Source organism: Corylus avellana, chromosome 4, assembly GCF_965113065.1.
Source record: "Corylus avellana chromosome 4, dhCorAvel1.hap1.2, whole genome shotgun sequence".
NCBI lineage: Eukaryota > Viridiplantae > Streptophyta > Magnoliopsida > Fagales > Betulaceae > Corylus > Corylus avellana.
Window position 1 is genome coordinate 8,080,204 of NC_142493.1, and position 288,358 is coordinate 8,368,561.

At 36.6% G+C, this 288,358-nt stretch overlaps 5 protein-coding genes, 1 long non-coding RNA gene and 3 pseudogenes across 18 annotated transcripts; all 9 read right to left on the minus strand.

Annotated features, from left to right (window-relative positions):
- Positions 1-4,511: 4,511 nt before the first annotated feature.
- LOC132177027 (MADS-box protein SVP-like) lies at positions 4,512-49,827 on the minus strand. 3 transcript variants are annotated; one of them, XM_059589228.2, is made up of 9 exons: positions 49,524-49,827; positions 48,949-49,157; positions 22,349-22,427; positions 9,111-9,172; positions 8,921-9,020; positions 8,804-8,845; positions 6,303-6,341; positions 6,090-6,183; positions 4,512-4,785 (listed from the first exon to the last, which is right to left on the minus strand). In XM_059589228.2, exons 2-9 carry the CDS (start codon positions 49,128-49,130, stop codon positions 4,754-4,756), a joined length of 630 nt encoding a protein of 209 aa, XP_059445211.2. In that variant the 5' UTR covers positions 49,131-49,157; positions 49,524-49,827; the 3' UTR covers positions 4,512-4,753. The 3 variants fall into 3 exon arrangements, with proteins under 3 accessions (XP_059445211.2, XP_088371468.1, XP_059445210.2); XM_088515342.1 differs by having other exon boundaries at positions 6,090-6,226; XM_059589227.2 differs by having other exon boundaries at positions 6,090-6,229.
- Positions 49,828-63,754: 13,927 nt separating this feature from the next.
- LOC132177994 (MADS-box protein SVP-like) lies at positions 63,755-74,903 on the minus strand (annotated as a pseudogene).
- A 39,578-nt stretch (positions 74,904-114,481) lies between these two features.
- LOC132177006 (uncharacterized) lies at positions 114,482-121,882 on the minus strand. The gene is made up of 5 exons (XM_088515749.1): positions 121,798-121,882; positions 121,678-121,719; positions 118,136-118,174; positions 117,947-118,006; positions 114,482-114,964 (listed from the first exon to the last, which is right to left on the minus strand). Exons 3-5 carry the CDS (start codon positions 118,160-118,162, stop codon positions 114,536-114,538), a joined length of 516 nt encoding a protein of 171 aa, XP_088371875.1. The 5' UTR covers positions 118,163-118,174; positions 121,678-121,719; positions 121,798-121,882; the 3' UTR covers positions 114,482-114,535.
- Positions 121,883-142,483: 20,601 nt separating this feature from the next.
- LOC148586238 (MADS-box protein JOINTLESS-like) lies at positions 142,484-179,880 on the minus strand. Of its 5 annotated transcripts, XM_088515754.1 has the most exons (10): positions 179,715-179,880; positions 179,507-179,568; positions 178,952-179,160; positions 152,778-152,856; positions 147,464-147,525; positions 147,274-147,373; positions 147,157-147,198; positions 144,325-144,363; positions 144,112-144,251; positions 142,484-142,782 (listed from the first exon to the last, which is right to left on the minus strand). In XM_088515754.1, exons 3-10 carry the CDS (start codon positions 179,131-179,133, stop codon positions 142,764-142,766), a joined length of 663 nt encoding a protein of 220 aa, XP_088371880.1. In that variant the 5' UTR covers positions 179,134-179,160; positions 179,507-179,568; positions 179,715-179,880; the 3' UTR covers positions 142,484-142,763. The 5 variants fall into 5 exon arrangements, with proteins under 5 accessions (XP_088371880.1, XP_088371883.1, XP_088371882.1 ...); XM_088515757.1 differs by having other exon boundaries at positions 144,112-144,171; positions 179,507-179,880; XM_088515756.1 differs by having other exon boundaries at positions 144,112-144,205; positions 179,507-179,880.
- A 5,227-nt stretch (positions 179,881-185,107) lies between these two features.
- LOC148586239 (MADS-box protein JOINTLESS-like) lies at positions 185,108-199,137 on the minus strand. Of its 3 annotated transcripts, none has more exons than XM_088515751.1 (8): positions 199,097-199,137; positions 198,517-198,712; positions 191,925-192,003; positions 190,784-190,845; positions 190,590-190,689; positions 185,768-185,806; positions 185,551-185,682; positions 185,108-185,287 (listed from the first exon to the last, which is right to left on the minus strand). In XM_088515751.1, exons 2-8 carry the CDS (start codon positions 198,696-198,698, stop codon positions 185,219-185,221), a joined length of 663 nt encoding a protein of 220 aa, XP_088371877.1. In that variant the 5' UTR covers positions 198,699-198,712; positions 199,097-199,137; the 3' UTR covers positions 185,108-185,218. The 3 variants fall into 3 exon arrangements, with proteins under 3 accessions (XP_088371877.1, XP_088371876.1, XP_088371878.1); XM_088515750.1 differs by having other exon boundaries at positions 185,551-185,685; XM_088515752.1 differs by lacking the exon at positions 185,108-185,287 and having other exon boundaries at positions 185,549-185,602.
- A 7,761-nt stretch (positions 199,138-206,898) lies between these two features.
- LOC148586240 (F-box protein AUF1-like) lies at positions 206,899-211,169 on the minus strand (annotated as a pseudogene).
- A 4,761-nt stretch (positions 211,170-215,930) lies between these two features.
- LOC132179373 (MADS-box protein SVP) lies at positions 215,931-234,855 on the minus strand. Of its 4 annotated transcripts, none has more exons than XM_059592091.2 (10): positions 234,494-234,855; positions 234,290-234,319; positions 233,936-234,147; positions 220,853-220,922; positions 218,284-218,345; positions 218,098-218,197; positions 217,960-218,001; positions 216,928-216,966; positions 216,719-216,849; positions 215,931-216,415 (listed from the first exon to the last, which is right to left on the minus strand). In XM_059592091.2, the coding sequence occupies exons 3-10, from the start codon at positions 234,115-234,117 to the stop codon at positions 216,385-216,387; spliced, it is 657 nt and encodes a 218-aa protein (XP_059448074.2). In that variant the 5' UTR covers positions 234,118-234,147; positions 234,290-234,319; positions 234,494-234,855; the 3' UTR covers positions 215,931-216,384. The 4 variants fall into 4 exon arrangements, with proteins under 4 accessions (XP_059448074.2, XP_059448072.2, XP_059448073.2 ...); XM_059592089.2 differs by having other exon boundaries at positions 216,719-216,852; XM_059592090.2 differs by lacking the exon at positions 234,290-234,319 and having other exon boundaries at positions 216,719-216,852.
- A 16,298-nt stretch (positions 234,856-251,153) lies between these two features.
- LOC132177406 (beta carbonic anhydrase 5, chloroplastic-like) lies at positions 251,154-282,850 on the minus strand (annotated as a pseudogene). The gene is made up of 12 exons (XR_015911894.1): positions 282,762-282,850; positions 255,598-255,659; positions 255,418-255,514; positions 255,276-255,317; positions 254,369-254,407; positions 254,160-254,293; positions 253,013-253,174; positions 252,883-252,930; positions 252,598-252,711; positions 252,414-252,490; positions 252,042-252,147; positions 251,154-251,569 (listed from the first exon to the last, which is right to left on the minus strand). The product of XR_015911894.1 is annotated as a beta carbonic anhydrase 5, chloroplastic-like (transcript).
- A 91-nt stretch (positions 282,851-282,941) lies between these two features.
- Positions 282,942-283,776, minus strand: LOC132179374 (uncharacterized). Its single transcript, XR_009439916.2, has 4 exons — positions 283,423-283,776; positions 283,227-283,250; positions 283,114-283,143; positions 282,942-282,973 (listed from the first exon to the last, which is right to left on the minus strand). It is a non-coding gene; the product is annotated as an uncharacterized LOC132179374 (long non-coding RNA).
- Between the last annotated feature and the right edge of the window lie 4,582 nt (positions 283,777-288,358).

Here is a 288,358-nt window from a genome sequence, read left to right on the forward strand (position 1 = left end):
GAAACGAAAGTTATATACATTAAAGTGAGATTTTGAAGAATAGAGGGGTGTCTGCAAAAGACGCGTAAGTTTATGTTTTTTTTATTTTTTTTATTTTTTATTTTTAATAATAAATATTTATTTTTTAATAAAAAATAGGATCTTTTAGGGATTTCACACCCCCTCCGTTAGGATTTCTTGTGAAATCCTAACGGAGAGAGGTAACTGAAATGAAACGAAAGTTTAATACATCAAAGTGAGAGATTTTAAACATTGGAGGAGTGTTTGCAAAATGCGCAACACCCCTCCAATTTTTTTTAATATTTTATTTTCTCATAATTACCATGGTTTGGCCATTTCCTAATATGTTAAATATTTAATTTAAATAGAGGGTGAATTGACGGAAGTCAAAACATGTAGAATATTTACTTTAAATGAGAGGTGAATAATGGAGATAGAGTTTGAACTCAAGACCTCTACTTTTATACGATGTTAAATCACCACTTGTCCTAAAAACTTAAGCTTATAGAAAGAAAAAAAATTTAATCATTTAATTAATACTTTAATAACTCATTTTCATATTTTCTTTTCTAGTCACAAACCAAACATTAATGAAAAAAAAAAAAAAAGCTATTTGAACTATTACTTCTCTGTATTTCCATTTATTTTAAAGCTCCTTAATATAAAACATCGCTACAATATGTCCATTTCTCATTTCCTTTTCTTTAATTTGTGTTTGTCATCAAAAGAAAAACTACAAGCATTCATAAGTTCTTTCTTTATACCATTAATTCGTGTCGGAAACATTATACATATAGAGTAAATTATTTGGTACCTCTAATGCACGGAATACAAAATCTAATGTAGTCGTTCCACGTGCCTTTGCTCTTGAGTGTTCAACATCCTGTTCCCGGTGATGGAGTAAGCTACTAGAGCAGTACTTACTATACCCGCAATCCAAGTGGCTCACCGCTCAGGAAAACGAGAGAGAGAGAGAGAGAGAGCTTGTATGGATGGGAGAGGCTTACATGCGGTAGATCTACCGCTGGGATTTAACTTTTAAGGGTTTTTTTTTTTAAAAAAAAAACACCGTCAACTCCCGTTAATTCCATTTTGTTTTTTTCTACCCAAAGCCCAAGCCGTCTTCTCTCTTTTCTCACCATACCCAAAACCGACACCCACGAGAGTCGAGAGTCATGGATTCTCTCCTGCAAGCCTTTCAACATCAACCTTCGCATATGGTGGCCTTTTGCATCATCCCCTTCTTGTTCCTATTGGGCATCGTTTTTCGTATTCGCTGGAGGTTGCCTTATCCACCGGGGCCCAGAGGGTTACAAACAAGTGCGAGGCCGCAGTTATCCTCTGCATTGGTTGAAATCAGGAGGTGGTTGTAGGTTGGATGATGTAAGAAGAAAGGGGTGAATGAAGATGAAATTCAAGATCTATTTTCCAGCAAAATTTCTTTGAACTTTTTTGCCTCATTTCCATTCTTCCACTGTCTCATTCCCCTTATTCTTTGTGCAAAAAATCCCTTTCAGATCTTGGTTTAATCTTTTTGTTTTGCTTGTGGCTCTGGAGGTGTTGTAGGTGAGCTTCTCTAGGGTGGAAATTGGTGCTGCAGTGGAGGGTTTTAATCCAGTAGATGTCATGATTTTCGGATTCAACTCTTCTAGAATGAGCTTGTGAGGCTTTGTTGCAGAAGAGAATTGGGGATTTTACTCCCCCGAGGAAGAAAACTTGCATTGTAAATGATGTTTCATCCTCAAGGAGCTTCAAAACACTCTCATAATCTTCTTACTGGAGATAAACTTCAGAAGAATGCTGTAGAGGATAAGCAGTGCAATATTTGATTTTGGGTATGGTGAGAAAAGAGAGAAGACGGCTTGGGGTTTTGGTAGAAAAAAACAAAAGAAATTGACAGGAGTTAAACGTGAGATTTGACGGTGTTTTTTTCTTTTTACTTACGTTATTAGAAAAGAAATCTCAGCGGTGTGGTAGTTTGCTCTACCGCAGGTAAGCGAAGTCCACACGATCTCACAGACATTCTGTATCAAGAATGATTTCCCACTCCATAGAAAAATCTTGTTCTTTTCTTATTACACTCCATATGCATATTCCATACATTTATAACCAAGCCATCACCATATAGAGTAATGCCAAGTATTATTATGTGGAGTAGTGCAAAGTATTACTCTTAGGCATTACAACACGCTTGTGCATATGGTGGGCGGAACTAAAATATTGAGTTTGGGAGTAAAATCTTTTTTTAAAAATTTATAAGGTCAAAAGCTAATTATTTTTAAAAGTATTTTTAATTTTTTAATTTTTTTTGGACCATCCATTAGCTTGGTGGGTGGCGACTCCCAAGGCTAGGGATGGTTCCACTCCTACTATTGTGGGCACCAACATTTACTACATTCAAAAAATTAAAATATTAAATAGATCGAGGGCGCCCACAAATTAGGGCTGAAAAGGAAAGCGGACGGGTGGTTACTAACTACTCGCTAACTACACTAACTGCTAATCGCTTTTGAAGGCAGTTAGAAAAACTGCAAACCGTAACCACCTAGGCGGTTAGCATATTTGTTTTGGTTTTTTCTTTTAATTTTTAATTTTTAATTTTTTACTTTTAAAAAGCAATTAGCGGTTATTAGGGTTATTAACTACTAACTACTGGTTAACCGCCTACCACTTAGGCGGTTAGCCGAGGCGATTATTGAATTTGTTAACCACATTTTCACTCTTGGGCCACAATGGTCACGCCTAGATTCTTAAACAAACTCCCCAACCTAGAAAGTGAATGATAGGCAAATTGTACGTAATGTATGAAAACATGAACAATGCAACCATACATGCACATGAATTGCAAAGCACTGAACCATGGTTTTATGCAATTTTTAAAGATATGATCCAAATTCAAGTAATCATCCTTATCAAGGCACACATATGATTGAGCATGATAAGATCCAATACATGTGAGCCAAACAAAAATTAGGACAGAACTCACATGTCAAACCTTTAGAGTTCACAATACAAAGAGCATATGTTCATGTTATTAAGAAACTCTAGCAAAAACACACAATCATGTCTTATCCATGACCATAACCTTAAAAACATTTGAACAATCATCTTCTCTCAATTAAACATCCAAATTAAACAAAATATTTTAAAAATCATCCATCAAACAATGTAATGAATTTCATCAATGCACACACAAGGTTTATGCTATCTCGAGAAACATCTCAAAGACAGGCAGTCAAGCATTAGTGAACTCACTTAATTGGTCCCCAGTGCATAATGAAGTACACAATCTCATGAGTTTCAAAATGATCAAAACAAGGTTTTAGAGAATTTCAAAATCATACACCAAATCAATTTTTCTATACAGTCCACAATGATCACAAAAACAATGAATCAAAGTAGAAGTTTAAAGAAAATCAATTTGGCACCAAATCCTCACAAAAATCTCATTGTGGCATTTTATCACGCACGTGGTGTGCATTAAAAAAAAAATTGAAATTCAAGTAAAATCAAGCAAAATCTTGCAAAGTTTCCTCAATACATGCTCAAACATGGCAAACAACCATTCCCAAATCATTAAACCAATGAGAGATGCATGTATCACGAAATGCCAACAAATCTGAACCCAGGGTTATAAACTCGAGAACAAAAAAAAAACTCAAACCAAGGAATGAGTGAAAATCACTAACCAAATACGGATTGAATGGAGGAATGAGCTTTTATGAAGAACACCAATGCCTTACACCACATATGTATGGGTGATAGAGACAATAACAACCCAAATCCCAAAATGAGAAAATAAGAGTGATTTTCGGGTTTTTGAAACTCAAATCATTTCATATCCCGCTAACCTTATCTAGACAGAAAGAGGACATGTTCGGACACAACTTCGAGTTGTGCGGTCACCAGTGCCCAAAGAATAATTTACACTCAAAATCTCACCAAAAAAATTCTCCCCACTGATTACAATGCCCTCGACATAATGCACAGATGAGTTGTCACGTACATCAACACATGAATGGTCAAATATGAATGCTATCACACAACAATTTCATACATGCATGTGTAAACAATGATATGATACTTTCAATTCCTCTGATGGACAAAATTTATACACACAGTGCAATCAAGATATGATCAAATGAATCATGAATTAAGTGCATTAGTTAATTTATTCCAAATCATGAGTCATAAGACACATCAATCAAGCAACATATATATGCACATACATTAATATTCCATCAACATCATTTATTTCTCATGTCAAAATAATGATTTATAACTTCGTGTAAGTGTTCAGAACATTCACTCACTCACTAAAACCTTCCTTTCCATTTTCCTGTTTTTCCTTTTTTCCCTTTTTTTTAGTACCTTTTATTTTTTCCTCTAAAACAGAAAACAATGGCAAAAAGGAAATATGCAAGACTTGCTTAGCTTCTAATCACCCATTACCAGACGTGATTGTGAGGATCATATCAAGACTTGCTTAGGTTCTAACTCTGCAATTCCAATATATGTTCCCAAAAATAAGTAGAGACATAATAGCTCATTGTCTGCATTCTCCCGAAATCAGTCTCAATGGTACATTTATTAAGCATCTATTTGATCACCATATTCATATGCGGTACTTTCTTTGATCACCTTGCGGAAATAAATTGGGCTTACAAGAATTTTTCTACAACAGTGAGCTTGGTTTTATTTGGACAAATGCTTGTTTTGCAGTTGACAAAATGCGTATCCATCTACTCTTCTTTTATCTTTCAACGTCAGTTAGGGAAAGGTAACCTGCAAGACATAGAAATATATAAACGTAAATAGTGTCTCTCCCATAGCAGCATGGTATGTCTTGGCATCTTGTCACCAACCAAAGCTATTGATGAGTTGAAACCAATATCACTGAAACCATTAATTTCATATATATTATTCTTATATTCCTAGAAAATAAAAGCCTGAATGTTAAAAGAATATATCGTTATAACACTAAATAGTTAAACGCAAGGACAAATATCTATATCCATCTGTTTAGTCAAGTTGTTGTATCGAAAGTAAAACTATATGCTAGTTAATATCGAAAGTATCCCTGGATAGGCTGGATTGAATTCTTAATACAGTAAGTACATATTATAACCAGAAAACCAGACAAACAAAATTAGTGTTGTAATTGTTAGTTTTTAAGTTCGGTAATTTGAAGTCCAAAAAGTGTAATTTCTTCTCGGTTGAAGCTTCGTTTGCAAGAGCATTCACTGGCTTCTGAACTGTAGCATTTCATAGTAAAACCCGAGAACTCCGTTTGCTAGACCATTCGAATGGATGACGTGCATAGTGAAACCCGAGAGCTTCGTTTGGTGCATGTTCGCAAGTCCATCTGAACGGGTGAAGCTGCGTCCGAACAAAATTCAATTATATCCGAACAAAAGTATGTTGTTGCCGCATTAGGGTTTTCTAATTTTAGTGTGGATTTCTATAAAACCCTAGTAATGTTTGAACGTCACCGTTAACCGTTCGAACGCAGTTGCGGATTTTCCATAATAACGTTTTCTATTTTAGAAAGGAAACCTAATTCTCAATTGCCTATATATAGGGTTCTACAAAGCACGATTTTTCCAAGCAATTAAGGGGAAAAATTCTATACTGTGCTAAGAGGGAATTATCTGTATTCAAAGCTTCAGAACTATTTTCTCTTAAAGTGTTGCTGTGTTTGAGAAGCTATTTTGTTCATCAACGATAAGAAGTCCATTGGAGGATCCGATAAAGGAGAATCATTTCAAGAAGATTGTTGAGCTAGGAGACAAGCGGGAAGTTTGTTGATCTTACAGAGCCTAGGATTTGAAAAGGGTTGTAAGTGTCCTTATGTCTGTAATCTGAATTTTCTTATAGTGATTTTCTGGGTTTTGCTGTCTTAGAGAAGTTTTACTTTTAAAGAGTTTTCTAAAGTATCTGTGTGATTGATTCACTGCTTTCTATTATATTTGGTAAATGTTTGCATGATTCATATTTTTAATTCCACATATTTTGTGATAAACACCTATTTACCCCGTCTAGGTGTATTTGGAGTTTGTTTTATATTTTCAGTAATGTTGCAAACTTACCCCAACTTGAGAGAAGTGCCATCGATGTGTTGGTCTTGGGGATCCGGAGGATCTGCTGAACTGCAAATATTGGTGGTCGACTCAGATGAGTGACCTTGGTCAATTACATTTGTTATAATGTTAAACTGATTCTCCATCTGCTGAAAAGAGACATTTTCAACTGTTGAGAAAGTAGGGAAACAACGAAAAAGAAAGAAATTCCTGACCTAATACCTGTTTTAGTCTCTGGTTATCCTCCATCAGTTGGCCACCCTGCATTTAAAGGGACAGCAACAAACACAACTTACAACCTCAGGCACCTACAACACATCACAAGAGAACAAAACCAACAACATAGAAACCAGCCCAAAGAGTAAAACATTTTTTAGAAATACCCCAGAACATAAAAATGTTTCTGTTAGTGAGTGAAGGGAAAAAGCCATATAGGGAACACACTGAGTATAACTTGCAAAGCAATATCTTGGAAAAGCTCGAAATATTTCTACTTCTTTTAGAAAATAACCACAAATTCCTCTTTTCCCCAAATCAGATAAATGTTAGCTTTGTGACAGTCCTTTCCCAAACCTTGAGCAAGCCACTACACATACAAAGACCTTGGCAAAAAGAAGACAAATGACTTTTTTTTTTTTTTTCTTTAAATTCTTGGATGAAAAAGCGTTAGTTTACTAACCAAACAATAAGTCTACAACACACACTCCAGACTTAACTGGAACTCGGCTGTATAATTGTTAAGTGTGGGGCAATTTGTAGAAGAAGGTTATTTTCTTGTGTTTGAAGATTTATCATGTTATCTGTATACAAAACCAAGCAGCATAAACTAGAGCCCCAAAAGCTAATTTACACAAGATTACCCTTAAGCTTTTGCCTTTGAGAGCGGTAACTCCCCACTTCATCATCTTGCCGGAGGCCAAAACCATTCTCTACCTACCTTTTAAAACACTTTCCAGGATGAATCCACTCCTCTACCCTTTTGAGACCCAAATCTCCCTCCTTATTAGCTACTTTAGCTCTGGCATTCTTACTCTCATTTACCGACCATAGAAAACAATTGAATTTCTATTCAAAAATTTAAGTAACTTTCTTTGTCTGGATGAATGTGCTCAACCAAAGGACAAAAGAATGGAGTTGTAGTCTCCCTGAAAACGCCAACTTTTTTGATAACCAAGAGTTGGTTCATTCTGTCACCTTTTCTATTAATAAAGAGAATTAGAGACTGTTAGCTTCATTGAAATCAAAGGTACCCCCACGTATCATACTGGAAGAACTCCTCCAACCAACAAAATCATTTAGCACAGACTATATAGATTCTGCAGTCTTCAAATTTGCAGCTGAGAATATAATTAAGGAGATCATCAGCGAAGCAAAGATGTGTCAGTTGCAATTTCACACATCTAGGATGAAAAGTAAACATTTTCTTAACCAAGCAGCCTCTTCCAATAATCCTGTCAATACTTCCATGGCTAAAACTAGGAGGGTAAAAGCGGGTGGTTATTAATTGCAATTAACCGCTATCCACATATGTGATTGCGGTTAATAACCACATCCGCACGCCTTAATATATATATATATGAACAAATACACCAAAACAATGCCATTTTGTTGTTTATCCGCTATATGCCATAATTTTAGCTCCAGAACTGCATCCCCCTTTTTTTCTATTAGAAAAACTCCATTTTCCATCGAAAACAGGTCCACTTTGCCATATTCACTTCAGACGCTATCAATAACCATTTTCACCAAGTGAAAAGGCAATGCCCTCCTCCACAGCATTTTCAGGTGGCTAAACAACAATTTTTTTGTTCAACTTCAATAGCTCAAAGAATGCAGAATTCTCAGCTGTCAAATAATAAACTTAATTTTAATAACATTTATTTGAGTATTTTTCAAGAAACAAACATTCGACGATGCCTAAAAATTGTTAATTACGGTTTTAAAGACATATTAGGGTTTTGACCGCATGATTAGGGTTTTACGTGCAAAGATTATGACTTTTAGTGTCTTTGTGTCTATATTAGAGTGTAATTTGCAGTGACGGTATGCAGCAATATACAGGGCATCATGGTCTGTGTATTAATTCAGTGTTTCTCTTCCCTTTTTGTGTTCTCTCTTAGTGTGCGTAGTTTTCAATTTTCAACACCAACTTAGTAGCCATCGACTTCTGATTCGTAAACTACCCTCTCCAATCTTATAGATTTCCCACAATGCTCCTTTGTATTCCATCTCCTTTATCACCTGCATCCTCCGTTTCCAGTTCTACATTCACCCTGGCCTCTCCATTCTCCAGTCAAATCCCCCGCTTCACCTTACTATTATAAGGACCCTCATCATCCCCCTTCATATTACCACACTCCCCACCTCGATCAATACCCCATTTTCCTAGTCCATTCTTCCCAAATTTACCTCATCGCTAACCAAGGATAGATGATGAATTGTTAAAAGATATTTAGTGTTAAATTAAATCATTTTTATTTCATTTTCCACTATATGATATGCTCTAATAAGTTAGTGTTAAGGGTAATAACACCCTCTAATTACCAATTAATTGGAGTTGAGGCATTGTCAGTAACACTCTAACTCTCTAAGTTAATTAAATAAATTGATTAATTTTGGGAGCTTTAGGTAAGTGAGCATGAAGGTGTTTTACATTCTATATTTTTTCAAAATTATAATAATTGCATGAAATGTTGTAAAAATTTTGCAGTTTGAAACATGACCTTCCGCTCAAAGGCACTGATCTCTTCTCGAAATCTTTCATCCTGAAAAATGTAAAAGCTTCTCATGTTAACAGAAATTTCAGTTCTCCATTATAATGCTATCAAACAGAGACAAACCTTTTCATTTGAAACGTGGCTCAAGCCTACTTGGAGAAGTTGCTCTAGTTTCTGTAGTTCTTCTATATTCAATAGTTGGAGCTCGTCTCCCTTCATCTTCCTGTAAGGTGTAATCATTTTAACATTAATTTAATGAGTAATTTGCATGTCATTATAGTAACAACTTGATAAAGCTATGTCGTTAAAATACCTCAGTTCATGAGTCTTCTCCACGATTTCATTGCTCAACAAGATGGAGCTACGGTTGTCAAGCTAAAAGGGGACAAAGAGTTGCCATTCATGAAGATTTTTAGTATATGGTCTGTATGCAAGCAATAGTTGCTAAATTATCTAGGCATTTCTTAGCTTTCATTAGAAAGATTTTTAGTAGTTTGTTCTCAGGGTTGTTCCAGAAAATGCATCTAGCTTTCATATTATGGTACCACTTTCTTTTATATGCAAGTTTCAAAATTTTCATGAAAATTTCAGATAACAGTCTAATAACAATCTTGAATCATGATTCCTTATGACAATGATACAGCTACCTGCAATAACATTTTTGTACCAATTAAGGAAATAAGACTAAAAAACTATGTAAATAATGTAAACCCATAAGTTTAGAGGTATAAATAAACAATTTGAAGAAACTTGTGAGGTTTCTATTGTTAGTCATAATATAAAATCACAAAAGGGCCAACAGCCTATGCTATGGAAGGGATTGTAAGGAAATGAAGGGAGGCCAGTTTTTTGGAAGTATCAAGTGCATATTTGTTATGCAGATGGCCTAATTATCTCCTTGATGCTTAAGAATTGAGACTATAAAGGCTTTTGTGGAAAAGATAGTAGATGGGGCTATGATGCAGTGTGACTTAGTGGGCTGCAGCGAATAACAACAGTAATGAACGGATAGGTACTTCTAGATCTTGAGACTATCAAGAGATGTTAGAAATCTTCTTCATAAAAGCTAGATACTCTCTAGGTTTTGAAGGAAACAAAGAAGAAACTCAACTCTGAGTAATTCTTAATAAACAAACTCAATAATAATCCAAATCTGCTTTTCTGGAGGGTATAAGCATGTATTTATAGCTTCAAGATTCCTAAACCTAATAAAACTATGAATTAGAATTGGAATTGTAATCCTACGATGCCCGTCCGGACAGAACAAGCCTTCCTTCCGATGGTCCTACTTAAATCCAACTACGTAACGGAAAAGGAAAACTAAACTAAGTAAAAGACTAACAAAGAAACATAAACCTAGTAAAAGACTAAAATGTAAAATAGGTGTCCAGACTGCTATCGAACGGCCAGCAAACGGACGCCTTGGGTTTTTGTATGGAGAGTCCTCTGGATGCAGGCCGTTCAGATGGCTTCCTACCCATCCGGACGGTGGTCCCTAAGGTTGTATCAACAACATTCCGATCTACACTACATCAGGCTAGGACCTGGGTTGCAGAGTTTCGTCCTCTGCGATCATATTAGAATTCTTAAATTCTATTTTTGTATTCTATTTAAACATGTTGGTTCTCTTTATTCATGGTCGGGTCATATGTGACACTTCTCATTCTGGATCAGTAGTGGACTAACATGAGCATGAATTTTGTGTTGGGATTACTAAGGATACAAGGAGATAATGATTCCATTTTAGTTGTGGTTGATTAGTTTTCGTAGATGACTCACTATAATTATTCATACTAGAAAACTTATGATGTGGTGAATGTCGCTCAATTGTATTTTCGGAATGTGTGCCAACTTTATGAATTCCATTGTTCATTGTTTCTGATCGGGAGACACTGGGTTTCTTAGCCATTTTTGGAGATGTTTGTGGAGATTGTCCATCACAAAGCTCGATTTTGGTAGTGCCTATCATCTTCAAACCAATTAGCAAACGAAGGGTGTTAACCGTTTGTTGGGAGATTTGCTTAGGTGCTTGGTTGGTGAAGATATCAAGTCATTGGATCAATAATTGTTTCAAGTTGAGTTCATTAACAATCAGTCCACAAAAAGGAACATCAGTTTTTGTCCTTTCTATATTGTCAATGGAATTAACCCTTATGGACTATTAGATTTAGCACCTATTCTTGATTTGAAGCAGGTGAATGCTAAAGTCTCTTATTACTTAGATTCAGGAAGTTCACAAGGTTGTGGCTAAGTACAAAGTAATTTCTGAACAGAAGAGATGTGCTATAGAATTTGAGGAAGGTAATTTTGTTTGGGTTGTCTTGACCCAAAACTCAGAAGATTGGAACGCTGGAGATTATTGAGAAGATCAACTCAAATGCGTACTGGTTGAAACTTCCACGCCATATCAAGACGTTCGACGTGTTCAATGTCAAAAATATTGACCCATACATAGGAGACTCATGTAATAAGCGTTCAAATTCAAGGGAAAATTCTCTCCGACTGAGAGAGGATTATGTAGATTAGATTGGATTGAATTCATGAGGAAAATAGGAGAAAATGTGCATGTTCGAACTGCTAGATGATTTTAGGACAAACTTCCAAGGAGTCTTGCTTGATGGCCACTCGCTGTCAATCCAAAAAGGTTATTCATGTGCTAGTCTTAAATAGTAGCATCCACATAATACTATTACAATCTACCTAGCCAATGTCAGGCTTACTTTTTAGGACGTCACAATTTCCTCCGCTCAAATCCTTAACGTCCTTTTCAAGGCTGAACGTCATGTTGCAATGACTTAACACCACATGGTATTACTAATTGGCTCTGATTCTATTTGTCGGGATGTATGGAAAGCACTAGCTATATTTTGCTATTACTACAAAAAAACTAGTCAAAATTAGAATTCGAACTCCTTGAAATCACTTATAATTCATAGTCACACCTATTAAAGAACTAATGCAGCCTGGCTTGGTGGGTTGTAGCGAAGAACAACAATAAAGCAACGGATTGGTAATTCTAAATCTTGGGTCTATCAATGATCTGAGAATTCTTCTTGAAAAGTTAGACACTCTATAGATTTTTAAGAAAAAAGAGGAATAAACTCAATTATGAGTAATTCTCATTAATAAAAATCAATAATCAACATAAACTCCCTTTTCTCTGGAGGCTATAAGCATATATTTATAGCCCAAAACCTAATAAAATATGACATCAATATCCCCAAAACCCTAAACCTAATGAAATAATGAAATAAAAACTTCCAAAACTCTAACCCTAATAAAATAACAACATAAAGTCGGCTAGAAAATAAAACAAATTGACGGCACCCGTCCAGACGGGACATATGGCCATCTGGACCGCCACGACACTTGAATGACAAAAACATGAAATAATATATGGGATTGGAATACACTCTGATCTACATTAAGAACCAATTTGGAATTTAGCATCTATGTAAAACCTTTACAATCGACACATCCAATGTGGGATTAACTTTTTTAAGTGTCACAATGGTTAAATTATAGAAACTTAGGATTTTTCGTGGTAAATCCATCAACGTTATTGTTAGAAGAGTTATTAGGGTTTGTAACAGTCATTAATAGGGTTTGAGCGATGTTTTGGCCATTGTGATATTTCCCTACATCCACATAATAAGATGTGTGGTAGGCTACGTAACAAGTTGAATAGCCTCCGTCTTTTGTGCCTGAACCGTTCATGCAAACTAAAAAATGGTATCAAAGCCTTTGGGTTTAGATCCTTTTTTCTAATTGTTTCTTTTGTAGTTTTTTGTTTTCTTCGCTTGGTTAAACTTTTAGTACTTGGTGTTAGTGACTGACCCTCTGGTGGCAATGCTGCCCATGTGGGCTTCGTTTCCATAGGGGCAGTGCCCTAATAGAGCTTTAAAAGAGCTATTGGTTGTGAGTAAAAAACAAAGGGGAAACTACCTTTTGCCCCTACGAACTATAGTGCCTTGGCATTTTCTCCACATGAACTGTACTACTTTGCCCCCATGAACTACTATTTTGTGCCCAAAACCCCATTCCATCAGTCAAAGCTCTTAACTCAGACAATCAACCCGTCACTTTACCCTCATGAACTACATTGCATTGTCACTTTGACCATTTGAGTTAACGGCTTTGACTGAAGGAAGGGGGTTTTGGACACAAAATGGTAGTTCATGGGAGCTAAGTAATACAGTTGGTAGTTCATGGGGGGAAAGTGCCAAGGCATTGTAGTTTATGGGGGAAAAAGGTAGTTTCCCCTATAAAAAAAAAAAAAAAAAAAAAAAAAAAAAAAAAAAAAGAATCTATGGATGAGTTTGAAAAGAAAAAAAGTTTGCCATGTGTTTTCATAGTGGTTCTCGTGGTTGTCTATCGTGTGGTGGTTGTCGACGATGTTTGTTGCTTTGTTGGTTAACGGCTGTTGTAGTCTTTGTTGGTGAATTTTTGAGTTTTCGACAGCCTTTTGGGGTATTTTCCGGCTCTACGTGATCGTCTTCAGTGAGTTTCTGGCCATTTTGTAATACTTGATGATAATTTTAAATTTTTTTCGGCAAGATTTGGTTAGTTCTAGTTCCTTGGCTATTCCCTATCTTGGATAAGGATAGCTGGAGTTGTGTTTGGATCTTCTCATTCCAGGGAAAGGATAGATGGGTTTGCTGGTATTTTGATCGGTTTAGGAGGTTCGCATTGTCTCTCATTCTGTTCAGGCCGACTTTCCTTGGTTTTTGTCCCGTCCATTATCTTTCACATTCGGTTCAAGTGGTTCTTTACTATTCATTGTGTTTCTCATCCAGTTTAGTGCATTTTAGGTTCGGTTCAATTGTTTTTCGACAGGTTCAGTGCCTTCCAAGTCAGTTCAATGCCTTACAGGTCCAGTTCAATATGGTTTCAGATCGGTTTGTTAGTTTTTTGTCCAGTTCAGTTTGATTTATAATTGGTTTAGTAGTTTTCTTCCCGTTTCGGAGGGTTTGGAGACCATTTCAGTATCTTTTACATTTGGTTTAGTCATTTTCTTTCTGATTTAGCATTGTTTAAAGCCAGTTAAGTATGTTTTTGTCTGGTTTAGTGCTGTTCTTGACCGGTTCAGTGGTGTTTTGTCCAATTTCATGCATTTAATTGCCGGTCTAGTCTTGTTTTAGCCCGGTTTGTGTTGGTTTGGGCAAGCTTCCATGGATTTTGTTGCTCGGGGGATTAGTTCCCATTGAAGTTGTCGTCATTGTTGGTTGATCACAAGAAACGTGATCGTTGTTGCTTGTCGAGATTCGACCAGTCTAGGTGTTTTATGGTAAGATTCGATAGACCTTGGTGTTTTGCGATGGTTTCCGACCAGTTCTTGGTGTTTTTTGGCCAGATTTTACTAGCCTTGGTGTTTTACGATGAGATCCGACTAGCCTTGGTGTTGTTGCAGTGAGATCCAAGCAACTTTTTGTGCTTTGCGGCAAGATTCGACCGACCTTGGTGTTTTTGTAGTGACATCCAATTGACTCTTGGTGTTTTGCAATGAGATTCGACCAATCATAATGTTTTGTGGTGGGTTTCGACTGGTTCTTGGTGTTTTCTAGTGAGATTCTACCAGCCTTTGTATTTTGCTGTTTGTTCCGACCCCCCGTTGTAGATTTCTGACATTTTTCTTTTGGCGTTGAAGCTTTTAGCGAATTTTCTTATTATTATTATTTTTTATCTATCTTTGTATTATGTGCTCCAAGTTGTTCCAACTTGAGGGGAATGTTAGAAGAGTTATTAGGATTTGTAAGAGTCATTAGGGTTTGAAGGATATTTTGCTCATTGTGATATTTCCCTACATCTATATAATAAGATGTGTAGTAGGCTACATAACAAGTTGAATATCCTCCACCTTTTGTGTCTAAAACGCTCTTGCAAACAATAACAGTTATAAAAAAGTTTTCTAATTTTCATTTTTGGGTTAGAATTATGATGAATTCATCATCTAAGTCACAATCTTCTCCTATCAATAAATAACATAATGGATCTTCGGGTTTCTTTGAGGATGTGATTAGGGGTAGGCAATTTTCATGTTGTCGTTCTGGTCGTTTGTATTGTTTAGGAGGCTGCTAGCATCTTCAAACTATTTATTAATTTATATTAATAAACATAATAAAATGGTGTTGAATAATAAACTTAATTTTAACATCTAGTTGAGTCTTTTCATTTCATATTCTCATATGTTACTAAGTGAGTTGAAGAGGTTGTGTCTTTTAGTTTTTCAAGAGTTATTTTACATAGGAGTTACATGGGAGTTATATGAGATGTAAATGAATGAAGTTAGAAGGGTCATTTGTATCCTATAAATACCCATGTAAGCAAGTTATTTTATTAAGTTGAATAAAGTTGAATATTCCTCGTCCTATTTTGTGTTATCTCTTAATGAGTGTTATTTCCAATTTTCAACAAATGGCCATTCCAACCGACGGTTTCTAGATCCTAGAGAAATGGCCACTTCAACCTTCCCATTTCAATTTCCTCACCTTTCCCAAGGCAATTTTGATAATTAGTGCATTCGCATGAAGGCATTGCTTGGATCGCAAGGTGCTTGGAAAATTGTAGAAAAAGGCTATGATGAGCCTAGTTATGAAGCTTGTCTGAGTCCTAATCAAAGAGAGTCTTTTCAAAGACTTCAAAAGAATGATCAATAAACTCTCACTCTTATTCATCAATGTTTAGATGAGGCTATGTTCGAGAAGGTGGCGAATGCAACCACCTCCAAGCAAGCATGGGAGATTCTTCTAAACTCCTATCAAGTATGTTGGGTTATGTTTTGGCTCATTCGGTTTGCATGTAAAGTTGGTGAAAATGAAGCATCTCAAAGTGTTCAGAAACAGACTCTAGAAGGCCATGTCCGGACCACCAGAAGTCAGGTCCGGACCCAGTTTCAAGAGAATTCCTATTGAAGGACCTGTCCGGACCGCCAGAAGAAGGGTCCGGACACAGAAACCAGCAAGGCTATTCTAAAGGGCAGGTCCGGACCGCCAGAAGCAGGGTCCGGACCTGATTTCCAGGAACTTTTATTTGATGGGGAGGTCCGGACCACCAAAAGCTGGGTCCGGACCCCATTTCCAGAAAGCCTCGATCTTTATGAGATGTCCGGACACAAGTGTTGGAGGTCCGGACATCGCTAGGTTACGCATATGTAACCCTAGCCATGTCCAGACCCCAGATTAGCCTTGTCCGGACATGGCTGCTTTATTTTGTTTTATTCTCTATTTAAACACGATTTTTCTACATTTATATGGACGTATTTTGGAGAGCAAAATCAGAGAGCTTAGAGAGAGATATTGTTCTAGCTTATTTGAGAAGGGATTAAATACGTGAAGCCAATCGGAGTTCCGGTGAAAGGAAATCTTATAGAAAAATTGTGCCAGATGTTCTGGAAAGGGCTACTGCGGTAGAAGTCAAGTGGGTCGCTTGTCGTGTACAAGGAAGAGTAAATTGCAAAGGTTTTGTAATTCTTCTTGTATTCCTTATTCTGCTTATAGTAGATTGATTTCCTGGGTTTGGCTGCCCCAGAGAGGTTTTACATTTAGAGAGTTCTCTAAATGGTTTCCTCTTCGTAACCAAATATCTGTGTTCTTGATTTTCATTACATATCTGTATTTGGTTGATTATTTACTGTTAGGTTAGATCTTATTCTGCATAAAATTTGTGAATCACCTAGACGTTTGAATAGGTGTCATTTGGAGTCGTTTTAGAATTTTCAATTGGTATCAGAGCGGGTTCACTCTGTCAAAGGATTAAATTCCTGAGTGTGATCCTATATACTTTCTAGATGTCCCAAACTCTTGATTGTTTTGAAACTATTATGTCTTCTGATAAACAGTATTATTCTAATTATAATTCTGATAATGAAATTGATCTTCAGGAGACTTTTAATTTGTTGTTTGTGAAATTCTCTGAGCTACAAGTTATTAATTCCAAGAATCTAAAAAAACTCAGAGAGGCTAAACATGATAAAGATGAGCTAATTGGTGAATTGAATGATTCTCTTGATTTGTGTAAAACATTGAAATCTGAAAATCATGATCTTGCTAATAAAGTTGAGTCATTAGAGAATGAATTAAATGAGTCCAAAACTCTATTGGAAAAATTCTCTAATGATAATTTTGACAAAATTTTACATACCCAAAAATCTACTTGTGATAAACCTGTGATTGATTTTGACAAGATTATTGCTCATTCCTCTAACCTTGCTTCTTCTTCCAAGAAAGTTTTTGTTGAAACAGAAAACTTGGAAGAGCCATTGGATAAAGATAAGCTAATTGCTGTTCACTCCTCAAGAAGAAGAGGAAAAGAAGTCTTAAAGAAAAAGAAGAAAACAGCTATTGCGACCTCAAGAGGTAAGAAGGGTAAGAAAGGTAAGTACTCTCGTGTTGAGCACTTTTTACCTAGAGGCAACTCCAACTTTGTTTACCTTGCAAGGAACCAACCTTCTCAAAGGTTCATTCCTACATGCCACCATTGTGGGATTATTAGTCATATTAGACCAAATTGTTCTAAGTTGAAATTCCAAAGACCTTGGAATAAAAAGGCTGCTCCTAAGAAAGAAAAAGGTGGTGTAGAGTCATGTTTGTCTAGATCTAAGTATATGTATATCCCTCCTTATATGAGACAAGCTTCTCCGAAATTTGTCCATACCTGTCATCATTGTGGCAAAGTTGGTCATGTTCGACCTAACTATTTTAAGTTGAGACCTCGTGAGCATAAGAGTGAGAATTCATATTCTAGGAAAGGTTTTGAGGGGCTATGCATAATGATGAAAGGAGTGTTATCTAGGTTAGATGAGTTTGACAAGAGTCACAAATCTGTACCTAGGGTTAAGAAGGTTTGGGTTAGGAAGGTCGATACCATTCACCCATTGAGGGGGAGTGGTAGTGATCTCACCTAAATTTAGGTGAGTAAATAACATGTCTAGGAATTGTTGTTTTGCTTATTTTTGAAAATCCTAGAACATGTTTTTCTTTGCTTTGCATTTTTTTTTTCTTTCGCTTTCTAGTTTATGCATTGCAATTTTTTTGTTACACTTTTTGTGTGAAGAGTGTATACATGTTTGTTTGGAGATTCTTGTTATGAGGCATATTCATAAAGGACTTTTCAAGAAATTCATATGTTATGATCTTTGAAAGGCTTATAGATGAGATGTTGTATGTGGACCACCAAGATTTTTGTCTACTTGCTAATCAAGTGTTCATGAATGTGTTATGTCTTGTGAAGACCTAGAAGTAGTTATTAAACCAAATCATTATTTGTAATAGGACCTATAAGATGTGATGAAAGTTTAATGCTAAAGGACATTCATGTATTGCCTGTTGTAATCTCAACTCATGCATGTTGTTTTTTCTTTATGCATTTGTTTTCATTCATGTGCATTTTTTTTGTGAAAAATTTCAGAAAGACAAAAATATGTTACTTTGACTGTTTTCTTTTCTTTCTTTTGTCTTATGCACCTAGATAGTCCATTAATTTCTTATGTTGCTTTTTATGGATTTAATTCCTTGCGTCTTGGAATGTTCTTAATATGCATGAGATGAAAATTTGTGTCAATGGACTTGTGTTTGTGGTTACCTAAAGCCTAAGCTTATGTGGTACATTTTGCCTATGCTTTATCTCTTGTGCACATTTAAGCTTAAATTGAGGTTCTGTTTCACTTTATTTGTGAGGTCTGTTAGGTAACCATATGAGGTTTTTGACTAGTCATATTTTTCAAATTGACCATATGCTAGTTGAACCTAGGGCTTAAAAATTCCTGCTTTCTCTTTTGTGATAAGCACCAAAAGTTTAAGAACACTTTCTCAAAGGGAAAAATAAACAAGATAGTGAAACAAATAAAATCAAAAGATCATATTCCAGAAGGAATTTATTTCACTGTGTCAAACTTGTGCAAAATGTATTACAAAGAGAAATGTATAGGATGAGAGTGGCTAGGCCCTAGTATGATAAGGTTTGACTTTTGATTTGATATACTTGTCAAAACCTCATGGTGGTGAAACTTTCTCCTCATTTTGTAAGTTGAAATTTTTTCTCTTTGGATGGCTTGCCCACACACCACACAAGCATGGGTTGAATGGAACATTTTCTTGGCTTGGGTTAATCAATATAAGTTTCTAGCCATTTCTAGTCTCATGTATGTTTTGCATATTTGGAGCATGTTTGAGATATTCATTGTGTAATACATGAGTCATTGATGTGTTATCATTTGTGTTCATTTGACTTTTGAGGGGGAGAAACATGTTTTGCATTTTTTAGCTTCTTGTTGATTATTGAGTCATATGTTGAGGGGGGGGGGGGGGGGTTTTGGTGATGTGTGTTCATGATCTTGCATTCTATATCATTTTTTTATCATGAGTTTTATTTCTGTATTTCTGTTCCACATATGCCTTGATGTATTTTGTGAAGTGTTTCAGGAAATATGAAAACCTTTTGTCATTCTGTGACAAAAAGGGGGAGTAAATATGGGGAGATGATGAGATTGGCTCGGCATTTTGGTTTTGTCACTGAATTGCCAAAGGGGGAGTTTGTTAGTTCTTGTATTGGCTTAATTCAGTTTCAAAATGCAGAAGCTACTGTTCATAGGCTCAAACACTGATATAAAATACTCATAATCCAATTTCCACCGTTCATAATGTAGATTCATGTGTCATGAACGTTCCTGCAAAATTTTAGCTCAATCGGACCACAAACGCACATCGATCGGAGCTGTTGATCAAGACTGGACAACATTTCCAGAATGTCTATCCGGACCGCCAGAAGCTGGGTCCGGACCCGATTTCCAGCAAGCCATTTTATATGGCCTGTCCGGACACAAGACTTGGATGTTCGGACATCACTAGGTTATGCATATGTAACCCTAGCCATGTCCGGACCCCAGATTAGCCCTATCCGGACATGGCTGCCGATTTGTTAGTTTATTTTCTATTTAAACAATCTGTTTTGCCTATTATACGTACGTATTTTGAGAGCAAAAACAGAGAGCTTAGAGAGAGATATTGTTCTAGTTTATGTGAGTAAAGATTAAATACGTGAAGCCAATCGGAGTTCCGGTGAAAGGAAATCTTATAGAAGAATTGTGCCAGATGTTCTGGAAAGGGCTACTGCGGTAGAAGTCAAGTGGGTCGCTTGTCGTGTACAAGGAAGAGTAGATTGCAAAGGTTTTGTAATTCTTCTTGTATTCCTTATTCTTCTTATAGTGGATTGATTTCCTGGGTTTGGCTGCCCCGGAGAGGTTTTACATTTAGAGAGTTCTCTAAATGGTTTTCTCTTCGTAACCAAATATCTGTGTTCTTGTTTTTCATTACATATCTGAATTTGGTTGATTATTAATTGTTAGGTTAGATCTTATTCCGCTTAATATTTGTGAATCACCTAGACATTTGAATAGGTGTCGTTTGGAGTCGTTTTAGAATTTTCAAAGTAGTTGATAAAGTGAAGAAAGTTTGCCTTCAAACATTAAGAGGCGAATTTGAAGTTTTGGGAATGAAAGAATCTGAGTCAATTACGGATTATTTTTCAAGGGTGTTGGCCATAGTAAATCAAATGAAGAGATATGGAGAAAAATTGAAAGATGTTCGAGTCATTGAGAAAATCCTCCATTCCTTGCAACAAAAATTTGACTATACCGTTGTAGCTATTGAAGAGTCAAAAGATTTAGAAACCATGAGTATTGATCAACTTATGGGATCTCTTCAAGCCAATGAAGAAAGGCTCAACAAGAAGAAGAAATAGCCATTGGATCAAGTTCTAGCTACAAAACTCTTTTTCAAAGAGAAGGAAAAAGAGCAAGAAAGGATGTCTTCTATTAATCAACCAGATAACTTTGCGAAGGATGTCTTGTCGCCAAACAATTTCGGAAAAGCTTTCCAAAAGAATCTACTACAAGAGCAAATGAGCCGCTTTAACTTGTTCATGCGGATGTTTGTGGTCCAATTAAGCCATCTTCATTTGGTAAAAATCGTTACTTCCTTCTTTTCATTGATGATTTTAGTCGAAAGACTTGGGTCTATTTTTTAAAGGAAAAATCTCAAGTGTTTAAAGTTTTCGAAAAATTCAAAGCCTTTGTGGAAAGACAAAGTGGCTATTGTATTAAATCTTTGAGATCCGATAGAGGAGGCGAATTCACATCTAATGAATTTAAAGAATTTTGTGAAGAAAATGGAATTCATCGCCCTTTAACGGTTCTAAGATCGCCACAACAAAATGGTGTTGTTGAAAGAAAGAATAGGGCAATTCTCAATATGGCTCGAAGCATGTTGAAGACAAAAAGAATGCCTAAAGAGTTTTGGGCGGAAGCTGTTAATTGTGTCGTATATCTATCAAATCGTTGTCCTACAAGAAGCCTATGGAACAAAACACCACAAGAAGCATGGAGCGGAAAAAAGCCAAGTGTTTCTCATTTGCGAGTTTTTGGAAGCATTGGCTAGACACACGTACCGGATCAAAAGAGGTCCAAGTTCGATGATAAAAGCAAAAGATAAATCTTCATTGGCTATGACTCAAGTTCTAAAGGCTACAAGCTTTACAATCCAAATTCCGGCAAAGTTGAAATTAGTAGAGATGTAGAGTTTGATGAAAAAGGATTTTGGGATTGGAGCAGTCAAGAGGAAGAAAAATATGAATTCTTCCCATTTCTTGAAGAAGAAGAGTCAAGAAACGAAGAGCCCACTACACCTTCTCCATCTCCAACAAATTCTAGTACACCGTTGTCATCATCTTCAAGAGGGAGTTCAAGTGAAATGCCACCACATATGAGAAGTCTTCAAGAACTCTACGAGGTAGCCGAGAATTTAAATGATGATCTAACTCTCTTTTGTCATTTTGCGGATTGTGAGCCAATGGGTTTTGAAGAAGCGGTAAAAGATGAAAAATTGAGAAATGTCATGGTTGAGGAAATCAAAGTAATTGAAAAGATCAACACATGGGAGTTGGCGACTATTCCAAAAGAACAAAAACCCATTGGACAGAAATGGGTGGTCAAGGCAAAGAAGAATGAAGAAGAAGAAAGAGTGGATCCAACATTCTTCAAGAGTTTAGTTGGAAGTTTGAGATATTTGACATGCACAAGACCGGATATTCTCTATGGAGTTGGGCTTATTAGTCACTATATGGAGTCACCTACCTCATTTCAAGGTGAGGGGCGTGTTGAATAATAAACTTAATTTTAACATTGAGTTGAGTCATTTCATTTCATATTCTCATATGTTATTAAGTGTCTTTTCATTTCATATTCTCATATGTTACTAAGTGAATTAAAGAGGTTGTGTCTTTTAGTCTTTCAAGAATTATTTTACATAGGAGTTAAATGAGAGTTATATGAGATGTTAATGAATTAAGTTATTGTGAAAAGGTTAGAAGGGTCATTTGTATCCTATAAAAACCCATGTAAGTAAGTTATTTTATTAAGTTGAATAAAGTTGAATATTCCTCTTCCTATTTTGTGTTATCTCTTAGTGAGTGCTATTTCCAATTTTCAACAAATGGCCATTCCATCCTAGCTATAACATCAAACGCTACATTATTCACCTGCTAAAAAGTATATCTAACCTGCAGCTCCAAAGATGGTTCATCCAATTTGTTGAGTTTATTTGATTCCAGATTTTGTCTTTCAATTACCTGCGGCACACTTCAAACAACAATCGAATAGTGATTCAGTTCCTTCTTCCTTTGTTTTCCTTAAAAGAGGATATATTGTTCTAGGTGGAAAGATGCCAAAAGAAGACATCAATCTTGCCAAGAATAAAATGAAAGTATAGAAGTAGTTCTAAAATATACTACACTTTCTTAATTTTTTTAGATACTTAATGTTTTTCACATGAGAGATATTTATCTTCTACATTTTTAGAAAGATTAAAGAGAAGAAACTTCGGGCTGGTGACTGAAGATGTATATCTTATATTGACATATTTGCTGTTGTCTCCTAGCCAACTATGTATTCAACTAAAATGTGAAGTTATACCGATTGATACAGAAGATACATTGACTTCTAACTTGATTATTTCATAAACTTACAATTAGTAAACATCACATGACTTTGACTTTAGAGTTGGTGCTAATTACTGAAAAATGTTAATTAAAAGCTACAAAGCAACGTGGTACAATAGTTTTCCATGATAGTTCATGAAACCCTTCAAATTTATCAATATCGACATCCCCACTTATCTGCTTCTTGATCTATGATTAATGTTGCTAAATTGATAGTATACCTTTGAAAAGCTTAAAATCATGCTTAACAAATACAATCAAAGATAAGTTTATAGAAGTTCCATTAACACAATTAGAATAAAAAACATGCACGGACAAGACACTTGCAAGTATGTGGCATTGACAGCAAAAAGTCACAATAAAGTATTAATTTGTATATTCCTAAACATTAGCAAGGCTACAACAAACTTTTCTTTTTTCTATTCCTCAATGTACGTGTGACCATTTGAGCAGAGAAGAAGAAACTTAAAGGGAAAATAAAAGTAGATCCAATGGGCTATAACACTTGTCATCTCATGACTTGTTCTAGGTTACCATTAATAACAATTTATTCTACTAAAAAATTTTAATTGCACTATAATATTCATTTTGGTAAATCAAAGCTCCTGCATTTGACCCGTTCGTGAAATATCTATAGTGAAATTAAAGTCATCTAAAATTTAGTCACTTAATTTCACGATTTCTTAATCCTCTCGATTTAATCTTTTGACTATTCTTGTATTCTTGAAATCATATTTCAATGAGTACATTTTATTTTAGTAATTGCTTACTAAAATACTCAAGCTTGAGATTTAAAATAATGGGGAAAATCCACATACTCCCTTCAACTTATTACCCAATTGACAATTTCCTCCCTCAAACTTTTAATTCTAACATTGTCTCCCCAAACTACAAAAAATTGCCAATATCCCCCCTAATGACAAAAATACTATTAATATATATATATATATATATTTTTTTTTTTAAAAAAAGAAATCTCAAACTACAAATTAAAAAAAAAATGAAAACAAGAGAGTGGAATTAAAAAGAAAAAAAAAAAGCATTTTTGTAAAAGAAAATAAATTTTTCTTCCTTCTTTTTGTTTTGTTTTTTTTCCTCCAATTTATAAGGTGTTTTTTTTTGTCTTATTCACGAAAATTTATGGTCATTTTTGTCTTTTTACTATCCTTGTAAGGGACATTGTCAATTTTTTGGTAGTTTGGGGGGGGGGGGGGGGGGGTGACTATGTTAGGAAATTAATCCTACCCAAGATCCGTGAGATGCGAAAAATAAGAAGTACGCAGAATAATAAAGATAAGGCAATCAAATCACACATGACACCAAGATTTAAGTCATTCGGCTTAACAAGCCTACATCTATTGGCGGAGACAACCCGGAGAAAATTCAGTATCAAAAGATGAGTACAAGAGAATAACAGGGCGAGAAAATCACTCAAACCCAAAGCCTCAAATACACCACATTCTCACTTTGCTCAAAGGAGAATAATAAAAAAAGGGAAAAACTCTCTCTTTGATGCTCTCACTTTTTCTCTCTATTGTTGCCACACCAAAACACAAAGCAAATATTACGTTTTCTCTATGAACAAACCCTTTTATAGGACATAAAAGTCTGCTAAATCAAGGCTCCAACTCCAATTCGTAGAAGGACTTCAAGTCCAATTCATGCTATGAAAGGAAAACTAATTCAAAGAGCAATTGGGAATAAAAAACATGAGCCAAAAGAATCCTCCTTTAATGATGTGGATCCCACTCCAAGACTTGTAAAATCAAGCCACACGTTAACAATCACCCACTTGACTTGAATCCACCAAGTGGTAAAGTAGTGAATCTCCTTTGGATGTCTCCTCCACCTGTCCTCAAGCTTGAAAACCAGCTTCAGTTTCTCAATAGCGACTCCTTTTGTCAACATGTCTGCCAGAGTCTCAGTTCCACGAATCTTCTCAAGTAACAATTATCCACTTGCAAAAAGAGATCGAATGAAGTGATACCTTAAATGTATATGCTTTGTTCTTGAATGATACGCCGGGCTCTTTGCAAGAGAAATGGCACTTTGACTATCATTGTGTAGAACGCCGTTCTCATTCTTCTTTCCCAACTCATCCAAAAAACACTATAGCCAAACCATCTCATTTCCAGCTTTTGTCACGGCCACATACTCTGCCTCTATAGTGGAAAAGGCTACAATTTTCTGAAACCTTGAGGTCCAACACAATCTCAGTATCTCCAAGAGTATATACAAACCCAGTAGTACTTTTCCTGCTATCAGCATCACCCGCTAGATCAGCATCCACGTAGCCCTGCAGCTTCAAAGCTACACCTATGAAGCAAAGGGACATATATGAAGTTCCTCTCAGATATCGCAAAATCCACTTGACTCTCCTAATGCTGCTTCCCTAGATTACTCATGTACCTACTCACAACTCCCGCTGCATGTGCAATATCCAGTCTAGTACAGATCATTGCATACATCAAACTTCCGATAGCTAAGTCGTAAGGCACCTTGCTCATGTATGCTTTCTCTTGATCCGTCTTTGATGATTGATCCTTGGTCAATCTAAAGTGACTCCCTAAGGGTGTACTCACTGACTTAGCTCCATCCATACTAAATCTGCTAAGAATCTTCTTCACATACTCTATCTGTGAAATCTTCAGTGAACTATTGGCCATGTCCCTTGATTCTCATCCCAAGGATTTGTTTAGTAGCACCAGAATCCTTCATTGCAAACTGCTTTGATAGCTGGTTCTTCAACTTGTTGATGTCTTCCATACTAGCCCCTGCAATGAGCATAACATCTACGTATAAGAGTAGAATAATGTAAAAGGACTAATTGATGCTCCCAATTAGGAGAATTGGAAGCATCAATTAGTCTCTCTTTGATGCTCCCCAAAGGACTCTCTTACACTGTAAGGGAAAAACTCTCTCTTTGATGCTCCCAATTAAAAACTCTCTCTGATGCTCCCAATTCTCACGGGTTTTGGGTAATAGGATTAATTTCCTAATAACTGGTATCAGAGCCAAGTTTAGTTTCCTGGGATGGGTGTCTAGAACACATATGGTTTGGAGTTGTGCCATCTCCCGGAACTTTTGTACGTGTGATGCTTTTGGAAATGTGTTGTTACCATGCACAACAATGATGAATAATATGGAATCGAAATGAGAGAGATCAAGAAAGTGTCAAGACACAGATTTATGTGGTTCGGCAATATGCCTACGTCCACAGGAGAGAGTGTGGCTATATTTTACTATTCAATGATTTAGTGTTACAACATAACATATTTATAGGAAAACCCTAATTATAAGTGTTTTGGAAAACTCCAAAATACCCTCAATAACTTATTTGTCCACAGGCCCACATAAACTAATTACACCAAATAGGCCAGTAGTATAATATGAGCCACTTGTTCCAACAATCTCCACATTGGCGAGTATTCACCTCTTTGAAGATAATCAAGTATTGGGCCTCCACCTAGAACTAATAGGTTTGGGGATGCCGCCTTCTCTCCTCTCCTTTCTAGCACCTAGAGACATTTGTCAAGTCCAAGTAATGCTTGAACTTGTCTGCGGTAAAAGGCTTCGTCAACATGTCTGCTGCATTCTCAGAAGTGTGAATCTTTTCAAGTAACAATTCACCTGTAGCAACCAATTCTCTAATCTTGTGAAACCTCACATCAATGTGCTTGGTTCTTGCATGATACACCTGGTTCTTTGCCAAGTAAATGGCACTCTGACTGTCACAATACAACAGATTTCCACCTTGTTGAATACCTAGCTCCCTGACCAACCCTATAAGCCACAAAGCTTCCTTTGCAGCGTCAGCTGTTGCCATGTACTCTGCCTCAGTCATGGATATCGCAACCGTGGACTGGATCATAGACCTCCAACATATGGGTCCTCCTACAAGAGTGAACACATAACCTGTCATCGACCTCTTGTCATCCAAATCTCCTGCATAATATGCATCTACATATCCGACGACTGACAAATCACTTTTCCGTCTGACAAAAGTGATGCCATACTCTGTAGTACCTTTCAAGTATCTAAAAATCCATTTGACTACATTCCAGTGCTGTCTCCCTAGATTCGCCATGTACTTGCTCACCATACTGACTGCATTGGCCAAATCTGGCCTAGTACATACCATAGCATACATCAGACACCCCACTGCACTAGCATTTGGGACCTTAGACATGTCTTCAGTTTCTTCAACTGTCTTTGGACACTGTGAGGTAGACAAACGGAAATGATTCACCAAATGTGTACTCACCGGTTTCGTATTCTCCATGCTAAACCTCTCCAACATCACCATCACATAGCCGGCCTGAATAGCCACAATCTCTTGGCATCCCTGTCCCTGCAAATCTCCATTCCAAGAATCTTCTTGGCTGCACCCAAATCCTTTATCTAAAATTCTCTACTCAACAAAACTTTCAATTTGTTGACCTCCACGATACTCTTAGTTGCATTAAGCATATCATCCACGTACAGTAACAGAAAAATAAATGAGTCATCATCAAGGCTGCCACATACACACAACAGTCATACTCATATCTTCTGTAGCCAATTCTAATCATTTAGGAGTCAAACCGCTTATACCACCGGCTTAGAGACTGCTTCAGCCCATAAAGTGACTTCTTCAATTTACAGACTAAGTGCTCCTGTCCAGGTTGACTGAACCCTTCTGGCTGCTCCACGTAAATTTGCTCCTCCAACTCACCATGGTGAAAAGTTGTCTTCACATCCATTTGCTCAAATGTCATGTCATAATGAGCTACCAACGCCAATACCGCTCTGATGGAAGTATGTCTGACCAATGGGAAAAATATTTTCTCATAATCAACCCCTTTCTACTGTGAATAACCCTTTGCTACTATGCAAAGCTTGTACTTTTCCCCCATTTTTCTTGAACACCTATTTACACCTTATCGCCCTCTTCCTCTCTAGAAGCTCCACCAAATCCCACGTCTGGTTTTTATACAGAGATTCCATCTCTTCTGCCATAGCATCCACCCATCTACTCTTCTCTTGGCTATTGACATCCTCTTGAAAAGTAGTAGGATCCCCGCTTCTGATCACAAGAGTATAAGAAACCATGTCTTCAAAACTGTACCTGGTTGGTGGCCTGATAGTGTGTCTAGGCCTATCTGTGGCTATAGTATGATGCTCCTTAACTCCTGAAGTAGAAGCCTCTGTACCCTGAGAAGTGTTCTCCTGCACATGAGTCTCTAACTCCACCTGCACCACCTGCTTATCACCGCTACTGCTTTTTGGCACCTGCTGCTTTTTACCCTGAGTACTCTTCAACATGGAATTTTCATCAAATACCACGTCTCTACTAGTCACCACCTTGTTTGCCTTCAGAACCCAAAACTTGTAACCCTTAACCCCTTTCCTATATGCAAGAAAGATACACTGTCTAGACTTTGGATTAAGCTTCGATCATTCTTCGCTAGGTATGTGCACATAGGCTGGACAACCAAATACTCTCAAGCCAGAGTAATTTACCTCATTACCTGTCCACACCTCCTCTGCAACCTTCCCATCTAGTGCTACCCTCGGTGACCTATTGATCAAGTAGCATGTCATACTCACTGCATCTGTCCAGAAAATCTTTACAAGTTCAGCATTCAACCTGAGACATCGTGCTCTCTCTGCAATAGACTTGTTACTCCTTTCCGCCACACCATTTTGTTGTGGTGTCTCATGTACTGTAAAATGTCTCTTTACACCATGTTGCTCACAAAAATCTCTGGACTTGTCTTTTGTGTACTCAGTTCCATTATCTATCCTAAGGCATTTAACCTTCTTCCCAATCTGGTTCTCCACTTCAGCTTTCCACAAATTGAACTTGGCAAACGTCTTTTATTTGTGCTGCATGAAGTACACCCAAACCTTTCTAGAAAAATCATCAATAAAGATCACGAAATACATATGTTCGCCCCGTGATGCTGTCCTCAGTGGTCCCCAAACATTAAAATGAACAAAATCCAGAATACCCTGTCTTGTGTGTGGTTGTCTTGAATTGCACCCTATTTTACTTTTTCAGAACACAGAACTTACAGAAATCAAGCTTGCATGTTTTAACACCCTTCAACAAATTTCTCTTATGAAGCTCCAACATGCCCCGCTCACTCATATGGCCCAATCACATATGCCATAAAACAGTACAATTAGAATCAGACTTCACAGAGGCGACTCCACCTACAACTGTACTTCCCAACGGTCTATAGATATTCTTTATACTTTTATGCCCCTTCATCACTACCATTGCACCCTTAGTCACCTTCATTACTCCACCTTTAGTCTTATAACCATAATCATTTGAATCTAAGGTGCCTAATGAAATCAGATTCTTTTCCACATTTGGTACATGTCTAACATCACATAATGTTCTAACCGCACCATCAAACATTTTAATTCTAATATTGCCAATGTCAGTAATTTTGCAATGCGCACCATTACCCATAGTAACTATACCAGAATTAACTAACCTGTAGTTGTCAAACCAATCTCTGTTGGATGTCACATGAAACGAACATGCTGAGTCCAAAATCCAAGAATCCACAAGATGCTCTAAATTTGATGCAATATAAAGCATATCACCATCAGCATCATTTGAATTTTCCTCGACTACATTCGCAAACCATGAGAAACCTTCGTTCTCATCATCCTTATTCTTCTTCCAGTCTAGACAATCCCTCTTTATATGCCCTTTCCTCCCATACTTATAGCAATTGACTTTGACAGAGAATTATTGCCATTCGAACCACCCTTATTACTATTTCTTCCACGTTCTTAGTTACCCTTTACCACTAGCCCTTCTCCTTGAGAACTTTCATCATTGATTTTTCTCCTCTGTTGAAAAGCCAACAGGGCTCCTGTAATGTCTTCTAACTCCAAGGTCTCTTTCCCTCATGTCAGAGTTGTAAACAAATTCTCATACTTAAGAGAAGTTGGGAGTGAATTCAATAGCATCAACATTTTGTCTTCGTCTTCGAACTTCACATCTACCCTCTTCAAATCGCCGATTACCTGATTGAGCACGTAGATGTGTTGGCTCAGATCCGAGCCCTCCGCCATCTTCAAGCTGTAAAACCGCTGCTTTAGATAGAGTTTGTTCATCAACGACTTTGACTTATACCGAATTTTTCAGTTTCAACCAAACTGCCACCGGAGATTTTTCGTCCATGACATGATACATCACGTCATTTTCTAAACAAAGCCAAATAGTAGCCACCGTCTTAGCCTCAAGTTCCTTCCAATCTATGTCCGCCATCCCTTCTGGTTATTTCCCATATAACGCCTTCACCATCCTTTGTTGCACCAACAAATCCTTAACACATTTATACCATAACCCGAAATTACTAGTTTCATCAAACTTCATCACGTCGAATTTCATAGAAGATGTGCCAATCCCAGCCATTGTAGAATTAGGCTTTCATACCAATTGTTGTTACTGTGCACAACAATGATGAATAATATGGAATCGAAAGGAGAGAGATCAAGAGAGAGTCGAGACACAGATTTATGTGGATCGGGAATGTGCCTACGTCCACAAGAGAGAGTGCGGCTATATTTTACTATTCAATGATTTAGGGTAACAACATAACATATTTATAGGAAAACCATAATTATAAGTGTTTTGGAAAACTTCAAAATACCCCCCACAACTTATTTGTCCCCAGACCCACATAAACTAATTACACCCAATGGGTCAGTAGTAGAATATGAGCCACTTGTTCAAAGAAAATGTAAAAAGGCTCATAAACGAGGGAGAGTTGACCCAATGTGTTGATGGACTCACACATAAAGGGGAGATTGTTGAGTATATGTGTGAGTGAAAAATTAATAGAACCCCACATTGGAAATATGTATGAAGTGTGAGTGGTTAATATAGCATTTTTGGGCCCGAACCCATGAGCTTAAGCTTTTGGGTTGTGTGATGTCTCAACATGCTATATTATGGGCTTACAAAAGGAGTCTCCAAAGGTATTAATCTCCCAACACATTGTTGTGTATTATTATTTTGTTGCGTGTTTGTGGTCTAAATTGTGGTTTGTAAAACCCTTAAGGACAAGTTGAATAATGCTTTTGTATTTGACTTGCAAGATTTTTCTCGATTGTTTGAGTTATATTATAATGCACCCAAGATTGGAATTGGGGTTGTTTTAAGTGAAGGTGGCACACCGATGGCTTATTTAAGTAATAGTTAAGATGAACTCCCATCTCGACATGCACTTTGGGCAACATAAATTCATTAGTTTTCCTTTGTTATCTAGCACAATTCTAGTGCCTTGAACAAAGTGGTGGATGTGCTCAGCAGAAAGACATCTTTATTGGTTACTATGTGAACCAAGGTACTGGGGTTTGATTTCTTCAGAGATTATTTATATATTGACCCATATTTTGGTCTTATTGTGAGTGACTAGGCAACAAAAACAATAAGACAATTATTTCATGCATGATGATTTTATGTTCAAGAGAAATCAATCGTGTGTTCCAAAGGGTAGTCTTTGCCTGAAGATTACTCATAGCTACACAATGAAGGCAATGTGGAATATGACAAGAATCTAAAACTTATGTTGGATTAGTATTGTTGGCTTAGAATGAGGAAGGAGGTTGCCATATTTCGCAAGCGGCGTTGGATTTGTCTAGTGTTTAAAGGTACTGCCACTAATGAGGAATTGTACATTCCGCTTAATATTCCTGGTTAGCCTTTAACTAATGTGAGCATGAAATTTGTTTTGGGGTTGCCGAGAACACAAAAGGGTAATGATTCTATCTTTGTTGTGGTGGATCACTTCTAGAAGATGGCTCATTTCATAGCTTGCAAGAAGACCTTTGATGTAGTTAATGTTACTTAGTTGGACTTTCGAGAAGCCTACCATCTTCATGGCTTGCCATTGTCCATCATTACTAACTGAGATACTAGCTTTCTCAACCATTTATGGAGGTGTTTATTGTGTTTGTCTAATACCAAGCTTGATCTTAATAGTACTTTTTATCCACAAACTAACGGCCATACAGAGGTTGTTAATTTTTCTTTGAGGGATTTATTTCGTAGCTTGGTGGTAATCATCTCAAGTCTTAGCATCAACAGTCATTTTAGGTAGTTGACTTTGATATCCTCAAAGAAGAAGGTAGTTGAGTTCTCCAATGAGGATTCATCTTATAAAGAGTCCGCAACTTTGTTGGCCAAGAAATTCAAGAGGTTTCTAAAAATTCAACAAGGGTTCCAAGAACCTTCAATCGAATGATACCAAGGGTGATTTCCTATGAGCGACCTAAGGTAAGAGAGAAGTGTAGGAAGGACATGAGCGTTCAATGCTTCGAATGCTCGAGCTTCGGGCATGTTAGGACCGCTAATCCTAATTTCTTGAATGCAAAGGGTAAAGCCCTTAATCCATCAATGAACGTGAGCTATATGAATTTCATCAATTTGGTGAATGATCTAAGTGGTCCTAGTGAGGCTGAGCCTCCCATTCTTTATGAGACTTTGTGATGGTGAATCACAAGCTGATTCTGATTAGTAGATTGATCTATAAAAGGCTTATAACCAAGTGTTTAAAGAATTTGCTAAACTTAAAAAGATAAACAAATCTTTGCTTAAACAATTGGCTGATTTGAATCTTGAAAGGAAATCTTTGGTTGAATAGTTGCATGTATTAAATTCTGCTTATGATTCCTTGAATATTGACAACTTTGACTTAGTGGATCAAATTGATTAATTAGTTGCTTCTTAGTATGATGTGCAACATGAGTTTTGTGTTAAACTAGATAACTTATTGAGTTTTCAAAAACCATATGGAGATACACATGGCCTTGGTTTTGACAGTGACGCCTTATATTCTCAAGACACACTAGGTACTCAAGGGAAGATTTTGTTTGTGCTCGATATTGTTGTTGAGGATCCTAGTTCTAGAAATTTGGATAAGGGGGAATGGTGTTTTATAGTCTGAAGGACTTAAGAGTGTAGGCCAAGGGAAGAGAGATAGAATTCCCTTGAAGTTCAAGGTTGAGGGTGTTAACCTTCCTAGGAGACAACTTCCACAAAGCTCTATCCCTAAGTGTTATCACTATGGTAAAATGGGTCACATTTGACCTCATTGTTACCAACTTAGGTCTAGCCAACCTAAGAGAGAAAGTCCCCCACCTAAGACTGACCTAGTTGAGCTTGTCTTGATGATTTAGGATGTTGTGTTTAGGTTAGACAAGCTTGAGCTTTCACAAGGTGTTCCCAGTGAAAATCGGAACATACTTAGGAGGGGTTGCTACTCACCCTATAAAGGGGAGAGGCAAGAGACCAACCTAGTGTAGGTGTCGCTTATTATATTAGGATTGTGGTTTCATGCATTCTCATCTGGATCCTAGATCATGCATTTTTATTTGCTTTTGTGCATTTTATTTGTTTTTGGATGTTTTGCATGAATCTTTCCTTATTTGTGTGCTTGCATCATGTTGCATGTTTCTCTTTTTGCTTTGTGTGTATATATATATATATTGAAAGGAATAGAAAGAAAAGAAGGATTTTTTTTTTTTTGGTGCTACTTGTCACTAGCACAAGAGATTGATTCATCAAAAGATCAATTTTCTTTTATGAGTGGTGATCACACATTTTTGGTTGTGTACTTTTAACATGAGAATTCGATGATCCTGATGGATTGTGTGCATTCTTATTGTATGATTGATATGTCATATCAATCATGGATTTTCTTTTGCACACTTTGGATTCCATTTTCTTACGTTTGACAACATCGGTATGCATTTGGTAAGAAACCATGTAAGGGAGGTTGACTAGCTTATCAGTCAAATTGACCCACTAGCTAGTTGAACCTATAACCTAAAAACCTCTACATCCTATGCACCCCAGCCTTTAGACTTATGCATCTTTGTTTAAGAGACATTTCCAAAATGGAAAAAACAATGAATGAATATGTGTAATGTTCTTTGGTTGTCCTTATAGAAACAGTTAGTGACCAATTCATTGCAAAAGCATACGGTCACTAACAGACATGATTTAGCTAATTCTGAGTTTTAGAGGGAGTGTTTGGATGAGGGTGTCTAGGCCATAGTATGATAAGTTTTGACATTTTATTTGATTTGCATGTCAACTTACTCATAAGGTGTTTGTTGATATAGCCTACCTCCACATCAAGTTATGGTCTCACACTTGTTTTTGGGATTTTGCGCACACACACACAATTCATGAACCAATTGATCATATCATGAAATTTTGTGTCATTTGTTTTGTGTCCATCAAGTGTGTGAAATGTCAAGTCAATTTTACATGTGTTGAAAATTCTGTATGCTTAACATTCATTAATCGCAATTGTTTTTATGATGTGACATATTATTGTGCTGTTTGATGGAGTATTGCACTCATGAAGAGTGAATTTCTTGTTTTGGTAATTTGAGGGAGAATTTGTTCTCTTGACATTTATGCCCGAACAACTTATTGCTATGTCTAAACCTGGCTACATGATAAGAACCACGCTTCTTTGACCATGTCCAGACACGTTGATATCATGTTCGGACTTGCCCTGCGGGAGATTTAGACTTGAGTTTTAAAACCCGAAAATCATTCATTTTCCCTCATTTCTAGTTTTTGAACTCTCATTCTCTCTTGCACTCGGTGTTATGTGGGAGATTTGGGAGTATTTGTAGCATCAATTCATCAATCAAATCTCCAATCCGAATTGTTGTAAGTTTTCATAGCTCAAACATGTTTTTGCTTTTGTTGCTTTTTATCTACAGTTCAAAACCTAGGTTTCAGACTGGGTTGCAATTGTTTATTATTCATGCATCTTTCCTGATTTGTGAGTGATAATTGGTTGACTAATATCTAAAGAATGTATATTGAGGATAATTTTCTTGTTATAACATGCTTTTCCTTGATTGCATTGTGTAAATGTATGAATTTGCATAGGTTTTCAAAATAGCATTAAATTTATTGTTTTTGATTGTTTTGAAATCCTTGTGATTGTATGCATTAAGATGGCATGAACGTTTGATTTTGATTTTCAAAATACCCTAAAACGATGGTTTTGGTAGTTTTGAAATATTTGTGATTGTGTGCTTACATATTAATTTGATCATGCATTAAACATCATACTCATTGATTCTTTTAGGTTTAGGGAGTTTGAGTGATTGTGAGGAGTGTCTCACTTAGGGTGAGTTGGTAGATGGTCACACACAAGCATGAGTTTTGGTTGTGCATCATCTTTGTTTTGGTGATTGATATTTATGCTAGGTGTCTTTTGATTGTTTGCCTTTTTGTTGCATGATATGTCGAATACCAAGAAAAGAACTCGAGAGGAGATGAAAGCCATGAGTCAGAAGATTTGTAAACCCTCACTTGTGGTTGAGTGTGAAGTCAAGCTTGACGATTTTGAAGGGCCTCAATTTGCTTTTAGGGAAAATTACAGTTTACCTCCTTAAAGTTGACAACATTTTTCAATTCGAACACCAAAGTTTCAATTTTTGCAATCCACCCCCCACAAAGTTTCAATTTTTTTCAATTCGAACAATATTATTCCAAAATTCCCATATTGCCCCTAATTTTTATTTTTTTTTTTATTTTTTTATGAAAAAAAATGGGGGTGAAAAATGGCCAGATGGCCAAAGGGATGGCTACGGCCACCTTGAATATTTTTTTTAATATTTTTTTTATAAAAAATAAAAAAATAAAAATTAGGGGCAATATGGGAAATTTTGGATACAATTGGTCAAATTGCAAAAAATTGGAACTTTGGGGGGGTGGATTGCAAAAATTGAAACTTTGGTGTTCGAATTGAAAAACGCTGTCAACTTTGGGGGGTAAACTGTTATGACCATCTTTCAAGAATGTCAGTGACCAAGTCTCTATGAGCCTAACTTAGTGATGAATGTGACTTAGTGGGCTACAGAGTATAATAGCAATAAAGAATGGATAGGTATTTCTAGATCTTGATACTGTCAAAGGATCTAAGAAATCTTCTCTAAAACGCTAGATACTCTCTAGGTTTTGAAGGAAAAATAGAAGAATGCTCAACTCTGAGGCTTCTTATTGAACAAAACTCTATCATAAACAACAACTGCATTCTAGGGTCTGTAAAGTATGTATTTATAGGTCTCAAAACCCTAAACTTAGTAAAAGTATGAAACTAACTTGATTTAAAACTCTATGGCGCCTGTCTGGACAGAACTTAAGCCCATCCAGATGGCTGTAGATATAAATGTAAAAAACACGAAAAATAACATAGGTGTCCGGATGGTCCCCGAACGAGGACTTTAGATGAGGCTCTCGGGTTCAAGCTCGTCCGGACCTGCTGCAGACAAGGTTGCAGACAAGGCTTACCGATCTACATCACTTAGCCTACATCATGCTTGTTCACGACTTCTATGCGAACATCAGTTCAATGAGTTTCAATTATCCTACCTTATTTAAGGCCACGTTATAGGCAGCACTCTTTAGGTCAACCCCAATCTAATTAGCCAAAACCATGTGTTTCCATATCCAACCACTTCTCAGCATCCTACCAAGGTCGAGATGATGCTAGTTTTAACCCTAGCACAGGTTTACAGTGGTATGAGTCTAAAAAGCAGCTGCCTATTTTTAATTTGAGAACTCCTGAGCATTTTTTAGCCAAGATTGTGTTGCAAAACATTTGGCTCATCAATAGGAATAATGAAATGGGTTTTGATAGGGGAAACTAGTCTATGCATTTGGGCGGGGGTTTCTTTTTGCTTTTGTACCCATGTCATCAAGAAAATGCTATTTCCCTACCATTTGGAGGTCTTATCTCAAAGATCCTCAAAGCACGTCTACAGAACATCCTAGCTAGTGAGAATATGAATGTTCCTCTTGGAAGGTTTGGGAAGGCCATGGCAATAGTCCAAAAGTCAGATGCTCATCAACATTGATTGCCAACTACAGTTGTGCCTACTCTAGAAGTTGCTTGAGAACATGGTGCTTCTTCCTCGTCATTAGATATCTCCTTCCAGACATTATGAAGTCGTTCACTACAATAGCTCAACATCAAACAAAGATGTCCAAAGTTGTTGTTAATCATGGGAATGTGCTAGAAAATATGAAGAAATTGGACCATTTGCAGACTATTGTTGATCATATCAAGTCAGGTGTAAAGACCATTCGCAATGTGTTGGATCAAGACACACACACACACGAGTGTGTGCACGCGCACACACACAATTTACGAGTGTTGTTTTTTATACATTTTGAGATGTTATCTTAAATGATACATTTGATGATTTTGACATCACTTGATCATTTTGGTTTGCAGAGGCTTTTGTCTTTGTGATTTGGTGACAAAAAGGGGAGAATTTTGGGGGATCAATTATTGTAGAATTTAATGTTAGGATATTTTATCATGTATAATGTATCTATCATGATTAAATGTTTTATTATTATGTTATGTCATTCAATTTGGTGTATCTATTTTGGATGATGGGATGGATTTATATGTTTCATGTTTTGGTATAACTATACATATCGAATCTTAATGATCTACCTTGATCAAGAGAAGCTAGAGGCTTCAGGTTAATGTGTAGGTTTTATGCACCGACAGACACAGAAGTTGTCTTTTCACAAAATGCTATCAATACGTAAGACAATAACTCCTAAAGGCTACTTATAATGTTGATTCCAAATCCTTAAAGAATTGTGTACTCATATGTGAAATGGAGGTTACTTAGGTACATCTATGGATAAGACCTTTACTAGAGTCAATATTCCCGTTGTGTTGGGTAAGAAAGATTTTTTCAAGAAGAAATCAATGTCATTTTCTTTGAAATGATAATAAATTTACCATTGAGATAAATTTTATGGATTGAATTATTCCAAGTGCCTTGCCAGGGTATTTTGGTTGGGCAAGCCAAAATAATGTACATGTGATAAGGCTTTCACAAGTATGGGAATAATAATAAAATTAGTGACTCAAGGATAAAGAGGTAGAGAATTAAGTGGCAGTATCTTTGTCCTTAATTCTGCTACATAAGATTTCATGGAGGAATCAAAAGTCAATATTAAATAATCTAAGGGATTAATTGTTTTAATCAAATATATAAACTAAAGTGCAATTAAATTTTTTTCTAGATTCAATTGTAATTAATAGTGACTTAGGTAAGTCGAGACTATCAAAAGCTAGTTTTATTCTTCTATTTAGGTCTCTCACCAAGCTAATGTAATTTAACCAATATACCGTTCTTATTTCGGCTGCTTGTTTTACTTTATTATAACATGGGCTAGAGAGAAATAGTGTAGAAGAATTCATAAGAGGGAAATTTGGCTAGTAATAAAATCCAAGCCCAAGGGACATGCAGTGGACGCATGGGCCAGTGAACTAATTGCTAGCCCTATGCCTCAACTACTAAGGACGTGGAAGCTAGGGTTTTACATGCCCTAGGCATCCAACCCTAGAAGTCCTTCTTTTATATATATGTCTGATGTATATCTGTTAAATATATATGTTTGATGTATGCTCAAATTTAAAAAACTTTCAGAACAAGAATGTCTTCGTTTAGCCCTTTCTCAACTAATTTAAATCAAAATAAGATGACAGGTCCTAATTACGTGGATTGAAAATGTAATTTGGACATTGTGCTCACAACTAAGGGGCACAAATATGTGCTGACCAAGGCTTTTCCAAATGACGCAGCAGCTAATGCATCTGAGGATCAGAAAGCATGACATGATCGTTGGGAGAAATCCAATGAGATGGAAAGTGATAGTTTTGGCCTCTATATCAAATGTGATCCAACATCGACTTCAAAATGTGGATCACGCTTCTAACATGATGGCCATCTTGAAAGAAATGTTTGTAGAGCAAAATCTTGAAGCAAAAGAAGAAACAATGAGATCTTTGTTAAATATAAAGATGGCTGAAGGAATTCTAATAAGAAAACATTGTCTGGCCTTGATAGTCATGCTTAATACACTGGAGGTTCTGGGTGCTGAGACTGATAGAGAATCTCAAGTAGACATTGCTCTACAGTCTCTCCCTAATTCATTCAATTAGTTCAGGTTGAATGTGTCAATGAGTAAAATTGATTACACATTGGTTGAACTAATGAATGAGTTTATCGTAGCGAAAAAATCCTCAAGACCAAGGCTCCACTTAACATTGCTTGGGCTTCTACTTCTAAGCTGAAAGGTTTTAAGACGAAGCCGATTAAACAAGTGGGCAAAGTTCTTGCCAAAAGGTTTAAGAAAGCCGAGAAATGAACAGAAAGCAAACATATTGGAAAATGTTACCACGGTGATAAGCCAAGGCATTGGAAGAAAGATTGAACCAAGTGTTTTGCTTCTACAAGTCAAGGTAATGAATCTTCTTTCTTGGTTGAAACAAGTTTAGTTGTGAATCCAACAAATTCCCGGTGAGTGACTTCAGGATCAACTAATCATGTCTGCAATTCATTGCTGGGGTTACAGCTAACCGGGCAACTGAATGAAGGAGAGATGTGCTTGACACTTGGAGATAGGACAAGGGTTCCGGTCTACTCCATTGGAATTGCTAAAATTTATTTCAATTCAAGAGTTTTAATATTATTAATTTGTCTCTATGTACCCAATATACGCAGAAATTTAATTTTTGTGATTTTTTGGGGTAAATGCGGTTATACCTCTATTTTGAGTGAAACCGCAATAATACAAAAGGATAATTTATTTATTTGTTCTAGTATAATGATGGTTTGTATATTATTCCTCCTAATTTATATTCTATTAACAATTTTGTTCTAGTACTAACGATACTTTACCATTAAAAAAGAAAGTTCATTCAACTAATGAAGCATATCTTTATCTTTAGCACTTACATCTTGGTCACATTAACTCAAAGAAGATTCAAAGACGGATTAATGACGAGCTTCTGGGCCAGTTGAACTTCGAGGATTACCCAGCCTGTGAATCATGTATTGAAGGTAAAACTACGAAAGGTCATTCTCTGCAGAAGGGCATAGAGCCAAGGATTTGTTAGAATTAGTACACACTGATGTATGTGGTCCCATAAGTGTCCAAGCACGAGGATGTTATCAGTAGTTCATCATGTTGACTAATGATTACTCAAGGTATGGTTATGTTTACCTAATGCATCAGAAATCTAAAACCTTTGAAAGATTCAAAGAGTTTGGGGTTGAAGCCGAAAAACAATTAGATAAACATATTAAAGCCATTCGATCTGATAGAGGTGAAGAATACTTCCTCTAGGACTTCAAAGACCATTTATGAAAAGTTAGGATTATATCACAGTTGACTGCACTTTGTACTCCTCAACTAAATGGTACAATAGAAAGAAGGAACAAAACACTCTTAGAAATTGTAAGAGCTATGATGCATATTGTTACTCTACATGTTTCTTTTTGGGGATATGCTTTAAAAACAGTAGCATACTTGCTGAATATGGTTCCATCTAAGTCTGTTTCCAAGATACCTACAGAATTGTGGTTGGGACACAAGCTTAGCTTGAGTCACATCCATATATGGGGTTGCCCAGCACATGAGGAGCTCCCAACAACTAAATGTTCCCTAAGCTATCCGGACATACCTGCAGACATGACCAGGTTAGTCAGCATCACTAGCAATCATGTTCAGACATGGAGGACACATGTTCAGACATAAGGAAAACCTGAGACAGCGTGTTCCCTAGCATGTGGACTACTCTCCGGACATGATTTTTACATGGCCAGATGCCACAACGCAAAACACGATTTTGTTCTTTAAAACACCAGTTTTACTCAATCTTTCTATATCTCTGACAGCACAATTTTTTAGAGAACCTAAACGTAGCGAAGAGACAGTTTTTGGCTTACCAAGTATCTTGATGTGTTGATACACAAGATAACTTGAGGTGTGTGCCATGAAGCCGTGTTCATATGTTAATGGCTCTTGGAGTTTGAATTAAACCATAGTGCTACTGCAAGCTTATTCATTAACGAAGTCTATTGGTGGGTCGATAAAGATTCTATGATAAGTTTGACTAGTGAGGATCTAGAGCCTAGTGAGAACCCAAGGAGGTGAGTGAGGAGCTCATCTGCGCTAGGAGCCTTACCGTTACAAAGGATTGTAAGTATCCATGTCCTTGTATTATTCTTCATAGTAGAATCCCAGGTTTGACTGCCACAAAAAGGTTTTTTCTTAAGTCGTTAAGGTTTTTCTCTTCGTCAACAAAAATCATGTTGTTGATAATTGTTGTTGTAAGTTCTTGTTGGCTTAATTCGGTAAGCAAAATGGTGACCAAAAGTGCCAAGATTCATCATCCATTCAATAACAGTTCGGACGAGAAGAAGTGCCGTTCGGATGCTCGAAGAATTCTATTTTCCTCGAGAGCCTCGTCTGCAATCTCGTTTGCAATCCCGTCCGGACGAGCTCAATAAATAGGAATTCCCGAGAGCCTTGTCTGCAGTCTCGTCTGAACCCCGTCCGGACGAGTTCGATAAACAAGAATTCCCGAGAGCCTCGTCTGCAGTCTCGTCTGAATCCTGTCCGGACGACTTTTACTAAAAAGGTCATATCTTGAGTTTCAAGCCTCTGATTGGAGCAATCTTTGCGGCGTTGGAAAGCTAACTCAAGGATATACAAAGTCATATTTCACAAGGTTTAGCTAATTCCAATGTTTACTAGGCCAAAATGGGCGATAAAGAGAAGACTACGAAGCTGGGCGGAATGGCTCGTGTGCAATCTCGTCCGGACGAGATTGCAGACGGCCATGTGTTAAAAACACTTTCTGGCTGTGTTTTGTTGTCCCGTCCGGACGGCACATGTTCTCGTCCGGACGCCGCGTACCTGTAACAGTTTTAAATGAATATAAACTCTTTCCTAGGTCTAGGGATGATGGGGCTATTATAAATACACCTCTATAGAAAGAGAGAGGCACGAATTTCTGCATCTAGAATTCGCTTTTGTGTGCTAAGAGGGTAGAGTCTGTTCTCTCTCTTAGAGTGATCGTTTGTGTTTACTTGTTGATTGTTGAAGCGAAGTCAATCGGAGTTCCGGTGAAGGGAGATCACGTAGAAGGATTGTGCCAGCTGTCTCTGGAAAGGGCTACTGCGGTAGAAGGCAAGTGGGTCGCTTGTCTTATACAAGATCGTGTCAATTGCAAAGGTTTTGTAAGTGTGAACGTCTTGTAATCATTTATTCTTTTACTGAGTTAGTTGATTTCCTGGGTTTGGCTGCCCCGGAGAGGTTTTACAATTAGAGAGTTCTCTAATTGGTTTCCTCTTCGTAACCAAAATATCTGTGTTGTTTATTGTTTATTGTTTATTGTTACATATATTTTTGGCTGTTTATTAATTGTTAGGTCAGATCTATTTCCGCATAAATTGTGTGAAACACCTATACATTCAAAATAGGTGTCATTTGGTGTCGTATTAGGTTTTTTCAATTGGTATCAGAGCGGGTTCACTCTGTTTGGATTAATTTCCTGAGTGTGATCCTAGACTCCTCATAATATGTCTCACACAGTTGCACCTAACTCACTTCCCGTCTTTGACGGATCCAATTATACGTTTTGGAAAATTCGTATGAAAGCATATCTCAAATCTGTTGATGTTTGGCATATTGTTGAATCTGGATGGACTAATCCTGATAAGGCAATTGCCGAATTTTCAAAGGATGAAAAGAGTGCTTCGTCTGCGAATGAAAAAGCGTTAAATGCCATCTTCACATCTATCTCCATCGAAGAATTCTCAAGAATTTTTCGATCTGTAATAGCTAAAGAAGCATGGGAAACATTGGAAATTACTCATGAAGGAACTAAAATTGTGAGAGCTTCAAAAATTCAGATGTTAGTTTCTCAATTTGAAGAGATTAGGATGGAAGAGGAAGAGACATTTGATGATTTTTATTCTAAGCTTAGCACTATTAGAAATTCTACTATTAATCTTGGAAAGAAAATGAGTGATGCTAAGATAATAAAGAAAATCTTAAGATCTCTACCTGCGAGGTTTATACCTCAGATTACTGCTATACAACAGAGCAAAGATCTAGAGTCAATGAGAGTAGAGGAACTTGTTGGTTCTCTTCAGACATTTGAACTCATGTTACCTAAGCCCAAAAGCTCAAAAAATCTTGCTCTTAAGATCAAGGCTACTAAAGGTAAATCTGTAGTTCATTCTGATGAGGATTCTGGAGACGATGAAGAAATAGCAATTATTGCTAGGAAGTTAAGAAAATTTTTCAAAAATAATGGAAATTTTAGAAGTAGGGAATGAAAAAATTTTGTGAATCCTAGTAATGAGATTAGAGAAAATTATGAAGGCAAAAATGATGAAAATCATAAAGATAAATTATCTTGTGGTCGTAAGTGTCATGAATGTGGTGGTATTGGTCATATTCGTGCTAATTGTGGAAATTTGATAAATTCAAAAGGCAAGGCCTTTAATGTGACTCAAAGTGATGAGTCAGACAATGAGGAAAAAGCTGAAAATTGTGCTAATTATGTAACCTTTGGGATTTCTTATGATAGTGAACATGAGGCTAGTGAGTCTAACTCTCTAGATAGTGAACATGGCATATGTGATAATGAATCAGAAGAGGAGGGTGATCTGCAAAATGCTTATAATGATCTGTATATGGAATGCATTAAATTGAAGAAGTTAAATAAGCAACACTTGCAGAAACTCAAAGATGTTAATCTTGAAAATGATTGACTTTCTGTTGCTTTAACTGATTTACATGCTATTCATAATACTTTGATGTCTGAAAATCACATGTTAATTGCCAAAGTGAAATCCTTAGAGAACGAGCTTAATGAATCAAGAAATCATCTGAAAACATTCTCTAGTGAAAAGCTAAATCACATGTTGCATAATCAGAAACATTCATTTGATAGAACTGGATTGGGCTTTGATAAATCTGTTGTTTCTTCTACTAATGTTTCTTCTCCTTCAAAGTTAATTTTTGTGAAACCAGTTTGTAAAGAAGAAACCTTGACTAAGAAGAAGGAAATGTATCCTCCAGTTTCAAGAGGTGAGAAAGGTAAGGGAATTCTAACTGATTCCTATGTGTCTCGTTCTACACCGAGACGTGCTCATATGCCAAGGAACCAACCTTCTCAAAGGTTCATTCCTACATGTCATCACTGTGGTAAGATTGGGCATATTCGCCCTAATTGTTTTCAGTTGAATAATCATGAGTCAAAAAGAGACTATTTGCATTCTAGGGATAGTCATGAGGAATTATTCAACATGCTAAGGGGTGTTATCGCCCAGTTAAATGACTTGGACAAGAGTCGCACTTCTGTTCCCAAAATGAAGAAAGTTTGGGTTAAGAAAGTTGATACCGTTCACCCGTTAAGGGGGAATGGTATTGGACTCACCTAATTTAGGTGGGCACATTGCATGCCTAGGACAGACTTTGCTTATATATATATATATATATATTTGTGTCCTAGTGTCATAGTTTGTTGGGTGTTTGTTTTGTTTTGTTTAAATTTTTGTTGTTGTTTGTTTTTGTTGTTTGTGTTTTGATTCTTTTAACATGTTCTGTTTTGAGTTCATTTAAAAAAAAAAAAAAAATCAAAAAGACAAAAATATTTTAATTTGGTTGTTTTTTCTTTTCTCTTTTTTGTCTTATGTACCCAGATAGTCCATGAATTTCTCATGTTGCTTTCATGGATTTAATTCCTTGCATCTTGGAATATTCTAAATATGCATGAGATAAACAATTGTTTCAATGGACTTGTTTTTGTGGTTACCTAAAGCTTGAGCGTATGTGGTACATTTTACCTATGCTTAATTCTTACACACACTTAAGCTTAATTTGAGGAAATTTTTAAAAAGTGAGGTATGATAGGTAACTACATGAGGTGTTTTTGACTAGTCATATTTTTTTTTCAAATTGACCATATGCTAGTTGAACCTAGGGCTTAAAAATTCCTGCATTCTTTCTTTTGTATAAAGCACCAATTATTTAAAGATACTCTCTCAAAGAGAAAAAGAATCAAAATAGTGAAAAAAAAAAATGCTCCTTATGGAATTTAATTTCACTGTGTCAAACTTGTGCTATTTTTTCAAAAGAGGATTGTATTGGATGAGAGTGGCTAGGCCCTAGTATGATAAGGTTTGACTTTTGATTGAATTTACTTGTCAAAACTTCGTGTTGGTGAAACTTTCTCCTCTTTTGTAAACTGGTATTTTTTCTCTCATTAAATGGCTTACACACACAACACACAAGCATGGGTTGAATGGATCATTTTTTCTTGGCTTAGGTTAAACAAAATAAGTTTCTTGCCATTTCTAGTCTCATGTATATTTTGCATATTTGGAGTATGTTTGGGATATTCATTGCTAAAATACATGAGTTGTTGATGTGTGTATCATGTGTGTTCATTTGACTTTTGAGGGGGAGAAATTTTTTTTAAGTTTCTTGTTGATTATTAAGTCTTATATTGAGGGGAGTTTCTGTTATTCATGATCTTGTTGTCTTCTTCATGCGTTTTCCTATATGTGATCATGAGTGTTTGATTATTGTTTTTCCTGTTCCACATATGCCTTGATGTTTTTGTGTTGAGTGTTTCAGGAAACATGATACCTTTTGTCAATTTGTGACAAAAAGGGGGAGTATAAAAATTGGGGAGATGATGGTGACTCGTCCGATTGATTTTGTCACCGAATTGCCAAAGGGGGAGTTTGTAAGTTCTTGTTGGCTTAATTCGGTAAGCAAAATGGTGACCAAAAGTGCCAAGATTCATCATCCATTCAATTACCGTTCGGACGAGAAGAAGTGCCGTTCGGATGCTCGAAGAATTCTATTTTCCTCGAGAGCCTCGTCTGCAATCTCGTTTGCAATCCCGTCCGGACGAGCTCGATAAATAGGAATTCCCGAGAGCCTCGTCTGCAGTCTCGTCTGAACCCCGTCCAGATGAGTTCGATAAACAAGAATTCCCGAGAGCCTCGTCTGCAGTCTCGTCTGAATCCTGTCCGGACGACTTTTACTAAAAAGGTCATATCTTGAGTTTCAAGCCTCTGATTCGAGCAATCTTTGGGGCGTTGGAAAGCTAACTCAAGGATCTACAAAGTCATGTTTCACAAGGTTTAGCTAATTCCAATGTTTATTGGGTCAAAACGGGCGATAAAGAAAAGACTACGAAGCTGGGCAGAATGGCTCGTGTGCAATCTCGTCCGGACGAGATTGCAGACGGCCATGTGTTAAAAACACTTTCTGGCTGTGTTTTGTTGTCCCGTCCGGACAGCACATGTTCCCGTCCGGACGCCGCGTACCTGTAACAGTTTTAAATGAATATAAACTCTTTCCTAGGTCTAGGGATGATGGGGCTATTATAAATACACCTCTATAGAAAGAGAGAGGCACGAATTTCTGCATCTAGAATTCGCTTTTGTGTGCTAAGAGGGTAGAGTCTGTTCTCTCTCTTAGAGTGATCGTTTGTGTTTACTTGTTGATTGTTGAAGCGAAGTCAATCGGAGTTCCGGTGAAGGGAGATCACGTAGAAGGATTGTGCCAGCTGTCTCTGGAAAGGGCTACTGCGGTAGAAGGCAAGTGGGTCGCTTGTCTTATACAAGATCGTGTCAATTGCAAAGGTTTTGTAAGTGTGAACGTCTTGTAATCCTTTATTCTTTTACTGAGTTAGTTGATTTCCTAGGTTTGGCTGCCCCGGAGAGGTTTTACAATTAGAGAGTTCTCTAATTGGTTTCCTCTTCGTAACCAAAATATCTGTGTTGTTTATTGTTGATTGTTACATATATTTTTGGTTGTTTATTAATTGTTAGGTCAGATCTATTTCAGCATAAATTGTGTGAAACACCTATACATTCAAAATAGGTGTCGTTTGGTGTCGTATTAGGTTTTTTCAGTTGTAATTGTGGTTTGATATTAATGTTTGTTTAATTGAAATTGATATTATAAACTGCATTAAATTGTTATCCACATTGTTAGGGGTCTAAATTTGGGTTTTAGGTTCTAATTGCACTAACTCTCCTACTGATCATCGATATTTTAAATGCCAAGGATTTGGTCAGACCACTTCGGATTGTTGTAAGCATATAATTATTTCTCTTGTGGAGGAAATTGTAGATGAAGAGAATCACATAGGTGAGCCAATATTTGATGAGTAGGTAGGAAAGAAGAAGTCATACGCCAAGGAGAATCTCTAATGGTTTGTAGGAGCTCGAGAGCAGGCCATTTACATGATCTCATGGCAAAGTATGTGATGTTATCGTTAATAGAGAAAGTTGTACGTTGTGACAAAGATAGTGAAAAAATTGAATGAGGTACAAGTACTTAAGCAATGCTTGGTTCGGCTGAAGTGTTATATTCCTATGAACACATGGAATTTGTTACTTGGTCAACCCCAACAATATGATAGAAAGGTTATTCATGATGTGTTTAAAAATACATATTCTTTTATGAAAGATAGAGTGAAGGTGGGTTTAGGGCCTAATACAAAGGAGAGTTGTCCCAAGCCACCTAAAGGGAGAGGGAAAAAATTTGTTGTAAAAAGCCGAAGTTGAAAAGGCCTTGGTGGAGTCTACTTATCCTATGCCTTTATTTCTCTACAGGGAAATGAGCACAAAAGTGAGTTGCCTCTTACCATGGATACGATACATTATGCCATGAATTTAAAGATGCTCTACACGTGAAATAACATAGCATTGATTTCATACTTGGTGCTAGTCCTCTTAACAAGGCACCTCATACAATGAATCCTTAGGAGCAAAAAGAGTTTCAAAGGCAAGTAGATGAGTTTATTGCTAAGGGGTTATTGTTCCAACCCTTGTAATGAAAAGGGATGGTTCTTGGCATATATGTGTTGATATTAGAGCAATGAACACCCCAGTGGAAGCCGCTGTGGATAGAAAAAGCGGCGGGAGGAGGGCGTTAGTCAATCAATGAGCAAGTATGATTTGCCCGAATGCAATGCGGAGGTGGGCTCGAAAGCAGCCCCTGGAGAGACTCTTTTGAATGTCTCCATTGAGTGACAGATCTTTTTATTGAATATGATAGATGAATTAATGTGAACCAACTAGTAATTGAGAGAGAGCCGTGATCTCTAATGGTTATTTCGAGAGAGCCTTAACCTCTAAAAACACATTAAACGGTGTTCTAAAATGATAATCAACTCATATATTTCTTATTGATAGTTTCCCTTTAAATAAAAAACAATAGACTATTGATTGCATAAGAGACTAGTTAGGTCTTGATCACATCTAAGACTAGGTGGACTCTAGTAAGGAAAGATTCTGAATTAGAGATCTATGATCCTATATTAGCCTAAAAATAAATGCAGACAATAAATAGAGATTTACTTTTTATTATTCTCTAACTTAACCCTCAAGGAAAGATTACATAATGAACCGGTCGACTGGTCATATAGGATAGATCAACACTTGCTGCATTTTCAGCAAATCATTTAGAAGCTTCGAGAGAACAAAATGGAGCCTATATATGTTAACAACTTGAACCGTTTAGCACAACTAGTCTGGTGTTTTTGGGTTTTGTGATCTCTAGTGAGGGAATTAAGATGGATTCAAGAAAGGTGGCAACAATCACAAGTTAATTTTTTTTTTTTTTTTTTTTTTTTTATCGTTGTTTTATCAGAATTTTCAACACTATTATTGCACCTATAACTAATTGCTAGAAAGGAAGAGTTTTCAAGTGAATCGAAGAATGTAATTACAATGTAGGACGACATGTGTAAACTGAGGAGATGAACACGACAACACAATTATAAGTTTGTGGCCTCATGGTAAGAATTTGTCTTCTGAAGTATGCGCCTAAATTAGTGCTATATTTTATGAAGACGTCCTTTTATAAATGCTGACAACTTCTCTTTGATTGGAGTGATCGAAAAGGCAAATAGGTAGCAGCGACACATTAAACCCTTCATGGTAAGATTAACTTCTCTTCTTCTAAAAGTTGAAAACTGTGGTTTGCAGAAAGCAGAAGACTCGGCAGTACTTAAGTTTCTTTATTTGATGTATCCTAGTACATTTTTTCAGTCACTCCCTCTTTAGGTTTGCTCAGTCTTGTTGTTTGACTCGGATCTTCATTCTCTCTCCCTCCCTCTCAAGAAATGATAGGACTCCACGATATCAAGAAATGATAAAACTATTGGACAGTGCATGAATAAAACGATCAAAATGTATACATACATACATACATACACTATAAGTAGAAAAACTAAATGTTTCTCAAAGTAGAAAGAGAGAGAAACCTTGAGCTGGCGTAGTCAAAGAGCTTTCCAGTAGAAGAGAAGACAATGAGAGCAATTTCAGCATCACAGAGAGTTGAGAGCTCCAGAGCCTTCTTAAACAGCCCCCTCCTCCTCTTAGAGAAAGTCACCTGCCTTGTCGTTGTGTTGTCAATCTTTTCTATCTGGATTTTCCTCCTCGTCATTTTTTAGAGAAGAAAAATGATCCGACCCTTTACATGAAACCAATCAAAATTATCAGTCCCAACTTAGTAATTTCTAGGAAGAGTAAATCGCTTTACAAACTATGCTTGTAGAAAAGAGAAACAATTATCTTCAACAAAAGTTTCAACCCAAGTATCTCAGAGAGAGCAAATTTAAACTCTTATGCATGAAAAATACAGAAAGGGAGAAGCTAATTTAATGTTAATCATGTAGGAAATCAGAAAGAATAATTAAAGTGAGAGAGTAAACCAGAAAGAGAGAGGATAATAGAACGAAGAAAGTTCTTTTAAAAAATGAAAAATCAAACTGCACTTGCTCTCTCCCCCCCAAAAAAATATGGAAAAATATGAAACATAAGCTGAAATTGAACCTACCCTTCAGACAACAATCGATTAATTTAGCAGATCTTCCTCCAGTCTTCTACTGATTACGCATTGTATAAATGGAAAATATGGAGAGAGAGAGAGAGAGAGACAGGAATATTGTAGAGTAAGAACAAAGGAAAAAAGAAAGATGGGTGTTGCATAAAACAGAAAAAGAGCAGCAATTTTCCAAATTAGGCCAACAATCTCTAACCAACCCTAGTTTGAAGAAGCACTGTGGTGAAGAGGAAGAATAATTGATGAACCCTACTTTTCTAGCTTCATTGTCACTTTTTGTAGGCCTGCTGACATCTTTTACACAACCAGACACAAGGCTGGCATTAATGGCTTTCTGCCACGAAAAGTTTTTTGAAGATAGGGAGAGAGAAAGAGAATGAATGAGATGGACAGAATAAAACCTTTTTTTTCTCCTTTATTTATTTAAAAATTTTGGTTCCATTTTGGGTGAAGCCAGGTGATAAATTGGGAACGGAACTTGAGGTTTTCCTGGTTATTTTATATGGTCAGGTTCGCTTTCCGTACAAATTGACACACTTCATCACTGGACAGAAATTTTGACATGTAATGTACCCACAACCGTCACTATATATATATATATATACATTTTCCTTCCTTGAGTTAATCTTAACTTATATATTTTAAGAAAGCAATTAAATTGTGATATTGGTTAAGACTTAAGACTATTTCATTAATATTGTGTGATAGTTAGAAGATAAAAATATAATATATAATATTTGTTTTTTTGAAGAAAAAAAAAAGCATTAATATAGTATTTTTTAATATATATTATATATATATTATAATATATACTATAAAAATATAATACAATATATAGTATTAACATAGATAAAAACATAATATATAGTATTTTTTTTTTGAAAAAAAAAATATATAATATATACTATAAAAATATAATATATAGTATTCATTAATATAAGTATTTTTTTTTTTTTTAACGTGGAGGGATGGCAAATAATTGGAAAAATATCTAATTATTGGTTGGACTTTGATGGTTCACCGGTTTGGGTACGAAGGAATAAATGCGCTATTTTTTTTTTTTTTTTTTTTTTTTTTTTTTTTTGTAACAGCCTAAATGTTCTTTTAAATCTAAGTGTCAAGGAAGCGGGAAGGCTAGCTAGATGGCTATGCGCGAGGATGATAGGAAATGTGGCTTTTTTTTTTTAATTTCTTTTTTTTTTTTTTCAAATAAGAGAAAATTATTATAGTGGATGATTATTGCCGCTCTTAATCCAAAAAAGAAAGAAAGCGGGGGATCCTATGAAAATAAAAAGGGGTAGGCAACCCAAACAACAGCCCCGAACCAACCAAAAAAAGGCACCACCATAAGAGAACTAAAAAACTGTCAAGAATTGATCAAATGAATAATCCGGCCCATCAAGAATGAAAATTCTAAAACGACTCCAAACGACACTTATTCAAATGTCTAGGTGATTCACAAATATTATGCAGAATAAGATCTAACCTAACAGTAAATAATCAACCAAATACAGATATGTAATGAAAATCAAGAACACAGATATTTGGTTATGAAGAGGAAACCATTTAGAGAACTCTCTAAATGTAAAACCTCTCCGGGGCAGCTAAACCCAGGAAATCAATCCACTATAAGAAGAATAAAGAATACAAGAAGAATTACAAAACCTTTGCAATTTACTCTTCCTTGTACACAACAAGTGACCTACTTGACTTCTACCGCAGTAGTCCTTTCCAGAACATCTGGCACAATTCTTCTATAAGATTTCCTTTCACCGGAACTCCGATTGACTTCACGTATTTAATCCCTTCTCAAATAAGCTAGAACAATATCTCTCTCTAAGCTCTCTGATTTTGCTCTCCAAAATACATCCATATAAATGTAGCAAAATCGTGTTTAAATAGAGAATAAAACAAAATAAAGCAGCCATGTCCGGACAAGGCTAATCTGGGGTCCGGACATGGCTAGGGTTACATATGCGTAACCTAGCGATGTCCGGACCTCCAACACTTGTGTCCGGACATCTCATAAAGATCGAGGCTTTCTGGAAATGGGGTCCGGACCCAGCTTTTGGTGGTCCGGACCTCCCCACCAAATAATAGTTTCTGGAAATCAGGTTCGGACCCTACTTCTGGCGGTCCGGACCTGCTCTTTAGAATAGCCTTGCGGGTTTCTGTGTCCGGACCCTTCTTCTGGCGGTCCGGACAAGTCCTTCAATAGGAATTCTCTTGAAACTGGGTCCGGACCTGACTTCTGGTGGTCCGGACATGGCCTTCTAGAGTCTGTTTCTGAACACTTTGAGATGCTTCATTTTCACCAACTTTACATGCAAACTGAATGAGCCAAAACATAACCCAACAAACTCCCCCTTTTGGCCATTCGGGGACAAAAACAATTTTTACATGAAAATGACACATCAAATCAACTCCCCCTTTTTGTCTCAGAAGGACAAAAGGAAACAAACAAACTAACAACCCAAGAAATCTGAAAAAAATAGCCACAAGGAAATAAGATAGATTATTCTTGCCAAAGACTATCCTTGATATACTTCACATCTTTCTCCAAAGTCGTATGGATTATGCTACACTTCTGTGAGAGAAGAAAAATTATCAAGCAATCAAGCAATTTGGAATGACACTTTGAAACCCAAACGTTCACATCCTAGAATTGGATTCGAAACCAAAACTGAAACGAAGAAGGGAAGAAAACATACCTTGGGTGAGTGAGTCTTGATCCTTTAAGTTGAAAAGATGGAATCACAAAGAAAGAAAAAGAAAAAAAATAACACACAAAAAAAAATTGATCCTCCCCCTTAATACAAAAACAAAATAAACAATAAACCTTTTTTTTTTTTTTTAAGGAAATACAACTTGTATAGATATCCAATAAATCATGCATGCCCTTATGAATATCTTAACAATCCAGAATGATCAACAAACCACACTTACACCTTAAATGTACCATATGCATGACACAACCTTGTTCTGTGAATGCAGTCAAGTAGGCAATAATCAGAAATCTCATGTGAATGTGTAGTGTGTGAAAACTCCCATTAAATAAGATTGCATCAGTGGAAAGGAAATCTAGGCAGACATTTTGTAAATGAAAGACAAACAGTCTGATTCAAGCCACAGCAAAACCTTATAATGTTAGGACCTAGATTCCCTCATCCGATACACTCCCCCTGAGACTAATCATTCGCTTTTACCATGTCCTTTAGTAATCATCTATTTCCGCAATGATTTGATCACTGATTCTTTCTTTAGGGACAGACAGAAGCAAAACTAAGTCATTTGAGCTTATTTTATGCCTCTTTTTGTTTTTTTTTTTGTTTTTTGGAAAATGTTGGAATTTTTAGGAGCTAGGTTCAACTAACGAGTTGGTCAAGTGGATAAAACTGACACTACCTATCTTCCAAGCAAAATGTTTGCTCCAAATTCCCAAACACATAACAATAATCTAAACCTAATGGGGGCAAAAAGTGCACAATTTCGAACATGAGAAAAACTGACTCTTACTCTTTTAACAGTCTTCAGAAAAACAAGGTATATCAGAAACATATGGAACAATAGATGTAAATTGCAGAAATATTGAGCCCACTCATATGTAAAATATTCATTTGAGCACAAGACATGAGAAACTGAGTATCCAACAATTAAAACAATCTAAAAAAATAAAAAAATATTCAAAGAAAATAAAAACAAAGCAAACAAAAATTCAAAAAGAAACAAAAATGCCCTAGAACGGCTATAGACAAATATCAATATGCTCAATTTCTAGGCATGGTCTATGTGCCCACCTAATCTAGGTGAGTCCATTACCACTCCCCCTCAATGGGTGAATGGTATTAATCTTCTTGACCCAAACTTTCTTCACATCAGGGACAACTGTGTGACTCTTATCCAAGACATCTAACCGTGTTACTACGTCTCTCATCATGTTGAATAATTTCTCATAACTATTTCTAGAATGGAAATATTCTCTTTTAGGCCCATGACTGTTAAGCTAAAAACACTTAGGACGAATATGTCCAAACTTACCATAGTTATGACACGTAGGAATAAACCTTTGAGAAGGTTGGTTCCTTAACATGTGCATACTTCTCGACTTAGAACTAGACATATAAGAATCAGTTAGAGTTTTCTTACCTTTTCTACCTTTGGAAATTTGAGGAGAAATTACCTTCTTTTCAGCCAAGCTATCTTCTTTGTTCACTGGTTTCACAAAAATCATCTTTGAAGAAGAAGCAACATTAGTAGATAAAATAGCAGATTTATCAAAACCCAATCCAGTTCTATCAAACGAATGTTTCTGATTATGTAGCATTTGATTTAGCTTTTCACTAGAGAATTTTGTTAAATGATTCTTTGATTCATTCAGTTCATTCTCTAAGGATTTCACTTTGGCAATTAGCATTTGATTTTCAGACATCAAAGTATTATGAGTAGCAAGAGAATCAGTTAAGGTGACAGAAAGTTGATCATTTTCAAGATTAACCTCATTGAGTTTCTTCAATTGCTGCTTATTCAGCCTTTTCAGTTTAGTGTATTCCACAAAGAGATTATTATAAGCATTTTGCAAATCATCTTCTTCTTCCGAATCATTATCGGACACACCTTGTTTGTCTTGAGAATTACACTCACTATTCTCATACTCACTCTCATAACTAACTCCAAATGCTAAGTAATTAACTCCTTGTTCAGCATCGTCCTTGTCTGACTCATCACTTTGAGTCACATTAAATGCCTTGCCATTTGACTTTCTCAAGTTAGCACAGTCAACACGAATGTGCCCATGTCCACCACATTCGTGACACTTGATACCTCTAGGTGACTTTCCTTTCTCAACATTCTCATTTCTAGATTTCTCAGAAAATTGTGAATTGCTATTTCTAAAATTCCCTTTCTTGGCTCTAAAGAATTTCCTAAACTTCTTAGCAAACATAGCAATTTCTTCCTCATTTCCAGAATCCTCATCAGATGAACCACAAGAGTCAACCTTAACATTTTTTTCCTTAAGAGCAATATTTTTGGTGTTCTTGTGTTTAGGAAGAATTAGCTCAAAGGTCTGAAGAGAACCTACAAGTTCTTCTACTCTCATAGTATCTAAGTCCTTGCTCTGTTGTATAGCAACAATTTGGGGAATAAACCTCTCAGGCAAAGATCTTAAGATTTTTTTCACCACTTTAGCATCATCCATTTTCTTTCCCAAATTAATGGTAGAGTTTCTAATGGCACTAAGCTTTGAATAAAATTCATCAAAAGTTTCATCTTCCTGCATTCTAATCTCCTCAAACTGAGAAACCAACATTTGAATTTTTGAAGTTCTAATAACCTTAGTCCCTTCATGTGTGATTTCTAAAGTTTCCCAAGCTTCCTTAGCTATTTCACATCTAGAAATTCTAGAAAATTCCTCATTTGAAACAGAGATGTAAATAGCATTTATAGCTTTGTCATTCGCAGTAGCATTATTCTTTTCCTCTGTTGTCCATTCAGCTATTGCTTTTTCTGGACGTGTCCATCCAGATTCGACAATATGCCAAACATTAATGGATTTAAAATATGCTCTCATACGAATTTTTCAAAGCGTATAATTTGTTCCGTCAAAGACGGGAAGAGAATTAGGAGCAACAGTATGAGACATTTGATATGGAGTCTCGGATCACACTCAGGAAATAAATCGTTCACAGAGTAAACCCGCTCTGATACCAATTGAAAATTCTAAAACGACTCCAAACGACACCTATTCAAATGTCTAGGTGATTCACAAATATTAAGCGGAATAAGATTTGACCTAACAATTAATAATCAACCAAATTCAGATATGTAATGAAAAACAAGAACACAGATATTTGGTTACGAAGAGGAAACCATTTAGAGAACTCTCTAAATGTAAAACCTCTCCGAGGCAGCCAAACCCAGGAAATCAATCCACTATAAGAAGAATAAGGAATACAAGAAGAATTACAAAACCTTTGCAATCTACTCTTCCTTGTACACGACAAGCGACCCACTTGACTTCTACCGCAGTAGCCCTTTCCAGAACATCTGGCACAATTCTTCTAAAAGATTTCCTTTCACCGGAACTCTGATTGGCTTCACGTATTTAATCTTTACTCACATAAACTAGAACAATATCTCTCTCTAAGCTCTCTGTTTTTGCTCTCAAAATACGTATGTATAATAGGCAAAACAGATTGTTTAAATAGAAAATAAACTAACAAATCGGCAGCCATGTCCGGACAGGGCTAATCTAGGGTCCGGACATGGCTAGGATTACATATGCGTAACCTAGTGATGTCCGAACATCCAAGTCTTGTGTCCGGACAGGCCATATAAAATGGCTTGCTGGAAATCGGGTCCGGACCCAACTTCTGGCGGTTCGGACCTCCCCCTCAAAATGTAGTTTCTGGAATTCAGGTCCGGACCCAGCTTCTGGCGGTCCGGATAGACATTCTGGAAATGTTGTCCAGTCTTGATCAACAGCTCCGATCAATGTGCGTTTGTGGTCCGATTGAGCTAAAATTTTGCAGGAATGTTCATGACACATGAATCTACATTATGAACGGTGGAGATTGGATTATGAGTATTTTATATCAGTGTTTGAGCCTATGAACAGTAGCTTCTGCATTTTGAAACTGAATTAAGCCAATATAAGAACTAACAAAGAAAACAAGGGTGGCCACAAAGGACTACTAACGAAGGCAATACAAGAATAACCGAAAGAAAACCTTCCAGTACTCTTGTAGAGAGAACCAACATTGAACCGGCATCGAGAAAGGTTGAGTCAATCGCGCTGATAAGCACCCAAACTCCAACAAACAAACACCGAAAGGCAAAAATACAACCAGAAAATAAAACAACAAATAGAAATACAACAAGAACGGAAAAAACGCAGAAACACCTCTACAACAACTAAACCAACAGATGGGGCGACAAGACATGGGTGTGCAACCCATGCGCCGGCGTCTTCATCGGCCCCCCACATGCCGGTGAGTGGGGGACCGATTAAGACGTGGAGCCTGGAGGAGAGGAGTGGAGTAGCTTGTGGAGATCTTGGCGATGCACGATGAAGGGACACAACGGAAAAACAATAGATAATTAAGCAGAAAAAGTTTTTCAAACCCATAAATCAGCAGCTACAGGAGTGGGGGTGCGTTAGGCGGCGACAAGGTGAGGGGAGGTCAGAGAATACGGTTGAACGGCACCATGGAGGGTGGATCTGCCAAGGTAAGATAGATTGAGCTTCAAATAAGCCAAATCTAAGACCCAAATCAAATCCAACCGGAGGAGACAGTGCGGAAACATAAAAGAAGTGGTAAGGTGGCCAAGGGGAGGCTGAGGCGGCGATTTATGGAAGAGAAAGTATAAATCACACAAAGCGATGGATAAGGCCTCAAATGAGGCAGAAGGAGCTAGAAGAAAATCTAGCTGGTAGGAACCTGAAGGTATAGTCATAAGAGAAGGAAGAAGAGAAGAAGGAAAAGGTTTAGCGAGGGGGAGGAGGGAAGAAATGAGTTCTTCCCGCCTCCTTAAGAGAGTTCTCTGGTTTGTCTCTTTACGGCTAGAGAGAAAAGAGATGAAACCTTAGAGATCATTTTTGTCAAAAATGTGCTTAAATGCAAGGTTTACTAATACAAAATCCATCAACTCTATGTAAAATACTCATTTGGAAGAGGGTTTCCAAATACATTGTAAGCTAAACCCGTGCTGACGAATAACCAACCCGCAATGAAGAGGGACGGTATAGTAATGCTAATATCAGCAAAAGAACATTCTCCCGTGCTTCTAGACATGCTGAGCTCCACATCTTTTGGGATTGGCTTGTTTTGGGTTTGGTGCATTTCATGTAACGGGTTTGTATGGTCTTGAATTATGGTTTTTTGATCCTTCTAGACTAACAGGAAGTGGGTACATACAATTTGTAAATCTCACATGGGGTGTGGAAAGTTTTGATCATTTTGTTAATTCGGGAAGAATAGCCTCTCATCATATTGCAGTAGAGACATTCGGCATATTAGTGGGTCTTGTTACAAACCTTGGGTAGAACTCATCCTTAAAAACCAGCTTGTAAGGGAAGAATGCCCAAGACCTTATATATACATGACTAAGATTAGACTTAACCAATGTGGGACACTAGGATCATAACATACCATCATGCTTCTGTAGCCGACGTCCACGGCGTCCCACTCTATCGACACTGACCCGATGGCAGCCTTTTTTCTTTTAGCGGCTCCACTCACCTATCAGTATTTTAATCTAACCCATGGGTCACCCACTCTGTGACTCGAACCCCTCGACATGGTGGCTAGCTCTGATACCAAATGTTACAAACCTTGGGTAGAACTCACCCTTGAAAACCGACTTGCAAGGGAAGGGTGCCTAATAGCTTATATACAAATGGTCAAGATTAGACTTAACCAATGTGGGATACTAAGATCGTAACAGGTCTATTCTATCGTAGTGTTGGTCTGCCCCACACTTCCCAAGCAGAGTGAAGAGTTATGCATAAGATGATTTTGAAATTTGAACCAATGACAAGCTTGTGGGAACGAGTTAGAGGAATATCTTGTGTTGGCCAACAATTAGAAATTTTTTTTTAAAAAATGAAACCATTCATTTTTCTTAAAAGTAATGCTACAAACTATATTTTTATTTTACAATTATCCTACAATACGAATGTGGTAGTCGTAATCAACCTTTTGATCCGTCATTGTAAAAAGAGAAAAATTTACAACTGTTAGTTGGGACTGCACATTTACATTGTAGAATAAAGTTGTGATATATAGTGTTTCTCCTTAAGAAAGAGTAATGCTAGCAATTATACTTTTATCCAACAATTATCTTAATTCTCACGTGGTAGTCCCAATCAAACCTTGGGCCAGTCTTTTTTTTTTAAAAAAAAAAAAAATTCCGAAACATTGTGGGATAAAAATGTGGTACACAATGTCTCTCCTTAAGGAAAAGGTAACGATGAAAATTATATTTTTATCCTACAATTATCCCAATTTAATACTAACATAGCAATTTCAATAAACCCTTAGATGAGTCATCGTGTAATTAACTCTGATCCTATGCAGTGAGATTGTTAGCCGCCATGTTTTAGGCCTTCTTATGGCCTATAATCTTCACTCCTTTCCTTATTTGCTTTTATTTTTCAAGTCCCACGAAAGGAGAAATTAGAAAACAAAGCTTTTAGATCTTTAGCCTCTCTTTATTTTTCATTTCTATCAAACCAGGTTGAATGAAAATATTTAACATTCTTGTTAGTTTAGGTTTTGGCACATTCGCTTTGCATGTAAATTGTTGAAAATGAACACCTTAGCATGTCTAGAAAGCAGGATTCTAGAAAGCCCTATCCGGATCGCCAGAAGCCAGGTCCGGACCCAATTTCCAGACAATTCATTTTGAAGGACCTATCCGGACCGTCAGAAGTTGGGTCCGGACACAATATCCAGCAAGTTAAATGTAAAGGGCCTGTCCAGACCGTCAGAAGCTGGGTCCGAACATTACATCCAACAAGCTGTCTTTGAAGGGGAGGTCCGGATCGTTAGAAGCTGGGTCCGGACCCAATTTTCAGCAAGCCTATTTTTCATGGCATGTCCGGACACATGACTTGGGTGTCCCGACACCACGGGGTTACGCATATGTAACCTTAGCCATGTCCGGACACCCACTTATCCCTGTCCGGACATGGTTGCTGAATTTTTATTTTATTCTCTATTTAAACAAACTATTTTGCTTATGATATGTACGTATTTTGGAGAGCAAAATTAGAGAGCTTAGAGAGAGAGATATTGTTTTAGTTTATTTGAGAAAAGATTAAATATGTGAAGCCAATCAGAGTTCCGGTGAAAGGAAATCTTTTAGAAGAATTGTGCCAGATGTTCTGGAAAGGGCTACTGAGGTAGAAGTTAAGTAGGTCGCTTGTCTTGTGCAAGGAAGAGTCAAAGGTTTTGTAATTCTTCTTGTCTTCCTTATTCTTCTTATAGTGGATTGATTTCATGGGCTTAGCTGCCCCGAAGAGGTGTCAATGGAGTCGTTTTAAGGTTTTTCCATTCTCATATTTGTTTTTGAGATTATATATTGTCGAGGAACTAATTGCTCATATTAGAACACCAATGGTTGACCAAGTAGAAGGAGCAGAGTGAATGGAGCGAAGCAACGTTAATGGAGCGGGAGTTTTGGGGATTTCCAAAATACGTCCGTACAATTATGATTTTCTTATATATATGTTATGTTGTAACCCTAAATAATTAATAGCAAAATACAGTCGCACTCTTTGTGAATGTATGCATATTGCCAATCCACGTTAAATCTATGTATCGAATCTCTCTTAATCTCTCTCTTTTAGATTACATATTGTTAAGTACTAAAATATTCATATTTTCAGCCCTTAACTTGCATGTTTTAATCATTTGGTTTTAGTTAATTAGGTCATTTTAATTCTTTTTTGTGTTCTCCAATCTTTTGTAGGCTTTTGGAAGAAAATGAAGTAAATCTGGAAGATTTTGGCTTAAAGTGAGAAGAAGGGAAAAATTGAAGCCCTTGACACTGCGATCGATCACAGGGTACCTGCGATCGAGCGCAGTACCAGAGAAGACACAGCATGAAGCAGGCCAGGAGCGATCGAGCGCATAACAAAAGAGGATTGATCGCAGACCTGCGATCGAGCACACACGAGTTATGATCGATCGCACCCGTGCACAGGAGACAGCTCAAAGCCGCGGCCATGATGCTAATATTTTCATATTAGGGTTTTTCAACTCCCAATTATAATAGGTTTTGAAACCCTACGAAATTCCTAGGTTTATGAGTTTGTCAAGGACTTTTAAAGCCTATAAATAGATCCTTAAGCTTTTAGAATAAGGATGCTTGGTAAGGAGGAGAATAGAAGTTCAAGTCTCGGGTTTATTCTTTTCCTTTCTGTTCTTTTATTTTATGAAGATGTTTAACATCAACTTTATGTGTAGCTAATTTATTTAGTAGGACTAGATTGAAGCCCTAGTTATATTTAGTTAATATTTCAATATTATTGCATTTGTAATGATCTTGTTGTGCTATTTAAATTGATTAACACTTGCTTGCATGAATTTCTCATATGTGTGTGCCTGATCAACATATGCATGTGGTATGGACTAGTTAGTTAAATCAATTTGGATGGCTGAGTCTTAGGTTTAATAAAAGTAACAAAAGAATCCACACCGCGGTTCTTGGGTTAATCAACATGGGGAACTGGGAGTATACGCTCATGCCCTAGGCCTCATATGTTTGTCGATTTCCATAGAGTATATGCTTTTCTAAGGAACAACTTAGTATACACCATGCTAAATTCCTTAGAAAAGAAAAGAGTTAGAGTATATGCCATGCCTAACTCGTTGTTTAGGCAGATTTATAGCTTAAGGAATATATGACATGCCCTTAGGTTAACAAACATTAGATATGCATAGCATGATTAAAGCATTGGCATATTGTTATATTAGCTGAATATAATTAGTGATGGATATCAAAGCCCTACCTTTTATTATCATCACTTAAAAAATCAATCTTTGTTTTACTTAAGGAATTTATTTTTAAGCAAAATTCAGCAATTCTCGTGGGAAGATCCTTTACTTGCTCTATGTACTACTATGTTGACCTTGTGCACTTGCAGGTAAAACGTACCATTATTTACCTACTAATTTAGGTAGATATTTGGAACAACACATATTATTCATCATTGTTGTGCACGGTCACAACACTATATATAAACATCAATTAGTTCTTATTTTACATCATTAACTCCAAAAAATAAAAGAACCTACCATTCATTAGGTTTAGTTACACGCGTAAGATTCTGTAGAGACTCAGATTCTGTAGAGACTCATATTCCTCGTAAAGGCCATCTATTAGAAGAACTAATAACACATATTTTATCTTTTATTTAGGCTTTATTTGGATTTGCGATTTTAAAAAGTGCGATTTTAAAAACGTAATTTAGCATTTAAAATTATGCATTTTAAAAAACACATCCTTACGTACGATTTGAAAACACATATTTTCTATGTTTTCGAATTACAATTTTTTAAAAACGCAATCTGGCCCAAACTATCTATTTTCTGTTGTTTGGTTTAAAATTGCACTTTTTACGTATGAAATCGAAATGTCAAACATATCTTTTTTTTTTCTTCTCGGATTTGTGACTCCCTTAATATGGAAAAATTAGAATACTATATATAGTTTTTTATTTCCTAATATATACGTAGTTCACTAACTAGATGGGGGCACTTGCTTGTGAGAGCTCCGTTATACAATAAATGGTCATCATTCAAGCTTGGTGAAAACACATTGAATCTCTTCCGGCCTGCAAGAGGGGAATTTAAGAATTTGGTTGTGTTACCCACCTAATTATCAACAAGGGAGAGCAACGTCCCCAAAATGTAGCTCAATTGGCTGGGACCACACTTAATGAAGTGGAGGTCACTAGTTCGAATCCTCTTTCCTCTCTTGTGCGGACATGTCAAAAAAAAAAAAAAAAAAAAACAAGAGAGAGCAACAAAAAGTAAAAGTAAACTCAACGGTCCATGATTTGCTTCTCTTACTGTTTTATGCGGCCAATTTGAAAAGAGCGACACATTTTGTTGTCAAATTTTCTACTCATCATTTGTTTGTGTTGAGTCTGTTAATAGAGAATCCACCTCTTTATTCGGTTTTTGTTTATTTTTTCCCGTCCTCTTTTCCTTTAGAATTAAGAATAGTGACGGTCTTCATTTCTATTTTCCAATCAATTAAAATAATAATAATAATAATAAAAATAATAAAAATAGCTAACTAACAAAAAAAAAAAAAAAGCACCTTTTAGCCGACAATGTTGGAGAGAGTAAATTTGTCTGAAAATGACAATAATGGACAGGATTCGGTTCCCACTAAGTGAATATTTTTTTCTCATTGGTGTAAAAGCATTAAATGCAATCCTATACTTTACTTTGGTTTGGTCGAGAAGAGCAAAACATGCTGTACAATGATATTTATTTTTCTTCACTTAGTAAGAAAATTAAGCTCTTACAACAACCCATCGTACTGGAGAAAATTGGAGGAAGGACCACAATGCATGAAATTAATCTCATTATGGTTAGGCTCAGTACAGTAGGTATAAAATCTCATTCATTATGGTTAGGCTTAGTACATTAGGTATTCTTTGTTTGGATATGGACTAGGTCCAAGTCCTATTTTTTTTTTTTTTTTTTATAAAAAAAATACAAAAAATGCACCCACTTGAAAAAAAAAAAAAATGTTGGAACTAGTGGCTTGGTTGGCTAAGTAGACGTGAGTGGAGTGAACAGAGCGAAGCGACGTTAATGGAGTGGGAGTCCATTAGCCCATGTGCGAAATTAAGTTTGCAGGGGGAACGACTAGGTTGTGGTGTTACGATACAGGGTATTTTGGAGATTTCCAAAATATATATATATAACCCTGAATCATTAATTGTAAAATACAGTCGTACTCTCTGTGGAGATAGACACATTAACGAACCACATTAAATCTATGTATCAACTCTCTTTTCAATTCTATATTGTTCATCATTATTGTGCACGATAACAACAATAAAAATAGGTATATCTTGTATTGCCCGAGGAAACATTTTCCTTCTAAGCCCATGTGATTTTATTTGGGTTGAACTTTGCTAAAGATAGTTCAAAAATGGAACAGTACCCATGTTACATGTAAAAAAAATAGAGGGAACACAACATAGTTTGTTGGGCGGTCATGGGCCTCTCTCAACCCCAAAAGCCAGCTTAAAAGATGAGGCTTTTCATCACTTATAAATTGACCATCAGCCTCTTCCACAACTAATGTGGGATAACCCCAACAATCTCTCCCTCACATATCGAGCCCTGTGTTAGAGTAGAAACCATGTTTCTCCCATGGATCGTTGGGCCAACCTAGACTCTGATACCAATGTTAGGTGATCTTGGGTCTCTCTTAACGTCAAAACTAGCTCAAGAGATAAAGATTTTCCTCACACTTATAAATTGACCACCTACTCCTTTTACAACTGATGTGAGATAACCCTAACATAGTTTGTCAAATTTGATCCATATAGGTGGAGTTTTTACGATTACAAAGCTGTAGATTTAATAATTCTGCAGCTCTTCATTGGTTAAGTACTATGTCTTGCAAGTTTCCCAGATAAAAGTCAGGCACATGACAGCTTCATCCTGCTCATTTTATGCATATATATCCTCAAACAAGCAACTTTTTGTTTTCCAGTCTTCTTTATAGCCCATTGAAGCAAGTTGGCCCTTGATTATTCATGCATAGCATAAATCAAGCATCCATGGCTGATCACCATATACATATGTGGGACTTTATTTTGATCAACTTGCGGAAACTAAAATTTATTTTGATCAAGAGTTAGCTGGGTTTTACTTAGACGTGCTTGTTTTTCAATAGAGAAAATTAAGCGTCTCCATGTACTCTTGACTTTCTTTATCTTTCAAAATCAATTCGGGAAAGGTAACCTGCAAGATATACCAAGGTAATCAAATAGTGTCTCTCCAGTAGCAGCATGTACAATATGTCTTTGGCATTTGGTCACCACTCAGCCAGTGCAACCACTAATTAATTTCATATTATCCTTATATTTCTAGATAATATATGCCTAAATTTAAGAAGATTATATATAAATTTGAACTTAAGATATCCCTGGATTGAACTCTGAATTTAACTACATATTATAAGCAGAAAACCAGAGAAAGAAATTTAGTGTTGCAATGTTGCAAACTTACCCCCCAACTTGAGAGAATTGTCGATGTCTTGGTGTTGAGGAGGATCAGCTGACCTGCAAGTATTATTGGTCATTGACTAAGATGATTGGCCTTGTTCAATTACATGCACTACAAAAAAATAGGTGTATTAGTGACGTGTATACTATTCATTAATATCCGCCACGTCACCATTTAGTGACGTGACAGTTAATGACACGTTACTAAAATATTTAGTAACGTGTAAGACTCCACACGTCACCATTTGGTGACGTGTCATAATGGCACGTTACCAATTGGTAACATGTCATAATGGCACGTTACCAAAATGGTAACGTCTCAATGAGACACATTACCAATTTGATAACATGTCTCATTGGTAACGCGTCATAATGGCACGTTACCAAATTGGTAACGTGTCCAAATTAACCACAGGTTACAATAAGGCATTGGGAACCTGCGACCAGCTGGTTTCCAATTTTTTTTTCCCCTTTTTCTTTCTTTCTTCCCTCCTATTTTTGTTCTACCTCCCCCGCACAGGCCTTCTTCTCTTTTTCTCTCTATCTTTTCCTTTCTCTTCTTCGAAGAAGAGGGAATTTCCTCTTCTTCCATCTCCTCAAGGAAATTTCTCTCTCTCTCCGGCAACTCCTTCCGGCAGGTCCGGCCTCTCTTCGTCCATCTCCTTAGGTATATATATTCCTCATTATATATATCTTGTGTTTTGCATTAATATATTGGGGTTTAATATATATAGCTTGTCTTTCTATTGTTAGAAAAAATGGCTAGGTTGAAACAAGCCAAAGAAGAGGCTGAAAAGGAGATAGCTGAATATCGGGCCTAAATGGAGCTCGAGTTCCAGAGGAAAGTTGCAGATGTTTGTATATGTTGTTGAAACTGATTCAAGGCATTCTGAGTTCTATGATATTATTTGATGGTTTATTAAATCTGATTCCATCATATTATTTGAAAAAAAAAAATCAGATTCCATGATATCAACTGTGCTGGGTTCGGATTTTTGAAAATCAGATTCCATAATATTATTAAAAAAAATTCCGAAAAAAAAATTCGAAAAATTCGAAAAAAAATTCAAATTTTTGTCCAGAATTTTTTTTTTAATAATTTTTTAGACTTTAGTAACGTGTCAGAAACTAACACATTACCATTTAGTAACGTGTCAGAAATTGACACGTTACTAAATTCCTAGTAGTTACGACCAATTTGGAAACGCTCCAAACACGTTACCAATGACACGTTCCTAACCTTTAGTAACGTGTCAACAGCCTTGACACGTCACTAATGGTCCGTTGCCAAAAAATTGAATTTTCGTAGTGATATGTTATAATGTTAAGTTGATTCTCCATCTGCTAAAAGAGACATTGTCCACCAAATGATCAGAAGCAGGGAAACAAAGAAAAAAAGGAAATTCAATTAGACATGATACCAGTGTTGGTCGCTGATTATCCTCCATCAGTTGGGCTCCCTGCATTTAAAGAATAAGATCAACAGAGAAAGATAAGTAAGACATGTTTGCCCTTAGCCACTAAGGTAATTAGGCATATAGGGAACACACTCTGAGTCTAACTTCGAAAAAAAATGTCTTGTGTTAGGTTTTTAATGTTGGAATATTCATTGTCAAAACTTGTTGGGGTATAAGTTGGTCTTAATATATGGTCTCAGACTTAGATGAAAGTTGAAGATCAAAAGTTGTTGATTACAAGATCTGTCAAAAGTCATTCGAACAAGAACATGGAAGCACTTCAAGATAAGGTTCTAGTAAGCCTTGATCACATCCATGATTGAAAGGTTTTTTGATTGGGTGCTCAAGACTTTAAAATTCAAGCTCTAGAAAAGCTCAATTACAAGGGTGATTGCATCTAGTTCAAATGAGGGTGAATTTGAAGACTTACAGACAGTCCCAATAGCAATGGTGAACGCAGCCCGTTCAATGAGTGCGGAACAATGGTATTTCACAAAATGCCTTGATCAAAACCTCGATTGCACAATATTCAAGTACAAGAAAATGAAAAATTGTGAAACCCTAACTCACGTTCATACAAGAACTTATCCTGTTCAAATGAGACTACAATAGACTAATTTAAACCTTAGTTTGCGTAACCATAGTAGTACTTACTCATTGGGAGCTGCACATGAGGAGTGTAGACGATAAAAATTCCAGACACTTCCTCTAGTCTGATTAAGTCATAACCTAATCCAACTCCACCAGAACATTAAGGAGAACCAAGGATTACACTAATCGAAGATTCTCATTGTGGGATTCGAACCCAACATATTCATTTATCAAGTACTTTGTGTTAGTTTATTTGGCTTATTTGGTGATATGTTTGTAATCAGTTTAAAATGAGGTTTAGCATGAAGAATTGAAGATATCGGGATTTTCAATCTAGAGTGTTCGAACACCCAGAGGACAGGTCCAGACAGCAATTCTAGAGACATCAACAAAGACTGACTTGTCCGGACAAGGTGTGAACACGTCCGGACACTGTTTCTCGAGACTTCATTTGAGAAGACATGTCCAAATAGCCAAAAGACGTGTCTGAACATGATTTCCAGAGAGATCAAATTGCAAGACATGGCCGGATAGCCAAAAGACGTGTCCGGGCATGATTTCCAGAGACTCCTATTTACAAGACATGTCCCGACAACCAGAAGCCATGTCCGGACATGATTTCCAGAGAGATCAAATTTCAAGACAGAAAATAATTGAGCTTTGATACCAATTGATGAAGCTTAACTTGGTAGGTTGCAACGAAGAACAAAAATAAAACAGCGAAGAAGTAATTATAGATCTTGAGTCTATCAATGATCTGAGAATTCTTCTTGAAATGCTAGATACTCTCTAGGTTTTGAAGGAAAAAGAAGAATAAATTCAATTATGAGTAATTCTCATTAGTAAAAATCAATAATCAACATAAACTCCCATTTCTCTGGAGGTTATAAGAATATATTTATAGCCCAACACTTTAAACCTAATAAAATATGACATAAATACCCCCAAAACCTTAAACTTAATAAAATAATGAAATAAAAACTCCCCAAACCCTAACCCTGATAAAATAACAACATAAAGTCGGCTAGAAAATAAAACAAACTAACGGTGCTCGTCTGGACGGGACATGTGGCCGTCCGGACGGCCATGACAAAAAAACATAAAGAAACATAGGCCATTCAGACGAGACTCTGAACGGGGTCTTCTGCCAGCCTTCCAGAACTGCACATTCAGACAGCCGTCTGAACACCCCTGCAAACGGATGTTTTTGTCCGAATTCTTGAATGACCCGATTTACATCATCCTCCCTTGGTTGGACAGAATTCGACCTCGAATTCAGCCAGTTCTTTCCATGGTCCTTCTGATGCCATATCAACTTGTTCCACTCGCCCTTCCTTAAGATCAAAACAAGACAACACCCCACAATAAGCGTGGTGTTCTTCATCATTGAAATACTTTTAGGGTTGTCGTGAAGGCCCCACACACCACTTGACAATTCTTTGGATTTGTCGTACTCCTCTCATCTCTTCTCCCTTCCACGTTCCATGAAAATACTCAAGAATGAGTCAGTCATTGTTTCTCCTTTGAAGTCAAGAATCTCTTCAACAGCCAACAACCAATCTAGAAATTCTTTGGGTTGTAGATCCCCGTAGAATTATGAAATATTGAGTTCGAACCAATTCACCCACCTATTGGCATGAGCTTGCGCATGGTGCTGACGTCCGTGCGTTCTGCGCTTCGCAAAAGGGTTTCTGGATCAATTCCCATGTTGACCACACCAGTCGGATACTTGGGTAGTGAGGTCTTTAATTTGATCGCTCATAGCCCTGAGTCGATCCTCCATGTGTTGCCAACGTTCAGTGATAGATTTGCCTTCGCCTCCGTGAATTGCTGTCTTGGTTGGCGATGACAACCGTTCGGCCCACCATTCATGTGCCGCAAGCAAATTGCCAGTTGCTCCTTACTGGCTGTCTTTGTGCGCACTTGCACCTTGTTCATGTCTGTACAACAATCACTCCTCCCCATTTATGGAAAGTAACTGAGCTCTGATACCAACTGATGCAGCTTGACTTGGTAGGTTACAGCGAAGAACAAGAATAAAACAGCGAATAGGTAATTCTAGATCTTGAGTCTATCAATAATCTGAGAATTCTTCTTGAAATGCTAGATACTCTCTAGGTTTTGAATGAAAAAGAAGAATAAACTTAACTATGAGTAATTCTCATTAATAAAAATCAATAATCAACATAAACTCCCATTTCTCTGGAGGTTATAAGCATATATTTATAGCTCAAAATCCTAAACCTAATAAAATATGACATAAATACCCCCAAAACTCAAAACCTAATAAAATAACGAAATAAAGACCCCCATAACCCTAACCCTAATAAAATAACAACATAAAGTAGGCTAAAAAATAAAACAAACTGACGGTGCCCAACCAGACGGGAGATATAGCCGTCCGGATGGCCACGACAAAAAAACTTAAAGAAACATAGGCCATTTGGACGGGACTCCGAACGGGGTCTTCTGCTAGCCTTCCAGAACTGCACGTTCGGATGGCCGTCTGAACGCCCCTGCGAACGGACGCTTCTGTCCAAATTCTTGAGCAACCTGAACTGCATCATATTTTCTATGTATAGCATCTATGATGCGAATACTGTGAGCTAAGAGATTGATTGAGATCTAGAATGTGAGTGACTTGTCTCTCTTAGAGTGTAGGTTGTGCCTTTCATCCACAGATCAATGAGCAACACATGAAGCTAATTGGAGTTCTGGTGAAGGAAATCATATAGAATAAACGGTTCAGAAGTTCTGTAAGAACTACTGCAGTCGCAAACAAGTGGATCATTTGTCTAGTACATTGGATTGTCAAGTACAAAGATTTTGTATGTTTTGACATTGTGTAAATTCTTGTCTTTCTATAGTGAAGTGATTTTCTGGATTTGGCTGCTCTGAAGAGGTTTTACATTTTGAGAGTTCTCTAAATGGTTTTCATTTTGCAACCAAATATCTATGTTCTTTATGATTCATTACATGTCTGAATATTTGGTTGATGATATTGTGTTAAGCCAGATCTAATTCCGCATATTGTTTGTTAAACACCTATTCAACCTCCTATAGGTGTAGATTGGAGTCAAGTAGTTTTTTCACTTTGCTCTAAAATTAGTAAATGTGTACAACTATGTATTCACGGCTATCATCACCTAAGAAAGCCTAAAGATATTTTACATTATATTTTTTCGGAATTATAGTAATTGCTTGAATCTCTTATAAATATCTCTCATTTAGAAACATGTAAAGGCTTCATTGCTCCATTATAATGCCAACAAACAGAGACAACAAAGAGAGACACACCTTTGGTATTTGAAACGCGGCTCAAGCCTACTTTGAGAAGTTGCTCTAGTTTCTGTAGTTCCTCTATATTCAATCCTTGGAGCTCTTCTCCCTTCATCTGCCTATAATTAGGTGCAATCATTTTTGACATTAATTTTGTGAGGAATGTGCATGCCATTGCTATAACAACTTGATATATGAATGTTGTCACAATACCTTAGTTCATGAGCCTTCCCCACGATTTCATCGCTCAACAAAGTGTTGGTACTATTGGCACGCTAAAAGGACACAAAGAGTTTCCATTCATGAAGATTTTCAATACATGTTCTGTTTACAAGCACTTTCGTAACATACATATATTTTTTTTTTGTAATAAACTGATTAACATTGAAGCAAAAGAAAGTTACAGGACAAACAAAAGAAAGTTACAGGTGAAGATGGAAATCACCTGCGAATGCAGTCCGAGAAAACCCTTGCCGCGGCGCAATCTAATGGACATAATCATCAGGAGTATGAAAACTCCAATGAAGCATCTAAACAGACTTTCAAAAAAGCCATGGAGAGTTTAAAATCTAACTGGATCGGGTTTAACATACAGCAACACAAACAAGTTACAAAAAAACAACACAACAAGCTAAAAAGCAGAGTAAAATGTCTAAAAAACAGCAACGACGGAGTAGTCGGAGTGGTGGCACAGGGCCACGAGCCGGTGAGGGAACCAGAAGACCAGCGTAGGAGGTGGATGGAGGTGGAGCTGCAAGAAAAGGGCCTCATGCGTCGGCGCTTGGAGGACACGCGCCAGCGAGTAAGATCTACTTGCAGGCACATGTTGAACATGCATCGGCGCGTTGTGGACGGATGGGAGAGTTGCTGGTGGCAGAGGCTGACGGAGACGGCTAGGAACCCAAAGGAGTGGCTCGTGAGCATCCGAGACTTCCTGAAAACAAGATAGCAGATTTTGAAAAAAACATACCCAAAGATTTCAAGAAAAGAGCGATACCCAAACTTGGAGCAGCTGAGGATGGCGGTGGTCAAAGGTCTTGCAAAGGGGGATGGGTCGTTGCAATTTTTGGACAGAGATAAGGCCTCTGAGGAGGCAATAGCATCTCTAAAGAGACAGTTTTGGCCTCTGATGAGGCAAGAAGGGGAGGGGGAGTAAGGAAAATGGAAAAAGAGAGAAAAATGGGGGAGGATCCTCCATGGCTGCCGAACGTGGGTTTGGGAGATTCTAGAGGAGAGAGAAGAGAGCGTTTGGCTCTCTAGGTGCTTGTACGAATTTTCAAACCCCATATTCCCACTTTTGTAATATTTAAGGATGTTGTAAATGGTACAAGTAGTTGGTTCTTAGAGTTGTTCCAGAAATGCATCTAGCTTTTCATTTTATGGTACAAGGTTCATAACAAGTATTTATAGCGAGTAATCCTGTACATACTCCTACTTTTCTATACCCATTTCTTCACATCCGTAGGTAGATTTTAAAACCATCATTGAATTAAAATTCAATAAAGATCCATCTTATATCCAATTGTTGTTTTAAAAGCTACCTATGGTGTGAAAAAATAGATGTGGAGAAGTGGGAGTAAGAGCATGTTTAATATTGTATTTGAGAAATAGAGCTTTTAAGTCAAAAAAATATTTTTTTGGCAAAAGCTTCATTTTAAACTTTTGCCAAAAATGTGTTTTGGCATTTTTTTCGCATTTTGGACCCTTAAAAACGATTTCAATTTTGGAAAAATTACACTTTAGCCTCCCAAAGTTTGGGGCGATTTTCAATTCGACCACCAATGTTTCAATTTTTGCAATGCACCACCCCAAACTTGCAATTTTTTTTTCAATTCGACTAATGTCATCCCAAAATTCCCATATTGCCCCAAATTTTTATTTATTTTTATTTTATTTTTTTATCAAAAAAAAAAATAAAAATTGGTGGGGTGCAAAAATGGCCAGATGGCCAAAGGGGTGGCTACGGACACCCCAAATATATATATATATATATTGTTTATAAAAAATAAAAAAATAAATTAGTGGCAATATGGGAATTTTGGGATGACATTGGTCGAATTGAAAAAAAATTGCAACTTTGGAAGGGTGCATTACAAAAATTGAAACATTGGAGGTCGAATTGAAAATCACCCCAAACTTTGGGGGATAAAGTGTACTTTTCCCTTCAATTTTTTTTACCAAATGAAAACTTTTCTCTTCAAACAGATTTTTTTCAGTGTTAAATGCACTTTTAGACCCCTTAAACATACATTCAACACAGGCTCTAAGTGTAGAATTACTCATTTATAGCAGACAAACTCCTAAAAAACTGAAATAAGTCGGTTTAACAAAAACTTAAGTAGCTCATTCATACGAGATCACTTGTTCGAATGAGACTGCAATAAACTCCAAAAAAAAAAAAAAAAAAATCATCCCTCATTCATATGAGACATCGAACGAGATAGCAAACAAGCAATTCTGAACTCCACTGGATCATGCAAGATGGTTGTTAATAATTCTAAACATCATGTAGGTAAAGGTTGGGTGGGGCTGCCTTGAGTTTTCCCCCTTGCCTTTTATTCTTTTAACTTCTTTCCTTCTTCTTTTTCTTATTAATTCAATCTTTACTCATCCGAAAAAAGAAACATGCAGAGTTTCAAATCTTTGCGTCTTAAAAATATTTGTTCGTTTATCTTGAGAGACATGATGAAATGCTAACATCAAAAGGGACATATATCCACCCGCATATATATATATATATATATAACCTGCAGCTCCATAGATGGTTTGTCCATTTTGCTGAGATTCTTTGAATGCAAATTATGTCTTTCAATCACCTGCTGCATACTTCAAACAACAAACGAATAGCTATTCAGTTCCTTCCTCCTCTGTTTTCCTTAGCATAAAATGAAAGTGGAGATGAAAATTACCAACTTCTAAAATAGACTTTGACAGTAGATTTGGTGCTAATGAAATGAAATGTATCTTACAAGCTATAGAACATACAGCCTTGACACTTTACTAACGTGTCAAGCCTTGACACGTTACTAACGGTCCGTTACAAATAAATAAAATTCTTGTAGTGCCACTATACTACATGCATGGTTCAATATGATAATAAGCATGATTTAAGGACCCTCATCTTTTTATATTCGTTATTACCCATCACTTCATTAATCTGAGATGATCACTCATAATAGTCTTAAGGGCAACCATAAGGACAATAAAAGTAAAGAGCGTCACTCCTAATGAGGACAATAAAAGCAAAGATAATCACTCATAATAGTGAGGACAATAAAAATAAATACAATCACTTATGAAAGTCATATATAAGATCAATCCTAAGTATAATAAAAGTAAAAGTAATTTATATCACGTTTTACTTATTTTTATCTCATAAGCATGCATATTGGGCCTTTAACGACATAATTTGAAAAAACAGACCCATACAGAATTAAATAGCACAATGAGAAAAACTCATTGAGCTAATTTGTAAAAATTGCATTCCCGGGGCTCTAAACACTATTCACACTACTACCCTTTTTCTCTCTCTCATTAGCTCAGCTCCTTTCTCTCAGACTGAAGGGGGTGGGGTGGTTTTTATAGGCAATTAGTAATTAAACTTAACCAATAAGTGGTAAGATGATGACTCATGAAGGTGACTCACTCAAATTTACGCGTATCCATTTTAACCTACGTACGTAAGTCACTTAATTTTGTCTTGTAGCTAAAATATCTTCCATATTTAAAGCTTCTTGACTTGACTTGGCCAAAAGCTATTCATGGAGTGATTATCCCATTCAATCAATCGATCGAGTAGGATTTTCCTAGATAAATGTGGTAGAAAGAACTCATTTGTCGTACATTGTACTTATGTTATTGGTGTTCTATCTTTTGAATCAACATTATTATGTCCATGCATTGAAAAAAATTATTCCCGTGTTAGTTACTACATATCAACGACCACTAATTTTTAATTTTTTGTTTGTATGAAATTAGTGACGACAAGAAATTATAATCATTGATAAGTAAACAATAACGACGATGTTTGAATCGTTGCTAAAAATATAGTTGTTAAAAACCAATTTTCTTGTAGTAAACCTAACCCGATTAGTAGGATATGAACAAGACAATACAATTTGTCTTCTAAAGCATAATAATCCCGAAGTATGTTTCTAAATTAGTTCATCATATATATCATTCATGTGCTTTAATTGCACTTCTATATCAACTGTTTTAATCCCAAAATATGTTCCATTTTCACAGTTACTTGTACACGTCAATCCAAACAAGTGGCAATTATTCCAACCATTATTTTACGAGTGATTACAATGAAATATATATACTGGAATATGCCTAGTTGATTCTTTAATTAACTATATAAACAAATAATTAGTGAGCGGTGTAGATGTTCAACAAGAAAAAGAACATTTCTATATAGAAATGTTCTTTTTCTTTTTTCCCCCTCCAAGGATAGATGTAGATCCATTTTTCTCATAACTAATAAATACGTTTTATTTCAAATTGGGTTGGTTTTTCAATTTAATAAGTTAAATTATCACATCTTTAATTAGAAGATGTGATTTTCATATACATTTTTAATTTTTACATAAATTTTTAATAGGGCGCGTGTGTGTGAACTAATTGCATCTCTAACATGCAACTTGTGTAAAAGTCACAATTCTCTTAAATTTAGCTAATTAATATGGGCCAAAAAATCTCTCCTTTCCATCATTCAAATCCAACATCTAGTTCATCCGTACGTACGTATGCTATATTTTATGAAGTGCAGAAACACAAATATCTAATTCAGAGGAGTGAATAAGAAAGTAGCTAGGTAGAAATATCACAAGACACTGCAAGTGGTGGCTTATATATATATATATATATATAGCAAGGTGATATTAACATCTCAGGGGTGAAAGTAGATAATTGTGGTTTGCAGAAAACATAAGAGTTGGTAGTAGTTTTTTTCAGTGATCAGTCTTGTTGTTTAATTTGGATCTTTTATTTTGAGCAGTTGGCTCTCACATATTCTCTCTCTTTCTCTCAAGAATGCATGAATAAAACGATCAAAATGTATACAATAAGTAGAAAGATGTTTGAGAGAGAGAGAGAGAGAAACCTTGAGCTGGCGTAGTCAAAGAGCTTTCCAGTAGAAGAGAAGACAATGAGAGCAATTTCAGCATCGCAGAGAGTTGAGAGCTCCATAGCCTTCTTAAACAGTCCCCCCCTCCTCTTACAGAAAGTCACCTGTCTTGCAGCCCTGTTGTCGATCTTTTTCATCTCGATTCTCCTCCTCTTCATTTTTGCAAAAATCTCTTTACAAAATGATATGGAGAAAGAAATAAGAGATATATAGATGTTATCCTCGTACAAAAGCTAGAGGAATAATAACCCTTCACAAAAGAGGAATCTCAGAGAGAGCAAATCAAACTCCTACACTACACATGAAAAGTATATAAAGGGAGAAGCTTTATTAAGGGTGAGTCATATAGAAAATCAAAACATTAACAAAAATAAAAATAAAAAAGAACAAGAAAACCAGTCCTTTTCACAAAGAGAAAGAGTATATAAAACTTATAGAGAGGATAATAGAAAGCTAGAAGAAAGATCTTTTAAAAAAATAAAGAATCAAAACTGCACTTGCTCTCTCCAAAAAAAGAAAATGAGGAAAAATATGAAAACTAAGCTAAAATTTAACCTACCCTTCAGAACAATTACTGAATTTAGCAGATCTCCCACCCGTCTTCAAGCATTCTACAAATAGAAAAGTTGGAGAGAGAGAGAGAGAGAGAGAGAGAGAGTGGAATGTAGAGTTAGAATATTAAAGGAAAAAAGAAAGATGGGTTTTGCATAAACCAGGATAAACAGCTCCACCTTGACAAATTTAGCTTAGAATCTCAAACGAAACCCTAGCTTTAAGAAGCACTGTGGGAGTGAAGAAGAAGAAGAATGAACCCTACCAATCCAAGCCTACTATTGAGTTCGTAGAGGTGTTGACGTCTCACACAGAACCAAAAGTTTTAAGATGGGGGGAGAGAGAGAGAGACTGAATGAGATATAGACAGAATGAAGCATTTTTTTTCTTTTTCTTTTTTCCTGTTTTAAGGAAACAAAGAAAAGTTCCGTTTTTGGTCAAGCAAGAACTCATGGTGAGTTTTGCTTTTGTACAGATTGCCACGCTGCAGAATAACACGTTTGTACCCTCGTATCCGTCATGCCTGAGGAGTGTTTTTTGTTCTTTTTTTTTTTTTTTTTTTCCCTCCATTCCGGAGCTACTATTATATATATATGAAAGTCATATATAAATACTTTTTGAAGGTGACTCCGATCCTGAGAAGTGAGACTCTTAAGCCAACATGTTCAGCGCCTTCTCAGAGCACTCCTTGCAGCCTCACCAAAATTATTTTTTGATTATTTTGGTGAAACAATTTAATAAAAATAGCTTAAATCTCCACTTTTCAGACTCATTACGTTAACAAAAAAAAAAAATTGTGAAGTAAATAGTACTCACCAAATATAAAAAGTGATGTTTACTCATCTACTGATTAAACAACTCATTTCTCTCTCTTCTTTTTTGCTTTTAGTTTCTCTCTCTCTCTTTTCTAAGAATTAACAAATCTTTGAAAAATTATATTTAAATGAAATAATATTGGATTATTAAAATAGTGAGGCTGCTGTGAATGCTCTAAAACTGTGAGTTATTAAAATAATCAAAAGTGCACTTTTGGTTATTTTGATGAGTAAAATTTGGTGAGGCTGGTAGGAATGCTCTTATGGACTATAATAGTCACTCTTTTTCTTTTTTGAGTTTCACGAGAGGAGAAATTAAGTTGCACAAAAAATCATAACTATGGTAAATAAGATGAAGGTAATTTCTTAAGGTAGGTTAATAAAAGAAAGAGTAATATTATGTCACTTTTGTGTTTCTCTTGTGTCACTCCAAGAATGATATGACTTCTAAAATTATCATTGGCCATGTAATTGATTTTTATTGAATTTTAATCAAGTTGTGATTTTAAAAGCCACCACATTATTAGAATAACAGATGAGGCAAACAATAGTAACTTCTAAAATTACTCTAAATGAGGCGATAACAAAAAAATTCACCGTCAAAGATGGAATACAAAGGAGAGAAAACTATTAAAAACCAAAGCTTCAATACACTCAAATCTCACTATAATACAATAAAAATTATTCTCTAAATGAGAAAACAAAAGAAAATATAAGAATATAAACTTCCCATTTGCAAGGAAAAGCATTTGTTGCTCTCTTTTTTGCTTCGCGGTCGCATCGACATATTCCTTAATTTTCTCTCTTATTTGAATCCCTTCAAAAACAAGAAAAAAACTTGGGATCTTCTATTCTTTCACATGTTGAAGATCCATCGTGAGGGGCAAACAATTAAAAGGAAATCCCGCCCAAGGTAACAAATCACCATGTTATTGACGCACACCCCTAAAGGGAGGAAAGACTACCTTCTAAGTAGGGGTGAAAATCCGGTTGCGATTAGTGGTTATTGGCTAAAACCACTAACCACAACCGGGGTAGCTGGTTGGTCAAATTAAAAAATCAGAACCGGTTAATCGGTTATGTAATAACCGCCCGGTCATCGGTTGGTAGCCAGTTATCCACATTGGTGACCATGTCGATCTTTAAAAAATTGGACATTTTTTTGCCTATTTTGAGAATAGAGCCTATTTTTTGGGCTTAATTTAGAAGTTTTTTGCCCTTTTTAGAAAAACAATTAGGGCCTTTTTGGCCCTTTTTCAAATTCTAAATATATCCTCACTATAAGTGACTCATTCTTTTAGAAAAAATCATTCTTAAAGAATAAGGTGCAAATATAAAGAATACTTGGAATTAGAGGTGGATCTAGGTATTAGGAGGGGCGGGAGAAGGAGGAGTAGAGGATAGGGTCAAGAAAACTAAAAAAATAACCTTAGAAAAAAAAAATTCAAAATTTTTTGAAAGGACGGGCACCCCTGCCCGCCCCTTTTGTATTTGCCACTGCTTGGAATAAGGAACAAGATTTTATAGCTTCTCCAATTGTATCTTGGAACATCATGGCTTGAGTTGATGGTTTTCCTAAGTAATCTATCAAGCATTGGATTACAAATCTTTGTTTTCTGCATGGTCATAAAAGAATGAAAAAAGTATTGTATTGCAAGCAAAGCTATGGTAAAACTTAAAAGACTAAAAGTGTGAACCCTAGAGTAAATTTACTAACAAAAATAAATACATAAACCCTAGAGTAAAATGACGTCATTTACATTTTTAAAAAATAAATATTATATATATATGCCTGTTGTGCAAATTTATTTAACTCGCAAGTGCACGAATCAATTGTAGTTTAATGGATTGCAAGTGCGAGGTCGATCCCACAGAGAATTGTATTTTTGAAAGAGCAATTTATATCTAAACTAATTAAATCCTAATCTAGTTCCAAAAGGGTTTTTGATTTTTGAGTTTTGAAAATTAAAGGATAAACATAAACTAAATAAAATAAGTAAATCTAAGGATAAAGGTACTAAGGTTTGGGAATTCACACTCACCAAATCATAACAACATACTCTATGTTCATCAATATTAATCCGAAGTTCTCACAAATTAAATCACAGATATGTTTTACTATGCTTCAAAGAATTAATCAAAACCATCCCATGTATCCATTCATTGACCAAATCACAAAAGGAATCCAAATTCAATTGAAACGCCAGATGTATCCATAGAACAAATCACAAGGGATATCCAATTTTTATGAGTTAAAAGCCAAGCAATCAATCATATGAAATTATCTCAAATCATCACATGTATCCTTGAATCACAAAAGATATCAAAGAATCACTCCATACAATTGATTAGAAGTAAAACAATTGAAATATAAAATCCCATAAAATCAGAATAATAAAAACTTACATAAAAGTGATGTTGTTCTTCATCGGTGAGGTTTCATCCCCAACTAAGGTTGGGAATTTAGTTCCACATAAAAATAAAACCTAAACTAAAGAAAACCTAAACTAAAAAGAGAAAAACTGTAGAATTTTGCTCTCTAAGATTGTGTCCTTTTCTTGAATGCAAAGAAGTCTATTTATAGGCTTAGGGAAGTCCTAGAAGCCCAAGTAAACCTAGATAATTCGGAGGTCTATCTCCCAGTTAAAATAGAAGTCTGAAATCGGAATAGGATTCGTCTAGATTTGTGTCCTTTAATTTCGGGGCGATTTTGGCATAGAAACTGTCAGAATTACGAAAATCCTATTTCACAATAAATTGTAGTATTTTAAGCAAGCTTTCCAATACCGTTTGAATCACTTCAATCTGATATTTGAGCGGAGAGTTATGGTCAAAATACTAAGACATGTGCAGAATCTGAATTTGAATCCGATCCGAAATCTCATCCAATCTGATCTTTAATCCGATTTAACCTTTTCCTTGGATTTGATTGAACTTAACCACATCACCTAGGTCTTCTCAAAATATGCTTTCTTCCAAACTTTTCATTTTTTCCTTTAAAGCTGTAGTTTTTCTTCAACAACCTACAAAATACTAAAAATACAAAACTAACACAAAATATTAAATAATGACACAACTAAAGGATTAACTAATGTAAATAGAGGGGTCGAAATATGCAATATTTGGCACTTATCAAACACCCCCAAACTTACATTTTGCTAATCCTTTAGCAAAACAAAACGAAAAATAAAATGAAAGCAAGAAACATAAATCCTCTTTCGTGAGAGAGACGATTGCATTTAGCATATGCAACAAGCCTTTTAAGCCCCTAGGCATCCCTAGTGGACGAGTGAAGTCTCATGAGGGCTTAACAGGAATGATACCCACAAACATTGTGCACTATGTTGTTAACAAGAAAGAAGTTTCACATAAACCATGGTTCTTATTCATGAGCAAACTTAAAAAGACAAACATCATCATAACAGTCAAAAGGAAATCCAAAATCAAATTACTCATAAATGGACAATTGAGACCTCATATGTTCTGAAATGTGTAAAGTGTAATTAGCATATAATCATGAAGCTTTCAGTTTAAACTCAAGATAAGTTCCATAAAATTTGTAAAAATCTCTATCAAATGATACAACCAAGGCAAGATATAAATTTTTTTTTTTTTTTTTTTTATAGGCTCTGTAATGTCTAACTCCCTTAAGCTTTCTAATTGACTCATGTAACAAGTGTTAGGCCAATGACTCCCAAGCCAGGTGACTTTAGGGCACTAGATGTAGAACATCCCTAAGGGCTTATTAACTTAAGTCAAAAAGGCTACGAAGTCAGATTAGCCATATCATAAATCAACACTGAACTTCACACCTTTTGACGCGAACACTCAATGCTTAACGAGGCAAGAGGTCTGGTTACTCAGTGAAAAACTCAACATGATCTTTATTTTCTTTTTCCTTCTCTTTTTTATTTATTTATTTATTTATTTTTATATCTTGCAAGCCAATGGTTATTCATCAATAGGTCATCCAACAAATTTCAAAGAGAACAAGCTTAAGCTCAAACATCATACCTCACAGAAAACATGCTAATGTGCTCATAAAAATTTATTTCAAAACAAGTGAAATTTCTTTTACCCAAAAATAAGTCAAAGGACTCAGACTTCTAATGACATAATGATGATGTTCAACCCTTTAAGCAAGCTAATGAAATGCAAATCACAGTTATAGTTTAACTCAAACTTGACAACAACATAGCATAATTTTTATTTTTTTTCAATTTTTTTTTACACAAAATGATAAATAAAAATAAACAAATAAGAACAAAAATAAACAGACTAAGTGTTTTTCCATACCCCCAAACTTGAATTACACATTGCCCTCAATGTGTAGTATAGAAATACATTACCGGAAGTAAGGAAATCGGAGTGTGAACAAGGCTAGGGGGTCCCCCAAACTTAAACACCAAAACACCTATGAACAAAAACTAACAGCAATATTTTTTTTTTCACAGAAACAAAACATCAAAAGATTAATTGTTGTTAGAAACAAAAACAAATAAAAAGAAATGCAATATAATGAAAAAGGAAAGAAATAATTTGTGGAGTGAAGTGCAGAAAATAAACTGGAGGAGAAACTTTACAGCGCTTCCCCTATCATGCGGATGTCCAACCAATCCTTTCCACCCTTTCTTCTTCAAAACTTCATAGCCCTCTGGAAGGATGTTTCACCATATTATGTAGACTTGCTTGCTTCGACAGATCTTCTTAGGAAAGTGGTTCCTAAATTTGTGTGCTTGTGTGCACAAGTCCTTGAATATCTTGACATAAGATGGCTCTTGATGTGCCTCAAGAGGGACAGTGATGTAGGCGGTAGCTTCAGTACTCACTTCCATGTCACTGGGTAGGTCAGGATTTGTTGGTGGCTCACTGTTCTCATAGTGCTCAACTTGCTCAGGGTGCTCAACTTGCTCCTCTTTCTCTTCCTCCTCTTTGTTATCCACAATTTCCTCACTCTCAAGTGTGATGGTGACTTGGGCATGGTCATGATAAGAATTTTTGGAATCATCCTCATCAATCATGTAGTGCCTTTCAGCCATCAGCTGACTTTGAAGCTCTTCTTCCTCTATTCTGTTGAAGTCAACAACTAAATGACTGATCTGTCCTTCTATCTTGGTCATGGCCTGCTTAAGTTCTTGTATGTCTCTGTTGTTAGCCATGTTGGAATTCCTCATCTCCTGTACGGCTTGATTGGTGAAACTTTTTAGCTCTTGTATATCTTGGGAATTGCTCAGGGTAGTATTCTTCATATCTTGCTTTATCTCTTGTATGTTCTTATCCATTGATTGCATGAATGCTTTCATCATGTCTTCCAGTGATGACTGTGGTGCAGGCACTTGAGTGGTAGACTGATAAACAGGAGGTTGAGCTTGATGATCGAATTGTGGATATTCTGAATGGTGCAATTCATCAAATTGGTGAGCATAATTTCCTGTAGCCTGAGCTGATCCTGAGAAATCATATTAGTTGCTCCAGTTCGGGTTATAACAATTGAAATTTGAATCAAACCCCGGGCTAGAGAAACTAGTGTTCATTTGTTCATATGAAAAGTTAGATCTAGCTGCTCTGATTTGATCTAATTTGTCCCATAAGTCGTTGAGCTCAGTTCGCAGATCTGGACAATTGTTCTCCTCATGATAAGGATTGAAACAAAATGAACATGGTTTATTTGGGTAAAAATTTTGAGGGTAGTTGGTAGGAGCTGGTGTCCTACAACTAGGAGATGCATTAAAATCATTAAAATGAAAATTCATGCTTCCCCTCACTTTTTAGCATGCAGATATCCCACATAAAACATTAACCAATATATATATATATATAATTTTAATTTTTTTTTTTTTAAATAAAATAAACTACAAGAACAACTAACACAAAAAAAAAAAAATGAAAACTAAAATTTAAAAACTCACAAAAAGGACCAAAAATAAATTTTTGGCAAAGATCTATGGAACTGCTACTTTTGCTATGAGTGCGCTTGATCGCGCTGATATGTGGAAGGTGCTGCGGCAGAACTGTAAAACAAGCCAAACAAAACAAAAAACAACAAGAACAATCTTTTTTTTTTTTTTTATTAGTAACACGAATAAAACAAAACAAATTGCAGAAAAATAAAATCCTAATTATAACTAGTAGAAGAATAAAACTAATTTAGAAATAAATTGGTTTCAAAAATTGAACAATTCCTCGGCAACGGCGCCAAAAACTTGTTGTGCAAATTTATTTAACTCGCAAGTGCACGAATCAATTGTAGTTTAATGGATTGCAAGTGCGAGGTCGATCCCACAGAGAATTGTATTTTTGAAAGAGCAATTTATATCTAAACTAATTAAATCCTAATCTAGTTCCAAAAGAGTTTTTGATTTTTGAGTTTTGAAAATTAAAGGATAAACATAAACTAAATAAAATAAGTAAATCTAAGGATAAAGGTACTAAGGTTTGGGAATTTACACTCACCAAATCATAACAACATACTTTATGTTCATCAATATTAATCTGAAGTTCTCACAAATTAAATCACATATATGTTTTACTATGCTTCAAAGAATTAATCAAAACCATCCCATGTATTCATTCATTGACCAAATCACAAAAGGAATCCAAATTCAATTGAAACACCAGATGTATCCGTAGAACAAATCACAAGGGATATCCAATTTTTATGAGTTAAAAGCCAAGCAATCAATCATATGAAATTATCTCAAATCATCACATGTATCCTTGAATCACAAAAGATACCCAAGAATCACTCCATACAATTGATTAGAAGTAAAACAATTGAAATATAAAATCACATAAAATCAGAATAATAAAAACTTACATAAAAGTGATGTTGTTCTTCATCGGTGAGGCTTCATCCCCAACCTTAGTTGGGAATTTAGTTCCACATAAAAATAAAACCTAAACTAAAGAAAACCTAAACTAAAAAGAGAAAAACTGTAGAATTTTGCTCTCTAGGATTATGTCCTTTTTTTGAATGCAAAGAAGTCTATTTATAGGCTTAGGAAAGTCCTAGAAGCCCAAGTAAACCTAGATAATTCGGAGGTCTGTCTCCCAGTTAAAATAGAAGTCTGAAATCGGAATAGGATTCGTCTAGATTTGTGTCCTTTAATTTCGGGGCGATTTTGGCATAGAAACTGTCAGAATTACGAAAATCCAATTTCACAATAAATTGTAGTATTTTGAGCAAGCTTTCCAATGCCGTTTGAATCACTTCAATCAGATATTCGAGCGGAGAGTTATGGTCAAAATACTAAGACATGTGCAGAATCTGAATTTGAATCCGATCTGAAATCTCATCCAATCTGATCTTTAATCCGATTTAACCTTTTCCTTGGATTTGATTAAACTTAACCACATCACCTAGGTCTTCTCAAAATATGCTTTCTTCCAAACTTTTCATTTTTTCCTTTAAAGCTGTAGTTTTTCTTCAACGACCTACAAAATACTAAAAACACAAAACTAACACAAAATATTAAATAACGACACAACTAAAGGATTAACTAATGTAAATAAAGGGGTCGAAATATGCAATATTTGGCACTTATCAATGCCCGGTTACCGGTTATAACCGGGTGTTCGAAAATGCAAAAACTGGTAACCACCCCGGGGTAGCTAGTTATTGGTTATTTCCAACCGTTTTTAAAAGCGGTTGACTAGTTATTGGTTACCAGTTGGTAGCTGGTTACCAATTAGTAGTTGGTTATCGGTTGGTGACCGGTTATAACCAGTCGACTTGACACCCCTACTTCAAAGGCAATCACCTAAGGAAACGTGCTCCACCAAATTTCATTGAGCCCTAAGAGGAAGATGAATACCAAAGGAAACCCTCCACGTGATCAAAGGCCCAATCAGCCACTAAGCCTTACCCATGCACTTATCCAATAAAGTCCATGTGTGTGTGTATATATATATATATAAGGTTAGTATGAAGAAAAGCACAAGTATGCTCTAATCTCTCTCCCTCTCTCTCTCTCTCTCTCTCTTATGTTCTCTTGAGTCAACATATGTCTATCATTTCTTTAACTTAAATATCAGAGGTGGTGCCGCAGCCCCGTGTCACTTCCTCCGTCAGTGTTCTTTGCTGGGCTTTTGTTTTCTATTTTTTGTTTTGTTTTGTTTTGTTTTGTTTTTTGGGCATCTGTCTCCTTGTTATTGTTTCCTAGTGGGGGTTTGGAAAGTGTTGAGGGATGTCTCGAGGTTCGTGCCCCATTCTATGCTTCCTGGTTATAGCATCTCTGGTATATATGTTTCTCTTCAACAATGTAACGACGCACTTTTATATCAAATACCCAAGTTGTTGTTGGGTATTGTGCCCCTAATCCCAATAATTTTATATCCATGTTGACATTCAAATGTTTATAATGAATATATTTTTTATTTACTAATTAAATGATTTGAGCATATGGAGTATAAAATGCATTTTACATGCTTATTACCATAATTTATCATATTTATTACGAATATGAAATGTCCTAAGATAACATTGAATTTGACTATGTGTGTGAATAACGTGGTTATCACACAAGGTCTTTGTCCATAATCCTTGTAATCCTTAAACTTATAAAGGTCGATCGGTAAATGGAACTTAAGCATTCCATTTTAAGAAAGACCGTTACATATCGAATCTTGAGTATGTATCTTGATCAAGTGAAGCTGTGACTTTATATTGATGTGTAGGTGTTGAGACCCTAAGGCACCGAACGGACCAATGTGTTGTTTTTTCACAAAGATATTGTTTATAATGAAAGACAATAACTCCTTAAGGACTACTTAAGACTTTGATTCTAAATCTGAAGGGAATTATAGCTTGGATGTTGCATGTAGGTTACTTTGATATATCAAAGAGTGAGACCTATCATTAGTCGAAATAATCTTGATACGTTGGGTAATCATGTGTAGTATTGTGGGAAAGCATTTTCAATAGGAAATCAAAATCCTTTGTCAGAGAACAAAGAGAGAAGAAATTGCCCCTTGAGATAGATTTTATGAATATTATTCTCAAAGTTTTCAGCCGAAACATTTTGGTTGGTATACCAAAATATATACATGTGTTTTCACAAGTATGAGAATAATATAAAATCAGTGACTCAAGGATAACGAAGTAGAGAATTAAGTTGCAATATCCTTAGCCTTAATTCTGCTACAAAATATTTCATTGCAAGATCACTTAGCCTTAATTCTGCTACAAAATATTTCATTGCAAGATCATAAGTCAACGTTAAGTAAGTCAAATAGAGTAATTGTTTAATCAAAAATATTTATAGGAGTGCAGTCATAATTATTTAGCGAAATTGATTGTGATTAAAATATTTTTATATAACTAATGTCAGTAAGACATTATTATGGACATATTTAAGCCAATAGTATTTTTTCTCTTTAGGTCCCTCACCAAGCTCATATAATTTAACAATAATAAAGGTTTTCTTATTTATTTGACTATTTGTTTTATTTATTTAAAACATTAGCTAGAGAGATACAATGTAGAGATGCATGTATGGAGAATTTGGGTTAGAGATAAACCTAGAAGCTCAGTGGATAAGTAGTGGGAACACATAAGGCCAGGAAAAATTTCATGGCCCTATGCATTGGTCTCCAAGAGGATTGGGTTAGGATAAAACCCAAAGCCCAACTCTTAAGGGAGACGCATGAGGCTATGAAAAAATTCCTTGGCCCCATGTGTCACTTGTAGAAGTAGTGGAGGCTAGGGTTTTTTTAACCCTAGCCATCCACCCTATCCTAGAGGAACTATGATTAGTTCCTTCAAATCGTATGTGGATTATAACTTTTGCTTGTACCACATTGCTTATTTTTCAAACTCTGCTAGCATGCCGAACCTAAAAATAGAGAAGAGCCTAAACTTTCAAACCACTCATCAAGTTCACTTGATAATTAATTTTCAAAAACACTCTGAGAATTAATAGTTCTTATGTTAACTCACGAAGAACAAAAGTTTAAGATCTGAAAAATCAAGTAAAAGCCCACACTCTCTTGGTTATTTTCAGTTTTTAGTGAGAAGATCTAGAGGTCTCGTGATCCATAAGATCCGTTGTATACCTGGAGAATGAAGAAATGTATTATTGGAGAAAGAATAAGCAAACAGATTTTGCCCAAAGCCAGGTGTAGCCGTTGATATCCAAATAAGTGTTTTTCATTCTTGCAGTTTAATTTTAAATAGCAATTGTTATTCACATGTTCTTCATAAAAATGTTGTTGGGCATGAAAATTTATATTCACCGTTGCACAAATATCTTATTTGCAATCCTATTGCCCCAACAGACACCACAATAACCTACATATTCTCAAAAACATCTCATAATATGAACTTATCACATCAGAGATCATCGCAATGCAGTGGAAACAATTAAAACAATAATATTACGTAACACACAAAGTTGACATTGTATCTTTATGTTTTTAAAATGTTTACATTGTATCATTGCATAACTAAAACCAATGGCTATACAAAAGTATCGCATACAACACATCACCATATACTAGGGGTGTACATGCGGATGGATATTAACCGCGTGCATCCGCTATCCACACGTGTGGATGCAGATACAATTAACAAAGAGATATGCTATAGTGCAATAAAAATACCATTTTTTGCCCATAAAAGTTTTCGGTGGCAAGAGGCTATAGGTCCATCAGTGGGTAGAGCCATAGCAACTACGGATGAGGCCTATGACCTCTTGCCACCGAAGACTTTTATGCGTTAAAAATGGTCTTTTTGTTGCACTATATCATTTCTCATTAACAAAAGGCACTATCCACATATGCGGATGCGGATAGTGATTTTAGGATATGCGGATGTGGTTATTTTATATATAAAAAATATATATTTTATATATAAAAAATATATATAACAAAAGCCATATATATCCACATACCTTTTACATAAAATATATTTCATATATTACATTTAATAAATTCACCAAAACAAAGTCATTTTGCATTAGGTATATGCTATGTTTATAATGTTTTAGGTTTTTTTTTCTTGGCAATTCACTCATTTGCTTCGGCAAAAAGGCAAAATTAATGTGAGATCAATATATTTTTAAAACACTAGGGCTTAAAAAATAAAACAAGTCCAAAACACTAAAAATGGGCCTAAATTATTTTCAAAATCGTTTAAAATATGACGTAATAGAGACTCAAAGAAGGCCCAAGCAACTAAAATAGCTCAATTACCTAAAATGCGGATAGCTGATGATAATGACATTCAATAACAACGTGGATGCAGATAGTAAAAACATGATGCTGATGTGGATGTGGATATCTAAAAGTGATATCCAAATTTTACGGATGTGGTTGTAGATATTACAAACAATTGCATCCGCATGTACACCCCTACCATATGCATCATAAATGTTTATAAACAGCATCTGGCATCCGCCATATACAAAAAACAAAAATGATGTACAAACTCAAAAGACGGACTAACTCATAGTTCGACCCAAAATGCATCCGGCATCATGAGGCCTCAGTCATAGTAGCTCAAGTATGCGGCTACCGGATCCTCATCAACACTCTCGTCACCTACAACCACAACATCATCTATGTGATTGTTGGGTTGCCACCTTCGCAGATGCAGATATAAGAATGCATGTTTCTCAATAAGTATAGAAATCACTAACTTTTTACAATGAGCCAACTTCCATTTTCTACCATGAGTTTACAATAACAACTACTATTGGTTTAAACATACATTTAAGAAGCATTTCGTGGCTGATGAAGTAAACACTATACATAAGAACATTTTTATAACATACTATTTCGACTGTGTGTATGTGCACATTCCAAACTCTCGTTCGAAAACATACACATACATACTCATCTAATTCATAATATATTTAGCTATACACATTTACATGCATTCAACAACTTCGGGTGAAAAACAAGCATATAAGCATATCTAAGCAGTAAATCAATCAAGCCTCATATGCATTCAGTCGTAGCTGATGTGGTATTTTTGTGACCAAAAATATCAATTATAAAAATAACCACTCGCAATAGGACGAATCTTTGTAGGATACGGCTATAAAGAGGGTGTCGAACCTCAAAGACTGCAGGGGTTTTATTATTAAAATTCGAAAGATTAAAATTAACTTAATTAAAAAGAGAATTGATTTGATTTTCTTTAAAAGTAAAGTGCATGAAAATAAAAGAGATTTAAAATAAGAGAGAGTGTAGGGTATTGACTTCACCTCTATCCACACAACAATGGCTAATCATAATTAATCCCATAAATTCATTATATGCATGTTATAAATAAACAAGAAACTACCTTATTAAAGAATAAGCATAATCTATCTTCAGTTGGCACGGATCGTCCACCTAACCACTAAGATGCGGTACGACCCGTCTTCCCTAGGAATAAATTATCAGATTCTTTAACAGGATACATACAATCAATGAATAACTGTAACTCATCTTAGGTTGGCACAAACTGTCTACCTAAATCACACTAAACTAGGGTGTAGTACAATCCGTCTTCCCTAGGTATGGCCTATCAAATCCTATTAATTATATGTCAGTTAAACCCATTGTATAACCATCATTCTCATAATGACAGAAAACAAGAATGATTTGAGATCAACAAAAGTAAAATACTTTCTAAGACAAAACAAGAATCTCATAAATATTGAATTTAGAATTTAAGAACAATTGCATTTAATATGAAGAACATAATCAAAAGGTAGCAATTCTCATAGTTATACAATCAACATGCATAAATTAAAAATCTAGAAATTAAATATAATCAAGCCATTGTACTTGGATAGGGTTACATCAACACCCCACGAAGGGGTTTAGCCGCTTATGATCTTCTAACCTCCAAAGACAAATTTCTAATTTCTAGGAAGCGGTCTGTCTTTTTTTCTCAATGCTTAGAGGCCTATTTATAGGGCTTAGGAGAGTCCTAGAATCCCTAGTAATCCTAGAAATTTCGGAGATTTAAGTCCAAGTCTAATTAGGATAAAGAAAACCTAAGTCCAAATCGGAATAGGATTCACCCAAAATTGCATTCCTATCTTGCGGGGAGATTTTGGCATTGCGACGCTCCGAATTAGGAAAATGGTATTTCACAATGATTTGTAGTAATTTGAGTTATCTTTCCAATGCCACTTGAATTACCTCAATCTAATATTTGAGCTGAAAGTTATGGCCAGAATACCGAGATACATGCAAAATCCAAATTTGAATCCAATCAGATTTTGACTCAAATTTGAGAAATTCCGAATTAATCCCTTCCTTTATTTGATTAAACTTAACCACAACATTCCTCTGTTATGATTGGCTAAGCTTAATCATCTCAAAGTGTGCTTTTAAGCCCAAAATCAATGGAATTAATTGCATCTTTATTTATAACCTGAAAACACAAAAACAAAACAAAATCAAACAAATAACAATGCTAAGGAATTAACGTATGCAAATTAAGGGGCTTGAATGTGCAACATTCGGCTCTTATCACACCCCCAAACTTACATATTGTTAATCCCTTAGCAATACAAAACAGAAAATAAACTGAAAAACAAAAAGATAAGTCCATCTTTCGTGAGAAGTACGATTGCATTTAGCGTATGCAACAAGCCTTTTAAACCCCTAGGCATTCCCTAGAGGATGAGTGAAGTCTCGTGAGGGTTTTCCAGAAATGATACCCACAAACATTGTCATCATTATGTCATTCAAAAGGATAAAGCATCACAAAAATAATGGTTCTCATTCATTAGCAAGCTTAAAATTATAAACTCCATCTTCAAAATTCCAAAGAATTTACAAATCAAATCACTTACAAATGACAGATTGAGATACACAAATTTCAATTAGTGCAAAGTGAACTAACACATAGTCATGAGGCTTCAAAATAATTCCAATATGAATGAATCACCATCTCAGAATTCGTTAGACTTCATATCAAATGAAACAACCAAGGCATACATTTTTTTTTTTTTTTTTTTTTTTTTTTTGTTGTAGGCTTTGCAATGCTTAGCTCCCTTAAGCTTTCTAGTTTACCCATGTATCAAGTGTTAGGTCAATGTCTCCAAAACCAAATGGCTTTAGGGCATTAGGTGTAAAGACACCCCTAAGGACTTTCTAACTCGAGTCAAAAAGGCTACGAAGCTAAGCTAGCCATTTTATTAATCAACCCAAAAATTTCACTTTTTGACGCGAACACTCACTGCTTAATGAGGCAAGAGGTCCGGTTACTCAGTGAAAAATTCAAACTTCATTGATTTTTTTTTTTTTTTTATATACATATATAGCATGCCAAAGTTATTCATCCAATATGTCACCCAACATAATTCAAGACATTGAAAACAAACATAATTGGTCTCAAAATTCATACCTCACAGACATGTGTTAGTGTGCTTAAGATAGATTTAAATTGAAACAAGAAGCATCTCATGTTGCCAAAAGTAAGTAGTAAGACTCAAAATCCCTAAGTCATATGATCATGTGTTCACAATTTTAAGCCTACCAATGAATTTCAAACCAAAATCAAAGCTCAACCATATGCTTAAGAATGACGTAACAATAATAATGGACTGTGTTTTGTTTTTCCATACCCCCCAACTTGAATCATACATTGTCCCCAATGCATGTATAGAACTAAAGAATAAGATCAAGTGTATAGGAATACATGAATGAGCAGATGGGGGCAAATTATACCCCCAAACTTGAATGCAAAAACACGTCCTAAAAAAATGTGATACTCCAACCAAATACCAATCAAGTGCATACATTGTTGTAAAAATATAATCAAATAATGAAGCAACAATGAATAAAATAAACCTGGATGGAGATCATGTACCCTGGTGGACTGAGGAGTCAAGCGCACAGGGCCTGCGCTTGATCCTATGAGGTAATTCTCAATGTAAGTCCGAGTCCCGAAGGATCTTACCTCGATCCTTCAGAAGTCCAAGCAAGCTCTTCCATCCCTTCTTCTTTATGATCATGTAGCACTCCACAAGGAAGAGAATTCCTCTTAAGATCCCGAAACTGCTTCTCTCAGCTAATAGGTCTTGATGCTCACCATGGCGATGTTCAGGGTGTTTGATGCTCACCATGGCGATGTCCTGAACTGGTTTCATGATCAACGTCTTGTCTCTATGGGAGTTCTCAAAAACTAGGGTAGCCAGCGAATTTGCCAAAAAAATTTTCACCCCAATGAAATTCACTTCAACAACCTCTGAATGAACTATGTCCCCCGTGGGGTTGTCATCAATTGGTGGAGTACTTGAAGTGAGAGGCATAGGCTCCGGTGGGTTGCTCCATTATGGAACTTCAAAGAGAGGATCAGGAGGTGGGTCTTCAACAGTTTCTCCAATGTCATCCAAGAAGAAACATGCATTTTGATCGGGCGCCTTCTGGAAGGCATGAAAGATGTTCAATCTGATCTTCATATTCCCAAAAAAGATCTTCATTACTCCGGTCCAGCAATTGATGCATGCATTGGCTGTGGGAAGGAAAGGATGCCTAAGGATGACTGGAATCTGCTTCTCTGGATTTAAGACCGGTTCTGTGTCCAGAACTATAAAGTCAACTAGATAGTAGAACTTGTCCACCTTGATAATGACATCTTCCACAATCCCACGGGGTTTGTTGATCGAGTGGTCGGCCAATTGCAAGACAGTATTTGTCGGTTTCAATTCCCCTAAGCCTAGTTTTTGATATACCGAGTATGGAAGCAGATTAACACTAGCTCCTAAGTCGAGGAGAGCTCTCTCAATCTCAGTGTTTCCGATGACGCACGAAATTGTAGGCACTCCAGGGTCTTTGAACTTTGGAGGAGTGTTATGTTGAATCAGAGAGCTTACTTGCTCGGTGGGAATGACCTTCTTAGGAATGTGCTTCTGATTCTTCCTCTTTTGAGTGCACAAGTCCTTGAGAAATTTTGCATAGGCTGGAATTTGCTTGATGGCATCAAGGAGTGGGATGTTGATTTGAACCTGCTTGAAGGTTTCCATCATATCTTATACCTTCTCTCCTTGTTTCCCGAAGTGGGAGGGTGCCTTAAGCCGCTCTGGGAATGGGACCTTAGGCTCATATGGTACCTCAAAAGTGGGGGCAGATGATGAAGATGAGTCGATGCTTACTTGTTTGCCCTTGTCCTGATGCAGATTCTGTGGGGCCTCAATTTGCTCATCCTTCTTTTCTTCCACATGATTGTCAACCAGTCTGCCGCTTCGCAATGTGGTGACGGCTTGAACTTGCTCCAGATGAGGAGTGCTTTCTTCTACCATGTATAGTCCCCTAGGGTTGGTCACTGGCTGACTTGGAAGCTTTCCTTCATGCCTCCTGTTGAGGGCATTGTCAAGTTGTCCTACTTGAACTTCTAGCTTGGCAATGGATTGGGAATGTGAGTTTACTATTTCCTCTTGAGATTTGACCATCTGCTTTATCTCGCCCGCCAGCTCACTCATCATTTTTAGCATCTGATCCTCAAAATTAGAATCTGAGGGAGGTGGTGCGGCCTGGTATTGCTGCTGTGGATGGTGGTAAGTGGAATGAGGTTGGTAAGGCTGCCTGTTGGATTGCGCTTGATTGTGTGGCCTTGTGGCAAGGTTGCCTACATTTGAGTTCTTCCATGAGAAATTTAGATGATTTCTCCACCCGAGGTTGTAAGTATTGGAATATGGATCATTACCCAGTCTGGAGAAAGCTACATTAACCTGCTCATTACCAACATCAGTAAAATTTCCAGCAAGATGGCAGTTATTTACATGATGCATAGGACTTGAACAAAATGAGCAAGATTCATGTGGTGCGTGCATGTGGGCAGTATTAGGAGCACAACCAGCAATCATCCATTGGTCTAGCTTCTTGGTGATAGCCTCAACTACTTGGTTGGCCATGTTTGGGGAATGGCCTGCTTCATACAAACTCTCTGTCTTGAGTACTTTAGGTGCTGGTGCCCTTCGTCTGGTGGAAACCTGTTGAAGAGAATTGTTACTCAAATTTTCAAACATAGCCCATGCTTCATCTTCACTTTTTAACATGAAAGTTCCCCTACATGATGCATCCACCATTTTTCTATTGGACTCGGTTAGGTCATTATAAAAACACTGCACTAGCTACTAGTTCGGGGACAGCATGGTGTGGACATGATCTAAGCAAGCTCTGTAGCCTATCCCAAGTCTCATGGAAATCTTCTCCCTCATATTGGGAGAAGGTAGTGATAGCTCTCCTATTGTCATTGGTCATTCCTATGGGGTAATACTTCTTAAGAAATTCTTGTTGCAATTGAGCCCAAGAAGTGATAGAGTTGGGTGTTAAGGACTGGAACCAATGTTTGGCTTTTTCCTTGAGGGAGAAAGGAAAAAGACGCATCCTTAGGGCATCCTCAGTGAATCCGTTCATTTTAGTGGTATCACAAATTGCTTCGAAATCACGAAGGAAGTCATAAGGATTTTCAGTGCTAAGTCCTAGGAATGAAGGTAAACTTCGTATAGTGCTGGACTTAATTTCATATTGGGTTGCCGTAATTTCCGGCAACTGGAGACATGTGGGAGTAGTGTAAGTGGTAGGAAGATAATGAGCTTGCAAAGCTACATGGCTACCGTCTCCCATGGTCTCAGTGGAACGCTCTTCTAGCAAATTAGGGATCCTTTGGGATCTAATTTGTCTAAGAGTGTGTTCAATTTCAAGGTCGCAATGAATTAATGGAAAAGATAGAGAACGGCGACCAAGCATAAACAAAACAGAAAATAAAGAAAAACTAGGCTAAAACATAAAAGTAAAGCTCCCAAATGGCCCTTAGGTGCACTGGGATTTTGGATGCAGGTTGCCGCAAGTGCGCTCGATCGCATGGCAGAGTGCGCTCGAGCGTACAGCCGCAGATAGGTGCAGGCGCAGGACGGGAAGGCTTGAGCGCTGCTGGCTTGATGCCTCCTGGAATGCATCCGTGCGCTCGATCGCACGTGACCTGCGCTCGATCGCAGTCACAGAGAAGGCAGCTACGGACCTGTTTGCAAATTCTAAAATAAAATAAAAACAAAACACCAAACAGAATTAAAGTTGGCAACTTAAAGCAGAAAAATAAAAATTATTAAGCTAAAATTGATCCTTAAATTTAGATAATGAAACCGTTAAGCAGTCCTCGGCAACGGCGCCAAAAATTGATGTGGTATTTTTGTGACAAAAAATATCAATTATAAAAATAACCACTTGCAATAGGACAAATCTTTGTAAGATACGACTATAGAGAGGGTGTCGAACCTTAAGGACTGCAAGGGTTTTATTATCAAAATTCAAAATATTAAAATTAACTTAATTAAAAAGAGAATTGATTTGATTTTCTTTAAAAGTAAAGTGCATGAAAATAACAGAGATTTAAAATAAGAGAGTGTGTAGGGTATTGACTTCACCTCTATCCACAATGGCTAATCATAATTAATCCCATAAATTTATTCTATGCATGTTATAAATAAACAAGAAACTACATTATTAAAGAATAAGCATAATTTATCTTCGGTTGACACAGATCGTCCACCTAACCACCAAGATGCGATACGACCCGTCTTCCCTAAGTATAAATTATCAGATTCTTTAACAGGATACATACAATCAATGAATAAGTGTAACCCATCTTAGGTTGGCACAGACTGTCTACCTAAATTACACTAAACTAGGGTGTAGTACAATCTGTCTTCCCTAGGCATGTCCTATCAAATCCTATTGATCATATGTCAGTTAAACCCATTGTATAATCATCATCCTCATAATCACAAAAAACAAGAATGATTTGAGATCAATAAAAGTAAAATACTTTCTAAGACAAGAAAAGAATTTCACAAATATTGAATTTCCAATTTAAGAACAATTGAATTTAATATGAAGAACATAATCAAAAGGTAGCAATTCTCATAGTTATACAATCAACATGTATAAATTGAAAATCTAGAAATTAAATACAATCACACCATTGTGCTTGGATAGGGTTACATCAACACCCTACAAAGGGGTTTAGCCGCTCATGATCTTCTAAGCTCCAAAGACAAATTTCTGATTTCTAGCTCTAGGAAGTGGTCTGTCTTTTTTTCTCAATGCTTAGAGGCCTATTTATAGGGCTTAGGAGAGTCCTAGAAACCCTAGTAATCCTAGAAATTTCGGAGATTTAAGTCCAAGTCCAATTAGGATAAAGAAAACCTAAGTCCAAATTAGAATAGATTTGCCCAGAATTGCGTTCCTATCTTGCGGGGCGATTTTGGCATTGCGGCGCTCCGAATTAGGAAAATGCTATTTCACTATGGTTTATAGCAATTTGAGTTAGCTTTCCAATGCCGCTTTAATTACCCCAATAAAATATTTGAGCTGAAAGTTATGGCCAAAATACCGAGACATATGCAGAATCCAAATTTGAATCCAATCCGATTTTGACTCAAATTTGAGAAATTCCGAATTAATCCCTTCCTTTATTTGATTAAACTTAACCACAACATATACGTCCTCTGTTATGATTGGCTAAGTTTAATCATCTCAAAGTGTGCTTTTAAGCCCAAAATCAATGGAATTAATTGCATCTTTATTTTTAACTTGAAAACACAAAAACAAAACAAAATCAAACAAATAACAACGCTAAGGAATTAACATATGCAAATTAAGGGGCTTGAATGTGCAACATTCGGCGCTTATCAGTAGCTATATCCATATGTTGAATATCCTATCCAAAAATACTACTATAAGAATTACCTATACCGACACTTATTTTCTAGCACTTATATATAAAATACCGAAAAAACGATGCTCTAAGATAGGTCATTTTTTTAGTAGTGATACTAATCATATGTCTAACATGATATTCCTCATAAAACTTGTATCATCTATGCTTTCATTCATTTTATTGTTTCTATTTCCTTTATTAACTATTACGGTTTTGACCCCCGCACATTTGGGTATTACATTCACACCCTGTAATTCTAGGTATTACGGCTATAACCCCCATAATTCTCAGTGTTATGGTTCTTTGCCCTCTTAACTCTAAATCCAGTCATCATTCACATCATAGCATTTCATATCATCACTTGCCAACCAGATTTGAAATTTAATTTGCTCTCTTTGAAAAATAACAACATAAATAGATAGTGTTGTTGATTAATGGGATATGAAAGATGAAAATCACTTAAGACCACAAGGACAAAGTCCAATTAAAAGGGGGATGAATATTAGGGAATGGCATGGACATGAGCTAAGGCATGTTGCATAAAGGATAAAAACGAGACACATGTTGGCGACTACACTGCTAGACTTATCTCACTCAAAGAAGTAGCATTGAAGTGGGCTATTTGAATAAAGTTGGCAACATGATGTAGACCAGAGTGCATTGAAGTTTGTGAGGAAGATTGGAGAAGATACAAGTGTTGAGGTGCTAGGGAACAGTGACAGCCAAGGGCTTCCGAATGAGATCACAAGCTCATGCGGCCGAGTTGTTAAAGAAAGGGTCACAGAAGCCCTAATTCGCTAGTTTGTTCGAATGAGCTAGCAAACGAGGTATTCCAATGGAGTCACATAAGCCCTCATCACTAGCCTGTCCGAATGAGCTTGCAAACAAAGGATTCCAGGGGAGTCACAGTAGCACTTGTTCGCTAGCCTGTCTGAACGTGCTTGAAAACGAGACATTTCAAAGAAAGTCATTCGCTATGTCGTCCGAACGAGCCTACAAATGAGGAATAAGAGTTATGTTTTCTTTAGCTTTGTCCTACGCCTGTCCGAAATAGCTACGCCGTTTTGTTAAACCGACTTATTTACTATTACTACTAGGGTTAGGAGTTTGAAACCTATAAATAAAAGTTTTGTAGACCCAATAACGTAGCTTGCGATAATTATTCAGTTTTCCAATAAAAAAGCTCAGAGTTTGAGTTTATTTTATTTTTTGTTCTCAATTCCTTCATAGACTCTTGTGTTTTACTTCTTGAATCCTTGATAGACTTAATATTTTTAAGAATATTTGTTACCTGTTTATTGTTTTTCTTTGTAAACCACGACGTCGCGATGCATCGCAACATCATGCGTCCGTTTGACAAACCCTTTTCCTTTTTCTTTTCTTTTTTTTTTTTTCATACATTTCACGCCACTTTTTTCCAAAAAAAAATCAACATCAAAACATTCTCATTTTTTTTTTTTTTTTATATCACACAATTCACTTTTTATTACTATTCAATTTTTTTTTTTTTTAAAAAAAAAAATCATTATAAAACAAAACTTTTTCACTTTTCAATACAAAAAATTTAAAACTTTATACCACATTAATCCACGTCAGCTATATTATTTAAGGCAAAAAAAAAAAAAATTTACCAAATGGACCTATATTATTTTTGTAACACAAAATAAGTGAAGAAATTCATAATGAAATAATAAATTGCGGAATAATAAAATAAGACAAAAGATTTTTACGTGGTTCGGTCTATGACCTACATCCACAAATAAAGCCCTAAGAGCTACATTATGCTTTTATTCTATGAATAATTTTACAATACAAATGGTCTCTACTTATAGGGATGAGAGATAATACAAAATGGTATGATTGAAAAAATCAAATCAGGTATATTTAATTCTGATTGGATTTTATCAATTACAATCAATACTAATATATTTTCATAATATCACAATATATACTAACACTCCCTATCAAACTCAAGGTGGAAGGTTCTGGAACCTTGAGTTTGATTTTTTTTTTTTTTTTTTTTGTTGGCAGATGGCAGCACTTGATGGTGTTGACTGGAGGCTGTTGTCAACGATGATCTGAGATGCACCTTCAATAACAATAGACCAACTATAGGCCAAAATGAAAAGCCAACTATGGGCTGAAATTAGCCTAGGTTTTAAACAATACCACAAAGGCCGAAAAGAAATGGGCCAATTATGGGCCAAATATGATAGCCAACAATTGGCTGAAGAGGCCTAGGTTTTGAACAATACCACAAAAGCTAAAGATATTGTGCCAACAAAGGGCCAAAAAATAAGTGAATGTTGTGCTCAATACTCCCTAAATTAATAGATACTATTTAGTACGGTTTACTCACAAGTGCATAAGATCAAACGATAGTATAGTGCAATAAGTATAAGATCAATCCCACGACGATTGTTGATTTTGTTTTAGAATTGATAAAAATATTAATTTGTCACTAAATTAATATTGTGAAAAAGAAATAAACAGATATAAAGATAAATGAAAAAGCTAAAGGTAGGGCTTTGATATCCACCACTAATCATACTTAGATAATATAACAATATGCCAATGATCCAATCATATTGTGAATACTTAACATTTGCTAACCTAAGGGTATGGGTGTCTACTCTTTAAGCTATTGATTTTTTTAAGCAACGAATTAGGCATGGGTATCTACTGTAATTCTTTTCTTTCTTAAAGGATTTAGCATGGGTATATATTAAGTTGTTCTTTAAGAAAGCATAAATCTATGAAAATCGACAAACACATGAGGCGTAGGGCATGGGTATCTACTCCCGATTCCCCATGTTGATTAACCCAAAAATCCGGTGTGGATTTCTTCTGTTACTTTTATTAAACCCAGGACTCGGTCATCCAAATTGATTTAATTAACTAATCCATACCACATGCATATAATGGTCAATCACATACATATGAGGAATTCAAGAAAACATGAATTAATCAAGTTAAGCAACACAATATGATTATCATAAAGGCGCCAATATTGAAATATTAAATAAACATAATTAGGGCTTCAATCTAGCCCTCCTTAAGAGTTAGTTACACATAATTAAAATAAAACTAAAAAGAAAAGATAAAGAAAGAACCAAAAAGTAGCCTCCAATTCCTTTCCACAAAGTTGTGTCTTTTTCAAGATGATTATTCTCAAGGTTTAGAGGTCTATTTATAGGGCTTGAGAAGTCATTGTTACACTAGTAAACTTAAAAAATTCGTAAGGTTTTAATCCTATTACAAGTGGGACTTGGAAAACCCTAATATGGAAGGAAAGGGAGTCTGGCCGCAGCTTTTAGAATTCTCCGGCACATGGGTGCGCTCAATTGCAGCCCGTGTGCAATCGATCGCAGGACTGCGATCAATCCTGTTGTGCTGGGAGCTCGATCGGATGTGCCTTGCGCTCGTGGTCTTCGCCTGTAGTGCGTTCGATTGCAGCTCCTCTGCAATCACACTACTAGAGCCTCCAAAATTCCGAAAATAGCTCTTTTATGCTCAAGACTTCCAAAATTGCTTGCTTTTCTTCCAAGGACCTACAAATACAAAGAAAACACATAAAAGAACTAAAAAGACATAAATTAACCAAAACTAAAGGATTAACACATATAAGTTAAGGGCAAAAAATTTGAATATTTTAGCACTTAACATACCCTCAAACTTACATATTGCTACTCCCTTAGCAAAACAAAACTAAAAACTAAATGGAAAACTAAAAACAAAAAGATAAATCCATCTTTCGTGGGATGTACGATTGCATTTAGCGTATGCAACAAGCCTTTTAAACCCCTAGGAATTTCCTAAAGAACGAGTGGAGTCTCGTGAGGGTTTTCTAGGAATGTTACCCACAAACATCATGCACAGTTTATGTTATTCCAAAAATTAAAGTATCACTTCAAGATCATGATTTTCATTCATTAGTAAGCTTAAAAAGATGAACTTCATCTTCACAATGAATTGGAATCTCAAAGTTCAATTACTTACAAAGGACATGCTAAAACATCACAAGTTTGAAAATAGTGTAAAGTGAACTAGCACAAAATTATGAGGCTTCCAATTATTTCCAATGTGCAATGTATTCATATCTCAAAGTTCACTGAAATCTCTATTAGAATGAACAACAATGGCATTTTTTTTTTTTTTTTTTTTTGGTCAGGTTGTGCAATACTTGGTTCCCTTAAGCTTTTTAATTGACCCATGTAATGAGTGTTAAGTCAATGACTCCCAAACCAGATGGTTTTAGGACATTAGGTGTAAAACCTAAGGACCTACTAACTCGAGTCAAAAAGGCTACGAAGCCAAACTAACTATGACATCAATCAAATCCGAATTTTTCACTTTTTTATGTGAACATTCAATGCTTTGAGACAAGAGGTTTAGTTACTCAGTGAAAAGATTATCAATGATCATATATTATTATTATTATTATTTTTTTTTTTTTGACATACATATATGCCAAAATATCCATCTAATAATTCATCAAGTTTCACCCAAGACTTAGAAACACACACATCAGACTTCATATCATACCTCACAAATTATGTGCCAATGTGCTTGTGTAAGATCAGATCAAACATATGAATTCTCAACTGTCCTAAGCAAGTAATCAAACTGAAAAACTCAATTATCAGATCATGTGTTCAAAATTTTAAGCCCACCAATGAAATCAAATCACAATTTTGAAGATCAGCCAAAATTTTAAGACAAACATGATTATATATATATATATATATATTTCACAAACAACAAAAATAAACATAAAATAAACTGGGATAATTTTTTTTTTTTCTTTTCAGAAACAGTAAAAATAAAATAAACTTGGATAAAGTGTGTGTAAAGTGTCTCCCATACCCTCAAACTTAAATTACACATTGTCCCTAACGTGTTTATAATATGGAAAGAATTTACCTGGGAGATGGACAAACTGTTTGGAATAGTATGGCTCATAGCACACCCCTAAACTTGAATTGAAGCACACTTGTCCCTGCAAAACACTAAAGTAACAAAGGAAAACAAAAGCAAAATAAAAATAAAGCAAACAAACGAACAAAATAAAAAGGATATGCTGTGGGGTGCCTCCCGTGAGTGCTAAGTTTAACGTCTTCAGTCAGACTGTGGCACTTTAAACTTGAAGCCCCAACCTTTTTTTCTCTTGCACCAAAGGGAATGAATCTTTTCTGTTGCAAGATGCTTACGAGTGTTTATAGATCGGGGAGGACCACTTTGAGTTTTCTCCAACAGTTTCTCATCCGGGAGGGAATCATGAACTAGATAATACTCAGGGAATTCATCTATCTTGATGTCCTCAATTTGCTCATCACTTAGCCCCAACAGACTTCTCTCTTCGATTCTTAATAATTCGGGAATAAGAGCTGATGTTGAAGAAGTCTCAGTGCACTCTTCCTTTCCCCGATGTAGCTCTTCTAGAACCTTAGTTTGCTCATCTTCTTCTTCCACCTTGTTGTTCTTAGGAGTGGAATCCAATAAGGCATCAGCTTGCTCATGTATCGTCAAGGTCCAGATCAAATTCATATTGAGCAAAGTGCTCTTCCAATTGATCCTCTAGACTTGGCTCACTAAACATCTCAGCTTGCTTGAGGAACTTATTAAGATCCAAGTCAAACTCAAATTGATCAAAACGCTCATTTAATGGTCCTCGAGACTTGGCTCATTAGAAGTTTTAGCATGCACAAGTAGCTTGTATAGGTCTAGGTCACCTCCAATTTGATCAAAACGCTCTCCCATCGGATCCTCAAGACTTGGCTCACAAAAACTCTCCTCAATAGTTTCTTCATTCCCAGGTGTGGTGGTTGTTTGCTCATGATAGTAAGTGCACTCATCCTCCATGTAGTGCTCATTAAGATTGGCCACAAACTGACTTTAACACTCTTCTTCTTCTTTTTTAAGTATATCTGATATTTGTTTGAAGTGATCCTCTGTCTTGGCCATGGTGGGTTGCAACCGTTGAATATAGGCCTTGCTGTGGCTAAGAAAAGCTGACAATGTTTCTTCTAAACTAGCATGTACTTTTTCTAACGCAGAATTCTTCGGAGGAGGCGTCTCTTCTTGGTATTGTTGAGGTGGAGAGGATTATGAATAGTCATATATGGGAGATGGTTCCTCTTCATGACCTAAATACTACCTAAATTAATAGATAATATCTAGTACATTTTACTCGCAAGTGCACAAGATCAAACAATAGTATAGTGCAATAAGTACGAGATCGAACCCACGAGGATTGTTGATTTTGTTTTAGAATTGATAAAAATATTAATTTGTCACTAAATTAATATTGTGAAAAATAAATAAAAAGATATAAAAATAAATGAAAAAAGCTAAAGGTAGGGCTTTGATATCCGCCACTAATCATACTTAGATAATATAACAATATAACAATGATCCAATCATATTGTGAATACTTAATGTTTGCCAACCTAAGGGTACGGGTGTCTACTCTTTAAGCTATTGATTTCCCTAAGCAACGAATTAGGCATGGGTGTCTACTCTAATTCTTTTTTTTCTTACAGGATTTAGCATGGATATCTACTAAGTTGTTCTTTAAGAAAGCATAAATATATGGAAATCGACAAACACATGAGGCCTAAGGCATGGGTGTCTATTCCCGGTTTTCCATGTTGATTAACACAAGAATCCGGTGTTGATCGCTGCCCTTGTGCGATCGATCGCAGGACTGCGATCAATCCTATTGTGTTGGGCGCTCGATCGCATATACCTTGCGCTCGTGGTCTTCGCCTGTAGTGCGCTCGATCGCAGCTCCCCTGCGATTGATCGCACTACCAGAGCCTCTAAAATTCCCAAAAGGGCTATTTTATGATCACGACTTCCGAAATTGCTTCATTTTCTTCCAAGGACCTACAAAACAAGGAAAACACATTAAAAAAAAAAAAAAAAAAAAAAAAAAAAAAAAAAAAAACTAAAAATTCATAAATTAACCAAAACTAAAGGATTAATACATGTAAGTTAAGGGCTAAAAATATGAATATTTTAGCACTTAACAGTGAAGGTTAACAAAAGACCAAATGTTTGGACCAACAAAGGGCCAAGTCGACCACATCACGCGCGCCATGCGCCGGTTAGGTTCGGTGCGCGATCTGATAATGGCCCAAGTGGGCTAATTTTCTTTTTATTTTTGGCCCAAGTCGGCCCTTTTTATGTTTTGGCCCTAGCCAACCCTAGCCCATTGTCGACCCTTTTGAAGTTTGGCTCATTATCAACCCTGGCCCGTCATCGGCCCCTTTTGGATTTTGGCCTGTCGTCAATATCTTTTGAAGTTTGGCACATTGTTGACCCCTTTTTAGAGCTTGGCCCATTGTCGACCCTTTTGAATTTGCATTCACCAGCCACCTATCGCCGTCACTAACAGCTCGCCAACCTCTATCTCCTCCGGTAGTCGTCACCATCTACGGCCCGTTCCTCACCTCCGCCACCGCCGTCATCATTGTTTATGATTTCAAACTCAAGGTTGCAGAATATTCCACCTTGAGTTTGAGGAGAATGTTAGAATATATGAAAAATATAATATATTTTTCATATATTCAATAATTAGGTTGATATTGAAATATTCTTTATTTATGGGTTTATTATAATCAAATATTGAGATTGTAATCAGATTAGGGAGATTTGATTACTATACTTGTATGTAGACACTACCCTATAAATAGAGACCTTTATATTGTAGACAAATTAAGTTAATGAGCACAATGTAGTTCTGAGTGGTGGAAGTAGGTGTCTAACACCGAACCTGTAACGACCCAGGGAAAAGCACTAGCTACATTTGAACTATTACCCCTAGCACCTATGACTATCTTTATAAACTACTCACTCTATGTGGGCTTCTTCTCATCGTCCCTATAGATAACTAGGCTGTTACAAACTCCACCTCTTAAATTCCTGACGTCCTCGTCAGGGCCACATCATATAGTGTTCCAGTACCACATGACTTGGCGTTACTAGGTGGCTTTGATACTACTTGTAACGACCTAGGGAAAAGCGCTAGCTACATCTACGCTATTACCCCAACAGGACTAATCAACTTGAAACTTCCTTAGAATTCATTATAAAGCCCAGTTTCACCTAGTAACTATGCAATGTGAGACTTAGCACCCATAACTATCTTTATAAACTACTTACTTTATGTGGACTTCTTCTCATGTTCCTAATATGGGACCGGGGTGTTACACAACCACCCGTAATTCTGTGTTCCTTTTTCTATATTGCTTCCGCCATATTTCCGTATCATCATTATTTTAACATTACATATTAAAAATTTAATATGACATATTATTACCGTGAATAAAGTATATTTTTATCAAATTTTTATACATTGTACTAAAAATGTTTATAGTAAAAAACTGTTAAGGATCTCTTCAAAAGTAAAAAATAAAAAATAAAAAATAAAAAAATAATAAAAATTTAAAGGATTTTTTGTTTTCGCTGTCGTGGTAAGATGTCATATTTTTAATATGTAACATTTTTCAAGGGACAAAAATTTTCTCCAAATTAGTTTGAAGGAAATTTCTTTCAACCTACTCTAATAAGTGTCAAGTGTTACATCTCATTTTTTTTAATATTTTAATAATCATTTATTGTCATTTTACTAATCTATGAACCCAAACATTAGTTTTTTAGAAACCCAAAAAGTTGAATGGCACTTGTTACTTATTAGAGTAGGTTCAAGGAAATTTTTTTCAAACTAATTTGGAAGAAGTTTGTGTCCTTTTTGAAGTAAATTTGATGCAAGAAATGGATTTCACATAAATTAATAATAGACCCCACAAATCTAATAATTAATTTATTTATATATATATATATATATATATATATATATATATATGAAGAACCAGTCATATCTTTTATTTATATGATTTCGATTTATTTGAGTGCAAATAGCCACCGCATTCCTCAAGAGAAATTACGACGTATTTGTATTTTTTGGACGAATAAAATTATGATCTCTTTGTACCCTCGTACATACCAGTCAAATCATCCCAAAACCCATCCGCCTGGAGAGTGACGTGTGGTAAAAGCGTACACAGACAAGGATTTAGGAGTAAATTTACTTTATAGGTAAACAATTATTTTATAAATAAAAAGTGCGAATTATGATTAATGAAAAACATAACTAAATAAGTGGATAGCCTCTGGTTAGGGAAAAAACAAAACAACACTTCTATTTTATAATATTTTATCTTTTCCTTATTTTTTTTGAATATTTTATTTTCTAATAATTACAATGGTTTGGCCTTTTCAGCAAGTTTTGGGCTGAATGAGTTCTCTTTTAAGAGAAAATCTTTTATCAGGACCATTCTAATAACACCCCATTTATAGCCCTCAATCAATAACCGACACATAAGCAAAAAAATAAAAAGTGCACAAAAATAAGCTGAACCAAAATACACTAAATTTTTTGGTGTTAAAATCCTTAAAGGATTAACTTTCTTGTAACGACCCCGATGGACAAGTCAATTAACTAGTAATTGATCACACGGTTCGTCTCCCAACCCTATCCCTAATAAGACAATACTCAGGGATTTTAACCTCATAGACGAGACACCTTAACGGAAGACTTTCTAAACTATATGAATAAAGAGCATTATATACACAACCACACATTCATACACTAGAGTAAACAAAATATCTCATAATATAAAGATAACCATCAATGTACCGGTCATCAAATCATCATCAAATAAGGTTACAATCTATAATATGATTGTCTTAACAAAAGATCAACAGATCAAATCCTAAGTTTAACCAAAGCTAAGAAAATAACAATCTCGATCATATTTGCTTTAGTGGTTCCTCCATTAGTCCACATAGAGTGTAACCAAACTGGATCCTCAAAGATTACTCGAATTAGGTCCTACGCAATCACCCACGTCTACTCCGAAGGCATCTTTCTTTAAGATAGCTAAACCGCCCAAGTATTCGTAATGGAGAGGGGAAAAACACAAAATAAAGGGGTAAGTCTAAAGACTTAGTAAATGTTAACGCATATAATGCTCATGCTAGTTTTTGTAATAAACTTTGATTTTTGTAAAGTACGCAATAGTTCCATCATGACAATTTATCATAAGTGTGATATAGATATAAAGTAACAGTCATAGTTCAACAGTATAGTCAACCCGAGATATTACTCATTCTCATGTATAGTAAGCTCATGACCATTATATTGCACGTACTGGTGTACCATATCATACGATGCAACTTATCTTGTCTGTATTTTACATGCATGCTTTTACAAGTCTCACTTTGTTAACATATTTAGCACAAAGTTTTTCTCAAAAATGCTAGTGTTCATGTGCAACAAGTATAAATTGTGAGAGTTGCAAATATGCATATTTTGGTACACAAAATAGACGTGCAGTCATGAAAAATAACAGCGAGCATTATGTGAGTTAAAACTCACCTGGGTCGATTAAATCCTCCGAGTATTCCTTTCACAAGTTTGGGTCCTCTAAATCTATGGAAAACCTTTTATTAGTCCTAGGTCTAACTAAAAAAACCTTAGAGCATGAAAATAGGAGCTATCGGACGGCCGACCAAAATAGCGTTCCCTGTAACGCTTCTGACTGTACGTTTGGGCTCGATGCCGTATGTCAGCCTAAAACGTTTAAGGTAGAACCTTATTTTGTCCATTTTTTTTCCTATCCTCCCAAATCAATTTCTAAGGCTAGCAAAAGCTTTTTAAGACTACCTATCTCAAAACAATGCTTCAATGCAATAGAAAACATAATGGATCGCTAAACCCAACTCTAAACAACATCAAAGATATAATATGTCTAAATCTCAAACCAACGTCTAAGCTACTCTAGAAAGCATTAAAAGAGTATAACGACTTAGAAAGAAAAGGTTAGGTGTAGAGGGTTACCTTCAAGAAAACATCTTTCCTTCTCTACAAAACACATAATCTCACAAGAACATTCTCACAAAAGGGAATCTAGGAGCTTGGGGCGAGTTTGAATGAGAAAAGGGCGAAGGTAGATTTAGTATTTATAGAGGGGAAAAGCTGGAGATGCTCACCAACTCTTCTAAAAAGTAGCGGACGTCCGGTACTATTAGGGCATATATTCGATACTGTTTACACAGCGGTCCAAAGGTTGTATCGTACGTCCAGGTATTAACCAAAGGTTTTCCAAAAAGTAGTATACGTCCGGTGGTCCCATATCGTACGTCCTTGTATTATTGACAGAGTACGACATACTATTAACAGCGTACGTACGGTGATCCCTATGCATACATCCTCTACTAAAAACAGGAGCATACGTTCGCCAACCTTAGCGTACATCCAATTCGAAAGTCCAAATTCTCAAAATGCCCCTCTAGTGATCCTTAGTGACCCGAAACCAAAATTAACCATCTAACTAAGCGATCTGAGCGTAGTTAATTATTTGGGTTACTACACTTCTACTTCTAGATTTTAGTTTTGAATCCAAAAATGAGTTTTGAGACATTAGAAACGGGTTTTGGGGCATTAGAAATGAGTTTTGGGGCATTAGAACGGGTTTTGAGGTATTAAAAACAAGTTTTGGAGCATTATAAACTGGTTTTGAGGCATTAGAAACGGGTTTTGAAGCGAATCACGGCCAACGGGGTTTGAGGTGTTCACGGCCGGCCAGACCCGTGGGTCTAAGGGGCTAGCTAGACCCACGTGTGGGTCTCGCCAAACCCACGACATGCGTCGAGCCAGACCCACACTATGGGTTTGGCCTAGATCTTGCTAACTACAGATTTTTTTTTTTTCTCTGATTTGATGTGATTGTCCTTACTTTTATTTTTCGCATTTTTCTTAAATTTATGATGTGTCACATAGTAACTGAAGACTGTAAAATGGGTGTTATCAGGATGGACCTGATAGTAGGGGCTCTCTTTCTTTAAACTATTTTATATGCTCATTATTTTAAATTATAACTTATCCTAAAAATTTTAATTTATAAAAAAAAAAAAAAAAAAAAATGTAATCATTTCATTAATACTTTAAGACTCACCTTCACGTGTGAGCTCAAATTTAAAAAAATTTAATCATTTAATTAATACTTTAACACTCACCTTCACGTGTGAATTTAGGGCTGTTAAGTGAGCGAAGCGTCTCGCGAGCAAGCTCGGGCTCGGCTCGCATAAGCTCGGCTCGTGCTCGACTCGAATATTAAATGAAGCACTTCATGAACATAAATCCTGGCTCGAATATTAAACGAAGCAAGCTCGGCTCGACTCGGCTAAGCTCGTGAACAGCTCGTATAAGCTCGAGTGTGTGTGTGTGTATATATATAAACTAAGTAATAGATAATTAACTATAAATCTCATAATTATTAAAACCTTAAAATTGCATTTATATTTAAGCGTTAGAGAATGAAAAATTCTAAACCCTTCGTGATGAAAGAGAGAAAGAGCAATCATTAAAAAGATTTTGATTCAATTAGAGCAGATCCAAATGAAAGGATGAAGAATCAAGCAGAAACTATTGAGGGAGATTGCGAAAGGCATAAACTATTGATGAATCAAACAGACCCAAACACTATCACTACATGTCTGGTGAATGAGAGTGAGAGAGTGGGAAATGAGAGTTCAGGTGCAAGATCCGTTGTGACTGGTGAGGGGGATTGAGAGAGAGACGTTAAAAAAATATTTTTTTGTAGGGGGCATTGTCCCAATGCAGTCTGAATGCAACCTGTTAACTTGTCCCACATTGTTAAGAAAACATCAATCTCTAAGTTTGCTTATCTATAAAATGATGCATATCCTCTCTCTTTGAAACTAAATGCCTTGCTATATTGACTCAGGCTCCATACTCGACTAGCTAGGCTAAGCAAATACTCATATGCAAACTAGCTTCTTAAGTCGTTTAAGAGTACTTGAAGTTAAAAAAAAAAATTAAAACAAAAATATTAAATATAAGAGCCAGCTCGCGAGCTGGCTCGGCTCGACTTATTATTAGCTCGAGCTCGATTTTTTTGGCTCGCCCTTGAGCTCGACTCGAGCTCGAGCTCGAGTAAAATTTAAACGAGCCAAGCTTGAACAAGGGAAGCTCGCCTAAGCTCGGCTCGTTTACACCCCTACGTGTGATGCAGCGTGACTTGGTGCACTACAGAGAAGAACATCAATAAAGAACGGGATAAATAATTATAGATCTTGAGTCTATCAATAATTTGAGAATTCTTCTCAAAATATAGAGTCTATCTATGATTTCAAGAAAAAAGATGAAGAAAACTCACCTATGAGTAATTCTTATTGAACAAAATTCAATAAAGAACATAAACTGATAAACTAGAGGCTATAAACATGCATTTATAGCCCCAAGACTCCTAAACCTAATAAAATATGACATAAATACCCCCAAAACCCTAAACCTAATAAAATAATGAAATAAAGACTACCAAAACCCTAATCCTATTAAAACAATGAAATAAAGTCGGTTTAACCTAATCAAAACGCGGAAACATAGCACAAGGCCCCGTGTGCAATCGATTGCAAGGACAAGGGCGATCGATCGCACAACCAGAGGCCTAGTGTGCATAAGTGTTCCCGCATGCGCTCGATCACACTTCCAGGGGCTCAACGATCTGCATCATTCTCCCCTTGTTGGAGAGAATTCCCCTCAAATTCGGCCAATTCTTTTCACGGCCCTTTGGATGTCTAGTCAGCTCATTCCATTCTCCTCTTCTCAAAATCACAACAATGCCACATCCCATAAAAAACATGATGGTTCTAATCATTAGCAGACTGCGACGATGATGTTGAAGGCCCCGCACCTCACCTTTCCGTATAGACTTGCCATGCTTTTCTCATGCCCTATCTTTCCCATATGCCATGAAAAATCTTCAAATAACTAGCAACAACCCCGTCAATTTTTGATAGAACATTCCCCTCGGCTATATAGATCTCATCATAAATTTGGTTAGAAGGATTTGACAAAATAGCATCCACCCGATGAAATCAACATAATCGATTGGTGTAACACTCAAATCAAAGGCTTTATCCTTGGGGCTCTTATCAAGCACATGATGTGTAGAATTGTTATATAAAATTGTAAAACTATCCGAAAGCTTTACCTCTTCCAAGGGTTCATCTTCTTCTTGAAAAATTGCAATACTCTCTGAAAGGTTACCTCTTTCACTTGTTCCCCCAATTCTTCAAGATCTTTAGGGCTCTTGATGTGGAGTGGATGATTAGGAAGTTTAGACCCCGGCACCAACTCAAGGTGAGGTTGAATATCTCGCAATGGTGGCACCTCTTTCGGTAATTCTGCTCGTAACACGTCGACAGATCTCCCCAACAGCTTCGTTATAAGTCCCGATACCACTTCCTTAATGCCCTTTCCTTTTCCGTCAACTCCTGCTTCGCTACAAAGGATTGACCATCCCCTTGTGAAGGCTTCGCCCCTTGGCTAGGTAGCAATGTCAATCTAATTTTACCAAACATAAAGCTGTAAGTGTTCTTTGTTTCATCATTGATAGCAGCTTTATCATATTTCCATGGCTTTCCCAACAATACCAGGCGCTCAATCGCACTTCCAAGAGCTCTGCGATCTGCATCATCACGTGAGCTCAAACTTTCTTTTAATATATGAAGCCCAACATGTGAAATATTTAATTTAAATTGAAGATGAATTGACGTGAGTTAAAGTTCCAACTCATGACTTCTAGTTCGAATACCATGTTAAATTATCACTTGTCCCAAAATCATAAACTGATAGGAATAGATGAATTTAATTACTTAATTAAATTACAATATTTTCCTTCACATATGGTCTCAAACTCCTTTTTAAGAGATGCGGTCCAACACGTATTTAATTTTTTTTATTTTTTATTTTTGAAGTAGAATATTTAATTTAAATGAGAAGTGAATAATGGAGACATAGTTTGAACTCAAGACCTCTGCACTTATACGATATTAAATCACCACTTGTCTTAAAAGCTTATGCTTATAGAAATAATATAATTTAATCATTGAAGTAATACTTTAACAACTCATTTTCATATTTCCCTTGGTCGTCACAAACCAAACATTAATAAAAAGAAGAAGAAAAAAAGCTAGTTGAACTATTACTTCTCTGTACTTTCCATTTCTCATTTCCTTTCTTTACTTTGAGTTTGTCATCAAAAGAAAAACTACAAGCATTCATAAGTTCTTGCTTTATACCATTAATTCATGTCAGAAATATTGTACACATAGAATAAATTATTTGGTACCTCTGATGCACCAAATACAGAATTTAATGTAGTCGTTCCACGTGTCTTTGCCTTGAGTCTTCAACATTCTTTTCCGGCCGGGTGATAGAGTAAGCTACTAGAGTAGTACTTACTATACCCGCAATCTAAGTGGCTCATCACTCAGGAAAACCAGAGAAAAAGCTTGTATATACAATACAAAGAGCATATGTTCATGGTATTTAGAAACTCAGCAAAAACACACAATCGTGTCTTATCCATGACCATAACCTTAAAAACATTTGACAATCATGTTCACTCAATGCATCAAACCTTAAGGATTTAAAAAACATTCAAAACAAAATATTTTAAAAATCATACATCAAATCATGTAATGAATTTCATCAATGAACACGCAAGGTTTATGCTATCTTGAGAAACATATCTCAAAGACATGCAGTCAAGCAATGTTAGTGAACTCACCTGGCCCACAATGCATAATGAAGTACACAATCCCATGAGTTTCAAAATTATCAAAACAAGGTTTTAGAGAATTTCAAAATCATACACCAAATCAATGTTTCTATAAAGTCCACATGAATGATCACAAAAGCAATGAATCAAAGGAGAAGTTTATTGAAAATCAATTGGGCACCAAAACCTCACAGAAATCTCATTGTGGCATTTTATCACACGTGGCATGCATTAAAAAAAGCATGTTAAGTAAAATCCAGTGAAATCTTGCAAAATTTCCTCAATACATGCTCAAAACATGGCAAACCACCAGTCCCAAATCATTAAACCAATGAGAGATGCATGTATCATGAAATACCAATAAATCTGAAACCCAGGATTATGAACTCGAGAGGAAATAAAAAACTCAAACCATGGAATGAGTGAAAATCATGGGGGAATGAGCATTGATGAACACCAATGTCTATGGATGACTATTCGGACACAAGTACGACTTGTCAGGTCACTGGTGCCCAAAGAACCTAATAAACAGCTCAATTTCTCACCAAAAAATTTATCTTTCCTCATTACAATGCCCTCAACATCATGCTAAGATGAGTGTCACGTACATCAACACATCAATGGTCAAATATGAAAGAAAGCTATTACACAACAATTCTATACATGTGTAAATAATGAGATGACACTTTCAAGTCCTTTGGCAAACACAGGCACACGGTCCATGCGCCGCCCTAAACAAACAGATGTGAAAATTCTAAACCGACTCCAATTATCACCAACTCAAACGTCTATGAGTTTTACAGAAAATAACCAGAAAGCAGATCTAACTTAGCAGTAAACAGATAAATATCAAAACAAACATTCACCAAAATATGAACAATCACACACAAAGATTTTGGTTACGAAGAGGAAACCTTTTAGAGAACTCTCTAAATGTAAAACCTCTCCGGGGCAGCCAAACCCAGGAAATCAATTCACTATATAAAAGAATAAGGAATACAAGAAGAATAACAAAACCTTTGACTCTCCCTTGTACACGACAAGTGACCCACTTGACTTCTACCTCAGTAGCCCTTTCCAGAACATCTGACACGATTCTTCTAAAAGATTTCCTTTCACCGGAACTCCGATTGGCTTCACGTATTTTCTCTTCAACAATAATCTAGAACAAATTCTCTCTCTCAAAGCACTCTAATTTTTCTAAATAAAATACGTAAGTTACAATGGCAAACTCCCGTAGCTTAAATAGAAAAATACACAACATAAGACTGCCGTGTCCGGACAAGGTAGATCTGAGGTCCGGACATGGCTAGGATTACTTATTCGTAACCTAGTGATGTCCGGACCTCCAATTCGTGTGTCCGGACATCTCAACAAAAACGTGTTCTCTGGAACTGATGTCCGGACCCAACTTCTGGAGGTCCGGACATCTCCTTCAAGCATCACTTTCTGGAACTGGGGTCCGGACCCAGGGAATTGAGGTCCGGACCCTGCTTGAAAAATCAAGTTTCTGGAAATGGGGTCCGGACCCGGCTTCTGGAGGTCCGGACCCGGACTGTCCAGTCTTCATCAACAACTCCGATCGATGGGCGTTTGTGGTCCGATTGAGCTGAAATTTTGCAGGGACATTCATAACACATGAATCTACATTATGAACGGTGGAGATTGGATTCTGAGCATTCTATATCAGTGTTTGAGCCGTGAACAGTAGCATCTGCATTTTGGAACTGAATTAAGCCAACACAAGAACTAACAAACTCCCCCTTTGGCAATTCAGTGACAAAACCAAAATGTCGAGCCAATCCCATCATCTCCCCATATTTACTCCCCCTTTTTGTCACAGAATGACAAAAGGTCTTCATGTTTCCTGAAACACTTCACAAAATACATCAAGGCATATGTGGAACAAGAAGACATAAATAAAACTCATGAAAAAAATGATGCGTGATTATAAAGAAACATCAACAAAACTCCCCCTCAATGTATGACTCAATTAACAACAGGAAACTGGAAAGGCAAAGCATGTTTCTCCCCCTTTAAAAGTTAAATGAACACACATGATAACACATCAATGACTCATGTATTGCACAATGAATATCCAAAAGCTTTCCTTTTTTTCTTTTTTCTTTTTTTTTTTGAAAAAAAAAAAAAAAAAAAAAAAAAAAAACACCAAAGAAAACTTGTATAGATAAGCAATAGATCATGCATGCTCGTATGAATATCTGAACAATTCGGAGTGATCAACAAGCTACACTTACACCGTAAATGTACCATATGCATGACACAACCTTGGTCTGTGAATGCAGTCAAGTAGGCAATAATCAGAAATCTCATGTGATGGTGTAGTGTGTGAGTACTCCCATTAACTAAGATTTCATCAATGAAAGGTAAATCTAGGCAGACATTTTGTAAAGGAAGACCAGCAGTCTGATTCAAACCACAGTAAAACCTTATAATGTTAGGACCTAGATTCCCTCATCCGATACACTTCCCCTGAGACTGATCATTTTCGTTTACCATGTCCTTTAGTAATCATCTATTTCCGCAATGATTTGATCACTGATTCTTTCTTTAGGGACAGACAGAAGCAAAATGAAATCATCCGAGCTTATTTTATGCCCTTTTTTTTTTTTTTTTTTTGGAAAATGGTGGAATTTTTTGGAGCTAGGTTCAACTAACGAGTTGGTCAAGTGGCAAGATTCTACACTGCCTATCTTCCAAACAAAATGTTTTCTCCAAATTTCCAAACATATAACAAAAATCTAAACCTAATGGGGGCAAAAAGTGCACAATTTCGAACATAAGAAAAACTGACTCTTACTCCTTTAACAGTCTTCAGAAAAACAAGGTATATCAGAAACATATGGAGCAATAGATGTAAATTGCAGAAATATTGACCCCACTCATATGTAAAATATTCATTTGAGCACAAAACATGAGAAACTGAGTATCTAACAATTAAAACAATCTAAAAGAATAAAAAATAATCAAAGAAAATAAAAACAAAGAAAACAAAAATTAAGAAAAAAAAAAATGCCCTAGAACAGCTATAGACAAATATCAATATGCTCAATTTCTAGGCATGGTCTATGTGCCCACCTAATCTAGGTGAGTCCATTACCACTCCCCCTCAATGGGTGAATGGTATTAATCTTCTTGACCCAAACTTTCTTCACATCAGGGACAACTGTGTGACTCTTATCCAAGACATCTAACCGTGTTACTACGTCTCTCATCATGTTGAATAATTTCTCATAACTATTTCTAGAATGGAAATATTCTCTTTTAGGCTCATGACTGTTAAGCTGAAAACACTTAGGACGAATATGTCCAATCTTACCACAGTTATGACACGTAGGAATAAACCTTTGAAAAGGTTGGTTCCTTAACATGTGCATACTTCTCGACTTAGAACTAGACATATAGGAATCAGTTAGAGTTCCCTTACCTTTTCCATCTTTGGAAATTTGAGGAGAAATTACCTTCTTTTCAGCCAAGCTATCTTCTTTGTTCACTGGTTTCACAAAAATCATCTTTGAAGAAGAAGCAACATTAGTAGATAAAATAGCAGATTTATCAAAACCCAATCCAGTTCTATCAAACGAATGTTTCTGATTATGTAGCATTTGATTTAGCTTTTCACTAGAGAATTTTGTTAAATGATTCTTTGATTCATTCAGTTCATTCTCTAAGGATTTCACTTTGGCAATTAGCATTTGATTTTCAGACATCAAAGTATTATGAGTAGCAAGAGAATCAGTTAAGGTGACAGAAAGTTGATCATTTTCAAGATTAACCTCATTGAGTTTCTTCAATTGCTGCTTATTCAGCTTTTTCAGTTTAGTGTATTCCACAAAGAGATTATTATAAGCATTTTGCAAATCATCTTCTTCTTCCGAATCATTATCGGACACACCTTGTTTGTCTTGAGAATTACACTCACTATTCTCATGCTCACTCTCATAACTAACTCCAAATGCTAAGTAATTAACTCCTTGTTCAGCATCGTCCTTGTCTGACTCATCACTTTGAGTCACATTAAATGCCTTGCCATTTGACTTTCTCAAGTTAGCACAGTCAACACGAATGTGTCCATGTCCTCCACATTCGTGACACTTGATACCTTTAGGTGACTTTCCTTTCTCAACATTCTCATTTCTAGATTTTTCAGAAAATTGTGAATTGCTATTTCTAAGATTTCCTTTCTTGGCTCTAAAGAATTTCCTAAACTTCTTAGCAAACATAGCAATTTCTTCCTCATTTCCAGAATCCTCATCAGATGAACCACAAGAGTCAACCTTAACATTTTTTGCCTTAAGAGCAATATTTTTGGTGTTCTTGTGTTTAGGAAGAATTAGCTCAAAGGTCTGAAGGGAACCTACAAGTTCTTCTACTCTCATAGTATCTAAGTCCTTGCTCTGTTGTATAGCAGCAATTTGGGGAATAAACCTCTCAGGCAAAGATCTTAAGATTTTTTTCACCACTTTAGCATCATCCATTTTCTTTCCCAAATTAATGGTAGAATTTCTAATGACACTAAGCTTTGAATAGAATTCATCAAAAGTTTCATCTTCCTGCATTCTAATCTCCTCAAACTGAGAAACCAACATTTGAATTTTTGAAGTTCTAACAACCTTAGTTCCTTCATGTGTGATTTCTAAAGTTTCCCAGGCTTCCTTAGCTATTTCACATCTAGAAATTCTAGAAAATTCCTCATTTGAAACAGAGATGTAAATAGCATTTATAGCTTTGTCATTCGCAGTAGCATTATTCTTTTCCTCTGTTGTCCATTCAGCTATTGCTTTTTCTGGACGTGTCCATCCAGATTCGACAATATGCCAAACATTAATGGATTTAAAATATGCTCTCATACGAATTTTCCAAAGCGTATAATTTGTTCCGTCAAAGACGGGAAGAGAATTAGGAGCAACAGTATGAGACATTTGATATGGAGTCTCGGATCACACTCAGGAAATAAATCCTTCACAGAGTGAACCCGCTTTGATACCAATTGAAAATTCTAAACCGACTCCAATTATCACCAACTCAAACGTCTATGAGTTTTACAGAAAATAACCAGAAAGCAGATCTAACTTAGCAGTAAACAGATAAATATCAAAACAAACATTCACCAAAATATGAACAATCACACACAAAGATTTTGGTTACGAAGAGGAAACCTTTTAGAGAACTCTCTAAATGTAAAACCTCTCCGGGGCAGCCAAACCCAGGAAATCAATTCACTATATAAAAGAATAAGGAATACAAGAAGAATAACAAAACCTTTGACTCTCCCTTGTACACGACAAGTGACCCACTTGACTTCTACCTCAGTAGCCCTTTCCAGAACATCTGGCACGATTCTTCTAAAAGATTTCCTTTCACCGGAACTCCGATTGGCTTCACGTATTTTCTCTTCAACAATAATCTAGAACAAATTCTCTCTCTCAAAGCACTCTAATTTTTCTAAATAAAATACGTAAGTTACAATGGCAAACTCCCGTAGCTTAAATAGAAAAATACACAACATAAGACTGCCGTGTCCGGACATGGTAGATCTGAGGTCCGGACATGGCTAGGATTACTTATTCGTAACCTAGTGATGTCCGGACCTCCAATTCGTGTGTCCAGACATCTCAACAAAAACGTGTTCTCTGGAACTGATGTCCGGACCCAACTTCTGGAGGTCCGGACATCTCCTTCAAGCATCACTTTCTGGAACTGGGGTCCGGACCCGGGGAATTGAGGTCCGGACCCTGCTTGAAAAATCAAGTTTCTGGAAATGGGGTCCGGACCCGGCTTCTGGAGGTCCGGACCCGGACTGTCCAGTCTTCATCAACAACTCCGATCGATGGGCGTTTGTGGTCCGATTGAGCTGAAATTTTGCAGGGACGTTCATAACACATGAATCTACATTATGAACGGTGGAGATTGGATTCTGAGCATTCTATATCAGTGTTTGAGCCGTGAACAGTAGCATCTGCATTTTGGAACTGAATTAAGCCAACACAAGAACTAACAAGATGGAATCTCAACCAAATTATGAGTCATAAGACACATCAATCAATCAACAGATATATGCACATACAATCCATCAACATCATTTATTTCCCATGACAAAATCATGCACACATGTAGTCAAGGCACCATTCATACAAGACAATTGAGAAAATAATGATTTACAACACTCACTCACTAAAACCTTCCTTTTCATTTTCCCGTTTTCTCCCCCTTTTTTTTTTTTCCTTTTTTTTAATGCTTCTTCTTTCTTCCTCTAAACCAGAAAACAATTGCAAAAAGGAAACATGCAAGACTTGCTTAGCTTCTAATCACCCATTTAGTTAAATGCAAGGACAGATATCCATATATTTGGTCAAGTTGTTGCATCGAAAGTAAAACTATATGCTTAGTAATATTAAAATTTATAATTAGGGTTGAATGATTAATACACTAACTACATATTATAACCAGAATACCAGACAAAAAAAATTAGGGTTTGAATGTTGCAAACTTACCCCAACTTGAGAGACGTGCTGTCGATGTGTTGGTCTTGGGGATCCGGGGGAACAGCTGAGCTGCAAATATTGGTTATATTACCTTTGTTATAATGTTAAAACAAATTCTGCATCTGCTGAAAAGAGACATTTTCAACAGTTGAGAAAGTAGGGAAACAAAGAAAAAGAAAGAAATTCATGACCTGATACCTGTTTTAGTCTCTGGTTATCCTCCATCAGTTGGACTCCCTGCATTTAAAGGGACAGCAACAAACACAACTTACAACCCAGCAACAACCTCATAAAAACAAAAGGTAGGGCCAACCTCAGGCACCTACAACACATCACAAGAGAACAAAACCAACAACATAGAAACCCAAAGAGTAAAACATTTTCTAGAAATACCCCATAACATGAAATTGTTTCTATTAGTGAGTGATCAAGGGCGAAAGCCATATAGGGAATGGGCGAGAGCCATATAGGGAACACACTGAGTATAACTTGCAAGCTCGAAATATTTCGGCTTCTTTTAGAAAATAACCTCAAATTCCTCTTTTTCCAAAATCAGATAAACGTTAGCTTTGTGACAGTCCTTTCCCAGAGCTTGAGCAAGCCACTGCGCATACAAAGACCTTGGCAAAAGGAAGAAAAATTTCTTTGTATCCCAGAATTGTCTTCATGATTTGATTTGATTTTATAAAATTAAAAAAAAAAAAAAAAAAAAATTGTATGAATGAGCATTATTTTACTAATCAAACAATCAGTCTACAACACACACTCCAGACTTAACTGGAACTTGGCTGCGTAATTGTTAAGTGTGGAGCAATTTGTAGAAGAAGGTTATTTTCTTGTGTTTGAAGATTTATCATGTTATCTGTATAAAAACAAAACCAAGCAGGAATTGTTATTTTCTTCTGCATTATTTCTAACAATAATAACCAGCAGCTCAACCAAACTCTACACCTCTACCAAACAAATTCGGAAATTCCTACTTACAATAACCAACTGCTTGACATCACAGCAGCTCAGACACCTACCAACTACCATTTACTCAAACGATTTCCTACACTCTGAAACCACCTCCTACAGCAAACTACATAGACATTTACAGACTTCCTCAAACAATCTGATAAACAGCTTTAGTTACAAAGGATTCAATCTTGAAACCCCCCATCTACAACACAGATGCTTATTTATTGTTAATTTCTTGAATTTCCCAGCACCCATTACTCGAGTCCTGATTTCCCAATAAATTCAATTGAGAATCCGCTTCTCTAGTTTCACCACATTACCATGCCTTATTTCATTAATTTGCGCAAATGTGATCAACTACAGCCCCAAAAGTTAATTTACACAAGATTACTCTTAAGCTTTTGCCTTTGAGAGATTATCTATCACACATCTTCTTAATACCTATTCCAGATTCTCTTATCGAAACTACTCTAAAAAAAGAGATGATCCATTCCTTCTATACACCCTCTGCAGAAAGAGCATAACGTGTCTCTTCAATGACCCCAGCCAATTTTGCAATCTCTCCCAAGTAGTCAAGCTGTTTTTGATTGCAAGCCACAAGAATGTCTTAGAATAGTTAGAGAAAACCATACCAATTTTCACCATTTAACTTCAACATGCTTCGTTCTAAGAACATCCCATGTTTCAATACTCAAATAAATTCCTTAGAAATTACTCATATATATAGGTTTCTCAATTTCAGTTCTTTCTACCAAATCCAGCTTGCTTTGTATTCTAACCAGCTCTTCCAATCTTGCCGGAGGCCAAAACCATTATCTACCGACCTTTTTGTTGAAATATATATAAAATACTAAAATATGAAAGAAAAATAAAATAGAGCGGAAGCAGAGAGAGATGTATGGGCTACATCTGTATATTCAATGTATCAAACAATATTACATAACTCTCTATTTATAGAGAGACAATGAGTAGTGACCAAGAAACTCTAAAGTAGACCTAAATTAATTAAGGAAGAGAATAAACCTTACAAGGAAATATAATTACAAAGAATAAAAATATTATAATATAAAGAGAAATAACTTATTAAGGAAAATATTAATAAACCTAATTTAGAAAATATAAAATATTCCAACACTTTTGAAACACTTTCCAGCAGGTTAGCATTAACTGAATTTCCTACATCATACACTGCTCTGAAGCCACCAATATTCCATCCCCTACACCGAAGATGTATACTAAAGTGACTTGAAGAAGTTGTGTATTTTGGTTTTTCAAGAGTTATTTTACATACGGTAATCTGACCTCTTGATTTTCATACATGTTTTACTATTTAAATCTTCCTTAAGGATGCTTAGTTGTTTATTTATAAAAAAACATGATTTGTTAAATTGTTCTTTATATAAATGAATCTTACCTGAGAGCATGAGGATTAAAATGATAACTTTATATTCCAGAATGAAAAATAGTTAAATGACTATAATATAGTGTTTTTAACCACTCATTCCATGATTTTTTAACAATGGGTTAGGTGTAATAAATAAAAGTTACCACCTTTGAATGTTTTAAACGATATATGAGGATGGATTCGGTTAATATGTGAATTAATGGTGTCTGTGTTCTAGAACTTCTGTAATTAGGTAAAAGCTAAGTGGTTGCATGAAACTGGGGATTTAGGTTCCTAGGTTTATAGTTGCTGTCCTAGGAGAACGGGCATTCGACCCTCTAGAAAAGAACGTTCGACCATGCCTAAAAATGCTTAATTACGGTTGTAGTGACATATTAGGGTTTCAACCGCATGATTAAAATTTTATGTGCAAAGATTATGACTTTTAGTGTCTTTGTGTCTATATTATAGTGTAATTTGCAATGATGGTATACAGCAATATACAGAGCATCAGTATTGTGCTACATGTCCCTTAAAATAGCGTTAACCCTATTGAAAATGGGTTAAGGGCTCGAATAGGCCATACAGAGGAAAGCTGTGATCAATACTATAATCTATTTATTATGCATGTTTCTCCTTGCATGTATAAGAAATTAGTTACCGAAATTATACCTATTTAACAACTTTAATAGATACAACACAAGCCATTTCTAAAACCCATGACATGATTGATGAAAATTAGAAATTGCTACTTAAGGCTGATTACATAGCTAACTCCGTGATAATTTACTTACTAAGTGTGGACTTACACAGTTACTTTTCACTGTGAACCACGTCGGTGTTTTGCATATTAATAGGTTTACCAGATTTTAGAATGGAGTATTTTGCTAGGCTGGAGATGCTAAGTGAATGACTCATTAGGTTAGTGGATTTTACTAACCACTTAAGCGGTTACAGTTAGCATTTTTAGCCAATAACCACTAACTGTACCTACCTTTTCACCCCTAGTTGGAGATGCTAAGTAAAGGACTTATTAGGTTACATTTTCTTAGTATAGTTAGAAGTTATTAATTGTTCATAGTTACATTTTAATTGTAAGCTATGTGTTTATATTCAAGGATAGATGATGAATTGTCAAAAGATATTTAGTGTTAAATTAGATCATTTTTATTTCGTTTTCCGCTATATGATATACTCTAATAAGTTAGTGTTTAAGGTAATAACATCCGCTAATTACCAATTAATTTGAATTGAGCCATTGCCCTAAGTTAATTAAATAAATTGATTAACTTTGGGGTGTTGAGCATGAAGGTGTTTTACATTAATATTCTATATTTTTTCAAAATTATAATAATTGCACGAAATGTTGTAAAAGATTTGCAGTTTGAAACATGACCTTCAGCTCAATGGCACTGATCTTTTCTCGAAAGCTTTCATCCTGAAACATGTAAAAGCTTCTCATGTCAACAGAAATTTCAGTTCTCCATTATAATGCTAGCAAACAGAAACAACAAACCTTTTCATTTGAAACGCGGATCACGCCTACTTGGAGAAGTTGCTCTAATTTATGTAGTTCTTCTATATTCAATAGTTGGAGCTCGTCTCCCTACATCTTTCTGTAAGGCATGTAATCATTTTAACGTTAATTTAATGTGTAATTAAGGTGCATGTCGTCATTACAGTAACAACTTGATAAATCAATGTCGTTACAATACCTCAGTTCGTGAGTATTCTCCACAATTTCATTGCTCAACAAGATGGAGGTACTGTACGTTGTCAAGCTAAAAGGGGACAAAGAGTTGCAATTCACGAAGATTTTTAGTATATGGTCTGTATGCAAGTACTTTTATCATAGAAATAGTTGCTAAATTATCTAGGCATTTCTTACCTTTCATTAGTAAGATTTTTAGTAGTTTGTTCTCAGGGTTGTTCCAGAAAATGCATCTAGCTTTCATAGTATGGTACCACTTTCTTTTATACGTAAGTTTCAAAGATTTTCATTAAAATTTCAGATAACAGTTTAATAACAATCTTGAATCATGTTTCCTTATGACAATGATACAGCTATACCTGCATTAACATTTATGTATAAATTAAGGAAATAAGACTGCAAAATAATGTAAATAATGTAAACCCATAAGTTTAGAGGTATAAATCAACTATTCGAAGAAACTTTTCAGGTTTTTATTGTTAATTAATCGTAATTCCAAATGGAGTTGCATGTCTTCTCTCTCATCTCTCTCATCAACCTCCGCCTAAGTGTAGGCGCGTGGGTACAGTTTGGTGTTAGTCTTGATTGGTTAGTAGGTTAGGGAAGTATGGGAAGAAGTTGGTCAGTAGAGGCGAGAGAGTTTGAAATGGTGGTGAGGGCAGGGGCTTATGGGGTGAGGCTTTTTGAGAGGAGCAAAGGGAAACAAAGATCCATTTTCTTTCAGAAGGATGAGTTAGAGTGGCTAGCTCGTATGGTGGAGGAACTAGTGACAGTGAAAACCTCAGAGGTCTTTTGGGATCAATCCAGAGCGGGTTATCCAAGGATTATTGTGCAGCGGCATTCCAATAGACACGGGTGTTTCCTGACGATTGAGGAATTTGATGGGAGACGGAGGAGTGGCTCGGTCCTTATTCCAGAAGGGCGCTATGGGTAAGGATGGAATCGCTTCATCTCGGAAGTACGCCTTTCCAGCTCGTCCCTCCAAAGTTCCCAAGAAGAAAAGAAGTTTCAGGAGAGAAAGGTCAAGAGGAGCTATGCTTGGCATAGTTTGTAAACCCGGTGGAGGAGTTATTTGGAAATTTCACTAAGCCCGTGGCACGAGTATCCAGTTGGCTAAAGGAATCCTCTACAGGCTCAGAGCAGAATATACTAGCCACAGCGACACAAGGCTTGATGCCAAGGTTACAGTTCTAGAATCCTGCGAAGTCTTCTTGTGGTCAGGATGGCGATGGGTACCGTCGGCCGGAGGGGAAGAAAATTATGGAGGAAAAAGCACTAGAGGCAAGGGCTCCAGCAAGTGATTTTCAAACGCTGGTGAGGACACCCACAAGGAGTAGCAGTTCGGTACAAGCGCTGACGGGACGTGAGGAGTGTCAGGCACAGAACCTCTCCGGTGCAATTCTCAAGCTCCACAACTGCAAAGAGACGTTAAGGTGGCTGAAAAAAGGAATAGATGTGGGTTTGCAGAGATTGAATTTGGCAATTAAGAGGGTGGAGATATTTGGGCGTCAACAGGTAGAGAGGGGCTCGGATCCCAATTCTGTTAGGCATGGGTCGAAAGATAAGGGGGGGACGTGGGTCCTCAGAGAGTGGACGTGGAAATTAAAAGGGTGGAGAAGAATGGGCTTCAGAAGATGGAGGGTGGTTCTGGTCTTGTTAAGGAAAGAAGCTATCAAAAACAGACCAGGTCGTAGGGAAAGGCCCACTAGCCGCGAAAGGCTTTAAGGCTAAAAAGAAGTTGGTCTATAAGCTAAAATCTTCTGTGGGCTTGGGCCTGGGCCAGGAATGTAGAAGACAGACTGGACCAATTGGGAGGAGTAGTCTAAAATACTCAAACCTGCCGTGGGAAAGGATAGAGAGTTGGACCAGAGACCCAGGAGCGTCATCTTCGGCAGTTGTTCCACGCTCAAGGAGGCGGTCGTCGGTAGTCAAGGATGTCCTCGCCGCCACTTCAGAAAATACTGTGAACTTACCTTGTGGTCAGATCGGCGGTAAGGCTTCATTAGGTGTGGCCGAAGATCCCCTGAGTTCATCGGCGAACAAGATGTTGGACAGGGGAAAGGAAGGTACGACCCAGATTCTGTCGGAGAAGCCATCGCTGGTTTAGCCCACAGCCAATCAAGAGTTGTTCGTGTTTGGGAAGGTCTCTAGTGGTGTTGGTGCGTAAATATTGGACGGTGATCCCCTGACCTCGCCAACGTGCGTGTCTCTGGTCAATGGGGAGGCAGGGTTGCAGCTGTCAATGGTGGAGAGGTCAAATCCAGTGGAAGAGGATAGATTTTTAGAGACCGGGTTTCATGGCGTTGAGATACAGAAGGACGTGCAGGTTAGTAAGGGGCGGGTTTCTTCTCGGGACGTAGGGTTCTGGGTTGGTTGTCCACTCGGGAGTGCAGAAGTGGTTGAGCCCTGTGATGAGGGCCAGCTTGCTGGAGAGGACGGCAGGGTGGTTGAGCTAGGAGTTGAAGTTCAGACACTTGGGGATGAGGACAGAGGTTGTTTGGGTAGGGAGGAAGAAGGGGTTGGGGGTTGTGATGTCGATGTGTCTTCTCCTTGGAACACACATGCTCATGTTGCAGGGGTGTTTCGGGTTATTCAGATTGGGTGATCCAATGCGCCAATGAGATCTATCCGATTGTGGGGATTTCTTATACGGGCCACAAGCTGCAGCTGTTAGCTCTTTTGACCTTCTTAGAAGAGGAACGAAGGAATAATGCGATGGCTACTACAAGCAGCGGAACGAAGGGCAAGAGGGAGGTTAGGAACCTGGAATGCTCGGTGAATTATGATGCTAGAAGTATGGGTTCAAGCTGTGGCAGCAGGAAGGGGAGGGGGCAGGTAGCAACACTATGAAGTTAAACATTTTATCTTGGAATGTGAAAGGGTTGAACAAGAGGGACAAGCGTTTGAGGGTGTGTAATATGCTTAGAGACTGGAAGGTAGACATTGTTTGTCTTCAAGAAACCAAGCTTAGAGGTATGTCTCGCAAAATTGTCCATAGCCTATGGGGGCGGAGTCATGTGGATTGGTGCTGCCTGGATTCTAGTGGGGCATCGGGTGGTATTCTAATTATGTGGGACAATAAGGTGGTGGAGAAGGTCAATGTTTGTGTGGGGGCTCACACCTTGGCGGTGTCTTTCAGGAATATGGAGGATCTTTTTGTTTGGGCTTTTGCTGGGGTGTATGGCTCGAATTTATATAGGGATAGAAGACTCCTTTGGGAAGAGTTGGCTGGTATTATGAGTTGGTGGGACGTGCCGTGGTGTATTGGGGGTGATTTTAATGTCACTCATTTCCCTACCGAAAGATCAGGGGGAGCTCACCTAGATGCAACTATGATGGAGTTTTCTGATTTTATCCTTGAACAAGGGCTGATGGATCTTCCCCTGGTTGGGGGCTCGTCTACTTGGTTGTTATCTAACGATCCCCCGGTGTGGTCAAGGATTGATCGGTTTCTTGTATCCCCAGCTTGGGAGGCTTGTTTTCCAAGGGTTAGGCAGAAGGGGCTTACTCGCCTTTGTTCCGATCATTTCCCAATCATCCTTGAGATAGGGGAAGTGCCTAAGTGGAAAAGGCTGTTTAGATTCGAAAATATGTGGCTGAAAGCGGAAGAGTTTGTGGCCCAAGTGAAACAATGGTGGGACTCATATGTGTTCCACGGTAAGGCCGAGTCTTGTTCTCGCCTGTAAGCTTAAGGCCCTGAAGATGAATTTGAAGACTTGGAACGAGGAGGTGTTTGGCAACATTGAGAGGAATAAGAGGTTGCTTCTTGAGGAGCTCTAGGTGCTAGATGCGAATAAAGAAAATAGTGCCCTGGTAAAGGAGGAGGTAAGGAGGAAGGTGGAGGTGGTTCGTGAGTTAGAGAATTGTTTGCTTATGGAGGAGGTGAGTTGGAGGCAGAAATCCAGGGTGATGTGGTTGAAGGAAGGTGATAAGTGTACTAAATTCTTTCACTCCATAGCCAACTCCAATAGAAGACACAACGCTATTGATACTCTTATGATTGGTGATAATCCCTCTTCAAACCCGACCGAGATTAATGAGCACATAGTCGAGTTCTATAAAAAACTCTCTACGGAGCAATGCCGTTGGAGGCCTCTGGTTGATGGTATTTCTTTTGACTCCATTTCGGAGGAGGAGGCTAGTTGGTTGGAAAGAGACTTTGAAGAGGAAGAGGTTAGGAAGGTAGTATTCAAGATGAGTGGCTTTAAGGAGCCGGGCCCTAACGGGCTCTCTATGGCTTTTTTCCAAAATTGTTGGGAGGTTGTGAAGGGGGATATTATGAAGGTGTTTAGAGACTTTCATGCAAGAGGTCTGTTTGAAAAGAGCCTCAATGCGTCTTTTATTTCTCTTATTCCGAAGGTTCCCGATGCTATCAATCTTAAAGACTTCCAGCCGATTAGTCTTGTGGAAGGTATCTATAAAATCATAGCCAAGGTATTAGCAAATAGATAGAAGGTTGTTTTGGATAAGATTATTTCTCAGTCGCAAAGTGCTTTTATTAAGGGTAGGCAAATTCTAGATCCTATTTTGATTTCCAATGAATGCCTCGATAATCGGTTGAGATCGGGAGAGCCAGGGGTTATTTGCAAAATGGATTTAGAAAAAGCTTATGACCATGTGAATTGGGATTTCTTGTTGTATATGTTGGGGAGATGTGGTTTTGGGGGGATTTGGTGCTCTTGGATTAAACATTGCATTTCTTCGGTGCGATTCTCAATCCTAGTCAATGGATCTCCTAATGGTTTTTTTAGCAGTTCTAGGGGTTTGAGACAAGGGGACCCCCTGTCTCCTCTGTTATTTGTTTTTGTGATGGAAGCCTTGAGCAGGATGATTTCGGCGGCAGTTAATGGGAGGTTGCTAGATGGTTTCAAGGTTGGTAACACTGTGGTTTCTCACCTTCTGTTTGCTGATGATACCTTACTTTTTTGCAACGCTATGCCCTCCCAAGTCTGTTATTTGCTAAGTCTATTTCTATTATTTGAAGCTGCTTTCGATCTTAAGATCAACTTGGCTAAGTCGGTGTTAATTCTAGTGGGGAATGAGGAGCAAGTGGGCATGTTAGCAGGCATTCTAGGGTGAAGGGTTGCATCTCTGCCTGTCAAATACCTTGATATGCCGTTGGGGGCTCCTTATAAGGCTAAGCATATTTGGGATGAAGTGATCAAAAAGATAGAACGTCAGTTGGCCAGTTGGAAAAGGTTGTACTTGTCGAAGGGTGACAGGGTCACGCTTATCAAGAGTACTCTTGATAGCTTGCCTACTTATTATCTGTCTCTCTTCCCTATTCCGGTTAGCGTTGCCAAGCGCATAGAGAAGCTATAGAGTAATTTCTTATGGGGTGGGCTAGGCGAAGAGTTCAAATACCATCTGGTGAAGTGGTCAAAGGTGTGCACTCCAATTAAGGAAAGTGGGTTGGGGATTAGAAACCTAGTGGTCTTCAATCGCTCACTGCTAGGAAAATGGTTGTGGCATTACGGTTCGGAAAGAGATGCTTGGTGGAGGGTTGTGGTGGATGCAAAGTTTGGAAGCTTATGGGGAGGGGGGTGCTCTTTGGAGTGTGGAGGTACTTTTGGGGTAGGGTTATGGAAGAATATTAGGAAGGAATGGGATACTTTCCAAGGCTTCATGCGTTTTGAGGTGGGGGAAGGGACTAGAGTTCGATTCTGGCATGATGTGTGGTGTGGAGATACAACTCTTAAGATAGCTTTCCCTGGTCTTTTCAGTATTGCATGTGCGAAGGATGCTTCAGTTGCAGCTCTTTTGGAGGTGAGGGGTGGCTATATGATGTAGGACGATATTTACCTTTATTTTCGGTAAAAACGAAAATAAAGAAAATATCAAAAATAATATTGGAGCAGCGCCGCTTGATCAGAATTTTAGCTATTCTCAAACAATGGAAGTACAAAAGGAAAGATTGCCACGATTCCCGCTGATTGTTAATTTTATATTAGGATTTTATTTTTTTTTATTAGGACTTTATTTCCTTTCCTTATTAGGATTAAGTTTACTATTACTATAGGATTATGTTTACTTTTCTACTGGATTAGATTTACTTTCTCTACTAGAAGTAGGTTTACTTTCTCTACAAGTATTTTTCTTCTATAAATAGGCTTGCCTATTATGTAAAACTCAATCAATGGAATTATTATAAAATCAGAGAATTCTCTCTCAAATACTCTGCGGAGTTTTATCCTTCTTTTAGCCTGCGGGCTTGTTTTTATCTTTTTGGGTAGAAGACGAAGACGCTTCTCTTTGCAGAATCAAAGACGCTGCTCTTTGATTAGTTACCTTAGTCTTCTGCTACGTCAGTTGGTATCAGAGTAGGCTTTATCCTGATCATGGCCAATCAGCGCAACGGTGACAAACTTCTCCAACAACGCCGCTTGTAGGGGAGAGACTCTTTCAAGAGCCAAATTCATGGGGTATCCGAGCCGGCATTATCCGGATTCGATGGCCAACTTATACTACAACAACAACTTCTATAACGACGCCGTTCGTGAGAGGGATGTTGTTTCGAGATCCGACTACCAGCGATACATTAAGCGATCAGAGGCTCCATGGAGAACCGAATTCCAAGAGCTCAGGCAGACAGTGCAGATGATGCAACAGGAGGTGCACCAATTGTGGGAGTCGTTTGAACTCAGGCAGATGCGTGCCCATTGGAATCACAGAGACACTTGGGAGTACCGGATGAATAACGATCTCCCTTCATTCAGTGGTTATCTTCACATTGAAGATTACCTTGACTGGATAATGGAGGTAGAAAGATTATTTGAGTACAAGTGTATTCCGGAAGAAAAGAAGGTGAAGTTGTTGGCTTATAAGCTCAAAGGTGGAGCATCCGCTTGGTGGGAATGGTTGAAGCTCTCTCGATCCAGGTAAGGAAAAAGACCCGTGACATCTTGGCCCAAGATGAAGCGGTTACTCAATGCCCGGTTCCTACCACCAGATGACTATGGGATCCGAAGGGAACCCGTTTGGTATCCGTATGTTGACCGATTCCGTGAGGATGACGTAAGCCACTTTCGTCATGCCCGTAATCATCTTCATAACTCTCCAAATAGGCCCTTCGCCTATGAAGAAAATTTTAATTATGGTGAAGAAGTTGTGGAAGATGTTAAGTTAGTTGAAGAAGTGGAGTTGCCATCAGATAAAACATATATGCAGCCATCATCATTGATTCCAACGACTACGTCAATGGAGGAACAGCTACCGCCTCCTCCACCACAAGTGCGACTTCCTCCACCACAGTTGCAATCTCCTCCACCACAAGTGCAACCTCCTCCACCACAGATGCAACCTCCTCCACCACAAGTGCAACCTCCACCACAGATGCAACCTCTTCCACCACAAGTGCAACCTCCTCCATCACAGATGCAACCTCCACCACAGGTGCAACTCATCACGATCATCACAAAAATTGAAGATTCTTTTAAAGAAAACGATGAAGTTGAAGATGATGCCCATGAAGAAATCGTTGGAGGAATTTTTGTGGAAGTAGACGAAAAGGAAAAATCGTGTCTTGATTCTATCTATGTAGATTTCTCCAAGTACTTTTCTTCAGAGGAGCCACATGTGCCATGTCCCAAAGAAAACTCGAGGACGAGTTTTTTTCAAGGGGGGTGTCTGATGTAGGACGATATTTACCTTTATTTTCGGTAAAAACGAAAATAAAGAAAATATCAAAAATAATATTGGAGCAGCGCCGCTTGATCAGAATTTTAGCTATTCTCAAACAATGGAAGTACAAAAGGAAAGATTGCCACGATTCCCGCTGATTATCAATTTTATATTAGGATTTTATTTTATTTTATTAGGACTTTATTTCCTTTCCTTATTAGGATTAGGTTTACTATTACTATAGGATTATGTTTACTTTCCAACTATGATTAGATTTACTTTCTCTACTAGGATTAGATTTACTTTCTCTACTCGAAGTAGGTTTACTTTCTCTACAAGTATTTCTCTTCTATAAATAGGCTTGCCTATTATGTAAAACTCAATCAATGGAATTATTATAAAATCAGAGAATTCTCTCTCAAATACTCTGCGGAATTTTATCCTTCTTTTAGCCTGTGGGCTTGTTTTTATCTTTTTGGGTAGAAGACGAAGACGCTTCTCCTTGCAGAATCAAAGACGCTGCTCTTTGATTAGTTACCTTAGTCTTCTGCTACGTCACTATAACCAGTGGAATGTTAGTTTTTCTAGAGGGGCTCATGATTGGGAGGTGGATGTATTTGCCTCTTTTTTCCAGTTGCTGCATTTTGCTCGAGTGGGACGAGGGTGTGAAGATAGGTTGTGATGGATCTCCTCCAAAATAGGCCAGTTCAAGGTCAAACTCCTTTATGCTTCCTTGGCTAGTTCTGAAAGGAGACATTTCCCTTGGAAGAGTGTGTGGCGTACACATGCTCCGCCGATGGCAAGTTTCTTTGTGTGGTCGGTAGCTTTGGGCAAAATTCTGATCCTAGACAACCTAAGGAAGCTGCATGCGATTGTGACGAACAGGTGTTGGATGTGCAAGAGGGATGAGGAGACGGTGGACCACCTTCTTCTTCATTGCGAGGTAGCCTATGCTTTGTGGTGCGCTTTTTTTGGGCGGTTTGGGTTGTCTTGGGTGATGCCGAGACGGGCTTCTGATTTGCTCGCCTGTTGGTGGTCTTCGGGAAGGAGGGGGAGTGCTGCGGTTTGGAAAATGGTGCCTACTTGTTTCTTTTTGTGCCTTTGGAGAGAGAGAAATAATAGGTGTTTTGAGGATTTGGAAGGTTCTTTGGAAGACTTTCTTTTTTTTTGATAAGTAATGATGTTATAAAAAGCGCAAAGGGGCGCAACCAATATACACGGGAAGTATACACAGAGAGCGCCTAAGAGGGAGAGAAATGAAAAAGAAAATCCGAAAAACTAATCACTAAATGAGCTAGCCAAGCGGCCGTCCAAGAGTAAAGAGTAAAGAAGAAAAAATGAGTCAATTCCTCTATGGTCCTAGTGGAATTATCAAAACATCTAGCATTTCTTTCATTCCAAATACACCACATAAGACACAGAGGGATCATCTTCCACACAACCGCACTTCGAGAACGCCCTCCCGACCACCAACTATCAAACAAGGCCCTCACGCTACAAGGCATGACCCAATGCAACTCAAACCGCTTGAAAATCATGTGCCAAAGAGCTCTTGCGAGCTCACAGTGGAGAAGAAGATGATCGACTGACTCTCCAGTCTTCTTGCACATACAACACCACTCCACTACCACTATGTTCCTCTTGCGTAGCGTATCATGAGTCAGAATCTTGCCTAGGGCCGCAGTCCACCCAAAAAAAACCACTCGCTGCGGTGCCTTAGTTCGCCAGATGCTCTTCCAAGGGAACTCCTCTTGATTAGATATGGTCAAGGCCTTGTAGAACGATTTTACCTCAAACTTGCCCTTCTTAGACGAGGACTAGCAAATACGGTCAACACTGCCTAGGGAAACCTTGCAAGAATACAACCGATCAAAGAAAGGAAAAACCAAATCCAACTCCCAATCTTGAACCGATCAAACAAAAATGACATCCCACTCAACAACCCCGTTCCTCCCGATAAAATTCTCCTTCACCTAAGCTTCTTTGTGTCTGGCGATACTAAATAAGGACGGGAAGGCTTGCTTCAAAGAATTGTCCCCACACCAAATATCATGCCAGAATCGAACTTTTGAGCCCTCCCCCACCTCAAACCGAATACCTTTGGCAAAAAAATTCCACCCTTTACGAATATGCTTCCATAGACCCACACCATGAGAACCCGAAACCTCCTTCGTGCACCACCCACCTTCTTGGTCTTCATACTTAGCTTTGATCAACTTGCACCAAAGAGCCCCGTTCTCATTTGCATATCTCCAAAGCCATTTCCCCAAAAGAGCTTGATTAAACTGGTGCAACTTCCGAATGCCAAGACCTCCGTAGCGTAGAGGGCGGCAGACTTGATCCCAACTCACAAGATGCAACTTGGGCTCATCTCCCATTCCACCCCACAAGAAATCTCTTTGGAAGACTTATTTTCTTATTGTTTCCACACTTTGTATCTTTAGACTGTAGCGTATGTCTTCCCGGTGTCAATTAGCTACGATGATTTCCTTGTTCACTTTTCTCTCTCTAGTTAGGTGATCCTATTGTACACTCCCGGTGTACTTTGGGGTGCCTTTACGCTTTCAATAAAACTGGTTATTACTTATAAAAAATAATAATAATAATCGTAATATAAAATCACAAAAGGGGAGGGTATTATGTTGTGGATAATGTGTGGCGTCCCACGTCGCCTCGGTATGGAGATGTAGATGAACTTATGTATATACTTGCACCTTGTATGACAACAACGCGTTTTAAAGTCGTAATGGTCATGATCTCATCAAACTCCGCAGTTAAGCGAGCTTATGCAAGAATAGGATCAGGATGGGTGACCTCTTGGAAAGTCTAATTCGGGGGAGTCAAAAGCAGACAATATTGTGTCATTGGGAGTGGGCTGTTACATAATGTGTTTGAATTATGAAAGGGATTGTAAGGAAATGAAGGGAAGCCACTTTTTTGGAAGTATCAAGTGCATATTTGTTACGCGGATGACCTAATTATCTTATATAAGGGGAATGTTCCCTGATAAAGGAGTGCCTAATTATCTAGTATGATTGATACTGTTAAGGATTAATTACTGGATATTTTGGGCTACAATGTACATTCATTCCCTATTAGGTAGCTTGGCTCACGTTTATCTCCTCGACGCTTAAGAAGTGTGACTATAAAGACTATTGTGGAAAAGATAGTAGATGGGGCTAGGAGCTGGGTTGGAGAGTTTCGTCCTTAGTGATCATATTACAATTCTTGAATTCTATTTTTGTATTCTATTCAAACCTTTTGGTTCTCTTTATTCATGCTCGGGTCGTAAGTGCCACTTCCCATTCCGGATCAGCAATGGACCAACGTGAGCATGAATTTTGTGTCGGGATTACTAAGGATATAACGAGATAATGATTCCACTTTTGTTGTGGTTGACCGGTTTTCTTAGATGACTCACAATATTGCATGCAAGAAAACTTCCGATGTGGTGAATGTAGCTGAATTATATTTTTAGGAGGTGTATTGATTTCATGGATTGCCATTGTTCATTGTTTCTAATTGGGAGACGTGGGGTTTCTTAGCCATTTTTGGAGATGTTTGTGGAAATTGACCAACAAAAAGCTTGACTTTGGTAGTGCCTATCATCTTCAAACCGATCGGCAAACGGAGGGTGTTAACTGTTCGTTGGGGGACTTGCTTAGGTGCTTAGTTGGTGAAGATATCAAGTCATGGGATCAATAATTATTTCACCTTGAGTTCATTAACATTTAGTCTACAAATAGGAGCATCGGTTTTTATCCTTTCTATATTGTCTATGGGACAAACCCTCGTGGACTGTTAAATTTAGCACCTATTCCTAATTTGAAGCAAGTGAATGCTAAAGCGGAAGATTTCTTTTTACTCGGGTTTAGGAAGTTCACAAGGTTGTGGCTAAGCACAAAGCCATTGCTGAACATAAGAGATGTGCTATAGAATTTGAGGAAGGTGATTTTGTCTGGGTTGCCTTGACCAAAGACTTAGAAGATTGGAACGTTAGATATTATTGAGAAGATCAACTAAAATGCGTACCGGTTGAAAGTTCTAGGCCATACCAAGATGTCCGACGAGTTCAATGTCAAAAATGTTGACCTGTACACGGGAGACTCATCCTATAAGCGTTCAAATTTGAGGGCAAATTCTCTCTAACTCAAAGAGGATTATGTGGATTAGACTAGCTTGAATTCATGAAGAAAACAGGAGAAGACGTGCATGTTTGAATGAGCCCACTGGATGGTTTTAGGACAAACTTCCAAGGAGTATTGGTCAATCTAGTCAGTATCAATTGATGGATGGTCTAGCTTGTTCGACCAAGTGCTACAAGTTACATCAATGCAAGATGTTCGGTTGATACCTTGTCAAAGTTCGTTAAACTCCGAACTTTCATCACAAGGTTCCGTTCGAAGGGGACTATTGTTTTTTCATATGCGAGTTGGTAGTTTCGTTTTATGTTTCCTTCCTAGTTGGGTTTGGACTTGTCTTTTTATATAAGTTGGCTAGTTGGCTTAGATGGCTTAGATCACAACTTATGGTCGGGTTTGGTTTCTTCTACCGACCACTAATGGTTGTGTCGGTAACCCTTTCAAGTTTCGTTCCGTTTATGGAACGTTGCCATATTTAACTACCTCCATTGGCTGTATCAGTTCGTTTGATGGGTCGGGGCATTTATTTGACCAATTTCCGACCGTTTTTAGGATGACTTTGTTGCCTTTGTTTTTTATTTTCTTGTAATTCTCCTTTCCCTCCCCCCACATTGAATAGAAAAAAAAGCATATATATACTCTCTATTAATTTATGAAGATATCCTTATAGAAATGCTGTCAACAGAGGGAAAATGCAAAAAATACAGAGATCGCTAGGCATTAGAGCAAGAATTGAAACACCTAATTGAAGTTTTACAATAAATATATGCAAGTTTATAATATGGGGAAAAGAAAATAAAAATAATAAGCAACGAAAATTTTTCGATTTAATGTGTCATAGTACAGAGATATTTATTTAAGGTGTCATAGTACAAAGATATTTATTTGATGTGTCATAGACTCATAGTGCATTTATTTCAATCCGTCTGGTTTGTTCAGCAGCGGGCTCTCACAGAAAAATGGTGAATCCATATGCATGAATAAAACAATCTAAAGGCATACGCAATAACATATTTATCTATAAGTAGAAAAAGGTATTTCTATAAGTGGAAATATGCGTGAGACAGAGAGAGAGAGAAACCCTAGAGAGAGAGACAGAGAGGAGCTTTCCAGAAGCAGAAACGACAGAGCGTCTAAGAAAGTCACTTGCCTTGCCATCGTCTCGTATCAGATCAAACCAGTAACTTGGATTCAGCAGATCTTCTGCAAGTGTTCTACTCATCATCATCCTAAACCATTTCTGTAAATGAAAAAAGGAAAAAGAAACATGAGTTTTGCTTAGAAAAATACAAATATCCGTTTTTGTTTTTTTTTTTTTTGCCAAATTTAGCCAAACCCTGGCCTACCATCTTGCAACTTGCTTTCATTGTCTGGTTTTGTTTCTTTTTTTCACTCACTGTATGTTTGACAAGGCCACCAATGGTTTTCTCCTAAAGAGAAAGAAAGAGAATGTACGGGAAAACTAGCTTCGCCTAGACAATAAATTTTTATGGATAAGGATCCCTTGCCATTGGATAGAATTTCTATTTTTTAAAATTATGTGAATTTATACTTTTATTTATATAAAAAAATTTAAAAAAAAAAGGTTATTTATGAAAAAGATGATATATTATTGATGTAAATTAAGTATATTTTTATTAAGGACATAAATTTTCTCCAAACCACTTTGAAACAAATAAATATTCATTAACCCATTTAAAATAATGTCAAGTGTCTATAAATATTTAAAAGGCACATTAAATTTAGTATAAGTTAGTAAACTGTTATTAATGAGGTTAAGAATTTAATGTAACTTTTAAATGTTTACAAACACTTGCCACTATTTTAAATGAGTTAAAAGATATTTCCTTAGATGGTTTGAAGAAAATTTCTGTCATTTTATTTGATTCTTATATTTTAAGGATAAATGTAAAATCGGTATTCGTGATTGGCGTAAATTATAAATAATTCCATGCTGTATTAAAAATAATTTATAAGTCTTCAAAGTTGGACAAAGTAACAGTTTACTTCTTAAAATCAATTTTCGTCGTTACTTAGTAAATTAACTTAATCTCTTCTAATTTTAAAAAATAATATATTATTGGTGTAAATCAAGTATATTTATGTTGTAAAAAAGTTTAAAGTAAAAAACTATTACGGGCCTCTTCAAAAGTGAAAAATAAAATAAAAAAGTTTTAAATTTTTTTTTTCTATAAAATGTCATATTTTTAACAGTTAACATTTTTTCAAACCGTTTACTTAAAAAAAAAAAAAAAAAAAAAAAAAAAAAGGTTTATTTATTTGGTTTTGTTTGATTTTGGTGCAAATAGCCACCGCATTCCTCAAGAGAAATTAAGATGTCTTTGTTTTTTTTTTTTGGACGAACAAAATTATGATGTCTTCGTACGTACGTAGCAGTCAAATCTTCCCGAAACCCTCCGTTTGGGAGAGTGATGTGTGGTAATTAAGCGTATACAGACTACAGATAAGAGTAAATTTACTTTATGGGTAAACAATTATTATTTTTACTTACAAACAAAAAAAATATATATTATTTTTTATAAATAAAAAATGCGAATTATGTTTAATGAACGTAGCTAAATAGCCTTTGGTTAGGAAAAAAAAAAAGAAAACAAGTACACTTCTATTTCATTATATAATTTTATCTTTAGGGTAACTTCACTTAACTCCCTTAAAATATCTCGTCTTTTGCAAATATCTTTTTAATGTTTAAAGTCTTTTACTTTAGTGTATTGAACTTTTGATTTTTTCCAATTATCCCATTTCGTTAGAGATTAGGGTTAAATCAGATGGTAGAAAGAGTAAAAAAACCTTTATACCCCATAAATTTTTAAAAATTTCAAATTTACCCTTATTTAGAAATAAAATAATTATATTATTATAATTATATTAAAAAAAAACAAAAAAAAAAAAAACAAAGTAACCATTGTTGACCCCCGGCAAGTCACTTTGTGACCCGCCATGGGTCTTTGGGACCCAACGGAGGGTCTATGACCCACGATGGGTCACAAGTGACCCTCCGGGAGGGTCACAATGTCACCCACTCTGGGTCATTTGTGACCCATGGTGGGTCACAAAGACCCATGGTGGGTCACCAAGGTGGCCTGTTGGTGGGTTTTTTTTTTTTTTTTTTAACTTTATTTACCCCTATAAACTTACGTGCCGTTTACATACACTTTCTATTGTTCAAAATCTCTGGTATATTTAATTTTTATTTCCTTTCACTTTCCCCCTTTCGTTAAGATTTTCTTTAAAATCCTAACGGAAAATTGTGAAATTCCTAAAATACCCTCAATTTTTATTAAAAAATAAATTTTTATTAAAAAAAAAAATGAAAAGAAAAGACCCAAGTGACCCACTTTGGGTCTGGGTCACTTTTGTGACCCATTTCGAGGGTCACCTAGAGGGTCACAAGATTGACTATCAGCACAGACCCTTCATTGGGTCGTGACCCATTGGGGGTCACCTTATTATTATTATTATTATTTTAATATAATCATTATAATAATAATTTTTTATTTGTAAATAAGAATAAATTTTAAATTTTTACAAATTGTAGGGGTATAAAGGTATTTTAATCATTCTACTGTTTGATTTTACTCCAATATCGAACGGTAGGAGGTATTTGGAACGAAACGAAAGTTAGATACACCAAAGTGAGATTTTAAACAATAGAGGGGTGTCTGCAAAAGACGCGTAAGTTTGTGGGGGTAAGTAAAGTTTTCTCCATTTTTTTTAATAATAAATATTTATTTTTTAATAAAAAATATGGTATTTTAGGAATTTCACACCCCTCCGTTATAATTTCCTGTGAAATCCTAACAGAAGGGGGTAACTAGAACGAAACGAAAGTTCAATACACTAAAGTGTGAGATTTTAAGCAAAGGAGAGGTGTTTGCAAAATGCGCGACACCCCTCAATTTTTTTTTTTTTTGAATATTTTATTTTCTCATAATTACCATGGTTTGGCAATTTCCCAATATATTAAATATTTAACTTAAATAGAAGGTGAATCGTGAATTGACAGGAGTCAAAACACGTAGAATATTTACTTTAAATTAGAGGTGTGCAATGGAGACAGAGTTTGAACTCAAGACCTCTACTTTTATACGATGTTAAATCACCACTTATTCCAAAAGCTTAAGCTTATAGAAAGAGAAAAATTTAATCATTTAATTAATACTTTAATAACTCATTTTCATATTTCCCTTTCTGGTCACAAACCAAACATTAATAAAAAATAAAATAAAAGCTATTTGAACTATTACTTAATTTACTTCTATGTATTTTCTATTTATTTTAAAGCTCCTTAATATAAAACATAGCTACAATATGTCCATTTCTCATTTCCTTTTCGTTAATTTGCGTTTGTCATCAAAAGAAAAACTACAAGCATTCATAAGTTCTTGCTTTATACCATTAATTGATGTCAGAAACATTATACACAGAATAAATTATTTGGTATCTCTAATGCACTGAATACAAAATCTAATGTACTCGTTCCACGTACGTGCCTTTGCTCTTTCAGTGTTCAACATTCTGTTCCAGGTGATGGAGTAAGCTACTAGAGTGGTACTTACTATACCCGCAATCCAAGTGCCTCACCGCTCAAGAAAACGAGAGAGAGAGAGCTTGTATGGATATACACGCGACATTTTGTATATGTTTAATGAACGTAACTAAATAGCTTTTGGTTAGGAAAAAGAGAAAACAAGTAACACTTCTATTTCATTATATAATTTTATCTTTGGGTAACTTCACTTAACTCCTTTAAAATGTCGCGCCTTTTGTAAACACTCTTTCAATATTTAAAGTCTTTTACTTTGGTGTATTGAACTTTTAATTTTTTTCAATTACCCCTTTCCGTTAGAAATTGGGGTTAAATCAGACGGTAAAAAGGGTAAAAGAACCTTTATACCCCTGAAATTTTTTAAAATTTCAAATTTACCCTTATTTACAAATAAAATAATAATATTATTATAATTATATTAAAATAATAATAATTATTTACCCTTGAAAAAAGGAAAATGCTTGGTGTTCTTCTAGTGTTCTCCTGATATTCTTCCAACTGTGATGTAGCTTTTAAAATCATCAATAGATTAAAAGTTAATAATGATAATTTCAAATTCAACCGTAATTTTAAAAGTCACATCACAGTTAGGAGGACACTAAGAGAACACTAGAAGAACACCTACATTTTCCTAAAAAAAATAATTATATTAAAAAATAATAATAATATCAAATTTACCCTTATTAACAAATAATAATATTATCATATTATTATAATTATATTAATTATAATAATTTTTTATTTATAAATAAGGGTAAATTTGAAATTTTCAAAAATTGTACGGGTATAAAGGTATTTTAATCATTCTACCATTTGATTTAACTTCAATATCTAACAGTATGAGGTATTTTGAATGAAACGAAAGTTATATACACTAAAGTGAGATTTTGAAGAATGGAGGGGTGTCTACAAAAGACACGTAAGTTTATGGGGGTAAGTGAAGTTTCCTTTTTTTTTTTTTTTTAATAATAAATATTTATTTTTTAATAAAAAATAGGATATTTTAGGGATTTCACACTCCTTCCATTAGAATTTCCTATGAAATCTTAACGGAGGGAAGTAACTGAAATGAAACAAAAGTTTAATACACAAAAGTGAGAGATTTTAAACATTGGAGGGGTGTTTGCAAAATGCGCAACACCCCCTCCAATTTCTTTTAATATTTTATTTTCTCATAATTACCATGGTTTGGCCATTTCCTAATATATTAAATATTTAATTTAAATAGAGGGTAAATTGACGAGAGTCAAAACACGTAGGATATTTACTTTAAATGAGAGGTGATAGGATTTGAACTCAAGACCTCTACTTTTACACGATGTTAAATCACCATTTGTCCCAAAAACTTAAGTTTATAGGAAGAAAAAAAATTTAATCATTTAATCAATACTTTAATAACTCATTTTCGTATTTTCCTTTCAACTCACAAACCAAACATTAATGAAAAAAAAAAATGAAAAAAAAAGCTATTTGAACTATTACTTCTCTGTATTTTCCATTTATTTTAAAGCTCCTTAATATAAAACGTCGCTACAATATGTCCATTTCTCATTTCCTTTTCTTTAATTTGTGTTTGTCATTAAAAGAAAAACTACAAGCATTCATAAGTTCTTGCTTTATACCATTAATTCATGTCAGAAACATTATACACATAAAGTAAATTATTTGGTACCTCTAATTCACGGAATACAAAATCTAATGTAGTCGTTCCACATGCCTTCGCTCTTGAGTGTTCAACATCCTGTTCCCAGTGATGGAGTAAGCTACTAGAGCAGTACTTAATATACCCGCAATCCAAGTGCCTCACCGCTCAAGAAAACGAGAGAACGAGAGAGAGAGAGAGCTTGTATGGATATACACACGACATTCTGTATCAAGAATGATTTCACACTCCATAGAAAAATCTTGTTCTTTTCTTATTACACACCATATGCATATTCCATACATTTATAACCAAGCCATCACTATATAGAGTAATGCCAAGTATTATTATGTGGAGTAGTGCAAAGTATTACCCTTGGGCATTACAACAAGCCTGTACATATGGTGGGTAGGTAAACGACTACGGGCGGAACTAGAATATTGAGTTTGGGGATATTGGGGGGTCAAAAGCTAATTTTTAAGAGTATTTTTAAAATTCGTTTTTTTTTTTTGGGGGGACCACCCCTTGGCTTGGAGGGCTGGGGACACCCCCAAGGCCTGAGGTGGTTCCGCCTCTCCTACTATGGGCACCAACATTTCCTACATTCAAAAATTTCAAATATTAAATAGAGGGGCGCCCACAAATTAGGGCTGAAAAGGCGAACGGACGGGCAGTTATTAACCACCCAACTTTACTAACCGCTAATCGCTTTTGAAGGCGGTTAGAAAAACCTTTAACTGTAACCACCTAGGCGGTTAACAGTTTTCATTAGCTTATATATATATATATTACCATAGAAATAACGTTTTGATTTTTTCTTTTAATTTTTAATTTTTAACTTTTAAAAAGCAGTTAGCGATTATTAAGATTATTAACTGTTAACTGTCAATTAACCACCTTAACGGTTTAGGCGGTTGGCGAATTTTAATAACCACATTTTCACTCCTGGGCCACAATGGTCATGCCCATCGATTCCTAAACAAACTCCCAAACCTAGAAAGTGAATGATATGCAAATTGTACGTAATGTATGAAAACATGAACAATGCAACCATACGTGCACAATGCAACCATACGTTCACAATACAAAGAGCATATGTTCATGTTATTTAGAAACTCTAGCAAAAACACACAATCATGTCTTATCCATGACCATAACCTTAAAAACATTTGAACAATCATGTTCTCTCAATTAAACATCCAAATTAAACAGAATATTTTAAAAATCATCCATCAAATAATGTAATGAATTTCATCAATGCACACACAAGGTTTATGCTATCTCGAGAAACATCTCAAAGACACGCAGTCAAGCAATGTTAGTGAACTCACTTAATTGGTCCCCAATGCATAATGAAGTACACAATCCCATGAGTTTCAAAATGATCAAAACAAGGTTTTAGAGAATTTCAAAATCATACACCAAATCAATTTTTCTATAAAGTCCACAATGATCACAAAAACAATGAAACAAAGTAGAAGTTAAAAGAAAATCAGTTTGGCACCAAATCCTCACAAAAATCTCATTGTGGCATTTTATCACGCAAGTGGTGTGCATTAAAAAAAAAAAATTGAAATTCAAGTAAAATCAAGCAAAATCTTGCAAAGTTTCCTCAATACAGTCTCAAACATGGCAAACAACCATTCCCAAATCATTAAACCAATGAGAGATGCATGTATCACGAAATGCCAACAAATCTGAAACCCAGGATTATAAACTCCGAGAAGAAATAAAAAACTCAAACCAAGGAATGAGTGAAAATCACTAACCAAATACGGATTGAATGGAGGAATGAGCTTTTATGAAGAACACCGATGCCATATACCACATATCTACGGGTGATAGACACAATAACAACCCAAATCCCAAAATGAGAAAATAAGAGTGATTTTCGGGTTTTTGAAACTCAAATCATTTCAGATCCCGCTACCCTTATCTAGACGGCAAGAGGACATGTTCGGACACAGCTTCGAGTTGTGCGGTCACCAGTGCCCAAAGAATACTTTACACTCAAAATCTCACCAAAAAAATTCCCTCCCCTGATTACAATGCCCTGGACATAATGCACAGATGAATTACATCAACACATGAATGGTCAAATATGAATGCTATTACACAACAATTTCATATATACATTTGTAAACAATGATATGACACTTTCAATTCCTCCGATGGACAAAATTTATACACACAGTACAATCAAGATATGATCAAATGAATCATGAATTAAGTGCATTAGTTAATTTATTCCAAATCATGAGTCATAAGACACATCAATCAAGCAACATATATATGCACATACATTAATATTCCATCAACATCATTTATTTCTCATGTCAAAATAATGATTTATAACTTCGTGTAAGTGTTCAGAACATTCACTCACTCACCATTCACTCACGCACTAAAACTTTTCCTTTCCATTTTCCTGTTTTTCCCTTTTTCCTTTTTTTTAGTACCTTTATTTTTTCCTCTAACACATAAAACAATTGCAAAAAGGAAACATGCAAAACTTGCTTAGGTTCTAACTCTGCAATTCCAATATATGTTCCCAAAAATAAGTCGAGACATAATAGCTCATTGTATGCATTCTCCTGAAATCAGTCTCAATGGTACATTTATTAAGCATCTATTTGATCACCATATTCATATGCGGTACTTTCTTTGATCACCTTGCGGAAATAAATTGGGCTTACAAGAATTTTTCTACAACAGTGAGCTTGGTTTTATTTGGACAAATGATTGTTTTGCAGTTGACAAAATGCGTATCCATCTACTCTTCTTTTATTTTTCAACGTCAGTTACGGAAAGGTAACCTGCAAGACATAGAAATATATAAACGTAAATAGTATCTCTCCCATAGCAGCATGGTATGTCTTGGCATCTTGTCACCAACCAAAGCTATTGAATATAAGAATATATATTATTCTTATATTCCTAGAAAATAAAAGCCTAAATGTTAAAAGAATATATCGTTATAACACTAAATAGTTAAACGCAAGGACAAATATCGATATCCATCTGTTTGGTCAAGTTGTTGTATCGAAAATAAAACTATATGCTAGGTAATATCGAAAGTATCCCTGGATAGGCTGGATTGAATTCTTAATACAGTAAGTACATATTATAACCAGAAAACCAGACAAACAAAATTAGTGTTGTAATTGTTAGTTTTTATGTTCGGTAATTCAGAGTCCAAAAAGTGTAATTTCTTCTCGGTTGAAGCTACGTTTGCAAGAGCATTCGTTGGCTTCCGAACGGTAGCATTTCATAGTAAAACCTGAGAACTCCGTTCACTAGACCGTTCGAATGGATGACGTACATAGTGAAACCCGAGAACTCCATTCGCTGGACCGTTCGAACGGATGAAGTACGTAGTGAAACCCGAGAGCTTCGTTTGCTGCATGTTCGCAAGTCCGTCCGAAAGGGTGAAGCCGCGTCTGAACGAAAGTCAATTCTATCCGAACAGAAATATGTTGTTGTCGCATTAGGGTTTTCTAATTTTAGTGTGGATTTCTATAAATCCCTAGTTATGTTCGAGCATCACCGTTAACCGTTCGAACGCAGTCGCAAATTTTCCATAATAAGGTTTTCTATTTTACAAAAGAAACCTAATTCTCAATTGCCTATATAAAGGGTTCTACAAAGCACGAGTTTTCCAAGCAATTAAGGGGGCAAATTCTATACTATGCTAAGAAGGAATTATTAGTATTCAGAGCTTCAGAACTATTTTCTTTTAGAGTGTTGCTGTGTTTGAGAAGCCGTTTTGTTCATCAAAGATAAGAAGTCCATTGGAGGATTCGATAAAGGAGAATCACTTCAAGAAGATTGTCGAGCTATGAGACAAGCGGGAAGCTTGTTGATCTTACAGAGCCTAGGATTTGGAAAGGGTTGTAAGTGTCCTTATGTCTGTAATCTGGATTTTCTTATAGTGATTTCCTGGGCTTTGCTGTCACGGAGAAGTTTTACTTTTAAAGAGTTTTCTAAAATATCTGTGTGTAATTGATTTACCGTTTTCTATTTTATTTGCTAAATGTTTGCATGATTCATATTTTTAATTCCACATATTTTGGGATAAACACCTATTCACCCATCTAGGTGTATTTGGAGTCTGTTTTATATTTTCAGTAATGTTGCAAACTTACCCCAACTTGAGAGAAGTGCCATCGATGTGTTGGTCTTGGGGATCCGGAGGATCTGCTGAACTGCAAATATTGGTGGTCGACTCAGATGAGTGACCTTGTTCAATTACATTTGTTATAATGTTAAACTGATTTTCCATCTGCTGAAAAGAGACATTTTCAACTGTTGAGAAAGTAGGGAAACAACGAAAAAGAAAGAAATTCATGACCTAATACCTGTTTTAGTCTCTGGTTATCCTCCATCAGTTGGCCACCCTGCATTTAAAGGGACAGCAACAAACACAACTTACAACCCAGAAACAACCTCAAAAAAACATAGGTAGGGCCAACCTCAGGCACCTACAACACATCACAAGAGAACAAAACCAACAACATAGAAACCGGCCCAAAGAGTAAAACATTTTTTAGAAATACCCCAGAACATAAAAATGTTTCTGTTAGTGAGTGAAGGGAAAAAGCCATATAGGGAACACACTGAGTATAACTTGCAAAGCAATGTCTTGGAACAAGCTCGAAATATTTCTGCTTCTTTTAGAAAATAACCACAAATTCCTCTTTTTCCCAAATCAGATAAACGTTAGCTTTGTGACAGTCCTTTCCCAAACCTTGAGCAAGCCACTACACATACAAAGACCTTGGCAAAAAGAAGACAAATGACTTTTTTTTTTTTTTTTTTTAATTCTTGGATGAAAAAGCGTTAGTTTACTAACCACACAATCAGTCTACAACACACACTCCAGACTTAACTGGAACTCGGCTGTATAATTGTTAAGTGTGGGGCAATTTGTAGAAGAAGGTTATTTTCTTGTGTTTGAAGATTTATCGTGTTATCTGTATACAAAACCAAGCAGCAAATGTGATAAACTACAGCCCCAAAAGCTAATTTACACAAGATTACTCTTAAGCTTTTACCTTTGTGAGCGGTAACTCCCCACTTCATCATCTTGCCGGAGGCCAAAACCATTCTCTACCTACCTTTTAAAACACTTACCAGGTTAGCATTAATGCTCTGAAGCCATATTTATCATAGAGAACTCCATCATGAAGCCACCAATCCATCCCCAACACTAGTGAACTTTATAAATTCCTTGGATGTTTCTCTAAGCTTTAGCATCTTCCTCCAACTCTAAGTACAATTTTGGGGAACTTAATCTGCCAAAAACTCTTTCCTTTTAACAGGTTATCTCTAACCCGAGCAAGCCAAAAAGAACCAGCCTTAGTGAATAAATTCCAAATATGTCTCATTAATATAGCTGATTTATTCCACTCCTCTACCCTTTTGAGACCCAAATCTCCTCCTTATTAGGTACACACACTGAATCCCAAGCTACTTTAGCTCTGGCATTCTTACTCTCATTTACCGACCATAGAAAACAATTGAATTTCTATTCAAAAATTTAAATAACTTTCTTTGCCAGGATGAATATGCTCAACCAAAGGACAAAAGAATGGAGTAGTAGTCTCCCGGCCTGAAAACGCCAACTTTTTTGATAACCAAGAGTTGGTTCATTCTGTCACCTTCTCTATTAATAAAGAGCATTCAAAGACTGTTAGCTTCCTTGAAATCAAAGGTACCCCCAACCAACAAAATCATTTAGCACACACTATATGGATTCTGCAGTCTTCAAATTTGCAGCTGAGAATATAATTAAGGAGATCATCAGCAAAGCAAAGTTGTGTCAGTTGCAATTTCACACATCTAGGATGAAAAGTAAACATTTTCTTAACCAAAGCAGCCTCTTCCAATAATCCTGTCAATACTTCCATGGCTAAAACTAGGATGGTAAAAGCGGGAGGTTATTAATTGCAATTAACCACTATCCACATATGCGATTGCGGTTAATAACCACATCCGCACGCCCTAATATATATATATATATATAAACAAATACACCAAAACAACGCCATTTTGTTGTTTATCTACTATATGCCATAATTTTAGCTCCAGAACTGCATCCCTTTTTTTTTTTTTTTTTTTTTTTTTTTTTTTTTAATTTTATTAGAAAAACTCCATTTTCCATCGAAAACAGCTCCACTTTGCCATATTGACTTCAGACGCGATCAATAACCTTGTTCACCAAGTGAAAAGGCAATGCCCTCCTCCACTGCATTTTCAGGTGGCTAAACAACAATTTTTTTGTTCAAATTCAATGGTTCAAAGAATGCAGACTTCTCAGCTGTCGAATAATAAACTTAATTTTAATAACATTTATTTGAGTATTTTTCAAGAAACAAACATTCGACAATGCCGAAAAATTGTTAATTACGGTTTGAATGACATATTAGGGTTTTGACCGCATGATTAGGGTTTTACGTGCAAAGATTATGACTTTTAGTGTCTTTGTGTCTATATTAGAGCGTAATTTGCAGTGACGGTATGCAGCAATATACAGGGCATCATGGTTTGTGTATTAATTCAGTGTTAATTCTCTTCCTTTTTTGTGTTCTCTCTTAGTGTGTAGTTTCCAATTTTCAACACCAACTTAGTAGCCATCGACTTCTCAGTCGCAAACTACCCTCTCCAATATTATAGATTTCCCACAATGCTCCGTTGTATTCCATCTCCTTTATCACCTGCATCCTCCGTTTCCAGTTCTACATTCACCCTGGCCTCTCCATTCTCCAGTCAAATCGTCCCCTTCACCTTACTATTATAAGGACCCTCATCCTCCCCCTTCATATTACCACACTCCCCACCACGATCAATACCCCATTTTCCTAGTCCATTCTTCCCAAATTTACCTCATCGCTAACCAAGGATAGATGATGAATTGTTAAAAGATATTTAGTGTTAAATTAAATCATTTTTACTTCGTTTTCCACTATATGATATACTCTAATAAGTTAGCGTTGAGGGTAATAACACCCTCTAATTACCAATTAATTGCAATTGAAGCATTGCCAGTAACACTCCAAGTTAATTAAATAAATTGACTAATTTTGGGAGCGTTACATAAGAGAGCATGAAGGTGTGTTACATTCTATATTTTTTCAAAATTATAATAATTGCATGAAATGTTGTAAAAAATATGCAGTTTGAAACATGACCTTCCGCTCAAAGGCACTAATCTCTTCTCGAAATCTTTCATCCTGAAAAATGTAAAAGCTTCTCATGTTAACAGAAATTTCAGTGCTCCATTATAATGCTAGCAAACAGAGACAAACCTTTTCATTTGAAACACGGCTCAAGCCTACTTGGAGAAGTTGCTCTAGTTTCTGTAGTTCTTCTATATTTAATAGTTGGAGGTCGTCTCCCTTCATCTTCCTGTAAGGTGTAATCATTTTAACATTAATTTAATGTGTAATTTGCATGTCATTATAGTAATAACTTGATAAAGCTATGTCGTTAAAATACCTCAGTTCATGAGTCTTCTCCACGATTTCATTGCTCAACAAGATGGAGCTACGGTTGTCAAGCTAAAAGAGGACAAAGAGTTGCCATTCATGAAGATTTTTAGTATATGGTCTGTATGCAAGCAATAGTTGCTAAATTATCTAGGCATTTCTTACCTTTCATTAGAAAGATTTTTAGTAGTTTGTTCTCAAAGTTGTCCCAGAAAATGCATCTAGCTTTCATATTATGGTACCACTTTCTTTTATATGCAAGTTTCAAAGATTTTCATTAAAATTTCAGATAACAGTCTAATAACAATCTTGAATCATGATTCCTTACAACAATGATACAGCTACCTGCATTAACATTTTTGTACCAGTTAAGGAAATAAGACTAAAAAACTATGTAAATAATGTAAACCCATAAGTTTAGAGCTATAAATCAACTATTTGAAGAAACTTGTGAGGTTTCTATTGTTAATCATAATATAAAATCCCAAAAGGGCCAACAGCCTATGTTATGGAAGGGATTGTAAGGAAATGAAGGGAGGCTAGTTTTTTGGAAGTATCAAGTGCATATTTGTTATGCGGATGGCCTAATTATCTCCTTGATGCTTAAGAATTGAGACTATAAAGGCTTTTGTGGAAAAGATAGTAGATAGGGCTATGATGCAGCGTGACTTGGTGGGCGGCAGCGAATAATAACAGTAATGAACGGATAGGTACTTCTAGATCTTGAGACTATCAAGAGATCTAAGAAATCTTCTTCATAAAAGCTAGATACTCTCTAGGTTTTTGAAGGAAACAAAGAAGAAACTCAACTCCGAGTAATTCTTATTAAACAAAATCAATAATAATCCAAATATGCTATTTAGGAGGCTATAAGTGTTGTGCAAATGCAAATTCCAAGATCACCAAAGAAATAGAAAAGTACAGAATAGAAAAATAACACAACCACACAAGACACCAAGATTTAAGTGGTTCGGCTTAACAAGCCTACTTCTACTGGTGGAGACGATCTAGGAGAAATTCACTAACAAAAGAGTGGAGTACAAAGAGTAGTACAAATAAAACCACTCAAACCCAAAAGCCCCAATACACCCCAATCTCACTCAAAAGAGAATTAAATACAAAAGAGAAAATATTTTCTAAAATTCTCTAAGCTTTTCAGCATTCCAAATGTGAGATCAAACTGAAGAAAAATGGTGTTTCTTCTTTTCTCTGCAGCACAAGCCTCTCTCTCTCTCTCTCTCTCTCTCGGCAACTTCAATTTTTTCTTCTTTCTCTCTTTTTGACCAAATGGCTTCAATAATAAAACAACAAAGCCTTTTCACAAAGCTTCTAGAAGAAGCTCAATAAATGGAGAGACAAAATGGACGTGTATGAGAGAAACACAAGTCAAAAAGTATGGGATGCCTTAATGGTTTGGCGCCCACGGTAAGGTTGAATAAGAAATGCAAGTCACCTCTTCTAACAAATCTCTACTTTGACTTGAATTTCATCAAGTCTTCAACACAAATCTCCTCAAGACGTCTCCTCCAACACCCCTAAGGGTAATTACAAACGACAAGCACCAATCAAGCCCAAGCAATGCTTGAACTTGAGGAACAGAAGTGGCTTAGTCAACATGTCTGCTGGATTTTCCGTCGTAGCAATTTTCTTTACTATGATATCACCTTGTGTCACGACCTCCCGAAGAAAATGATATCTGACATCAATGTGTTTGGTCCTCTCATGATACATTTGATTTTTGGTCAAATGTATTGCGCTTTGGCTATCACAAAATACAGCAGTCTCATGTTGCTGCAAACCTAGATCACCAACCAAACCTCTAAGCCAAATTGCTTCTTTCATTGCCTCTGCTGCTGCCATATACTCTGCCTCTGTAGTGGACAAAGCAACTGTCGACTGTAAAGTCGCTTTCCAACTAATGGCACACCCCGAGAGAGTGAAAACAAAACTTGTCAGAGATCTTATTTTATCCAAATCACCAGCATAATTTGAATCAACATAACTAGTTACATTCGAACTGATACTACTGCCTTTATCATAGACTAAACCAACATCTGCAGTGCCCCGTAAATAACGGAGTATCCATTTCACTGCCTGCCAGTGAACCTTGCCCGGATTCGCCATGTAGCGACTAACAACACTGACTGCCTGTGAAATATCTGGACGAGTGCACACCATAGCATACTTGATGTTCCCAACTGCACTGGAGTAAGGAACACATGACATGAACTGCTCCTCCTCCTCACTCTGGGGCACTAACGCTGCTGAAAGTCTAAAATGAGCTGCAAGTGGAGTACTCACTAGTTTAGAATTATGCATATCAAAGAATTCAAGTACTTTCTCAAATGTACTTTTTCTGTGACAAGTACAACTTTCCCGCTTTTCTATCCCTATGAATCTCCATACCAAGGATTTTCTTCGTAGCACCCAAATCCTTCATTTCAAACTCATCACTCAACATAGATTTCAATCTCTTAATCTCCAACATGCTTTTAGCAGCAATAACTAATAAGCATGTCATCCACATAGAGTAACAAATAAACAAAAGAACCATAAGAGAATTGCTTGTAATGCACACAGCTGTCACAGCTACTTCTTGTGTAACTATGTCTGATCATAAAGCTGTCAAAGCGCTTGTACCACTGTCTTGGAGATTGTTTTAAACCATACAACGACCTCCTCAACTGACAAACATGATCTTCTTTACCTTCAGCAATGAACCCTTATGGCTAATGCATGTAAATGGTTTTCTCAAGGTCACCATACAGAAATGCAGTTTTCACATCAAGTTGCTCAAGTTCCAAATCATTTAGAGCAACCGTGGCAAGCAAAACGCGAATAGAACTATGTCTCACAACAGGAGAGAAAACTTCATTGAAGTCCATACCTTCTCTTTGACTATAGCCCTTTGCTACCAAACGTGCCTTGAACCTTGCATCTTCAACACCTAGGATTCCTTCCTTTTTCTTGAAGGTCCATTTGCAACCAACAGTTTTAGCGCCTTTAGGCAATTTCACCAATTCTCATGTTTGGTTCTTATGAAGAGACTCAATCTCCTCATTCATGGCAACAGCCCATTGAGTAGACTCACTACTTGTGACAGCTTTGTCCTCTGCCACAGTAAGTGCATATGCTACCAAATCTGCATAGCCATATCTCTGAGGTGGCCTAATCTGCCTCCTCTGTCTACAAGCAGCAATACTGGTCTCTTGCTCTTCTTGTGGATCATCATCATCAGAACTGGAATCATGAACATTTGTAACAGGCTGATCTTGAGTGTTATCTCGCACACCTTGTGAAGCCTCCACCTCCTTGCTAGAACCCTGCTCCTTTCCTACAGAAACAATAGACTCCTTTCTCGGGTAAAGCATGACAGAGTCATCAAATACAACATCTCTACTGACTATAAACATAGGTGATTTAGGATCAGAACACCACAATCTATATCCCTTCACCCCATCCACATAGCCTAGAAATATACATTTCTTTGACCTAGGCTCAAGCTTACCATCATTCACATGACAATAAGCAGGACATTCAAAAGTTTTTAAAAATGAATAATTAGCAGGAATACCAGACCATACCTCATAAGGAGTTTTACAATCAATGGCTGTTGATGGAGACCGGTTGACCAAATAGCAAGCAGTATTGACCGCCTCAGTCCAAAAATCTCTAGACAACCTGGCATTTGAAAGTAAGCAATGCGCTCTCTCCAAAATAGTCTTGTTCATCCGCTCAGTAACCCCATTTTGCTATGGAGTATGACTAACTGTGCGATGTCTAGCGATGCCTTCATCCTTTCAGAATTTATTAAATTCACCACGACAAAATTCCATGCCGTAGTCACCTACCTCATTTCAAGGTGGCTAAAAGAATTCTTCGTTATTTCTAGGAGGCTAAAAGAAATTAAGTTTAAAAGGGGGTGTTGAATAATAAACTTAATTTTAACATTTAGTTGAGTCTTTTCATTTCATATTCTCTTATGTTATTAAGTGTCTTTTCATTTCATATTCTCATATGTTACTAAGTGAGTTAAAGAAGTTGTGTCCTTTCATTTTTCAAGAGTTATTCTACATATATGTATGAGATATCTATCAACTCGTTGTCCTACAAGAAGCCTATGGAACAAAACACCACAAGAAGCATGGAGCAGAAGAAATCCAAGTGTTTCTCATTTGTGAGTTTTTGGAAGCATAGGCTAGACACACGTACTGGATCAAGAGAGGTCCAAGCTTGATGATAAAAGCAAAAGGTACATCTTCATTGGTTATGACTCAAGTTCTAAAGGCTAAAAGCTTTACAATCCAAATTCCAACAAAGTTGTAATTAGTAGAGATGTAGAGTTTGATGAAGAAGGCTTTTGGGATTGGAGTATTCAAGAGGAAGAAAAATATGAATTCTTCCCTTTTCTTGAAGAAAAATAAGAGTCAAGAAACGAAGAGCCCACTACACCTTCTCCATCTCCAACAAATTCTAGTACACCGTCGTCATCATCTTCTAGAGGGAGTTCAAGTGAAATGTCACCACATATGAGAAGTCTTCAAGAACTCTATGAGGTAACCGAGAATTTAAATGATGATCTAACTCTCTTTTGTCATTTTGCGGATTGTGAGCCAATAGGTTTTGAAGAAGCGGTAAAAGATGAAAAATTGAGAAATGTCATGGATGAGAAAATCAAAGCAATTGAAAAGATCAACATATGGGAGTTGGCGACTATTCCAAAAGAACAAAACCCATTGGACAAAAATGGGTGGTCAAGGCTAAGAAGAATAAAGAAGGAGAAAGAGTGGATCCAACAATCTTCAAGAGTTTAGTTGGAAGTTTGAGATACTTGACATGCACAAGACCGGATATTCTCTATGGAGTTGGGCTTATTAGTCGCTATATGTAGTCACCTACCTCATTTCAAGGTGGCTAAAAGAATTCTTCGTTATTTCTAGGAGGCTAAAAGAAATTAAGTTTAAAAGGGAGTGTTGAATAATAAACTTAATTTTAACATTTAGTTGAATCTTTTCATTTCATATTCTCATATGTTACTAAGTGAGTTGAAGATGTTGTGTTTTAGTTTTTCAAGAGTTATTTTACATATATGTATGAGATGTAAACGAATGAAGTTATTGTAAATAAATTAGAAGGGTCATTTGTATCCTATAAATACCCATGTAAGCAAGTTATTTTATTAAGTTGAATAAAGTTGAATATTCCTCTTCCTATTTTGTGTTATCTTTTAATGAGTGTTGTTTCCAATTTTCAACAAATGGCCATTCCATCCTAGCTATAACATCAAACGCTACATTATTCACCTGCTAAAAAGTATATCTAACCTGCAGCTCCAAAGATGGTTCATCCAATTTGTTGAGTTTATTTGATTCCAGATTTTGTCTTTCAATTACCTGCGGCACACTTCAAACAACAATCGAATAGTGATTCAGTTCCTTCTTCCTTTGTTTTCCTTAAAAGAGGATATATTGTTCTAGGTGCAAAGATGCCAAAAGAAGACATGAATAAAATGAAAGTATAGAAGAAGTTCTAAAATATACTACATTTTCTTAATTTTTTTAGATACTTAATGTTTTTCACATGTGAGATCTTTATCTTCTACTTTTTTTTAAAGAGAAGAAACTTCGGGCTGGTGAATGAAGATGTATATCTTATATTGACATATTTGCTGTTGTCTATTAGCCAACTATGTATTCAATTAAAATGTGAAGTTATACCGATTGATACAGAAGATACATTGACTTCTAACTTGGTTATTTCATAAACTTACAATTTGTAAACATTACATGACTTTGACTTTAGATTTGGTGCTAATTACTGAAAAATGTTAATTAAAAGCTACAAAGCAACGTGGTACAATAGTTTTCCATGATAGTTCATTAATGTTGCCAAATTGATAGTATACCTTTGAAAAGGCTAAAATCATGCTTAACAAATACAATCAAAGATAAGTTCATAGAAGTTCCATTAACACAACTAGAATAAAAAACATGCACGGACAAGACACTTGCAAGTATGTGGCATTGACAGCCAAAAGTCACAATAAAGTATTAATTTGTATATTCCTAAACATAAGAAACTTTACCATCTTAGCAAGGCTAAAACAAACTTTTCTTTTTTTCTATTCCTCAATGTACGTGTGACCATTTGAGCAGAGAAGAAGAAACTTGAAGGGAAAATAAAAGTAGATCCAATGGGCTATAACACTTGTCATCTCATGACTTGTTCTAGGTTACCATTAATAACAATTTATTCTACTAAAAAAATTTAATTGCACTATAAGATTCATTTTGGTAAATCAAAGCTCCTACATTTGACCGGTTCGTGAAATATCTATAGTGAAATTAAAGTCATCTAAAATTTAGTCACTTAATTTCACGATTTCTTAATCCTCTCAATTCAATCTTTTGACTATTCTTGTATTCTTGAAATCATATTTCATTGAGTACATTTCATTTTAGTAATTGCTTACTAAGATACTCAAGCTTGAGATTTAAAATAATGGGGAAAATCCACATACTCCCTTCAACTTATCACCCAATTGACAATTTCCTCCCTCAAACTTTCAATTCCAACATTGTCTCCCCAAACTACAAAAAATTGCCAATATCCCCCATAATGACGAAAATACCATTAATAAAAAAAAAAAAAAAAAAAAAATCTCAAACTAAAAATTAAAAAAAAATGAAAAAAAAAAATCATTTTTGTAAAAGAAAATAAAATTTTCTTCCTTCTTTTTGTTTTGTTTTTTTTCCTCAAATTTATAAGGGTTTTTTTTTTTTTTTTTTTTTTTTTTTTTTGTCTTATTAACGAAAATTTATGGTCATTTTTGTCGTTTTACTAGCCTTTTGGGGACATTGTCAATTTTTTGATAGTTTTTTTTTTTTTTTTAGTGGGGGGGGGGGGCACTGTGTTAGGAAATTAATCCTACCCAGGACCTGTGAGATGCGAAAAATAAGAAGTACGCGGAATAATAAAGATAAGGCAATCAAATCATACACGACACTAAGATTTAAGTCGTTCGGCTTAACAAGCCTACATTCACTGGTGGATACGATCCGGAGAAAATCCACTATAAAAAGATGAGTACAAGAGAATAACAGGGCAAGAAAACCACTCAAACCCAAAGTCCCAAATACACCCAATTCTCACTTTGCCCAAAGGAGAATAATAAAAAAAAAGGAAAAACTCTCTCTTTGATGCTCTCACTTTTTCTCTCTATTGTTGCCACACCAAAACACAAAGCAAATATTACCTTTTCTCTTTGTGGACAACCCCTTTTATAGGATATAAAAGTCGGCTAAATCAAGGCTCCAACTCCAATTCGTAGAAGGACTTCAAGTCCAATTCATACTATGAAAGGAAAACTAATTCCAAGAGCAATTGGGAATAAAAAACGTGAGCCAAAAGAATCCTCCTTTAATGATGCTGGATCCTACTCCAAGACTTGTAAAATCAAGTCACACGTTAACAATCTCCCACTTGACTTGAATCCACCAAGTCGTAACACAGTGAATCTCCTCTAGATGTCTCCTCCACCTGTCCTCAAGCTCAAAGACCAGCTTTAGTTTCTCAATAGTCACTCATTTTGTTAGCATGTCTGCCAGAGTCACAGTTCCGCAAATCTTCTCAAGTAACAATTGTCCACTTTCAAAAAGAGATCGAATGAAGTGATACCTCAAATGTATATGCTTTGTTCTTGAATGATAAGCCGGGCTCTTTGCAAGAAAAATGGTACTCTGACGATCGCTATGTAGAACGAACTTCTCATTCTTCTTTCCCAACTCATTCAAAAAACATTGTAGCCAAACCATCTCATTTCTAGCTTCTGTCACGGGCACATACTCCGCCTCTGTAGTGGAAAGGGCTACAATTTTCTGTAACCTTGAGGTCCAACACACAGCAGTACTTCCTAGAGTATATACAAACCCAGTAGTACTTTTCCTACTATCAGCATCACCCGCTAGATCAGCATCCACGTAGCCGTGCAGCTTCAAAGCTGCACCTGTAAAGCAAAGGGACATATCTGAAGTTCCTCTCAGATATCGCAAAATCAACTTGACTGCCTCCTAATGCTGCTTCCCTAGATTACTCATGTACAACTCCCACTGCATGTGCAATATCCGGTCTAGTACAGACCATTGCATACATCAGACTTCTGATAGCTGAGGCATAAGGCACCTTTCTCATGTATGCTTTCTCTTGATCCATCTTTGGTGATTGATCCCTGGTCAGTCTAAAGTGACTCCTTAAGGGTGTGCTTACTAACTTAGCTCCATCCATGCTAAATCTACTGAGAATCTTCTTCACATACTCTGTTTGTGAAATCTTCAGTGTACTATTGGCCATGTTCCTTGATTCTCATCCCAAGGATTTGTTTAGTAGCACCAAAATCCTTCATTGCAAATTGCTTTGACAGCTGGTTCTTCAACTTGTTGATGTCTTCCATACTAGCCCCTGCAATGAGCATGGCATCTACGTACAAGAGTAGAATAATGTAAAATGACTAATTGATGCTTCCAATTCTCCTAATTGGGAGCATCAATTAGTCTCTCTTTGATGCTCCCCAAATGACTCTCTTACACTGTAAGGGAAAAACTCTCTCTTTGATGCTCCCAATTCTCACGGGTCTTGGGTAATAGGATTAATTTCCTAACAACTGGTATAAGAGCCAAGTTTAGTTTCCTGGGATGGGTGTCTAGAACACGTATGGTTTGGAGTTGTGCCGGTTCCCGCAACTCTTGTATGTGTGATGCTCTTAGAAATGTGTTGTTACCGTGCACAACAATGATGAATAATATGGAATCGAAATGAGAGAGATCAAAAGGGTGTCGAGACACAGATTTACGTGGTTCGGCAATGTGCCTACGTCCACGGGAGAGAGTGCGGCTATATTTTACTATTCAATAATTTAGGGTTACAATATAGCATATTTATAGGAAAACCCTAATTACAAGTGTTTTGGAAAACCCAAAATACCCCCAATAACTTATTTGTCCCCAGGCCCACATAAACTAATTACACTCAATGAGCCAGTGGTATAATATGAGCTACTTGTTCCAACAATCTCCACCTTAGTGAGTATTCACCTCTTTGAAGGTAATCAAGTATTGGGCCTCCACCTAGAATTAATAGGTTTGGGGATGCGGCCTTCTCTTCTCTCCTTTCTAGCACCTAGAGACATTTGTCAAGTCCAAGTAATGCTTGAACTTGTCTGCGGTAACAGGCATCGTCAACATGTCCGCTGCATTCTCAAAAGTGTGAATCTTTTCAAGTAACAATTCACTTGTAACAATCAATTCTCTGATCTTGTGAAGCTTCACATCAATGTGCTTGGTTCTCGCAAGATACACCTGGTTCTTTGCCAAGTAAATGGCACTCTAACTGTCACAATATAACAGAACTCTACCTTGGTGAATACCCAGCTCCCTGACTAACCCTGTAAGCCACAAAGCTTCCTTTGCAGCCTCAGCTGTCGCCATATACTCCGCCTTAGTCGTGGACATCACAACCGCGGACTGGATCATAGACGTCCAACATATGGGTCCTCCTGCAAGAGTGAACACATAACCTATAGTCGACCTCCTATCATCCAAATCCCCTGCATAATCCGCATCTACATATCTGACGACTGACAAATCACTTTTCTGTCTAAAAAAAGTGATGCCATACTCTGTAGTACCTTTCAAGTATCTGAAAATCCATTTGACTACATCCCAATGTTGTCTCCCCAGATTCGCCATGTACTTGCTCACCACACTGACTATATGAGCCAAATCTGGCCTAGTACATACCATAGCATACATCAGACACCCCACTGCACTGGCATATGGGACCTTAGACATGTTTTCAGTTTCTTCAACTATCTTTGGACACTGTGACGTAGACAAACGGAAATGATTCTCCAAAGGTGTACTCACCGGTTTCGCATTCTCCAGGCTAAACCTCTCCAACACCACCTTCACATAGCCGGCCTGAATAGTCATAATGTCTTGGCATCCCTGTCCCTGAGAATCTCCATCTCAAGAATCTTCTTGGCTCCGCCCAAATCCTTTATGTCAAATTCTCTACTCAACAAAACTTTCAGTTTGTTGACCTCCACGATACTCTTAGCTGCATTAAGCATATCATCCACATACGGTAACAGAAAAATAAATAAGTCATCATCAAGGCTCTTCACATACACACAACAGTCATACTCACATCTCCTGTAGCCAATTCTAATCATGTAGGAGTCAAACCGCTTATACCACTGTCTTGGAAACTGCTTCAGCCCATAAAGTGACTTCTTCAATTTATAGACCAAGTGCTCCTGTCCAAGTTGACTGAACCCTTCTGGCTGCTCCATATAAATCTACTCCTCCAAATCGCCATGGAGAAAAGTTGTCTTCACATCCATTTGCTCCAATGCCATGTCATAATGAGCTACCAACGTCAATACCTCTCTGATGGAAGTATGTCTGACTACTAGGGAAAATATTTTCTCATAATCAACCCCTTTCTGCTATGAATAACCCTTTGCTACTAGGCGAGCCTTGAACTTTTTCCCCCATTTTTTTGATACTCCTTCCTTTTTCTTGAACACCCATTTACACCCTATCGCCCTCTTCCTCTCTGGAAGCTCCACCAAATCCCACGCCTAGTTTTTATGCAGAGATTCCATCTCTTCCGCCAGAGCACCCACCCATCTGCTCTTCTCTTGGCTATTGACAGCCACTTGAAAAGTAGTAGGATCCCCGATGCTGATGACAAGAGCATAAGAAATCATATCTTTAAAACCATACCTGGATGGTGGCCTGATAGTGCGTCTAGGCCTGTCTATGGCTATAGTGTGATGCTCCATAACTCTTGAAGTAGAGGCCTCTATACCCTGAGAAGTGTTCTCCTACACATGAGTCTCTAACTCCACCTGCACCACCTGCTTATCACCATTACTGCTTTCTGACACCTGCTGCTCTTTACCCTGAGTACTCTTCAACATTGAATTTTCATCAAATACCACGTTTCTACTGATCACCACCTTGTTTGCCTTTGGATCCCAAAACTTGTAACCTTTAACCCCTTTCCCATATCCAAGAAAGACATACTGTCTAGACTTTGGAACAAGCTTCAATCGTTCTTCACTAGGTATGTGCACATAAACTGGACAACCAAATACTCTCAAACCAGAGTAATTTACCTCATTACCTATCCACACCTCCTCTGCAACTTTCCCATCTAGTACTACCCTCGGTGACCTGTTGATCAAGTAGCATGCCATTCTCACTGCATCTGCCCAAAAAATCTTTGCAAGTCTAGGATTCGACCTGAGACATCGTGCTCTCTCTGCAATAGACCTGTTCATCCTTTCTGCTACACCATTTTGTTATGGTGTCTTGCGTACTGTGAAATGTCTCTTTATACCATGCTGCTCACAGAAATCTCTGAACTTATCCTTTGTGTACTCAGTTACATTATCTGTCCTGAGGCACTTCACCTTCTTCCCAGTCTGGTTCTCCACTTCAGCTTTGTGACATTCCACATCACCTGGGTATGGGGATGGGGATGTGCTTAAATGTATACTACATCCTTAATGACAACAACGTGTTTTAAAGCCGTGATAGTTATGATCCCATCAGAACTCCGCAGTTAAGCGTGCTTCTGCTGGAGTAGTATCAGGATGAGTGACCTCCTGGGAAGTCTGGTTTGAGGGGAGCCAAAAGCGGACAATATTGTGTGTCATTGGGGTGGGATGTTACAAATGGTATCAAAGCCATAGCCCAGCTTGAGATGGGGGGAGTGTGCACAAGCCCATGAAGGTCGCTAGCAGGTACTCGCTGGGACGAATGCCAAGAATGGGCTAATCCCATAAGGGTCGCCAGCAGGGACATTGGGTCCTAAGAGGAGGTGATTGTGACGTCCCACATCGCCTGGATATGGAGATAGGGATGTAATTAAATGTATACTACACCCTTAATGACAACAATGCATTTTTAAGCCGTGATGGTCATGATCTCATCAGAACTCCGCAGTTAAGTGTGCTTCTGCTGGAGTAGTAACAGGATGGGTGACCTCCTGGGAAGTCTAGTTCGAGGGGAGCCAAAAGCGGACAGTATTGTGTGTCATTGGGGTGGAATGTTACAAGCTTTCCACAAATTGAACTTGGTAAACGTCTTTTATTTGTGCCACATGAAGTACACCCAAACCTTTCTGAAAAAATCATCAATAAAGATCACGAAATACATATGTCCACCCTGTGACGCTGTCCTGAGTGGTCCCCAGACATCAGAATGAACAAAATCCAAAATACCCTTTGTCTTGTGTGTGGCTGTTTTGAATTGTACCCTATTTTGCTTTCCCATAGCACAGAACTTACAGAAATCAAGCTCGCATGTTTTAACACTCTTCAACAGATTTCTCTTATGAAGCTCCAACATGCCCCGCTCACTCATATGACCCAACCGCATATGCCATAAAACAGTACAATCAGAATCAGACTCCACAGAAGTGACTCCACCTACAACTGTACTTCCCAACAGTTTATAGATATTCTTTATACCTTTATGCCCATTCATCACTACCATCGTACCCTTAGTCACCTTCATTACTCCACCTTCAATTATAACCATAACCGTTTGAGTCTAAGGTGCCTAATAAAATCACATTCTTTTCCACATCTGGTCCATGTCTAACATCACATAACGATCTAACCACACCATCAAACATTTTAATTCTAATATTACCTATTCCAGTAATTTTACAATGTGCACCATTACCCATAGTAACTATACCAGAATTAACTGACTTGTAGGTGTCAAATCAATCTCTATTGGACGTCAAATGAAAATAACATGCTGAGTCTAGAATCCAATAATACACAGGATGCTCTAAATTTGATGCAACATAAAGCATATCACCATCAGCATTGTCTAAATTTTCCTCCACTACATTCACAAACCATGAGGAACCTTCGTTCTCGTCGTCCTTATTCTTCATCCTATCTGGACAATCCCGCCTTATGTGCCATTTCTTCCCATACTTATAGCAATTGACTTTGACAGAGAATTCTTGCCATTCGAACCACTCTTGTTACTACTTCCACGCTATTGGTTACCCCTTACAACTAGCCCTTCTCCTTGAAAACTTTCATCATTGATTTTCTTCCTCTGATGAAAAGCCAACAGGGTTCCTCTAACGTCTTCTAACTCCAAGGTCTCTTTCCCCCATGTCATAGTTGTAACCAAATTCTCATACGTAAGAGAAGTTGCGAGTGAATTCAATAGCATTAACGCTTTGTCTTCGTCTCAGAACTTCACATCAACCCTCTTCAAATCGCCGACTACCTGATTGAACACGTAAGTGTGTTGGCTCAGATCTGAGCCCTCCGCCATCTTCAAGCCGTAAAACCGCTACTTTAGATAGAGCTTGTTCGTCAATGACTTTGACTTATACCGACTTTTTAGTTTCAACGAAACTGCCACCGGAGATTTTTCATCTGTAACATGATACATGAGCGTTCAATGCTTCGAATACGACTCTCTCTAGAATATGACTCTCTCTCTAGAATGTCTCTCTCTCTCTCTCTAGACTCGGATGAATTTCAAAATTTGAATTTTTTAAAGTTGAATTTCTGCGAGCAGTGGCGCGGCTGGTGCTGCGCGTTAGGTTTCGGCGTACTAGTTATGGAACGCAGCTTCTCTTTTGAAGCTAAAACCTTCTGCCTCTCGGCAAAGGTTGGGTGTCCTAACCTTCGTCTGGAGGAAAGGAGAAAAGGATTCGTGGGGTATATTTTCGCAAGCATTCGGTGTTCGTCGTGGTTGGTGGAAACGGTGGAGGCGGCGATTCAGGTTCAGGTGAAGGAAGAAATTGCCAAATCTTACCGTGAGGGTGATAAGGCCACGATGGTCCACGGGGGAGGTAATAAGGCCGGTAGGTTCTTGGAGGTATCGGTGTTGGCTGAGGGTGGTCGTAAGGGAGTCATTTGGCTTCCGGAGGGACGCTTTGGGAGGGGCTTACGGCGTTTTGCGGGAGAGCTTCGGCAACTGTTGGCGGCCCAGATCAAGTTGGATGGTACGGCGGAGTTTGGGGTTCCATCTTCGGCGGGGTTTCTCATGGATGTTCTTTCTTTGGGGGTCGACTCCGGGAGGTCTTTCGTGGATGTCCTTCGATCTTCTCCGAGCGTCGAGGCGAGAGCAGTTGAGTACCCGAGGTCTCTCGATTTGCTTCCGGGGTCGTTTTGCTGGGATTCAGAGTATGACGGTATGGGGTTGCTATGTGAACCAAGGTACTAGGGTTTGATTTCTTCAGAGATTATTTATATATTGACCCATATTTTGGTCTTATTGTGAGTGACTAGGCGACAAAAACAATAAGACACTTATTTCATGCATGATGATTTTATGTTCAAGAGAAATCAATTGTGTGTTCCAAAGGGTAGTCTTTGCGTGAGGATTACTCATAGCCACATAATGAAGGCATGTGGGATATGACAAGAATCTAAAACTTATGTTGGATTAGTATTGTTGGATTAGAATGAGGAAGGAGGTTGCCATATTTCGCAAGGGGCGTTGGATTTGTCTAGTGTCTAAAGGTACTGCTACTAATGAGGGATTGTACAATGCTTCGAATGCTCGAGCTTCGGACATGTTAGGACTGCTAATCCTAATTTCTTGAATGCAAAGGGTAAAGCCCTTAATCCATCAATGAACATGAGCTATATGAATTTCATCAATTTGGTGAATGATCTAAGTCGTCCTAGTGAGGTTGAGCCTCCATGCTTTTATGAGACTTTGTGATGGAGAATCACAAGCTGATTCTGATTAGTAGATTGATCTACAAAAGGCTTATAACCAAGTGTTTAAATAATGTGCTAAACATAAAAAGATAAACAAATCTTTGCTTAAACAATTGGCTGATTTGAATCTTGAAAGGAAATCTTTGGTTGAACAGTTGCATGTATTAAATTTTGCTTATGATTCCTTGAATATTGAAAACTCTAACTTAGTGGATCAAATTGATTAATTAGTTGCTTCGTAGTATGATGTGCAACATGAGTTTTGTGTTTAACTAGATAACTTATTGAGTTTTTAAAACCATATGGAGATACACATGGCCTTGGTTTTGACAGTGATGCCTTATATTCTAAAGACACACCTGGTACTCAAGGGAAGATTTTGTTTGTGCTCGCTATTGTTGTTGAGGATATTAGTTCAAGAAATTTGGATAAGAGGGAATGGTGTTTTACAATCTGAAGGACTTAAGAGTGTAGGCCAAGGGAAGAGAGATAGAATTCCCTTGAAGTCCAAGGTTGAAGGTGTTAACCTTCCTAGGAGACAACTTCAACAAAGCTCTATCCCTAAGTGTATCACTATGGTAAAATGGGTCACATTTGACCTCATTGTTACCAACTTAGGTCTAGCCAACCTAAGAGAGAAAGTCCCCCACCTAAGATTGACCTAGGTGAGCTTGTCTTGATGATTTAGGATGTTATGTTTAGGCTAGACAAGCTTAAGGTTTCACAAGGTGTTCCCAGCAAAAATCGGAACATACTTAGGAGGGATTGCTATTCACCCTATAAAGGGGAGACGCAAGAGACCAACCTAGTGTAGGTGTCCTTTATTATATTAGGATTGTGGTTTCATGCATTCTCATCTGCATCCTAGATCATGCATTTTTATTTGCTTTTGTGCATTTTATTTGTTTTTGAATGTTTTGCATCCATGACATTTAGTGTTTCTTTCTCTCATTCTAATCTTTCCTTATTTATGTGCTTGCATCATGTTGCATGTTTCTTTTTTTGTTTTGTTTTGTATATATATATATATAAGGAAAAGAAAAAGGAATAGAAAGAAAAGAAGGATATATTTCTTTTGGGTTCTACGTGTCACTAGCACAAGAGATTGATTCATCAAAAGATCAATTTCTTTTATGAGTGGTGATCACACATTTTTGGTTATGTACTTTTAACATGAGAATTTCATGATTCTGATGGATTGTGTGCATTCTTATTGTATGATTGATATGTCATATCAATCATGGATTTTCTTTTGCACACTTTGGATTCCATTTTCTTACGTTTGACCACATCGGTATGCATTTGGTAAGAAACCATGTAAGAGAGGTTGACTAGCTTATCGGTCAAATTGACCCACTAGCTAGTTGAACCTATAACCTAAAAACCTCTACATTCTTGCACCCCAGCCTTTAGACTTATGCATCTTTGTTTAAGAGACATTTCCAAAATGGAAAAACAATGAAGGAATATGTGAAATGTTCTTTGGTTGTCCTTATAGAAACAGTTAGTGACCAATTCATTGCAAAAGCATACGGCCACTAACGGACATGATTTAGCTCATTCTGAGTTTTAGAGGGAATGTTTGGATGAGGGTGTCTAGGCCCTAGTATGATAATTTTTTACTTTTTTTTTTGATTTGCATGTCAACCTTACTCATAAGGTGTTTGTTGATATAGCTTACCTCCCACATCAAGTTATGGTCTCACACTTGTTTTTGGGATTTTGAGCACACACACACAATTCTTGAACCAATTGATCATATCATGAAATTTTGTGTGATTTGTTTTGTGTCCATCAAGTGTGTGAAATCTCAAGTCAATTTTTCATGTGTTGAAAATTGTGCATGCTTAACATTCATTAATCGCAATTGTTTTTATGATGTGACATATTATTGTGCTGTTTGATGGAGTATTGCACTCATGAAGAGTGAATTTCTTGTTTTGGTAATTTGAGGGAAACTTTGTTCTCTAGACATTTATGCCCGGACAGCTTATTGCTATGTCTAAACCTGGCTACATGATAGGAACCAAGCTTCTTTGACCATGTCAAGACAAGTTGATATCATGTTCGGACTTGCCCTGCGGGAGATTTAGACTTGAGTTTTAAAACCTGAAAATCGTTCATTTTCCCTCATTTCTAGTTTTCGAACTCTCATTCTCTCTTGCACTCGATGTTATGTGGGCGATTTGGGAGTATTTGTAGCATCAATTCATCAATCAAATCTCCAATCCGAATTGTTGCAAGTTTTCATAGCTCGAACATGTTTTTGCTTTTGTTGATTTTTATCTATAGTTCAAAACCTAGGTTTCAGACTGGGTTGGAATTGTTTAGTATTCATGCATCTTTGCTGATTTGTGAGTGATAATTGGTTGACTAATATCTAAAGAATGTATATTGAGGATAATTTTCTTGTTATAACATGTTTACTTGATTGCATTGTGTGAATGTATGAAATTGCATAGGTATTCAAAATAACATTAAATTTTTATTGTTTTTGATTGCTTTGAAATCCTTGTGATTGTATGCATTAAGATGGATGAACGTTTGATTTTTGAATTTCAAAATACCCTAAAACGATGGTTTTGGTAGTTTTGAAATATTTGTGATTGTGTGCTTACATATTAATTTGATCATGCATTAAACATCATACTCATTGATTCTTTTAGGTTTAGGGAGTTTGAGTGATTGTGAGGAGTGTCTCACTTAGGTAGAGTTGGTAGATGGTCACACACAAGCATGAGTTTTGGTTGTGCATCACCTTTGTTTTGGTGATTGATGTTTATGCTGGTTGTCTTTTGATTGTTTGCCTTTTTTGTTGCATGATATGTCGAATACCAAGAAAAGAACTCGAGAGGAGATGAAAGCCATGACTCAAAAGATTCGGAAACGCTCACTTGTGGTTGAGCGTGAAGTCAAGCTTGACGATTTTGAAGGGCCTCAATTTGCTTTTATTATGACCATCTTTCAAGAATGTCAGTGACCAAGTCTCTTTGAGCCTACCTTAGTGATGCAGCTTGACTTAGTGGGCTACAGCGAATAATAGCAATAAAGAACGGATAGGTATTTGTAGATCTTGATACTATCAAAGGATCTAAGAAATCTTCTCTAAAACGCTAGATACTCTCTAAGTTTTGAAGAAAAAACAGAAGAATACTCAACTCTGAGGCTTCTTATTGAACAAAACTCAATCATAAACAACAACTGCATTCTAGGGTCTATAAAGTATGTATTTATAGGTCTCCAAACCCAAAACTTAGTAAAAGTATGAAACTAAATTGAATTAAAACTCTATGGCGCTCGTCCGGACGAAACTTAAGCCCATCCGGATGGCCACAGATATAAAATATAAAAAACACGATAAATAACATAGGCGTCCGGATGGTCCCCGGACGAGGACTTCAGATGAGGCTCTCGGGTTCAGGCCCATCCGGACGGGCTGTAGACAAGCTTGCAGACGAGGCTTGCCGATCTACATCACTTAGCCTACATCATGCTTGTTCACGACTTCTATGCGAACATCAGTTCAATGAGTTTCAATTATCCTCCCTTATTTAAGGCCAAGTTATAGGCAGCACTCTTTAGGTCAACCCTAATCTAATTAGCCAAAACCATGTGTTTCCATATCTAGTCACTTCTCAGCATCCTACCAAGGTTGAGATGATGCTAGTTTTAACCCTAGCATAGGTTTACAGTGGTATGAGTCTAAAAAGCAGCTGCCTATTGTTAATTTGAGGACTCTTGAGCATTTTTTAGCCAAGATTGTGTTGCAAAACATTTGGCTCATCAATAGGAATAATGAAATGGGTTTTGGTAGGGGAAACTAGTCTATGCATTTGGGCATGGGTTTCTTTTTGCTTTTGTACCCATGTCATCATGAAAATGCTATTTCCCTACCATTTGGAGGTCTTATCTCAAAGATCCTCAAAGCACATCTACAGAACATCCTAGCTAGTGAGAATATGAATGTTCCTTTTGGAAGGTTTGGGAAGGCCATGGGAACAGTCCAAAAGTTAGATGCTCATCTGCATTGATTGCCAACTACAATTGTGCCTACTCTAGAAGTTGCTTGAGATCATGGTGCTTCTTCATCGTCATCAGATATCTCCTTCCAGACATTATGAAGTCGTTCACTACAATAGCTCAACGTCAAACTAGGATGTCCAAAGTTGTTGTTAATCATGGGAATGTGCTAGAAAATATGAAGAAATTGGACCATTTGTAGACTATTGCTGATCATATCAAGTCAGGTGTGAAGACCATTTGCACTGTGTTGGATCAAGACACACACACACACACACATGAGTTCATGCACGCGCACACACACAATTTACGGGTGTTGTTTTTTATACATTTTGAGATGTTATCTTAAATGATACATGTGATGATTTTGACACCACTTGATCGTTTTGTTTTGCAGAGGTTTTTGTCCCTTTGTGATTTGGTGACAAAAAGGGGAGACTTTTGGTGGATCAATTATTGTAAAACTTAATGTTAGGATATTTTATCATGTATAATGTATCTATCATGATTAAATGTTTTACTGTTATGTTATGTCATTCAATTTGGTGTATCTATTTTGGATGATGGGATGGATTATGTTTTGGTATATCGAATCTTAATGATCTACCTTGATCAAGAGAAGCTGGAGGCTTCGGGTTAATGTGTAGGTTTTATGCACTAACGGACATAGAAGTTGTCTTTTCACAAAATACTATCAATAGGTAAGACAATAACTCCTAAAGGCTACTTATAATATTGATTCCAAATCCTTAAAGGATTGTGTACTCATATGTGAAATGGAGGTTACTTAGGTACATCTATGTATAAGACCTTTACTAGAGTCCACATTCCCGTTGTGTTGGGTAATCACATGTAGCATTGGGAGAGATATTTTTTCAAGAAGAAATCAATGTCATTTTCTTTGAAAGGATAATAAATTTCTCATTTAAGTGCCGGCGAGTGGGTGGCGCGTGAGTCCTGATCTAGTGTCTAGTATTTATATAGTTTTGTTCATGGCTGGTCTGAGGAGGTGGTTCGTGGAGTCCAAAGTGTTTGAGGTGTTGATTAAGAGAGGAGCATCAGGGGTGAGGATCTTGGAAAAAAGCAAAAGGAGGCATAAGTCCATTTTCCTGTAGAAGGACGAACTGCTGTGGTTGGTGCGGATAGTGGAGGACGTAGTGGTAGTGAAAACCTCTGAGGTCTTTTGAGATTAATCCAGAGCAGGGTATCCACGGATTATTGCACAAATATGTTCCAACAGACATGGGCGTTTCCTGACAATAGAAGAATTCGATGGTAGGCATAGGTGTGGTTCAATCATAATTCCAGAAGGAAGATATGGTCAAGGCTGGGAATGATTCATCAGGGAGGTGTGTTTCGCAAAATCATCTCTTTGTGTGGGAAGGGAGGACAGGGAGGGGAAGAAAGAGAAGGAGGGGGTGGGAAGAAGGAGCTTCACGGAGGTGTGGAGGCAGTCGACGCAATCGGCAGAGGAGTGTTTTAACTCATTTCATGAACCAATTGCTAGGGTGCCTAGTTGGTTGAAAGAGGTTTCTGCCGAGAGGGACAAGCAAGAACGTGCTTCTGTCAACCAGGGGCCGGGTTTGCTTCAGGTCAATGCCCCCGGTGAAGGTTGTCGGTGGCGGAGGGGAGGGCCCTAAGAGGACCTTTTCTGCTGTTGTGGCAGGAACGATCAACCCAAAGGAAGGGGAGATGTCGGGGAAGATCAATAGGGCTCCGGCAAGTTGCCTACCATCTCCGGTGAGCGTTTGGTGTCCCTGGGAGGAGAAGATAGCTTCGAAATTTGGAGCAGATCACGTGAAGGGAGGGGAGAGGGATGGCTGTCACGATGCACAGTCCCTCTTTCGTGTAAAGATGGAACTAATAAATGTGAAGGAGTCGTTGAACAGGCTACAAGGGGAGGTAGAGTTGGGTTTGGAAAAGCTAGATATTGTTTTTAAATATCTAGAAAGTCAGAACACTTTACCCAAGGCGGGAGGTGTTGGTGAAGGTGGACAGGTATTAGGGGTCATACACACCCTAGGCACGACCCAACACAAGTCTAAGGAGTGGCCCAATTCGAATCAAGGAGAGCCCAAGCAAGAGTTCCAGACCTACTATAGGAGGAAGAAGTCTCGGCCCAAACTGGGCTCCAGTCTCCATAAGGGCCCGGTTATCTTGGCCCGGCCGTTGCAAGCCAGTGTGGACAAGGAGGCGAGGACTTTGGAGAGAGGGGAGGGGTCACAAGCAGGAAAGGAATCGGTGAGTACGCCGGACAATGCGCAGGACTCCTCGGCAGCCGGTCCCAGATCTCTGGCGAGCATCACCGGCACTGCTGAAATGCTCGTTTTCAGGCTGCTTCACTCTATGAAGGAGAGTCATGTTGCTTCACGCATGTCGATCGTCCCTGCGGCCACGACAGAGGTGCCGATGAGAAAGGACTCACCTGAAAAGGAGCTGGCAAGGATGAATCAGGAGAGGGGGGGAGGTTGGGGTGATGGTACGATGGTGGGTACCCCTGCTCAGGCTAAGTCGACGATGGGTTCCGCCTTGGGCCCTCGGGGTAAATCGCAGATGGAGTTACTTTCTGACGACTCTCCTTCTCCAATTCTCGGACACGATGATCAAGGTGTTTCAAAGGGTGGGTCGAGTGGCTCTGGTCGGGGGATTTTGGGGGAGAAGGCTGTAAGGTGGAAGCCGTCGGAGCTCTCTAGGGGTGTTGCTGGAACAGCCTCAGGTGTGGAACTATCGGGGTACAGCTTGGTGGAACAACTTTCGGGTGGTTCTGTGATGGGTATTCTGGGCACGGCGCCAGGGGTAAATTTGGGCAGAGATTCCCCTGCAGTAGTGGTATCCTTGACCCAGGTGTCCTGTGTTCCAAATTCATTGAATGAGGATTTGATGGAGGGTCAGGAGAAGGTTTTCACTATCCAGGTTTGTAAAGAGGTTGGTTTATCGTGTGATGGAGATGAAAGGAAGCTTGAAGCCACCATTGGGATGCGTATGGCTGACCAAAAGGACAATGAAATGGAAGGGGAGGAGGCTACATCTGCAGTCAAAAAAGGTGAGAGAGAGCTAACAAATTTGCAGTCTTCAGTTAATTTTTTGGATTATGCTGGGAAGGAGAGGAATAAGGGGAGGGTCAATCGAGTTAACTCATGAAGCTGAAGATTATTTCATGGAATGTGAGAGGCCTGAATGAGATGGTGAAGAGGTTGAGGGTTAGAAATCTGCTTAGAAGCTGGAAGGCAGATTTAATTTGTTTTCAAGAGACCAAATTGGATTGTATTTCAATCAGCTTAGTGAGGAGTGTTTGGGGCTGCCCGTATGTGGAGTGGTGCTATGTTCCTTCTCGAGGGGCGTCGGGTGGCATTTTGCTAATGTGGGATAAGAGGGTAGTAGAGAAGATTGATGCTGTTTTGGGCAGTTATGTGGCGACTTGTTCTTTCGAAAATGTGGCGGATGGTCTTGTTTGGGCGTTCGCGGGGGTGTATGGGCCTAATAGAGTCAATTCCAGACGTCTTCTTTGGGAGGAGCTGGCAGGGGTTATGAGCTGTTGGGATATGCCATGGTGTATTGGTGGTGACTTCAATGTTACTCTTTATCCAAGCGAAAGATCGAGGGGAGTTTATTCTCGGGCTGCCATGAGGGATTTTGGTGAATTCATTTCGGAGCAGGGCCTCATGGACCTTCCCTTAGTTGGGGGGATCTCCACTTGGTCCAATAGTCGCTCTTGGTCTAGGCTTGACCGGTTTCTAGTTTCTACGGATTGGGAGGTTGTTCATCCGATTTGCGGCAAAAAAGGATGCTTCGGGTTTGCTCCGACCATGCTCCTATTATGCTAGAGTGCAATCCATTTTCGGGAGGTAAAAGACCCTTCAAATTTGAGAATATGTGGCTAAAAGCGGAGGGTTTTGTGGATAAAGTCCGTAGTTGGTGGGCCTCGTATGATTTTCATGGCACCCCGAGTTACATCCTTTCTAAGAAGCTGCAAGCTCTCAAATAGGACATTAAGAGATGGAATGACCAAGATTTTGGCAATGTGGGGGTGACTATTAAGGCCCACATGGATGATCTTAAAGCTCTTGATAGGGCGGAAGAAGAGAGGGGCTTATCTATCGAGGAGATCGAGAGGAAAAGGGCGCTTGCCAGAGAGCTAGAATCCTCCCTCCTTCAAGAAAAAATTAGTTGGAGGCAAAAATCTAGGATCCGTTGGTTGAAAGAGGGGGACAAGTGCACGAGATTCTTCCATCGGATTGCTAATGCCAATCGCAGGCAGAATTACATTGAGTCATTGAATATCAATGGCTCTACGGATCAAGAGGCTATTAGTAATCATATCACCCACTTTTATGAGTCGCTTTTCACGGAGTCTCTCAGTTGGAGACTGAGGTTGGATAACCTTCACTTCGACAGATTGGATGTTGATGAGTCCTCTAGTTTGGAAGTTCCTTTTGAGGAAAGGGAGGTGTGGAAGGTGGTTAAAAAAATGGATAGGGACAAGGCGCCAGGCTCGGATGGTTTTTCTATGGCTTTCTTCCAGGATTGTTGGGATGTGATCAAAAGGGACATTATGGCTGTTTTTGCGGAGTTCCATGGTAGAGGTAAATTTGAAAAAAGCCTTAATGCTACTTTTTTGGCTCTTATTCCGAAGGCTTAGGGGGCTTCCGATCTGAAGAATTTCCGTCCAATTAGCCTTGTGGGGGGATCTACAAGATTATAGCTAAGGTGTTAGCCAATAGAATGAGGAGAGTTATGGATAGGGTCATATCCAATTCTTAGAATGCTTTCGTCAAGGGCAGACATATTTTGGATTCAGTTCTTATAGCCAATGAATGTCTTGATAGCCGTATCAGAGAAGGGGATCCCGGCTTCTTGTGCAAGTTGGATATGGAAAAGGCTTATGACCATATGAACTGGAAGTGTTTACTCTATATGTTAAGGAGGTGCGGCTTTGGCGAGAAATGGTGCTTATGGATTGAACATTGTATATCGTCTTTGCGGTTTTCAGTTTTGATCAATGGCTCTCCTTCCGGCTTCTTTCAGTTTTGATCAAGGTGATCCCCTCTCACCTTTTTTGTTCATCTTGGTTATGGAGGCGTTCAGCAGGATGATTAATGTTTCCATCAGCAGGGGTTTCATCAATGGTTTTTATGTGGGTGCCGGAGAGTCGGAACGGGTTGTTGTTTCTCACCTTCTTTTTGCAGATGATACATTGGTTTTTTGTGGGGCTACTCCTGACCAAATCAGATTCATTAAAGCCCTTCTTATTGGCTTTGAGGCGGTGTCTGGGCTAAAAGTAAATCGAGCCAAATCGGGTGAGGCGGGTGAGTTGGCTGGCATTCTGGGTTGTGGCACCGGCTCTTTGCCTTTGAAGTATCTGGGTCTTCCTCTTGGGGCTTCTTTCAAGCTTTTGGATATTTGGGAAGACATGATTGAGAAGATTGCTAGAAGGTTGCCCCCTGGAAACGCTCGTATTTGTCCAAGGGAGCTAGGCTCACTCTCATCAAGAGCACTTTACCCAACCTTCCCACTTACTTTTTGTCTCTCTTTCCTATCCCTATCTCTGTGGCGAATCGCATTAAGAAGATTCAACGGGATTTTCTTTGGGGGGGGGGCTCAACGATGAGCCTAAGATCTACTTGGTCAGCTGGCACGAGGTGTGTAGCCCGATTTCGGAAGGTGGTTTAGGGATCCGGAGTCTATGGTTTTTTAATCAAGCTCTTTTGGAGAAATGGTTGTGGAGATTTGCCAATGAGGAAGAGGCTTGGTAGAGAAGGATTTTAGTAGCAAAGTATGGGGTGACCCGGGGAGGTTGGCGCTCTAAAGTTCCTCGTGGTTCGCATGGGGTGAGGTTACTGAAACACATTTGCAAGGGTTGGAGTTCGTTTCAACGTCATTTTAGATTGTGGATCCTGGCTTGGGGCTGAAAGTCAATTTTTGGTAGGATATTTGGTGCGGCGATTTGTCCCTCAAGGAAGCTTTTCCCAGCCTTTTCAAGATAGCAAGCAACAAGGCTGCCTCCATTGCTGACATCAGGGAGAGTATAAATGGTATGGTTAATTGGAATGTTACCTTTATTCGAAGAATTCATGATTGGGAGGAGGCGGCTTTAGCCTCTCTTCTCTCGCTCTTGTATTCGCTCTCGTTGCGGGGGGAAGGGGAAGATCGTATGTGGTGGATTCCTTCTAGAAAAGGGAAGTTTGAGGTTCGCTCCTTTTACAGGAAGATCGTTCTTAAAGAGCCCATCCATTTCCCTTGGAAAAGTATTTGGCGCACTAAGGTTCCTTCGAGAGTGGCTTTTTTTGCTTGGTCAGTCGCCCTTGGGAAATCCCTTACTTTGGACAATGTTAGGAAGAGGGGCATTGTGGTAATTAATCGTTGTTGCATGTGTGAATCGGAAGGGGAGTCTGTGGATCATATCTTTCTTCACTGTGTGGTTGCGCGCTTTTTGTGGGATGTTGTCTTCTCTCGGTTCAACATGTGTTGGGTTATGCCTAGAAGCGTCAAGGAGATGTTAGCTAGTTGGTGGTCGGGTGGTAAATCCTGAAGCGCGGTGGTGTGGAAGATGGTTCCCCTGTGTCTCATGTGGTGTTTATGGAAGGAAATGAATGCTAGATGCTTTGAGAATTTGTAGAGAAACCTTGAGGACATTGTACATTTCTTTTTGTATACGCTATATATGTGGACTGCAGGATGGCTTGCTCCCATAGAGATCAATTTCCCTGATTTTCTTTTTATGTTCTCTTCTTCTTTCTCTTCTACTTAGTCGCTCTCTTATATACTTCTTGTGTACTTGGGTTGCGCCCTTCTGCGCTCTTTAATGCATCATTACTTATATAAAAAAAATATATATATTTCTCATTGAGATAGATTTTATGGATTGAATTGTTTCGAGTGCCTCACCAAGGTATTTTGGTTGGGCAAGCCAAAATAATGTACATGTGATAAGGCTTTCACAAGTATGGGAATAATAATAATAAAATCAGTGACTCAAGGATAAAGAGGTAGAGGATTAAGTGGCAGTATCTTTGTCCTTAATTCTGCTACATAAGATTTCATTGAGGAATCAAAAGTCAATATTAAATAAATCTAAGGGATTAATTGTTTTAATCAAAAATATAAACTAGAGTGCAATTAAATTCTTTTCTAGATTCAATTGTAATTAAATAGTGACTTAGGTAAGTCGGGACTATCAGAAGCTAGTTTTATTCTTCTCTTTAGGTCTCTCACCAAGCTAATGTAATTTTTTTTGATAAGTAAAGATATATAGATCAAAAGCGCAGAGGGGTGCAACCCTAGTACACGGGAAGTATACAAGAGAGCGACTAAGAAGAAGAAAAAAAAGAAGAGAACGTAAAAAGAAAATCATGGAAGCTGATCACTAGGGGCGGTAGCCAACCAGCAATCCAAGTGAAAAGGGTGTACAAGAAAAAATGAATAAGGTCCTCGATATTCCTAGTCGAGTCCTCGAAACATCTAGCATTTCTCTTGTTCCAAATGCACCACTTGAGGCAAAGAGGAGTCATCTTCTACACAACGGCGCTACGAGTTTTGCACCAAGCTAATGTAATTTAACCAATATAGCTTTCTTATTTCGGCTGCTTGTTTTACTTTATTAAAACATGGGCTAGAGAGAAATAGTGCAGAAGAATGCATAAGAGGGAAATTTGGCTAGTATTAAAATCCAAGCCCAAGGGACATGCAGTGGATGCATGAGCTAGTGAGCTAATCCCTAGCCCTATGCGTCAACTACTAAGGAGGTGGAAGCTATGGTTTTACATGCCCTAGGCATCCAACCCTAGAAGTCCTTCTTTTATATATATGTCTGATGAATAGATGTTAAATATATATGTCTGATGTATGCTCAAATTTAAAAAACTTTCAGAACAAGAATGTCTTCGTTTAGCCCTTTCTCAACTAATTTGAATCAAAATAAGATGACAGGTCCTAATTACGTGGATTGAAAGTGTGATTTGGACATTGTGCTCACAGCTAAGGGGCACAAATATGTGCTGACCGAGGCTTTTCCAAATGATGCAGCAGCAAATGCATCTGAGGATGAGAAAGCACGACATGATCGCTGGGAGAAATCCAATGAAATGGAAAGTGATATGTTTTGGCCTCTCTATCAAACGTGATCCAACATCAACTTCAAAATTCTGATCATGCTTCTAACATGATGGCCATCTTGAAAGAAATGTTTGTAGAGCAAAATCTTGAAGCGAAAGAAGAAACAATGAGATCTTTGTTAAATATAAAGATGGCTGAAGGTACTCTAATAAGAAAACATTGTCTAGCCTTGATCGTCATGCTCAATACACTGGAGGTTCTGGGTGCTAAGATTGATAGAGAATCTCAAGTAGACATTGCTCTACAGTCTCTCCCTTATTCATTCAATTAGTTCAGGTTGAATGTGTCAATGAGTAAAAATGATTGCACATTGGTTGAACTAATGAATGAGTTTATCGTAGCGAAAAAATCCTCAAGACCAAGGCTTCACTTAACATTGCTCGGCCCTCTACTTCTAAGCCAAAAGGTTTTAAGAAGAAGCCGATTAAACAAGTGGGCAAAGTTCTTGCCAACAGGTTTAAGAAAGCCGAGAAATGAACAAAAGGCAAACATATTGGAAAATGTTACCACGGTGATAAGCCAAGGCATTGGAAGAAAGATTGAACCAAGTGTCTTGCTTCTAGAAGTCAAGGTAAAGAATCTTCCTTCTTGGTTGAAACATGTTTAGTTGTGAATCCAACAAATTCCTAGTGAGTGACTTCAGGATCAACTAATCATGTCTGCAATTCATTGCTGGGGTTACAGCTATCCAGACAACTGAATGGAAAGATGTGCTTGACACTTGGAGATAGGACAAGGGTTCCGATCGACTCCATTGGAATTTCTAAAATTTATTTCAATTCAAGAGTTTTAATATTATTAATTCGTCTCTATGTACCCAATATACACAGGAATTTAATTTTTGTGATTTTTTAGGGTAAATGCGGTTATGCCTCTATTTTGAGTGAAACCGCGATAATACAAAAGGATAATTTATTTATTTGTTCTAGTATAATGATGGTTTGTATATTATTCCTCCTACTTTATATTCTATTAACAATTCTGTTTTAGTACTCATGATACTTTACCACTAAAAAAGAAAGTTCATTCAACTAATGAAGCATATCTTTGTCACATCTTTAGCACTTACATCTTGGTCACATTAACTCAAAGAAGATTCAAAGACGGATTAATGACGAGCTTCTGGGCCCATTGAACTTTGGGAATTACCCAGCCTGTGAATCATGTATTGAAGGTAAAATGACAAAAAGGTCATTCTCTGCAGAAGGGTATGGAGCCAAAGATTCGTTAGAATTAGTGCATACTGATGTATGTGGTCCCATAAGTAGTTCAAGTTAGAATTAGTGCATACTGTGAATCACCTTATAAGTAGTTCATCATGTTCACTAATGATTACTCAAGGTATGGTTATGCTTACCTAATGCATAAGAAATCTGAAGCCTTTGAAAGATTCAAAGAGTTTCGGGTTGAAGCCGAAAAACAATTAGATAAACATATTAAAGCCATTCGATCTGATCGAGGTCATGAATACTTCCTCGAGGACTTCAAAGACCATTTATGAAAAGTTAGGATTATATCACAGTTGACTGCACTGGGTACTCCTCAACTAAATGGTACAGCAGAAAGAAGACACAAAACACTCTTAGAAATTGTAAGAGCTATGATGCGTATTGTTACTCTACATGTTTCTTTTTGGTGATATGCATTAAAAACAGTAGCATACTTGCTGAATATGGTTCCATCTAAGTCTGTTTCCAAGATACCTACAGAATTGTGGTTGGGACACAAGCTTAGCTTGAGTCACATCCACATATGGGGCTGCCGAGCACATGAGGAGCTCCCAACAACTAAATCTTCCCTAAGCTATCCGGACATACCTGCAGACATGACCAGGTCAGTCAGCATCACTAGTAATCATGTTCAGACATGGAGGACACATGTTCAGACATAAGGAAAACCGGAGACAGCGTGTTCCCTAGCATGTGGGCTACTCTCCGGACATGAAGGGTGGTTTGGGAATGTAACCCTAATCATGTCCGGACATGACTTTTACATGTCCGGATTCCACAACTTAAAACACGATTTTGTTCTTTAAAATACCAGTTTTGCTCAATCTTTCTATATCTCTAACAGCACAATTTTTTAGAGAACCTAAACGTAGCAAAGAGACAGTTTTTGGCGTACCAAGTATCTTGATGTGTTGATACACAAGATAACTTGAGGTGTGTGCCATGAAGCCGTGTTCATATGTTAAAGGCTCTTGGAGTTTGAATTAAACCATAGTGCTACTGCGCGCTTATTCATTAACGAAGTCTATTGGTGAGTCGATAAAGATTCTATGATAAGTTTGACTAGTGAGGATCTAGAGCCTAGTGAGAACCCAAGGAGGTGAGTGAGGAGCTCATCTGCGCTAGGAGCCTTACCGTTACAAAGGATTGTAAGTATCTATGTCCTTGTATTATTCTTCATAGTGGAATCCTAGGTTTGACTGCCTCAAAAAGGTTTTTTCTTAAGTCGTCAAGGTTTTCCTCTTCGTCAACAAAAATTATGTTGTTGATAATTGTTGTAATTGTGGTTTAATATTAATGTTTGTTTAATTGAAATTGATATTATAAACTGCATTAAATTGTTATCCACATTGTTAGGGGTCTAAATTTGGATTTTTAGGTTCTAATTGCCCTAACTCTCCTACTGATCATCGATATTTTAAATGCCAAGGATTTGGTCAGACCACTTCAGATTGTTGTAAGCATATAATTATTTCTCTTGTGGAGGAAATTGTAGATGAAGAGAATCACATAGGTGAGCCAATATTTGATGAGTAGGTAGGAAAGAAGAAGAAGTCATACGCCAATCAAGGAGAATCTCTAATGGTTTGTAGGAGCTCGGGAGCAGGCCATTTACATGATCTCATGGCAAAGTATGTGATGTTATCATTAATAGAGAAAGTTGTTGTGACAAAGATAGTGAAAACATTGAATGAGGTACAAGTATTTAAGCAATGCTTGGTTCGGCTGAAGTGTTACATTCCTATGAACACATGGAATTTGTTACTTGGTCAACCCCAACAATATGATAAAAAGGTTATTCATGATGTGTTTAAAAATATTTATTCTTTTATGAAAGATAGAGTGAAGGTGGGTTTAGGCCAAATAAAATGGAGAGTTGTCCCAAGCCACCTAAAGGGAGAGGGAAAAATTTTGTTGTCAAAAGCCGAAGTTGACAAGGCCTTAGTGGAGTCTACTTATCCAATGCCTTTATTTCTCTAGAGGAAAATGAGCACAAAAATGAGTTGCCTCTTATCATGGATACGATACATTATGCCATGAATTTAAAGATGCCCTACACGTGAAATAACATAGCATTGATTTCATACTTGGTGCTAGTCCTCTTAACAAGGCACCTCATACAATGAATCCTTAGGAGCAAAAAGAGTTGCAAAGGCAAGTAGATGAGTTTATTGCTAAGGGGTTATTGTTCCAACCCTTGTAATGAAAAGGGATGGTTCTTAGCATATATGTGTTGATATTAGAGCAATGAACACCCACGTGGAAGCCACTGTGGATAGAAAAAGCGGCGGGAGGAGGGCGTTAGTCAATCAATGAGCAAGTATGATTTGCCCGAATGCAATGCGGAGGTGGGCTCCAAAGCAGCCCCTGGAGAGACTCTTTTGAACATCTCTATTGAGTGACAGAGCTCTTTTTATTGAATATGAAAGATGAATTGATGTGAACCAACTAGTAATCGAGAGAGCCGTGATCTTTAATGGCTATTTCGAGAGAGCCTTAACCTCTAAAAACACATTAAACCATATTCTAAAATGATTTAATGATCATATAGGATAGATCAACACTTGCTGCATTTTTAGCAAATCATTTAGAAGGAGAGAACAAAATGGAGCCTATATATGTTAACAACTTGAACCGTTTAGCACAACTAGTCTGGTGTTTTTGGGTTTTGTGATCTCTAGCGAGGGAATTAAGATGGATTCAAGAAAGGTGGCAGCAATCACAAGTTAATTTTTTTTCTTTTTATCGTTGTTTTATCAGAATTTTCAACTCTATTATTGCACCTATAACTAATTGCTAGAAAGGAAGAGTTTTCAAGTGAATCGAAGAATGTAATTACAATGTAGGACGACATGTGTAAACTGAGGAGATGAACAAGACAACACAATTATAAGTTTGTGGCTTCATGGTAAGAATTTGTCTTCTGAAGTATGCTCCTAAATTAGTGCTATATTTTATGAAGACGTCCTTTTATAAATGCTGTCAACTTCTCTTTGATTGGAGTGATCGAAAAGGCAAATAGGTAGCAGCGACACATTAAACCCTTCATGGTAAGATTAACTTCTCTTCTTCTAAAAGTTGAAAACTGTGGTTTGCAGAAAGCAGAAGACTCGGCAGTACTTAAGTTTTCTTTATTTGATGTATCCTAGTATATTTTTCAGTCACTCGCTCTTTAGGTTTGCTCAGTCTTGTTGTTTGACTCGGATCTTTATTCTCTCTCCCTCCCTCTCAAGAAATGATAGGACACCACGATATCAAGAAATGATAAAAGTATTGGACAATGCATGAATAAAACGATCAAAATGTATACATACACTATAAGTAGAAAAACTAAATGTTTCTCAAAGTAGAAAGAGAGAGAAACCTTGAGCTGGCGTAGTCAAAGAGCTTTCCAGTAGAAGAGAAGACGATGAGAGCAATTTCAGCATCGCAGAGAATTGAGAGCTCCAGAGCCTTCTTAAACAGCCCCCTCCTCCTCTTAGAGAAAGTCACCTGCCTTGTCGTTGTGTTGTCAATCTTTTTTATCTGGATTTTCCTCCTCGTCATTTTTGGGAGAAGAAAAATGATACGACCCTTCACATAAAACCAATCAAAATTATCAGTCCCAACTTAGTAATTTCTAGGAAGAGTAAATCGCTTTAGAAACAATTATCTTTAACAAAAGTTTCAACCCAAGTATCTCAGAGAGAGCAAATTCAAACTCCTATGCATGAAAAATACAGAAAGGGAGAAGCTAATTTAATGTTAATCATGTAGAAAATCAAAAAGAACAATTAAAGTGTGAGAGTAAACCAGAAAGAGAGAGAATAATAGAACGAAGAAAGTTCTTTTAAAAAATGAAGAATCAAACTGCACTTGGTCTCTCCCCCCCAAAAAAAACGATGGAAAAATATGAAACATATGCTGAAATTTCACCTACCCTTCAGACAACAATCGGTTAATTTAGCAGATCTTCCTCCAGTCTTCTACTGATTACGCATTCTATAAATGGAAAATATGGAGAGAGAGAGAGAGAGAGAGACTGGAATATAGTAGAGTAAGAACAAAGGAAAAAAGAAAGATGGGTGTTGCATAAAACAGAATAAGAGCAGCAATTTTCCAAATTAGGCCAACAATCTCTAACCAACCCTAGTTTGAAGAAGCACTGTGGTGAAGAGGAAGAATAATTGATGAACCCTACTTTTCTAGCTTCATTGTCACTTTTTGTAGGCCTGCTGACATCTCATACACAACCAGACACAAGCCTGGCATTAATGGCTTTCTGCCACCAAAAGTTTTTTGAAGATAGGGAGAGAGAAAGAGAATGAATGAGATGGACAGAATAAAACTTTTTTTTTTCTCCTTTATTTATTTAAAAATTCTGGTTCCATTTTGGGTGAAGCCAGGTGATAAATTGGGAACGGAACTTGAGGTTTTCCTGGTTATTTTATATGGTCAGGTTCGCTTCCCGTACAAATTGACACGCTTCATCACTGGACAGAAATTTTGACATGTTTGTATCCCGTTATGTACCCACAACCGTCATTATATATATATATATATATACATTTTCCTTCGTTGAGTAAATCTTAACTTATATATTTTAAGAAAGCAACTAAATTATGATATTGGTTAAGCTACTTAAGACTATTTCATTAATATTGTAAAATATAATATATATAATATTTGTTTTTTTGAAAGAAAAAAAAAAGCATTAATATAGTATTTCATTAATATAGTATTTTTTTAATATTTAGTATAATATATATATATACTATATATATTATAATATATACTATAAAAATATAATTCAATATATAGTATTAAGATAGATAAAAACATAATATATAGTTTTTTTTTTTGAAAAAATATATATAATATATACTATAAAAATATAATATATAGTATTCATTAATATAGTATTTTTTTATTTTTTTTTTTTAACATGGAGGGATGGCAAATAATTGGAAAAATATCTAATTATTGGTTGGACTTTGACACTCGTTTATAAAAAGGGGTAGGCAACCCAAATAACAGCCTCGAACCAACCAGAAAAAGGCGCCACCATAAGAGAATCAGGAAACCGTCGAGAATTGATTAAATGAATAATCCGGCCCATCAAGAAAACAAGGGTGGCCACAAAGGGCTACTAACAAAGGCAATACAAGAATAACCGAAAGAAAACCTTCTAGTACTCTTACAGAGAGAACCAACATAGAATCGGCATCGAGAAAGGTTGAGTCAACCACGCTGATAAGCACCCAAACCCCAACAAACAAAATTGGTGAACAAACACCAAGAGGCAAAAATACAACCAGAAAATAAAACAACAAATAGTAATACAACAAGAACGGAAAAAATGCAGAAACACCTCTACAACAACTAAACCAGCAGATGAGGCAACAAGGCATGGGTGTGCAACCCACGCGCCAGCATCTTCATCGGCCCCCCACACGCCGGCTAGTGGGGGACCGATTAAGACGTGGAGCCTAAAGGCAAGGAGTGGACTAGATTGTGGAGATCTTGGCGATGCACGACGAAGGGACACAACAAAAAAACATTAGTTAATTAAGTAGAAAAAGTTCTCCAAACCCATAAATCAGTAGCTGCAGGACTGGGGCCGCGTTAGGTGGCGACAAGGTGAGGGGAGGCCGGAGAATACGGTTGAACGGCACCATGGAGGGTGGATCTGCCAAGGTAAGATAGATTGAGCTTCAAAAAAGCCAAATCTAAGACCCAAAGCAGATCCAACCGGAGGAGACAGCGCGGCAACATAGAAGAAGCGGTAAGGTGGCCAAGGGGAGGCTAAGGTGGCGATTTATGGAAGAGAAAGTATAAATCATACAAAGCAATGGATAAGGCCTCAAACGAGGCAAAAGGAGCTAGAAGAAAATCTAGCTGGTAGGAACCTGAAGATATAGTCATAAGAGAAGAAGGAAAAGGTTTAGCAGGGGGGAGGAGGGAAGAAATGAGTTCTTCCCGCCTCCTGAAGAGAGTTCTTTGGTTTTGTCTCTTTACGGCTAGAGAGAAAAGAGACGAAACCCTAGAGATCATTTTTGTCGAAAATGTGCTTAAATGCAAGGTTTACTAATATGAAATCCATCAACTCTATGTAAAATACTCATTTGGAAGAGGGCTTCCAAATACATTGTAAGCTAAACCCGTGCTGACGAATAACTAACCTGCAATGAAGAGGGACGGTATAGTAATGCTAATATCAACAAAAGAACATTCTCACGTGCTTCTAGACATGATGAGCTCCACATCTTTCGGGATTGGCTTGTTTTGAGTTTGGTGCATTTCATGTAACGGGTTTGTATGGTCTTGAAATATGGTTTTTGATAAGTGCCAAATATTACATATTTGGACCCCTTTATTTTCATTAGTCAATCCTTTAGCTGTGTTGCTATTTAATATTTTGTATTAGTTTTGTATTTTTAGTATTTTGTAGGTCATTGAAGAAAAACTACAGCTTTAAAGGGAAAAATGAAAAGTTTGGAAGAAAGAATACTTTGAGAAGACCTAGATTGTGTGGTTAAGTCTAACCAAATCCAAGAAAAGGTTAAATCAGATTAAAGTTCAGATTGGATAAGATTTCGGATCGGATTCAAATTCAGATTCTGCACACGTCGTAGTATTTTGACCATAACTCTCCGCTCAAATATCAGATTGAAGTGATTCAAACGGAATTCGAAAGCTAGCTCAAAATGCTACAATTTGTTGTGAAATAAGATTTTCGTAATTCGGACGGTTTCTATGCCAAAATCGCCCCGTAATTAAAGGACACAAATCTGGACGAATCCTATTCCGATTTCAGACTTCTATTTTGACTGGGAGACAGACCTCCGAATTATTTAGGTTTAATAGGGCTTCTAGGACTTTTCTAAGCTTATAAATAGACTTCTTTGCATTCAAGAAAAGACACACAATACCAGAGAGCAAAATTCTTTTGTTTAGTTTTTCTTTAGGTTTAGATTTTATTTTTATGTGGAGCTAAATTCCCAACTAAGGTTGGGGATGAAGCCTTACCGATGAAGAGTATCAATACTTTTATGTAAGTTTTTATTATTCTGATTTTATTGGGTTTTATATTTCAATTGTTTTACTTCTAATCAATTGTATGGAGTGATTCTTGGATATCTCTTGTAATTCAAGCATACATGTGATGTTTTGAGATAATTTCATATGATTGATTTCTTGGCTTTTAACTCATAAAAATTGGATATCCCTTGTGATTTGTTCTACGGATACATCTGGTGTTTCAATTGAATTTGGATTCCTTTTGTGATTTGGTCAATGAATGGATACATGAGATAGTTTTGATTAATTCTTTGAAGCATAGTAAAACATATCTATGATTTAATTTGTGAAAACTTCGGATTAATATTGATGAACATAAAGTATGTTGTTATGATTTGGTGAGTGTGAATTCCCAAACCTTAGTACCTTTATCCTTAGATTTACTTATTTTATTTAGTTTATATTTATCCTTTAATTTTCAAAACTCAAAAATCAAAACCCTTTTGAAACTAGATTAGGATTTAATTAGTTTAGATATAAATTGCTATTTCAAAAATACAATTCTCTGTGGGATCGACCTCGCACTTGCAATCCATTAAACTACAATTGATTCGTGCACTTGCAAGTTAAATAAATTTGCACAACAGTTTTCTAATCCTTCTAGACTAAGAGGAAGGGGGTACATACAATTTGTAAATCTAGCATGGGGTGTGCAAAGTTTTAATCATTTTGTTAATTCGGGAAGAATAGCCTCTCATCATATTGCAGTAGAGACATTCGGCATATTAGTGGGTCTTGTTACAAACCTTGGGTAGAACTCATCTTTAAAAACCGGCTTGCAAGGAAAGAGTGCCCAAGAGCTTATATATACATGGCCAAGATTAAACTTAATCAATGTGGAACACTAGGATCGTAACATACCATCATGCTTCTGTGACCGACGTCCATGGCGTCCCACTCTATAGATGGAGGCACTTGCTTGTGAGAGCTCCGTTATACAATAAATGGTCATCATTCAAGCTTGTTGAAAACACATTGAATCTCTTTCGGCTTGCAAGAGGTGAATTTAAGAATTTGGTTGTGTTACCCACCTAATTATCAATAAGGGAAAGCAACAAAGAGTAAAAGTAAACTCAACGGTACATGATTTGCTTCTCTTACCGTTTTATGCGGCCAATTTGAGAAAAGCGAGACATTTGTTTGTCAAATTTCTTACTCACCATTTGTTCGTATCGAGTCTGTTATTGAAGAATACACTTCTTTATTTGGTTTTGGTTTATTTTTTCTTAGGATCTCCCGTTATCTTTTCCTTTAGAATTAAGAATAGTAAGGGGTCCTCATTTCTATTTTCCAATCAATTAAAAAAAAAAAAAAAAAAAAGTAGCTAACTAACACAAAAATTTATTAAAAAAAAAAAAAAAAAGGCCCAATAATGGAGAGGATTCGGTTCCCACTAAGTGAAGGTTTTTTTCTCATTGGTGTAAAAGCATTAAATGCAATCCTACTTTACTTTGGTTTTGTCAAGAAGAGTAAAACATGCTGTACAATGATATTTATTTTTCTTCACTGGGTAAAATTAATCTCTTACAACAACCCTACGTACTGGAGAAAATTAGAGGAAGGACCACAATGCAAGAAATTGATCTCATTATGGTTAGGCTCAGTACAGTAGGTATGAAACCTCACTCATTATGGTTAGGCTTAGTGCAGTAGGTATTCTTTGTTTGGATATGGACTTGGTCCAAGTCCTATTTTTGTACAAAAAAAAATTAAAAAATGCACCCACTTGAAAAAAAAAAAAAATGTTGAAACTAGTGGCGTGGTTGGCTAAGTAGACATGAGCGGAGTGAACGGAGCGAAGCGACATTAACGGAGTGGGAGTCCATTGGCCCATGTGTGTAATTAAGTTTGTGGGGGAAACGACTAGGTTGTGGTGGTACGGTATAGGGTATTTTGGAGATTTTCAAAATACATCCGTACAATTAAGGTTTAGGATTTCCTATATATATATATATATATAATGTAACCCTGAATCATTAATAGCAAAATACAGTCGCACTCTCTGTGGAGGTAGGCACATTGGTTGATCTTGGGCCAAGACTTGTTTGTTGAACCTAGACTCTGATACCAATGTTGGGTGATCTTAAGCCTCTCTCAACCCCAAAAATTAGCTCAAGAGATAAAGCTTTTCCTCACACTTATAAATTGTCCACCTACTCCTTTCACAACCGATATGAAATAACCCCAACATAGTTTGTCAAATTCGATCCATATAGGTGGTGTTTCTACAATTACAATGTTGTAGATATAATAATTCTAAAGCTCTTCATAGGTTAAGTACGATGTCTTGCAAGTTTCCCAAATAAAAGTCAGGCAAATGACAGCTTCATCCTGCTCATTTTATGCATATATATCCTCAAACAAGCAAATTTTTGTTTTCCAGTTTACTTTATATATAGCCCATTGAAACAAGTTGGCCTTGATATATTATTCATGCATAACATAAATCAAGCATCCAAGGCTGATCACCATATATATATACATATGTGGGACTTTATTTTGATCAACTTGCGGAAACTAAAATTTGTTTTGATCAACAGTTAGCTGGGTTTTACTTAGACATGCTTGTTTTTCAATAGAGAAAATTAAGCGTCTCCATGTACTCTTGACTTTCTTTATCTTTCAAAATCAGTTCGGTAACCTGCAAGATATACCAAGGTAATTAAATAGTGTCTCTCCAGCAGCAGCACATTATGTCTTTGGCATTTGGTCACCACTCAGCCAGTGCAACCACTAATTAATTTCATATTATCCTTATATTTCTAGATAATATATGCCTAAATGTAAGAAGATTATATATAAATTTGAACTTAAGATATCCCTGGATTGAACTCTTAATTTAACTACATATTATATGCAGAAAACCAGAGAAAGAAATTTAGTGTTGCAATGTTGCAAACTTACCCCCAACTTGAGAGAATTGTCGATGTCTTGGTGTTGAGGAGGATCAGCTGACCTGCAATTATTATTTGTCATTGACTCAGATGACTGGCCTTTTTCAATTACATGTGTTATAATGTTAAGTTGATTCTCCATCTGCTGAAAGAGACATTGTTCACCAATTGATCAGTAGAAGGGAAACAAAGAAAAAAAAAAAAGGAAATTCAATTAGACATGATACCTGTGTTGGTTGCTGATTATCCTCCATCAGTTGGGCTCCCTGCATTTAAAGAATAAGATGAACAGAGAAAGATAAGTAAGACATGTTAGCCCTTAGCCACTAAGGTAATTTAGCCATATAGGGAACACACTCTGAGTCTAACTTCCAAAAAAATGTCTTGTGTTAGGTTTTTAATGTTGGAATATTCATTGTCAAAACTTCTTGGGGTATAAGTTGGTCTTAATATATGGCCTCAGACTTGGAGGAAAGTTGAAGATCAAAAGTTGTTGATTACAAGCTCGGTCAAAAGTCATTCGAACAAGAACATGGAGGCACTTCAAGATAAGGTTCTAGTATGCCTTGATCACAGCCATGATTGAAAGGTTTTTCGATTGGGTGCTCAAGACTTTAAAATTCAAGCTCTAGAAAAGCTCAATTATAAGCATGATTGCATCTAGTTCAAATGAGGGTGAATTTGAAGACTTACAGACAGTCCCAATAGCAATGGTGAACGCAGCCCATTCAATGAGTGCGGAACAATGGTATTTCGCAAAATGCCTTGATCAAAACCTCGATTGCACAACGTTCAAATACAACAAAACGAAAAATTGTGAAACCCTAACTCACGTTCATACAAGAACTTATCTTGTTCAAATGAGACTACAACAGACTATTTTAAACCTTAATTTGCATAACTATAGTAGCACTTACTCATCGGGAGCTGTACATGAGGGCTGTAGACGATAAAAATTGCAGACACTTCCTCAAGTATGACTAAGTCATAGCCTAATCTAGCTCTACCAGAACATTAAGGAGAACCAAGGTTTACACTAATCGGAGATTCTCATTGTGGGATTCGAACCCAACATATTCATTTATCAAGTACTTTGTGTAAGTTTATTTTGGCTAATTCGGTGATATGTTTGTAATCAGTTTAAAATGAGGTTTAGCATAAAGAATTGAAGATATCGGGATTTTCAATCTAGAGTGTTCGGACACCCAGAGGACAGGTCCGGACAGCAATTCCAGAGACATCAACAAAGACTGACTTGTCCGGATATTGTTTCTCGAGTCTTCATTTGAGAAGACATGTCCGAACAGCCAAAAGACGTGTTTGGACATGATTTCCAGAGAGATCAAATTGCAACACATGTCTGGACAGCCAAAAGACGTGTCCGGACATGATTTCCAAAGACTCCAATTTACAAGACATGTCCCGACAGCTAGAAGCCGTGTCCGGACATGATTTCTAGAGAGATCAAATTTCAAGACATGTCTGGACAGCTAGAAGTCGTGTCCGGACATCATTTCCAAAGAAACCTATTTATAAGACCTATCCGGACATATTGGGAACATGTCCGGACTTGAATTCCAAAGAGTTCATTTTATTCTGAATGTCCAGACATTATGATGTCATCTCTGGACATGGAGGGACGTAACCCTAGCCGAGACCGGACATGTACTTAACCTTGTCCGGACACAGTTGATTTTTTAATTGCTGTGCTATTTTGATGCAGCTTGACTTGAGAGGTTGCAGCAAAGAACAACAATAAAGCAACGGATAGGTAATTCTAGATATTAAGTCTATCAATGATCTGAGAATTCTTCTTGAAAAACTAGATACTCTCTAGGTTTTGAAGGAAAAAGAGGAATAAACTCAACTATGAGTAATTTTTATTAATAAAAATCAATAATAAACGTAAATTTCTCTTTTACTAGAGGTTATAAGCATATATTTATAGCCCAAAACCCTAAACTTAATAAAATAATGAAATAAAGACTCCTAAAACCCTAATCCTAATAAAATAACAACATAAAGTCGGCTAGAAAATAAAACAAACTGACGGCGCTCGTCCGGACAGGACATATGGCTGTCCGGACGGCCACGACAAAAAAACATAAAGAAACATAGGCCGTTCGGACGGGACACCTAATGGGGTCTTCTGCTAGCCTTCCAGAACTGCACGTTCGGATGGTCGTTCGAATGCCCCTGCGAACAGACATTTCTGTCCGAATTCTTGAGCGACCCGATCTGCATCATCCTCCCCTGGTTGGAGAGAATTCGACCTCGAATTCAGTCGGTTCTTTCCACGGTCCTTTCGATGCCCTATCAACTCGTTCCACTCACCCTTCCTCAAGATCAAAACAAGACAACACCCCACAATAAGCGTGGTGTTCTTCATCATTGAAATACTTTTAGGGTTGTCGTGAAGGCCCCACACACCACTTGACAATTCTTTGGATTTGCCGTACTCCTCTCGTCTCTTCTCCTTTCCACGTGCTGTGAAAGTACTCAAGAATGAGTCAGCCGTTGTTTTCCTTGTGAATATATAATTTTCTTCATCCGCATAAAACTCATCATAATCATTGTTAGGAGAGTTTAAAATACCTTCAACACCAAGGAAATCAACATAATCAACCTCTTCACCATTAAAAGTAGTATATTCACCTGGAAGGTCTTCATCAACCTCTTCATAATCGGCGATGTCATCCGTGGGCTCTTCCTTTTCCAATGGGTCATCTTCTTCAGGGTAGATGCTGTCAAACATAGGAGAAGACCCTTCTTCTTCGTACTCTTCCTCTACGTCGGATGGCAAAGGTCTTTTAATGGGATCTTCCGCACTAACATCGTCATCATAGGTTGGTAGGGAATCTCAATCCACGAACCCTTGTGAAGGATCTTCAATGTCTTCATACTTGAACTCTTCATTAAGGATTTCAGATTCTAGGAACTCCTCATCAACGGACTCACCTTTCCCCTCCATATATAGATTGGATAGATGGATTTGAGGTTGGCGAGTAAAGGTCAAATTGGCCTGTCATGGACTCTCCGCCTCATCCCATGTTTCCCTAAACACCTTTTTTTTTGTAGGAATTTTCTATTTTTCTTGTCATAGCCATAGACCCTTGTCTCCAATTCTGTGATTTTTGGCCCATGGTATACTTATGGGGCAAGAAGGCGACTTGCATGTATTTCAATAGTTTCTCCCAACTATTGATCTTCAATTTGCCTTGCCGCACCTTATTTTGTTTCAGTTGTTGCCACCACATAGCAATTCTTCCCCGGAATGTGCATACAACCAAAGCGACTCATCATTCATCGGGCACCCCTTTGAAGTCAAGAACCTCTTCAACAGCCAACAACCAATCCAGAAATTCTTCGGGTTGTAGATCCCCGTAAAATTCTGGAATATTGAGTTCGAACCCGTTCCCCCACCTATTGGCATGAGCTTGCACATGGTGCTGACGTCCGTGCATTCCGCGCTCTGCAAAAGGGTTTCCAAATCCATTCCCATGTTGACCACACCAGTCGGATACTTGGGTAGTGAGATCTTCAATTTGATCCCTCATAGCCCTGAGTTGATCCTCCGTGTGTTGCCAACGTTCAGCGATAGATTTGCCTTCCCCTTCCGCGAATCGCTGTCTTGGTTGGCGACGACAACCGTTCGATCCACCACTCATGTGCCACAAGCGAATTGCCGGTTACTTCTTACGGGTTATTTCCGTGCGCACATGCACCTTGATCATGTCTACACAAAAGTCACTCCTCCCTATTCATGGCAAGTAATTGAGCTCTGATACCAACTGATGCAGCCTAACTTGCTAGGTTGCAGCGAAGAACAACAATAAAGCAGCGGATAGATAATTCTAGATCTTGAGTCTATCAATGATCTGAGAATTCTTATTGAAAAGCTAACTACTCTCTAAGTTTTGAAGGAAAAAGAAGAATAAACTCAACTATGAGTAATTCTCATTAATAAAATCAATAATCAACATAAACTCGCCTTTCTCTGGAGGTTATAAGCATATATTTATAGTCCAAAACCCAAAACCTAATAAAATAACGAAATAAAGACTTCCAAAACCCTAACCCTAATAAAATAATAACATAAAGTCGGCTAAAAAATAAAACAAACTGACGGCGCCCATCTAGACGGGACGTATGGCGGTCCAGACGGCCACGACAAAAAAAAACATAAAGAAACATAGGCCATTCGGATGGGACTTCGAACGAGGTCTTCTGCTAGCCTTCCAAAACTACACGTTCGGACAGCTGTCCGAACGCCCCTTCGAACGGATGCTTCTGTCCGAATTTTTGAGCAACCCGATCAGCATCATATTTTCTATGTATAGCATCTATGATGCGAATACTATGAGCTACGAGATTGATTAAGATCTAGAACGTGAGTGACTTGTCTCTCTTAGAGTGTAGGTTGTGCCTTTCATCCACAGATCAATGAGCAACACATGAAGCCAATTGGAGCTTCGGTGAAGGAAATCATATAGAATAAACGGTTCAGAGGTTTTGTAAGAATTACTGTAGTCGCGGACAAGTGGGTCATTTGTCTAGTACATTGGATTGTCAAGTACAAAGATTTTGTATGTTTTGACATTGTGTAAATTCTTGTCTTTCTATAGTGAAGTGATTTCTTGTATTTGGCTGCTCCAAAGAGATTTTACATTTAGAGAGTTCTCTAAATGGTTTTCTCACCAAATATCTATGTTCTTTATGATTCATTGCATGTCTGAATATTTGGTTGATGATATTGTGTTAGGTCAGATCTAATTCCGCATATTGTTTGTTAAACACCTATTCAACCCCCCATAAGTGTAGATTGGAGTCAAGTAGTTTTTTCACTTTGCTCTAAAATTAAGTAAATGTGTACAACTATGTATTCATGACTATCATCACCTAAGAAAGCTCAAAGATATTTTACATTATATTTTTTGGAATTATAGTAATTGCATGAATCTCTTCTAAATATCTCTCATTTAGAAACATGTAAAAGCTTCATTGTTCCTTTATAATGCCAACAAACAAAGACAACAAAGAGAGTTGCACCTTTGCATTTGAAATGCGGCTCAAGCCTACTTTGAGAAGTTGCTCTAGTTTCTGTAGTTCCTCTATATTCAATCCTTGGAGCTCTTCTCCCTTCATCTGCCTGTAATTAGGTGCAATCATTTTTTACATTAATTTTGTGAGGAATGTGCATGCCATTGCTATAACAACTTGATATATGAATGTTGTCACAATACCTCAGTTCATGAGCCTTCCCCACGATTTCATTGCTCAACAAGGTGTTGGTACTGTTGGCACGCTAAAAGGACACAAAGAGTTTCCATTCATGAAGATTTTCAGTACTTGTTCTATTTACAAGCACTTTTGTAATATTTAAGGATGTTGTAAATGGTACAAGTAGTTGGTTCTTAGAGTTGTTCCAGAAAATGCATCTAGCTTTTCATTTTATGGTACAAGGTTCATAACAAGTATTTATAGCGAGTAATGCTGCACATACTCCTACTTTTCTATACCCATTTCTTCACATCCATAGGTAGATTTTAAAACCATCATTGAATTAAAATTCAATAAAGATCCATCTTATATCTAATTGTGGTTTTAAAAGCCACCTATGAGTATGGAAAAATAGATGTGGAGAAGTGGGAGTAAAAGCATGTTTGAGATTGTATTTGAGAAATAGAGCTTTTAAGTCAAAAAGTGTTTTTTGACAAAAGCTTCATTTTTAAGCTTTTGCTAAAAATGTGTTTTGGCATATTTTTTTTTGGCCTTTTGGACCCTTAAAAACGATTTCAATTATTTTTTACCAAACGGATACTTTTTTTTTTTTTCAAACGGACTTTTTCAATGTTAAACTCACTTTTAGACCCCTCAAGCGCACACCCAAACAGGCTTTAAGTGTAGCATTACTCATTTATAGCAGACAAACTCCTAAAAAACTAACATAAGTCGGTTTAACAAAAACTGAAGTAGCACACTCGTACGAGATCACTTGTTTGAATGAGTCTGCAATAAACTCCAAAAAAAAAAAATCATCCCTCATTCATATGAGACATCGAACGAGATAGCAAACAAGCAATTTTGAAACTCCACTGGATCATGCAAGATGGTTGTTAATAATTCTAAACATCCTGTAGGTAGAGGTTGGGTGCGGCTGCCTTGAGTTTTCCCCCTTGCCTTTTATTCTTTTAACTTCTTTCCTTCTTCTTTTTCTTATTAATTCAATCTTTACTCATCCGAGAAAAGAAACATGCAGAGTTTGAAATCTCTGCGCCTTAAAAATATTTGTTCATTTATCTTGAGAAACATGATGAAATGCTAACATCGAAAGGGACATATATCCACCCGCAAAAAATATATATATATATATATATATCTAACCTGCAGCTCCACAGATGGTTTGTCCATTTTGCTGAGATTCTTTGAATGCAAATTATGTCTTTCAATCACCTGCTGCATACTTCAAACAACAAACGAATAGCTATTCAGTTCCTTCCTCCTCTGTTTTCCTTAGCATAAAATGAAAGTGGAGATGAAAATTACCAACTTCTAAAGTAGACTTTGACAGTAGATTTGGTGCTAATGAAAGAAATGTATCTTACAAGTTATAGAACATACAGCTTTGACACGTTACTAACTGTCCGTTACAAATGAATAAAATTCTTGTAGTGCCACTATACTACATGCATGGTTTAAGGACCCTCATCTTTTTATATTCGTTATTACCCATCATTTCATTAATCTAGATGATCACTGTTAAGTGCCAAAATATTCATATTTTTAACCCTTAACTTACATGTATTAATCTTTTAGTTTGGTTAATTTATGTCATTTTACTTCCTTTTTGTATTTTCTTTATTTTATAGGTTTTTGGAAGAAAAGAAAGCGTTTCTGGAAAAATTTCAAGCTTAAAGGGCAAATTGGAAAGACCTAGAAGATATGGTTAAGCTCAACCAATCATGGTTAAGTTTAATCCAATAAAGAAAATGAGTAAATCGGAATTTCTCAAATAATAGTCAAAATCGGATTGGAGGCAAAATTGGATTCTGCATACCTCTCGATATTTTGACCATAACTTTCAGCTCAAATATCCGATTAAAGTGATTCAAGTGACATTGGAAATCTAACTCAAAATTATACAAATCATTGTGAAATAGAATTTTCCCAATTCGGAGCGCCGTAAGGCCAAAATCGCCCCACAATACAGGACCACAATTCTGTGCGAATCCTATTCCAATTTGGACTTAGGTTTTCTTTATTCTAATTGGACTTGGACTTAAATCTCCGAAATTCCTAGGATTACTAGGGCTTCTAGGACTCTCCCAAGCCCTATAAATAGACCTCTAAGCCTCACAATTAAAAACATCCTTGGAAGAGGCACAACTTTGGGGAGAGGAATTGGAGGCTACCTTTCGGTTCTTTCTTTACCTTTCTTTTTTCTTTTATTTTTAATTATGTGTAACTAACTCTTAAGGAGGGCTAGATTGAAGCCATAATTATGTTTATTTAATATTTCAATATTGTCGCCTTTGTAATGATCTTGTTGTGCTATTTAACTTGATTAATACCTACTTGCATGAATTCCTCATATGTGTGTGCCTGATCAACATATGCATGTGGTATGGACAAGTTAGTTAAATCAATTTGGATGGTCGAGTCCTGGATTTAATAAAAGTAACAAAAAAATTTACACCGCGGTTCTTAGGTTAATCAACATGGGGAACCGGGAGTATACGCCCATGCCCTAGGCCTCATGTGTCTGTCGATTTCCATAGAGTATATGTTTTCTTAAGGAACAACTTAGTATACACCATGCTAAATCCCTTAGAAAAGAAAAGAGTTAGAGTATACGTCATGCCTAACTCGTTGCTTAGGAAAATCTATAGCTTAAGGAGTATACGCCATGTCCTTAGGTTGACAAACATTAGATATGCATAACATGATCAAAGCATTGACATATTGTTATATTATCTAAGTATGATTAGTGGTGGATATCAAAACCCTGCTTTTACCTTCACTTATCTTTATATCTTTTTATTTCTTTTTCACAATATTAATTCAGTGACAAGTTGATATTTTTAATTAATTCTAAACAAAATTACAATCCTCGTGGGATCGATTTCATATTTGCTGCACTATACTATTGTTTTAATCTTATGCACTTGCGAGTTAAAACGTACTAAATATTATCTATTAATTTAGGTAGTATTTAGCACAACAATCACTCCTAATAGTCTTAAGAGCAATCATAAGGACGATAAAAGTAAAGACTGTCACTCTTAATGAAGACAATAAAAGTAAAGATAATCACTCATAATAGTGAGGACAATAAAAATAAATACGATCACTTAGGAAAGTCATATATAAGATCAATCCTAAGTATAATAAAAGTAACAGTAATTTATATCACATTTTACTTATTTTTATCTCATAAGCATGCATATTGGGCCCTTTAACGACATAATTTGAAAAAACAGACCCATACAGAATTAAATAGGACAATGAGAAAAACTCATTGAGCTAATTTGTAAAAATTGCATTCCCGGGTGATGCATATATAGTTTACAACGGCTTATCTCATCTTATCCTATTTTACATTTCAGTCTTTTGTTTAAACTAGGTTTCTTTGTTAGTTTGTTATTCTATCTTATCTTTCAGTCTTTCATTTTGAATTAGGTTCTTTGTTAGTCTTCTATTTGGTTTAGTCTTCTTTCATAGACTTTTAAACCAACTTTATTTCATTGTTATTTTAAGGCTAGGAGTCTTGGGCTATAAATATATACTTATAGCCTTTAACAATTCAGTTTATAATTATTATTGTGTTTTGTTTAATAAGAATTACTCAGAGTTGAGTTTCTTCTTTGTGTTCCTTCAAAACCTAGAGAGTATCTAGCTTTTGTCAAGAAGATTTCTTAGATCATTGATAAAATCAAGATCTATAAGTATTTATCCGCTGCTTAATGTTGTTATTTGTTGCAACTCACTAAGTCACGCTGTATCAGTTGGTATCAGAGCTCCAGTTTTCTTTCCATGAATGGGTAGGAGCGATCGTTTGGCAGACATGAACAAGGTTCACGTGCGCACGGAGGCAGCACGTAAGAAGCAACCGGCGATTCGTTTGCAGCACATGGAGGAGAGGTTTGGTGGTCTAACCATGCGGAATGAGGGGCGTGCGCGCACCCAACACAGGGTCCCTACCGATTACTTGGCCGACATGGATGGTCCAAGCATTTGTCGTCGTCAATCAAAACCGAGATACGAGGGGGAGGAAGACAAATTTATCGTCGAGGATGAACCTGTCAATCCTTATGCGGGGCGCGGAATGCGGATGGAATTTCCAATGATACAAGCCCATGCTATATCACGAGACACAGGCGTCAAGCTCGACACCAAAAAAGAAAAAATAGAAAATTCCTACAAAAAAAAGGTGTCTTGGGAGATGGCGGAGGTCAAGCATCAATCGGTGTCCCGATACATTGGAGGTATCTACCGGCAATTTCATACTACATGCACCATGGGAGGCAAGGTGGTCAAGCTTGTCATCGATCCAAGGAGTGGTATGAATGTAGTCTCGGAGGAAGTAGTTCGGAAGCTAGTGCTTGAGACCAAAAGACATCCTACTCCCTATCGGTTGGAATGGCTCACGAAAGGAAACGAGGTAACGGTTTCTAGACGTTGTCTAGTGTCTTTTTCTATTGGAACTAACTATGTGGATCATGTATGGTGTGATGTGGTCGACATGGATACGTGTTACCTATTGTTGGGAAAGCCATGGAAATATGATAGAGCTGCTATCCATGATGAAACACAGAACACGTACAACTTCATGTTTGGTAAAACCAAATTGAAGTTGCTACATAGCCCATGGGCGGAGCCAAAACCTTCACAAGGGAATGATCAATCCTTTGTAGCCAAGCAGGAGTTGACAGACAAGGAAAGCGGCATCATGGGAGAGGTGCCGGGGCCGATAAAGGAGTTGTTGGGGAGATGTATCGACATAGTCCGAGCAGAGTTACCGAAAGTAATGCCATCATTGCGAGACATTCAACCTCAACTTGATTTGGTATCGGGAACTAATGTTACTAATCATCCGCACGACATCAAGAGTCCTAAAAAGCTTGAAGAATTAGAGAAACAAGTGGAAGAGGTAAACCTTTCAGAGAGTATCGCAATTTTTCATGAAGAAGAACCCTTGGAAGAGGTAAGTCTTTTGGAGAGTTTTGCAATTTTTCATAAAGAAGAGGAACCCTTAGAAGAGGTAAATCTTTCAGATAATTTTGCACTTTTTGACGATAATTCTACATATCATGTGCCTGATAAGAGCTCCGAAGATAAAGTCTTCGATTTTAGTGTTGAGCCAATTGACTATGTTTATTTCATTGGGATAGATGCTATTTTATCAAATTATTCTAACTAAAATTGTGATGAGATCTATATGGTGGAGAAGACTTTTCTATTAAAGATTGAAAGGGTCTTTATAAGTTCTTTGGGGATTCTCATAGCTTGTGGGAAGAGAAAAGCACGAGAGAAGCATGACAAGTCTACACAGCAGAGGCGTGTGTGGGGATTTCACGACAAACATCAAGGTACTTCGATGATAAGAAGCGTCATGCTTATTGTGGAATGTTACTTCGTCTTGATCTTGAGGAACGGCGAGTGGAATGAGTTGATTGGGCATCCGAAGGACCGTGGAAAGAACCGGCCGAATTCGAGGACGAATTCTCTCCAACGTGGGGAGAATGATGCAGTTATAGTTTACAATGGCTTATCTTATCTTATCCTATTTTATATTTCAGTCTTTTGTTTAAACTAGGTTTCTTTGTTAGTTTGTTATTCTATCTTATCTTTCAGTCTTTCATTTTGAATTAGGTTATTTGTTAGTCTTCTATTTGGTTTAGTCTTCTTTCATAAACTTCTAAACCAACTTTATTTCATTGTTATTTTAACGCTAGGAATCTTGGGCTATAAATATATACTTATAGCCTTTAACAATTCAGTTTAGATTATTATTGAATTTTATTTAATAAGAATTACTCAGAGTTGAGTTTCTTCTTTGTGTTCCTTTAAAACCTAGAGAGTAACTAGCTTTTGTCAAGAATATTTCTTAGATCATTGATGGAATCAAGATCTAGAAGTATTTATCTACTGCTTAATGTTGTTATTCGCTGCAGCCCACTAAATCACGCTGCATCACCGGGCCTCAGAACACTATTCACACTACTACCCTTTTTCTCTCTCTCTCTCTCTAGCTCAGCTCTTTTCTCTCAGACTCTCTTTCGTTCTCGTGATATCTCTCCCTCTCGCAAGTCTCGGATAGGAAAAGAAAGAAACAAGAAGAAGAAAAAGAAAAAGAAGAGAAACGAAAAGAAGAGAAGGAAGTGGCCAGGGCGTGCGTTAAACTGAAGGGGGTGGGGTGGTTTTTATAGGCAATTAATAATTAAACTTAACCAATAAGTGGTAAGATGATGACTCATGAAGGTCACTCACTCAAATTTACACTTTTTACCATTTTAACCTACGTACGTAAGTCACTTAATTTTGTCTTGTAGCTAAAATATCTTCCATATTTAAAGCTTCTTGACTTGACTTGGCCAAAAGTTATTCATGGAGTGATTATCCCATTCAATCAATCGATCGGGTAGGATTTTCCTAGATAAATGTGGTAGAAAGAACTCATTTGTCGTACAGTACTGTACTTATGTTATTGGTGGTTCTATCTTTTGACTCAACAGTATGTCCATGCATTTAAAAAAATTATTCCCGTGTTAGTGATTACATATCTACGACGACTCATTTTTAATTTATTATTTTTTTTTATGAATTAGTGACGACAAAAAATTATAGTTATTGATAAGTAAGCAATAACGACAATGTTTAAATCGTTGCTAAAAATATAGTCGCTAAAAACCGATTTTCTTGTAGTAAACCTAACCAATTAGTAGGATATGAACAAGACAATACAATTTGTCTTCTACAGCATAATAATCCCGAAGTATGTTTCTAAATTAGTTCATAATATATATCATTCATGTGCTTTAATTGCACTTCTATATCAACTGTTTTAATCCCAAAATATGTTCCATTTTCACAGTTACGTGTACACGTCAATCAAAACAAGCTAGTGGCAATTATTCCAACCAATATTTTACGAGTGATTACAATGAAATATATATACTAGAATATGCCTAGTTGATTCTTTAATTAACTATATAAACAAATAATTAGTGAGTGGTGTAGATGTTCAACAAGAAAAAGAACATTTCTATATAGAAATGTTCTTTTTCTTTTTTTCCCCTCCAAGGATAGATGTAGATCCATTTTTCTCATAACAAATAAATACGTTTTCTTTCAAAAATGGGTTGGTTTTTTAATCTAATAAGTAAAACTATCACATCTTTAATTAGAACACGTGATTTTCATATACATTTTTAACATTTACGTAAACTTTTAATAGGGCGTGTGTGTGACTAATTGCATCTCTAACAACTTGCGTAAAAGTCACAATTCTCTTAAATTTAGCTAATTAATATGAGCCAAAAATCTCTCCTTTCCATCCTTCAAATCCAACTTCTAGTTCATCCGTACGTACGCTATATTTTATGAAGCGCAGAAACATAAACATCTAATTCAGAGGAGTGAATAGGAAAGTAGCTAGGTAGAAATATCACAAGACACTGCAGGTGGTGGCTTATATATATATCTAGCAAGGTGATATTAACATCTCAGGGGTGAAAGTAGAAAATTGTGCCTTGCAGAAGCCATAGGAGTCGGTAGTACTTTTCTTCAGTGATCAGTCTTGTTGTTTAATTTGGATCTTTTATTTTGAGCAGTTGGCTCTCACATATTCTCTCTCTTTCTCTCAAGAATGCATGAATAAAACGATCAAAATGTATACAATAAGTAGAAAGATGTTTGTGAGAGAGAGAGAGAGAGAGAGAGAGAGAGAGAGAGAAAGAGAGAGAGAGAGAGAAACCTTGAGCTGGCGTAGTCAAAGAGCTTTCCAGTAGAAGAGAAGACAATGAGAGCAATTTCAGCATCGCAGAGAGTTGAGAGCTCCATAGCCTTCTTAAACAGCCCCCTCCTCCTCTTACTGAAAGTCACCTGCCTTGCAGCCCTGTTGTCGATCTTTTTCATCTCGATTCTCTTCCTCTTCATTTTTGCAAAAATCTCTTTACAAAATGATATGGAGAAAGAAATAAGAGATATATAGATGTTATCCTTGTACAAAAGCTAGAGGAATAATAACCCTTCACAAAAGAGGAATCTCAGAGAGAGCAAATCAAACTCCTACACTACACATGAAAAGTATAGAAAGGGAGAAGCTTTATTAAGGGTGAGTCATATAGAAAATCAAAACATTAACAAAAATAAAAAGAAAAAAGAAAAAGAAAACCAGTCCTTTTCACAAAGAGAAAGAGTATATAAAACTAATAGAGAGTATAATAGAAAGCTAGAAGAAAGATCTTTCAAAAAAATAAAGAATCAAAACTGCACTTGCTCTCTCCCAAAAAGAAGAGGAAAAATATGAAAAATAAGCTAAAATTAAACCTAACCTTCAGAACAATAACTAAATTTAGCAGATCTCCCACCAGTCTTCAAGCATTCTACAAATGGAAAAGGTGGAGAGAGAGAGAGAGAGAGAGAGAGAGAGAGAGTGGAATGTAGAGTTAGAATATTAAATGCAAAAAAGAAAGATGGGTTTTGCATAAACCAGGATAAACAGCTGCACCTTTAGAAATTTAGCTTAGAATCTCAAACGAAACCCTAGCTTTAAGAAGCACTGTGGGAGTGAAGAAGAAGAAGAATGAACCCTACCAATCCAAGCCTACTATTGAGTTCGTAGAGGTGTTGACGTCTCGCACAGAACCAAAAGTTTTAAGATGGGGAGAGAGAGAGAGAGAGAGAATGAATGAGATATACACAGAATGAAGCATCTTTTTTCTTTTTTTTTTCCTGTTTTAAGGAAAAAAAGAAAAGTTCCGTTTTTGGTCAAGCAAGAACTCATGGTGAGTTTTGCTTTTGTACAGATTGCCACGCTGCATAATAACACGTTTGTACCCTCGTACCGGTCATGCCTGAGGAGTGTTTTCTGTTTTTTTTTTTTTTTTTTTTTTCCTCCATTCCGGAGCTACTATTACGTGTATATATATATATATATATATATATATATGAAAATCATATATAAATACTTTTTGAAGGTGACTCTGATCCTAAGAAGGGACACTGTTAGCCGACATGTTTTGCGCCTTCTTAGAGCACTCCTTGCAGCCTCATTAAAATTATTTTTTGATTATTTTAGTGAGACAATTTAATAAAAATAGCTTAAATCTCCATTTTTCAAACTCACTACTTTAACAAAAAAAATAAAATAAAATAGTGAAGGGAGCAGTACTCACCAAATATAAAAAGTGATGTCACTCACCTATTGATTAAACAACTTATTTCTCTCTCTTTTGTTTTGCTTTTAGTTTCTCTCTCTTTTTTCTAAGAATAAACAAATCTTTGAAAAATGATATTTAAATGGAATAGAAGTAGATTATTAAAATAGTGAGGCTATTGTGGATGCTCTAAAAATGTGAGTTGTTAAAATAATCAAAAATGCACTTTTGATTATTTTGATGAGTAAAATTTGGTGAGCCCGGTCGAAATACTCTTGTGGACTATAATGGTCACTATTTTTCTTTTTTGTGTTTCACGAGAGGAGAAATTAAGTTGCACAAAAGATCATAATTATGGTAAATAAGATGAAGGTAATCTCTTAAGGTACATTAATAAAAGAAAGAGTAATATTATAAGTCACTTTTGTGTTTCTCTTATGTCACTCCAAGAATGATATGACTTCTAAAATCATTATTGGCCTTGTAATTGATTTTTATTGAATTTTGATCAAGTTGTGATTTTAAAAGCTACCTCATTATTAGAGTGACAGATGAGGCAAACAATAATATGTAACTTCTAAAATTACTCTTAATGAGGCAATTACAAAAAAATTTACCGTCAAAGATGGAATACAAAGGAGAGAAAACTATTAAAAACTAAAGCTTCAATACACTCAAATCTCACTATAATACAATATAAATTATTCTCCAAATGAGAAAACAAAAGAAAATACAAGAATATAAACTTCTCATTTGCAAGGAAAAGCATTTGTTGCTCTCTTTTTTGCTTCGCAGTCGCATCAACATATTCCTTAATTTTCTCTCTTATTTGAATCCCTTCAAAACTAAGAAGAAAACTTGGGATCTTCTATTCTTTCACGTGTTGAAGATCCATTGTGAGGGGCGAACAATTTAAAGGAAATCCTACACAAGGTCACAAATCACCATGTTATTGACGCACACCCCTAAGGGAGGAAAGACTACCTTCTAAGTAGGGGTGAAAACCCGGTTGCGATTAGTGGTTATTGGCTAAAACCACTAACCGCAACCAGGGTAGCCGGTTGGTCAAATTAAAAAATCAAAACCGGTTAATCGGTTATGTAATAACCACCCGGTCACCGGTTGGTAGCCAGTTATCCACATCGGTAACCATGTCGATCTTTAAAAAAATCGAACATTTTTTTGCCTATTTTGAGAATTGAGCGTATTTTTTAGGCTTAATTTATAAGTTTTTTGCTCTTTTTAAAAAACTATTAGGGCCTTTTTGGCCCTTTTTCAAATTCTAAAGATATCCTCACTATAAGTAACTCATTCTTTTAGAAAAATCATTCTTAAAGAATAAGGTGCAAATATAAAGAATACTTGGAATCATAGGTGGATCTAGGAATTTGTATTAGGAGAGGCGGGAGAATGAGGAGAAGAAGATAGGGTAAAGAAAACTAAAAAAATACCCTTAGAAAAAAAAAAATCAAAAATTTTTGGAAGGGCAGGCGCCCCTGCCCGCCCCTTTTGTATCTGCCACTGCTTGGAATAAGGAACAAGATTTTATAGCTTCTCCAATTGTATCTTGGAACATCATGGCTTGAGTTGACGGTTTTCCTAAGTAATCTGTCAAGCATTGGATTACAAATCTTTGTTTTCTGCATAGTCAAAAAAGAAGGAAAAAAGTATTGCATTGCAAGCAAAGCTATGGTAAAACTTAAAAGACTAAAAGTGTAAACCCTAGAGTAAAATTACTAACAAAAATAAATAAATAAACCCTAGAGTAAAACGACATCATTTTACGTTTTTAAAAAATAAATATTATATACATATACCCGGTTACCAGTTATAACCGGGTGTTCAAAAATGTAAAAATTGGTAACTGCCCCAGGGTAGTTAGTTATTTGTTATTTTCAACCGCTTTTAAAAGCAGTTGACTAGTTACTGGTTACCAGTTGGTAGCTGGTTACCAATTAGTAGCTGGTTATTGGTTGGTGACCGGTTATAACCAGTCGACTTGACACCCCTACTTCAAAGGCAATCACCTAAGGAAAGGTACTCCACCAAATTTCATTGAGCCCTAAGAGGAAGATGAACACTAAAGGAAACCCTCCACGTTATCAAAGGCCCAATAAGCCACTAAGCCTTACCCATGCACTTATCCAATAATGGCCAAGTGTATATATATATATATAGATAAGGTTAGTATGACGAAAAGCACAAGTATGCTCTAATCTCTCTCTCTCTTCTGTTCTCTTGAGTCAGCATATGTTTATCATTTCTTTAACTTAAATATCAGAGGTGGTGTTGCAGCCCCACGTCACTTCCTCCGTCAGTGTTATTTGTTGGGCTTTTGTTTTCTATTTTTTTGTTTTGGGTTAACTCACGAAGAACAAAAGTTTAAGATTTGAAAAGTCAAGTAAAGGCCCACACTCTCTTGGTTATTTTCAGTCTTTGGTGAGAAGATCTAGAAGTTTCATAATCCATAAGATCTGTTGTATTTTTGGAGAATGAAGAATGTATTATTGGAGAAAGAATAAGCAAAAAGATTTTGCCAAAAGTCAGGTGTAGTAGTTGATATCCAAATAAGTGTTTTTCATTCTTGTAGTTTAATTTTAAATAGCAATTGTTATTCACATGTTCTTCATAAAAATGTTGTTGTGAAAATTTATATTTACCGTTGCACATATATCTTATTTGCAATCCTATTGTCAACAGTCACCACAATAACCTATATATTCTCAAAAACATCTCATAATATGAACTTATCACATTAGAGATCATCACAATGCAGTGGAAACAATTAAAACAATAATATTACGTAACACATAGAGCTGACATTATATCTCTATGTTTTTAAAATGTTTACATTGTATCATTACATAACAAAAACCAATGGCTATACAAAAGTGTCGCATATGACACATCACCATATACTAGGGGTGTACATGCGGACGGATATTAACCGCATGCATCCGCTATCCACATCTATCTGCTATCCGTTATCCGCACATGTGGATTAGATACAATTAAGAAAGATATATGCTATAGTGCAATAAAAAAACCATTTTTTACCCATAAAAGTCTTAGGTGGCAAGAGGCTACTGGTCTATCCGTGGATAGGGCTACACCAACTATGGATAAAGCCTATGGCCTCTTACCACCGAAGACTTTTATGGGCCAAAAACGGTTTTTTTATTGCACTATATCATTTCTCGTTAACAAAAGCCACTATCCACATATGCGGATGCGGATAATGGCTTTAGGATATGCGGATATGGTTATTTTATATATAAAAAATATATTTTTTTTTTATATTTTTTTATATATAAAATATATATAACAAAAGCCATATCCGCATACCTTTTACATAAAATATATTTCATATATTACATTTAATAAATTCACTAAAACAAAGTTGTTTTGAATTAGGTATATGCTATGTTTGTAATGTTTTAGGTTTTTTTTCTTGGCAATTCACTCATTTACTTAGGCAAAAAGGCAAAAGTAATGTGAGATCAATATATTTTTAAAACACTAGGGCTTAAAAAAATAAAACAAGTCCAAAACACTAAAAATGGGCCTAAATTATTTTCAAAATCGTTTAAAATATGACGTAATAAAGACCCAAAGAAGGCCCAAGCAACTAAAATAACCCCATTACCTAAAATGCGGATAGCTGATAATAACGGCATTCAATAACTGCGTGGATGCGGATGGTAAAAATATGATGCTGATGTGGATGCGGATATCTAAAAGTGATATCCAAATTTTACGGATGCGGTTGTAGATATTACAAATAACCGCATCCGTATGTACACCCCTACCATATGCATCATAAATGTTTATAAACAGCATTTGGCATCCGCCATATACATAAAACAAAAATGATGTACAAACTCAAAAGATGGACTAACTCATAGTTCGACCCAAAATGCATCTGGCATCATGTGGCCTCAGTCATAGTAGCTCAAGTATGCGGCTACCTGATCCTCATCAACACTCTCGTCACCTACAACCACAACATCATCTATGTGATTGTTGGGTTGCCACCTTCGCACATGCAGATATAAGAATGCATGTTTCTCCATAAATATAGAAATCACTAACTTTTTACAATGAGCCAACTTCCATTTTCTACCATGAGTTTACAATAACAACTACTATTGGTTTAACCTTACATTTAGAAACCATTTCGTAGCTGATGAAGTAAACACTATACATAAGAACATTTTTATAACATACTATTTCAGCCGTGTGTGTATGTACACATTCCAAACTCTTGTTCGAAAACATACACATACATATTCATCTAATTTATAATATATTTATATCATTTAGCTATACACATATACATGCATTCAACAACTTCAGGCGAAAAACAAGCATATAAGCAGATCTAAGCAATAAATCAATCAAGCCTCATATGCATTTAGTTGTAGCTATATCCATATGTTTCATATCCTATCCAAAAATACTACTGTAAGAATTACCTATACCAACACTTATTTTTTGGCGCTTATATATAAAATCTCGAAAATATGATGAGCTGAGATAGGTCATTTTTTTAGTAGTGATACTAATCATATGTCTAACATGATATTCCTCATAAAAACTTGTATCATCTATGCTTTCATTCATTTTATTGTTTCTGTTTCCTTTATTAATTATTACGGTTTTGACCCCCACACATTTGGGTATTACATTCACACCCTGTAATTCTAGGTATTACATCTATAACTCCCATAATTCTCAGTTTTATGGTTCTTTCCCCTATTAACTCTAAATCCAGTCATCATTCACATCATAGCATTTCATATCATCACTTGCCAACTAGACTTGAAATTTAATTTGCTCTCTTTGAAAAATAAAAACATAAATCGATAGTGTTGTTGATTTATGGGATATGAAAGATGAAAATCACTTAAGACCTCGAGGACAAAGTCCAATTAAAATGGGGATGAATATTAGGGGAATGGCATGGGCATGAGCTGAGGCATGTTGCATAAAGGATAAAAACGAGACACATGTTGGTGACTACACTGCTAGACTTATCTCACACACAGAAGTAGCATTGAAGTGGGCTATTTGAATAAAGTCAGCAACATGATGTAGACCAGAGTGCATGGAAGTTTGTGAGGAAGATTGGAGCAGATACAAGTGTTGAGTTGCTAGGGAACAGTGCCAGCCAAGGGCTTCCAAACGAGATCACAAGCTCATGCGGACGAGTTGTTAAAGAAAGGGTAACAGAAGCCCTAATTCGCTAGTTCGTTCGAATGAGCTAGCAAACGAGGTATTCCAAGGGAGTCACATAAGCCCTCATTGCTAGCCCGTCCGAATGAGCTTGTAAACAAAGGATTCCAGGGGAGTCACAATAGCACTCATTCGCTAGCCCGTCTGAACGTGCTTGAAAATGAGACATTCCAGAGAAAGTCATTCGCTAGGTCGTCCGAAAGAGCCTACAAATGAGGAATAAGAGTTATGTTTTCTTTAGTTTTGTCCTACGCCCGTCCGAACGAGCTACGCCATTTTGTTGAACCAACTTATTTACTATTACTACTAGGGTTAGGAGTTTGAAACCTATAAATACAAGTTTTATAGAGCGAATAACGTAGCTTGTGATAATTATTCAGTTTTTCAATAAAAAAGCTCAGAGTTTGAGTTTATTTTATTTTTTATTCTCAATTCCTTCAAAGACTTTTGTGTTTTACTCCTTGAATCCTTGATAGACTTAATATTTTTAAGAAGAATTGTTACTTGTTCATTGTTTTTCTTTGTAACCCACGAGACGTCGCCATTCATCACAACAGTATGTGTCCGTTTGACAAACCCTTTCCCCCTTTTTTTTATATATATATATACTTTTCATGCCACTTTTTTTCAAAAAAAAAAATCAACATCAAAACATTCGCATTTTTTTTCATTTTTTAGATCACATCATTTACTTTTTATTACTATTCAATTTTTTTTAAAAAAAAATTACAAAACAAAAAATTTAAAACTTTATACCACATCAATCCACGTCAGCTATATTATTTAAGGCAAAAAAAAAAAAAAAAACCAAATGGACCTATATTATTTTTGTAACACAAAATAAGTGAAGAAATTCATAATGAAATAATAAATTGCGGAATAATAAAATAAGACACAAGATTTTTACGTGGTTCAGTGTATGACCTACATTCACAAATAAAGCCCTAAAGGTTACATTATGCTTTTATTTAATGAATAATTTTACAATACAAATGGTCTATACTTATAAGGATGAGAGATAATACAAAATGGTATGAGTGAAAAAATCAAATCAGGTATATTTAATTCTGATTTAATTTTATCAATTACAATCAATGCTAATATATTCTCATAATATCACAATATATTCTAACATTCCCTCTCAAACTCAAGGTGGAAAGTTCCGGAACCTTGAGTTTGATTTTTTTTTTTTTTTTGGCAGATGGCAGCACTTGATGGCAGCACTTGATGGTGTTTACTGGAGGCTATTGTCAACGATGATCTGAGATTCGCCTTCAATAACAATAGACCAACTATGGGCCAAAATGAAAAGTTAGGCTGAAATTGGCCTAGGTTTTAAACAATACCACAAAGGCCAAAGAGAAATAGGCCAACTATGGGCCAAATATGATAGCCAACAATGGATTGAAAGAGGCCTGAGTTTTAAACAATACCACAAAAGTCGAAAATATTTGGCCAATGGCCAAAAAATAAGTGAAGGTCAATAAAAGACCAAATGTTTGGACCAACAAATGACCAAAATATGGGTAACTTGACCTCTTTTGATTTTTTTTTTTTTTTTTTTTTTTCGATTTTCTTTCTCTCTCTTTTCAACCTTTTTTTTTTGGTTCTTCTTTTCCTCTATCATTTTTTTTTTTTAAAATATATAAATAACATAAAATCAAAATGCAACACAAAAATGGCTAACATGAAATCGACTAGTACTGCGCGCAACAGCAAAACCATCATCGTTCATGGCTGATCTAGGATTGAGATCCAAATCCATGACAACAATCGCCGGAGAGTTGGAGGACGCCCGAGGCAACGGCTGTGGAGAGCCCACGATGGTCAGAGAAGGATGAAAACATGTGGATTTGCCGGAAAAGACGCCGTTTAATACCGGAGGCTAAAGGAGACGACTCAAACGAGACCGGTGGAGAAGTCTCCGGCGAAGAGGATTCCAGAGAAGATTGTGCAGATCTTGGCAAATTCAAAGAAGCCCTGTCTTCTAGACAATGCACAAAACTCAAATCTATAACAAACCCAAAAGAAAATAATACAAATGACACACGTGTGGGTCTGCTTTCCACGTGGGGTAGCAAAGGAGAATGTCAAAGGAAAATCTAGTATTTTTTTTGGCTTCATCGAAAAAGACACAAGAGTCATGATAAAAGAAACTAGAATTAAAAAGGAAAATATAAACACTCATAGAACGATTTGCTCTTTGATATATTATTATATTTGAGGAACAGACACAACAACTATGAGAAGAGAGAGAGAGACAAAAAAACATCAAATCAAATCATATCGAAAGACACAAAACGATGAGAAGAGAAAAAGAAAGAAAATAAAGTAAAATTGAAATTCCACAATATCAGTCTAACTCTCTAATACCACGAAAAAATTTATAATAAAATAATAAATTGTAGAATAATAAAATAAGATACAAAAATTTTAAGTATCTCGATTTGTCATCTACATCCACAAATAAAGCCTTAAGAGTTACATTATGCTTCTATTCAAAGAATAATTTTACAATACAAATGATCTATACTTAGAGCATTCCCAATGAATGAGCCTTATTTTTATGTAAAATAGCTTCTAAAAATTCATTTTTATCTAGTTTAGCTAAGCCATTTTTAAATGTCTCAAATCCGATTAACTATATTTCTATCTATTCTATTAAAATATTATTAAAAGTAAGAAAAATTTTGGGAAAAAGAAAACATGTCAGAGGAAAAATGGGAAAATTTTTGGGAAAAAGAGAACATGAGAGAAAAAGTAGGAAAATATTTGAGAAAAAAAGAAAGCATGTGAGGAAAAATAAAATAGCTCCCTTAAAAAGTGCTACTACATTTAGCTTTTTTTTTAGCTCTTCTAATCATATATCTATTTTATATTTTCTTTTGGCTAATCCAATGTAGAGGGTTTTTTAAACATTTGAAGAGCTATTTTAGATAAAAGTAGCATTTGGTTCTTCCATTAGGAATGCTCTTATAGAGATGAGAGATAATACAAAATGGTGTGATTGATAAAATAAAATCAGGCATATTTAATTATGATTTGATTTTATTCATTACAATTAATGGTAATATATTCTCATAATATCATAATATATTCTAACAATAAGTACCACATCAATCCAAGTCATCAAGGTGATATTAACGGATCAGGATCCCCTGGAATTCCAGGGGAATTCCAGATTCTAGAATTTGAAGATTAAAGGTCCAAAATATGCCACGTGGCTAAAACCACTTTCCTCCCAAATCCACTGTTTTTAGATACCAAAAACTTTCCCTCCCAAAACTTACTTCTCCATCACGTCTGAAAAAAAAAAAAAAAAAATCTCAGCTTTACCCTTCTTCCTCTTCTTCAAGCTGCTGCCTCTGCATCTAAGGCTTATTCTTCCTCACATCTATAATGCACAGATCAGGATCCCCTGGAATTCCAGACCACCTCAAATTTTTTTTTAGCCTAGACGCAGCGGCGAATGCATTTTTTCTTTGGGTTTTTTGAAGAAGAGGAAGAAGAGGCAAAGGAAGAAGAAGGGTAAAGCTGCAATTTTCTTTCAGACGTGAAGAAGAAGTGGGTTTTGGGAGGGACGTCTAGATGTGAGGAAGAAGAAAGCAGAGGAAGAAGAGGCAGGGGAAGAAGAAGGGTAAAGCTGGGATTTTCTTTTTTCAGACGTGATGAAGAAGTGGGTTTTGGTGTTTTGGGAGGAAAGTGGTTTAGCCACGTGGCACATTTTGGACCTTTAATCTTCAAATTCTAGAATCTGGAATTCCCCTGAAATTCCAGGGGATCCTGATCCGATATTAACATCTCTCTTTCTCTCATCCATGAGAATAGTTTGTTTTTTGCAGAAGCCATAAGATTCTGTAGTACTTTTTTTTTTTTTTATGTGATATATATATAATAGTACATTTTTTTAGTCCTTTCGTCTAGTTTGTTCAGTCATGGTGCTCAATCGAGCAGCTGGCTATCTCTCTCTAGCTCTTGCCAGAAATGATACCCATTGGAGAATGAACTAATGAAAACGATTTGAATGTATAAGTTGAAGAATGCATGAGAGAGAAACCTTGAGGTGGCGCACTCAAAGAGCAGTAAAGACTGTCGGCAGAGGTGAGAGCCCCAAAGCCTTCTCAAACAGCCATCCTCCTCAACTCACAGAAACTTGCCATCGTCTTGTCCATCTTCTTTATCTGAATTTTCCCGGTGGAATGGTCCAACCGGTACCCTTTACATCAAACCAACCAAAAATTATGATCAGCGCCAAGTAGTTTTCTAGAATTAGAAAGTATCTTTACTTAAGAAAATTTAAAGAGAGAGAGAGAGAGAATGTAGAGTACTAAGAATAAAAGACAATAACAAAGATGGGTTTCGCAGAGTAAAAAAAAAAAAAATGATATCTATTGATTTGCAGAATTTCCTAGGTAGTTTCATTTTTTCTAATATGTATTCTATCTTTCTAGCTAGGTTGGTGCTCGTCTTTTGTAGGGCTGAAACTTCACACAGAGCAGAGGGGCTATCTGAAATTTGGAGCTTTGTCACATGAGAGTTTGGGGATAAAAAGAATAATAAGGAATAATTAAAGAGAGATAATCGGTATTAATAATTTGTTTATATTTTTTTATAAATTTAATAAATTAATAATTAAATTTGCAATTGCTTATTTAGGGTTTATATAAATTTACAAAATTAATAATTAATTTGTAAAATGAGATAAAAATAAAATTAAAAATGAGTTATTAAAGGGTTGGCTTCCGTACATATAGCCACCACGGATTACTGGACGGAAATTATGACATGTTCCGTACATATAGCCACCACGGATGAATTGCTTTACACTCATGCATGTTCCCCGGAACTCTAGGACATTGTGGGAAGGGTCTAGAGAGGATTTACAATTAGGAATTAATTATAGCAAAACAAAAAAAAAAACATTTAAGAAAAGGGTTAAATACCTTTTTATATCTTCGTAGTTTAATAATTTTATTTTTTACCTTTTAAGGTTTAATTCTTATCAGAAAGTAGTTTAAATAAAAACAAAAATAGTAATTCGGTCTAAATTTAATTTAAAATTTGATGATAAGTCATGTCTATACCATTAAAAAATGACATATGTATTATTTTTTTATTTATAAAAGTCCTAAATAACAAGAAGTTATTGGCTTATTAGTAAATGAAATCACAATAACTACCGGTAAGGCCTATAGTCTTTTGTCATCATTAGAAATTTTTATAGGCTAAAATTTTTTTTTTATTATACTGTAGCATTTAATAAAAACAAAGAGTAAGGTGCTGAAGCTTAATTATCGTCCACACCACCCTCAGCTTCAGCCCTTCTGCGAAACCCACCTCGCCGAAGTCCGCCGGAATATGCAACGGCGGCAAGCTTCGTAATTCGCGGAACCCGAAGATCACGCATCTCCTCAGGGTTTTCCCGAACTCCGCTCTCCACTTGACTGCGGCGTTTTTCTCCAGCTTCAGGTCGCCGGAGGGCAGCTCGATCTCCAGGTCTCTGATCTCCTGGAACCCGCGCAGAATTTGGGCGGGCGAGGTCAGGGGGGAGCGGTGGTTCGGGTCGGGTCGGGCTTGTGCGACACGAGCTTGTGCAAGTTCTTGATCAGGATCATCGAGCGGATGAAGGTGGGGGGGAACGACAACGAGTCAGAAGTCGCTGGACTCGGGCGGAATGACACAGTCGACTTTGAGGAGGAGCGACTCAGCTTGAGAGACGAGCGAGTTGAATCGCTTGGAGACGACCCGGCAGCGAATCAGGGTCTTCACATCGGAGACGAAGTTGAAGATGAGGAGGACCAGCGAGTCCGGGATTGGATCGAAGCCGTCCATTTCTTGTTTAGAGAGTCAGCAACCGATGGTTGGAGCCACCCCTTTCCCCTCCTTTATTTTTTTTATTTTTTATTTTTAATTAATATACGGACACACATCTCGATTTTTTAATGCTGCTGATGTGATTTTTTTTCAAATTTTGAAAGGAATTTAAATGGAGATATCTTCCATTGTAAATAAATTCGAAGTACTTCTTATGATAAAAAGGGGAATGAAAAATAAAATTGTTAAATCATAGATCCTTAAGAAAAATCACAATTTTTTTTTTCTTTTTTTTCTTTTGTAAAGTTCACGTACACTCTCTCAAACTAATACTCAATTGATAATATCTTCTTAAATTTTCCATTAAGACATTCTCTCCCCAAATTACCAATAAGTTTTCAATGTTCCTCCAATGATAAAAGTATCCTTAGTAAAATAAAAAATATTAAATAAAAATAAATTAAAAAATAAAATAAAAAAGAGAAAAGCCTGACTGTTTGTATGAACATACAATGACGGAAAGAGAAGACGGTGTACCTAAAAAGCTTCGCAGTTTTGCAATGGCCTCCTCGTATCGTATGACTCCATAGCTAGCCATGTCTTCAGTCTTCCCTCTGCTAATTCCAAGAATTAACATACGAAAATAATAAGTTGTAATTAATCATTTAGATCGCCGAAAGAAATATTGAACAAGGAAGTATTCTTTAAACAACACTAGATTTTTCAAAAACAATGCTGAGAGAGAATCAGAAAAGATCCAAAAAAACCAAAGCAAGCCTTATGACTCCGCTCAAATTCGGAAAGAAGGAACAAGAACCGATCCATTGTTTCTAATTTTATTTTTTAATTTTTTGTTTTTTTTGTTTTTTCAAATTAATATGGATACTTTTGTCTTATTGAAATTTTTTTAGGGTTATTTTCGTCTTTTTCTTTTGATCATTTGGGTGGTAATTTGATGGAGTATGTGATTTTTTTTTTTTTTGTTGCTTTTCATCTATTTATTTATAGTATTATTCTCTAAATTTAATTTTCATTTTGTTGCACAAAAGATTAATGAAAAACTAAACGGAAAACAATTTTGATTTATGAGCATCAAAATATTTAAGGCATCAAAATATATCTACACATATAGGTGTGTAAAAGGTTATGTTTAATTCTAGGGTTAAATGCTCATTATTCTATGTGGTTTATCGATTTTTTTTTTCATCAATGCGTCAATTTGTATTGTAGATGGTACCTCACTTATGACTAAAAACAAAAATGGTACGTTCGTCCATAAAATTTATGAAAGTCTATGTTAACCCAATAAAAAACTAACATATAGTGATATGCAATATTAAAAATTTAAAAACTCATTACAAATTAAGAAGTATAAAAAATAAAAAAAAAACTAATCGCTAAACAACTAAAAATATTAAAATAATTAAAAAACTTCAAAAAAAAATTAAAAATTAAAAAGAGGGTGGCCGAGCCACCAATTTAAGCCACCTCATTTTGGCCAAGGGAATTGCTAGAGGCATCCCCCATAGCCAACTAGGGGGTGGCTGATTGTTGGACCACCCAAAAAAAAAAACATAGGGATGGCCAAAACTATCTTTATAGGTTTTAGGGAGGCACCCCCAATAGCCAACTAAGGGGTGGCTGATTGTTCTGCCACCCAAAAAAAAATTAGCGATGGCCAAAACTATCTTTATAAGTTTTAGGGGTAGCTGGTAGTTCGACTACAACAAAAAAATTTAAAAAAAAATGGGGTGGCCAAAACCACATTCATATGCCTTAGAGATGGTTGAAACCATCCTTATAGACCTTGAAGGTGATCCGACCACTACTAGAAGGCCAAAAATAAAACAATAAGGTTAGCCCCTAAACATGCCAAAAGGGGGTAGCCAAAAACTACTCCATGGCATAAAGAGAGTGGCCGAACTACTCTCTAGGCCTATGGAGGTGATTGGGTGGTTTTGGCCATCCCTATTCTGCTTTCTGGGTGGTCGAACTACCTCTAAAGCTTTTAGTGATGGTTCAGCCACCCCTTAAGTACTAGACATGGAGGGTGGTTTGAGCCACCCCTTTCTTTTCTAAAAATAAAAAATAAATAAATTTTTAATATTTTTAGTTTTTTAGTTATTAGTTTATTTTATATATATTTTTGTTTTTTGATGAGTTTTTTAATTTTTAATATTACACATCGCCATATGTCAATCTGTTATTGGGTTAACGTAGACTTCCGTCAATTTTATGGATGAAAGTACCATTTTTGCTTTTAGCCAAAAGTACGTAACCCTTCATTATAAGATTTTTTTTAAGGGGTAAATGCAATATTAGTCATTATGGTTGGCCTAAATTACAAATCACTCCCCATAGTATAAAAAATAATTTATAAGTCCTATAGTTGACCTAAATTATAAACCATTCCATGTAGTATAAAAATAATTTATAGGTCATCAGGGTAGGCTAAAATAACAGTTTACTCCCTAAAATCAATTTTCATGCTCTAAAGACAAATGTCAGTTTAATAAAAAGAGTAACCCAATTTTCTTCAACTTAATTTGAATTTTTTCATAATTTATTAACTTGAATATTGTTTTTATTTATTTTTCAATGGTTAGAAGATGAAACTATCAAATTCTGGTAAAATGCTTTCAAATCGTTGCGAGAAATGTGAAAATGGGAGAGGGTTATGCAAAAGGTAAAATTTTTGTATAGAAAAAAAGATCCACTTCACAAACAAAGAATTTGAAGCCCAACCCGATCGAGTTAAATACTAAGCAACAAAGCAAAAAAAAAAAAGGGTTAAATACCAAATACCTCCCTGGGGTTTGGTAACTTTATTTTTACCCCCTGGGGTTTCATTTTTATCACAGGACCCTCATGGGGTTTTAATAAATGACCAAGTTAGTCCATCCGTTAGTTGACCGTTAGAACTTACACGTGGACCAATCAGATGTTGACACGTGGCACATATTTAATTTTTTTTAAAATTTTTTTAAATTAAAAAAAAAAAGAAAAGGAAAAAAATAGGGGGTGGCTCGGCCACCCCCATCCAGCCAGATGGGGGTGGCCTGGCCACCCCCAAATGGCCGAGCCACCCCCTATTTTTTTCCTATTTTTTTTTTTTGAAAAAAAAATACATTTTTTTTATTTAAAAAAAAATTAAAAAATTAAATAGGTGCCACGTGTCAACATCTGATTAGTCCACGTGTCAGTTCTAACGGTTAGGATGGACTAACTTTGTCTTTTATTAAAACCCCAGGAGGTCCTGTGATAAAAATGAAACCTCAGGAGGATAAAAATAAAGTTACTAAACCCAACGGGATATTTGATATTTAACCCTATTACAAAAAACTAAACAAAATAACAAGAAAAAAAACTAAAACGCAGCAACTGCAAGCCTGCAACGAAGTAAGGCTTCGGCTCGTCAATAATCTAACGTTGTAGAGCTTCAGCAATTCTTTAGATCATGCATCACGTATGTTGCACGCGTGTGAGACGAGAGTAGAGAACGCTACATCCTTTCCTTTTGCTCGACGCACCTCTTGTGAGCTCATGAATGACGTGTGTGCATGAGGTATGTGCTACGTGTCTATGTGAGCGCATGCAGTCATGGAGGGGGCCCCCAATTCCTTAGACTAAAAAAATTAATTAAGAGCCTATAAAAGTGAAAAATAATATATTCTTTTGCTCCCAAATGAATCACCATCGTCATTTGCTCTCCCAAATTTTTCTCCTCGTTTTTTTTTTTTTTTTTAAAAAGTCAACATTATTTATTCACATTAACAAATAACGTTGTTTTACTTTTGTCTTACAAAAAAAAAAAAATTAATTATTATTATTATTATTATTATTTTAACCTTTTATCACGTAAATTAGCTCCTTTTCTCAAAATGTCAACCTCATTTGATATTTCTAATATAGGAATTTTTTATTTTTTAAAGACTCCCTGCAGACTACTAGTACAGAGCTTTCATTTCCATTTTAACAAATTAGCCCTTGATTTACCCACTACACTTTTGGTTTATAGGGATATTAAAAGATATAGTTACAGAATATATCTAACAAAATAAATAAACAATTCAATATAATCAGTTTTTTTTTTTTTTTTTTTAATTTATAAATATCTGCTCGTTATAATTTCTCTTACTATATTATCATATTTTATGTTCTTTGTCATTTATTTTTTAAACATTGAACAATGTATGACCAATTTAATTTGATTGCTTATTTAAAATACATTTTCAGTCATCCTAAAACATTAATGAGTGTATGGAAATTCTCTTGAACATTTTTTCTATTCTCAAAAAAATTTTGGAAAGTAAAATATATATATATATATATATATATATATATATATATATATAACTTTACTTAATCCCCATAAACTTTTATCACATTTGTAATTACCCATTCACGTTTAAAAACTCTTAATTTAGCGTATAAAACTTCCAATTTTTTGGAATGTCATCTATCCGTTAAATTTTTTTGTTAAATCTTGTCAAAATTCTCAAAATACTAATTTACTTAATTATAAAAAATTGCAAAGATTCAAAACGTTGATCAGGATTTAACAAAATTTACAAAAATACATGCACATGCCAGAACCTTTGAAATTTTTTTTCTATATATATATATAAAAAAAAAAGAGTACTTTAAGAATTTTAACAACATTTAACGTAAAATCCTAATGGAGAAGGACATTGCAAAAATTGAAAGTTTAATACTCTAAATTAAGAGCTTTTAAACTTTAGAGAGATAACTTCAAAACGTGTGAAAGTTTAAAAAGGTTGGAAAGGAAACCAAACATAACCTTAATCATATATAAAATTTAATATTCTTAAAGGGATATTGAGCGTTTCCTGAAGAATGGGAAGGTTTATATTTTAAGATATCAAAAGATATAGAAGTGGAAAGACTACCCTTGTTTGCTTTACAATAGCATATAATCTATGAATAAACTATAATCAACTTGGTAAAACATTTTTATGATTGACATTAACTAATCGATACAATTTATCAATAGGAAAATGAATATAACATGTGATCTTTTCCTTAATGGGCCATTTGGGAACAAACCTTTCAGCCCATTTATTGTCATTCTGCATTATGTCTGGAATCCATATCCTTTCCTTTCCTTTGTAGAATCCCATTTATTTTTCCAATGCTTTTGATAGTTGATTGTTAAATTGAGAAAGAGTAATTCTATTTAGTAGATTCTTGTATAATTACTATACACTTGGATCACGTGCAATCAAAATCAGCCATTTGATTATCACTCGATTTATTTATTTATTTTCACAAGTGCCGATTCATTGGCTGATTTTTTGTCACGTCATCTAACTATATGGCAGTTATACAAGACCGAATCTACTAAATAGTATTACCCATAAAGAAAATGTGTCCCATGTACTCTTTACCTTCTTTTATCTTTCAAAATCAGTAGGGAAAGGTAACCTGCAAGACACAAAAAAATATACCAAGATAATTATAGTTTCTCTTCGATATCAACATGCTACATATGTCTTAGCATTTTGTCTCCAACCAAAGCTTTTAGAATATATTAACTAAATAGTTAAACCCTAGGACAGATCCATCTGTTTGGTCAAGTCGTTGAATCGAAACTTAAACTATATGCTCTAACTACTAAAATTTAAATTAAGGTATCCCTGGATTGAAATCTTAATACTCTTAACTACATATTATAACCAGAAAACCAGAAAAACAAAGTTAATTAGTGTTGTAATGTTGCAAACTTACCCCAACTTGAGAGAAGTGTTGTTGTTGTCTTGGTCTTGAGGGGGATCAGCTGAGCTGCAAATATTGGTGATTGACTCAGATGACTGACCTTGTTCAATTGCATGTGTTTTAATGTTAAACTGTTTCTCCATCTGCTGAAACAGGCATTTTCCATCAATTGAGAAAGTAGGGAAACAAAGAAAAAAAATAGAAAAATTCAAGCCTGATACCTGTTTTAGTTGCTGGTTATCCTGCATCAGTTGGGATACCTGCATATTAAAAAATGAGAGAGAGAGAAAGAGGGAGATATTAAAGAATAAGAAGAAATACAAATAGACAGTTGCTCCTCACAAGAGAACAAAACCAACAACATAGAAATCCAAAGAGCAAAATATTTTTGGAAATACCCAGGACATAAAAATGCTTATGTTAATTAGTGAGTCTAGGTGCCTTGAAACATTTATGGTTCTTCTAGAAAATAACCTCAAATTCCTCTTGTTTTCCAAATGATCAGATTAACGCTAACAACCAATGTACGACTAATTGTAAGTGTTAGGAAGATTGATATCTTGAGGAGTCTTTTTGTGAGCCCATGATATAGCATGTTGAGACACCACACAACTCAAAAGTTTAAGCCTATGAGTTTAGGCCCAACAATGCTATATTAACCACTCACACTTCTTACATATATCTTTCCAATGTGAGACTTTATCCTTTTTTATACTTACACGTTATACTCAACAGTAAGACCCCTAAGTGATTTGAAAATGGGTTTAAAATGGCATATGGTGCTGGATTTATGGCTAAAATGATTTCACTAAAGGTTCTATGGTGGTTGTTAGCTTTGTGAGAGTCCATTCCCAATGCTTGAGCAAGCCACTGCACATACAAAGACCTTGGGAAAAGGAAGGCAAATTTCTTTGATTTTAATTTATAAACTTGCATCAACCTATTCATTTCTAGTTATCAAATACTTTGCTCTAAAATTAAGTAATTGTGTGCAACTACTAGTTAGAATATAAATTAAATGATTAAATTCATCTTTTCCTATCAAGTTTAAGTTTTGGGATAGTTAGTAATTTAAAATGGAATTATAGTAGAGGTCCTGAACTCGAATCCTGTCTTTTTCATTTACCTCGCATTTCAATTAAATATTTTACGTATTCGCAAATATTAGTATGAAAATGCTTTCCATTAAGTATCTTCCTAAATTATATATAATAATTGCATGAAATGCATGTCTTATGAAATTAGCACATGACCTTCCGCTCAAGGGCACTCATCTCTTCTCGAAATCTTTCATCCTGAAACACGTAAAAGCTTCTCATGTTAAGATACAGTACAAAAATCTCATCCCTTCATTATAATGCCAGCAAAGAGAGACAACAAAGAGAGACAACCTTTGCTTTTAAAACGCGACTCAAGCCTTCCTCGAGAAGTTCCTCTAGTTTCTTTAGTTCTTCCATATTCAATCCTTGGAGCTCTTCTCCCTTCAACTGCCTGTAATTAGTTGTAATCATTTTGTACATTAATTAATTTTGAGTATAACAACTTGATATAGAAATGTCGTTATAAGTACATAATACCTCAGTTCACGAGTCTTCTGCATGATTTCATTGCTCAACGAGGTGCAGGCACTGTTCTCAAGCTGAAAAGGGCACAAAGAGGTTCCATTAATGAAGATTTTCAGTATTATATTATATAACAATGGATTTTGTGCCTTTCCTTGGAAATATTTAAGGATGTTGTAACTTTTACGGTTATCATTCTGGGATTGCTACAAGTAGTTTGTTGTCAGACTTATTCCAGAAAATGCATCTAGCTTTTCATATTATGGTATAATTTTCTTTTATATGTAAGTTTCAAAAAATTACATGAAAATTTCAGATTACGGTTTAGTAAATACTTCTGAATCATGTTTCCTTATGATGACACTACTTAGGTACCTGCATTTACATTTACATAGAAATTAAGGAAATAAGAATGAAAAACATTGGAAATAAGGTAAACCCATAAGTTTAGCGGTATAAATGAATTTGTGTTGTGGATAATGTGTTTGTAGTTACATTTAGAGTAACCAGATAGAGAAGGTGTGGGATTTTGTTTTTGTTTTTGTTTTGGATAAATAAGAATTTATTGAAAAGAGAGCCCAATAACAATTTAATATGTCAACTAAAAATGCAATATGGAATAGAGATGAAAACAGCATATCTTTCAACCAAGCCAACCCCCATCAATCACTTTCCCATTGTGAAACTATGGCCTGAGCTCACCAGCCAATGGAGGAATTTTGATTTCGGGTCATACATAAGAACTTGGTGTTTTTAGCTCACAAGTTGATTCTCTATTGGAGGCTGTAAAGGAGGGGTTTTACACCATATCTGGATTGAAGATTGACAAGTAACCCCTAAAAAATAAGATGGCCTAAAGGATAAAAGTCAGAGAGTGCCTATACAAGCGAACGCCTACAACCGCAAACATGTGCAAACAAAACTAAAATATTACATCAGAAAACTCCAAGACCCAACTAGAAAGCTATTAACGGGAAAATCTCAGACACCCTTAAAGGAATTAATGGTGGATCTAACTAAAACATAATCTCCAAGACAATGCACCTAGACTCCCTATTTCTCCTCTGAAACGATACTCTTGCATTTCTCTCACGCCAAATAGCATACATTGTAGCAACCATCATTATTGTCAGGTTTTTGAAATTGGCTTCGTTCAGAGTACGCAATCTTACATGTTATTTATTTCATCACCTATAGTTTCGGTTTGAAAATGTCATGTGTTGGAGTAGGACCTACCTCATCAGATATAAGACCTTTGGAGAGATGAGGTGCCCTCGAGACTATTGTTCCTGTGCTTAGGTCAAGTTTTTGAAGCTGAGAGGCTTAGTCCATAAGAAAATTAAATTTGAGGGGGATCGGGTTTTGTGAACGAAGTCTTTCTAATGGTAAGTTTTTGGTTTGGAGTGCATAATTAAGAGAGTATTCGACCATAGGTCTTAGGGTGGAACTATATAAGATCATTTGAATGAGCAAAATGATTCCTAAAACATTTGATAGTTCTTTGGTTTGCTATGTGGAAGAGGCTAGTTGCCCAGTTAACTAAGTGTCCTCTTGTTCTTTCCATGCCCATTCTCTCAATGATTTTGGCACATCTCTTGTGAACAATGTAATCTCCAAAGGGCCAATAGGTGCCAAGAGGATACTTCTCAATGGATGGTAAGTAATTGCAAGGAAACGTCTCTTTTAGACCTAATTGCCAAGTTGATGCTAGAGGTTGTGATGTACCCGTTTGGGCCGTTCTAGCATGAAAGAAACTACCATGACCTAGGGAAACACTTGTATGTTATCCTTCCAAAAATGTTAGTCAAGTTACGAATGGAGCTCTCCAAAATTTCCTATAAAGCTAATCTTACGTAGCAGCACATATATATCTAATACTTTTAAAATCCACCCACTAATGTGGAACTTTCTATGATGTCACAATTTCCTTCACTTAAATCTTTAGTGTTTTTGTGAGGGCCTACTTCACGTTGCAACCCAACCCCATATGGTGTTTTGCTATTTCAGCCTAATACTATTTGTCACAACCCTTAAAGCGCTAGCTCATTACTACTCCAAAAGAGCTAGTCAAAGTTACATTTTGAGCTCAATGAAATCATTTATAAAGTTGAGTCTTACCTAGTAAAGAACTACATAATATGAAAATTGTATTTATGCAACACCTTTACAATCCACTCACCTAATGTGGAACTAACTTTCCGGAGTGTCACAGTTTTCAAAATTACTATGAATGAAATGCCTATACTTTTTTTTTTTAAAAAAAAATAAACATCATAAAAATAAAATAATGGTAGGATCAATGGTTAAATTACAAAAAGTTAGGATCTTTTTTGGCAAATCCATCAGTCTTATAAATATGTTTTCCAATATGCATTTTGGGTTAGAATTAGAATTAATCCCTTGCCTTTTATTCTTTGTTTTTTTTTTTTTTTCCTATTAATTCAATCTTTATTCATCCAAAAAACGATAAAAAGAGTTCGAAATCTTTGCTCCTTCAAACTATTTATTCATTTATCTAGAGAAACATTAAGAAGTATTCATTCCCTCCAAGCTAACATTAAAAAAGGGACATTATATATCTAACCTGCAGCTCCAAAGATGGTTGGTCGAGATTCTTTGAATGTATATTTTGTCGTCCAATTACCTGTTGCATACTTCAAACAACAAACGAATAGCGATTCAATTCCTAAGAATAAAATGCAAAGCATGTGTGCAGTTGAGTTTCTGTAGAACATTTATGCACCCTTAAACTATTTATACTGATTGATAAAGATGATACGTTGACTTTACGTAACATGACTTTGGTTTTAGATATGGTGCTAATGAATTAAAATGTTGTTTACAAACCATAGAACACACTGCAGCAGTAAGATGTGATAATAGTTTTCCATGAAAGTTCATCATGAAACCCTAGAAATTTATCGCCATCCCCCTCCCTTGTATGTGTTTCCTTTTTTTTTTTTTTTTTCCTTGAAGTGCTTCTATGTGTTTCCTGATCTACGATTAATGCTGCTGAATTTTTTACCACTACCTAAATTCATTTTCCCTTTGAAAATGCTAACATCATGTTTAACAACCACAATCGAAGATAAGTTTAGAAGTTCCATAAACAAAGCTATAATAAACAACACATTCATTTATGATGGAAAAGAAAGTTGCAATGGTGTATGTGGCCACAATGGCCAAAATTTACAATATTATTTTCATGATAGTGATTGCGACCATAAAAGGTTTGAATGTTCCTAAACATAAGAAACTTTACCATCTTAGCAAGGCTAACACAAACTTTTCCTTTTGCTGTTTCTCAATGTGTGACCAGTTTTTTTTTTTTTTTTTTTTTTTTTTTTTTTTCACTTGTGATGGTTGTTACAGTGCTGACATCCTGGGTTACCCTTTTTATTATTTTCTTGACTTAAACCAATGTAATAGATGAGGTACCATCTCCCATCCGCTAGTTTTGAGTTTTATGTACATGTTAGGGCGAGAAATGCCCAAAGAGGCTACAAAGAGGAGATTAATGTACAAAACGCTTAAGCTAATTAATGGGTTTGAGTCTACTTATTTATATTAACTATTCACTTTTTTTTTTTTTTTTTGCTTTTTCTCAATGTGAGACTCAACACTCATGTTCACTCACAAATAATCTCTCCTCACGTGTAAGTTTCTTTCACATTAACTTAACTTCCCCTTACATGCAAGTCCTTTATAAATCAAAGAGTGTCACGCATACAAGAGTTGCATCAATTGTAGCTCGCCAAATGCAACTTTGCTCCAAGAGCTAGCCACACTCGTTACCCAAGGCATACAATATGCTTCGAAGACCTAAGCATTCATTTCAACCAGAAGTTGAACCATGGCTTTAATTTGATACCCATTTTTTAGGAAGAAAATCGCTTAGAGAGTCCACCAAGAACACATTTAAATACATGTTTGAACACTACTCAAACCCAAAAACTTAAGTTAATTGGTTTAGGTCTATTTATGTATATTAACTACTCTGTTTATTTTTTCCTCAATGTGAGAATCAAACTAATGATTTTAGTTCATTTAAGGTATCTTATCCTCAAAAGGCTAAACAACATTTTGTCTTTCCCCCATCAGATGTGCTAGCAAAGTCATGTTCAAACATTCATACAAAATGCTCGTTGATAATTTTCTATAGGAGATCCTATCTTGTCCACCTCTTCAATAATCCCATTCCAGAGTGTTTAGTTATGTGCTTTCCTCATAGATACACGCTTCATCCAAATACTAGAGTCAAGTCTCTAAAGTATCAAAAAAATTTATCTTCGAGAAAGGGATTGGTCCATTGTTAGCTTGGGTCTAACCTTGGGGGAGAGAAAACCATTCAACTACAGTCCAACCAAGGAGGAAATGACCTATCCCTAAGATGCTTCAAATTAATTAAAAATGCAAACCAAGAAAAAGTTGTATTGTATAAGAAAGTGTACATGCTGAGAGATAAAGCTTGCAATGAAAATTAATTATAGTGAAATGATCCTAGTGAATTGATTAAAGTGAAACTTATAAAGAAATGATCCTAGTGAATTGATCCAATACCGTCAAGATGCGGTTACATACAAAGGCTATTTGAGAGCCTTATCAGCAACGTCATCAGATGGGTGTCTTGACATGATCTTCAAAGTGGCACTCTAAGGAGTCTCGTGAGCAAGCCGTCTTGACAAGATGTGTTTAGGTTGACTCTAGAGAGTGTTTTCAGCTATATCATCGGAAAGGCGTCCTTATGAGAGTTGTTTCAATGAACTTCTGAAGCGGTTCGTCAGCTAGGTTGTTAGCAAGGTCGTCCTAACGTCGTTAAGTTACCTACATGATTTTATTTGTGCCAATAGAGTTCTTTGCTTTGTGAGCCTTAAATATTTATTCTCTCTTGGAGTTTCTGTGAACCAAACCAAACACAAATAACAAACCTTTAGCCATCGGAGTTCTGGTAGATGAGATTAAGTACAAAATTATTTGAAAGTTCTCGAAGAGCTATTTTTGTAGAATTGAAAATGGGTTAGTTGTCTAGTACAAATGGTATGAGGAGCCCAATCGTGATGATGAAGATCCTTCACAAGGATTCGGGGGTTGGGAGTCTCCACCAATCTATGATGACAATCTTAGTGGTGACGATGAAGATCCTAAGGGAAGACCCTTGCCATCCAACCTAGAGGGAGAGTACGTAGAAGACGGGTTTCCTCCCATGTTTGGCGGCCTCTACCCGGAGGAAGATGATCCCCTGGAAGAGGAAGAACCCATGGATGGCATCGCAAAGGGAGAGCGCCATAGAGTTTCAATTTGATTTAAGTTCGTACTTTTATGTTTTACATTTTATGTCAGCTCCCATTCAGCCTTAAGTTCCGACCGGATAAGCGCCATAGAGTTTCAATTTGATTTAAGTTCGTACTTTTATGTTTTACATTTTATGTCAGCTCCCATTCAGCCTTAAGTTCCGACCGGATAAGCGCCATAGAGTTTCAATTTGATTTAAGTTCGTGCTTTTATTAGGTTTAGGGTTTGGGTGCCTATATATACATGTTTTATAGACCCTAGAACGGAGTTGTTTATGATTGAGTTTTGTTCAATAAAAGGCCTCATAGTTGAGCGTTCTTCTATTTTCCTTCAAAACCTAGAAAGTATCTAATGTTTTAGAGAAGATTTCATATATCCTTTGATAGAATCAAGATCTAGAAATACCTATCCGTTCTTTATTATTGTTATTCGCTATAGCCCACTAAGTCACACTGCATCAAAATGTATAAAATTCAATTGCAAAAGTTTTCTAGTGACAAACTAACTTGTTTAATAAATTCTTAAAAACCTCAAGGTGATAAATGTGGTTTGGCTTTTAGTTTGATTACTTCCACTTCAAAAACCCCATTTGTCACTAAAGCTAAGATTACTTTTGTACCCTCTACTTGTGTGAAAACTAAAGGAAAGGGAGTTCATGATTTTGCTGGGTGTAAGTCTGAAGGTATACACCCTTCTAAGAAACAATCTTATCAAGGGTTTCTTTTAAGATTTATAATTGGTCTATTTGGTCCTCCAACAAGTGTCTTTGTTATTTGTGGTTTGGTAGATTTGTACTTAGGATTTGGGCAAAAAAATGTTCAAGAAAATCAAGTACATAAAGCTTTGTTCATAGGATCGTCCACTGATCTCTGGATGAAATGGGTTGAGAGAAAGCCTCGTCTGTTGATGTCTAAACGATGCCCAGAAAAAATGTTTCTTTTGCTGGCATGTTCTCTCATGTCCAAACAACTTGGATAAACATAAGGTTTCGTCTGAAGGGGCCTTTGCACATGTCCACACGAATATGAGAAACAAAAACTCTCGTCCGCTGAGACATTTGCTAGTGTCTGAACATCTCATTAACCTGTACAGATGCCGCCACAAAAAAACCTAAACTAACTTTAAGTTTTAGGGTTGATTTTCACAAATCTACTAAAGGACTTTAAAGGAACGATTTTCAGAGAGCTAAGCAAAGATAAGCAAGGATGATATTGAGTTTTTTCATACACTAAGAGTGATAATAGCTTAAAAGAGCACATTTTCTTTAATTAAAAGTGCATTATAATAGTTGGTTTGATCTAATTTCTTGCATTTTATAAGTTAATTTTGAAATACTGCCTAATCATTAATCTTGAGCTAAATGATAGACTAATGCAAGAAATTGTCTTTCGTAGGAATTGTCATAATTTCAAAACAAAATAAATAAAGAAAAAAACAAAGGCAAGCAAGGAGTGAAATCAAGGGGCAAAACGCAGCAAATCGAGCAAAAAATCATTTGTGTTGTAGCAGTTAGTGGCCAAGGCAATGAAAAAAAATTGAAAATGAAACAAAGCTGCGTCCATCGTGTAGAAGGAAACTAGCTAAGGAACCAGACACAAAAAACAAAAAGGGAAGAATCGCGAGAATCAACACCAAATACGGAGAGAGAAATCTGGGTTGAAAACTTGAGGTTGTAGGCTAGGGGTCAAGCATTGTGTATAGATATATGATTGGCAAATTCTCTAGCTAGGGCTAGGGGTCAAGCCTAGTATTTTTATTACATTTTCATTGTGTGCTAAGAGCTTTTTTTAGTATGAGCCGAGTGGTTTTACCTTTCATGTGTTATTCAAAGGGTTTTCACTTTCTCAACAACAATTTGGTGTGTTAATGTGTGAATGCTTTATGGTTTCATAAGTGTTTGATAATTGAATTTTATTCTACTGCATACTTTTGTCCTGGGTCTAAATTCTTTTTTTTTTAATTGGTATCAAAGCGAGGTACAATCAGTTTAGATTAAACTTTTTGATTGTGATCCCTTACCTTGTTAGTACCTCCCTACTTTGACAAAAACAATTAAGCTTATTAGAAGGCTCACATGAGAGCCTTCCTTAAATCTTTGGACGAGCATGTCTAGACAACCACAAGTGTTAGGGATCTAAACAAATGAACCCAGAAAAATTTTCAAACTAACAATGCAGGCCGTGAGTAGTAGACAAAGGAGAAAGAATTGCATTTTTTTAAATTTAAAAACCTTTGTCGCCTTAGTTTGAAAATTTTTCTTGATTTATTTGTTTGGCTCTCTAGCACTTCTCCTAGACAACCATTAAGAAAGGTTGGAAATGGCAAAAAATGCCACTGGAACCCAAAGATGAGCTAAATGAGTATAATTAGAATGAAAAAGTCCTAATTGATATTTTCATGGATGTGTCTACTAAGGGATTCAAGTGAATTTCTCGTAATGAGATTGCCAAAGAAGCTTGGGAAATCCTAGAGGATACCCGTGAAGGTACCTCGGTTGTAAAGAATTCCAAATTTCAGATGTTGACATCTAAGTTTGAGGAGATTAAAATAAATGATGATGAGCCATTCGACGAGTTTTATGCTTGTTTGAACGATATCCTCAACCTAAGTTTTAATCTTAAGGAGAAGATCCCTCACAACAAGATTTTAGGAAAAACTTGAGGGCACTAATAAGAAGTTTAGGAAATTCCTCAGATTTTAGAAAGGGACTAACAAGAACCCCTCTTTGATGACATTGTGCGTTCAAGTATGATATTTTCAGTATTATTCATTGTGCTTAAACATGTTACATTAGTCATATCATTTACATCAAACATACCTAATCTTGACCTAGCTAGGTAGTGTCTAGCTAGTCCACATGCTTGCACTGTCATGATTAGTGCATCTCCTTATGCTTGGGTGATTAACTATTGGTTTAAACTATTTGTGTGTTCGTTGCTTGTGTTTTCAATAAAATTAATGGTCGAGTCTTCAAGAATGCGTGAAAGAAAAGTTCAGGCAGACCCTAGTAGTTGAGAGGGTAGTTAAGGTGGCTGATCTAGAGGAACCTCCTTTTTCTTTCATTTTAGACATCTTTAAGGATAGGGTTTGGCTGTAACTTTTCAACCAATTAATTTTTGTCGTGAGATAAGGCAGTTATGAGGTTTTTACTAAGAGTACATTAATATACATAGTTGAACACAACTCTAGCCCAAAAGCCCAAGCTAATGGGCTAAGGTCCACTTAGGTATATTAACTATTCTTTTCTTTTATATTTTTTTAATGTGGGACTCAACATTTACAAGTGCACTCACAACAATTTTTACCTTAAAATTGTTTGAGAATTCTATATGAACATCGATTAAATAAGCATGACCACTCCCTCTTTTGTGACCTCTATCTTAGGCATCAAAATCAAAGCTTCCATACCACTTGAGCCAAAGAGTATTTCTAGGAGCTTTCTTTTTATTTTTCCAAAATTTGAGAAACTAAACTACTTTTTGCTTCTTTATTTAAATACACTTCAAAATAGTTTTCCTTTAATTTTTTTCTATATCATTAACATATTATTTTTCACTTTTACTTTTTTTTCATTTTTTTTTTCTCTTCTCTCTCTCTCTCTCTCTCTCTCTCTCTCTTATCGTCTAGTCTTCTGCAAGCTCCCACCTCTCCATCGGAAAACTCAATAAAATCAAACAAACCAATCAACAAGTTCTGCAAGCTCCCACCTCTCATTATCAGCTTTAATGACTTTCTTGTTCCTTTTTTTTTTCTTCTACTTAGGCATTTTCTTGCATACTTCCAATTTACTAAGGTTATGTCCTGCGCTTTTTAATATATACTTCATTACTTATCAAAACCAAATTCCTATCCAAATCCCAAATCCCAAATCAAGTAGGTGTTTGTTCCTCCCCAGGGTCCTTCATGGCCAAACCATAGCCTTACTTGGTAAACAACAAGCCCTTTCCAATGCACTGTTCATGATTGGTGAGAAAAAAAATGAGTGTAATAATTAGTATAGAAAAGTGAAAAAGTTGTATTAAAAAGTAGAAAAGTTTTATTTTGTAGTGATTGTTTTTATTTAAATAGGAATAAAAAATAAATGATGTGATATAAAAAGTGAATGTTTTGATGTTAATTTTTTTGAAAAATAAGATGAATCGTGTGGCAGTGTTTGGTGTTGTTTGCCAAACACCACCCATGTCTCTCATTTTCTCTTAGGGGACATGTCTAACCCTATGAGACTCTTTGTCAAGATCATTATGATCATTATGACCAATCTGTGTCACATCCATAGGCACATTTTTTATGAGGACTGATGAGTCTCTTCCTCAATTGTAAACAAACTTTGTTGGTGCCAATGACTGAATTATCCAGATAAAGATGGATGTCAAACCAGTTTTGCACAAGGATGCCCCAAAGGATGCTGATGAGACCACTTGAGTTTTCCCTTTGTCATTTGTGACAAAAAGGAGAGTGTGGATAGTGAGACATAGGGGGAGAGTTGCTTGGATATAGAGGGACATAAAATATTTTTGATGATTTGTTATTTTGCTACAGATTAACACATTTTTGTGTAGTTCAAAACTATTTATTGTTGAGATGTTTATGTAATTTGAAAACAATCTGTTGATGCTACATGGATGTATTTTTTTGGGTTTAATCTTGAAAATTCTTAAACATCTATGTAATGTGAATGGATTCAATGATTTAGATATTACATTATTTAATAATTTATTCATTTAGAAATATGAGTAATTATTTTGAATCTACAAATCTCAATGCTTGTGACGTGTTTGTTCATGGTTTCAGAAGACCGGTTCAAACTTCAAATTTTCAACTTAGCTTAGTTTTGTGGTTTAGTAGGCCGGCTTAGGTTATGTTTTGAGTTTGAAATTTGTTCTATATATTTTGTTCTCTATTTTATCACCAAATTGCCAAATGAGGAGTTTGTTAAGTTTTTAATGTTGGCATATTAAGTGCTCAAAACATTAATTGTAAGTTCTTTAGTCTTAGGGTTTTGGTTGTCTTCAAAGTGTTGTGCATTTATGAAGAGCAAAACCAGTTAGCAAACTCATCAGCCATGGCATCCTGGCACTCACCAGTTAGCAAACTCACCAGCAACGTCATCAAATGAGCGTCTTGATGTGGTCTTCAAAGTGGTACCCTAGGAGCCTCATTTGCTAAGGCGTCAGTAAGCCGTCCTAACGAGATGATTATTGAACCATAGAGAGCTTTGTTAGCTAAGGTGCTAGCAAGTCGTCCTAACAAGATGTGTTCATGTGAACTTTTAGAGAGTATTGTCAGCTAGGTCGTTAGCAAGGCATCCCGACGAGAGCTATTTCAATGGACTTCTAGAGAGGTTCGTCAACTAGGTGGTTAGCGACTTGTCCTAATGAGACATGTTTAAAAGGACTCCCGACAGTTTCATTAACTAGCATGTCGGCAAGGTCGTCCCAATGTTGTCAATATTAAATAGTAAAAGCCTAAAGTTGACGACTTCATTATGTGTCTTGACACCACTGTGTTACCTGCATGATTTTAGGGATTCGCTAGATGTGAAACACTCGAATTTTACCTTTGCCTATATAAGGACTATTAAACATGACTTCCAAGAGAGTTCTTTGTCTTGTGAGCCTTGAATCTTGATTCTTTCTTTAACACAAATTACAAACCTTCAGCCACTGGAGTTCCGGCATAAGAGATCAAGTAGAAGAATTGTCTAGTGGTTCTGAAAGTGCTATTGTGATAGAGGGCAAGTGAGTCACTTGTGTACTCCAAAGGTGTGCAAACTACAAAGGTTTTGTAAGTGTGAACTTGTAATCTCTTATTCTTCTATAGTGGATTGATTTCTTAAGTTTTGTTACCCATAAATTATTCAAAAATTGTTTATTGAATGTGTTCGATTTTGATTATTATTCGATTAATTGTTCACCATATTATTTGCAAGTAATAATAATTTATGTGTAATACTTATTCACTCCCCCTCTAGGTGTTGTTTCGGGTCAAAACGTGTATTTCATAAACAAATCACATTGATAAGAAATCTTGCTATGCTCATTTTGAAATCAAAAGACAATTATATTATTTCACAACTATGTGACCCTATTTAAGCATGCAAAGACCATCTCAACTGATATAGCAGTGTCGAAGCGGTTAGAAGTCAAGCTTTGACAACCTCGTTCAAATGGCTCTCAAGTCCATTCCAATTGAACTCAAACTGTGCATCTCATTTCAACGTACCTAATTCCCTTTCAAATGAAATTTGGCAAAACTAGATGAAAGCTAGGGTGTTTTTCCATGCATTTTTATTGGTTTTAAGAGTTATTTTGGTCGTGTTACCGTACAAACAGTTATTACATTAATTGAGTTCTTTTAGGGATTCGTAATTTTTGTTTTTTGATACTTACTATTTTATTGGTTTTATTAGAATCGGCTATCTTATGATATGTAAGTATTTTATTTTCACTGTTTTTCCTAAGAGTTTTAGGAGTAAGAGATCGCTCAAAACTTATTTACTAGGGAATCGTACTTAGATAATTGCTAGTTAATTAATTTCGGAGGCGTTACATGGCTTGTGGGAAACCCCAACCCCACGGAGATAGTTGTGGAGCTAAGGGACCCCCACAATCCACCCTATCCCATGCTAGGGTGGGTCATAAGAGATCCCCACCCATGCAACCACCTGCGTGGGTCGAAGGGCAATCATCAAAGTCCCCCCACCCAATCCCTTAGAAAGGAAAAGATCCTTCAAAATGAACTATCGTTCCCAATCCTATTCGTCGACTGTGTCGTGGTTGACGTGGCAAAGAACCTAGCCCGAGTCATGGTTGATGTGACAAAGCCCATAGGGATATATTCAACAACCCATCGTTGATCATGGTGAAATTTTTGCTGCTATTGCACGTTTGGAAACCATAAGAATGGTCATTTCTCTTGCAACTCAAAATAAATTAAGGATTTATCAAATGGATTGACAATCCGCTTTCTTGAATGGAATTCTTGAGGAGAAAATTTATGTTGAATCACCTATAGGTTATGTCATCAATAGGCATGAGGAGAAAGTCTTGAAATTAAAAAATGTGTATTATGGCTTAAAACAAGCACCAAGGGCATGGAATAGTTGAATTGATAAGGTGCGTGAATATGCTCTCTATGCTAAGATGCGTGAGAATGAAAATATTTAGATTGTTTGCTTGTATGTAGATGGCTTGATTTTTATAGGCAACAAACCAAACATGTTTGAAGATTTCAAGAAAACAACAACTCAAGAATTTGAAATGATTGAAAATGGACTCATGTCCAATTATCTTGGAATTGATATAAAGCAAATTGAGGAGGGAATTTTTATTTGTCAAGGAGGCTTTTCAAAGAAAATTCTCACAAGGTTCAGTATGGACAATTGTAAATCTGTTAGCACTCTGATAGAATGTGGAATCAAATTGTCAAAGCATGAAGAAGCAACAAAGGTGGATTCAACAATTTTCAGGAGTTTAGTTTGAAGCTTAAGATACTTGACATGCACAAGACAGGGTATTATCTACGGAGTTGGGCTTGTTAGTCATTATATGGAGTCACCTAGCATGACACATTTCAATCAGGCTAAAAGAATTCTTGGTTATATCAAAAGTACAATTGATTTTGGCCTACTTTATTCATCTTCTAATGAATTCAAACTTGTGCATTTAATTTATAGTGATTGGGTTGGAGATGTGGATGATAGAAATAGCACTTTATATCAAAAGTACAATTGATTTTGGCCTACTTTATTCATCTTCTAATGAATTCAAACTTGTGCATTTAATTTATAGTGATTGGGTTGGAGATGTGGATGATAGAAATAGCACTTTATATCAAAAGTACAATTGATTTTGGCCTACTTTATTCATCTTCTAATGAATTCAAACTTGTGCATTTAATTTATAGTGATTGGGTTGGAGATGTGGATGATAGAAATAGCACTTTATATCAAAACTACAATTGATTTTGGCCTACTTTATTCATCTTCTAATGAATTCAAACTTGTGCATTAAATTTATAGTGATTGGGTTGGAGATGTGGATGATAGAAATAGCACTACCGGATTTGTCTTCTACTTCGAAAGTTCGGCATTTACTTGGATTTCTAAAAAACAAACAATTGTGACACTCTACATTTGAAACCGAACATGTTGCCGCTACATCATGTGCATGTTTGTCATGCAATTTGGTTGAGCAAATTGTTGAAAGAACTACATAAGCCACAAGAGGAAGGTACGGAAATCTTTCTTGATAACAAGTCAGCGTTTGATTGGCCAAAAATCCAATATTTCATGATCAAAGTAAACACATTGACACAAGATATCATTTTCTTAGAGAATGTATTGTCAAGAAGGAGGTAAAACTCAAGTTTGTGAAGACTTAGGATCAAGTTGCGGACATTTTCACTAAGCCTCTCAAGGATGATACTTTTAGCAAGCGCTACGAACGTTACTTGGACTCACTAGAAATTATGTTTAAAGGGGGTATTGAATACTACACTCAATTCCAATAATATCATATTCTTGTAAGTTAAGTGTCTTGAAGAGTTTGTGTGTTTTGGTTTTTCAAGCATGTAGGAGTTACATGAGATTTATTTTGCATGTGGGAGCTACGTGAGAGTTATATGCATGGAGTCACATAGGATTGATTCTATATGTGGGAGTTACTTATGTCTTGTTTGGGAGAGAAATTTATTTCATGAACTTGCATATTTGGTTGTCCGGATAGCATATTCAGTCTCCTAGAGCAGAAAAGCTAATCTCCCTCACAATTTGAGCTATATTGTTTACTGCTTCCACTCGTAGTAGTGCTTTCCCTTATATCTATGCATATCATCACAGTAGGAAAATCCTACTCCAATTGAATGGCATCATCACTCTATCTAAAGAACCAAAAAAAATTCCTTCTACTCTAATTGAATGCCCGCACACTAACTGAAGAGGAATCAAGCTGCATTTGTCGCCCATATTGAAGGAAAATATAGAGAGCTAGATTCAGAAAGGGGATGTTCATGCACTGGAATTTGCCTAATTAAATTGCTAACACTTTGCTTTGTGTTGTGTTAAAGTTGATCCCAACTTAGAGTACATAGAATTGTGTGATCTGTTGAAGTAGGGGCGGGGAATCAAGCCAAACATATTTCCTGTTGGCTATAGTATTAAATAGAGCTTAACATTATCTATACATATGAGTTCAGACACCCCAAAAATCACAGATTTTTGGAATGGCTGAAACGTTGAAAATTGGTGAACTAAGACAACTTTGATTCCTTTATTCAACTTGATCAAAATGACTTGCTTACATTGGTATTTATGTATAGACTATAAAGAATCTTCTAGCTCACTCATTTACATCACATCACTCAAAAAATTGCATTATAAATTCCAAGTCTATAGATTTTATTAGTTAGTATAATAAGATTACTACCGAGTTGATATGAACATGTGGAAAAGGATTAAACCTGAAGAAGAAACTAATTACAATGTACTTTAATTCCACTTCTAAATCAAATGATATCAACAAGACAAGACAATTTTGCGGCTTCATGATAACAAATTAGTTGTCTTCTAAATCAAATGATATAATCCCAAAATACGTATGTTGATTCCTAAATTAATTATTGCATCATATCATTCATGTGCTTAATTAATATGCACTTCTATATCAACTGTTTTAAACCAAAAAGTACGTTCCTAAATAGTTCACCATATCATTCATTTGGGTATACGCTATATTTTATGAAGACATCCTTAAAGAAATGCTGCCAACATATTTTATTATTGGAGGACAATAAAAGTACAAAACCACAAAGCTCGTTAGGAATGAGAGGAAACATTGAAACTCCTAATTAAAGCTTAATTTACAATAAGTAAACGCAAGTACTACAAAATAAGTAGCAGCGACATATTAAACCCATCAAGGTGATATTAACTTCTCTTTTTTCTGGGGTAAACTTGAAAATCAAGTACTACAAAATAAGTAGCAGCGACATATTAAACCCATCAAGGTGATATTAACTTCTCTTTTTTCTGGGGTAAACTTGAAAATTGTGCTTTGCAGAAAGGAAAAGACTCGGTAGTACTTCTTCTTCTTCTTCTTCTTTTTTTTTTTTTTCTTCTTTATTTGATGTATCCTGGTACATTTTTTCAGTCACTCTTTAGGTTTGCTCATTCTTCTATTGTTTAATTTGGGTCTTTGTTTTGAGCTTTTGGATTTCTCATATTCCCTCTCTCGCTCTCAAGAAATGATAAAACTATTGGAGAATGCATGAATAAAACGATCTAAAGGTATAGATAGACAGCGACATATACTTTACTATAAGTAGAAAAACTATATGTTTCTCTAAGTAGAAAGATGCAAGAGAGAGAGAGAGAAACCTTGAGCTGGCGTAGTGAAAGAGCTTTCCAGTAGAAGAAAAGACAATGAGAGCAATTTCAGCATCGCAGAGAGTTGAGAGCTCCATAGCCTTCTTAAACAGCCCCCTCCTCCTCTTTGAGAAAGTCACCTGCCTTGCCGTTGTGTTGTCAATCTTTTTGATCTGGATTTTCCTCCTCGTCATTTTTTAGAGAAATTAAAAAATGATCCGACCCTTTACATAAAACCAATCAAAATTATCATCCCCAACTATTAATTCTAGGAAGAGAAATCAAAACTTTACTTGTACAAATTAAAAGAGGAATAAATATCCTTCACAAATGTTTTAATCCAAGAATTCAAAAGAAAACCAGTACCTCAGAGACAGCAAATTCAAACTCCTATACCTGAAAAATATAGACAGTCAAAAGAAAACCAGTTTTTTTCACAAAGAGGGAGAGTATATATATATATATATATATATATATATATAGAAGAAAGTTCTTTCAACCTGCACTTGCTCTCTCCAAAAAAACAAAAAAGAAGGAAAAATATGAAACATAAGCTGAAATTTAACCTACCCTTCAGACAACAATCAACTAATCTTGCAGATCTTCCACCAGTCTTCTAGTGCTTAGTAAGCATTCTATATATGGAAAATGTGGAGAGAGAGAGAGAGAGAGAGAGAGAGAGTGGTATGTAGAGAGTAAGAACAAAGGAAAAAAAGAAAGACGGGGAATTTTCCAAATTAGGCCAACAATCTCTAACCAACCAACCCTAGTTTGCAGAAACACTGTGGGGGTGAAGAAGGAGATCGAAGAATAATTGATGAACCCTACTGTTCTAGCTTCACTGCTTCCTTTCCTTTCTTGTCGTTTGTAGGGCTGTTGACATCCGACACTTGCCACAAAAAGTTTTAAGATAGGGAGAGAGAGAGAAAAGAGAAAAGAGAATGAATGAGATACTTCTTTTTATTTTTTTAATATAAGCATCTAAATAAAGAAAATTCATGTTCCTTTTTTGGTCAAGCAGAGGGGTAGTCAGGTCATCTGCAATTTCAAATTAAGTTTGGTTATAAAAAAGAGAAGCCAACTGAATGGGTGCATTCATTGTGGTTGTTGATAAGTGGCTCAGATTAAAAAAGGAGTGCATGATTTTTATTGTTTTTTTATAAGTTGAGGTTCATTCCGTACAGATTGCCACGCTGCATCGTTGGACAGAAATTATGACATCTCTGTACCCTCGTACCCGTCACGTCACCATAGTTCTGTTTATGCATTTTCAATAAAAATAAAAATAAAATAATATTGGGTATAGAAAAGTTAAAAAATTGTATTAAAAATTTTTTTTATAGAAATATTTTTATTTAAATAATAGTAAAAATTAAATAATGTGATATAAAATTTGAACATATTTTTATGTTAATATTTTTGAAAAAATAAGATAAATAGTATGTAGGGTACGTAGGGTACGTAGTAGAACACTAGGGGTCTGTTTAGCAAATGAGTAGATCTAATCGGACCTAAATATCTAAAAAATTTCTCTCTAAGTTAACTCTAATATTCTTACTTTTTACATTACATTAATCACTTTTTATTACTATTCAAATAAAAAATCACTGTAAAACAATTTTTCTTTTTACTTTTTTATACAAAACATTTTTTTTTCCTTACATCAATCAAATCTACTACAATTCTGATCTACTTCCTTTTTCAAGCCTTTTGTCAAACACACTTCACTGGTACGTATATATAATTATTTACACATACATATATCTTAAGAAAATCTTATAAATACTTTTAACCTTTTTATTTTATATTATTAGAACATTCTCATTTTTATTTTTTATTTTTTGTACCAAACTTTGTATTAGAAACATAAAAGAATACAACCCTCAAGGGGGGAAAAAAACAGAAGGTGGTGTAGCACCACTACAGGTAGTAGGAGGGAGAGAAGAAAGAGGAAAAATGGGAATGCAGCCAGAGTGGACTCTAGCCGCAGCCCAATAAGCCACATGATGGGTGCAGAAGTTTGCACTTCTGTTTATCTTCTTTGCTTCCCACTTAGGGGAAGGAGGGAGAAGAGTTAAGGTATCTTTTATGGCCTTTTCAATGTGCCAATCTTGGATGATCAAGGGATGTTGGAGAGCTGTGATAACAATAAGGGAGTCTCCTTCGATGGTGAAGTTGCTGAGGTTCAAAGACACTGCTAGAGAGGCGGCCAACAGTGCTGCTTGAGCTTCCCCACTGTTTAGAGAGCAAGGAGGACTGATCATGGAGATAGCTTTAATGATATTGCCTTTATGGTCTCTGCAAACGGCTGCTTGAGCAGAGAAATTCTCTCTAATGGCTGTATCAAAGTTGATCTTATGATGGCCTTCATGGGGAGGGGTCCAAACTTCTATTCCTCTAGGAGATACATAATTCCAAGCTGCAGCATGAGAAAGAGTGGTCTTTTTTTATGAAAAGAGCTAGCTTGGCAATATTTGGAATTACACCTTCATGAAGAGCTTTGTTCCTGCTAAACCATAACATATCACAAAAAACAGCAGCATATATTTGGAAAAGATGAGACTCAGCTTTTGGAATGCCAAACGTAATATGGGGATTTAAGATCCCCTTGATCCAACTAGGGAGATTCATTGAGGACCATGCTAAGGAGTCCACTGGCCAGAAGGAATTTCTCCAGGCTATACGGGCAAAGCAGCATCTGAAGAATAAATGGGGAAGGGAATCTTCTTCAAACTTGCACAGGGGGCAAAGGGCCTCTGAAGGAGGGATAGGAAAAATGGACTTAAGTCTGGCTTTAGAAGGGATTATATCCTAGGCAATTTTCCACAGGAAAGTTTTGAGCCTGGCATTCAGCTTTAGGTTCCACAACAGTTTCCAGGAGAAAGCACTAAGAGGGGAGGATTGAGAGGAAACTCTAGGGCTGTTGATCATTTTGTAAGCTGACTTAGTGGAGAATTTCCCAGATGGGGAGAGAGGCCAGAAAAAATCAGCACAAGGGGAAGTACTGATAGAGATTTTAAGGATTTCCCTAACACTATGTAAGTAAAAAGTAGCGAGGAGGAGGGGTGTATTCCAGGTAGCATTAGGATTGATAAGGTCCGAGATAGTGTGGGGAAGGGAAATGAAAGAAGCTGTAGAGAGAGGCGAGGGCCGGAAGGAGGGGATAGAAGGGATCCATGGGGAATGCCAACAAGAAAAACTGGACAGGGAGTGAACTCTATGGCAGGCTCCTTTGGAAATGATAGGTTGAGAAGAGAGGATGCCTTGCCATAGCCAAGAGGGGGAAGAATGGGAAGAGGGGGAGAGAAAAGTACCAGAAGGAAAATACTTACCTTTGAGCTGCTGCACCCACATGGAGTCTGAGTTACTTTGGAGCTTCCAACCAAGCTTAGCAATGAGAGCAAGATTAATTTCTCTCATTTTCCTGATTCCCAAACCTCCAGCATTTCTCGGCAAGCAGAGAGAGTCTCATGATTTAAGAGAGAGATTTCTGGCTTTTGAAGGAGGAAAACCCCACCAGAAGTTCTTGAACATTTGGTCTAGCTTTTTGCTAATGCTGGCAGGCAACAAAAAAGTACTCATAGCATAAGAGGGGATAGCTGCTGCCACTGCTTTAATGAGAACTAACCTCCCAGCTTGGGAGAGGGTTTTAGCTCTCCAACCTTCTATCCTATTCTGAACCTTGTCCAAGATACTTTGGCAGGCTGCAATTTTTGATCTACCAATGAGAAAGGGGAGCCCCAGATAAATAGAGCAAGATGGATTAGGGTTGAAAGGAAGGATATTTAGGATGGAGGAGCAGGTGGAGGGGTAGGTATTATTGCTGAATCTGATAGAGGATTTGCTATTGTTGATGGATTGACCAGTCCAAGCACAATATTTGTCTAAACAGGATTTGATACAGTTAGCTTCAATGAGGGAAGCCTTTCCAAAGATAAGCAGATCATCTGCAAACAGCAAATGATGAATGGCAGGAGATCTCCTGGCTATCTTCATGCCTTTTAATAATCCAAGACTTTCTTCTCTAAACAATAATCTGGATAGCACTTCTGAACCCAAGATGAAGAGGAAAGGGGAAAGGGGATCACCTTGTCTCAACCCTCTTCCAGGAAAGATCTTGCCAAAGGGGCTGCCATTTATGAGAATGGAGAAGGAGGGGGAAGAGATGCAGGATTCAATCCAACTGATCCAAGTGGCATGGAATCCCAACTTCTTCATGACTGCCAGAATCAAGGGCCATTCCATTTTATCAAAAGCCTTTTCCATAGCCATATGCAGAAACATGAAACCTCCTTTCCCTTTCTTATTCTTAAAAGAATGCAGAAGTTCATGAGCTAAAATGGAATTGTCTTGGATATTTCTCCCTGGCACAAAAGCAGATTGGAGAGGGGATATGATCTTAAGGAGCAAAACTTTCAGCCGATTTGCTAGGATTTTTGAGATGATCTTGTAGGCAATATTGCAGAGGCTTATGGGCCTAAATTGATCAACTGTGTGAGCACCATTAAGCTTAGGGACCAAAGTAATGAAGGTGTGGTTCAGCTCTTGGATCAGCTGCTTGCTATTGAAGAAATTCCAGACACACTCCAGAACCTCTCTTTTGACAATAGGCCAGTATCTTTGGTAAAAGAGGGCTGTGAACCCATCTGGACCAGGAGCTTTTTTTGAGCCAAGACTAGAGAGGGCTTGAAACACCTCTGCTTCTAGGGGGATAGAGCAAAGGGATAGGTTTTCTTCTTCGGTTATGATGGGGTTGAAAAGGTTCAGGAGCTCTTCTTCAATGGGAGGAGAGGTGGAAGAGAACAAGTTGGTGAAATGTGAAACAAAATTTTCACCAATTTCTGCTATATCCGAAACCCAACCCCCATTTCTGGATTTAAGGAAATTCACTGCATTGGATCTCCTCCTGATGATGGTGGATGTGTGGAAGAATTTAGTGTTGAGATCAGTGCAGGTAAGCCAAACTTCTCTGGATTTAGATTTCCAGAGAATCTCCTCTTTGATGAGAAGCTCATCAAGGTTAATCTTCAGGTTAGCTTCTAAGGAGCAGGAGTTAGGACAAGGGAAAAGTTGTTGGACCTCATCAATTTTAGCTTTAGTGGCTTTGATTTGGGACTGAATATTTCCAAAGTGGAGAAAATTCCATCTTTTGAGAGGCTTTGGTGTGATTTAATTTCTGGTTAAGTGAGGAACTAGGAGGATCAGAAACCGGCTGATTCCAGGCTGGATTGATGACAAACTCACATGAGGGGTCTCTAGTCCAAAATTCTTCAAATCTGAAAGGCCTAGGCAACAGGGTAGCATTGTAGTTGGTGTTGAGTGAGATGGGGTGATGGTCAGAGATTGTGGCAGGGAGATGAATGAGGGAATATTCAGGGTGCAAATGGATCCAGCTGAGGGAAGCTAGACCTCTATCTAGCCTTTCTTTGATAGAGGCATCACCTTGCCTATTGTTACTCCAAGTGAAAGGGTTTCCAAGGTCAACAAGGCCAAATTGATCAATAAACAGTTTGAAAGGGCAAGTGGAGGAGTTAGCAACAGGCCAACCTCCTTGTTTCTCCAATTGATCAAGCACAAAATTGAGGTCCTCAATACAAAGCCACGGACTACCAAAACTTTCACCAACCGTGGTGATAGAGTCCCAAAAGGCAGTTTTGTCTTTCTTACAGGGGGGGGGGGCATATATACAAGAAAGGATCCAAGGGGAATGGGGGGGGGGGGGGGGGGTCAGAATAACACCAGGCAGAGATGTTATTCTTGTTAGTGATGAAACATTCTAAATCAATACCAGGGCGCCAAGCAAGGACAAGACCACCCCTAAAACCGATAGGGGCAACTTGAGACATTAAGAAGAAACCAATAAGATTGAGGGAAGCTGAGACAAGAGAGGGGGAGGATTTGGTTTCTGAGAGGAAGAGACTGTCAGGGCTGTTTTCGCGGATAAGCATCCGCAGGGACCGAACTGCAGCTGGCCTGGAAAGCCCCCTGCAGTTCCAAGAGAGGATCTTCATATGTTCTTTGGGGACATATCATTGTCCCCTGAGAGAGAGAAATTTCTGAGAATAGGAGAGGGAGAAACAACCACCTGTTTGTTCTTACGGGTGGCTTGGATGATATGTCGAAGGTAAGGGAGGATGATAGCGCTGGGGGGATTAACAAAGGTGTCCATTTGGTAAGTTGTGTCCATATCCTCGGAAAGGACTCCATGGTGATTGATGTCAGAGCCTTTTTTGAGAGGGCCATAGGCACCAAGACTACACTTCCTTTTTCTAGTGATCTGAGGGGTTGAGGGGGTGGGGTTAACATTTGAGGGTTCTTTCTCAGTGTGGAATGGTTTAATAGGTTTGGGATGTCTAGAGGGGTAGGGAGAGGACTTGTTTTGGGCTATTTTTTTGAGTGAGGTTTTGGCGGGGAAATCTGGTATGTTTTGAATATCAGTTGGTGGCGTGGAGTTAGTTGGGCCTTTTGGAGGGATGGGGTGGTTTTTGGGATGGGTTACATGGGAGTTTTTTTGGGCTTTTTCTACTGCTGATTTGTTCGGCCCAGGATGGAATAGTTGGAGGTCAATGGAGAGGGAGCCAGGAACTAGATTGGTTGGGGATTCAGGAGTAGGGTAGTTAGCTTTAGTAGTGGTTTGCAAGAGGGGATGGTTGATGAGAAGGGGTTCAATTAAAGAGGAGAGGTCACTTCTCTTAGCGGTGGGGGAGTTTCCCGATTGAGCATTTAATGAGGTGAGGGGTGGACTAGGGTAAGCAGTAAGGAGAGCAGTGGGAGGTGTAGTGGGCTGCACGTTCTGATTTCTGATGGAGTAAGGGAGGGAAGGGGTTAGGTGGGTGAGTTTGACCGGGTTGAGGTGATTGGGACTCGGGCCTTTTGCCTGGGATGACTTAGCACCTAGGTTTTGGGCGGTGGGAGCTGGTGCGCCATCTGAGTAGCCCCAAGCTCCGGCGTGCATGGGATGCAAATTTGAGAATAAATTGACTTTGAGAGAAATGGAATACTTATCAGGGATGCTTTCTTCTGGAAGTGCTCGACAGTTTTAATTTGAATGCCCAATTCTGCCACAAAAGACACAGTAGATGTCCAACCTCTCATACTTCAAGGAGATCCAAGTTGACTCTCCATTCTCTCTCCGGAGCTGGAATCCAGGGTTCAAAGGTGTGAAGACATCTATCTCAACCAGCAACCTATGATAGCTCCTGAAGGTCCGTTTATCTCCACTTAGAACATTCTCATTGAAATAGTCTTTTTACACAAACTTTTATCAAAATTTATGATTGGTAATTTTTGATATAATTGTTAAATTCGACACGAAATTAACGAGTTAAAAGTTTATATAATTGAGCTCTAATCAATTTGAATATACTCAAATTCAAAGGCCAATTATATTTGAAGGTTGTATAAACTTGTCTTTTTTTGTGACTATTCTACCTGAGCGTGACCATGCATAGTAGTACCCATCCGTCGGGAGCGGCACATATAGGAAGGGCTTAGACCGTGGGAACTATAAGAATCAAAAGCGCCTAATACTAATCAGGCATATGTAGAGAATATTCTTCATTGCAGAGATTCGAACTCATGCCCTAATACATGCCCGAACCACTTAAAAATTTTCTTGAGAAACTGCCACTCTTAGAGCATTCCCAGCAGACTCCTTATAAGGGAGTCTGTTCTCTATATGTAGGAAATATGTTCAAAAAATTCCAAAAAAAAAATCTCACAGCAGATTCCCTAAATGGTTCCTTAAACCATCAGATGCTACAGTGGAACCCAATGTATTGGGTTCTACTGTAGCGATCCTTATGATTATTATATTGAAAAAAAAAAATTATCTCTCCTCTCTCCTCTCACGTCTCTCTCTCGTACCTCACCAAACGGCTACACGACACCGGGGTCCTCCACCAGTCAAACGACATCATTCTCTCTCACCCAGGTCCTTGCTCTTCCATAAAAGACTCGGTGTTTTTCATCGGGGAACTCTTTACCAGGTTGCAAATCGGCGGGATCGAGTTCAAGAACATACCTCTGGAGTCCTTGCTTCACCTCCTCGATAGGGATGAGAAATCCGCAAGCTTGGTTGCCAAAGAAGGATTCACTTGCTGGATTTCAACCACAACAATTCGATTGTCTGGGGCCTCTGCTTCGGATTCTCGAGACTAGGTCGATGCCTATGAAGGAGAAAGCTTCGGCAGCAGTCGAGGCCATCATCGCCAATCCCATCGGAGAGAATGAAACTGAGGGAGAGAGAGAAAAACGAAACAGAACGAAAAATCATCGGAGAGAAGAAAATCAAATCCAAAAAATTAAAAGAATCCAAAAAAGTCAAATCTACCTCTTTTGGATTCTGAAAATCTCTACCTCTTTTGGATTCTAAAAATCAAATCCAAAAAAACGAAACGGAACCATCGGAGAGAAGAAAATTTGATGGAGAGAGAGAAAGTTTGTTTAATAAATTAAAAGAAAGTAAAATAAAAATAATAATATTTTAATGCTATAGGGAATGATTAAGGGAAGTTATTGGGGTGTATTTTGACATAGGAAAGCAAAAAGTGGTATAAATCCTTAAATGTAGGGAAAATGACGAGGAAGTTGCTGGGAATGCTCTTAGAGCACTAGCAGCAGCTTCCCAACCATTTTCTCTCAATTTAGGGAATAAAACTACTTTTTGATTCCATATAAAAAAACAATTCACAATAGATTCTTTTTTTTTTTTTTTTAATTTTTTTTTTTTTTTATATATATGAATTAAATAATATTTCTTTTTATCATTGCAACCAATGATAGAGGAGAGAGGAGAGAGAATTGTTGGGACATGTGAATGAGAGAGAAGAGAGAATAATTTGTTTATAATTTAATAAAGCATTGAGTATCTACAGTGTTTCTCAATGCATTGGGTATCTACAGTATTTCTTAATATTTGATACCTTTTGGTGTTGGTTAAATATAGGGTTTTTTTTTTTTTTTTTTTTTTTTTTGAAATGAATATAAGGCTTTTGATGTGGGCATTTTTTTTTTTTTTTTTTAAATATAGGGCATCTGTTGTTAGTGCTCTTAATGATGTATCAACTTACCATTAAGTGTACGAGGGGAAACTTCTACCCATATTGGAGTGGTAGACCTTCCATTTCCCCTCGAATCTGAATCATTTGCCGTTACCAATGTTGATACCCGAACTGCAAAGATTAGCTTCAGGTTTTTTTTTTTTTGGGTTTTTTTTTTTTTTTATTTTATTTTTATTTAGTTGATCACTTGGTTTGTCGAGAAAGTGGAGCAAAAGAAAATAGATTACTTTTTTTTAAAATTTTTTTTTTTATCATTATTCTTATAATAATATTTTCCTTTTGTGGTTTGATATTATTTCCTGAAGCACTCTCTTTTTTTCTTTTTTTCTAATTAAGCTTCCATTGAAACTTTCTTTCTCTCATCGTTGTCTCTCTGCACAAAAGGTTTTTTGGTGAGCGAAGGGCGTTTGATTGACTGAGTTTAGTGTTCTCTCTCCCTCTTCTCTTGCTAGACAATGAGTCGATTGGGTGATTTTCGTTGATGATTGTGGTTTGGCTTGCTATGATGATTGGATGATTGAGTGATTTTCAATGATGCTGGGTTGGTGTGGATAGTAGTGTGCTAATTTTTTTGGCAGATATGGGTTTTAACATGAATAAAAATATTTTAGAAGTATTATTTTAATAAAATAGAGAAGAGATTTAGAGTCGCCTTAGATACCGTAAATGAGGTGAATTGATGTGGTATAAAGTTTTGAATTTTTTATATTAAAAATTGAAAATTTTTTGTTTTGTAATAAATTTTTATTTAAATAATAATAAATGTGAATGATGGAATATAAAAAATAAAATAATAAATAAAAATATTTTTATGTTAATTTTTTTATTTTTTATTTTTTTTTAAAAAAAAGAGAAAATGGTTTGCCAAATGAGATTTTGAGAAGTAGTTAGCTAAAATAAAAGAAAAAAGGTTTAAGTTGACTATTTTATATGAAAATATAGCAAAGTTAGGAATGCTTTGGAGCCATCTCCAATGATGTCTTTTTCTCACATTTTTAAGGCTGTTGTCTCATGTATGTAGGTTAGATACCATCACAGCCTAGCTATATTAATGGCCCACCTACCCCTATCATGATGGATATGTTTGGTAAAGGAGTGGACTTAGAAAATTTGACCGAAATTATGGCTATGATTCAATCCTTGGATTATTGATATGTTGTTCATACCATATCGAAAACTGTAGCAACATTAAGAAACACACTTTCTGCCTGTAAATATTTTATGCATTCTAATAGTTTCACTTTTTTTTTTTTTTTTTTGATATGTCTGCACAAAAAGGGGGAGAGGGATTCGGACTAGTGACCTCCGCTTTATTAGACATGGTCCCAGTTGATTGTGCTACCTCTTGGGGACATTTGATCTTCCTGTAGATGAGATTGCACATCAATTTTTGTATACACAAGCAACAGTTTTCCCTCACCTTAGTGATCCCACACCTGTATCTTTCGTATATGTTGTGTCAAAATATAAATGGGTTTTTAACCAAAGGACTGTAGGGTCAATGTATATGGGTGTTTGTATGTGCTGAGGTGGAGTGAAAGATCACACCGTCCAAATTGATATATATATATATATATATATATATATATATATATAGAGAGAGAGAGAGAGAGAGAGAGAGAGAGAGAATGGCCTGAACCATTTGATCTTATTATAATATACTTTATGTAAAGAGTCAAGGATAGTCAATTTATGATGCCATTATTGATGATGTGGATTCTTATCCTAGACTTGTATTATTTGATGATGTCATTATTGTCATGTGAATTGCTAGAAACATTTGAAGTGATGGCTAATCCAATAACGAAAGTTTCTTAAGAAAACAAGAATATACAGGCTACCATGAGACAAAATATTTTATTTATAAAAAGATTCCATTAAGAACTATTATATGTCCAAAGTTCAATATTGAAATAATTTTAGAGATTTGACGTGAACTATTTTTTTGTCAACAAACAATTCAAATTGCCTCACGGTTTTAGAACATGCTAGAGTCAAGTAGCAATAATTCAAAGCACCTATTTTTACACTATTTTGGAAATGACTCAATCGTATGGTTAAAGACAATACATATACTAGTATACTACTTATAATTTATAGTTTAGATATCATAGATGTGTATATAACTAAGTAAAGTTAATATGCATTAGCAATCAACATTTTAACATATTAATTATTATGGAAAATTTCACTAACCGCATTTGACTTTTTAGTACTTTTGCAATCATATTCTTAAACTTTAAAAAATGTCAATTTATGACAGTGACGGAGTTAAGATCTTCTTCTTCTAGTGGTGGGATGCATGATTAATAATTAATTGACATAAAATAATATTATATTTTAATAATGATCCATTAATTGGATTTGTAATGAATTAATACTAGATTTTGATATATGATTTTAAAAGTCATATCAAATAGTGGGTGGTTTGAAAGTACACAATTCAGTGTTTGAGAAAGAGAAAGCATCGATCTTGTACTTCCCTCTTGAAACTTGCCGAGAAGAAGAGAAATTTCAGAGGAGAAGAGCATAAGAGCCAAGCCAAGAAAAAAGGAAGACAAATAAAAAAGAAAAGAAAAAAAAAAAGTAAATTAAGAAATAGATTCAGAATTTCAACAGATTCAAAATTTCAATAGATTTAGAATTTCAACAAATGAGAAGAGTTGAGCCAAGAAAAAAGAGAAGACAGGACAAGGAAATCAAGAAGAAGAAGAGGAGGAGGAGGAGGTGTTAGGCATAAAAAAAAAAAAACAAACAAAAAACAAAAACAAAAAATCTACTATAGGATTTTAATTTTAATTTTTTTTTTTTTTTTTTTTTTGAAGGGGTGGGTACCCCCTACTTGCCCCTACCACTGATTTAGGGTTACTATTTTTTAAAAGTTTACAATGTCAATCCTCCCACCAAAATTCAACGTTAAATCAAACAGTTGATGAGTGAAATCATCAAAATACTCTTAAGATGTTTATAAAATTACAAAAATATCTTGAATTTGGACGAGTATTTTAGGGATTTCACTTTATCCCTTAGGATTTAACTCTGAATTTGGACAGGACGGCCGACATTGCAAACTTCTAAAAAAATGGCAACCCTAAATTGACATTTTTTTACAGTTTAAGGGTATGATTGCAAAAGTTGTGAAAAATTAAGAATGGTAAGTAAAGCTTTTCCTAATTAGTAAGTAACTAGTTATATTATATTATAATTGTGTGTGTATATATATATATATATATATATATATATATTTTGTAAAAACTACTTCATTCCACAAAAACCAGATTACAGCGGAGGAACAACAAAACGAAAAAAAAAAATACGACACAAAAACCCAGCCATGAAAGACATCAGCACCTCAAAGCCCTGAAGGAAATCCAGGAAGGTGACAGTCATGTGAGAATGCAGCTTTTGAAGGCCACGGCCCAATATGATGAATAAAACCATCAGGAGTACAAGAACCCCTAAAAACTTAGATCTAATTCAGTAACCAAAGAAACCGAACAGACTAAGAGGTGGCAACTTAGATCTAGCCCGATTTCCACGGAAACCGAACAAACTAAGAAGGAAAAGAATAGCGGAAAGGGGATCTCCTACACAGACAAATCGTCTGAAGCCCAAACAGTTCGGGTTGAGTTGTACAAACCACAACACCAACAAACAGAAAAACACAGAAAAAAACCCAAAAACCAACAGCTTCATCTTTGAACAAGGCAGAGGAAGGCGGTGAGCGGAACCTATCCGGCATGTTAGACCCACGTGTGAGCGCGTGTGGACCACGCGCTGGTGCGTGGTTGTGTGGAGAAGAGGTGGAAGGAGGCACTAGGAAGCTGGAATGCCGGTGAGAGGGGTGGTATGGCGCGTTGCAAGCTGAGCCAAGAGGAGAAAACAAGATATGATTTTGAAAAATCCCATCTTGAAAGGTTCGCATAAACGGCCAGCGACGCGGTAGAGAATATAAGACCCAAACTGCTGTTTTAAGAGGATCTTGGATAAATCGTCAAAGACGATGAGTTGATCTAGAGAAAACTCTAGAGAGCAAAGACCTAGAGAAAACTCTAGGGAGATAAGAGTTCTCTCAAGAAGAGAGAAACTTAGCAAAAAAGAAAAGCATAAAACTGTAGGTAAGGGGAGGAGGAGGAGGGAAACCAGAAGGTTTCCCCTCCTCCTTTAGCACCGGTGGCAGGTCTTTTATTTTTATTTTTTATTTTATTTATTTTTTTATTTATTATCAAGGAGAGAGAACAGAGCTTTTTACGCTAGGGTTTACAATTGTCAGTTTTTTATAATTGTATATTAACATTAATCATGATGATCTGAATCTACACGATCAAGGCAAATACATATTATATGTTAGAATCTAATAAAAACTCCATATTTTGCTCATAAAAGTTCATGTGGCAAGATGCCAGATCATCTTCTTTTTGTTTTGTCTTTTTCCCTCCACAAAAAAATGATACGGGATCTTGCTATGTGGACTTTTATGGGCAAAATATAGAGTTTTTATTAGATTCTAGCATTTCTCATATAATAAACATTGTAAAGAAGTTTGTACATACATAAATCTCTCAAAACATTTCCTTACTATTTTCTTTACTACATAGTACCTTAGTTGTAATAATATATACATACGAATATGTCTAAGCCCTTCGCATATCCTTTATATAATTATATCACCCAGCAGAAAATAATACATAATAATTTCAGAAAGATTCAGCAAAGATTGAAACATTTGTTGTGAAAATACCTCATGCCCAATTTACAATGGGCCTTCAGAGACTGTTCAGCATCTCATACTCGACTGCCCTTTTGTAAGAATCATTTGGGAGAGTTCCAAATAGCCCCTAAACTCCAATGTTTTTGGGTCCTAGCCCATTGAAATATGGATTACTACTAAGAGTCTATTTGAGATTGCATTTGAGAAATAGAGCTTTTAAGTTTAAAAGCATTTTTTGGCAAAAATTTCATGACACTTTTGCCAAAAGTGCGTTTTAGCCATTGTTGGACCCTTAAAAGCGCTTTCAATTTTTTATTAAACGATTATTTTTTCTCTTTAAACGAACTTTTTGTGTGTTAGACGCATTTTTAGGCCTTCAAACAAACTCTAAATGGCATCCCCTGGTGGAAACTAATATTAGGGAAGCTTGTGCGGTTGTCCTTCTCTACAGCTCGAAGGGTATTCAATGCTTAACGTTTTTTGCCATCAACAAGGCACTTAGCCACAGCTCATTACTTATTGGTCTTTTACTCTATCATCTTTGAGATTCATTAGCTCAGCAGCACCATCTCATCTAGAATCGGAGTGCATCAAAGATTTTCAGATGTGCCAACTTCTGTGTACACCAAGTAACTAAATGGGTTGTTTCCTATCATTTGTTTGGAAACATTTCCAACTACTCCCTCATCGATCCTATCCTCCATTAGAATTAGGAGCGGAAAAAGATCCACCCCTGTGACCTCTCCCTTTCTTTGTATTGCTTAAGAAAAAAAGAAAAAGAAAACTATGGTAGAATTTTGTAATAGGTTCTATTAGTAATAGCTATCCAACTTTTGATGTAGGGTGGAAATTAACCCCTACGAACGTTAATGATGAGTATGTGAATTCATTGGCGAATTCTATCCAACCTGGGGAGGATGATGTAGACCAGAGTGCTTGGGAGTATATGAGGAGCGCATTGTCCTTGGAACTGAGATGGAGCCCCCTTTACCAGCGATTGAGCGCACCTTCTCTGGTACTGCGAACGATCTTGAGATCGAGCGTACCTACTCCCTGGAAGTGCGATCGAGCGCCCTCTACCTGCGATCGAGCGCACTCGGGACAATTTATGTTATTTTCTGCGTTTTAATTATTTAAAATTGACTTTATTTCATTGTTAAAGTAGGGTTAAGGTTTTAACAGTCTTTCTTTCGTTATTTTATTAGGTTTTGGGTTTTGGGGTATTTATGTCATATTTTATTAGGTTTTGAGTTTTAGGCTATAAATATATGCTTATAGCCTCCAAAGAAATCAGTTGTTGTTTATTATTGATTTTGATTAATGAGAATACTCAGAATTGAGTTTATTCCTCTATTTTTCTTCAAAACCTAGAGAGTATCTAGTTTTTGTCAAGAGAATTCTTAGATCTTTGATAGAATCTAGATCTAGAGTTATTTATCCGCTGCTTATTGATGTTCGTCGCTACAGCCCACTAAGTTACACTGCATCATTTGGTATCAGAGCTCAGTTACTTTCCATGAGTGGGGAGGAGCAACCTCTTTGCAAACATGAACAAGGTGTACGTGCGCACAAAGACAGCACATAAGGAGCAACCGACGATTCGTTTGAGGCACGAGTGGTGGGCCGAACAATTGTCATCGCCAACCAAGACCGCTATTCGCAGAGGCAGAAGGTAAATCTATCGCTGAACGTTGGCAACTCAAGGATGATCAATTCTGGGCTATGTGGTATCAACTCGAAGACCTCAGTACCTAAATATCCAACTTGTGTCGTGACAATGGGAATGGATCTAGAAAACCGTTTACGGAGCGCCGAACGTAGGGACGTCAACACCTTGCGTAAGCTCATGCCAATCAGAGGGTGAGTAGATTCAAACTCGATACACCGAAATTCCAAGGTTGCTTGCAACCCAAAGAATTCATGGTAGCAGAAAAAAAAATAGAAAATTTCCACAAAAAGAAGTACCTAGGAAGATGGCGGAGGTGGTGCCTAGAGAGGCGGCAGAGATTAGGAGTCAATTGATTGTGGTGGAGGAAGAAGATGGATTTATTGAAGAAGATTGCTTGGTAGATTGGGCCTCTCCACCAATCTATGACACCTATCTCGATGAAGAGGTGAGTTGTATACACCAAGTGTTTGATGAAAGTCCTAAACGAAAATTCTTTAATTTGGAAGTTGATTTCCTTGGAGTAGATGCTATCTTATCAAAAACTTTTAACCAAAGTTGTGATGAGATCTATGGGACGGAAGCGACTTGTCTATCAAAGAGTGAAGGGGTTTTTCTGAATACTTTGGGAATTTTCATAGCATGTGGGAAGGGAAATGCACGACAAGAGCATTGCAAGCCCACACGGCAAGGGGAGGCACATGGTCTTCAATATAAGCGTGGCGGTGTGTTGATGAATAAGGCCGTCACGTTTATTATAGGGTGTGGCCTTGTTATGATTTTGAGCAGAGGAGAATGGAATGAGTTGACGGGGCATCCGAAGGACCGCAGAAAGAATCGGCGGAATTCGTGGACGAATTCTCTCCAACAGGGGGAAAATGATGTAGGGTGAAAATTAACCCCTACGAACGTGAATTATAAGTATGTGAATTTGATGACAAATTTTATCCAACTTGAGGAGGATGATGTAGACTAGAGTGCTTCGGAGTATATGAGGAGCGCACTGTCCCTAGAACTGCGATCGAGTGCCCTCTGCCTGCGATCGAGCGCACCTTCTCTCGTACTGCGAACGATCCTGAGATCGAGCGCATGAGCGAGCGCACTTGCTCCTGGAAGTGCAATCGAGCGCCCTCTACCTGCGATCGAGCACACACGGGACAATTTATATTATTTTCTGTTTTCTCATTATTTAAAACTAACTTTATTTCAATGTCAAAGTAGGGTTAGGGTTTTAAGAGTCTTTATTCGTTATTTTATTAGGTTTAGAGTTTTGAGGGTATTTATGTCAAATTTTATTAGGTTTAGGGTTTTGAGCTATAAATATATGCTTATAGCCTCCAGAGAAATCAGTTTTTAATTATTGATTTTAATTAATGAGAATACTCAGAGTTAAGTTTATTCCTCCATTTTCCTTCAAAACCTAAAAAGTATCAACCTTTTGTCAAGAAGAATTCTTAGATCTTTGATAGAATCTAGATCTGGAATTATTTATCCGCTGCTTATTGATGTTCTTCGCTATAGCTCACTAAGTTACGTTGCATCAAGTTCTAATAAAATCATTGACAGATATGAATCACAAAATGCAGGTGACTTCATACACACACTCATCCATATCTTTCCCTCAAATCAAATACCCTGCCGTATCCAATTACTTTAATGAGACTAATTTCCTTTAATGATTTTAACTACAAGTCGAATGAACTAATTTATTAGAACAATTGAGTAAAACAAAGATGTAAAAAACTTGCAAATCCAAGGAATGTCAGTAGAATTACATCAGGAAAATAGGTATATTATACAGTGAAAAGAACATATTTCATTGAGACACATATACAACAGGGTAGATATTCCCTAAAATTCGACAGATTACCAGTATTTTTCAATTATTTTCAATGTCTATAAATCAAGCCTATGCTTCAGCTTTCGTAATCAAAATAAATTGTGAAAAGGCCAAAAAATAAAATAACATAACATTATAAACCATACAGAGAAGGTGGTAGCAAAATTTCGCACCAGTAAAATTGGTTTTTGACTGTAAATCTGCTATTCTTCTGTAAATTGCCTCCCTCATAATCCATTGTCCACTACTCAAATGTACACTCAACGAAATCATAGTACCCACCATGCACAAAGAGTTCTCCTCTAGCCACTTTTTCTTCTATCCATGGGTAAGTGAGCAGATTTGACAAGGAATGGTTGACTGATTCCTGTGGTAGAATTACAGAAACATGTAAGAGGCTTAGATACTCAACATGCAAGAACCTTTTATAAATTAGAAGTGTCGTCTTATATATTCAGAGCACCACTCACGATGTAATAATCCCCCCCACCCCACGGGATCCATTTGATGGTCATGATTTAAAATTGGTGCTTCTAATGGTGTACACTATGTCACAATATTTAAATTTTTTAAAAGACGTGACAACATTAAAGTGAATAGTGTAACATCTAGTGTTTTTGTCTTAATCAGTTATGGTGTTCTATGCTTAAATGTCTATTTCCTATTGGATGGCACAAAGGACCCAGTTTATGTCAGGTCCTAATAAAAATTATTATTTTTCCGAATCCCATATTCGAGAATACATTAAATTATTACAAAAATAAAGATGTGAATATTAATGTTGAATCAAACAGTCAAACAATGGGATTCGATATTTCAAATTAAGGATGAAAGATTACCTTCTCACAGTGTCTGCACTGCTGGTCAAAGCTTAGGTTGGAAGCTTCAGACTTTGTGATTAGCCTTGCATTGTTTCCAACAACAACCCAACTTCTAATAAAGCTACTGTATAGAAAAGTTTAGCAAAGTTAAAAAAAACATGAGAGCAATGTTATTTACCCAAAAGAAATAACACATACAAAAGACTAGTATGTTCTCTTAGAAAAGGTACTTAAATGATACATGTAAAATACTGGTAAAATGGGGGGGTGGGTGGGTGGGGGTTGTAGTCTTCACTTAATAATAAAGTTGGATGCTTAAATCTATGTTCATTTAATAATAAAGTTGTCTTCATTTATTAAATGAAGACAACAACCCCCCCGGGGGTCCACAATTCAAGGTATGAAATACTTACTTTAAGAGCATTTACAGCAAATTCTAATGCAGAATTTGTTTCTGACTGTCCACTCTGAACACACAGGAAGAAAAAATGAAGGGGGAAAATACTTTGTAGCCTCAGTGCTTGTCTGTTTGTGAAGTAGAAATTCAAAATAAACAAAATGCAATGTAATACACCTCAAATGTGGGTACTAGATTTGCTATATTTCGAACCACGAATGCTTCTCCTGGTTGAAACCCCAAGATGTTTGAGGGGCAAACCCTAGAGTCTGCACAAGCAATAATCATGAACTGTTCCAGAACTTGTTAGTTTTAACAGGCTATCTATTCCTGACACTTGCAGAAAAATAGAAAAGAAAGAAAAGATGAGGGAAAAGGCCAAAGCTTGTCCACCCATGATGTTCTCAATGTTTATATAACACGCGCAATAAATAATTATGACTAACCAGAAAAAATGATTACCTTTGGTGCTTGACCCTGGCAAGATTTTGAAAATGTTCCAAGTTTTCTCTGTACAAATAACAATTCACTTTAGAAGAAACTAATTGCTTTAGAGCTCAAAAACTTTAGGCCAGAGTTGTTTGCTGCTTACTTGAATTTACGGTTTTTGAATCTAAGAAATCGATGTTTCAAATCTTCAAAAAAGTCACACACATTTTCAGTTTCGGCCAAGCTCTCCAGCCTGCTATTTTCAAGTTGCGGAGTCTGTCCTGGAGGCTCCTTGGAAGCCTTCAACTCTAAACGTGGACCAGTCCTGCAAGCATCAAAGCAATACATTTGAAGCAGCATATAAAAAAAGAAAGATGTTTGTATGTTCAAGTTCAATGGGAAGGGTTGAGCACTTCCTGAAGAATGGGAAGGTTTATATTTTAAGCTATCAAAAGATATAGAAGTGGAAAGACTACCCTTGTTTGCTTTACAATAGCATATAATCTATGAATTAACTATAATCAACTTGGTAAAACATTTTTATGATTGACATTAACTGATCGATACAATTTATCAATAGGAAAATGAATATAGCATGTGATCTTTTACTTAATGGGCCATTTGGGAACAAACCTTTCAGCCCATTTATTGTCATTCTGCATTATGTCTGGAATCCATATCCTTTCCTTTGTAGAATCCCATTTATTTTTCCAATGCTTTTGATAATCGATTGTTAAATTGAGAAAAGTGTAATTCTGTTTAGTAGACTCTTGTATAATTACTATATACCTAGATCATGTGCAATCAAAATCAGCCATTTGATTATCACTCAATTTATTTATTTATTTTCACAAGTGCTGATTCATTGGCTGATTTTTTGTCACGTCATCTAACTATATGGCAGTTATACAAGATGACCCAATCTACTAAATAGTATTACCCATAAAGAAAATGTGTCCCATGTACTCTTGACCTTCTTTTATCTTTCAAAATCAGTAGGGAAAGGTAACCTGCAAGACATAGAAAAATATACCAAGATAATTATAGTATCTCTTCGATATCAACATGCTACATATGTCTTAGCATTTTGTCTCCAACCAAAGCTTAGAATATATTAACTAAATAGTTAAACCCTAGGACAGATCCATCTGTTTGGTTAAGTTGTTGAATAGAAACTTAAACTATATGCCCCAACTACTAAAATTTAAATTAAGGTATCCCTGGATTGAAATCTTAATACTCTAACTACATATTATAACCAGAAAACCAGAAAAACAAAGTTAATTAGTGTTGTAATGTTGCAAACTTACCCCAACTTGAGAGAAGTGTCGTTGTTGTCTTGGTCTTGAGGGGGATCAGCTGAGCTGCAAATATTGGTGATTGACTCAGATGACTGACCTTGTTCAATTGCATGTGTTTTAATGTTAAACTGTTTCTCCATCTGCTGAAACAGGCATTTTCCATCAATTGAGAAAGTAGGGAAACAAAGAAAAAAGTAGAGAAATTCAAGACCTGATACCTGTTTTAGTTGATGGTTATCCTCCATCAGTTGGGATACCTGCATATTAAAAAATGAGAGAGTGAGAGAAAGAGGGAGATATTAAAGAATAAGAAGAAATACAAATAGACAGTTGCTCCTCACAAGAGAACAAAACCAACAACATAGAAATCCAAAGAGCAAAATATTTTTGGAAATACCCAGGACATAAAAATGATTATGTTAATTACTGAGCCTAGGTGCCTTAAAACATTTATGCCTCAAATTCCTCTTTTTTCCAAATATAGCATGTTGCGGCACCACACAACTTAAAAGCTTAAGCCTATGAGTTTAGGCCCAACAATACTATATTAACTATTCACACTTCTTACATATATCTTTCCAATGTGAGACTCTATCATTTTTTACACTCGCACGTTATTTGAAAATGGGTTTAAGATAGCATATGGTGCTGGATTTATGGCCAAAATGATTTCACTAAAGGTTCTATGGTGGTTGTTAGCTTTGTGAGAGACCATTCCCAATGCTTGAGCAAGCCACTGCACATACAAAGACCTTGGCAAAAGGAAGGCAAATTTCTTTGATTTTAATTTATAAACTTGCATCAACCTATTCATTTCTAGTTATCAAATACTTTGCTCTAAAATTAAGTAATTGTGTGCAACTACGTGTTAAAATATAAATTAAATGATTAAATTCATCATTTCCTATCAAGTTAAAGTTTTGGGATAGTAATTTAAAATGGTATTATAGTAAAGGTCATGAGCTCGAACCTTGTCTTTTTCATTTACCTCACATTTCAATTAAATATTCTATGTATTCACGAATATTAGTATGAAAATGCTTTCCATTAAATATCTTCCTAAATTATATATAATAATTGCATGAAATGCACGTCATATGAAATTAAAGTTTAGCTCATGATCACCTTCCGCTCAAGGGCACTCATCTCTTCTAGAAATCTTTCATCCTGAAACACGTAAAAGCTTCTCATGTTAAGATACGTACAGTACAAAAATCTCATCCCTCCATTATAATGCCAGCAAACAGAGACAACAAAGAGAGACAACCTTTGCTTTTAAAACGCGACTCAAGCCTTCCTCGAGTTCCTCTAGTTTCTTTAGTTCTTCCATATTCAATCCTTGGAGCTCTTCTCCCATCATCTGCCTGTAATTAGTTGTAATCATTTTGTACATTAATTAATTTTGAGTATAACAACTTGATATAGAAATGTCGTTATAACATAATACCTCAGTTCACGAGTCTTATCCATGATTTCATTGCTCAACGAGGTGCAGGCCCTGTTCTCAAGCTGAAAGGGCACAAAGAGGTTCCATTAATGAAGATTTTCAGTATTATATTATATAACAATGGATCGATTTCGTGCCTTTCCTTAAAAATATTTAAGGATGTTGCAAATTTTAGGGTTATCATTCTGGGATTGCTACAAGTAGTTTGTTGTCAGACTTATTCCAGAAAATGCATCTAGCTTTTCATATTATGGAATAATTTTCTTTTATATGCAAGTTTCAAAGAATTACATGAAAATTTCAGATTACGGTTCAGTAAATACTTCTGAATCATGTTTCCTTATGATGACATTACTTACAGGTACCTGCATTTACATTTACATAGAAATTAAGGAAATAAGAATGAAAAACATTGGAAATAAGGTAAACCCATAAGTTTAGCGGTATAAATGAATTGTGTTGTGGATAATGTGTTTGTAGTTACATTTAGAGCAACCAGATAGAGTAGGTGTGGGATTTTGTTTTTGTTTTTGTTTTGGATAAATAAGAATTTATTGAAAAGAGAGCCCAATAACAATTTAACATGTCAACTAAAAATGCCATATAGAATAGAGATGAAAACAGCATATCTTTCAATCAAGCTAACCCATCAATCACTTTTCTCATTCACACACTGGTGAGGTTTCCATTGTGTGAAACCATGGCCTGAGCTCGATCACTGGCCAATGGAGGTATTTCGATTTCCGGCCACACATAAAAACTTGGTATTTTTAGCTCACAAGTTGGTTCTCTATTGGAGGCTGTAAATGAGGGGTTTTACACCATATCTGGATTGAAGGTTTTCCCTATTAAACAAGATTGACAAGCAACCCCTAAAAAATAAGACGGCCTAAAGGCTAAAAGTCAGAGAGTGCCTATACAAGCAAACGCCTACAACCGCAAACGTGTGCAAACAAAACTAAAATATTACATCAGAAAACTCCAAGACCCAACTATAAAGCTATTAACGGGAAAATCTCAGACACCCTTAAAGGATTTAATGGTGGATCTAGCCTAAAACATAATCTCCAAGACAATGCACCTAGACTCCCTATTTTTCCTCTGAAATGATATTCTTGCATTTCTCTCATGTCAAATAGCATACATTGTAGCAACCATCATTATTGTCAGGTTTTAGAAATTGGCTTCATTCGGAGTACACAATCTTACATGTTATTTATTCCATCACCTATAGTTTCGGTTTGGAAATGTCATGTGTTGGAGTAGGACCTCATCAGATATAAGACCTTGGGAAAGATGAGGTGCCCTCGAGATTGTTCTTGTGCTTAGGTCAAGATTTTGAAGCAGAGAAGCTTAGTCCATAAGAAAATTAAATTTCAGGGGGATCCGGTTTTGTGAACGAAGTCTTTCTAATGGTAAGTTTTTGGTTTGGAGTGCATAATTAAGAGAGTATTCGACCAAGGTCATTTGAATGAGCAAAATGATTCCCAAACATTTGATAGTTCTTTGGTTTGCTATGTGGAAGAGGCCAGTTGCCCAGTTAACTAAGTGTCCTCTTGTTCTTTCCAAGCCCATTCTCTCAATGATTTTGGCACATCTCTTGTGAAAAGTGTAATCTCCCAAGGGCCAATAGGTGCCAAGAGGATACTTCTCAATGGATGGTAAGTAATTGCAAGGAAACTTCTCTTTAGAAGTAATTGCCAAGTTGATGCTAGAGATTGTGATGTACCCATTCGGGCCGTTCTAGCATGAAAGAAACTACCATGACCTGGGGAAACGCTTCCATGTTATCCTTTCAAAAATACTAGTTAGGTTACGAATGGAGCTCTCCAAAATTTCCGATAAAGCTTAATCTTACGTAGCAGCGCATATCTAATACTTTTACAATCCACCCACTAATGTGGAACTCTCTACAATGTCATAATTTCCTTGACTTAAATCGATCCTTAATGTTTTCGTGAGGGCCTACTTCACGTTGCAACCCAATCCCAGATGGCGTTGCTCTTTCAGCCTAATACTATTTGTCAAAACCCTTAGAAAGCGCTAGCCATGTTGAGCTATATTATTATTACTCCAAAAGAGCTAGTCAAAGTTACATTTTGAGCTCAATGAAATCATTTATAAAGTTGAGTCTTACCTAGTAAAGAACTATGTAATATGGAAATTGTATTTATGCAACACCTTTACAATCCACTCACCTAATGTGGAACTAACTTTTCGGAGTGTCACAGCTTTCAAAATTACTATGAATGAAATGCCTATACTTTTTTTTAAAAAAATAAACATCATAAAAATAAAATAATGGTAAACTTACATGATCAATGGTTAAATTACAAAAAGTTAGGATGTTTTGTGGCAAATCCATCAATGTTATAAATATGTTTTCCAATATGCATTTTGGGTTACAATTAGAAATAATCCCTTGCCTTTTATTCTTTGATTTTTTTTTTCCTATTAATTAATTCAATCTTTATTCATCCAAAAAACGATAAAATGAGTTTGAAATCTTTGCTCCTTCAAACTATTTATTCATTTATCTAGAGAAACATTAAGAAGTATTCATTCCCTCCAAGCTAACATAAAAAAAAAGGGACATTATATATATCTAACCTGCAGCTCCAAAGATGGTTGGTCGAGATTCTTTTTTTTTTTTTTGGTAACAAACCGAATTTCATTAAAACATAAGAAAGTTACAGGACAAACACATTAAGCTAAGCAGCTTAGACAGATTAACCCAATCCAACCAGACTATAAACTCCCCAAAGGTGCAGATGGAAGGCATCTGCGAATGCAGCTCGAGAAAACCCTTGCCGTGACACAATCTGATGGACAAAACCATCGGGAGTACGATAACTCCATAGAAGCATCTAAACAAACTTTCACAAAAGCCATGGAAATTTAGATGCACGGTAACAATGGAAAAAAGGTTTTCCAAAAGAAAGGGAAAAAAAATCCACAACACTTATGAGGAGTCTGAAACCTAATCGAATCGGGGTTAATAGAAAACAAAACAAACAAGTTACAGAATAGTAACACAACAGCGTTATAGAACATAAAAGCAAGCTAAAAAGCAAAGTAAAAAGTCCAAAAACCAACAATGGCGGAGAAGTCAGAGGCATTCGAGCCCACGAATCGGAGAGGGAACCAGAAGATCGGCGTAGGAGGTGGGTGGAGGTGGAGCGGCGAAAAAGAGGCTTCACATGCCAGTGCGTGGGGGACATGCGCCCGCGAGTAAGATCTACTCGCAGGAGCGTGTTAAACACGCATCGGCGCGTGGAGGTCGGATGGGCGGATCGCTGGTGGCAACCGTAGGCGGAGACGGCCAGGAACCCTGTGGAGTGGCTCGTGTGCATCCAAGACTTCCTGAAATCAAAAGAATAGATTTTGAAAAAAACATATCCAAAGATTTCAAGAAAAAAACTAAACCCAGACTTGGAGCGGCTGAAGATGGTGATGGTCGAAGGTTTTGTGGTGGAGGATGGACCATTGCAGTTTTTGGACAGAGATAAGGCCTCTGAGGAGGCAGATAGGGTCTCCAAAGAGACGATTTTAGCCTCTGAGGAGGCTAGAAGGGGTGGGAGAGGGGAGTATAATTTTGGTCGAGATTCTTTGAATGCATATTTTGTTCGTCCAATTACCTGTTGCATACTTCAAACAACAAACGAATAGCGATTCAATTCCTTAGAATAAAATGCAAAGCATGTGTGCAATTGAGTTTCTGTAGCACATTTATGCACCCTTAAACTATTTATACTGATCGATAAAGATGATACATTGACTTTACTTAACATGACTTTGGTTTTAGATATGGTGCTAATGAATTAAAATGTTGATTACTGTAAGTTCTTGTTGGCTTAATTCGGTAAGCAAAATGGTGACCAAAAGTGCCAAGATTCATCATCCATTCAATTACTGTTCGGACGAGAAGAAGTGTCGTTCAGACGCTCGAATAATTCTATTTTCCCCGAGAGCCTCGTCTGCAATCTCGTTTGCAATCCCGTCCGGATGAGCTCGATAAACAATAATTCCCGAGAGCCTCGTCTACAGTCTCGTACGAACCCCGTCCGGACGAGCTCGATAAACAAGAATTCCCGAGAGCCTCGTCTGAATCCTATCCGGACAACTTTTACTAAAAATATCATATCTTGAGTTTCAGACCTCTGATTGGAGCAATGTTTGCGGCGTTGAAAAGGTAACTCAAGGATCTACAAAGTCATGTTTCATAAGGTTTAGCTAATTCCAATGTTTACTGGGTCAAAACGGGCCATAAAGAGAAGACTACGAAGTTGGGCGGAATGGCTCGTGTGCAATCTCGTCCGGACGAGATTTCAGACGGCCATGTGTTAAAAACACATTCTGGCTGTGTTCTGTTGTCCCGTCCGGACGTCGCGTACCTGTAACAGTTTTAAATGAATATAAACTTTCCTAGGTCTAGGTATGATGAGACTATTATAAATACATCTCTATAGGAAGATAGAGGCACGAATTTCTGCAACTAGAATTCGCCGTCTTGTGCTAAGAGAGTCCATGATATAGAGAGTCTGTTCTCTCTCTTAAAGTGATCATTTGTTTATACTTGTTGATTGTTAAAGTGAAGTCAACCGGAGTTCCGGTGAAGGGAGATCACGTAGAAGGATTGTGCCAGCTGTCTCTAGAAAGGGCTACTGCGGTAGAAGGCAAGTGGGTCACTTGTCTTATACAAGATCGTGTCAATTGCAAAGGTTTTGTAAGTGTGAACGTCTTGTAATCCTTTATTCTTTTACCGAGTTAGTTGATTTCCTGGGTTTGGCTGCCCCGGAGAGGTTTTACAATTAGAGAGTTCTCTAATTGGTTTCCTCTTCGTAACCAAAATATCTGTGTTCTTTATTGCTCATTGCATATCTGTTTTTTGGTTAATTATTATTTGTTAGGTCAGATTTATTTCCGCATAATATTGTGTGAAACACCTATACATTCAGAATATGTGTCGTTTGGAGTCGTATATAGAATTTGCAATTGGTATCAGAGAGGGTTCACTTTGTTTTGATTAATTTCCAGAGTGTGATCCTAGACTCCTCATAATATGTCTCACACAGTTGCACCTAACTCACTTCCCATCTTTGACGGATCCAATTATACGTTTTGAAAAATTCGTATGAAAGCATATCTCAAGTCTGTGGACGTTTGGCATATTGTTGAATCTGGATGGACTAATCCTAATAAGACAATTGCCGAATTTTCAAAGGATGAAAAGAGTGCTTCGTCTGCGAATGACAAAGCGTTAAATGCCATCTTCACATCTATCTCCATCGAAGAATTCTCAAGAATTTCTCGATGTGTAATAGCTAAAGAAGCATGGGAAACATTTGAAATTACTCACGAAGGAACTAAAATTGTGAAAGTTTCAAAAATTCAGATGTTAGTTTCTCAATTTGAAGAGATTAGGATGGAAGAGGAAGAGACATTTGATGATTTTTATTCTAAGCTTAGCACTATTAGAAACTCTACTATTAATCTTGGAAAGAAAATGACTGATGCTAAGATAATAAAGAAAATCTTAAGATCTCTACCTGCGAGGTTTATACCTCAGATTATTGCTATACAACAGAGCAAAGATCTAGAGTCAATAAGAGTAGAGGAACTTGTTGGTTCTCTTCAGACATTTGAATTCATGTTACATAAGCCCAAAAGCTCAAACAATCTTACTCTTAAGATCAAGGCTGCTAAAGGTAAATCTGTAGTTCATTCTGATGAGGATTCTGGAGATGATGAAGAAATAGCTATTATTGCTAGGGAGTTTAGAAAATTTTTCAAAAACAATGAAAATTTTAGAAGTAGGGAATCTAAAAGTTCTGTGAATCCTAGTCATGAGGTTAGAGATAATTATGAAAGCAAAAATGATGAAAATCAAAAAGATAAATTATCTCATGGTTGTAAGTGTCATGAATGTGGTGGTATTGGTCATATTCGTGCTGATTGTGGAAATTTGATAAATTCTAAATGCAAGGCCTTTAATGTGACTTAAAGTGATGAGTCAGACAATGAGGAAAAAGCTGAAAATGTTGCTAATTATGTAGCTTTTGGGGTTTCTTATGATAGTGAACATGAGGCTAGTGAGTCTAACTCTCTAGATAGTGAACATGACATATGTGATAATGAATCAAAAGAGGAGGGTGATCTGCAAAATGCTTATAATAATCTATTTTTGTAATGCATTAAATTGAAGAAGTTAAATAAGCAACACTTGCAGAAACTCAAAGATGTTAATCTTGAAAATGATCAACTTTCTGTTGCCTTAACTGATACACATGCTATTCATAATACCTTGATGTCTGAAAATCACATGTTAATTGCCAAAGTGAAATTCTTAGAGAATGAGCTTAATGAGTCAAGAAATCATCTGAAAACATTCTCTAGTGAAAAGCTAAATCACATGTTGAATAATCATAAACATTCGTTTGATAGAACTAGATTGGGCTTTGATAAATCTGCTGTTTCTTCTACTAATGCTGCTTCTCCTTCAAAGTTAATTTTTGTGAAACCAGTTTGTAAAGAAGAAAGCTTGCCTAAGAAGAAGGAAATGTATCCTCCAATTTCAAGACGTGAGAAAGGTAAGGGAATTCTAACTGATTCCTATGTATCTCGTTCTACACCGAGACGTGCTCATATGCCAAGGAACCAACCTTCTCAAAGGTTCATTCCTACATGTCATCACTGTGGTAAGATTGGGCATATTCGCCCTAATTGTTTTCAGTTGAATAATCATGATTCAAATAGAGACTATTTTCGTTCTAGGGATAGTCATGAAGAATTATTCAACATGCTAAGGGGTGTTATCACCCAGTTAAATGACTTGGACAAGAGTCGCACTTATGTTCCTAAAATGAAGAAAGTTTGGGTTAAGAAGGTTGATACCGTTTATCCGTTGAGAGGGAGTGGTATTGGACTCACCTAGTTTAGGTGGGCACATTGCATGCCTAGGACAGACTTTGCTTATATATATACTTGTGTCCTAGCGTCATAGTTTGTTTGGCGTTTGTTTTTTTTTGGGTTTAAATCTTTTGTTGTTGTTTGTTTTTGTTGTTTGTGTTTTGTTTCTATTAACATGTTTTGTTTTGTGTGCATTTAAAAAAAATTAAAAAAATAAATAAATAAATCAAAAAAAAATCAAAAAAGACAAAAATATTTTAATTTGGTGGTTTTTCTTTTCTCTCTTTTGTCTTATGTACCCAGATAGTCCATTAATTTCTCATGTTGCTTTCATGGATTTAATTCCTTGCATCTTGGAATATTCTAAATATGCATGAGATAAAAAAATTGTTTCAAATGGACTTGTTTTTGTTGTTACTTAAAGCTTAAGCGTATGTGGTACGTTTTACCTATACTTAATCTTATGCACACTTAAGCTTAATTTGAGGTAATTTTTTTTGAAAAGTGAGGTATGTTAGGTAACTACATGAGGTGTTTTTGACTAGTCATATTTTTTTTCAAATTGACCATATGTTAGTTGAACCTAGGGCTTAAAAATTCCTGCATTCTTTCTTTTTGTATAAAGCACCAATTGTTTAAGGACAATCTCTCAAAGAGAACAAGAATCAAAATAGTGAAACAAAATCAAAAGAACATGTTCCTTATGGAATGTATTTTCACTGTGTCAAACTTGTGCTATTTTTTCAAAAGAGGATTGTATTGGATGAGAGTGGCTAGGCCCTAGTATGATAAGGTTTGACTTTTGATTGAATTTACTTGTCAAAACCTCGTGTTGGTGAAACTTTCTCCTCTTTGTGTAAATTGGTATTCTTTTTCTCATTGGGTTAAACAATATGAGTTTTTTGTCATTTCTAGTCTCATGTATATTTTGCATATTTGGAGTATGTTTGGCATATTCATTGCTAAAATACATGAGTTGTTGATGTGTGTATCATGTGTGTTCATTTGACTTTTGGGGGGGAGAAAATTTTTTTTTAAAAAAAGTTTCTTGTTGATTATTAAGTCTTATATTGAGGGGGAGTTTCTATTATTCCTGATCTTGCATTATCTTCATGCATTTTCCTATATGTGATCATGAATGATTGATTATTGTTTTTCCTGTTCCACATATGCCTTGATGTTTTTGTGTTGAGTGTTTCAGGAAACATGATACCTTTTGTCAATTTGTGACAAAGAGGGGGAGTATAAAATTGGGGAGATGATGCTGACTCGTTCGATTGATTTTGTCACCGAATTGCCAAAGGGGGAGTTTGTAAGTTCTTGTTGGCTTAATTCGGTAAGCAAAATGGTGACCAAAAGTGCCAAGATTCATCACCCATTCAATTACTGTTCGGACGAGAAGAAGTGCCGTTCGGACGCTCGAATAATTCTATTTCCCCGAGAGCCTCGTCTGCAATCTCGTTTGTAATCCCGTCCGAACGAGTTCGATAAACAATAATTCCCGAGAGCCTCGTCTGCAGTCTCGTCCGAATCCCGTCCGGACGAGCTCGATAAACAAGAATTCCCGAGAGCCTCGTCTATAGTCTCGTTCGAATCCTATCCGGACGACTTTTACTAAAAATGTCATATCATGAGTTTCAGACCTCTGATTGGAGCAATGTTTATGGCGTTGGAAAGGTAACTCAAGGATCTACAAAGTCATGTTTCACAAGTTTTAGCTAATTCCAATGTTTACTGGGTCAAAACGGGCCATAAAGAGAAGACTACGAAGCTGGGCGGAATGGCTCGTGTGCAATCTCGTCCGGACGAGATTGCAGACGGCCATGTGTTAAAAACACGTTCTGGCTGTGTTTTGTTGTCCCGTCCAGACGGCACATGTTCCCGTTCGGACGCCGCATACCTGTAACAGTTTTAAATGCATATAAACTCTTTCCTAGGTCTAGGTATGATGGGACTATTATAAGTACATCTCTATAGGAAGATAGAGGCACGAATTTCAGCATCTAGAATTCGCCGTCTTGTGCTAAGAGAGTCCATGATATAGAGAGTCTGCTCTCTCTCTTAGAGTGATCGTTTGTTTATACTTGTTGATTGTTGAAGTGAAGTCAACCGGAGTTCCGATGAAGGGAGATCACATAGAAGGATTGTGCCAGCTGTCTCTGGAAAGGGCTACTGCGGTAGAAGGCAAGTGGGTCACTTGTCTTATACAAGATCGTGTCAATTGCAAAGGTTTTGTAAGTGTGAACGTCTTGTAATCCTTTATTCTTTTACTGAGTTAGTTGATTTCCTGGGTTTGGCTGCCCTGGAAAGGTTTTACAATTAGAAAGTTCTCTAATTGGTTTCCTCTTCGTAACCAAACTATCTGTGTTCTTTATTGCTCATTGCATATCTGTTTTTGGTTAATTATTATTTGTTAGGTCAGATCTATTTCCGCATAATATTGTGTGAAACACCTATACATTTAGAATAGGTGTCGTTTTGAGTCATATATAGAATTTTCAATTACAAACCATAGAACACACTGCAACAGTAAGATGTGATAATAGTTTTCCATGAAACTTCATCATGAAACCCTAGAAATTTATCGCCATCCCCCTCCTTTGAAGTGCTTGTATGTGTTTCCTGATCTACGATTAATGCTGCTGAAATTTTTACCACAACAGAAATTGATTTTCCCTTTGAAAATGCTAACATCATGTTTAACAGCCACAATCGAAGATAAGTTTAGAAGTTCCATAAACAAAGCTATAATAAACAACACATCCATTTATGATGAAAAAGACAGTTGCACTGGTGTATGTCGCCACAATGGCCAAAATTTACTATATTATTATCATGATAGTGATTGTGACCTTAAAAAGTTTGAATGTTGCTAAACATAAGAAACTTTACCATTTTAGCAAGGCTAACACAAACTTTTCCTTTTCTGTTTCTCAATGTGTGACCAGTTTTCTTTTTTCTTTTCTTTTTTTTTTTTTTGTTTTCACTTGTGATGGTTGTTAGAGTGCTGACATCCTGGGTTACCCTTTTTATTATTTTCTTGACTTAAACCAATGTAATAGATGAGGTACCATCTCCCTTCTGCTAGTTTTGAGTATTATGTGTTAGGGAGAGAAATGCCTAGGGAGTATACAAAGAGGAGATTAATGTACAAAATGCTTAAGCTAATTAATGGGTTTGAGTCTACTTATTTATATTAAGGGAAAAATATAAAAAAGCCCCACAAACTACCAGCCGTTTTCGATTTAGCCCCCTAATGTTCCAAAAGTGATAAAGTAGCCCCCAAAACTACCAAATTATTGCATTTTGGCCACTCCGTTAGTCAAAACCGTCAATTTGGACGGAAACTGCAAAACGACGTCGTTTGTTACGGGTAAGTTACTACAATGCCCTTTTGAGAAAAATATAAAAAAGCCCCCCAAACTACCAGCCGTTTTCATTTTAGCCCCCTAATGTTCTGAAAGTGATAAAGTAGCCCCCTAACTACCAAACAGTTGCAATTTGGCTACTCCGTTAGTCATTACTGTCAAATATGATGGAAAATTCAAAACTACGTCGTTTTGACAATGGTAAGTTACTAAAATGCCCTTTTAGAAAAAAAATCATATTAAAACAAGCACGCTAAATGGCGCCGTTTTGCTTGAAATTAGGATTTCCTTACACTTACCAAAACGGCGCCGTTTTGATAAGTGTTAGGAATAAAAAGAAAAAACCTTAGACACCATGCAGAAAAAACCCCCAACCCCAGTTTATCTCTCTCCCCCAAACCGCCGACCACCACATCGTTCTATCTCCGGCAACCTTCTCCCTCAAGTGAAAAAAACGCAACGCCCCTCTCTCTCTTTCTCTCAAAACGACTGCCCCTGCCACCACCATCCATCACCGCCGGCCACACCATCCACTAGCTACGAAGCGCCACCGAAAAATTCTTACCCATTGTAGAAATCAAACAAAAAAATCACGTTCGTAGATAAACAACACCGATCCGACAACTACACCATGAAATACAATAAAAAGATTGAGTTATGGGTAAGATTTACAGGCTGTCGGAGATAGACGACGTGGTGGCCGGCGGTTTTAGGGAGAAAGATAAACTGGGGTTGGGGGTTTTTTCGTGGGTCACCTGTGTGGGGTCTAGGGTTTTTTCTTTTAATTCCTAACACTTACCAAAGTGGCATCATTTTGGTAAGTGTAAGGAAACCCTAATTTCAAGCAAAACGGCGCCGTTTTGCTTGCTTGTTTTAATATTATATTTTTTTTCCAAAAATGACATTTTGGTAACTTACCATTGCCAAAACGATGTAGTTTTAAATTTTTCATTATATTTGACGGTAATGAAGAACGGAGTGGCCAAATTGCAATTGTTTGATAGTTTGGGGGCTAGTTTATCACTTTCTGAATATTAGGGGGCTAAAATGAAAACGGCTGGTAGTTTGGGGGGCTTTTTTATATTTTTCCCAAAAGGGCATTGTAGTAACTTACCTGTAACAAACGACGTCGTTTTGCAGTTTCCGTCCAAACTGACGGTTTTGACTAACGGAGTGGCCAAAATGCAATAGTTTGGTAGTTTAGGGGGCTACTTTATCACTTTTGGAACATTAGGGGGCTAAATCGAAAACGGCTGGTAGTTTGGGGGGCTTTTTTATATTTTTCCCTTATATTAACTACTCACTTCTTTTTTTCCTCAATGTGAGACTCAACACTTATGTTCACTCACAAATAATCTCCCCTCACATGTGAGTTTCTTCCACATTAACTTAACTCCTCCTTACATGCAAGTCCTTTATAAATCAAAGAGTGTCACGCGTACAAGAGTTGCACCAATTGTAGCTCACTAAATGCAACTTTGCTCCAAGAGCTAGCCACACTCGTTACCCAAGGCATACAATATGCTTCGAAGACCTAAGCATTCATTTCAACCGGAAGTTGAACCATAGCTTTAATTTGATACCCATTTTTTAGGATGAAAATCGCTTAGCGAGTCCACCAAGAACACATTTAAATACATGTTTGAACACTACTCAAACCCAAAAACTTAAGTTAATTGGTTTAGGTCTATTTATATATATTAATTACTCTGTTTATGTTTTCCTCAATGTGAGACTCAAACTACTCATAATTTTAGTTCATTTAAGGTATCTTATCCTCAAAAGGCTAAACAACATTTTGTCTTTCCACCATCAGATGTGCTAGCAAAGTCATGTTCAAACATTCATACAAAATGCTCGTTGATAATTTTCTATAGGAGATCCTATCTTGTCCACCTCTTCAATAATCCCATTCCAGAGTGTTTAGTTACGTGCTCTCCTCATAGATACACGCTTCATCCAAATACTAGAGTCAAGTCTCTAAAGTATCAAAAAAATTTATCTTCGAGAAAGGGATTGGTCCATTGTTAGCTTGGGTCTAACCTTGGGGGAGAGAAAACCATTCAACTACACTACCAAGGAGGAAATGGCTTATCCCTAAGATGCTTCAAATTCATTAAAAATGCAAAACAAGAAATTCCACTCTCATACCAAGAAAAAGTTGTATTGTATAAGAAAGTGTACATGCTGAGAGATAAAGCTTGCAATGAAAATTAATTATAGTGAAATGATCCTAGTGAATTGATTAAAGTGAAACTTATAAAGAAATGATCCTAGTGCATTGATCCAATACCGTCAAGATGCGGTTACATACAAAGGCTATTTGAGAGCCTTATCAGCAACGTCATCAAATGGGCGTCTTGACATGATCTTCAAAGTGGTACTCTAAGGAGTCTCGTGAGCAAGCCGTCTTGACAAGATGTGTTTAGGTGGACTCTAGAGAGTGTTTTCAGCTATATCATCGGAATGGCGTCCTTATGAGAGTTGTATCAATGAACTTCCGAAGTTGTTCGTCAGCTAGGTTGTTAGCAAGGTCGTCCTAATGTCGTTAAGTTAACTACATGATTTTATTTGTGCCAATAGAGTTCTTTGCTTTGTGAGCCTTAAATATTTATTCTCACTTGGAGTTTCTGTGAACCAAACCAAACACAAATAACAAACATTTAGCCATCGGAGTTCCAGTAGAGGAGATTAAGTATAGAATTATTTGAAAGTTCTCGAAGAGCTATTTTTGTAGAATTGAAAATGGGTCAGTTGTCTAGTACAAATGGTATGAGGAGCCCAATCGTGATGATGAAGATCATTCACAAGGATTCGGGGATGGTATCGTAGATTATAATAGGGTTGATGAAGACCTTCCAGATGAAGTACCTAACTTTAATGATGAAGTAGGTTATGTTGATTTCCTTGGTGTAGATGATATTTTGTCAAATTCTCCTAACAATGATTGTGATGAGTTCTATGCCGTTGAGGAGAATTACATGTTCACAAGGGAGACAATGACTAACTCATTCTTGAGTATTTTCATGGCATGTGGAAGGGAAAAGATGTGAGGGAAGCACGACAAGCCTAACATATTGCAAGGCGGCGTGTGGGGCGTTCAACATAATCATCATAGTTTGCCGGTGATTAAGAGCATCATATTTCTTATGGCGTGTTGCCTTGTCTTGACCTTGAGAGCGGAAGAATGGAATGAGTTGACGTGGCACCCAAAGGACCACGGGAAGATCCGTCCGAATTCGATGACGAATACTCTCCAACCTGGGGAGAATGATGTAGATCGGCAAGCCTCATTTGCAAGCTCGTCTTGATGGGCCTAAACCCAAGAGCCTTGTCTGAAGTCCTCGTTCGGAGACCGTCAAGACGCCTATGTTATTTTGGTGTTTTTTAAGTTTTATGTGAGTGACCATCCAGACGGCGTTATGTTACGTCCAAATGACCATCGTAGCTTCATTCATGTTTTACGTTTTATGTCAGCTCCTGTTTGAATAGCCTTAAGTTCCATCCGAACGAGCGCCGTAGAGTTTCAATTTGATTTAAGTTCGAACTTTTATTAGGTTTAGGGTTTGGGGGCCTATATATACATGTTTTATAGACCCTAGAACGGAGTTGTTTATGATTGAGTTTTGTTCAATAAGAATCCTCAGAGTTGAGCGTTCTTCTATTTTCCTTCAAAACCTAAAGAGTATTTAATGTTTTAGAGAAGATTTCGTAGATCCTTTGATAGAATCAAGATCTAGAAATACCTATCCGTTCTTTATTATTGTTATTCGCTGCAGCTCACTAAGTCACACTGCATCAAAATGTATCAAATTCAATTGCAAAAGTTTTCTAGTGACAAACTAACTTGTTCAATAAATTCTTAAAAACCTTAAGGTGATAAATGTGGTTTGGCTTTTAGTTTGGTTACTTCCACTTCAAAAACCCCATTTGTCACTAAAGGTAAGATTACTTTTGTACCCTCTACTTGTGTGAAAACTAAAGGAAAGGGAATTCATGATTTTGCTGGGTGTAAGTCTGAAGGTGTACACCCTTCTAAGAAACAACCTTATCAAGGGTTTCTTTTAAGATTTCTAATTGGTCTATTTGGTCCTCCAACAAGTGTCTTTGTTATTTGTGGTTTGGTAGATTTGTACTTAGGATTTGGGCAAAAAAAGGTTCAAAAGCTTCGTTCGTAGGATCGTCCATTGATCTCTGGATGAAATGGGTTGAGAGAAAGCCTGGTCTGTTGATGTCTAGATGATGCACAGAAAAAAATGTTTCGTCTGCTGGCATGTTCTCTCATGTCCAAACATCTTAGAGAAACATAAGGTTTTGTCTGATGGGTTCTTTGCACATGTCCACACGAATATGAGAAGAAAAAAACTCTCGTCCGCAGAGGCATTTGCTTGTGTCTAGAAATCTCATTAACCTGTACGGATGCTTCCACAAGAAAACCTAAACTGACTTTAGGTTTTAGGTTTGATTTTCACAAGTCTACTAAAGAACTTTAAGGGAACGATTTTTAGAGAGCTAAGCAAAGATGAGCAAGTATGATATTGAGCTTTTTTTTTTTTTTTTTTTTTTTATAAGTAATAATGCATTAAAAGAGCGCAGAGGCGCACAACCCAAGTACATAGGGTGTATATAAGAGAGTGACTAAGATGAGGAGAAAGAAGAAGAGAACATAAAAAGAAAATCAAGAAAATTCATCACTAAAGGAGCAAGCCAGCCTGCAGGCCAAGTGAAATGCGTGTACAAAAAGAAATGAACAAGGTCCTCAAGTTTCCTCGACAAATCCTCGAAGCATTTCGCATTCCTTTCCTTCCAAAGGCACCATAAAAGACAAAGGGGAGCCATCTTCCACACCACAGCACTACTAGTTCTTCCGCCCGACCACCAACTGGCAAACATATCCTTGACACTTCTAGGCATAACCCAACACATGTTGAAGTGAGAGAAGATAACATCCACAACTTGCGCGCAACCCCACAATGAAGAAAGAGATGATCCACAAACTCCCCATCTGATTCATACATACATCATCAATTAATCACCACAATACCTCTCTTCCGAACATTATCCAATGTGAGAGATTTCGCAAGGGCGGCCGACCAAGCAGAAAACGCCTCTTGAAGGAGCCTTGGTGCGCCAAATACTTTTCCAATGAAAGTGGTTGGACTCTTTAAAGACAAGCATCCTATAAAAATAGCAAACCTCAAACTTCTCTTTTCTTGATGGGATCCAGCATATCCAGTCCTCCCCTTCCCCACGAATCGATATTGAATACAAGAGCAAGAAGAGAGAGGCTAAGGCCATCTCCTCCCAATCAAGAATTCTACGGGTAAAAGTAACATTCCAGTGAACCATACCATTTAAACACTCTCGGATATCCGCAATGAAAGTATCTTTATTGCAAGCAATATTGAAAAGACCGGGAAAAGCATCCTTGAGGGACATCTCGCCACACCAAATATCCTCCCAAAATTTGACTTTCACCCCCAATCTAGGATCAAATCTAAAGTGGCACTGAAACGACCTCCAGCCCTTACAAATGTATTTCCATAACCCCACCCCATGTGTTCTACGAGGAACTTTAGAATGCCAACCACCCCAAAACACCCCATACTTTGCCACTAAAATACTTCTCCACCAAGCTTCTTCCTCATTTGCAAATCTCCATAATCATTTCCCCAAAAGAGCTTGATTAAAAAGATGCAAACTTCGAATCCCTAGGCCACCCTTAGCAATCGGAGAACAAACCTCGTGCCAACTGACCAAGTGGAACTTAGGTTTTTTCATACACTAAGAGTGATAATAGCTTAAAAGAGCACATTTTCTTTAATTAAAAGTGCATTCTAATAGTTGGCTTGATCTAATTTCTTGCATTTTATAAGTTCATTTTGAAATACTGCCTAATCATTAATCTTGAGCTAAATGATAGACTAATGCAAGAAATTGTCTTTCGTAGGAATTGTCATAATTTCAAAACAAAATAAAAAAAGAAAAAGACAAAGACAAGCAAGGAGTGAAATCAAGGGGCAAAACGCAACAGATTTTAGAAAGGGACTAACAAGAAGTTTAGGAAATTCCTCAGATTTTAGAAAGGGACTAACAAGAACCCTTCTTTGATGACATTGTGCATTCAAGTATGATATTTTCAGTATTATTCATTGTGCTTAAACATGTTGCATTGGTCATATCATTTGCATCAAACATACCTAATCTTGACCTAGCTAGGTAGCGTCTAGCTCGTCCACATGCTTGGACTGTCATGATCAGTGCATCACCTTATGCTTGGGTGATTAACTATTGGTTTAAACTATTTGTGTGTTGGTTGCTTGTGTTTTCAATAAAATTAATGGTCAAGTCTTCAAGAATGCGTGAAAGAAAAGTTCAAGCAGACCCGAGTAGTTGAGAGGGGAGTTAAGGTGGCTGATCTAGAGGAAACTTCTTTTTCTTTCATTTTAGACATCTTTAAGGATAGGGTTTGGCTGTAACTTTTCAACCAGTTAATTTCTGTCGTGAGATAAGGCGGTTATGGGGTTTTTACTAAGAGTACATTAATATACATAATTGAACACAACTCTAGCCCAAAAGCCTAAGCTAATAGGCTAAGATCTACTTAGGTATATTAACTACTCTTTTCTTTTATATTTTTTTAATGTGGGACACAACACTCACAAGTGCACTCATAACAATTTCTACCTTAAAATTGTTTATGAATTCTATATGAACATCAATTAAATAAGCACGACCACTCCCTCTTTTGTGACCTCTATCTTAGGCATCAAAATCAAAGCTCCCATACCACTTGAGCCTAAGAGTATTTCTAGGAGCTTTCTTTTTATTTTTTCAAAATTTGAGGAACTAAACTACTTTTTGCTTCTTTATCTAAATACACTCCAAAATAGTTTTCCTTCAATATTTTCCTATATTATTAAAATATTATTTTTCACTTGTACTTTTTTCATTTGTTTTTTTTTTTTCTCTTCTCTCTGTCTCTCTTATCATCTAATGTTCTGCAAGCTCCCGCCTCTCCATCGGAAAACTCAATAAAATCAACCAAACAAACCAATCAATAAGTTCTACAAGTTCCCACCTCTCGCTATTAGCTTTAATGACTTTCTTGTTCTTTTTTTTCTCCTACTTAGGCATTTTCTTGCATATCTCCAATTTACTAAGGTTACGTCCATCTCCGCTTTTTGATATATACTTCATTACTGTTAGGGGTTACTGTTATAACCCTTTGTTGCTTGCCACGTGGGTTGGTCCCCACATAAAGAGGGACCACCCCCAACAATTACTTATCAAAAAAAAAAAAATTCTTATCCAAATCCCAAATGAAGGAGGTGTTTGTTCCTCCCCATGGTCCTTCATGGCCTAACCATATCTCTCATTTTCTCTTAGGGGACATGTCTAACCCTATGAGACTCTTTTTCAAGATCATTACGACCAATCTATGTCCCATCCAGAGGCACATTAGGCACATTTTTTGTGAAGAATGATGAGTCTCTTCCTCAATTGCAAACACACTTTGTTGGTGCCAATGTGTAACAGAATGGTTACTGCCAAACTGAATATAGGAGAGAAAATGGAAGAGAAAGAGAGAAATAATAGAATGAATGAATGAATTGACTATTGAACTAGGTATTTCGAGGATACCTAAACCTCCTTGAGTATTCGAGGACTCCTCCTCCAAGTTCACAATGAACAATTATCTCCAAAGCTACCGATTACATTCTCATTCAGACTATTTATACATCCTCTCTCAACTAACACTTCAACTAACTCTCAACTAACTAAATTGTATTATAACCTTCTCAACTAACTAAACTATATTATAACAGAAATGAGTTATCTACTTTAACCCATTACATTACCCGCTCCTTTAAAACACCTTGCCCACAAGGTGTGCAATTGAAAGAAAGCTGCCTATTACATTGAAATACAAATGCAGCCTAGGGTCAAAATGCAGGCCAAAAGCCCAAACCTTTGTCTGATATTTGTTCTCATTTCCCCACCTTCGCACTATTCAGCTTCCCAAGCAAGCCAGCTCACGTGAACACACTACCCAAGTCTGACTTTCACAATGCCCAATTCCACCATTTGCACACAACAGTGACAGCACACACCTCCTCCTCACCCTTTTTTATTTCTGTTGAACCCTCTCTCTTCTCATGCATCATCTACATTTTCTTCCAGCGCCATCTATGTTTGAAGAGAAAAAAAAATTTCAGACCACAAAGCTGCTTCTCCACATTAGCAAATACAGCAACCTCCCCAACAGCAGACAAGCAATGCCTCATATTGGCCAAGGTTTCATCAGCCCGAGGAAGATCACCATTGGCAAAGACATCCTCCACAGTTGCATTTAAAGTCTCATACGCAGCTTCCATTCTTTGTTTGACGGTATCGACTTTATCAAGGGCAGCAATAGATTCAGCTGAGGATCCCTCTGCCTTCACTTCGCCTTTCTTGAATTCTTCTTGGGTCTCTACCTTCTCATTCAAAGGCGAATTAATTTCTTTTTCCAACTTGACTTGTTCGCCTAATGAATTTTTAAATTGTTTCTTATCTTCCTCTAGTGAGCCCCCTTGCGTCAACTTAGCTAAGCTTTCCATAGGATCATCGTAAAACCCCATGCCAAATCGTTTTTGTAAAGCTCTAGCAAAATCATCCCAAGATGAAAAAGAATTTGACTTAGGTAATTCTTTCAACCAAATTAGAGCTGTACCTTTCATGTGAAATGAAGCAATTTTCAGCCTTTGTTGATCTGGTGTAGAGAAATGCTCAAAAAACTGAACAGCCTTATAGCACCAATTCATCGGTTCGTCTCCATCAAACATTGGAAATTCCCATCGAATGAACCTAGTTTGAAACCCTTCACCAACTGCTGCATGACTCCTTCCTTTTGAGGTCGAGCCAAAATTGGCCTCCATAGAATCAAAAGAAGAACTTTTATCTCTTTGCTCTGGTGCCCTCTGCGATTCCTGAATGCTTCTCATCACTTGTGCCAACTGTTCACTCAAGAAAGCAAACTGGTCATCCTGCTTTTTCTCCAATCTATCCTGTCTTGCATTCCTCTCTAAAAAATCATCCTGCAACTGCTTAAAGTCCTTCCTGAACTGCACCAAATCCGCATTTTGCCCCATTGACCTAGTTTCCATGAAAAGAAAACAAATGGCTCTGATACCACTTGTAACAGAATGGTTACTGCCAAACTGAATATAGGAGAGAAAATGGAAGAGAAAGAGAGAAATAATAGAATGAATGAATGAATTGACTATTGAACTAGGTATTTCGAGGATACCTAAACCTCCTTGAGTATTCGAGGACTCCTCCTCCAAGTTCACAATGAACAATTATCTCCAAAGCTACCGATTACATTCTCATTCAGACTATTTATACATCCTCTCTCAACTAACACTTCAACTAACTCTCAACTAACTAAATTGTATTATAACCTTCTCAACTAACTAAACTATATTATAACAGAAATGAGTTATCTACTTTAACCCATTACACAATGACCGAATTATCCAGATAACGATGGATGTCAAATCAGTGTTGCACAAGGATGCCCCAAAGGATGCTGATGAGACCACTTGAGTTTTGCCTTTGTCATTTGTGACAAAAAGGAGAGTGTGGATAGTGAGATATAGGGGGAGAGTTGCTTGGATATAGAGGGACATAAAATATTTTTGATGATTTGTTATTTTGCTACAGATTAACACATTTTTGTGTAGTACAAACTATTTGTTGTTGAGATGTTTATGTAATTTGAAAACAATCTGTTGATGCTACATGGATGTATTTTTTTGGGTTTAATCTTGAAAATTCTTAAACATCTATGTAATGTGAATGGATTCAATAATTCAGATATTACATTATTTAATAATTTATTCATTTTGAAATATGAGTAATTATTTTGAATCTACAAATCTCAATGCTTGTGATGTGTTTGTTCATGGTTTCAGAAGACCGGTTCAAACTTCAAATTTTCAACTTAGCTTAGTTTTGTGGTTTAATAGGCTTAGGTTGTGTTTTGAGTTTGTAATTTGTTCTATATATTTTGTTCTTTATTTTGTCACCAAATTGCCAAAGGAGGAGTTTGTTAAGTTTTTAATGTTGGCATATTAAGTGCTCAAAACATTAATCGTAAGTTCTTTAGTCTTAGGGTTTTGGTTGTCTTCGAAGTGTTGTGCATTTATGAAGAGCAAAACCAGTTAGCAAACTCATAAGCCATGGCATCCTGGCACTCACATGTGAAGGCTACCCAAGAGCCTCATCAGCAACGTCATGAAATGAGCGTCTTGATGTGGACTTCAAAGTGGTACCCTAGGAGCCTCATTCGCTAGGGCATCAGTAAGCCGTCCTAACGAGATGATTATTGAACCATAAAGAGCTTTGTTAGCTAAGGCACTAGCAAGTTGTCCAAAGGAGATATGTTCATGTGGACTTTCAGAGAGTATTGTCAGCTAGGTCGTTAGCAAGGCATCCCGACGAGAGCTATTTCAACGGACTTCTAGAGAGGTTCGTCAACTAGGTTGTTAGCAACTTGTCCTAATAAGACATGTTTTAAAGGACGGCCGGCAGTTTCATTAACTGGATCGTCGACAAGGTCGTCCCAATGTTGTCACTATTAAACAGTGAAACCCTAAAGTTTTCTTGACGACTTCATTGGATTTTACCTTTGCATATATAAGGACTATTAAACATGACTTCCAAGAGAGTTCTTTGTCATGTGAGCCTTGAATCTTGATTCTTTCTTTAACACAAATTACAAACCTTTAGCCACTGGAGTTCCGACATAAGAGATCAAGTAGAAGAATTGTCTAGTGGTTCTGAAAGTGCTATTGTGATAGAGGGCAAGTGAGTCACTTGTGTACTACAAAGGTGTGCCAACTACAAAGATTTTGTAAGTGTGAACTTGTAATCTCTTATTCTTCTATAGTGGATTGATTTCTTAAGTTTTATTGCCCATAAATTATTCAAAAATTGTTTATTGAATGTGTTCAATTTTTGATTATTATTCGAGTAATTGTTCACCATATTATTTGAAAGTAATAATAATTTCTGTATAATACTTATTCACTCCCCCTCTAGGTGTTGTTCCTGGTCAAAACGTGTATTTCATAAACAAATCACATTGATAAGAAATCTTGCCATGCTCATTTTGAAATCAAAAGACAATTATATTATTTCACAACTATGTGACCCTATTTAAGCATGCAAAGACCACCTCAACTGATATAGAAGTGTCGAAGCGGTTAGAAGTCAAGCTTTGACAACCTCGTTCAAATGGCTCTCAAGTCCATTCCAATTGAACTCAAACTGTGCATCTCATTTCAACGTACCTATTTCCCATTCAAATGAAATTTGGCAAAACTAGATGAAAGCTAGGGTATTTTTCCATCCATTTTTACTTGTTTTTAAGAGTTATTTTGGTCATTTTACCTTACATACAAACAGTTATTACATTAATTGAGTTCTTTTAGGGATTGGTAATTTTTGTTTTTTGATACTTACTATTTTATTGGTTTTATTAGAATTGGCTATCTTATGATATGTAAGTATTTTATTTCACTGTTTTTCCTAAGAGTTTTAGGAGTAAGAGATCGCTCAAAACTTATTTACTAGGGAATCGTACTTAGATAATTGCTAGTTAATTAATTTCGGAGGCGTTACATGGCTTGTGAGAAACCCCAACCCGACGGAGATAGTTGTGGAGCTAAGGGACCCCCACAATCCACCCTATCCCATGCTAGAGTGGGTCATAAGAGATCCCCGCCCACGCAACCACCTGCGTGGGTCGAAGGGCAATCATCAAAGTCCCCCCACCCAATCCCTTAGAAAGGAAAAGAACCTTCAAGATGAACTATCGTTCCCAATCCTATTCGTCGACTGTGTCGTGGTTGATTTGGAAAAGAACCTAGCCCGAGTCATGGTTGATGTGGCAAAGCCCATAGGGATATATTCAACAACCCATCGTTGATCATGGTGAAATTTTTGCTGCTATTGCACGTTTGGAAACCATAAGAATGGTCATTTCTCTTGCAACTCAAAATAAATTAAGGATTTATCAAATGGATTGACAATGCGCTTTCTTGAATGGAATTCTTGAGGAGAAAATTTATGTTGAATCACCTATGGGTTATGTCATCAAGAGGCATGAGGAGAAAGTCTTGAAATTAAAAAATATGTATTATGGCTTAAAACAAGCACCAAGGGCATGGAATAGTTGAATTGATAAATACTTTTTAAGAGAATCGATTCGCCAAATGCCCTCATGAATATGCTCTCTATGCTAAGGTACGTGAGAATGAAAATATTTAGATTGTTTGCTTGTATGTAGATGGCTTGATTTTTACAGGCAACAACCAAACATGTTTGAAGATTTCAAGAAAGCAACAACTCAAGAATCCAATATGTCATGATCAAAATAAACACATTGACACAAGATATCATTTTCTTAGAGAATGTATTGTCAACAAGGAGGTACAACTCAAGTTTGTGAAGACTTAGGATCAAGTTGCGGACATTTTCACTAAGCCTCTCAAGGATGATACTTTTAGCAAGCGCTACGAACGTTACTTGAACTCACTAGAAATTATGTTTAAAGGGGGTATTGAATGCTAAACTTAATTCCAATAATTTCATATTCTTGTAAGTTAAGTGTCTTGAAGAGTTTGTGTCTTTTGGTTTTTCAAGCATGTAGGAGTTGCATGAGATTTATTTTGCATGTGGGAGCTACGTGGGAGTTATATGCATGGAGTCACATAGGATTGATTCTATATGTGGGAGTTACTTATGTCTTGTTTGGGAGAGAAATTTATTTCATGAACTTGCATATTTGGTTGTCGGGATAGCATATTCCGTCTCCTATAGCAGAAAAGCTAATCTCCCTCACAATTTGAGCTAGATTGTTTACTGCTTCGACTCGTAGTAGTGCTTTCCCTTATATCTATGCATATCATCACAGTAGGAAAATCCTACTAAAATTGAATGGCATCATCACTTTATCTAAAGAACAAAAAAAAAATCCTTCACTACAAAAAAAACAAGGTTTACTAACGCTTGGAATAGAGGTGCTCTAATAAAAAAATCCCCTTATAGGGACGTTTTATTGTGTAAACGACACAAAATAAAATTAGCAACGTCTGTGCAGAAAAACGTCCCCTTAATTCAGGACATTCCAATAAGGCATGCCCCAATTTAGTTAATTAAGTGCGCTTGGCTAGCAAACACCCTTAATTCGGACGCGTGCTATCCAAGCGCCCTTAGTTAGGAGTGCCTGCCAGCCAGGCGCCCTTAATTAGGGGCACCTGCCAGCTAGGCGCCCTTAATTAAGTGCGCCTAGCTGGCAAGCGTCCTTAATTCAGGATGCCTGCTATTCACGCGCCCTTAATTAGGGGTGCCTGCTAGCTAGGCGCCATTAATTAGGGGTGCCTGCTGCTAGGCGCCTTTAATTAAAGGCGCCTGACTGGCAAGTGCCCTTGATTCGGGATGCCTGCTATCCAGGCGCCCTTAATTAAGGGCGCCTGGCTGGCAGGCGCCCCTAATTAAGGGCTCCTGGCTGGCAAGCGCCTTTAATTTGGGACGCCTTCTATCCAGGCGCCCTTAATATTTAATTTGAGACGCCTTCTATCCAGGTGCCCTTAATTAAGGGCGCCTAGTTGGCAGGTGCCTTTAATTAAAGGCGCCTAGATGGCAGGCGCACCAAAATTATTTTTAGTTATATAGGGGAACTAGCTGCTCAAATATTAAGTTATATAAAAATAACTTAAACACAATAAATGATAAAAGATAAAGGAAGAACAACATAAAATATGAAATTCTAATGTTGGCTTATCTTTTATCCTTTAATGTTAGCTTATATAACTTAAACACAATAAAAATTATTTTATGTTGTTCTTCCTTTATCTTTTATATATCCTTTTATAGGGAAACTAGCTGCTCAAACACAATTCATTACCATTGACTTAAGAACATATATATGATTGCGTAATATACATTTGCATCTATTTATATATAGGTGATAATGGATTAACAAATGAAGATAGCATGCAGCTGATGCAGAAAGCGACCATCGTGGATCATCACAAAGCATGTGTAGATCTTCATATCTTAGTCACTTGTAATATAATCTAGTTATATATAGGTATGCACTTTCAAAATAGTTTGATATAGGTTTGTAATTTAATATTTTCTTTTGGTTTTATCATTTGCAGGTAATTGTTAAGTGACATACGTATACTTGACCTGTTAGATTTGGTACGTATTTGACGCCAAATGCTAAGCGAATCTGTTGATATATTTTATTTCATATGCAATATACAATTTTTGTAAACTCTTTTAAGAGGTGGTACACTATATGTTTATGACACCGTTTTGGATATTTTATTTCATATGTATAGTACAATTTTTGTTAACTCTTTAAGATGTGGTACACTTTGTGTTTATGATATCATCATTTTGGATTTAGATGCCTTATGAGATATGAGATTGTATATATGGATTAGATATGTATAAGATTGATGAATGGAAAAAATATTTATGAATTAATCCAATATTTATGAAGAAAATACGCAATACAATATTGTATTGCGTATTGTATATCAGGAAAAAATCCACTTCACCCCCCTGAAGTTTCATGGACTTTTCAATTTGAACTCCAAAGTTCAGAAATTGGTAATATACCCTCTAATGTTTCAAAAATTTTCAATTTTAAACCTTCCATTACTAATTTCCGTCAAATTGGACGGAAATCTCTAAAATTAAGTAATTACCCTCTGGCTTTTATTTTTAAAATTTCCGTCCAATTTAACGGAAATTAATAACGGAAGGTTTAAATTGAATATTTTTGAAACTTTGGGGAGTGCATTGCTAATTTTTAAACTTTGAGGTTCAAATTGAAAAACTCCTGAAACTTTAGGGGGGTAAAGTAAATTTTTCCCAATAAAAAATATATATGGATTGCATGGGGAAAACATTTTCTCCATATATTAATTAATGGGGGCGCTTCGCAATGTGGAAGCGCTCCCATATAGAAATAGGGGCGCTTTACACACAAGCACCCCCTTTTATGAAAGGGGGCGCTTGCCCATCTGAGTGCCCCCTTTTTAGAATGAGAGCTCTTCCAAGGCAAGCACCCTCTTTTAAAAAATAGGGCACTTGCCTAGAAAGTGCCCTCATTCTAAAAAGGGGGCGCTTGCCTTGAAAGCGCCCTCATTCTGAAACGGGGGCGCTTGCCTAGGAAGCGCCTTCATTCTAAAAATGGGGTGCTTGCCTAGGAAGGGCCCCCTTTTTTAAAAGGTGGTGCTCTGTTCTAAACGTTCCATTTTCGATGCGCCTTTTAGTAAAAAAAGTCTCAAACTTAAATTCTAGTCGCCATAAAAATCAACATGTCCCAAGTGCCTCTAATCAAGCGTTGCGAAATCAATAGACTTTTTTTTGGCCAAAAATGCCCCAAATAACTATGTCACTAAACCTTATTTTTTTTATAGTGCTTCTACTCTAATTGAATGCCCGCACACTAACTGAAGAGGAATCAAGCTGCATTTGTCACCCATATTGAAGGAAAATATAGAGAGCTAGATTCAGAAAGGGGATGCTCATGCACTGGAATTTGCCTAATTAAATTGCTAACACTTTGCTTTGTGTTGTGTTAAAGTTGATCCCAACTTAGAGTACATAGAATTGTGTGATCTGTTGAAGTAGGGGCGGGGAATCAAGCTAAACATATTTCCTGTTGGCTATAGTAATAAATAGAGCTCAACATTATCTATACATATGAGTTCAAACACCCCAAAAATCACAGATTTTTGGAATGGCTGAAACGTTGAAAATTGGTGAACTAATTAAGACAACTTTGATTCCTTTATTCAACTTGATCAAAATGACTTGCTTACATTGGTATTTATATATAGACTATAAAGAATCTTTCTAGCTCACTCATTTACATCACATCACTCAAAAAATTGCATTATAAATTCCAAGTCTATAGATTTCATTAGTTAGTATAATAAGATTACTACAGAGTTGATATTAACATGTGGAAAAGGATTAAACCTGAAGAAGAAACTAATTATAATGTACTTTAATTCCACTTCTAAATCAAATGATATCAACAAGACAAGACAATTTTGTGGCTTCATGATAACAAATTAGTTGTCTTCTAAATCAAATGATATAATCCCAAAATACGTATGTTGATTCCTAAATTAATTATTGCATCATATCATTCATGTGCTTAATTAATTTGCACTTCTATATCAACTGTTTTAAACCAAAAAGTACGTTCCTAAACTAGTTCACCATATCATTCATTTGGGTATACGCTATATTTTATGAAGACATCCTTAAAGAAATGCTGGCAACATATTTTATTATTGGAGGTCAATAAAAGTACAAAACCACAAAGCTCGTTAGGAATGAAAGGAAACATTGAAACTCCTAATTAAAGCTTAATTTACAATAAGTAAACGCAAGTACTACAAAATAAGTAGCAGCGACATATTAAACCCATCAAGGTGATATTAACTTCTCTTTTTTCTGGGGTAAACTTGAAAATTGTGCTTTGCAGAAAGGAAAAGACTCGGTAGTACTTCTTCTTCTTCTTCTTTTTTTTTTTTTTTTCTTCTTTATTTGATGTATCCTGGTACATTTTTTCAGTCACTCTTTAGGTTTGCTCATTCTTCTATTGTTTAATTTGAGTCTTTGTTTTTAGCTTTTGGATTTCTCATATTCCCTCTCTCGCTCTCAAGAAATGATAAAACTATTGGAGAATGCATGAATAAAACGATCTAAAGGTATAGATAGACAGCGACATATACTTTACTATAAGTAGAAAAACTATATGTTTCTCTAAGTAGAAAGATGCAAGAGAGAGAGAGAGAGAGAAACCTTGAGCTGGCGTAGTGAAAGAGCTTTCCAGTAGAAGAAAAGATAATGAGAGCAATTTCAGCATCGCAGAGAGTTGAGAGCTCCATAGCCTTCTTAAACAGCCCCCTCCTCCTCTTAGAGAAAGTCACCTGCCTTGCCGTTGTGTTGTCAATCTTTTTGATCTGGATTTTCGTCCTCGTCATTTTTGAGAGAAATTAAAAAATGATCCGACCCTTTACATAAAACCAATCAAAATTATCATCCCCAACTAGTAATTCTAGGAAGAGAAAACAAAACTTTACTTGTACAAATTAAAAGAGGAATAAATATCCGTCACAAATGTTTTAATCCAAGAATCAGGTCAAACCAGTACCTCAGAGACAGCAAATTCAAACTCCTATACCTGAAAAATATAGACAGTCAAAAGAAAACCAGTTTTTTATCCTTCACAAATGTTTTAATCCAAGAATCAGGTCAAACCAGTACCTCAGAGACAGCAAATTCAAACTCCTATACATGAAAAATATAGAAAGTCAAAAGAAAACCAGTTTCTTTCACAAAGAGGAAGAGTATATATATATATAAAGAAGAAAGTTCTTTCAATCTGCACTTGCTCTCTCCGAAAAAACAAAAAAACAAAAAAGAAGGAAAAATATGAAACATTAGCTGAAATTTAACCTACCCTTCACACAACAATCGACTAATCTTGCAGATCTTCCACCAGTCTTCTAGTGATTAGTAAGCATTCTATATATGGAAAATGTGGAGAGAGAGAGAGAGAGAGTGGTATGTAGAGAGTAAGAACAAAGGAAAAAAAGAAAGATGGGGAATTTTCCAAATTAGGCCAACAATCTCTAACCAACCAACCCTAGTTTGCAGAAACACTGTGGGGGTGAAGGAGATCGAAGAATAATTGATGAACCATACTGTTCTAGCTTCACTGCCTCCTTTCCTTTCTTGTCGTTTGTAGGGCTGTTGACATCCCACACTTGCCACAAAAAGTTTTAAGATAGGGAGAGAGACAGAGAGAGAGAAAAGAGAATGAATGAGATACTTTTTTTTTTTTTTTTTTTATCTATTTTTTTAATATAAGCATCTAAATAAAGTAAATTCATGTTCCTTTTTTGGTCAAGCAGAGGGGTAGTCAGGTCATCTGCAATTTCAAATTAAGTTTGGTGATGCATTCATTGTGGTTGTTGACCAGTGGCTCAGATTAAAAAAGGAGTGCATGAGGTTCTTTCCGTACAGATTGCCACGCTGCATCGTTGGACAGAAATTATGACATCTCTGTACCCTCGTACCCGTCACGTCGCCACAATTCTGTTTATGCATTTTCAATAAAAATAAAAAAAATAATAAAATAATAATAATGGATATAGGAAAGTAAAAAAATTGTATTAAAAAAATTATTTTATAATAAATTTTTTATTTAAATAATAATAAAAGTAAATTGTGTGATATAAAATTTGAACTTATTTTTATGTTAATTTTTTAAAAAAAAATAAGATAAATAGTGTTTAGGAGTATGTATATATAATTTTTTTTTCTAATCAGGAGTATGTATATATAATTATTTACCTATACATATATCTTAAGAAAATCATATAAATACTTTTAACCTTTTTATTTTATATAATTAGAACATTCTCATTGAAATAGTTTTTTTGAGAGAAACTTTTATCAAAATTTATGAATGGTAATTTTTAATATAATTTAAATTCGACACGAAAAAATTATATATTTGAGCTTTAATCAATTTGAATAGATTCAAATTCAAAGGTCAATTATATTTGAAGCTTGTATCAACTTGTTTTTTTTTTTTTTTTGTGACTATTCTACCTAAGCGTGACGATGCATAGTAGCACCTATTCGTTGGGAGCGGCACATACAGGAAGAGCTTAAACTATGAAAACTATGAGAATCCAAAGCACCTAATACTAATCACGCATATGTGAAGAATATTCTTCATTGCGGAGATTCGAACTCACGCTCTAATACATGCCCGGACAACTTGAGAATTTTCTTGAGAAACTGCCACTCTTAGAGCACTAACAGCAACTTCTCAACCATTTTCCCTCAATTTAGGGAATAAAACTAGTTACTTTTTGATTCCCTATAAAAAAAAAAAAAAAAAAAAAAAAAAAACAATTCACAATAGATTCCTTTATTTTTTTTTCTATATAAATTAAATAATATTTATTTTTATCATTGCAACCAATGATAGAGGAGAGAGGAGAGAGAATAATTTGTTTATAATTTAATAAAGCATTTGGTATCTACATTATTTCCCAATATTGGGTAGTGTTTCCCAATACTACTCGGATTGTTCCATCTTAGAAGCATCGCAAGGGAGGCGCCCGTCTTTTGCATGGCGTAGCATTCAGAGTTATTGCGACCTGCTTCAGGAGGGATTAATTTGGAGGGTGGGTAATGGTGAAACAATTCGGATATGGCATAATAAGTGGATTCTAAACCCCTCAACTTTTATGTTATTCTCTCCTTCGGTTTTGCTCGACTCGTTTGCCACAGTGAATGCTTTAATGGATACTGACCTTAAGAGGTGGAATGTTGGCCTCATAGATCAACTCTTCACCCCCACGGATTCAAGACTATTTCAGTCCATTCATCTTAGTGGTATGAACAGGGAGGATGCACTGATTTGGAGGGGTACGCCAAGGGGAATCTTTTCAGTCAAGGGTGCTTACCACATGATAAAAGAGAAAGAGGATAACGGTAAAGTAGGATGCTCATCCAATGGTAGGCACAGTAACATGTTGAAGTCCTTGTGGAAACTACCGGTTCCCAATGTTGAAAAATACTTTCTCTCGAAAGCCTGCCATGAGGTTCTTCCAACCAGAGCCAATCTATTTAGAAGAAAAGTCATTGATGATCCGACTTGTCCCATTTGCGGTTTGGATGTAGAAACGACCTTCCATATTTTATGGAGGTTTTTTTTTTTTTTTTTCTTCCAGGTAGTGGAGAAGATCCTCCTCAGTGGAGCTGGGGAAGACAGCCAGCTGTTCACAGGAATAGCTCGGAGGATTTGGCTTCGGCGAAATGAAGTTTTACGTACATGGGGGCTCTTTCTCTCATCCCTCTGAGATTTTGAAACGCACGGCGGTGGCGATGGAGGAGTTCTAGCTCTCCCACAATGTTGTAGTTGCGTCGAGCGTCAGGATAGAAGGAGATAAATGGTTTGCACCACCCTCGGGATGTGTCAAGGCAGATTGGGATGCGGTGGTTGATCGGGAGGGGGCCATATGGGACTGGGTGTGATCCTGCGTGACCATACAAGGGCTCTTGTTGCAGCACGTGGTATCACAAGGATGGGCTTCCTGGAACCAACTGATGTACAAGCACTGGTAGCTTTGGCTGCTACTTAGCTATGCTAGGACTTTGGCTTAGATCAAATTCATTTTGTGGGGGATGCGAAGGTGGCGATGGATGCGGTGCATTCCAGGGACCAAGATGATAGTGGGAGAGGTCTCCTTATTGCCGACCTACGGATGAGCTTAACGACTTTTTTAGCATGGACATTTACTTATGCTAGCAGAGATGCAAACCGTACAGCACATGAACTGGCAAGATTGGAGGTAAAGCAGAGTATGGATCAAGTGTGGGTCTCTCATCCTCGATCTTGTATTCAGAATCTTATTTCTTTTGAGCAGTCTGTAATGGTTTCTGATGATTAATGAAAAGTTCGCAAATTCTTACAAAAAATAAAAAATAAAAAATAAATATTGGATACCTTTTGGTGTTGGTTAAATATATGGCTTTTTTTATTTTATTATTTTTTATTTTCCTAAACATAAGGCATCTGCTACTAGTGCTCTTAATGGTGTATCAACTTGCCATTAAACGTACGAGGGGAAGCTTCTACCCATATTGGAGTGGTAGACCTTCCATTTCCCCTCGAATCTGAATCATTTGCTGCTACCAATATTGATATCCGAACTGCGAAGATTAGCTTCAGCTTTTTTTTTTCTTTTTTTTTTTGGGGTTTTTTTTTCAGTTGATCATTTGGCTTGTCGAGAAAGTGGAGCAAACGAAAATAGATTAGTTTTGTTTTTTTGTTTTTTTTTGTTTTTGTTTTTATCATTATTCTTATAATAATATTTTCCTTTAGTGGTTTGATATTATTTCCTGAAGCTCTCTCTTTTTTTTTTTTTTTTTTTTTTTTTTTTTTTTTTTAATTAAGCTTCCATTAAAGCTTTCTCTCACTCATCGTTGTCTCTATGCACAAAAGGTTTTCTGGTGAGCGAAGGGCGATTGATTGACTGAGTTTAGTGTTCTCTTTCCCTCTTCTCTTGCTAGAAAATGAGTCGATTGGGTGATTTTCAGTGATGATTGTGGTTTGGTTTGCTGTGATGATTGGACGATTAATTGAGTGATTTTCAATGATGTTGGGTTGGTGTGGATAGTAGCTAGTGTGCTGATTTTTTTGGCAGATATGGGTTTTAACTTGAATAAAAATATTTCAAAAGTATTATTTTAAAAAAATAGAGAAGAGATTTAGGGCCGCCTTAAATACCGTAAATCACGTGAATTGATGTAGTATAAAGTTTTGAATTTTTTTATATTAAAAATAGAAAAAAATTTGTTTTGTAATAATTTTTTATTTAAATAATAATAAAAGTGAATGATGGAATATAAAAAATAAAATAAAAATAAAAATATTTTTATGTTTAAAAAAAGAGAAATTAGTTTGCCAAATGAGATTTTGAGAAGTAGTTAGCTAAAATAAAAGAAAATAGGTTTAAGTCGACTATTTTATATAAAAATATAGCCTAATTAAGTTGGGAATGCTTTGGAGCCATCTCTAGTGATGTCTTTTTCTCACATTTTTAGGCTGTTGTCTCATGTACGTAGGTTAGATGTGAGCCGAGCTATATTCATGGCCCACCTACCCCTATCAAGATGGCTATGTTTGGGAAAGGATTGGCAAGGAGTGGACTTAGGAAGTTGATCGAAATTGTAGCAGATTTGATTGATGTGAGAAAAAAGTAAGAATATTTTATATAAAAAAGTAAAAAAAAATTATTTTGTAGTGATTATTTTATTTGAATAGTACTAAAAAGTGATTGATGTAATGAAAAAAGTAAGAATGTTGAAGTTGATTTTGAGATGAATAGTGGAATTGATTTAGTATTTTTTTTCTCCTTCCCAGTCCGGTCCTTTGGCAAATGGTGCCGATAATACATCTGCTAAGATTCGTACAGAACGATTATGGATGGTGGGAACCTCATGAAGACACTCTTAAATCTGATTGAGTCATAATTAACATGACCCAACCTTATTAGGATTTGAGTGATCAAACCTTTAGTAATTTACGCTAATGAGACACAAAAATTTATATTACGAGATTCAAACTCATGCCCTAATGTATACTATGTTACTTTGAAACTGTTTTTAGGACTATTGAACCATCACCCAAGATTGTACATTGAATTTATATGCAATAAACGTGATTCAATTATTTTGTGTTACAATTTGCCTTCCGAGAAGTGTCGGGAATAATCCCACTCAACTTGCCTGACTGATCCTTGGCTTCAAGACTAGCGGTGAGCCCACGACCCATTTAGGAAGATCCTTGAGATTTGTATATTACGGGAGGATAC

What these genes read in the sequence shown, in the direction of transcription:
- LOC132177027 (XM_059589227.2), bottom strand. Translation starts at nt 49,130, where the DNA reads ATGACGAGGAGGAAAATCCAGATAGAAAAGATTGACAACACAACGACA. An exon ending in TTTGACTACGCCAGCTCAAG is followed by an intron (nt 22,428 to 48,948) that starts GTTTCTCTCTCT and finishes TGTTGTTTGAAG; the next exon opens with TGTGCCGCAGGTAATTGAAA. An exon ending in GCCACGTTTCAAATGAAAAG is followed by an intron (nt 8,846 to 8,920) that starts GTTTGTCTCTGT and finishes TACATTTTTCAG; the next exon opens with GATGAAAGATTTCGAGAAGA.
- LOC132177006 (XM_088515749.1), bottom strand. Translation starts at nt 118,162, where the DNA reads ATGGAGGATAACCAGAGACTAAAACAG. An exon ending in ATAACCAGAGACTAAAACAG is followed by an intron (nt 118,007 to 118,135) that starts GTATCAGGTCAT and finishes CAATATTTGCAG; the next exon opens with CTCAGCTGTTCCCCCGGATC. An exon ending in AGCACGTCTCTCAAGTTGGG is followed by an intron (nt 114,965 to 117,946) that starts GTAAGTTTGCAA and finishes TCTTCTTCAAAG; the next exon opens with ATGATTTTTGTGAAACCAGT.
- LOC148586238 (XM_088515754.1), bottom strand. Translation starts at nt 179,133, where the DNA reads ATGACGAGGAGGAAAATCCAGATAAAAAAGATTGACAACACAACGACA. An exon ending in TTTGACTACGCCAGCTCAAG is followed by an intron (nt 152,857 to 178,951) that starts GTTTCTCTCTCT and finishes TGTTGTTTGAAG; the next exon opens with TGTGCCGCAGGTAATTGAAA. An exon ending in GCCGTGTTTCAAATGAAAAG is followed by an intron (nt 147,199 to 147,273) that starts GTTTGTCTCTGT and finishes TACATTTTTCAG; the next exon opens with GATGAAAGATTTCGAGAAGA.
- LOC148586239 (XM_088515750.1), bottom strand. Translation starts at nt 198,698, where the DNA reads ATGAAGAGGAAGAGAATCGAGATGAAAAAGATCGACAACAGGGCTGCA. An exon ending in ATAATCAGCAACCAACACAG is followed by an intron (nt 185,686 to 185,767) that starts GTATCATGTCTA and finishes TGTCTCTTTCAG; the next exon opens with CAGATGGAGAATCAACTTAA. An exon ending in ACAATTCTCTCAAGTTGGGG is followed by an intron (nt 185,288 to 185,550) that starts GTAAGTTTGCAA and finishes TATATCTTGCAG; the next exon opens with GTTACCGAACTGATTTTGAA.
- LOC132179373 (XM_059592090.2), bottom strand. Translation starts at nt 234,117, where the DNA reads ATGACGAGGAGGAAAATCCAGATCAAAAAGATTGACAACACAACGGCA. An exon ending in TTTCACTACGCCAGCTCAAG is followed by an intron (nt 220,923 to 233,935) that starts GTTTCTCTCTCT and finishes TGTTGTTTGAAG; the next exon opens with TATGCAACAGGTAATTGGAC. An exon ending in AACCATCTTTGGAGCTGCAG is followed by an intron (nt 218,346 to 220,852) that starts GTTAGATATATA and finishes TGCCCTTTTCAG; the next exon opens with CTTGAGAACAGTGCCTGCAC.